At 36.3% G+C, this 227053-nt stretch overlaps 12 protein-coding genes across 37 annotated transcripts in view; 8 read left to right on the top strand and 4 right to left on the bottom strand.

Annotated features, from left to right (window-relative positions):
- Positions 1–11695: 11695 nt before the first annotated feature.
- Positions 11696–21394, top strand: rnf150b (ring finger protein 150b). The gene is made up of 7 exons (XM_051879563.1): positions 11696–12541; positions 15243–15493; positions 16354–16425; positions 16530–16612; positions 17797–17893; positions 19144–19348; positions 20116–21394. The coding sequence occupies exons 1-7, from the start codon at positions 12091–12093 to the stop codon at positions 20214–20216; spliced, it is 1260 nt and encodes a 419-aa protein (XP_051735523.1). The 5' UTR covers positions 11696–12090; the 3' UTR covers positions 20217–21394.
- LOC127504666 (protein phosphatase methylesterase 1-like) lies at positions 21346–46553 on the bottom strand. The gene is made up of 16 exons (XM_051879564.1): positions 46415–46553; positions 29196–29322; positions 27497–27596; positions 27283–27375; positions 27120–27177; positions 26993–27044; positions 26707–26861; positions 25543–25633; positions 24810–24875; positions 24599–24728; positions 23148–23271; positions 22835–22879; positions 22518–22582; positions 21971–22038; positions 21793–21826; positions 21346–21663 (listed from the first exon to the last, which is right to left on the bottom strand). Exons 2-15 carry the CDS (start codon positions 29312–29314, stop codon positions 21802–21804), a joined length of 1191 nt encoding a protein of 396 aa, XP_051735524.1. The 5' UTR covers positions 29315–29322; positions 46415–46553; the 3' UTR covers positions 21346–21663; positions 21793–21801.
- On the top strand, positions 32252–40104 carry gprin3a (GPRIN family member 3a). The gene is made up of 2 exons (XM_051879562.1): positions 32252–32445; positions 33499–40104. Exon 2 carries the CDS (start codon positions 33570–33572, stop codon positions 35622–35624), a length of 2055 nt encoding a protein of 684 aa, XP_051735522.1. The 5' UTR covers positions 32252–32445; positions 33499–33569; the 3' UTR covers positions 35625–40104.
- LOC127504669 (PE-PGRS family protein PE_PGRS16-like) lies at positions 40774–46407 on the bottom strand. The gene is made up of 2 exons (XM_051879566.1): positions 44917–46407; positions 40774–44808 (listed from the first exon to the last, which is right to left on the bottom strand). The coding sequence occupies exons 1-2, from the start codon at positions 45161–45163 to the stop codon at positions 44105–44107; spliced, it is 951 nt and encodes a 316-aa protein (XP_051735526.1). The 5' UTR covers positions 45164–46407; the 3' UTR covers positions 40774–44104.
- Positions 46472–54380, top strand: ppm1ka (protein phosphatase, Mg2+/Mn2+ dependent 1Ka). Of its 3 annotated transcripts, none has more exons than XR_007927419.1 (7): positions 46472–46911; positions 49025–49125; positions 49297–49462; positions 50829–50973; positions 51171–51305; positions 51433–52336; positions 52417–54380. XR_007927419.1 is itself a non-coding variant. In XM_051879565.1 (6 exons), the coding sequence occupies exons 1-6, from the start codon at positions 46472–46474 to the stop codon at positions 51562–51564; spliced, it is 1119 nt and encodes a 372-aa protein (XP_051735525.1). In that variant the 3' UTR covers positions 51565–54380. The 3 variants fall into 3 exon arrangements, 1 of the variants encoding a protein (XP_051735525.1); XR_007927420.1 differs by having other exon boundaries at positions 51433–52678; positions 52757–54380; XM_051879565.1 differs by having other exon boundaries at positions 51433–54380.
- An 11215-nt stretch (positions 54381–65595) lies between these two features.
- LOC127505385 (uncharacterized) lies at positions 65596–72326 on the top strand. Of its 3 annotated transcripts, none has more exons than XM_051880873.1 (7): positions 65596–66558; positions 66640–66812; positions 67066–67165; positions 67273–67602; positions 67700–67856; positions 68790–68917; positions 69011–72326. In XM_051880873.1, exon 7 carries the CDS (start codon positions 69361–69363, stop codon positions 71848–71850), a length of 2490 nt encoding a protein of 829 aa, XP_051736833.1. In that variant the 5' UTR covers positions 65596–66558; positions 66640–66812; positions 67066–67165; positions 67273–67602; positions 67700–67856; positions 68790–68917; positions 69011–69360; the 3' UTR covers positions 71851–72326. The 3 variants fall into 3 exon arrangements, with proteins under 3 accessions (XP_051736833.1, XP_051736832.1, XP_051736834.1); XM_051880874.1 differs by having other exon boundaries at positions 66319–66558; XM_051880872.1 differs by having other exon boundaries at positions 65596–66812.
- Positions 72327–73209: 883 nt separating this feature from the next.
- On the top strand, positions 73210–79475 carry wu:fb74b10 (uncharacterized). Its single transcript, XM_051880875.1, has 3 exons — positions 73210–73587; positions 77179–77348; positions 78858–79475. The coding sequence occupies exons 1-3, from the start codon at positions 73431–73433 to the stop codon at positions 79347–79349; spliced, it is 819 nt and encodes a 272-aa protein (XP_051736835.1). The 5' UTR covers positions 73210–73430; the 3' UTR covers positions 79350–79475.
- A 4667-nt stretch (positions 79476–84142) lies between these two features.
- Positions 84143–103928, top strand: zmp:0000001174 (retinoic acid-induced protein 2). Its single transcript, XM_051879814.1, has 2 exons — positions 84143–84440; positions 99207–103928. Exon 2 carries the CDS (start codon positions 99286–99288, stop codon positions 100996–100998), a length of 1713 nt encoding a protein of 570 aa, XP_051735774.1. The 5' UTR covers positions 84143–84440; positions 99207–99285; the 3' UTR covers positions 100999–103928.
- LOC127504791 (polycomb protein SCMH1-like) lies at positions 103813–131473 on the bottom strand. 5 transcript variants are annotated; one of them, XM_051879812.1, is made up of 16 exons: positions 131354–131430; positions 124684–124753; positions 124569–124615; positions 124339–124407; positions 124164–124240; positions 122382–122616; positions 120842–120930; positions 120491–120734; positions 114004–114296; positions 113764–113890; positions 112033–112236; positions 111785–111946; positions 110313–110441; positions 109955–110164; positions 108376–108542; positions 103813–107747 (listed from the first exon to the last, which is right to left on the bottom strand). In XM_051879812.1, the coding sequence occupies exons 4-16, from the start codon at positions 124367–124369 to the stop codon at positions 107622–107624; spliced, it is 2094 nt and encodes a 697-aa protein (XP_051735772.1). In that variant the 5' UTR covers positions 124370–124407; positions 124569–124615; positions 124684–124753; positions 131354–131430; the 3' UTR covers positions 103813–107621. The 5 variants fall into 5 exon arrangements, with proteins under 5 accessions (XP_051735772.1, XP_051735769.1, XP_051735770.1 ...); XM_051879809.1 differs by lacking the exon at positions 124569–124615 and having other exon boundaries at positions 131354–131473; XM_051879810.1 differs by lacking the exon at positions 124569–124615 and having other exon boundaries at positions 108376–108539; positions 131354–131473.
- A 3069-nt stretch (positions 131474–134542) lies between these two features.
- On the top strand, positions 134543–190657 carry LOC127505092 (cyclin-dependent kinase-like 5). Of its 3 annotated transcripts, XM_051880388.1 has the most exons (19): positions 134543–134677; positions 143653–143869; positions 153246–153280; positions 169553–169598; positions 169755–169891; positions 169967–170087; positions 171116–171175; positions 171803–171893; positions 173162–173351; positions 173455–173535; positions 175244–175407; positions 176943–177978; positions 179219–179320; positions 179574–179679; positions 180178–180271; positions 180386–180491; positions 183596–183718; positions 184531–184713; positions 186863–190657. In XM_051880388.1, the coding sequence occupies exons 2-19, from the start codon at positions 143806–143808 to the stop codon at positions 187196–187198; spliced, it is 3075 nt and encodes a 1024-aa protein (XP_051736348.1). In that variant the 5' UTR covers positions 134543–134677; positions 143653–143805; the 3' UTR covers positions 187199–190657. The 3 variants fall into 3 exon arrangements, with proteins under 3 accessions (XP_051736348.1, XP_051736349.1, XP_051736350.1); XM_051880389.1 differs by lacking the exon at positions 179219–179320; XM_051880390.1 differs by lacking the exon at positions 183596–183718.
- Positions 190658–207806: 17149 nt separating this feature from the next.
- rs1b (retinoschisin 1b) lies at positions 207807–213901 on the bottom strand. Of its 2 annotated transcripts, none has more exons than XM_051880032.1 (7): positions 213883–213901; positions 212806–213042; positions 211241–211266; positions 210940–211126; positions 209942–210083; positions 208501–208696; positions 207807–208232 (listed from the first exon to the last, which is right to left on the bottom strand). In XM_051880032.1, exons 2-7 carry the CDS (start codon positions 212849–212851, stop codon positions 208080–208082), a joined length of 750 nt encoding a protein of 249 aa, XP_051735992.1. In that variant the 5' UTR covers positions 212852–213042; positions 213883–213901; the 3' UTR covers positions 207807–208079. The 2 variants fall into 2 exon arrangements, with proteins under 2 accessions (XP_051735992.1, XP_051735991.1); XM_051880031.1 differs by lacking the exon at positions 213883–213901 and adding an exon at positions 213429–213647.
- Positions 213902–215604: 1703 nt separating this feature from the next.
- LOC127504873 (AP-1 complex subunit sigma-2) overlaps positions 215605–227053 on the top strand; it is a 111275-nt gene continuing 99826 nt past the window's right edge. For 10 of the 15 annotated variants that reach the window (XR_007927494.1, XM_051880016.1, XM_051880006.1 and 7 more), the window contains exons 1-4: positions 215605–215772; positions 216827–217005; positions 222999–223107; positions 223196–223333. Coding sequence is in view for 11 of the 15 variants with exons in the window: in XM_051880016.1 (XP_051735976.1) it covers positions 216827–217005; positions 222999–223107; positions 223196–223333 (426 nt within the window). In the remaining 4 variants the exon portion in view is untranslated. Of the gene's footprint in view, positions 215773–216826; positions 217006–222998; positions 223108–223195; positions 223334–226045; positions 226157–227053 lie in introns of those variants that run through there. The other 5 variants (XM_051880005.1, XM_051880004.1, XM_051880003.1 and 2 more) reach the window with 3 other exon arrangements.

Genomic DNA, 227053 nt, shown 5'->3' with positions numbered 1-227053 from the left:
TCAGGAAGAAGTTACAACTTTTAGAATGAAACTGGACGTTTCTGAATGGTTAGTGGATACATTTATGTAGCTGCTGTGGAGTTGATTCAACTCATCGACTAGCACAGGGATTTTCAAACCTGTCCTGGAGGACACCCAGCCCTGCACATTTTGTATGTCTCCCTTATTTGACACACCCACTTCAGGTCTTGCAGTCTCTACTAATGAGCTGATGAGTTGAATCAGGTGTGTTAGATGAGGGAGACATACAAAATGTGCAGGGCTGGGAGTACTCCAGGACAGGTTTGAAAACCCCTGGACTAGAATGTGCCGTCATGTTAATATTTTGTGCAAAACCCGTATGGACGGCCACTATACATAGCATAGCTGTTTGCCAAACAGAGCCATACAGACCAGGCTAATGTTTATGATTGCTATCAAATACTGTGAATGGTCTAATATTTTTTCCAATAAATTGCTTGGACAGAAATGCTCCTTTTTTACCAATCGAGCTTGTCAGGTTCTCCAAGCTAACTAGACTCTAAATAGTGTTCAGTGCTCGTCTGTGCAGCCAACAACAAAACAGTTAGCATGCTTTGCTCCAACTTTTGCCATGGCCTTAGAATGGGTACACCGTTTTCACTTGCAAAATCAAAATGGTGGCACCATGGGTGTAAACGTGCAGATTACGGGGCGGTAATATTATAATAAGATCCCCTTTTTTATGTCACTAGGGGAGTGAAATCTGAGCGGCTCGTTTTTCACATGCTTGCAGGAAAGGCTTACCAAAACAAAGTTACTGGGTTGTCCTTTTTCACGTTTTCTGGGTTGGTAGATGCACCAGGGACACGATTATACCACTTAAACACGGAAAAAGTCAGATTTTCATGATATGTCCCCTTTAAGAGTTTAGTCACAATATCAAAAATGGCAAAGAAAAAAATTGTTTAAATTTCTTGTCAAAGAAAAAAAGGTAAATAAATTGTAAAATCATAGTAATTTTAACAAATAAAGTTCAAACTAAATAAATAAGTTCACTATACTAGCACAAATATATCTCAGATAGTCTAAATGAACTGAAAGATTCATACAAATTTCAACAGAAAACTGCATATATAGTTTTATTTTGTATTAAATATTGTATTAATATATTTATACAGTATAATAATTGATGTAATCATTTAACAAAATAATTTAGTGCTAGTTAACACCTCAACCAATTGCTTGTAATGTACATGATTGAATTGAAGGATCACTGCAAGTCCTGTTCATGATCTGCATTCTTTCTGTGTATGTGCAAACTGAAAGAAACAAAGAATAAACAATTTCATTTCTTGATTAGATAAAAAAAAATATCATTAGAGCTTGGTTCAACGGCCTGTGAACATTTACATAAACTGACCTGTTTTTATGTATTAATGTAGTTCTTTACACAAAAATAAATACACATTTATATTTTATTTAACTTATTTAACTTACGTGTATTCCTTCACTTTTCTATTCATATTAACATAAGACTCAATGGGCGAGTCCTCTGTGAAGACTGAAGACAGAATAGCTATACCTTCATTTGTGATATCACAATCATACAGCCTGCAGAGAGAACAATGACACTCTTCAGTCGACACATTCAGCTCTTTCTTATCAAAGTCAACAATAGATAGATGGATCTATTTTTGTCTGCTTATAAATAATACACTGAAATAACTTTTATTTGAGGCTGCATTTACCTGTTAATTCCATAATCAAGGCAATATTTGGATATTTTTACAAACAGGTAACAAAGGAGGGGTAAGCAATATTTCAAAAACGCTGTTGGACATTGTTGATATTTGAAATCAACCCAAACAATCACACCCCTCTCTTCATTGCTCTGCCTCCAAAATTCACCCTCTAATCCTAACCACCCTGTTCCGAGTCGGTCTCGACCCCTGCTCGTCAAATGCACTAACAATGATGCTAAACACCGTATTCTCTAGCGTTTATCAGTGCGCAGTGGTTTACCTAGCCGACACCGACGAACTAGTGGCGACGAAAGCAGACTGCGGGGTTGGCTCAAGTAGGCAGGGTCTGGGTTCAAAGTTGCTCTGACACACCAAACTGACGCTCGATAGCTGACGGCCAAGTAGCACATCTGTTCTGCGCCTGCGTAAGATGAAATGACTTTCCGTACCAGCAGGTGGCAGTAGCTGAACAGCCAATCAGAATGATCAGATAGCCCAACAGACCGACGAGCTCCGACGCTGATTCAACATGTCGAAGCAGCTGGAAAAAAGCAGATGAGGACCAACTTCAGCCGACGTTGCGGAACACACTGAGAAAATGGCTGATGAACAAAGACTGCCTGACGGCCGACAGTCAGCTTGGTGTGTTCCTGCCTTTACACATACAATGTGAGAGTGGATGTATGTTTATCACAGCTGGCGCGCAACAAAATAATGCTTTACGAAAAATAAAGCACAGATGATGAACGAATGACAAGGAAGCACAATAAAAATTGTTGATAGTTACGTTGATAGTGAAACGGTTTAAATAAAGGATTCTGTCTCTCTAAACCCCTCCTTTCTGAAAGCCGAATCTGCTCTGATTGGTCAGATGGCCCAATCTGTTGTGATTGGTCTATTGCACAGCATGTGTTGAAACCGAAACACCCATATCGGATTTTCAGCTCTGGAGGCTTTCTCAGCTCTTGATAAACAGTTATATGAACAGTAACAATGCCGTAATCAATTCCAGCCTTCTTCCACATCCCTTTGAAGTGCATGCAAAGTGAATTTGCTTTCTCAGAGCTGAAAACAGAGTCTTCTCAACATGCCAACAACACAAACCAAACTCTTCTAGGCCTCAGCTACAACTACAGTGTTTGAGAGCTGGTCAAAGTAGACGTTTTCTGTGGGCAGCCAACGAAGAAAGGCATTATGCAAATTTGTTACATTGTTACATATGTAGGTATGTAACAGGAAGTGAGACTGGAATTGCTGACGACTCATTTCAGCACTTCAGAATCTATTCTTTCTTTTAGGAGACAACTTTATTTGTCATGCACTTTGATCTTTAAAACTTTGCAGACCTTAACATTCACAAACAGCTATATTGCATACTGCATAAAAAGTAATATACAAAAAATCAATCATAATCTTTTCTTCTTTACAAGGGAAACATTGTAAAAATATAATATGTGTTCAAAAATTAAATTAAAAAAATTCTCAGCTTGATGGTGAAATGTGATAAAAAAAAAAAATATATGAATACCCCAGTGTATCCAGTTCACAGACAGGATTTTTCAGCGCAACGGAGAGATGCTTCACTCCTGTGTTTCCTACTCTTTTGTCACTCAGGTACAAGACTTTCAAATGTGAGAGGCTTGATGTCAGAGCTGAAGCAAGAGCAGAACAACCTTCATCTGTGATATCACAATTAATCAGACTGCAGAGAGAAAATTACACTCTTAAATCTCACAGAAAATTAGATTTTTTTTTTTTAAATGAACTAATACACAATATACAGTATGTCATCATATTCATTTTGTCATAACCAAAAGAGTTCACACAGTTGGGCTATGAGTGACACACGGGAAAATGATCTTACCAAAGTGCTTCCAGTTTAGTATCCTTAATGTTAGAACATAGGTGTTTAATTCCTGAATCTCCAAATGTATTTTTTGACAAATCCAGCTCTCTCAAACATGAGTTGTCTGAACTCAGAGCTAAAGCAAAATCAGCACAATCTTGATCTGTGAGACCACAATCAATCAGCCTGCAATTGATTGTACAGAAAATAATGACACTCTTCATGCTTTCTATTCAAGAATGATTCATATAATAATTGACATAAAAGACAATTAACGTTAACTTATTTCAGTATGCATATTACTGATGCTAAAAAATCTGCTTTAATCTCACTTTGATTAAATATGATAAAATGTCTTCTTGGGGATAGTGTAATGTTTGACAGTGAGTTTAGATCATACAATACCTCAGCGTTTCCACTTTACAGTAAGGATTGTCTAGAGCACCAGAGAACAGCTTCTTTCCTGATTGTCCTATTTTATTATGAGACAGATCCAGATGTTTCAGGTGTGAGGGGTTTGATGTCAGAGCTGAAACCAGAGCAGCAAAACCTTTATCTGTGAGACCAGTGTCATGCAGCCTGCAAAAGAGAGAACAATGATGAACTCCTTAATGTGTTAATTTACACATTTTTAACCCATATTTATTTTTGTGCACCTGTGTAATATTGACAATGTGAATCTTACAGTAATATAAATTAAAACCCCTGAGGAAATCTCTTGCACATTTGTTTTCAGACACTTGTTGTATGATATTTTTATGTATCTAATTTAATGAAATTCCAACATTTTAAGTGTGACTTACGTGTTTAAATACTATTTGGGCAATCTGAATCTGAAGTTGTGGAATTTTGTATGAACCGAAATAGATTTCACAGATGTTGACGGGAATAATCTACCAGATCTTACCACAGAGTTTCCAGTTTAGAGTGAGGATTATTAAGTAGACCAGAGAGCAACTTCATTCCGGAGTCTCCTATTTTATTTCCCGTCAGATCCAGTGTTTTCAGTTGTGGGTTTGAATTTACAGCTGAAGATAGAACATCACAACTTTCATCTGTGAAAATGCCACAGAATCTCAGCCTGCAGAGAGATTTTACATTATATTTGAAATGACACAGCCTGTACAAGTTGTTTTATACACCTGAAATCAGTTTACAATGCTTCAAAGGTCAGGTCATGATTTAACTTTACCTCAGATTCTCCAGTTTGCAGTCATCATTCTTCAGACCATCAGAGAGAGATTCCACTTCTGGGTGTCCTAATTGATTCTCAGACAGATCCAGATATTTCAGTTGTGAGAGGTTTGATTTCATAACTGTAGCCAGAGCATCACAACCTTTAACCGTGACCCCACAATCATTTATTCTGTAATACATTTTAATGTTATGTTAGAGTATTTGGCAGGTATCAACAAAATCTTGTACTGATGCCTTTTAAAACTCTAAAATAGGTTTTATAACACACACACACACACACACACACACACATATATATATATATATATATATATATATGCCACTGCCTTTACCTGGTTTATTACATGTATTACATAATCATTATTGATATTAAAAGAACAACCAAATAGATCATACATAAGATTTTCTAGTTTACAATGTTGCCTCTGTAGTGAATCACAAAGCAGCTTCAGTCCTGAGTCTCCTAGTTTATTCCCAGACAGATCCAGTTCTCTCAGTTGTGAGGAGTCTGATGTGAGAACTGAAGTCAGATGATCACAGCCTTGATCTGTGACTTCACAATTCCTCAACCTGCAGTGAAAACAAGATTATAACTACAAAATTACTTTGCTGCTTTTGTTTTATGTTAATGAAACTAATATGCGTTATAATTTTTGTATATTATAATTAATATGAGTGCAAATAATAATAATGAAATTATAATAATAATTATCAATACTATTATTAATGATTGTACTATAATTTCTATGAATATTATTATTATTAGGGCCCAAGCATCGATGGTGTGAGGACCCTATTGTAACTGCTCGATCAATTCCTCTTCTTCTCTGAAATGAATCACATTTTTGAGGGCCTAAACATGCTTGAGACGTTGTACTTTAACAAACTCCTCCTAGGGCTTTAATCAGATCAACATCATATTTGGTCAGTCTAATCTAAAGGCCTTTGCGACATTAAAATGTGAAGATCTTGAGTTTTCGCTGAAGGGCATGTCTGTGGCGGCCTGACAAAATTCAATGTTTCGCCATGAAACAGGAAGTTGTCCTAACTCAAGAATACAATGTCCGATCTGCCCCAAACTTCATATGTTTTATTAGAGTCTTGGCCTGAAGATATCTACATGGCAATATTCAGTTACAGTCATAGTGTCACCTGCAGGAAAATAAGTGCATATTGCCCACCATGCTCTGTTTTCCTAAAGCCATTGGGTGGTGGTGGCATGGATGCAAGGGCCCTTTCATTGCTGCTTGCAGCATTAATTATTATTATTATTATCAAAACATATAGGTACCAAATAAAAACAGATTGCTTAAAGAACTGAAATGGGTCTAAGTGAAAACATCATTAATAGACAGTTACCTCAATATCTCTAGTTTACAGTGAGGATTCAGAAGTTCTCTAGAAATAAACCAGACTCCTGCATCTTTCAATGAATTTCTGCTCAGGTTCAGCTCTTTCACACATGAGGCTTCTGAGCTCAGAGTTGTGGATAGAAGATCACAGCTTTCTTCTGTCAGTCCACACCCACTGAGTCTAAAAAGTCAAAATTAAATGTCAAAAAAACCTCAAGGAAAGAAAAAACATCAACTCAAAATTGTCACATATGTTTTGATAATGTAACCACTGTCATTATTACTTACTGAACAGATGGGGATGCTTCAATCAGTTTGAAAATTTGCGTTATGTGAGCAGAATCGTTTACTGAAGGATAGCTGGTAAAATTACAGACACCCAAATGCTCTGAAGTCAGCAGAATAAAGATCATAGCTGACCACTGTGAGGAAGACAGTGCTATTGTAGGAGATTTATTTTCTAGGTACCTCAGCATTTCATCAATTAGTGAGTGATCACCCAAATCATTGAGGCAGTGGAACAGATTGATGAATTTCTCTGGAGTTGGATATTCCTCTATCTTCTTCTTGATGTACTTGACTGTTTCTTCTAAATTGTGTTTCCTGCTTTCTGTCTGTGTCAGAAGAACTTTTAAGAGAGTCTGATTGAACTCAAGTGAGAAGCCCAGAAGGAAGCGAAGGAAAAGGTCTAAATGTCCAGTTTTACTGTTTACGGCCTCATCCACAGCTTTCTGATGCAGGTCAAATATTGGAACATGTTCGATTTTTGCTCCATGAGTTGATTCAGTAATATCAAACACATTGATGTTGTTTTTTGTGAAGGAGTGATGCACATACAGAGCAGCCAGATGTTCCTGAATGCTCGGATGAACAAAACAGTAGACTTTCCTCTGATGCAAGTCCTCTCTACAAGTGAAAAATCTTGAGTACACTGATGCTTCTGTCACATCAATGCCACACTTTCTCAGGTCTTCTTCATAGAAGAACAGATTGCAATTCATAAGCTCTTGAAAAGCCATTTTACCCAGTTTGAAGACCATGTCTTCATCTGTCAATTTCTTTTCATAGTCCTTCTCACGTATAAAGTTAATCTGAAGGATCAGGAAGTGTGTGTAAATTTGCGTGAGAGTCTTGGGAATCTCTTTACTCTCTGCTTCACTCAACATCTTCTCTAGGACAGTGGCTGAGATCCAGCAGAACACTGGGATGTGGCACATGTTGTAGAGGCTCCCCGATGACTTCAGGTTTTCGATGATTCTGTCAGCTAGACTCTCATCACTGATTCTCTTCCTGAAGTATTCCTGCTTCTGTGGATCATTGAAGCCTCGTACCTCTATCACTCGATGGACACACTCAGAGTGGATGAGATTAGCCGCTGCTGGTCTGGAGGTGATCCAGATGAGAGCAGAGGGAAGCAGATTCCCCACAATGAGGTTCATCAGGAGCACGTCCACTGAAGCTGATTCAGTCACATCACACAACTTCACGTTGTTCTGAAAATCCAGAGAAAGATGACACTCATCCAAACCATCAAAGATGAATATAATTTTACCTTCATTTGGAGAGATTTCCAGTTGTTTTGAGCCCATGAGAAACTGCAGAAGATCTTTAAGACTGAATTTTTTGTCCTTCAGCAAATTAAGCTCTCTGAAAGGAAGTGGAAATATGAGGTGGACGTCCTGATTCGCTTTCCCTTCAGCCCAGTCCAGAATGAACTTCTGCACAGACATTGTTTTTCCAATGCCAGTGACTCCTTTAGTCAGCACAGTTCTGATGGGTCTGTCTTGTCCAAGTAAATGTTTGAAGATGTCACTAAGGTTGATTAGTGTAGCTTCTGTTTCTTCTCTCTTGGAAGATTTTTCAGACTCTTCATTTTCATCTTCTGTGATGTAGACCTCAGTGTAGATCTCATTGAAGAGTGTTGGATTTCCCTGCTTTGCTATTCCCTCATACAGATGTTGAAACTTCTTCCTCATTGTCCATAAAAAATGTATTAATTATATAAACATTTACAATTTGCCACAATTTGACATTTATATGAAAAAGTTACCTTGTGAACACAATTCAAACTTTCAGAATTCAAAATTTTGAAAATTAGCCTTTGTTAATTAGTTGACTGAATAAATATGCGAATTGATTTCACATGTTTCAGTAACATTTAGCAAAATAGACATTAGAATTTTAGTTTATAGGATAGAATTCATAAAATGTTGAAACCAAAACAGGTAACTATAACTACAGGAAAAAACACATTCAAAAACCATTAATTTTTATAACTCAAAAACATTGCCCTTTGTAATACATTAATCTTTGTATACTCTTCAGTATATAAATTCAGTGGTGAGTCCTGCAGACTTGAAGCCAGTCTCAAACGCCTAGGGAAAGCCTTAATTCCTTCATATGCAGCGCTCATAACGACCGGGAATACAGATGTGGCGTCAGTGATGGCTGAAGACTCTGACGAGGCAACCGTGAAGGTTGGAGACTCTGGTGTAGCGTCCGTGGCGGCTGGAGATTCTGGTGTGGCAGCATTGATGGCTGGAGGCTCAGGTGTAATGACCATCTTGTCCGAAGACACAGGCATAGCAGCCATCTTGTCCGAAGAAACTGGCTTGGTGCCATGACGGGACTAGACTCTGGATTGGCGGCCATGACGGGACGACACTCTGGAATGGCGGCCATGATGGGATGAGACTCTGGAATGGCGGCCATCTTGACTGATGATTCTGGTATGGCAGCCATCTTGGTCAGGGACTCTGGTATATTAGCCATGTTGTTAACTGACTCTGAAGTGGCAGCCATGTTGTGAACATGGGGCTAGCAACCATCAGAACAGGGCATGCTGGTGATTGTGATGGGCCAAGCTCCTTGTCCACTAGAGCTTGGTGTATGGTGCCCCCCTCCAAAAAGTGTTTAGGGGAAGCATCCTCCTCAATCTCCCCAACAGTGAAGGAGGACACAGCCAACAACAGAGCATAGTCTAAAAATTCAATGAGTGACCCTCGAGGACCGTCACGGATGAGCTTTGATTGGTAGTAATCACTGAGTCCATAACAAAAGAAATCAGTGAGAGCATAGTCTGGGAGATTAGAGAATTAGCAATGTTCAAAAAGTCCTGGATATGGTCCTCGAGAAGTCGATTACCTTGGTGGTGACAGATGATCTGAACTGCTGGATCCACGGCGGGTCTGGGTCTCACTTGGCTGTTGGATCTGTGCATGGCGAGGTTTTCTGTTACGTACTGCTCTGAGACTCAAAAGGATCCAAACGCAGCTTTTATTAAGTGCAATCTGCTGTGACAGCAGTGCACTTATGACTGCACATGCGCATTGGCTACTCCAGCCTGAAAAATACTGTGTTTTGTCATGATTTAAACATTTAGAAACAAAATTTATGGACAGTTATCAGGTTTCATTGTTGATTTCGAATATGAAGCTTGATGAACAGCTTTGGAGAATTTAATGTTTCCCTATTCAGAGAGATACTACTTGCATGACTGAAATAGAGAGGTGTTTCAAAGAGTGAAATGTCTTGCCTTAAGGGACTTTGTTAAATACCTCCTCGTTCTTCTCCATTTAAAGGGAAAAAGGCCTGTCACCAGAAGATATATCTTCACTGGCAGAGTAGCGTTCAGTTGTTGCTGTATATATCCTCCATGATGTGCTTCTGTTTGTCTCCCGTAGATCCACCTTCCACTATCAACAAAGGCCCAGACCTAATAGAGTGGTGGAACTATGCCATCACTTTGTAGGCCAATCAGCAGTTGGCAGTCCGCCATTTTGTTACAGTAAGTCAATTACCTCTCAAAAACTTTATTACATTCAAAAAGAAAGCTTCGAAATGTCTTGTCACATCTATAATTGGAATTTGGGGCTTCCCAAGGTATGGTGCTGTTGAATTACATCCCTAACTCACATCAAGCTGACTGTAATGTTTTCCTCAACCTATAGGTGCTTGTCTAATAAAGTTGGCATTGTATATTATGAATATTGTCCGCTCTGCTTTTGTAAGTCGTTTTGGATAAAAGCGTCTGCTAAATGCATAAATGTAAATGTTAGTAAAGTTTGCCTCATATTAACCTTCTTGATTCGTGGAAAATCAACCAACCACTACCGAATGTGCTAAAATGGTACATTTTAATGCAGTTTGTGGTCTTGTGTCCCAGTTAGTAATCCTGCCTTGACCACTGGATTTAATTTTAATAGTTTTCTTACACTCACCAGCATGTCATTTATTCATGTGCATCAGAAAGAACTGTTCTTTCTGTATGAAAATGTCACTACAGTCTGTTGTGGATTCCCTGGAGGAGGTGATCTTTAAAAACACACTCCTGAAATGAGTGACATAAAGGAAATCTAAAGATAGCTGAGGGATTCCCCGTCTGAAGGGACCTGCCGAACAATACACTACAACACCACATTTCACTCTCAAACTACCTAAAGTTCATTGATCTTGAATGTTTCTTAAACAAACAGGCAACATTGTGTCTCTTTCAATAACTTCACAGTGTGGACTGCATGTAAAAAGGTGTGAGACGGCGCTCTCTGCTGGTGACAGTGAACTGTGACATATAGAATATTTAAAGTATTTCATGTATTATTTAAATTAATCATACATTAAGAATCTAATGAACATGACAAAACATATTTTTAGAACCATTTTACAATTGTGCTGTAACAAAGTTATTCAAAGTACAATTATTACATGCAGTCTCTCCATTTATGAGCTCATAAAAACTGCATGTATTATTATATTATAGCATGTTAACAATGCAGTAACAATGCTCTTACTATGTTAATATATACATTTATAAAAAAACAAATATCTAGTTCAGTCATGAAACTCTAGTCCTCTGGTATTGTTCATGTAGGAGTTGTACACTTGTGTTGTTCGCAGTCAAAAGTGACCAAACACCAGAAATTAATGTAATATATTTTTGTTCAATAATATTTTTTTCTTTTTTTTGTATTTTGAGAGAATTTTGTTACTAATTAATGTTTATGCAATAATTATGATCAATCTTTTTCTCATTAAAAATTATTTTAAAAAATCTAAGATTTAAAAAAATAATAATAATGAAATTATTTAAAGCAGTATTTCACGTTAAAACAGAGACAAGGCCTTTAAAATCCTATTTTTGAAGGCAGATTAGTGCCATCTGGTGGGAGTAAAAACAGAAAACCATCTGTAATGCCATGTACTATTCTCATATAGCTCTCTATAAAGAGGCATGTAAACTCTATATTTGTTTTTAGACACAAAAACTTACTTTTATTAAGTCGATTTCATACCATTCCGATAAAGTAGCAATTTTTAAAAAATCAAAACAAATTTCTGGTCTGAAATGACTGAGCAACACCAGATGGGTGACATCATTTGGCTCTGCCTTTGCATATTCCACCACCAAAATTTTAACAGAAAAATGAGAAATTTTATTTTGCACAAAGAAATCGTGACATTATTTTCATGACAATAAAGCACAGCTCCGTCCCATTAGGCTACTGTACTCATTATAATAATGCGATATCGTAATATAATATGGAACTGGAAACTATCATTTCTATGTTTTCTAGCTAACTGATTTATCTCACTCCCTAACTGTTGCTTCGCTTCAGCACAGAGCTTGTATTTCCCGACGCTCCCTTAGCGTGTCGAGCATGCGCAGATCCTCGCTCTGCCGTTAGTGGTCGCTGTTTCTCGTGAGTTCGCGCTTAGCTTTTGTCACAGCAGCTGAAGGCCGAAAACATACGACACCATGGCTCCGTCGCGCCGCTTCTGCTCGCGTTTTTACACAACCAACGCGCCTCTCGTACATGCAACAGGCTCTACTGTTTATTAATCCAAATATTCGTTCTTTTAAATCGAGTGTTTTATACAGGTCACTCATGAGTGTCGGTTATTGCGCCGCGTAAGACGCACAAAGAGGGAGATTATGGAGTAAACGGGACTCGCGGCCGCTAGACTCGTCATAACAATAACAATAATAACTGCTATGGCAGTCTCTGTGATCCAGGCGTGTCGTAGTCTGGCGCTGTCCACCTGGCTTCTGTCCTTCTGCTTCGTCCATCTGCTGTGTTTGGACTTCACGGTGGCGGAGAAGGAGGAATGGTACACGGCGTTCGTCAACATCACGTACACGGATCCGGACACGGCCGAGGTCCGTACTGAGAAGACGGAGTGCGGGCGTTACGGGGAGCACTCGCTCAAGCGCGAGGCCAGGGGCGTGTTGGCGATGCCCGCCGCGCCACAGGACAGACTGGCGTGCGACCCCAACACTAGATTCACTCCGCGCACGCACAGCGCGTGGATCGCGCTTATCAGCAGGGGAAACTGCACGTTCAAAGATAAAATTAAACACGCCGTGGGGCACAACGCGTCAGCTGTGGTCATATTCAACGTGGGAGCCTCAAACCCCAATGAGACTATCACCATGCCACATCCAGGTAAAATGCACGTGCGTTCGATGCATGCATGTCTGGTTATGAGTGATGGATAATGCTTATGTGTGATGATAGATGCATAAATGCATATCTAGTTATGAGTGCTGGTGAATGCATATGTAGCTATGTGTGATATTAAGTGCATAGGCCTATGCGTTTTTTTTTAATGAATGCATATGTATTTTATGTGCATATGTGTTTTGATGAATGCATATGTGAAGTGCATGTGTGTTTGTATGATGGTGAATGCATGTCTGGTTATGTGTGTTTGTGAATGCATATTAGGTTATGCATCATGGTGAATGCATGTCATGCATATTTGATTGTGTTTTGGTAAATATGTGATAATGAATGCATGTCTTCCTAAATGTGATGGCTAATGCATATGTGCTTATATGTGTGATGATGAATGCGTAATTGCATAAATAGTTATGTGAATGCATATGTAGTTATGTGTGATATTAAGTGCGTATATGATGGTGAATGCATGTCTGGTTATGTTTATAAATGCACATTAGGTCATGCATCATGATTAATGCACGTCATGCATATTTGATTGTGTTTTGATGATATGCATAAATGCAAGCCTTCCTAAATGTGGTGGTGAATTCATGTGTTTTGAAAATTATAAATGCCTATCTAGTTATGAGTGATAAACGGTTATGTGGTTATGTGTGTGGTGATGAATGCATATGTGGTTATGATGCTGGTCAGTCATGCGCACTAGGTGGGATTTTTATGTTCAGTCAGTGTATGAGATCCAGCTGTTCAGAAATGTCTGATGTAAACAAAGGCAGCTTAAGTTGGGATTATTCACCTGTTGCTTTACTTCAAGCTGTGTTTTTGTCTCTTAAATCATTTTACTGCTCAAGTCCTGAGTAATATATAAGTATGCTATTATTAAAATAGTCATTTATTTTAGTAACATGGGTTTTGTAAAGTGGTGTTTTTGTGAGTAATCTGTCTGAGAAAGTTCACAAAGGAAAGCGTCTGAACGTGTGATTTCACTGTGTTTCTGACCAGAGTTTGCAGGCGTCCAGCTGTGTTTGCATGTTCTCCCACATCTGGAAGTTATGAGCGACACTTTAGACATGATGTTGCGTTCAGGCTCGACTAGAACAGTCACATCAGCGTTCTGTTCATTCCTGGTCTCAGAGGAAATGTATGAATGTTGTCTTATCTGTCCCTGTGAAGTGATGCAGAAATGTTTGAGTTCCTCTCTTTGTTCTGTATCAGTATATCAGTGTTTCTCTTTCTTGTTCTTTTACATGTTCCCTTCTTTGAAGTTTGCGTTTCATTTGAGTTGAGGAGGTTTGTTTGGTTTTCACTGTGCTTGCAAATCAGGGTTATTATCGTTAACAAAGACTAAAACTGTTAATAACATATTGTTAATTGAAGTAAAGCTGAATGCTGAATGCATATAATGTACCTTATGTGTGGTGAATGCATGTTTGGTAATAAAACCGAACTAGGCTTGCTGCGGTAGTCGGTGTTGATGGTGTTACCAGTGTTTAGCTGCAACACCGGTTATGGCAATTGCCAACCGCGGCACCGCCCTGTCGTTTTGATTTTTTTTTTATAGTAATAAATATCATATAGTTCTGTTTGAAAACAGACACTACAATTAAAAACTGAACGCATCTGCTCAATACAGCCTGAGCCAAATGAGAGTCGCAGGAGTCAGATTTCATTTATCACGAGAGTGAGGAGCTGACTGACAAGACGATGGAAGATTTTTGGATTTTTGCAGTATTTTTGAAGCTCAGCTTCCATAGGAATTAATTGAAAACGCTCACTCCGCACCTTTATAAATGATCGTGCGGCCGTGCACATTTTACTTCCGCTTTATCTCAAATTAGCGATTTAAAAGGTGCAAAAGAGGGGACGCCCCCCTCCCCGTGATACCGGTATTACCGCTGTTGTCACACGTCGATTAAACAGTGGGAAAATTTCCTCACCGTCACAAGCAAAAACTGAAATAAAAATAAACTAAACCTAAATAGTAAAATTTAAAAAGAACAAAAACTAATAAAAATGATGAAAGCACATAACAAAATTACTAAAAATGACACTAAAATTAAAATGAGAGCTAATGAATAATTTTAATATAAACTATAATAGTATATAAATAATACTAAATTAAAGTACCCCTATTATGCTATTTTAAAGGTTCTTAAATGTGTTTTGGAGTCTCCTACAACAGATTAACATGCATCCAAGGTCAAAAACACTTGAATTTTCTCATAATATCCATTGCAGCATCATGTCACTTCTTAAAGAGTCTGAAAACTGTTCATTCGAAGATTCAATCTCTCTCTTCTGAGAGCTTCCTCTGCTCTGATTGGTCGATCCAAACTCTTCCAGTCTCAGTTACAACTACAGTGTTTGAGGGCGGGGCAAAGTAGACGTTGTTCGCTGGCAGCCAGTGAAGACCATAGACTGGCATTATGCAAATTTGTAACATTGTTGCATAGGTTTGTAACAGGAAGTGAGTCTGGAATTACTGACTAATCGTTTCAGCAGTTCAGGATCAATTCTTGCTTGCTTTTATCAATCCAATAACTTTATTTCTCATGCATTTTGATCTTTAAAACTTTGCAGAGCGTTTACATTCACAAACAGCTTTATTACACACGGCATGAAAGGAAAAGCTGCCCTTAATTGATCTAGTTACGGTTCTGTTAACTGTTGATCTCTGTTTCAGGCATGAATGATGTGGTCGCCATCATGATCCCCGAGCCGAAGGGTCGTGAGCTGGTTCTTCTGATGGAGAGGAACATCACGGTGCACATGCACATCACCATAGGAACACGCAACCTCCAGAAATACGTCAGCCGCACCTCCGTGGTCTTCGTCTCCATCTCCTTCATCATCCTCATGATCATCTCGCTGGCCTGGCTCGTCTTTTACTACATCCAGCGGTTCAGATACGCCAACGCCAGGGACCGCAACCAGGTGCAAACCCAATAAACCTCCATTTATGAACCGTTTTGGTTAAAGTGCAGCTGAAGTTTCCAAATACTTTTTGTAGCCATCGTATGTCTTGGTTAGACACATTTTTTTGCTCAAAATGACCATGTGAAGATCAAATAGGGCTGAATTATTAATTTATTTAAATAAAACCAAAATTGCAGTATGGCTTTAGTGCAATTAATACAGCCAAAAATATTAGTATTGTAATTTTATAGTTGTAATGTAAAATAAAATTATTATTATATTGTTATTATACTCAAATTTATTTTACAGTGAAATATTACTTTAGTAATATTTCTAATTTTGTTTTTATTAGTAATTATAATTTTACTTAGTACTACTACTAATAATAATAATTATTATTACTATTACGAGTAGTAGTAGTAGTAGTTTAATTTTACAGTTTTAACAATTATATTTTTCTTAAATTCAAATTTTTTACAGTGAAACATTACATTTAGTAAACAAACATTACAGTAATAATTCTAGTAGTAGAAGTAATAATAATTATTACTATTTTGTAACTGTATATGATTATAGAATCACTCATTTCATCAGAAAAATAAATTTTTCCCACCCAGTTTGTGCAACAGTAAGATCAAACCACATTCTTTTGCTCCTCCACTGTTATTGCATAGTTTGCATGTTTGTGTGTGTTTGAGCAAGACCTTAAAACATGATTACAGGCCACAGGAAGTGACTTTCATCACAGGAAAATAACTGCAGCCCGAAGGCAACAGAGCCCTTCATTGCTGTAATAACAAGAAACAAAGAGAGACGGATGTAGAAAATAACAGACTGAAATGCATTCATTAATCACCTTCTGTTCTCTGATTGGTCAGCGGAGGCTGGGCGACGCTGCCAAAAAAGCCATCAGCCAATTACAAGTGCGGACCATCAGGAAAGGCGATCAGGTGATAAACATTGAATATCTTGGTCTTCAAACCAGTGATTTCTGCTGATACTGAATTCTTTGTCTTTTTAATGTGTGTGTGTGTGTGTGTGTGTTTTCCTTTAGGAAACGGAGAGTGATTTTGATAACTGTGCCGTGTGTATCGAAGGTTATAAGCCAAATGATGTAGTGAGAATCTTGCCCTGCAGGTAAACACACACCAGACTTGTTAACTACACTACTATTACGATTATTGACTATTATTTTATATTACACTTACTACAACAAAAATACTAAATACAACAAAAAATAAAATTAAATACAAGTTATTCATGCAGTACAGTAACAATATGTTGTAAGTACTACTACATTGAAGCTGATGTTTTTTAATTGTCTAATTATTAATTAGGGATGTTCTTTTGAGGTGTTTTCCCTAACCAACAACAGAAACTCATTAACCGTTCGCCAACAAGATTGTCACTTAAATAATTAACAGGTTAACAAAAAGAAAGAAAAAACTGTGCAACAAGTTTACTTTATTTTACAAAAGCACAATGTTTTGTTGTTATTGTGAGTTACACACTTTACAGTTTCGAATGATGTATTTTAAGTTGTTTCCGCTGTATTTATTTACCGGTGTTTTACATTAACGTAATAATAAAATGTGACTTGTATGCAACTTATGTTTTTATCTCTCAAAAGCTCAATTTTATGTATGTAGTGTATTTTTCAACCATGCAGCAAATGTTTTTAAAATATCTTAAAAAATTACTTTGAAACCATTTAACCGATAGTATTAATTAGTCAAAATTGTTGATTACTGTTAAAATGACTGTTGATTAACTATTAACCGGTTAATTATGAGCATCCCTTGTAACTGTACTTAATTATTATAAGTTCTTATATATTATATTTAATTACTAATTTAAATAATCAGTATTATAACAGTATTTAACTGTGCATCTCAAATATGGTGATAACATAATCGTAAACCGTTTAAAAAATAAATAAATATTTAATAGTATTTAAAAGTGTGTGTGTGTGTGTGTGTATATATATATATATATATATATATATATATATATATATACACACACATACACATACATATTACATATACTTTTAAATACTATTAAATACTTTTATTTATTACTATTATAACTGTCTATGTAAATTATATACTGAATACAACCAATTATCTCCAACAGAATTAATAATTATTCTAAAAGGATGTAAAATGGGGCACAAGACCTTTTAGATGGCTCAATAGAAGCTGTGAATGTTTTACAAATTCATTGAAATGAAACTGTTTGATTGAAATAAAACGATTGGCTAGCAAGAGTAAAACATTCTGTGTTGGACTGATGATCACATGTTTCTCTCTGTCTGTCAGGCATCTGTTTCATAAAGGTTGTGTCGACCCGTGGCTGGTGGACCATCGCACGTGTCCCATGTGTAAAATGAACATCCTCAAAGCTCTCGGCCTCACGGTTGGTGTTTTTCTCTCTTCGTCGCTGTACAGAGGGCAGCCTAGCATGTCATATAGGGATGGGTATCAATTCCAAATTTCCAAGAATCAGTGGTTCGATAAAAAACGCATATTTCGATTCTGCTTATCGGTTCCTGTGTGTGGATTTTAATGTGATTTTAAACCATTCAAGCCCAGGAGGACACGTGCGCTGTTTTCTGTGCTGCGCACACAACCAAAACATGAGCACAGAAAGCCGCCGCTCATACTGTATAGTGCGTGATACTGAACTGAGTTCTCTTCCACACGTTTTTGCACTTGAACAGACAAATACACACAAAAATGTCAAAATATTCTCGTAGTCACAGTCAGTTCAGTGAACGTAAACAGTTGACAAAGAAAACGCATGTGTAACATTATATCGTGCAGCTCTTAAAGTGACAGCAGCCTAATATTCCTGCTGCCGTCTCTATAACAACGTTAATAAACAACAAAAGACACTTGCTGTTCTTGACTGAATAACTATTGTAACTATATTTGTAATGTATATTTTAATTATAAACTTGATTACAGTTTCTGTACCTGAATACCTGGAAATCTTAACACACTTCAGTCGTATCTTTGTTCAGCTATATTTATTTGTGCGATTTGCTAAATTGTTTATTTGTTCTTTTTTAAACACTGAGTGTTTACTTGTCTTTAATAATGCTTGGAATGTATATTAGTTAGGCTAGTTGTTTTTGCTATGGTATTTTTAAACTATAGACATCATCATCATCATCAAGATCATTGTGTAAGTGTTCTTTAGCCTGTTGATTCTTGTTCATGGTATTCAGCTACAGTGAAATGTTTTGCAATAAGTCTTAGAATACTTTTTTTTTTTTTTTTTACCTTATTGGAATCGAAATTAGGAATTGATAAGAATGAGATTTAACAAGCAGAATCGGAATTGTTAAAATTCAAACAAGAGTCAACCCTAATGTCATGTGCTGTTTGGACGTGTTTTTTGTCCTTGAGTTGGCAGACAAATGAGTTGAGAGAAATGAACTTAGCATGAAGTTCAGACAGACTCAATTTAATGCGGACTGTTAAATAAATGCACTTTATTATTATTATTTTATTTCAAGTAGCGAAAGTTTATTTTATGGTATTAGTTTTAGTTAACTATAATAACCCTGGTAAAATCACTGAATTGCTTTAGTATGTACAGTATGTAGGGTAATTCTGTGGCATTTTATGAATGTAGTGTAATTCTGCTCTGTTGGTGTGCAGTCGAGTGCCGAGTGTCTGAACGAACTTCCTCTGGACTACGAGCTCGCTGTGGGGGGTGTGGCTCTCAACGCCATGGTGATGAGTGATGATGTCATGGCGGGGGATGTCGCTGGGGGGCGTGACCCTGGTGTGAGGATGGTGGGTCTCCCTCAGGTCCTCCTGGACTCTGAGCCCCTGTCCCAGGACACCATGCCAACCGAACAAAGTAGGTGTGCGAAAGAGTACATAAACACGAACGTCAGATTTCCGCAATGTCCTCCTCTACTGTAGTGCAAGGCATTGTGGGTAATATTGGTACAAAAAAGCATGCATACTTGGATGATAATCCCATGTAAATAGCAAACACCCTCGAGTATTTACAGAAATAATGCACTTATAAAGAATATACTTAAGTGGGAAGTGTTTTCAGACATTCAATTGCTGCAAATATTCTCTGGCTCTGTACTGGCATCAGAACTGAACACCGCTACTGACAGTTTCTGACATTTTTAGTGCGTGAGATTGTCCTGTTTTGTTGTTGCATGAGCTCTTGAAGCTCCGCCCTCTTTTTAAAAGGCAGCAGCTCATTTGCATTTAAAGGGACACACAAAAGCAACGTGTTTTTGCTCACACCCCAAAAGTAGCCATTTTAACATTTCTTTGGGATATTTTTGAGCTGAAACTTCACATACACACTCTGGGGACACCAGAGACTTATTTTACATCTTGTAAAAAGGGGCATAATAGGTCCCCTTTAATATTATATTATCTGCAAGTACTTTTTTTTTTTTTTTTTTTTTAATTTACATTTAAGGTTTTAACTACACTACAAGTGCACATTCAATACAGTTAAGCATACTTCTTTGGGCATTTGACTGTTTGCAATGTAGAACAGCTTGGGACACACTTACTCTTAATCTCACATGTTTATTAGTAAGGATAGCATGCAAATGTGGACATTAATATTAATATGACAGTGTTTTTCCTCCACAGGTGAGTTACAGCTAATAGCCAGCGGCAGTTCAGAGGGGTCTCTCGCTACAGGGGCGGGGCACTTGGACATTGACACGCCCTCCGACGACCCAAAGTGCTGATTTAGCCACAGCCACCGCGACCACCAGAATTGACAACCACGGCGACGGGCTTAGACCGGTTGAACGGGCTTTAATCTCAGTGGAATTCTGGCCAGTGACTTGCCGTAAAACACACTGCCTGCCGACGTTACGTTCATTTCATCTTACTTCCTTTTTCTCTGAAAAGCAGGGTTCTTTCTCGTAGACCATTGCCCCAAAGTGTACACTACAGTATGCACTTGAGCTAAAGCACTTGGCAGATAATCGGTTCTGCTCTGCTCGACAATCAGATCCTTCCTCTCCTACTGTTGCAGCGTTCGCTGCCCGATTTACCGTTGTCCGTGATCCCAGCGCAGTTGAAAGAACGCATTTAAAGACTATTTTGAATCCGATAAGAAGTGGTTTATTTTTCTATAGAGAAGCATTTGATGTGCTCGAGAGTTCTGCAGTATTAAAGAGAAAAAAAAAAAAAAGAGTATCGCAGTATTTAGACGCCTTCCTCTTGGAGGGTTTTTCGGGATTTGGCCCTCACCAAAGATGCCAGACCTGGATGGACATTGTGAGGGGAAAAAACTGTGGGATTTCTAGGAAGTGCTCTTTGGATTGTGTGGAGCGGGACATGTGATGTTTGCTGTGCATGCCACATGCCCTGTCCACTTGTGATTTTAGTGGATTCCGTTTAAAGGGACAGTTCGCCCCAGAAATGATCCTTCTGCCATTGTTTACTCACCCTTATGTCCTTCCAAATCTTTTATTTTTCATTTTTCTTTCTTCAAAACTCACCATAAAGTAGTTCAGATGATGTTCGCACTATATTCAAACAGCTTTCAGACATGAGGGTGAATAAATGATCATTTTCCGGCGCACTGTTTCCGTAACTCGTTCTTCCTCGTTCGGTTTGACTGTATATTGTAAATAGGAGGATAATTTTGTCTGTATGAGAGCTGTTTGTTTTCTCTTTAATTGCCAAGTATTTCCATCATGCACTTTATGTATTTAGAGGTTGGAGTTCATTTCGAGATTGGGATTTCAGTCACAAGTTTGTATGTTCACACACACTCGCTGTGTTACACACTACACACACACACACACACTCAGTAGAGGTTTGTTCCCTTTCACGCTCAGTACTTTGCACGTGTTTCAGTCAGACTGTGCTTTGAATATTAATAAATTTTAATGTCAGTTTTTTTTGGGCTAAACTTTGTCCTTCTCATTTTTACACAGTGTTTCACATCTGTTGCCTTTGATGATGTCACATGATTCCGTCACATGATTCCGCCACATTTAAATGTTACAATGTTTCTTGTCAGTTAAACTGGAAATTCCAAAACAGCTAATGAACATTCTAAGCTTTATTCTAAACTCAGGATAGTGACATAATCTTTGGATTTATGGTGAAAGTAAGATGTTTCTGCTGCATGAAGGATGTTTTGATCTGCTGGAGGTTTCTCTGTGTCTTCTGCTTCATCTGAGGGACAGAGACGTTTAGTTTAGTTTGTGTGTATGAACGCAGGCAGAACAGAAAGATGTTACACAACTAACAACACACAGTGACGAATCATTTACAGACAAGAAAACAGATAATAATGTCACTCACCCTCACTCCTCACCGCATGAACGGGTACGAGGAACTGCGGTAAAGACGTGAGAGAGAATGACATGCAGTTTCTGTAGACTTCAGCATAAAGTGTTTTTATTCTTTTAAATGTTATTTTATACCAAATATATATATATATATATATATATATATATATAATTATTGGTTATTAACTCACCTTTTAGTTTCGCTGCGAGCTTCAGCAAATTTGTGTCTGATTATAAAACTTGCCAGAGCATCTGCCACCTGAAAAAGGCACCAAATTAAATATTACAATAAAACGGTGATCCATCGTGTTAAACATGAATAACAAAATCAAATCATCTGTGCATAATTAATATTTATAAAGAAGAATACTTGGATCGCAAGGCAAAGCTTTAGAATTAGTGTTGTCAGTGTTCAAAGTCTGCATTTATTTGATTAAAATAAAATATTATTACAGTTTAAAATAGCTGTTGTCTATGTGAATATATGATAAAATGTAATTTATTTCTGTAATCAAAGCTGAATTTTCAACATTATTACAAACTTTTGTTTTCAGGGTCTTTTGATGAATAAAAAGTTCAAAAGAACATGATTTATTTGAAATAGAAATCATTTGTGACATTATAAATGTCTTCACTGTCACTTTTGATCACTTTAATGCATCATTGCTGAATGAAAGTAATAATTTCTTAAGGAAAAACTTATGAATAGAATAGTGTACATATGATATATAGACTTACTTTATCTGGGATGTCCTCATGCACTGCGTGTCCACATGGGGGCAGCACCTGCATCATGAATTTGCCTACAGAAGCCATAGAAATAGAATAAATGGATAGAACAGCAGACAGTATCTCTGAATTCAGACTAGCCAGTAATATTATTGCCATTATTTAGGTGTAAATCACTGTTGGACTTTTCTCAGTGCTGGTCAGGTCGACCATAGCCGTTTGTGATTAATGGATGAGGCATTTTTAAAATAATTTAAATAGATTTCAATGTCCGATTTAAACGATTGAATGATTGTTCTCACAGTATTGATCAGTCACAGACTCACCCTGCATCTGTCCAATGGTCAGATCTCTGTCCAGTCGATCAATGCCTGAACACAGGGCACGTTTCACATTAAACTCTGACACAACTGAGCATTTTAACTGATACGTGAACATAAATGATTCTCTGCACCAACTCACATCGGCATCATTTGGTTTTGACAACAATATTTTCAAAGTTTTGTATTATGTAGACTGTTCCTTAAAAAGAGAATAACTAGCTATTATACTCTTATGTCTATTTCATGTGTTTCAGATGAGTGATTTGATTGGCCGTGCTCATTCAGACGAGTGATATGATTGGTCAGTGTCTCTTGCCTGCCAACAGTAGGAGTTTTGGGACATTGCAGGACAGGAAGTGGTTCGATATCCCTCTAAACCAGCCGTCCCAGTACTTCTCGGCTTTAGACAGATCAATTTTCCAGCTGTACACACTGCAAGGCTGAAACAAACACACATACACACACACACACTCATGCACGTTGATTACACTCAGTTGTTTATCATGCACTGTTTGTTCAATTGCACATGGATGGGTCAAAGGTTAAATAAGTTTAAATATAGGTGCCTGTGACCAATAGCTGTATTTCAGACTAAAACCAGTTTCCGCCACATAAGAAAAAATGCATCCTTTGGTAAATCAAATTATGAGATTCAAAGGTTGTAATTATGACATAAAATGGAAAATTATCTCTTAACTATGACATGATAAAAGAATCAACTTTTTATGGCATAACTTACTTTATTATAATGTTGTTTGTCATAATTTTGACTTATGACTTAAATTGTAAAGTCATAATTATGTAATAGTCATTAGGACAAGGTGAATTTTTTGTCAATTTCAAAATTTATCTAATGACTTAAAACTGAAAATTATGACACTAAGTCATTTAAATTTTTAAGTCATTCGGATAAAAAATTGAGTCATAATTAAGTCATGAGATTTTGTCAATTTTGACTTTTAATATCATGACTTGAAATTGAAAATTATGACATTAGGTCACCAAAATTTTGAGATAAAAAGTTGAAATTGACATACTAAGTCAATTATGAGATAAAAAGACTCATAATGATCTCATAATGACTTAAAATGGGAAATTATGAGATACTAATTCATAATTATGAGATAAAAAGTCATTGAAAAAAGTTATGAGAATTTTGTCATAATTATGATGTAGTTTGTCATAATGACCTAAAAATAGAAAATATGACTTGCTAAGTTATGACTTTTTATCTCATAATTATATTTTTTAAGTTAAAATAATTTTTTTATCAATTTTGACTTATAATCATGACGTAGTATGTCATAATTTCGACATAGTAAGTCATTTAAATTTTCATGACAAAAATCATGAAATACTAAGTCATAATGATGAGATAAAACATCAATTATAATATAAAACATTGAAATTATGTCATGAAGTTAAAATTAGAAGATAAAGTAGAGATTATGACATAAAAATGAGAAATCATGAAATTTATGCTAGTTATTACATAGTGTGTCGACTTGATTTTTTTCATATGTGGTGGAAATGGGCTTCCATCTGCATTCATTTGCGTAATGCAATAATGTGTGGCAGTATATTTATAAGGGAACTAAAAAGTGTGTAGGCATGGTACAGTGATTGTCAGATATTAACAATACCATGTTAATTTGATTACCATATTCATATACAATGGTGCTTGCATGCTACTTCAAAGAATACCACAGAAATATCATGGCACATTTCCAAAATGCTCAAAGCATGTGTGTTGAGAGAGAGACTCACCTCTGCGGATGTGCTGCTCTCAGCTTTATCCGTGACGTAGTTCAGGTCGTAAAACTCCTCGTGACCCTCGGCCATGCTCTCAGTCGCCGGACTCACCGGCTCGGCCGCGTCTCCTTCCTCCACCTCACACCTGACACACAGAGACAGGCTCAGTGAGCTCAAACCACTTACTTTGAGTAGAGAATGCAAACCGCGTGTGGCCAGATGTTACCGTCTCACTTGTCCCACCATTGACACTTTAGCAGACTCCAGGTTTCTGATCTGTCCGCTTTTTACACTGCGAAAAGAATTGTTCGAGAAAACAATGTCTGAATACATATAGTCTATAATCTGATAATCATAAATGTTTCTTGAGCAGCAAATCATCATATTAGAATGATTTCTGAAGGATCATGTGACACTGAAGACTGGAGTAATGATGCTGAAAATTCAGCTTTGATCACAGAAATAAATTACATTTTACTATATATTCAAATAGAAAATAGTTATTTTAAATAATAAAAATATTTCACAATTTTTACTGTATTTTTGATCACATAAATGCTGCCTTGCTGAGCAGAAATATTAAAAAAAAAATCTTACAGACCATGCTGTGATTTTGCTAAGCAGGACATGTTCAGTTCTTGTTGGGGCTTGAACAACATTCTTGTCAACATTTTAGGGTTAGTTAATGCTTTGGTTTAGAGTTAGCAGGGTTGGGATTTGTCTGTTTCCAGACCAAGAGCATCTTATAATCGTCACTCCTAAAAGAAAGTGAATATTTTGTGACGGTTTGTTCAGCAGGAAGCTAAAAGATCTGGATTAAATGGACCTGGTCTAAATTTCTCAACAAACAGTTTGTATAAATTCTGCCATGTTTCTGCGCTGTAGTCATGTGTGTGTTTGCACTATTTTCAGTATTTTCAGAGCAGATAAGAGTCGCTCTAATAATAAGCGATATTGACCTCCATTCAATGGCGTGATCGATGGATTTGAAGGATTTGGGTCGTCCTCTCAGGAAGTTCTGCATGCTGTGTAAGACGTCCATCGCACTGCCTGCATAAGAGAACGCAAACCACACGATCAATAATGCCACACATATCTCTGACCCAAATCAGAGCTAAATCCTTTATATAAATAATAAAAATAAAAGCGAACCCAACACTGAGCCCTGTGGGACACCGTGAGTAACTGAGACGGGCTCTGATTGATCATTCTTAATCTGGACAAACTGTTTTAGCATGAAAACCAAGGAAGCGTATTGTCAGCTATCCCAATACAAGACGATCAATCAAAAAAAAAAAGCTAATGGTTAATGGTGTCAAATTTTTTAAATACAACTGCAGTAGTAGTTTGGTGTTATTCACCACTAAAACATAATTTATAAAATTGTACACTTTAATACTTATTAATATTTATTTTTATTTATATAGTATATTTCTTATTTAATATTTATTGTTTTTGTATAGTAAATTTCTTGTTTATTTATATATTAATTTAATATTTCTTTATTATTATTATTATTATAACAGTGTTCCTGCCAAAATTTAGACCAGCATTGAATCCTTCATAGATAAGGCAATCCTATAATTAATTGTGATAAGTTTGGTTTATAATGTAATAACTAGTTTTTTATTAGCTAATTAAAATGTTCTTTTTCACTTAATATTTCTGTGTATTGTATTTTTTTTTAATTATTACATTTTAATACTAAATCATATTTATTTTAATTTACATATACATTCTTTATATTTCTTTTCAATTTGTTAATTTCATTAGTTAATTTTATTTATTTGTATATTTGTCTATTGATTTATTGTTCATTATTATTATTTTGCAGTAATCAAGTCAAGTCAAGTCACCTTTATTTATATAGCGCTTTTTACAATGTAGATTGTGTCAAAGCAGCTTTACATTGATAACTGGTATATTATTTGGCTGCACAGCAGCTCTTAAAGAATAGTGTCAATGCAGTAATAACAGTAACTATATATCATATAATATCATATATAAACCTTTATAATAAGTATTTAATTAAAAAAAAAAGTCAAAAATGTTTGTGTTTGAACAGTGCAGGAATCTTGTCTATGATGGTTGTTCATATGAACAGATTCTCCACTGATATTCACCCTCCACCACGTCGATGGCCACCAGCCCGACCACAGAGGGCAGCAGAGTTCCACTGGCCGCGTGCACCGCGATGGCTCCGCCCACATTGTGACCCACCAGGATAATAGGGGGCGGGATCTCTCCGTATGTAGCTCGCACCACATTGGCTACATCTCTGTGAGTAAAGGAGGGGATTGGTTAGAATTTACACAAGATTTGAATACTACAGCCCGTTAATGATGTGTGTGTGTGTGTGTGTGTGTGTGTGTGTGTGTGTGTGTGTGTGTGTGTGTGTGTGTGTGTTACCTGGACATGGTTTGTGTGGAAAGGTCGTCCGCGTGCCTGACTTGCGTCGCACCTGTTGGTGATTATATTACTCAGATCAGTGCACACGAGTACTAACATTAAACTAAAGCTTGAAGTTTGACCTCACCGTGACCTCTGAGATCCATGGCCAGAACCCGACAAGTGACCCGACTGGTCATCGCTGCCTGTCGAGAGAAACTTCACTTCATGTGATCTTGATTTAGGCTGTGTTCTGTGTGTGTGTGTGTGTATGAGTGTGTGTGTGTTCAAGTGTGTGTGTGTTCATGTACCGTAAACACTGCCCAGGACAGGGCCGAATGTCCTCCTCCATGAAGCAGAACCAGCAGTGGACCGTCCTGACCGCTCTTATACACACGAAACACGTACACACACCTCAGTCAAGGAATAATAATCATACACACATCTGTCATGTATACACACACACACACACACACTGACGGCTCCTGTCATATCAAACACTCAATGCTGATGTGTGAAGGATATATCCTTAGTTTCTCCTGACCCGATAACCACATCATCCATCATTTCGAAGTATTCGCTCCAGGACACGGGTGAGTAATCTCTCTTAGTGCTCACGCCATGACTGAAACAAACACAAGGAGGATTGGGAGAAATATTCACCTCTCTGCTGACACGACAGATCCATTTCAGTCTGAGACGGTTTCTAGTCCAATCACATTAAAGTTTCAAGACAGCCTTCATTCAAAATGAATCTCAATACATGATAATACAGAACTTTTAGCGTGAATGCTCATGTTTCATTTGAATGAACAAAGTTTTATTTACTTATTTGCTGCACTACTGTTCAAAAGTGCCAGGGTAAGATTTTATTTTTCTTAAAGAGATTAGTACTTTTATTCAGTAAGGATGCATTAAATTGATCAAAAGTGACCGTAAAAACATTTATAATGTTCTATTTCAAATAAATGCTGCTCTTTTGAACTTTCTATTCATTAAAGAATCCTGAAAATTAAAATCTATCACAGTTTACACAAAAATATGAAACTGTTTTCAACATTGATAATAATCAGAAATGTTTCTTGAGCAGCAAATCATCATATTAGAATGATTTCTGAAGGATCATGTGACACTGAAGACTGGAGTAATGATGCTGAAAATTCAGCTTTGACCACAGGAATAAATTACAGTTTACTATATGTTCACATAGAAAACAGTTAACTTAAATTGTAAAAAATATTTCACAATTTTTACTGTACTTGTGATCAAATAAATGCAGTTTTGGGGAGCAGGAGAGACTTCTTTCAAAAACATTATAATTTTGAGCAGCAGTGTAAGTCAAGCATCACTATTATTGAAGTATAAAGTATTAAACTGAAGTGTGTTTCTCATCCTGCAACTTTCGTTTTCCAGGCTTGAATATTCTTTAAATCATATGAATGTTATTTTATTAATAAATTAGGCTTATAATGCTAATAAATGATTAAAGCAACTGTCTATCCAATCCGAAAGCTTTAATAAACAGGATCACGCGAAATTCCAGCGGTTCAGATGAAAAACTTTAAAATAGTTTTTGAGTTCATTGAGGGTTTTTAAGCATTTAGCACACACATTTAACCCTTGTTGATCAAAGCTGCTTATTTCTATCTTTAGTTATAGTCAAAAGAAATGTTGTCAGATGCCTGTCTGAAAAGTAAACAAACACACACGAGTTAGTATTTGTTGTAAAGTAAGAGTATAGAGCTAAAAAAAAAGGACAATCTGTTAATAACATATTGAATATTTGATATTAAATTAGATATCTTTATCATATGACATTCTATATTAAATAAGCATAATTTAAGACTTAGAGTGTTTGAATGTTACTGCTTTATCAAAGAACTGACTTCAACCAAAAATTGTCCAAATACACCTTGTATTTTTATGTTTAGCATGATGTTTGTTTTATAATTTCCTAAAAAATATCTTTTGGTCTAATGTTTTGCATTAAAGTAATTTTGCTCTTTTTTCCCAAAATTATTTGCATTTTATCATTCCTGGTCCTGAAGAGACACTTTCCTGCAGAGTAAATTAAACGCACTTGAATCAACTAATTAAGGTTTTTGGGTTTAAATGATAGATTTTAACCAGGTGTGTCGGATCACCGTTGGAACATTTTTAAGTGTGACTTAAATATAGTTTTGGGTCACTGTAGCAGTTTGAAGGTAAAGCAGGTGAATCTTACTTCTCCGTGTCGAAGCTTTCCTCCCACATGCTGTCGGCGGCTGTGGCGTCCGTGATGACGGAAGGGTCCGAGCTCAGGTGCGAGGAGCGACTCTCAGCGGACGGACGCTCGGAGGCCATGAGAGAGACTGACGGACAGAGAGAGAGAGACAGAGTGAACACATGAACAAACTCACAGAGCTAAAGAGGACTGCGGCTCAACACTCGAACAAAGAGCACACAGATGGAGCGGACAGCTGCCTCAGAGCCGCGCTGTGATTGGACCAGAGCACTCACAGTCAGGTGTTTTTGTGCCATAGATTGTGTTTGATGTATCTAATGATTCTCCTAAGCTGTAGTTTAAATTATTTAATACATAACAAATAGAAAGAGTTTCAGAAGAAATCTCAATGTCTCAAACTGCGCTCAAAGTCTGCATCAAAAGTCACAGATCTCAAACATTCTTCCAAGATCATTTGATCTGCTACTCTTACTGTAAGGACTATTATATTGAACTATTGACTCATTTGTGTCTATTTTTATTTCACTTAAGGAATTTTAGGAGAAACATCTAAGAAGTATGTACAGTATACAGTGATCAGGCATAACATTATGAGCACTGACAGGTGAAGTGAATAACACTGACTCTCTCTTCATCACGGCACCTGTTAGTGGGTGGATATATTAGGCAGCAAGTGAACATTTTGTCCTCAAAGTTGATGTGTTAGAAGCAGGAAAAATGGGCAAGCGTAAGGATTTGAGCGAGTTTGACAAGAGCCAAATTGTGATGGCTAGATGACTGGGTCAGAGCATCTCCAAAACTGCAGCTCTTGTGGGGTGTTCCCGGTCTGCAGTGGTCAGTATCTATCAAAAGTGCTCCAAGGAAGGAACAGTGGTGAACCGGCGACAGGGTCATGGGCGGCCAAGACTCAGCGAAGGCTGGCCCGTGTGGTCTGATCCAACAGACGAGCTACTGTAGCTCAAACTGCTCAAGTTAATGCTGGTTCTGATAGAAAGGTGTCAGAATACACAGTGCATCAGTTTGTTGCGTATGGAGCTGCAGACCAGTCAGGGTGCCCATGCTGACCCCTGTCCACCACCGAAAGAGCCAACAGTGGACACGTGAGCATCAGAACTGGACCACGGAGCAATGGAAGAAGGTGGTCATCATGTTTTCTTTTACATCACATGGATGGCCGTGTGCGTCACTTACCTGGGGAACACATGGCACCAGGATGCACTATGGGAAGAAAGCAAGCCGGCGGAGGCAGTGTGATGCTTTGGGCAATGTTCTGCTGGGAAACCTTGCGTCCTGCCATCCATATGGATGTCACTTTGACACGTACCACCTACCTAAGCATTGTTGCAGACCATGACCACCCTTTCATGGAAACGGTATTCCCTGGTGGCTGTGGCCTCTTTCAGCAGGATAATGCTCCTGCCACAAAGCAAAAATGGTTCAGGAATGGTTTGAGGAGCACAACAACGAGTTTGAGGTGTTGACTTGGCCTCCAAATTCCCCAGATCTCAATCCAATCGAGCATCTGTGGGATGTGCTGAACAAACAAGACCGATCCATGGAAGCTCCACCTCATAACTTACAGGACTTAAAGGATCTGCTGCTATAGCCAAACCTTTGGTCACTTGTGCCAATGACAAACGTTTCATTGATGTCCACCTTCATTGTCTCACAGTGTGGAGAAGCTCAAAAGAGTCTCAACACCCGACTGTTGCTGCCCAGAGTGAAGATCAGGGTGGATCATTGATGGTTTAGACTGCGATATCACAGCATTCCCTATTGTGCTTGATGGAGCGTCACTGCTGAGGACTCCCGAACCATTCTGGAGGACCACGTGACCTAATGCTTCAAACATTGTAACCTGAAGGTGCGCCTGTGAATCAGCATGATAATGCATCGATACACACAGCAAGACTGGTGACAGAGTGGTTTGATGAACATGAAAGTGAAGTTGAACATCTCCTGCACAGTCACCAGATCTAAATATTACTGAGCAACTTTGGAGGAGCAAGAAAACGTTCTCCTCCACCAGCATCACATAGTGACCTGGACACTGTTCTGGAAGAGGAATGCCTCAGAATCCCTCTGACCACTGAGATGGACCTGTATCTTATTCTCAAGATGAACTGATGCTGTATTGGTGACAAAAAGGAGGCCCTACACCATACTAATAAACTACTGTGTTTCAGTTTCATTGTCCAACCCCTGTATATATATATATATAGCCACACATTGAGAGCATTATGTGGAGTCAGTGCATGACATAATATATATTTATGACGTGCAGAAATATACATACTCTACTCTGATATGATGTCGGCCCCTGTGGGCCAGTGTAATCTCACTTAAAGCGTCCCATCAGCTCAGGTGCTGCTGACAGTCATTAGTGGTTACTAGGCAGCCAAAGCCCTGCCATTGTACCAGCAACAACTTTAGTATGACAGATAAAGTAGATTTAATGAGATCTGAACAAACTGTTAAGTATAGATTTTTGCTACTTATTCAAATGCCAGTGTGTGTATGGATTTGTTATATAGTTTGAAAAGGAGAGTTAAGCATTTGTTAAGGTTACTATGACAATCCATTATCCTGTTATAGTCATAGTTTGTGGCGTTTGATGATTATAATATTTATTTGCACCTGAATGCCACTATAAAGTCATAATTACTTGTGGGAAATTCAAGATTTCTTTTATAGAATTCAGCATGAGCTGTAATTGTGAATGTGAATAAATGGCACATTTAGGTAATTTATAAGGAGACTGAATCATATTACAGTCTATTGGAATAAGATATTGAATATTCGATATTAAATTAGATATTTTAAAGTTTTGTTCACACAATTAAAATCGGTCTAAGGGGTTAAGTAACTTATGTTTAAAATGCAGATGCATTTATATGTTTATCAAGAACATCATGCAATTGCTTTCTGGCGAATTCCCAGCTGAACGGAAAGAAAGCCTGGCGATCCAACGCTCACAACTGGAACATGGCAGTTGATGTTTTGGAAAAATGAGGCTCACATCAAACTAAATCAATAAGGGACCTGTATTCATCATCATTCTATGCTTCTCTTGCAGCTCGAGTGCGCGCCTGCGCGTGCGCGTTTCGGATGCAAAACGCAGCGTCGTCATTTATTCAAGCATGAGAGGGAAAAACGCTCCACAGTTTCAGCATCCGCACGGACGGAGGTTCATTCAGAAGAGAGCACACACCGTGGACATCGTCTTGATCGATTTGGGAGGCATTAAATAGTGAGTATAATTGTGCGTGTAATATTTACTCAAGAAGACGTGTTTGTGGTCCATACTTTTTTGATAAAGCGATAGTGTTTACTTATGTTTTGGTCTTGTGTCTAGCCATGGACGTCGATAATCTCTGTACATTTACCATATTACTCATCATATCTCAAATATGTACATTAGGATCACGCGTTAAGTAGTTTGAACATATTCGAATCGAATTAAATGTTACATTATATTCATGTAGACGAGAGAATAAATAGGAGAATAAATGTTTTTTATCAACAGCCTAGTCATGCTGGTCTGTGTTTTAGGGTTTTTGACACGTCCTTCCTAAAGTGGCTTAAGATTGCCTCTAAAAACATTTTCAAAACCAAAAACTGATTGCATTTGTAAAACAGCCGGCATTCAAAACCTGCTTTCATTAGTTTTGTATGTGTTTCCTTTTATAAAAACATTGTTTCGATGCATACGATTATTCTAACATGCAGTAAGAACATTTGATTTAATCACCAAAACGCAACTGGAATATCTTCAATATAGTAATTTTAACAATAAGTTCATTCAATAACAAAAATTTAAAATGTAGTGGGCCTTAAAGGTACAGTCATTACATCAGTACTTATATAAAAAATCAATAAACCCAGTAACTTCCATCTATCCAATGTGAATTCAAAAGTTTGATCAATGAAGATATGACACAGATGGGCCTCTTAATGATTGTTTCCTCTCTCGTTCTGTTTATCCTGCTCTATGTTGATGAATTGAAAATGCTTCTGCACATTTTAATGTGCCACGAAAACAAGTGGTTACCGTATGGCAGTGCTCTTAAAACAATTCATTATGCTTGTTTATCCTTTTTCGGACACTTTATTTAGATATTTCACACAGAATAATAAAACTATTTGGAAAATCTAAAGACATAGTAAATGATTTGTTGAGGAACCCTTAAGATCAAACCCACTACTAAGGGTTTGAAAATCCATCAAATAGCATCAATTTTCCTTGAAAGATTAGTATTTATAGTTTTATTTTGAATCTGCTGTTTTTCTCTTGTCATGCCAGATGTGTCATACCCACTACTAAGACATCACTAAATCAGAGCTCCCATAAGGATATTCATTTGGATTGGTTTCATGGAATCCCGACCTGCTTTCCTTCATCCGCCCAGAAACGATAAACCCAAGGCATGCTGGGATTCTGAGACCAAGCCCTCAGGACAGCACAGAAAGGGAAACATCTCTCCTGGAACCAGGACAAGACTTAGAGAGAATCATGGGATTGAAGTAGAAGCTAAAGAGCAAGAGGAGATATCCAACTCCAAGGAATCCACTGGCCATGTAAAAACACTAAAACACACAGCATTAGCTACCACTGCCATTCCAGCCGCAGAACCCCTCCCTGCATCCACAGCTGCGTCGCGAATACCCACCATGCACTTAGCTACGACCAAGCAGGTCACTGCAAGAACAGTCAACACAACCGCTATGACTAAAATAGCATCAAATCAACCAACCAAAGCAACTGCATCTGGAGTGGAGGTCTTAAGTTTATCCAGTCAACCTCAACCCAGTGGGCTAAAACTGAGATCCCCAAATGCAAGCCATGAGAAGAAGCTACAAGCGAAAACATTTCCCAAAAATATCCAAAAGACAGCCTCAGCGTCTCATATCATGGGCTCCGCAGACTCCCCACAACAGACGCTTCACAAAACAGCTTCTGCTTCCCAGATTTCCTCTACCGACTCTCCCAAGAGTCTCAACCGGACTTCTCTTTCGCACATTCCTCGAGCCACTTCCAGCCCCAAACTTAAACTATCCCACCCTGCATCTCTCAAAGTGGACAAAACTGAGCGTAATAGAAGAGTTACGGCCAAAGAGGGACCGCTATCGACTTCTCCTAAAGATAAAATGATTGACACTGTGGTGGAGAGCAAACTGCAACTGGGGGCGAAAGCAGCAGGAGAGAGTCCTCAGGGACGCCAGGAGCAAGTGATAAAGAGCAGGATTGAGAGAGAAGGAGAAACGCTAGGAGATGAAAGAGAGGACACTGTCCTTCAGGAAAGAGACCTCACCGTGATTTGCTCAATAGGGTGCAAGCAAACCTCCTCGCTGTCATCGAAACAAGCAACAGACCCCTCTACTGAACAGCTGAAAGAGCCTGAAGACAAGACTGATGCAAATGTCAGAACCCAAGAGAAGCATGCAGGGAATAGTCAGAGACAGAAAGGAAAGGAGGAAAGGAGACTGACAGGAGAGAGAAAGGGTGAAGCAGATATTAAGAAGGAAAAAATGCAGACTGAGGTCAAGACGGATACAGTGATGCATGAAAAGATAAAGATTCTGACATCCAAGCAACTGAATGATTGCTTGACAACTGAAGGTTTCCCAGTAACCGAAACAAAGGATGTAGCACTGCAGGCGGATCTGCATCCGGTGTACGTTGACATTGAGGTCCAGGCGGTCATGGAGGTCTGCAGCAGATCCACAGACATGAGTCCGGTCCGTGACTCTCAACCCCGTCAATTGAACCCTGAGGTTAACCTCAACCCTAAATTGGGCCTACACAATGATTTCAACCCCGATAGCAACTCAGACTCTGATTGGTTGCCAACTGTAGCCTTACCAGACCTCAGATCAATGGGAGCCAAGCCTAGATTTCTAGGTCCACCTCCTTACAAGTCTCCCAATAGCCAGAAACCTCTTCAACATGTGTGTCAAATAGAGATCGAACTTCGTAGCCAGTCGCCGCAAACTCTTGGTTCGGTTCCGCCGAAAGTCACTGTCAGCGAATTCGGCGCATCTTGTCAACTTTCACCCGGGGTGCCGGACAAGATCTCCAAGGGCTCTATAAGGCCGCTCGACTCTGGGAGAACAGGAGAAGTGGACGGAGAAAAGGAGGAGAATGGTGCACCTCAGCAGATCATCTGGGATGAGCAGGGAATGACGTGGGAAGTGTATGGAGCGTCGCTGGATATGGAGTCACTGGGATTTGCCATCCAGAACCACCTGCAGTGCAAGATCCGTGAACACGAGCGGCGCATCGGCACACTCCGGAAGTCCATATGCCTCTCAGAACAATCGCCCGGAAAGGGCAGGACAGGAAAGAGGAAGAGCAATGTCTTCAGATCACTGTTCGCTGGATCTAATTGCTGCTCAAAACCACAACCCAAAGAGGAACTGCCAAAGTGACTCATTTTTCGGTAACACTTTATTTCCACTTTAGACATTCTACTAACTATAAGTAACTTTGCAACTACTTGTCTACTAGCAGTCATTAGATAAGTAGACTGTCTCTTTAATATCTGCTAACACTATCTTAATGGTCCCCCAACAGACTTTCTACTGACTAAAAGTAACTTTGCAACTACATGTCAACTTATTCTACTAACTAGGCTTGTTGCGATAGTCGTGTTACCGGTGTTCAGCCACAACACCGGTTACATCACTTGCCCGCCACACCACTGCCCCTCACCGTCGTTTTGATTTTTTTATAGTAATAAAAATCATTTAGTTCAGTTAGAGAACAGACATTATAATTAAAACCTGAACGTGTCTGCTCATTATGGCCTGAGCCAAAAGAGAGTCGCAGCGCAGATCAGCAGCAGGAGTCAGATTTCATTTATCACGAGAGTGAGGAGCTGACTGACAAGTATTAAGCTTATATGCGGAGGACAAAATCCAGCTGGAACTGGAAAGTCGCACGCAGCCCTACGTCACCGGACTTAATCTTCACGGTACTTTAGACCACGATGGAAATGCAGACAGCAACAGGTCTGGGGGAAAAAATGTTCCTGGGACAAATTGTTCCAGGTAATTTTGGTGGAAAAGCGGCTATAGTTAGTAGAGTGTGTAAAGTGGAATACCAAAATAAAGTGTAACCCATTTATATGTAAATGTATTTTATAGATGGCGGATAAACTGGAGAATGTATAGCAGACTTACAAATGTCTAAAAACATGTAGTCGACCATTTCTTCACAAACTGGAAGGTCTTAAAATGACTTCTTGTCAATGGCCGAGTCCCAGATCTCGAACTTCGTGTCTCATGGCCTACGCATGATTATGAAGTGCATGAGACTGTAGAGTGTCCCATTTGTCATTTTATGATTCAGAAAGCGCCACTTTTTCCTGCACTGATGCAGAGTGGTTCTTGGTTCTGGAAGGTTATTAAATGTCTCTTAAAGTGATAGTTCGCCCAAAAAAAGAACATTTTATCATCATTTACTCACCCTCATGTTGTTCTAAACCTTGCATGACTTTCTTTATTCTATGGAACACAAAAAGAAGATATTTTGAGGAACCTTTGGAACAAAACAACACTGGACCACATTGACTTTTTTCACTTCTTTGACATTTGTGTTTCACAGAAGAATGAATCTTACATAGTTTTGGATGTATTTATGAGTGTGAGTATTTCACTTTGGGGTCAACTATCCCTTTAAGACTCATTCTCCAATCTACAAACACCAATTTCTAGATGTTGTCAGTGTGTTCACACAGTTTGTGTTTGTTGGGGGAAGAGTGGAAATTGCAATTGTGTTTCTCAACATTGTAAAGCCAACATCCAACATTAGAATATTTGAAATGCTGGTATTTGTTGAAGTGATGTGAACTAGCCTTTAGACTTGAGTTAATGTGTTCACTTAAACATTAATCTACAAGTGAACTGTTCACTTATGTAACTTTATTGAAAGTTCAATGACGTTTTTTCAGTTTTGTACAGGAAAAATTGTCTATTCACAGTATTAACTTGTGTAAAACTGAATGTCAATGTATATTTAGCTAAACATTTTTCAAAACCAACTCTTTTTTTTTAATCACTTTTCTTTGGTCTTTTTAACAGAAAAATCTACATTATGGGTTTAAACTGTCTCAGAACTGGTTTGAAAACTGGTTTCTGTATTTTAGGAACATTGAATGTCTTCTCAGAACAGTTAATGACTGTCTAAATCACACTACGTCACTTTGTACTCACCTGAACAACTTCAAGCACTGGTAGTTGTAGTCAATGCTGGTAATCTCATTGAAAAAGGATGACTTTCAATTGCTTTATCACTGCAAAAAGCCCTTTAGAGTGACATGATGCTGGGCTGATAATCACTATAGAGCACTTTAATGGAATAAAACTATGCTTGTGATGTTCTATATGGTGTGATCTGTGTCTGATGTTACACAAACAGAAATGGTTAAAACTCCTGGGTTTTGTTTTCTGAGCACTGTGATTGGTGTGTGATCTCATGTTATTTTTACCAAGGTACCAGGACTTGACTGAATGAGGTCTTTGTGTTTTTCCGTTAGAGCTCTAAGTGATGTCTACTGAATATTTTATCTTTTCCGTGTGAGGGAGCAAGACGTAGATATCGACTTGAATTGAGTTATCTTTGTTTTAAATGATGTCTGAATTGAGTCTAGCTCTAAATATTTCAGTCGGGCCGGTGGTGCAGCGTTGATATTGTTTCTGCAGCACTCAGAGTAAATCAAACATACGTACATTTACTGAGTCCTGTGTTCGGTCGACATTATGGACCCTACGGAGCATCTGCCCTACTTACTTCAGAGAAATGAACTGTGCAGTAAATGGTGTGATAGCTCTCTTTCATATCTCTATTTTGCTCTCTTTATAGATGTATATATAACACAAACTCCATTCAGACTTTGATTTGTAGAATTTCAGTTCAAGGTGTGTAGTTTTTCTCTTTTTTTTCTTCAGAAATTTAAGGTTTGAAAATCTCCCAGTCTCCCTTAGATTGATAGAATATTCAACACGCAAAATGCACTATGTTGCCAAATTTTTTTGGGACGCCTGCCTTTATGTGCATGTGAACTTTAATGACATCCCATTCTTAATCTGTAGGGTTTAATATGGAGTTGGCCCACCCTTTGCAGCTATAACAGCCTCAAATTGTTTATGGGAATTTTTGACCATTCTTCTAGAAGCGCATTTGTGAGGTCAGGCAGTGATGTTGGATGAGAAGGCCTGGCTCACAGTCTCCGCTCTAATTCATCCCAAAGGTGTTCTATCGGGTTGAGGTCAGGACTCTGTGCAGGCCAGTCCAGTTCCTCCACACCAAACTCGCTCATCCATGTCTTTATGAACCTTGCTTTGTGCACTGGTGCGCAGTCATGTTGGAACAGGAAGGGGCCATCCCCAAACTGTTCCCACAAAGTTGGGAGCATGAAATTGTCCAAAATGTCTTGGTATCCTGAAGCATTAAGAGTTCCTTTCACTGGAACTAAGGGTCAAGCCTAACCCCTGAAAAACAACCCCACACCATAATCCCCCCTCCACCAAACTTTACACTTGGCACAATGCAGTCAGGCAAGTACCGTTCTCCTGGCAACCACCAAACCCAGACAGAGAAGTATGATTGGTCACTCCAGAGAACACGTCTCCACTGTTCTAGAGTCCAGTGGCGGTGTGCTTTACACCACTGCATCCGACGCTTTGCATTGCACTTGGTGATGTAAGGCTTGGATGCAGCTGCTCGGCCATGGAAACCCATTCCATGAAGCTCTCTACGCACTGTTCTTGAGCTCATCTGAAGGCCACATGAAGTTTGGAGGTCTGTAGCTAATGACTCTGCAGAAAGTTGGCGACTTCTGCGCACTGTGTGCCTCATCATGCGCTGACCCCGCTCTGTGATTTTACGTGGCCTACCACTTCGTGGCTGAGTTGCTGTTGTTCCCAATTGCTTCCACTTTGTTATGATACCACTAACAGTTGATCGTGGAATATTTAGTAGTGAGGAAATTTCACGAATGGACTTATTGCACAGGTGGCAACCTATCACGGTACCACGCTTGAATTCACTGAGCTCCTGAGAGCGACACATTCTCTCACAAATGTTTGTAGAAGCAGTCTGCATGCCTAGCTGCTTGATTTTATACACCTGTGGCCATGGAAGTGATTGGAACACCTGAATTCAATATTTGCATACTTTATTGTAATTGCCCTTCCTTGCAAATGCAAATGTAACCATTCATTGTTGTTTTTTTATGGAATGGAATACTAGCCTACAATTTACTGTATACTGTGCAGTATTGTATTATTAGTGTATTATGCTCAGTAGTATGTACTGTAGTAGGCATAAACTAAACCTTTACACTATTTATTGGCTACCATGCAAGTGCTGCTGTTTCCTTAAGAAAATGTTACGGTCTCCTCCCGAATGAGTTATTTATAGTGTATTAAAATGTCTATGTTTTGAGTACTTGCTGATCTTTTATTCAGGACTTCTGCTGTGTTTACAGCGGAAACATGCTGTGATCCATCTGTGTGTGTGTATGCGAGAGAGAGAGAGGCCAAACACACACAGTGTTAATGCTAATTCCCCTAATGCATGTTTAAATCAACTATATTTAGGAGTGTAACACATTTTAGTTCATCCAAATAATTTTCTTTGTTCTACAGAGGCATTATCTTAAATAATCATGATAATTCTGATGGGGACGCATGTTCTCAAATCTTGTCATCTTGTTGGGATCCTATACGAACAAATAACATTAATAACATCCTTTGGTTTGAGGAATTAATTTATAAAAATAAAAGAATAAACGAATCAGTGTCAGCATGAGAATGTGGACGGTGGCGCGCATACACAACCTCACACACCCCCTCATCTGATTGGACGAGCGGAGGGTTAGAGGCGGCCTGTGATTGGAGAATCTGTGTATTGGAATGTGATAAAGAAGCGCATAGAATGGCGTTTCGAAGGGCGGGGCTTAGCAGCTCGGACGTTGCCTCTGATTGGTCAGGTAGAATAACTCTAAATAATAATTTATTAACTGTTCATTCTCCACTGTATAATTCCAATTCAGTGACTATTAAAGTGTCTCTGTGTCATTATTCCGGTATTAATTATTCATTATTCCGCTTCTGAAGCAGAACCTGTCACTTGATACATGTTACTTTTCTCAGCGCTGCTCAGGATTGATCAATCACAGTCGTTTGTGTTTATAATGAGAATTATTTCAAACTCAGTTTGTAAACATTGCCGCGGCGTACTTTCATTACTAGCTCACGTTCGAATACTTTGAATTAATCGATTTAATCGTTTATAGATTTTAGAGTACAAATGTGTCTCTCTACTGACCAAAAAATATTCTTAGATTTAAATGCGGCTCAAAGGATGATTCGTCTTTTGAGCCGCCAACGCCCCCTGGAGCACGGCTAGTGTATCTCTCATCTGAACAATTTAACTAGTAGCGTTGATGTTTGTTGACACACCTTCTGTCACTCACTCCAGCTGGACAAGAGACTGAGTCTAGCGCACTTTTTTGGGACGAACAATAACTTTGTCAACTAAATGATAAACCTGCTTATTTGACGCAGGTAAGTTGCTGTAAATCGTTTTCATGAGATTTGCGTTTGTAACAAGCGATGATATTTAGAGCTTTTTGATGCAGTTTATCAAGGTGAAAACTGGTCTGAAAATTTATTTTTACTAAAGAAACAGCGTTATATTTGCGTTATATATTCTTAATTAGACAGTCAATCTGTGTGTGTTTCAGTACAAACGATTAAAACATACATTTTCAGTTCATCTTTCAAACAAGACTATCAATAAAGTTTAATACATTATAATAATAAAGCTTTTAAATAAGCTTTGCTTTCATAAATACTACTATTTATAATACAATGTTTATTTATATGCACACACATATATACTGTATATAAACTTATTTTTATGAAAGGTGCTGTCATTTCTTAAATAGTTTTACAAGCATAAAGTTCATTTGAAAAAGTTAAGAAAAGATTTAATTATCCATTTAATTATGTATTAACTTGTTTGCAAAGTACATTGTTGTACATAAAGTTAAACTTTAAAAAAGTTTAGAAAAGTTTAAACGCACAAACAAATTTACCATGAATCAAAAGTAGGCCTACAATACATTTAAAAGCACCAAAAGCAAAAACACATTAATATTTTAAACAATAATATATACAGATAAGATGTGCTTTTTTCATAACTGCTGAGAGTAGTTTAAAGAAAGCATATGCATTATGAAATATTCACATTCATTGCTGAACGTTGTGATGATGCAACATCAATGTCACATGACCCAATGATGTCACTTGTGTTAGCATGTGTTTGTTTTGACATGAAACACACGTCTCAGAAAGGTCAGCAGTGACGCACAGCGGAATCACATGAACTTGACCTGAAGAGGTCACTAAGGGTCATCCGGGTCAACATGCACTTTGAGAAGCTGCTTTCTCCTTCAAATGCACAACTTAATGTTTGGTTACCTGATAGATGCATTGACTTTTTTGGAGGATGTGATAGACCTCACATCTCACAGGTCTCAGGTTCAATTCAATTCAAGTCTATTTGTATAGCGCTTTTCACAATACATATTGCTTCAAAGCAGCTTTACAGAAAATGCTTTTTTCAGTGTTACGATTTAGGAAGTATTCTGTTATCAGCCAGAGATGAGTGTGTCATATGGCAGTGATGTACAGCTGTGATGTTATGTGGTTAGTTAACTTCATGCAGCAGTTACAACTTGTGCTTGTTATTATTGCAGTATAAGGATAATATTACAATATTGCCATCATCTGAAATCTTTGCAATGTCTGCGTCATCTGAAAACGTTGCAAAAGGTTTAGGGTTTGTTTTGACTTAGCAAACACCACTAACTATAACTTTAATTGGTAACACTACAATAAGGTCTCATTACTTAAAGGGATAGTTCACCTAAAAATAAAAATTATCCCATAATTTACTCACCCTCAAGCCATCCTAGGTGTATATGACTATCTTCTTTCAGATAAACACAATCTGAGTTATATTAAGAATATTCTGGTTCTTCCAAGCTTTTTTAATGGGAGTGAATGGGGGGTGAGATTTTGAATCCCAAAAAAGCGCATCCATTCATCAGAAAAGTAATCCATACAACTCCAGGGGGTTAATAAAGACCTTCTGAAGTGAAGTGATGCATTTTTGTAAGAAAATTATCCACATTTAAAACTATAATCACTAACAATAACATAAACTAACAGCGAACAGTTATATTTTTTATTAACTAAAGTTAACAAAGATTGTAAGAAATGTATTCACTAGTGGGATCCTATTGTAAAGTTTTATTAATAATATTAAAGGGGACCTGTTATGCCCATTTTCACAAGATGTAATATAAGTCTCTGGTGTCCCCAGAATGTGTCTGTGAAGTTTCAGCTCAAAATACCCCACAGATCATTTGCCCCATTTGGGTGTGAGCAAAAACACACCGTTTTTGTGTGTGTCCCTTTAAATGCAAATGAGCTGCTGCTCCCGGCCCCCTTTCCAGAAGAGGGCGGAGCTTTAACAGCTCGCGCTTCGGTTGCTCAATAACAACAAAGCTGGAGAATCTCACTCAGCCAAAATGAGGATTGTCAGTAACTGTCACGATCACTGTCTGTTCCTGTCAGTTCCTGGACTCCACTTCCCATAATCCTCCCTTCCAATCACATGCACCAATCACCAATTGCCACACACACCTGCAGATCATTACCTGGACTATTTAAGACACACACACACACACACCCTTTGCGAAGTCTTGATTTGCCCCGGTGATCAACTCTAAGCGTTTTCTTGTGGACTGTTTACTCTGTTTCTGTTGGACTGTTTATTCGTTGTGATTCTCTGCTGCCTGCCCTGATCCTTGCCTGCTTACTGGACTGTGTTTGTTTGCCGCCTGCCCTGATCTCTGCCTGCTTCCTGATACCGTTTGTCTGCCGCCTGCCTCGACCCTTGCCTGTCCCTGTTTATGTTCTTGCCTTTGCCCCTGTCTACCTGTGTATCTACTATTCTTAATAAAGCTGCAACTGGATCCCCGCTCTGCCGACCCATCATTACAGAAGACTTCGCCAACACAAGATCCAGCAGCTACCGTGAGTGTTCCTGTCTCAGCTAACATGAGTCCATCCGTCCAGTTAATGTGTCTCCGTCAAGGAGACAGAACGGTAGAGGACTATGTCAAGGACTTTATTGAACTGGCACACTTAACCACCTTTGACACTGTATGCCTCATGATATTCTTTCGCGGGGGACTGTCTGATCCGCTCCGTTCCATCATGCCATTGCATGACCCTGATGGGACGCTAGAACAATATATAGATCTGGCATTACAGATGAGTGGCTCTAGCTTTACCGTGGGTGTCGCGGAGGAACGCGACACCTCATCCCCTCATGTAATGGCTGCCTCTACAGAGAGCATTCATAAAATGGCGGCCACAACATCATCACATCATGTCTCCGCTGATCTTCCAGAGCCAAGTCAAATCTCCGTTGACCGTCTAGAATCACGTCACGTCTCTGGATCTGTCCGGAAGCGGAGAGGGTTGCGTTCCAGTGTGGCTGATCCACCGCTGACTTCAGCACGAGCGGCTGGCATTCCTAAACCTCCGCTGGCCGCCTCGCACTCAAACCCGCCGGCCGCCTCGCACTCAAGCTCACCGGTTGCGACGCACTCAACCTCTCGGGATGCTATGGACAAGATGGCTGCTTTGCCAGTGCCCACGGGCAAGATGGCCGCCCCGCCAGTGTCTGGGAACATAGGGGTCGTCCCAGCCAGTGAGTCCGCTCCACCCCGTGAGCCCGCTGCAGCGCCCACCGAGGAGGTAGGCACAGAGCCACCGCCTCAACCATTCAAACGGAGGAGGAGGAGGAAGAAGGCTTCCTCCAGCCCTCAAGGCCCGGAGGCCTTCCCAGAGCCCGCTGTAGGCCCGGAGGCCGTCCCAGAGCAGCCCGCTGCCGTCTCAGAGCAGTCCGCTGCCGTCCCAGAGCAGTCCGCTGCCGTCCCAGAGCAGTCCGCTGCCGTCCCAGAGCAGTCCGCTGCCGTTCCAGAGCAGTCCGCTGCCGTCCCAGAGCAATCCGCTCTCCCTGATACAGCCACGGAGGCCGGCACCGAGCTCCTCGCCCTGCCGGCGCCAACCGAGCTCCTCGCCCTGCCGGCGCCACCCGAGCTCCTCGCCCTGCCGGCGCCACCCGAGCTCCTCGCCCTGCCGGCGCCACCCGAGCTCCTCGCCCTGCCGGCGCCACCCGAGCTCCTTACCCACGAAACCGCCACGGCCTCCGTTGAATTCCCCAAGAACTTTTTGGGGGGGGGCCATATACCTGAGGGTGGGGAGCTTGTGGGTGGGGACCCTGCACGGCCGCGATCATCAGCGGCCTCCGAATTGCTTGAGCTTGCGGGTGGGGACCTTACACGCCCACGGTCTTCAACCGCCTGTGAACTGCTGTGGCCGGCTACGGACCCTGACCTGCCGTGGGCGCCCAAGCTACCTGACCTACCGTGGCCGCCTAAGCCACCTGACCTGCCGTGGTTGCCCAAGCCACCTGACCTGCCGTGGGTGCCCAAGCCACCTGACCGGCCGTGGTTGCCCAAGCCACCTGACCGGCCGTGGTTGCCCAAGCCACCTGACCTGCCGTGGTTGCCCAAGCCACCTGACCTGCCGTGGGTGCCCAAGCCACCTGACCAGCTGTGGTTGCCTAAGCCACCTGACCCGCCGTGGCTGCCCGTGGCACCTGACCCGCCGTGGCTGCCCGTGGCACCTGACCCCCCGTGGCTGCCCGAGTTCCTGGACCTGCATTGGAGACCCCGTTCCCGTCTGCCAACAGGTCTCCAATGTACCCACCCCCCCTCCCTATCTGTGCCATTTACGCCGCGAGGACGCGCCTTCCGGAAGGGGGGCGTTATGTCACGATCACTGTCTGTTCCTGTCAGTTCCTGGACTCCACTTCCCATAATCCTCCCTTCCAATCACATGCACCAATCACCAATTGCCACACACACCTGCAGATCATTACCTGGACTATTTAAGACACACACACACACACACCCTTTGCGAAGTCTTGATTTGCCCCGGTGATCAACTCTAAGCGTTTTCTTGTGGACTGTTTACTCTGTTTCTGTTGGACTGTTTATTCGTTGTGATTCTCTGCTGCCTGCCCTGATCCTTGCCTGCTTACTGGACTGTGTTTGTTTGCCGCCTGCCCTGATCTCTGCCTGCTTCCTGATACCGTTTGTCTGCCGCCTGCCTCGACCCTTGCCTGTCCCTGTTTATGTTCTTGCCTTTGCCCCTGTCTACCTGTGTATCTACTATTCTTAATAAAGCTGCAACTGGATCCCCGCTCTGCCGACCCATCATTACAGTAACGGTGTTCAGCCTTACGTTGTTCAAACCGGAGTCGACACTGATGGAGAGACTCAGGAAGAAGTTACAACTTTTAGAATGAAACTGGACGTTTCTGAATGGTTAGTGGATAAATTTATGTAGTTGCTGTGGAGTTGATTCAACTCATCGACTAGCATGTGCCGTCATGTTAATCTTTTGTGCAAATCCAGCGTTGAATTGACCCTCGTTTGTGAAGCAGTCCGGTGTAAAATGACGGCATGACAACAACACTCTACTACAACAACTCTTCCTCTTCTCTAAAGCAGCCCAACATGGCCTCACCCCCTTTGTTGCGTGTTCTCAGGGGCGGGGTTTATGTAAATTTTGGGGTTTGTGATGTCACTAACCTGGGAAGAAGCTCCAGTCATTTGTTGTAGTCCTTAAAAAGTGATTTCTGTAAAAGAAAATATCTCCCTTTGCATTGAACTTGGAGCGTCGTAACTTTGCAGATGTTGTTTATGCTCAAACAGCAACATTACACACTAACTAAAGTTAAAAAAGTCAAATCATAATCAACCACCCCTTTAACAGATAAAACTTTTGATTTTAATAATGTATTAGTAAATGTTGAAATTAATAATAACAATAAGTTTAATAAATGCTTTAGAAGTATTTTTCATTGTTCGTTCATGCTAACTGAGTGAAACTAAGTGCTGTCAAATTGATTAATCGCGATTTATCGCATCTAACAAAAAAGTTTGTAAATATATGTGTGTGTGTATGTATGTATATAATATATTTACTAACTTTTATGTTAGATGCGATTAATTGCGATTAATCGATTTGACAGCACTAAATAAAACCTTGTTGTAAAGTGTTACCCTTTAATTTTGATCACAGGAGTCCCATCTGAAGTGTGCTGAGGAACAGAAGTCTCAATGTCCGTCTCGGCCGTCTCCTTGTCCCGTCTGCTCCGATGCAGCCTGCCCGCGGTGGGCCGGAGTGTGAACGCGAACGCTCATCCAGCCAGGTGCGTGTGCGCACGGGAGACGACCGTTCCTGGAGTCCGATGGAACAGCACACGTTTGGACATGGACGGAAGTGGACGTCCAGCCACGTGGGATTCCTTTGGGATTTGGGATAACCGGATAGAGGAGCCCATCCTGTTGCCGCCCAGCATCCGCTATGGAACCCCCATCCCGCACATCAGTCTGTCCAAGGTGGGCTGCGCCTCCCACATCGGCCGTCGGCGTGACAATGAGGACCGTTACCAAGTGAGCAAGCTCACACATAACGTACTGTACTTCGCTCTGTTTGACGGGCACGGAGGACCACAGGCTGCCGATTTCTGTCACAAGCACATGGAGCAGCACATCAGGTACACCATATGGTGACCTGCAGTTCGGTTACACTTATTTAACCCTTAAAATTCTAGTTACGATCATTATGTTCCAGCAGAAATTGACCCTCACTGAAAAGGTAGGCTTTTAAACAGTTTTCACTCAGAAATTGCTAGTAAATTTCACAAATAATTACAAAGAAATGGCAAGTAGCACATTGAATTATACAGGAAATTTTGAGGTAGAAAAAATGAAATTATATTTTATTATAAAACTTACTGCAATAATTTTTTTTATTTAACTTCAAAAAAAATTTTTTTTACAGTGATACTATGCAAGCTTGTTTCCGCCATGGAGTAAAAAAATAAAAAAGGTAATTGCGACTTTTTATCTCACAATTCTGACTTTTTTCCTCGCAATTGTGAGTTTAAATCTCCCTATTGCGAGGACAAAAAGTCAGAACTGTGAGATAAAAAGTCAGAATTGCAAGTTATAAAGTAAATTCCGCAATTCTGACTTTTCTTGCAGTTGCGAGTTTTTATTACGAAATTCTGACTTTATAACTTGCAATTCTGACTTTATATCTCGCAATTCTGACTTTATTTCACGCAATTCTGACTTCATATCTCGCAATTCTGACTTTGTAACTTGCAATTCTGACTTTATATCAAGCAATTCTGACTTTATTTCACGCAAGTCTGACTTTATATCTCGCAATTCTGACTTCATATCTCGCAATTCTGACTTTATAACTTGCAATTCTGACTTTATATCAAGCAATTCTGACTTTATTTCACGCAAGTCTGACTTTATTTCACGCAATTCTGACTTTATATCTCGCAATTCTGACTTTGTAACTTGCAATTCTGACTTTATTTCACGCAATTCTGACTTTATAACTCACAATTCTGACTTTATAACTTGCAATTCTGACTTTATAACTCACAATTCTGAATTTATATCAAGCAATTCTGACTTTATAACTCACAATTCTGACTTTATATCAAGCAATTCTGACTTTATATCTCGCAATTCTGACTTTATTTCACGCAATTCTGACTTCATATCTCGCAATTCTGACTTTGTAACTTGCAATTCTGACTTTATATCAAGCAATTCTGACTTTATTTCACGCAAGTCTGACTTTATATCTCGCAATTCTGACTTCATATCTCGCAATTCTGACTTTATAACTTGCAATTCTGACTTTATATCAAGCAATTCTGACTTTATTTCACGCAAGTCTGACTTTATTTCACGCAATTCTGACTTTATATCTCGCAATTCTGACTTTGTAACTTGCAATTCTGACTTTATTTCACGCAATTCTGACTTTATAACTCACAATTCTGACTTTGTAACTTGCAATTCTGACTTTATTTCACGCAATTCTGACTTTATAACTCACAATTCTGACTTTATAACTCACAATTCTGAATTTATATCAAGCAATTCTGACTTTATAACTCACAATTCTGACTTTATATCAAGCAATTCTGACTTTATATCAAGCAATTCTGACTTTATTTCACGCAAGTCTGACTTTATTTCACGCAAGTCTGACTTTATATCTCACAATTCTGACTTTATAACTCACAATTCTGACTATATTTCACACAATTCTGACTTTATATCTCACAATTCTGACTTTATAACTCACAATTCTGACTTTATTTCACACAATTCTGACTTTATATCTCGCAATTCTGACTTTATAACTCGCAATACTGACTTTATATCACGCAATTCTGACTTTATATCTCGCAATTCTGAGAAAAAAGTCAGAATTGTGTATTTTTTATTTCATGGCGGAAGCAAACTTCCATAGAATACAGTTCACCAAAAATCACACTATGAAAAAAAATTAAGGTAAAAACAGTAAACCTTTAACATTAAAACTTCTCCCAAATTACAAAAAATGAGAACAAATATCTTTAAAATTTAGTTTAATAGTTGTTAAATACAGTATTAAAAAAACAAAAAATCTTATTTACGCCTTCAGTGCAGTGTATATATTCATATTCATGACTATAAATGAGAAACAGTCAAAATATCAAGAAAAACATAACCAGTATTTTTCACATTGACCCAAAATATAAAATTACCCCATTGTGAATGAAATATTGAAGATGAAGTTTTTGTGTTTTGTAGGGATTGTTTGGAGGTGGAAACAGATTTACAGGCGGTTTTGTCTAAAGCGTTCCTGCAGGTGGACGCGGCTTTGGCTGCGGAGCTGCAGATATACGGCAATGGTAAGAAAAATTATCATTTACATTTATGCATTTGGCAGACGCTTGCCACTTGCATTGCATTTCAAGGTACACATATTTTATCAGTTGAAACAGATTAATCAGCCACTTTAATAGCATAATATCCTGTAAACGTTCATTAAAGTGTGCTTGTGCATGTGCTTCACTCTTCAGCCTCCCTCATGATGGTCGGCACGACGGCGACGGTGGCGCTGTTAAGAGACGGGATCGAGCTGGTCGTCGGCAGCGTTGGCGACAGTCGAGCTCTGCTGTGCAGGAAGGGCAAAGCACGCAAACTCACAGACGACCACACACCCGAGAGGAAAGATGAGAAACACAGGTACACACACACACTTATACAGTCAAACACACTAGCGCTCCAGGAATAACATGTTCTGGTATGTGTAGTGATACCAGATCTCTCTGCGTATTTAACAGGCCTGTGTGCTATTAATAAAAGACCCTGCAACTGAAAGTACGGCTCATGTCCGTAAGAATCATTCATGCAATGTTACACAAGCGTTCATTTGGTTATGTGGATTTTTTGCAAAACAGTTTCTGTATATCACTTGGATAAAAGTACTTTAGGTTACTATTTGGACTCGGTATGCTAATAACATGCTTTTCATTGAAATACCTTGGAATAGCATGTAAATGCCAGTAACTGTACAGTATAAATTATTTGGACACTTAATTGTCTGAATGTCAACATACTAAATATAAACTATTAAAGAAAGTGTCAATTGTTGTAAAGAAAAACACACTTTACAATCAAAACATTTAAAGTTTGGAGATTAAGTGTATATATATATATATATATATATATATATATATACAATATGTGAATAATATGTGTGTTTGTTTGTGTGTAAAATTCATCAGAGTGGCGGGTTCGTGGCCTGGAATAGCGGTCAGGTTAACGTTAACAGCCGGTTAAACTCGTAGAAAACGTCCAAATTGTGAGATATAAACTCATAATTGGGAGAAAAGTTTGAACTGTGAGATATTAACTCGTAATTGCCAGAAAATGTCCGAATTGTGAGATATAAACTCGTAATTGCATGAAAAAAGTCTGAATTGTGAGATATAAACTCGTAATTGCAAGAAAACATCCAAATTGTGAGATATAAACTCGTAATTATGAGAAAAAAGTCTGAATTGTGAGATATAAACTCGTAATTATGAGAAAAAAGTCTGAATTGTGAGCTATAAACTCGTAATTATGAGAAAAAAGTCTGAATTGTGAGATATAAACTCGTAATTATGAGAAAAAAGTCTGAATTGTGAGATATAAACTCGTAATTATGAGAAAAAAGTCTGAATTGTGAGCTATAAACTCGTAATTATGAGAAAAAAGTCTGAATTGTGAGATATAAACTCGTAATTGCGAGAAAAAAGTCTGAATTGTGAGATATAAACTCGTAATTATGAGAAAAAAGTCTGAATTGTGAGATATAAACTTGTAGTTGCAGGAAAAAAATCTGAATCAGCTCTTTGAAATTGCAATAATATTTCACAATATCACTGATTTGACTGTATTTTTGATCAAATAAATGCAGCCTTGGTGAGCAGAAGAGACTTTTTTCAGAATCATTAAAAAACGTACCAACTACAAACTTTTAAGGGTAGTGTACATTGATATTTTCATCACTGTATAATGGTACCATCGCAATATGTGAATAATATGTGTGTTTGTTTGTGTGTAGAATCCGTCAGAGTGGTGGGTTCGTGGCCTGGAATAGCGTTGGTCAGTCTAACGTTAACGGACGGTTGGCGATGACCCGCAGCATCGGAGACTTTGACTTGAAGAAGAGCGGAGTGATCGCAGAACCAGAGACCACTCGAACCCTAGTAGGCATTTTCACAATATTTTATATTCAATTTGATCCATTTAAAATAAAAGTCTGGCTTTTAAAATGTGCGTTACAATTGTGCATTTCAAACTGTATTTAACAACTTATTTTGTTTTAAGAAAAATGACAAAACATGAATCATCAAATGAAACAAAATTTTAGCGTCCAATTCTCATTATTCTTTAATATCTGTAGTTGCAGCACGCGCACGACTCTTTCCTGGTTCTCACCACCGACGGCATCAACTTCATCATGACCAACCAGGAGATCTGTGACATCATCAACCAGTGCCACGACCCCACCGAGGCGGCAAACATCATTGCTGAGCAGGTGCAGAATGAGGGATGAAATCTTATAGTCTGAGAAAGTAAAATCGGGACACACAAGTTATTCTTCAATCATTTGAACTTTGTTGCACAATGATTCCTCTATTAAAGTGTGTGTTTGTGTTGTCCAGGCACTGCAGTACGGCTCGGAGGACAACAGCACGCTCATTGTCGTCCCGTTCGGAGCCTGGGGAAAGCATCAGAACGCTGAATACACATACGACATGAGCCGAAACTTTGCCTCCATCGGCCGCTGGTCTTAACAGCGGTCAAAAGATCAATCCAGCATGAGGAGGAACGATCCCAATCAACAGCTACACCACCAGCAGCCTGTTTCCTGAGAGTAAACAAAAGTCCAGTCGGAAGTGAATGAAAGTGAATAAAACAGGGAGCTGCTCTGATGGCAGCAACTTTATATCCAAAAAGTATGGAAGCTTGTTTCTGCCACGAAATAAAAAATACAAAAGATAATTGCAATGTTTTATCTCATTTTTGAGTTTATGGCCCGGTTTCACAGACAGGGCTTAGCCTAAGCCAGGATAAAGGCTTAGATCAGTTAGGGCATTTAAGTAGCTTTTATAAAAATACACTATAAAAACACATTACTGGTGTGCATCTTGAGACAAAACAATGACACTGACATATTTTAAGATCTGTCAGTACAAGTTACTTTCAGTTAAAACGGCTCGAAATGCATTTTTAGTCTAAGACTAGCTTAAGCCTTGTCTGTGAAACCGGGGGAAAATCTCACATTTCAGATTTTATAGTGCAATCGTTAGTTTGTATCTCACAATTCAGACTTTTTTAATCACAATTACGAGTCTATATCTCACAATTCTAAAAGATAAAAGTCAGAAATGCGAGAAAAATGTCAGAAGGCTGAATTGTGAAATATAAACTCGGAATTGCAAGAAAAAGTTTGAATTGTGATTATAAACTTGTAATTGCAAAAAAACGTCCGAATTGTGAGATATAAACTCGTAATTGCAAGAAAAAGTCTGAATTGAGATATAAACTCGTAATTGCGAGTAAAAAGTCTGAATTGTGAGATACAAACTAACAATTGCGAGAAAAAAGTCTGAATTGTGAGATAAACTCGTAATTGCGAGAAAAAGGTCTGAATGGTGAGATATAAACTCGTAATTGTGAGAAAAAAGTGAATTGTGATATAAATTCGTAATTGCGAGAAAAGTCTGAATTGAGATATAAACTCGAATTGCGAAAAAAAAGTGAATTGTGATATAAATTCGTAATTGCGAGAAAAGTCTGAATTGAGATATAAACTCGAATTGCAAGAAAAAAGTGAATTGTGATATAAATTCGTAATTGCGAGAAAAAGTCTGAATTGAGATATAAACTCGTAATTGCGAGAAAAAAGTTTGAATTGTGATATAAATTCATAATTGCGAGAAAAAAGTCTGAATTGAGATATAAACTCGTAATTGTGAGAAAAAGGTCCAAATTGTGAGACATAAATTCGTAATTGCAAGAAAACTCGTAATTGTGAGCAAAAAGTCTGAATTGTGAGATATAAACTCATAATTGTGAGCAAAAAGTGTTAAGTGTTTTCCTCCCATAGAAAAGAAAAAGAAAAAGCTTAACGTCACTTAATGTAGCCTATACTAAGTGATATTAAAAGATCAAATTCTGCACAAACCAATTTTTCTGTATAGTATGCTTTATTAGTATAGTATTTTAATGTCACTGTCCATTAAGCCACGTTAAGCGTTTTCTTTATGCGAGGAAAATGCTTAATTACACGTGTTGCGTTCATATTCTGGGCTCATCTGCTTTTCTGTACATAGTATGCTTTATTAGTATGGTGTTCACTAAGTTTGGTTTGTTAATAACACTGTCTTAGTAAATTAAACCACGTTAAGCGTTTTCATGGTAAACGTTTTAGAATGTCCCGATTATTTGGTTTTCTATTTATTAGGGAACACTTATAGTGTTAAATCATATTCAGTCGCTCATTCATGAAACATCAGCGGAATTCATCAGTGTAAATCATTTCAGAATTATTTTAGGAATTATTCCTAAATTGTTATGCTTAATTCAATGTGATAATTACGTAAGAAATTCATTCTGCTTGTGTTTCGTGAACAAAAGTGGAGCCCTATCAAACAGATCACTGATTATATCAGATTCATTAATAAAATCTTTGTTTTGAATATTTCTGGAACACTCAAACAAATGGGTTTTTGTGCTTTTTATTTATTGGTAGAAACTGCGCAGGTGATGCTACCTGTTTACTGAGAATATATTTCAGTCATTTGTTTATATAATGCCTGAAATTATCATGTCATGACAACCCTTCAATAAAATAAATAAATAAATAATATAAAATAGTATTGTTAAGACAATAAGGTCTTATTTGTTAACATTAGTTAATGCATTAACTAACATTAACACTATGTTTTTACTGTGTTTAACAAATGAAACCTTATTGTAAAATTTTACAATAATATTAATATATAATGTATTAATATTGTTTTTATGCTGCATGGTGTACAATTGGCTGGTTTTATGTGACTAAGTGTGATTGTTTTAGGTGTGTTTTTGACATGTACAACTCCAGGTTCCTTTAATAACTGTATGTGAAAACAACTCAAAAGTATATAGTCAGACTTTTTACCCTGTTCAACTATACATGATCAGCAGCTCTCTGTATATATTTTAGAAATATGTTTAGGAACCGCCATACAGTCTTGTTAAACTTCATTCTGTGGTTCTCTACATTTATACACATGTTTTGCTAAGAAATGTTCATTTTTTTGTTAAATCTGTGCTAGTGTCATAAAGTTATTAATGTGTTTTTGCCTGAGTTGGTGGTTAAAAATGTCAGTTATTGCATTTATCTGTGTTTGGACACAAGATGTGAGTTATTGTGAATGAGGTCAAGTGGGAAATTCATAACCTGTATGTACATTTCGTTTCATTTGTTTATGAATCTGGTTTAGAGAAATTCTCTTTCAGTGAAGTATTAATATACTACTCTGTTGAGTGATATTACATAATGTCAGTTATGATATATGAGCGCAGAGAACCTCGTGTGAAATAAATACTGTTATGAATCATGGCCTCCTCTTGAAAAAGTTTGAAACTTAAGTTTGCATGCTTGATGGGATTTAGTGTAATACATGTACATGCATCTTTACTTCTTTAGAATCAGTGCTGGACTTACTGGTTTTAATTATAATGTTGCACAACAAACAATTTTTTCTCCTATAGCTTAGAACGAATGTCCCAGATGTTGCACAGTAATGCATAAATGTACTTTGATTTTTGAATTTTGATTACAAAGACAGTCATTTTCTTTAAAATATGATGCACTGAGGAATAAGATTGTGTATTTAAAAAGTTCTGAGTTCCTATAAAAAAATAAAAGTAAAAAACAAAACCATTTAAAATCTATAACCAGACTAGCAGATACAGAGGAACCCGGTAAAAATGACTAGAGAGTGTGTGTTGCATAAGGCGATTGTGGTTGCTCTTTAACTCTGGAGAGTAATGTGAACTGCTGAACTCGGTTAATTTATGGCTTGACCTATATGGTAAACACATCCCACATGGCTAATGTGTATGTGGGCTAAGAATACGTGAGAGCACGAGGCAACCTGCATAGTTTACTGAGGAATACATGCTTGTGTTTTCTGCAATCCTCACAGTGTGTTGTGAGTGTCTGCAATTGTGTTTTCAGTACTGCTTAGATCTGAATTTAATGGCTAAAAACTCAAGGAACGAGATGTATCTGGCCTGTATTAGTTATTTTGGCTACTTTGGTTAAAAAGTGGAGTGTGTTGTAGTGAAGTGAATGTGTTCACTTCTGCCCTCTGCTGGTGGACAAACATCTACTAGTTCAGATCTTAAGGATTCAGATTCATCAGACACTGGTTCATCTTTACATTTCAGCATATTTGATTGCAGTAAATTAAAGGCAGAACATTAATTATATTCTGAAAAATCAACTGAATGAAATATAACCACACTCTAGCAAAGATTAACAGCAGTATAAAATATTATATACAAAAACTTGAAATGAGGGGCAAACGTTTATTGTGATGTAACACTTTCCTTTCGCCATTTATGGTTTGTAATAACAGAAATTCAGTTAATATGAGCTCATAAACCGTCATAATACTACAAAATTAAGCAAAATGTTGTTTAAAATAGTTTTAGATGGACATTGAAATATGAATCCGTGCATGACGAGGCATGTGTTAACGGTTAATGGGCGGAGCTAGACGTCACGTGACACCTGAGCCCAACTAATTGAGACAGCGATTGGAAAACCTGCGAAATTAGTAGTGGAACTTATTTTTAACTTGTGTTAGACTAATAAAGTTTTGACATATTGGATATTCATGTTGACAACTACGGTCCAGAAAGAGGGAGAGTCGACTGAACCTGCTTCTCATCACAAATCTTCAAATAGTAAGCTAAATGTTTATGACCCTGGCCGCCGCGCCATTTTTATGGTTTAACGACCTGGTCGCCGTGCCAGTGTTTTTCATGTCAGGCTTTCTGTCACGTGCCAAAATTACAATTAAGCTAATTCTAATGACACCTGTATTGTATTTGTGTGCGTGTGTAAAGACGTTGAAGAATTTGATTTCTATTTTGTGATGATAGTAAAATCGGTTTTGTGGAATAGGCCCTACTTGACTCTATGTGTATGTAAACAACGTGCCTTTTATAATGCCTTCAAATTTTAAAGTCCATCCTCGACCCAACCACAGGCTCTACTATTCAACACAATGGTAACCTTAACAGCAAACTGCAACATCACAGAAAACCCTATAAATCCCTACATAACAGAGGACTAAACACTAACACAGTTTAAGTAAAGCTTAATATAATCAGTTATTGAGTACCTTCAACGGTTAATTCACCCAAAAATGAAAATTCTGTCATTAATTACTCACCCTCATGTTGTTACACACCTGTAAGACCTTTGTTCATCTTCAGAACACAAATGAAGATATTTTTGATGAAATCCAAGTGTTTTTTGTTTTTTTTTTAATCTCCCATAGAAAGCAACGAAATTACCACATTCAAGGTCCAAAGTAGTAGTAAAGACTTAAAATAGTCCACAGGACTACAGTGTTATGAAGCGATGAGAATACTTTTTGTGCTCAAAAACAACAAAAATAATGACTTTATTCAACAATTTTTCCTCTTCCCTGTCAGTCTCCTAAGCAGTTGAAATGAAACGATGAAACACTATAGACTGAACACGTAATAGGCATGTGCATGATGTCATCGTTTTCAAAGATTTGCGTTTTTGTTGTTCACACGGAGAGCATTTTCAAAACCTTGCACTTCGAACCCCGTTTTCAAAAGTTTGTGTTTCCAGGCACCGAAAATGCCGCTGTCGTGTAAACAAATCGCCAAAACGCATAAAAAGTTTTACGTTTTTAGTTGAAAACGGTGTCGTGTAAACAGCCCCTAAAACAATCGCTGGCAGAGTCTGCTGGCAGAAAGAGAACGAGACCGAGCTCGTAACAAAACAAGAATCAACATTAACTTGGTTTTTCAGAGATGGTGAAAACTGAGGGATTTGAAATGTTGTAAAAGTGATGTTGAGATGGTGTTTTTATTACTCAGCGGGTGAGTAAGGTATTTTATTGAACAGATAAATTGCTAAGTTGATTGTAAAGGGTCATTTCATTATGGTTGTTGTAGCTGTGCTGGGATTTATTCATGTCTATTAATGGGTAAAGCTACAGTAACGTCTTCAGCCAGTCAGCTTGAGATCCTTTCCATCTAAACTGGTTATATTTCTTAAGCCTAGTAGTGAATGTTGAAGTAGGATAAATGTATTCATCTGCACAGTCACGCAGAGCCGAAGCACAACCAAAACAATGTTCTTCAGCCAAATTGTTTTTTTTTTTGTTTTTTTTGTGTAACACAACATAATTTACTAAGAAAAAAGGCTTGTGTATTATTGAATCAGTCTGTGCCTTTCATATGAAACCATGATTGCACTCAAAAAATGATTTTTTTTTTTTGTTTTGTGAATCAATACGTTATCTAACCAGTCAGGTGAGAAAACACCAGTCAAAGCTGTGGGAAAACACAAGTGGGACAACTTTTTTTTTTTTTTTTTTTAATATAGAAATAGACATTGACAAGAAATCAATTACACATTTATCCAAATATTTTACACTTTTTTTGTGCCCACTTACACAAAAATACAAAGAAATCTGTACATTTGAAAAAATTAAGGAATGACTCTCCCTTCATACAGTATCTCATCTCGTCCACAGACAGCATGAACACTTTCTGACTGATTTATTAATATTGCACACACATGGTTTTTCCTGGCTCAAAATGAGGCAGAGGTGTTAAAATCCTTGGTCTCTAGAAAATTTTCTACATATTAAAGAGAAATTCATTAATCTGGTGCACTTGAAAGTTCAAAATAAAGAGCTCCAACCCATGATCAGTGTGCAAATTGAACAAAGAAAAAGTCTGTGCATTGACTTGTACCTGAATCCACTGTTAAAAATAAATGATCCAACCGCCAACCGCCCAATGAAATTCTCTGATTTAGATATCCGCACCTGATCATAACATATCACACTGAAGTAAGCTGCTTATAAATGAACATTTATTTAAATAAAAGTTCTTCTTTGGCTAATAGCCTAAACACAGGCTTTACTCCCTTCAAACTTAAATTGTCACTATTTCATCACATCATTGTTGGAAAACACTCTTATCAGAATAATGTCTGTTAGTTAAACTTGTGTATATTTTTAGTGAAAGCTGGTAAGTTATAAAGTACGGAGCCCCTCACATGACATGCAGGAAAAAAAAGTAAATCATGCGCACGATTTAGCACTATTTTTTTCTTGCATGTCATGTGTGGGGCTCCGTAATATAACAATCTCACGTAGGGGTTTTCCTTTGTGTTTTAGATAAGGAGGTTCTCTGGTTTTCCTTGAAGAGAAATACATTCAGTTGAAACGAAAGTAAAAGAGTGACACACGTTCATTGCGTCTTACTGTGAAATGACAGTTTGGTGTCTTTATTAAAATGAACACATTAATGATTTCTCTCTCATCCACCTGCAATTAATTAACTGGAAACACTAGTGAATTTCATAGCCTCTGTCTACAATCTGACAAGAGACAAAACTGTTTTAAACCACACCGTTCATATTATGAATACTTGTGCTGAAGAAAAATTAACTGCGTCTGACATCACTTTAATAAGTGCTTTATTTTGAATGTTTTTATTATATAAGATTCTTTTTTGTTTAACATTTTAATGATTAATTTATTTTAGTTATTTAATTAATGGAATCAAATGATTTTAGTTTGGGAAACCCACTGCTCTTCATCATCATCGCTCACACTCATCCTCCTGTGAATGAATATGGCCGCACTGAACTCTGGGCCGGTTCTGGTCGGGTCTCCTCTACAGAGAGAGGAACATCCAGAGACTGATGATCCATTTCTATGGCTGCAAATTTAAGATGAAGATGTATTATTTGAGTGCAGATATTTATTCAAAAACAAATTATACAAAACTCAAGTTTTGACCGTTAAATTAATATGTTCTTTAAAGAATAGTCATACCCTCAGAGGAACAAACAGAAGTCATCATCTTCCAGACAGCAGACAGACAGCTGAACACTGATGGACAAACACACGTGACTGCAGACCCTGGACATTAACAGTAACAGAGACACGGTGACAGTCCGGCGCCATCTGACTATCTGCAACTCTCTGTTTAGTTAAAGTCTCTTTTGCTTAACAGATTTACAGTTAAAACTAGGGGTGTGACGAGATCTCGTGCCATGCCAGATTAATGTGACGAGAAAAGGTGAAAAGCTGTCTCATGATATTGCCGTGACGGGGTGTGAGGGTGAAATTAGGATATGCCACCGCTATGTTTACATTATCCCTCAACTTTAGTTTTGCTTTTTATAGAAGGGTCATTGATGAATACGGTTTTAAAAAGTGTAAAAAAACATAATGGAAATATAATTCATTTTGAAGTTTTATCGTAAGTTTTACATGTTAACAATGAGATTATGTGGTTTTTATAATCAATTAACACTGTTTTTGTCATTTTTTTTTTTTTTTTTTTTTTTACAAGATGGACAAAATTTGTCACCAAAAAAGCCATTTAGTTTAACCAAAATTTCGGTTTTACCGAATGACACTTTTGGTTATACCGAATGACGGTATTTTCAAACAATGCTAACAGGCTGATATCTAGATAGCAAAGGACAATCAAACATTTTATATTTAGTACAAGTTTTTAAAATATTACAACACTTTCCATGCTTTATAGCGGTTGTACCGAATGACCTGATGTTTCGGGACATGCGTATGACCAAGTGAAAACATGAATTTTTCAAATAGTTAAAAGAGAGTTAGTTACTTTGCTTCATGTGGTCCTTTGCAGGTGTCTGAATGATGTCACATCCTGTCACATGATATTGACCACATGATTTGATCCAGAATGGTCCCTTTATATTGGTTACTCCGAATGACATCAATGAAAGTAATTTTTCCGGCCATTCTTTCTTATAACAAAGCAACGACTTCTACACATAATTTTAATACCATTTTGCACTATGTTGATATATGATGTTATAAAATCATGCTAGAATGAAAAATAAATACATTTATTACATTTTAAGATATTTTAATCACAAATTAAATGGCTGTATTGGCCTTTGGACGGTTAAACCGAATGACGTTTTGAAATCTTTACAATATTTTGATATGTAGCAAAATATAATTAAAACCCTTTTGATTCAGTAAAAGAGATCTAGTTGTACTACCTTACATACTTTGGATGTCATATCTTTGTTTTTTATTATTATTAAGGCCTTTGGACACAAAAAAAAAATGACCCATCACGTCATTGACCCAGAAATAAAAACCAGTTAATTCAGTTGGATAATGTCACCGCCGCTCCCTATTCACAGAGTACGAAAGTAAACACAAGCGCTCATTCAAGCGTGATTTCGATACCCCGCATTTTGAAAGTGGCTCTTTGATGCAAATTATCCCCCAATATGAAAGCTATCTTAAGCTGGGCTGTGTAGTTGTAACCATCTCGCAGCTCTGTGTCATGCTAGAAAAATATTTAACGTCTATTTGCTCTTTGTATATTGAGAGAGTAGGCCTACTTTGATTATGGTTGCACTTAATAAGACTAAAAGAAAACTGTTATTCCATTTTTATGGTAACACTTTAAAATAAGGTTTCATTAGTTAACTACTTTAGTTATGAACTAAGAAAAAAACAATAGGCTACTTCTACAGCATTTATTAATTTTAGTTAATTTCAACATTTACTAATACATTATTAAAATCAAAAGTGTTTGTTAACATTAGTTAATGCTCTGTGAACTAGTTGTAGAAGCTCATAAACCACGTACAGTTCTAAGGTCTGAAGAGACTCATATGAAATCATACAGGAGAGAAGTCAGTTGAGTTTGTGAGTAATGACGAAACCTTTTACAGTGCCATCATCAAGTATTGTCATCTTTTACTGCATATGATAGTCAGAAAGTAGAACTGAAATGACATTCATTACAAGATGTTTTGTTAAAACATTTCAAATGCACCTGCAGTCTATTTTCTAGTCATGTATTTCGTCATTGAGGATTTCTTAAAAATACTGTGTAAAAATCTTGTCTCATCTCGTGAGCTCCCTAGTTAAAACATTAGGCTATTTAATGACTTAGCAAACATGAACTAACAATTAACTATACATATTGTAATGTATAATGTAGCCTGTAATAATGAATATAGCCTAGTTTAATACATACATATAAATAAATAAATAAAATTTATTAATCCTTGTTAATATTAGGTAATAAAAACTCATTTTAATTTCTGAATCAGTAGGCTAGATGTTGACATTAACATGAACTAAGATTAATAAATGCTGCAGAATTCATCGTTATTGGTCCATTGCTTTAACTAATGTTATCAAGTGAAAGCTTAATTGTAGAATAAATTACAAAATCATAATTCAATCAAACAAGAGTTAATCCTATATCACTCAGCATTATATCATATACACATTTACTCTAATTAACTCCTTTGTGAAAAGTTTTTAATAGATTGTTATAGGCTATGAAATGTCTGAATGACTCACCTGTATTGGAGTTTTGCATTGCTCGATCTAATACAAATGTACTAAAGAGTATCTGTTCAGCTGTATGCATAAGTCAAATGTTATGGCTGAATGTGATGGACTGAGTTTGTGAACGGAAAATCAGTAGCTTTTTAGCTGCAGAGCAAATGTCTGAGTCACAACTGAAAGCACAACCACAAAAACTCTCAAATGCAGGGTCAGAAAAGGTGAGGTGCTGTGGTGTCATAAATTCTGATTGACATGTTACTGTGAGCAACACTAGACTTTATGACCAAAAAAGATTGTTTTTTGTATTGTAGATATAGTTATTTTACATGCATAATCTAAAGTAGCTGTTTCTCTAGTTTAATTTGATGCTTTGTATTCATGCTAACTTCAAACCAACATGCTATGTTATGGATGATAGGGGTGGTGATAGTTTTAACAGTTCCTTAAAAATGTTACATCCAACCCTTTATTATGATTCCAATAAATCAATAAATAAATCCAATAAAAACTGACCAATCACATCTCCTGTTAAGACAAAAGTATGAGTTTTGTTGCACATTGAAGGATTTATGTGGTAAATATGATTTCAACATGTATTCTTATCAGATAAAATCATTATCCATTTCAATTGAGCACAATCAGCACATACAATTTGTTTTGTGCACATTTGTAGAATTTATGTGCATCTCTGCGTTTCCATATAGTGACTGAACTGTTATGTGACACAGGAATACAGTACAAAAACATCTCTGCCTATATTAATTGCGTGAAAAACACTTAATTTGAACATGTATTCTCCTTATGCAGTCAGATGCAAAGCATGCTGGGAACTCTGCTGCATTAATTGGTTGTGTCTGGAATTATATATACCCTTAAATAGGGCACTATTTGAGGGGACGGCAATTTGTAGTGGTGTCCGAAACCATAGTGGAGGTTATTAAGTGCATTCATTCAATCCCACAATGCACCGCAATAATGTGTAAAACTGATGTACATAGACATAATAAATATTTTATGTCTATGCTGATGTACACCATAATGCACTATGGCCACGTTCACACAGCAGCAGAATACGGTTGTCAGTCCTGTATTTGAGTCTTTAATACGGTTACGTTCACACACAGTATGGTTATTTACAGGATTGACAACCGCATTCTATAACCAAACTCAAACCCGTAAATTTTTAGGACTCACAACCGCATTCTCTGAATATTTGCGCTGTGTGAATGGAACCACACTGAACCACACTAGTTGTCTGGACAACTAGTTGTCTGTCACGTCATGCAGTGTGAGAGAGACGCTCTAATAAGATGTTTTGTGTGTGGTTTTGCTTTCGGTAACTTACTGCGACAGAGATGTGAGCTGTGCGTCATCTTAAGATGTTAGATCAGTCACTGTTCTCCACCAGATGCTACTGTAAGTTGCTGTGTGAACGGGACATTTAAAGACTCACACCTGTAAGTAAATGTGGTTGTCAATCCCAAAAACTGACAGTGTGAACGTGAACGTTTCCAAACTGCTGGTCCAGTGTGGCTACAGCATAATATCATACAGGTATAAATTCCTTTTTAATTGATTATTAAATTGTTTCAAATGATTACTAAACAGCAAGCACAAATGCAGCAGCCCTTTTCTGAGTAAAAAAAAAAAAAAAAATGCTTTCAGCTCATTTTAATTAAACTGAGCCTAAAATGATTTTAGCTGTTTGACAGTGCAGCAGTCCAACAGCACTCGTCAATGTCACAATGTTTGAAATAGCCAATCAAATCACAGGAGGCGGGGTTTACTGTTCACAGAAGCTTCAGTAAAAACTTAAGCACACCTGAGGTGTAAACAGCGTTACCATTGAGTGTGACACTATGTAACTTTCAAAATTAACAAAATTTAAAATAAAATTTTTAAAATAAAGTCAATACATTATCAATCCTTCTTCCAAAATGTGTTTTTGTCTTACCCTGATTCACTATGGTAAGCCTATTATAAATGTTTATATTTTAGACCGGTCGGGATAGTTTTTGTGTGAAATTGCATGTGTGTCTCGTCATATCGGTAATAGAGAGTTGCTCCGGCTACTTTGACATGTGTGGTACAGGTTTATGGAAGCTTGTTTCCACCACTGAATAAAAAATAAAAAATGTAATTGTGACACTTTTCTCGCGATTTGTGAGTTTACATCTCGCAGTTCAAACTTTTTTTTTCTTGCAATTGTGAGTTTATAACTCACAATTCTGAGGAAAAAAGGAATTGTGAGATGTAAACTAAATATCTGAATGACTCCCCTGTATTAGAGTTTCGCATTGCTCGATATCATACAAATGTGCTAAAGAGTATCTGTTCAGCTGTATGTATAACAGCTCCGGTCGAAAGTTACGGCTGAATATGATGGACAGAGTTTGTGATCAAAGTCAGTAGCAAAAGTCTGAAGCACAACTGTAACCACATCAATCAAAAGGAAACGTAGCGTAGTACCAAGGGTTCAGTGTCAGTTTGAGTTAGACAAGAGCTGAGGTGATGTCATCATCAATATCACAAATCACACTTCTGAGCTTCCAGGGAAGTGGCATGATGATTTTATGACTGATTTTCAGGAAGGAAAGTAATTTTTGTATTGTTCTTTTACTTGCATAATCTGTAGCTGTTTCTCTAGTTTAATTTGATGCTTTGCATTCATGCTAAATTCAAATCTGCACTCTAAAGAAAAATGATTCTAAACCGTACCAAATGAGGGTTCTTCAGCTTGTAACAATAGCAGAACCCTTTTTGGTGGTTTTTGCAAGGTTTTTATAAAGAACCATGCTCTGAAAGTGCTATACACCTCAATAGTGTGATAAATAACATTTTTAATTATAGTTTATTTTCATTAATATTATTATCTTTATATTATTTATATTTTAGGACGGTAGGGATAGCTTTGTGTGAAATTGCGTGTCACTTGCCTGTGTGTCTCGTTTCCTCCACTGAATAAAAAATAAAAAATTGCGACTTTTTATCTCGCAACTGACTTTTTAATGGCTAAAGCTACGTTACGTCTTACGTCTTCTCAGCTTGAGATCCTTAGTAGTGAATGTTTTATGAACAGTAGGATAATCATATTCATATTCATATGCATGCAGTTTTTTTACATAGCGCACCTTTAAGCAAATCCAACATTGCGTTTTTTTTTAATGCAACAAAACACGATATACTTAGAAAAAAGGCTCATGTATTATTGAATCAATCTGTGCCTTTCATATGAGACTATGATTGCACTTAAAAAAAGTATTTGCACTTGAAAGTGTAAAATTGTTCTTACTTTAATTAAAAAAAATCAAATTTGTGAATCAACTTAGTTGAAACAGCTGAATTATAAGTTCTAGTAATATGAATGGGTAACACTTTATTTTAGGGTCTTTTAACTAGTTGCTTATTACTAGAATATTGGCTGTTTATTAGTACTTATTAAGCACATATTAATGCCTTATTCTGCATGACCTTATTCTACATTCTTAATCCTACCCAATACCTAAACTGAACAACTACCTTACTAACTATTAATAAGCAGTAAATTAGGCATTTATTAAGGGAAAAGTCATAGTTAATAGTTTATATGTGTTCCCTATACTAAAGTATTACCTATGAATAAATTGTGCTTTAATCAAGTCTCTCTCTATAGTTTCCAGAATCCAGCATGCTTTGCAAGGGACTGCATTAGGGGAGAACATTTAGGGATTAATTGTTATTTTATGTGTTTTTCATTAAAGGGAAAGACATGTTAGTGTTTAATGTTTATTTGTGGTTACCATTGTGCTGAAGAGTGGCGACTAACAAACTCTTCACAGGAGGTCTAACCAGACTCTTCAGGTTGATCACTGCCATGCATGTGCAGCAGGTCTCTTCAAACGTCTGGTATGTGTCTGGCCTAGAGCTTCCTATGACTGTAATTTACATGTTGTTCATTGGTATTCATAAAATGAATAATTTTTGTTGCATTGACTGAAACTGGGCAGATTTCTACACTCTTAAAAATGATGTGTTAAAAATTTACACAAAATATGTGTTAAACAATTCGTAACACATTTTGTGTTACTACAGACACATTGTGTGTAAATATTGTGCTTAACTGATTGTGTTAAACACGTTTAAGCAGTACATATAAATAAAATGTTTTTTTTTTTGTTTTTTTTTGCTTATATCGATATTTACTGTATGTATGTAGTTTATCATGTTGCCAATATAAAATAAGAATTTGGGCACGCGGGGTGAAAATACTGGATTTCGGCATGCTGTGAGCTTCTGCGTGCATGGCGCGCCTGCGCACTGTGCGCAGTGACGTTCTTTTTCAACTGTCGCTCCGTCAGCCATGTTAGATAATGCGGCTTTCTGCCTCAGGTGAGTGAAAATAATTAAAATACTTCTATAATAGTAACTTTTTTCCCCACCTTGCTTAAGATTGTTTTGTGTTAGCTGTCCAAGAAGTTGTTGTTGTATTTTTTATTATGTTGTCTCCATGTTTTGTACCCCAATTCAAATACACGGCCCGCTAGCTAACGTTAGTGCATTTGGCGCGTTTTTTGTAAAGCTGTGTTGGCAGAATTGTTAATAATACATTTTAAGTGAAAGACATATTTGTATTGAACGTTGAGTATGAACTCATTAACCTTACCGTCCCTTCACAATTGGAATGTTTCATATTCAACAACACAAACACCGTAATCTACCTTGCGCGCCATTTTGTGCTACGTTGCCTGACGAGTCACTGACTATTTAAAATGTACATTTTTATTGTTATACACTGTTAGTTTTCTCATTGTGAGGTGTATATATGGATACTTTTTTTTTCTTTTTTTTAGATGATGGATGTCGAGGAACAAATTACAGTTACTCTAACAATTTTACACAGAGTGCTTGCAACTGTCTTCATAGACGGAAAGGAAATATGGAGAAAACTATTCACAGTTGGAATATCGGAGAACTGATAGCCTCAGCCAAAACTTAGCTGTCTCAACAAGCTGTCTTGATCGAATACTGAGATTTGACACAGATTTTCAAGAATTCATTGACACTGATGTGAATGCCGGAGTGCGGGAGCTTGACAAATTTCAAATACATTATATTGCAAGCAACACCCAGGATTTATTAGAAGGAAGTGTTCAACCATTACAGGTAAACCATTAATGTATTTCACTCTCTATATTACTAGTGGTCAAAGTAAACATTTAGATAAATGTTTTTGTCATTTCTTAGTGTCATTCAACAGATGTAACTCAGACTGGCACCACAACTAGATTGCTAACACTGCTTGAAGAAAAAGCCCCTACAATCCTGAGAGAACACGAAGAGACAAAGACACTTTCTATTTCCTCTAGAAAGTTTCTTGTTAAAGTTGCTGTCAGTGACCTCGTTGAGAAACATGGATTGTGAGTATATGTGGTTGTTTATAAGATGTTAGGTGTATTTGTTTAAATTAAATTAAATTTAAATTACATTGTATTTAAATAAAACATTTAATAAAACAGTTATAAATAGAACAGTAATAAGGTTAATTCAATAAATAACTTTAACAGTCTAAAGTACCAGTGTTTTTTATATATATAGTGTCATACATTTTTATGTTTGTCAATGTTTGTGTTAGAGCCAACTCTGCAACTTTTATTTAATTTTTTTTTTCAGCTATCCATCTGGTACAGAAAAGCTGGCACTAGCTAAGGAGATTGTGTCATTGTTCCCCTCGTTAAGGATTCAAGTGCCCTTTGGTGAAAATGAGGGACATGTAAGGATGTTTTCACATTATAAAATAAATTACTTAGCAATGTGAATATAAACTGCTCAAGTATATTTGACTCCAACTTAATTCTATTTTTGCATTACTCATGTCAGGAGCATTTTTTTGATGGGCCATCACACAGTGGCTTTATAGAAATGAGACTGCGGAACATCAGACGGAAGCTTCAACAGAACCAGCGGATGTACAGTTTGAAACGTCGTCATTGTACACTGCAACCTTCTTTGCTGAGTCAAGATGAAACTGTGCCTAGTGAGTGGTTGACCCTGATAAAAAGGATGCGACCGTCACCAGAGAATTCATCATCAATAAAGAGTGCAGTTGAACAAACCTTCAGTTACCGAAGGAGATGGATAACAACACAATCCCCAACTGTTGCTGAAATCTTCAAGGAATATCCCAGATTTCTTGACATGCCCACCTTGGTAATAGACATGCTCAACTAAGAAAGAACTTTACACAAACTTATATTTCATAATTGTAATATTAATATTTCTTTGTTTCTGTTTTTTTGTATTGAAGATGGACATTGAATTTTCCAAACTCACAGATGGCAAAGAAGACTTTTTTATCCGGAAATGGGAAGGGAGCATAATTCCAAAGCTCAAGGAAATAGCATCCTTGGAGAAGAAAAATGACATACAACACTTGCTGGAGAAAGCCGACAATCAGCAAGATGGTATGATTTTCTGCCTCAATGTCTGTTGCATGCGCACACATTTCTAAACCTAGTTTAAATGATAAAACTAAATGTGAATTTTAATGTTCAATTCATGATATGGATGTGACGGTGAGAAAATTTTCCCACCGGTTTATCGACATGTGACAACACCGGTAATACCGGTGTCACCGGGGGGTGGGGCCTCTACCCCTTTTTTTTTTTTTTTTTTTTTAACCGCGTCTTTTTATCTAAAAATGTGTGGAAAGCGCGGCCACGTCGTTTTCTCCTAGTTTCCAAAGCGCTTGCGCTACCGTGGCGTCTGTCATTGCTATGCAACCATGGACTGCGCTCTCTGCGACGAGGAATGTTTTTGACATGAAAAATAAAAACCCGCCCTGTACAGCTATGATCAGCTGTTTGGCTGAGCTTTCGATGTTTTGTTACGGAAAGGCCGACTTTCACTTTCAAATTAACGGCAATTGCTTGAATGGTGGGTTACTCTTACTGAAAAACACTCGCCACAATGGACATTTTGGCATAATTTGTGTGTGTTATGGTTCGTTAAGAGCAGAAGAGAACTCAATACTGGCGCGCGTTGTGTGCGTGCGTGCGTGTGTGCGTGTCACATAGGCAGAACATTCACAAGGCAGCACGTTCTCTTTTGCCTTGTCGCGCTTGAATGGTTTAAAAGCATTAGCATGAATAAGAGCTTGATCATATAATACAGAAAACGGATACTACGTTAATTGCATTAAATGCAAATATTTTTAACGCGTTAAAGTGGAAAAAAAAAAATTAACCTTGGTGCCGCGGTGGGCAAGTGATTGAAACCGGTGTTGCGACTAAACACAGGTAACACCGGTAACACCGACTACCGTAGCAATTCATGATAAAATAAATTTTGTTTTAAATTCTTCTTTTGCATGTGACCTACATCTTCACTTCATCAAGATGAGCTGTGCTACACTATGTTGAAGATCCTCATTCATCTTCTTCCACCCACGGCATCTGGGAGAAGTGTTGCTGGCAGTAAATGCTGTGTGAACTCTGCAGTCTCATACCTGTTAGAGCAAGTGCCGGTATGCTTTTTTTACTGTGTTAGCTTGTGATAAACAACATTGTTTCTCATGCAGCAACATTTTCTGATGCTTTTCATTGTTTCATTTCTGTAGGCTGGTACCAACGTGACCTCCTTGCTCAGTGAATCCATGAAAGGGTCCCTGAAGTCAGCTCAGCCACAGTTGGTTTCCATCGGTTCTCTAGAACATGGAGCGCAGTATGTAATTGTGGCAAAGAATGATTCTTTTGCCCTTCCACTTGATGTTGAAAGCCTGACCTGTGCTGTAGACAGACTTTTCAAATTCTTCTGGCTGTGCAATCTTCAGTATCCATGCCAACTGTCCTCTGTTTTTTCATTTTTTGAGTATATATATGACCTACCTTTGACCCAGTCCTCTTGCAAACGTTCAAAGGTCATGGAATTGATTGCAAAATTGCAGTCCCGTCCCTAATTGAAATAAGCATGTATACCTGTCCAAAGTGTCTTCAAAAAGTTTCTGTTGAAACAAAGCAGTTAATTTGGCATTTAAGGGAGGTACATGCACTCTCCGACAGTCACAACCTAACTTTAATTTGTAGTCAAAATGGTTGCCCCAGAACGTATCATAATTTCAATTCATTTTTAAAACATCTTAGCAGAGATCATTGTAACATGAATTCATGCCCTTCAGTAGAGTCAGGATGCACTGAAAACATAGATATAGCAAATCAAATTGATGAAAGCAGAATAAGTAATTTTGAAGATGATGTCCAAATGTCTGAAACAGAACCAGTTCCTCAGAGCAGTTTAAGCCTAACAGATTGTGCTGCTGTTTTTGCTGCCCGCATGTATGCCTCTGCTAATGTAACTTATACTGATGTTCAAAAAAGTATAACCTGCACAAAAGAAGTCATTGATCATGCCTTAGGTCATTTGCAAGAAAAGACTAATACTTTACTAAAGAACTTGGCAGTTCCGCTAGATAGTACTGAAGTTCAAACACTTATGAAAGATTTTGAGAGTACTAGAAACATGTTTAGTGACATAGATACACCATTTAAACTAATTAAGTACTTTTCTGATAATTTTTCCTTTGAGAAACCAACAGAAGTGTTTCTTGGACACAGATTAGATTGTGTTAAAAAGAATGGGAAAAAAAGCCAGGTGTTAGTGCCTGTCACATGTCAGTACATCTCAATAATTAACACAATTAAATTTCTATTTAGCTGTGACAAAATGCAAAATATGTATATGCAGTCTTGTGGTGGACAGGGAAAAATGCATGATTATTGTGATGGTGTTCATTATTCTAAACATCCTCTTTACCGAAACCATCCCAATGCATTACAAATTCAGTTATACCTCGATGACTTGGAAACAACAAATCCTCTTGGATCAAAAACAAAGATTCATAAAATGGGGGCTGTTTACTTTGCATTAAGAAATGTGCCTTCAGAGTACAATTCTGTACTTTCCAATATTCATTTATGTCTTTTATTTAATTCTGTTGATAAAGACATTTATGGTTTTGACAGAATTCTGGAACCGCTTTTAACAGACTTAAAAGAGATTGAGCAGAATGGTATAGAGGTCAAAATACATGATAAATATCAATTACTTTATGGAACGCTTTGTTTGTTTACAGCAGACAATCTTGCCTGTCACTCACTCTGTGGCTATGTGGAAAGTTTCTCTGCAAACAGATTTTGTCAATTTTGTTTAATTGACAAATCAAGTTCTCAATATATTTTTGATGAAAATAACACAGAGAGACGTACAAGGGAAAACTATGCATACCATGTACAACTCAATGATGCAAGTGCAACCGGTGTCAAGCATAACTCATGCCTAAATAGCCTACAGTATTTTCATGTCACTGAGAATATTGGCGTGGACATCATGCATGATGTGCTTGAAGGAGTCGCACCTCTTGAGGTGAAATTGATGCTGCGGCATTTCATTTATGAGGAGAAATGTTTTTCTCTGGAACTATTAAATGAAAGAATAGCAGCGTTTGACTATGGCTATGAAAATCAAAAAAATAAACCTAGTGCAATTATAAATCTTAGGACATCTGAAAATGCTATTAAGCAGACTGCATCACAGATGTGGTGTTTACTACTAGTCTTGCCTTTTCTGTTGGGTGATTTAATTGATCCAAAGAGCCCACATTGGCATCTTTTCCTGTTGTTGCGTGAAATATGTGACATCATTTTTGCACCTGTTGTGTCAAAAGGGCTTGCAGCTTATCTTAAACAACTAATAATAGATCACCATACACAATTCAAGCTTCTTTATCCTGGTAGGAATCTAATTCCTAAACATCATTATATGACACATTATTCAAGTATTATGACTTTATTTGGACCTCTTTCCAAGTTGTGGTGTATGAGGTTTGAAGCCAAACATCACCCTCTTAAGCGACATGCCCAAGTAGTATGCAACTTTCGAAATATTTCAAAAACGCTGGCTCATAAACATCAGATTCAGCAAATGTACCACTGGAAATTGAGCTCACCACTCAATTTTGAAATGACTGTGCCAAATGCTTTCCCAGTTGTGATTGCATCTTTGTATAAAGGTGACAAATTGCTTGACAAACTTAAGACAGACTCTCATTTTGAGACTCTCACTTATACCAGTTCAGTCCATGTGGCTAATACTATCAGTTTTTTGGGGACAACATACAGGACAGGATGCGTTCTGACTTTAAAAGCAGATGAAAGGGGAGAACCATTATTTGGTGAAGTTATACACATTATTCCCCAAAGTGAAAGAGAATGTGCACTTATGTTCCTGAGAGTTTTAAGAGTTAAATATTTTGATGAACACCTTTTTTCCTTCAATGTCATCAGAACCAAAGATTTTGACATGGCAAAGCTGCCTGGTGACTTAATAGATTACAGACCTTTAAATATTGTATCATTTTGTGATCAGCAATATGTAACTCCTAAATACAAAATTTTGTTTTAAACATGTTGGTGGTTGAAACTGTTAAACACATTGTGTTTTGACCAGATTTGACAATGAATTGTTTTGTTAACATGATCACCTATAGGTGAATACATAAACAGTATTTGTGTAATGGTTATTTCTTTGAATACAGTTTTTAGGTTAATTAAATGTATTTTTTCTGTATGAAAATGAAATGTTGGTACACTTGAGAATAAGTTCAGAAAATGTGGTACTTTATATGTTGGAAACTGTTTCATACATATTTGACGTTTTATTGGAAACTGTTTCATACATATTTGACGTTTTATTTGACTGCTTAACAGATATGAGTTTTATAATATTTGATGAATGGTTTTTATAATGTATGATGTGTTGAAATGCTTATTTCACAAGTTTATAGTCAGTAACATTTGAATGCATTAATTCCATGTTAAAAAGGAAAACAAATAAACAGTATGTGAGCAGTAATTGTTTCCTGTGAGATTTCATAATTAATGTACACAAATTGTTTATTGTTCTAACATTTGTAATAAATTTTATATTAACACATATTAAACAATTTCTTAGTAACACACAGTTGTGTTAAATACATAAAAAAAAAAAAAAACACATCAATGTGTTTACTTAAGCTGCACATTTATGTGTTACATTTTATAACACGTTTTGTGTGTTGAATTTAACTCAACATGTGTTGTCCCTGAGCACACTCAGAACATGTGTTAAAAATAACACATGTTGTGTTGTTTTCAACACATTTGTTTTAAGAGTGTAGGTCAGCATTTCAATATTAAAATGAAGTGCTATTTAATGTGTTTTTAGTAAAGGGAAAGACCCTGCTTAATGTTTAATTATGTATGACATAACTGGTGGTTTCTGTGGTTAACAGCAATTTTTCTTTGTGTGACTGTGAAATAACTGTTGTAACTGTTGCTCCTAATGCTCTGTAATTGTGCTAAAGCCAGTTATGAGTAATTTCTTAGGTGCTCAGTAAATTTGCATGATACAGTATTCACACATATGCGAGCAAGTGTTTTAGTATTAGTTTTAACTGAAGCAGATAAATCAGTTCCCGACAGAACATCATTTTCACAGTCTGCATTCGGTCATCAGTCTTGCCCCAATAAATCAGACAATCTCATCAACTCATAACCTACGCACAAGCACCTCTTCACCACAATAGTAACTATTAAAATTATGACTTAATTGTGACTTTTTAATATTATATTTATAATTTACCAAAGCATGATTTCATTTTAATGTTGTAGAAATGGGCTTCCATAGAAAACATGCATTTGATGAAGTGCTTTATTTAGTGTGTGTGTGTGTGTGTTAAACATGAGACTGGATTAATAGAAGGGTTCGAGACTCCACACACTCCAGTGTTGTAGGTGGCGGTATGTACTATTTACGACTGTTTGTAAGCCGCCATTACGCTATAAGGATATTCCCAGTCTTCCGAGCTATTAAACCGAGTCGTCGCGATTGTTTACGCGTCCATAGATTTGTGCGATTATGTTAATGAGGTCCGCGACTGGAAACTGACCGGTGACAAAGACTGGGACTTTACTGGTGAGACGCCAGAATAATCTACACTCGCGATGGCTGTGAAATCATGGACACGCCAAGCGGAGGAGACGCTGATCGAGCTGTGGCAGGAGTCTGCATGTCTGTACGATATATCTTCCGCCGATTACCACAATCGGGAAGAGAAGGACCGACGATGGAAAGAGGTTGCCGATGCGCTTCAAATGCCTGGTAAGTTTTTAGTCGAGTGTGTGAGCGCGAGAGAGAAAGAGCGCGAGCGACTGTAAACATTGATTTAACGTGACGCGAGACGTGAGAGCTATATGCTACTGCTGTGCTGAACGAGTCCTTGTGCAGTGTGTTTTAACCGTGCACGAACTAAATCTGGAGCTAGTTCGTTTAAACCTGCCTTTAACCTAATGGCAGAAGTGAGCTAATAAAATATACTGGAAAGATTCAGGTTAGAAGTGATTGTTTTTGTGCGTGTTGAGGGAGGGGCAATGAAATGGGCTACTGTTGCTACAAACTATGTGGGTTTCTGTGGGTTTCACCCTTACACAAAATAAGGTCTTAAATTAGAGCAGACAGTCTTAAATTCGTAAAGTTATGGCGTTAAATGTTGCATGCATTGCAAAAAAAAAATTGTGTCTTCCTCAGTGTTTTGTCCTGTTTTCCAATACAAATATCAAAACATCTTTGATGCATTTAGTTGAGATGCAGTTTTGAAAAATTGAATGAGAAAATTAATTGCTTAAAACAAGAACAGATATGTCAATTAGCTTCCCTTTGAATTAATTTTTTTTTTTTTTTTTTTTTTTTTTTTTTTTTCTGAGCCCGTCAACAGATATTTGTTTTGTAAGCAAAAACTCACTTCATTTTGATCAGTTTCACGGAAAATAAGACTTCATATTCTGTAATTTTGTATCTCCAATAAATATATAAATATAATACTATTTTATTTAACTATTATACAACATAAAAAAAAGAATACAAGCAATCTGGTGTAAAGAACGCTTTATTTATGTTATTACCCTAGATCTGGGATGCAACACTATTTTATTTTATTTTATTTATTTTTTTTAAATGAATTAAAAAATAATGGATGTCTGTTGGAAGTTGTATTTTCAAACTCTGAAGTGTTGCTAATGCGACTCATTCTGTTTCTTTTGTCAATTTATTCTTGGTCTTGAAAAGGTCTTGAAAAAGTCTTAAGTTTACATTCATAAAACCTGCAGAAACCCGATATTACCTCAAGATCAAGTTAATTCACAAATTTTGTACAGAATTATAGAACAGCAACAGCCTATATACGATTCCGCATATTCACAAATTAAATGACTTTGGTTGGAGTGAGATTTTAATGACATGGCTCATTGGGCTGAATATTGATATACCGACAATTTGAGGATCCAACAATTCATTTTTAATTTCATCACAATGCATTATACTAGATGCATTTTTGAGAAGCTGTCCTTAAGTTTACCTACTCCCCAAAAAAATGCATTGAATTAAAAAAAAAAACGTATTCATATTTATTTATTGTTTGGCAAAGGTGTACATGTTATAATACATAAAAAGTGGTTTATACAACATAAGCTTGTTTGTCCACTTGTAAAGCAGAAATAGTTTAAAATCAATAAATTAAGGAAAAAACAAAGGCAACAGATCAAAGGTTTAAGAAACATAATCAGTCCTGCAAATACAATAACATGATGTTACTGTCATTTATTTTTGCCTGTAGGGCCTAAATATAAAGGACTATATATAATAGGATCCCATCACAGTTACTGTTATGAAAATATAGTTGTGCTGTTTCACTGGCTGTTTGACAGACATGCATGATGTGCATTTTAAACTTGTAGTTCAGTTCGTTTATATACAGTAATGCCAGACTGTTGTGAAATGGAAGTATGCTCGTAATTGTAATGTAAGTTATGCAGTGGGAAAACAGTAAAGCACTCTGTTGGCACCTAATGCGATGAGGCTCAAATTAAACTCTAGTCCTTTTGAAGTTCAAGGCAAATTGGGTTGTGAACTTTTCTGTGGTTTGCTCTGTGGCGTCTGTCATTTTGAAATGTATCTTTTATCTTGCATACATGCACATATTCAACTAATCCACAATAGGGCTGCAACAAACGATTATTTTGATAATCGATTAATCTACCAATCGATTAATCGACTAATAATCGATTATTATACTGGTTAATCAGTATGCTTTGTTTGATTATTCCTACTTTACTAATAATTTAACTAATACTACTTTAACTAATAATTAAAACAAGGAAATCACTTAAGCTTTTGGAAGTGTATTTTTAATGAATTTGTTAAAAATGCTGTTAAAATGACATACTGTTTTTATTAAGGCTGGGAATTGTAATAACTTTTTAATAAGAGTAAAAATATGAATATGTAATATTGTGCAAAAATTTCTGAAAAATGCTCCTCTCTAGTTTTCTTCTTTTTTTTTTTTTTCTTTTTATGGTCACTGAATGGCTTTCCTGAGGTAAATGTAACATTTTGTGACATATTTGTTTGCAAGCTGTTTTATTGCGGTCTTTCTGCGATTGAAACTCTGATTAAGTGATTACATTAGAGATGGATTAATTTCAGTAAGTTGTACTGTATCTTTCAACATACTTTTTAATGTTCATTCATGTTTATGTCGTGCTGTAATAGCAGAAAAGAGGAAGAGATAATAGGTTCACGTGCCGCTTGACCTGAGGCGCTACAGCGATCTGTCACTCCACATTAAAGAGCACCAAAACCACATGTATTGTTTGAATCCCGTAGTAAAGTTGACAGAATTTAAAAGTTAAGACTTTGTTTTGTAACCTGATCTGTCTTATCTGTCGGCGCGCTGTCTGTGTCCTCTATGCTCTGCTATGTTTCACTGCGCGAGAAAATGGACGTGTGGCGAACAGTTTGAATGAGTTTGAATGAGAGTTGGTGACCCTGCATGACAGCATTTTTTGTAGTTATGCTAAGCATTATGTTTTATACTATGTTAAACTCCCACATTTTATGGGTTCGACTTTGTTTGCAGTATGCACTCCTCTTCTTGTCTCTTCTTCTATTGGATTCGATCCGGGAGGGCTGCATTACAGTATTGCGCTACAGCACCCCACTGGTCAAACGGCGTTATTGCAGGCCCTTCAAATAGATCATATGAGATCAAGACTATTCGACAACAAAAATATTTGTCGACAATTTTTTATTGTCGACGTTGTCGATAATGTCAACTAATCATTTCAGCCCTAATCCACAACAAAATTATCACCTGCCTGGCCTGTGACTCTGTGAAATTTATAGGCATTTTCCCCAGAAGATTTGTTTTTTGCAGTATTTTGGATTTAAACCCAGTGTTAATAGGGAACCTGATAAGGATTATTTGTGTTTTTCTAGTTGTGTTTTTCAATAAGAATAATAACTCGCCATTCAAGCAATTGCCGCACCCGAAATGCACTAATTCGAAAGCGAAAGTAAAATGCGCACGGGCTTTCATAACAGTGCATGTCTACTGGCGTGGAGTGTTTTCAGTTCATTCCTATAAAAGCTCAACTTCCAGAGGAATTAATTGAAAACACTCGCTCTGCTCCGCACCGCTATGAATGCCCATGCACATTTTACTTTTGCGTCGAATTAGCGATTTAAAAGTGAGGTGCAAAAGAGAGACCCACAATCCCGGTTTTGTCACACGTTGATTTACCAGTGGGAAAATTCTCACAGTCCCAATCCTACCGTCATGTTTCGTCATGTTCTCATACCAAATGTGGCAGCCCTGTAATTGCTATATTTAACTCTCTTTTTATTTCCTGCCCTCAGCTGAGGCGGTGGCGACCAGAGTGGCCTCTCTAAGGACTCAATATGCTCGACTAAGGAAGCCAAAACCAAGTGGGAGTGAGAAGAAGCCCCTCACGTTGAGGCAGCGATGGCTCCTGAGGGCCCTGGACTTCCTAAAGCCGCACATTGTTCATCGGCGAAACGAGAACCATGTATGTGTACAAACACATACATCACATCATGGAAATATTCAGCCGAAAATTCATTTTCTATTTCACCTGAAACAGTTTTTGAGGGCCGAAATTACTCGCGACGTTTAATTATCGCTTTTCCGATGGCGTGTTATGACTGTCAGTAGCTACTTTTACTTGAAAAACGTTTGTTTTAATCAGAATGAAATCAATTTTCCATACAACAACGTAACTCGCTGGTTAACTACCAGAGTACGATGTCTCGTTGAAGAAATCAACTATCTAGTCATGACTGTTGAAGTCCCAAAACAGTATTGTTGCAAATTTGTCGTCTATGTGGACGCTAGCGCTGGGTTGATGATAACAATTTCTCATTTTTAATTCAACTTTATTTTGAGGAACTGAGATCTTTTAGTCTATCACGCTAAGCTTGGTTACTTGAGAAATGAAACAGTCTCAATTTTCAAATTCTGTCTATTATCATGAAATTCTGACAATAAATGCGGTTTTGTCGCTTTTTAATGTACTGTGACAGATCACTGTAGCCGTCATTTGTAATTTCTTCCTATTTACTACTAATTATAGCATGAGATAAACATGAATGAACTACAGATGCACGAATAATCATTAAAAGATCGCAATCTTGTTTCAAACACCCACGCGATCTTATTCCTAAATGAGAACGATTTGCTCGTCTATTAAACCTTTGACGAAATAACACCAGAAAATTAAAATCTGCTGCTGAGCCAGAGAGAGCCGTTGTCATGTAGAGGTATGAAACATCACAGAAGTACTGGGATAAAAGTTTATAGTTCAGATATAAACACTGATGTCTACAGTAGTGATCATAATAGAGTAAATCACCTTTTGAAAGTATCTTGACTTTCCAAATCAAGACTTTATCAATTACATCGTTTCACCAGTAGATGGCGACAAGTGACTGTTAAAATACGTATTTCTGATTGAATCATTAATTTAAGAGATTAATTCAAAAACGCGGATTCATTTGTAATGAAACAAGTGAAGTCTTTATGTGCAAGCCATTGAATCATTCATTCAAACAGATTTTTTAGAAATAATTCAAACAAATTAATGTAAATATACTGCAGCAATTAATATTTTGTCAGAACCTCTAGTAAATTACATGTTTTGTCACGTAATGTTACAGTTACCTCAGAAAAGCCATTTAATGACCATAAACTCAATGGTTAGCTAGAAAAATGAACTCTAGAGAGCAGCATTTTGATAAATAAATGCACTATATTACTTATATTTTTCTCTAAATAATGAAGAATATAATGAAAAAATTAATAATGAAAAAAAGTTCTTACAGTCACCATTTAAATGAACGAAACTGAAGTAGAAACAGAATTATATCATTATCAGGTTTATATTAAATGTGCATTTTGAATTTTGGTTTCTTGCTAAATGAAAAACGTAATTTTCAGTAAAAAAAATATATAATTTTGGTGATTCATTAGACATCAACACCAAGTGAAATTTTGCTTTGTTTTCTTTTGCTTCTTGTAGCTCGGTTTGCCATCCTCTGAAAAATTGGAGGAGTCCGTAGACGAGTCGGATGAGATGATGCAAGAGACGGACAAAGACATTGACAGTTTCGACTCCATCAGCGTGTGTCTCTCCCCGATGCCCGGCACACCAGACACCGGTATTCCCGAGGAAACAGCCTCGTATTCGCTCTCGCCCCGGAGCACATCCGGCAAACGCAGACGCATCTCAGAATCAGACATCGAGCTTCAGAAGCTCGAGGTTTTGAAGCAGATGTCCGCCAAAGTCCTGGAGAACCCACCTGCAGACGCCGCGGCCGTGTTCGCCAGCCAGGTGGCGATGGAGTACCGACTGCTGAGCGACCCGGCCGTCCAGATGCGCGTGCGGAGGAAGATCATGGCTCTGCTCTACGAGGCACAAGATTCAGAAAGACATTGCCGGCAGTCAAAGAGACACAGTGAGAGGGAACTTAAAACCGAGGAGGACGTAACTTGGATTAACACTAATATATAAATGTTATCATGTTGTTGCAGTGTTCTTGTTACTACCCTGATTGTTTTCTACGTTGTATTGAACTATTTTTCTTAGTGGAAGCTTTGAGATAATCTACATGTAAGATAATAAAATAGTTTCAGTTCATTTCATGTCTGTGTGTTTTATTTTATGTAGCTGTATAATAACTGGGATAATGTACAGTGAACAACCCCTGACTATACTTTACCACTTTGACAACACATGACATGTAATGCCTTTGATTTGACTTGAAATACAGCTTCTCTCCAGCAGGGAGCAGCATCATATAACTGTACAGTTCAACTGCACATTCACTAAACATGAAATATATATATATATATATGTAAGTACATTAAATGTATTTATTATTATATATATAAAAAATGTTTTTACATTTATTAATGTAAAATTAACACTTTGAAATACCATTTCAAAAAACTTAAATTCAAAAACAAAAGTATTTACTAAAGATGATAAAATGCATAAAACCACACACACACACACACATTTTTTATATATATATATTAGAAACAATTACATTTTATATTCATATATATATATCATATATATATATATATATATATATATATATATATATATAACGTTTTAAAAATGTATTAATGTTAAATTAACACTGAAATACCATTAAAAACATATATATATATATATTCACTAAAGATGATAAAATGCATAAAACACACACACACACACACACACACATATATATATATATATATATATATATATATAATTAAACAATTATATTTAACATATATTTACTTAAATTAACATTATTTTTATATATATAAACCTTTTTTTAAATTTATTAATGTTAAATTAACACTTTGAAATACCATTAAATTCCCCCCCAAAATATTAGTATTAAACTACTGTATTCAATTTTTTATTTATTTATTTATTTTTATTTGTTTACCTGCATGTCATGTGACTGTTAATCATCATCAGTGGACTGTGAACATGCAAATTTGTTCTGAATTATTACAAATTATTGAAGTATGTAACTTATAATCTCAGGGGAACTTCAAGCAAATGTTTGGTCTGGCTGGCAAAAATATTTAATATTTATTTGAGTATTTATGGCTGGTATTTTAGGGTCTGCTGACAAAAATATTTGGGAATCCCTGGTCTAAACTATTATTACTACAAATAGTAAAATTAAACTGGAATAGAGACTAGTGCTTTTCATATGTAGATGCATTTCTTTTTTCTCCATAATTGTAACTAATGAGTCAGAAACCAATTTTGGATGATGAATGGCAGAAATAGTTCTACAAGGTTCTGTGGGCATAAATTACTGCATTTTATTTCCTACACTTTGGGTGGCGGGGAGAGAGATTTAATATTAGCAGAGTATTTAAATTATGCTATCATGCACATGATAATACAACTTTAAGTAGATGTAGAAAAACAAACTCAAAGATCAAACGCGAGTGACTGGATTCAGCTGGCTTTGCAGGAACTCTGATAACACTAAACCTTGGCGTGTACTTTCTGTTATTATAACTCGGCCCTGTTTGAGCTCATGGAACAAGAGCAGAGGAAACAGACCTCCCTCACGTTCTCCATTTGACTTCTGACAGCAGAAAACAGTCTCTCTTTCCTCTCTGTTGGTGAAGCTGCGCTGATCACTGCTGCGTCCAGCAGGGCTTTGATTTCTTCAGAACAGGCTTCGGATCTGCAGCCATCTTCCTGCCTCATGTTATCAGTGGACAGAACGGCTTCATGCTAAACATAGAGTGTTTACATAGAATATATATATATATATATATATATATATATATGCTACAATACTATATAAATTGTGACAACTAGCCCCGGTGAAACACAATATTAATGAATTCTGTAAAAATTTAACATCACAGAGATTTGTGCATCTGACAGGAAGTTGATGTTCTGAGAGGAAGTTTGCTGCTCCTTCATGCCTGCAGCACAACAGACGTCTCTCTCACTCACTCTCTCTCACTCTCTCTCTCTCTCTCTCTCTCTCTCTCTCTCTCTCTCTCTCTCGTGATGTCTGCTTCCATTAGGATGGGGGATGATGGGAAGGCGGGGTGACCTAAATTCACACTCTTTCAGTGCTGTGCATCATTACCGTCACAGGGAAAGATGTGACTTCCTGTTTTCTCCTGATTGTTCATTCTGTTTTCTCTTACATCTGCTCATTACGGAGCATTATGGAGCTCTCACCGCGCTCTTTTATAATGCTAGTCATTTACTGTTTCTCTGATTGAAATATTTTTCCTCTTTCATCTCCGAGCTCTTCTGCCTCTCATCCACTGTCTTTATCTTCATTTCTCTCTCAGTCCCTCACCCATGTGATCTTCACCTTTTTTGGTTATTATTGGTTCACTCTTCTTTCTGATGTTTCCTTACTGCAGCAAATAAAAAAATTAGCTAATAATATGTTATTATAATTATTATTATATTAAATTTTTACTTATAAATAAATAGGTAAATATTATTATTCATTTCTGCTTAACCTTATTTCTGTACTTTCAGTGTTTATTGTTACAAGAGGATAAAGGTTTTTCTGAAATCAAATAAATATAAAATATAAATACACACACACACACATATATATATATATACACACACACACATTTTATTATATATATGCACATATGTGTGTATATATAATATATTTAATAATATATATATATATATATATATAGTCACATTACAATGAAGATGATGATGATGCTGATCTAGTTGCAGCTAAAACATTTATTAAATCAATCAAAAGAACAGAATCTAAAACAAAAGTAAAACAAAACAGTGTGCATATACACATCCAACACAAGACACTGAACTGAAATACACAAGATAACGAACTCAACACAAAACAGATGTGCACTAATCAATCAAACAATGAATTACCATGACAACCAAACAAAACAGGAAGAAAACACAGTCCTTGAAAATAAAACCATAACACTGACATAACGTGACAAAATACATATATATATATATATATATATATATTTAATTTGTGTAAAATTTAAGATGAATTTAAAAAAGTGGAGAAGGAACAAAAAGAAGATGCCTTGCAATATATTTTTAGTAAAAAACAACGCAAAATACTGTTGCATGATAAGAAATGTTTGTTTTGGACCCTGGATATATCCACATATAACGGGTGTTTGTTTGTGCATCTACATCATCATAATGACGGTAAGTGAACTGTAGATTCTTGTCTAATCCTCACACAGTCCTCTGAGTGAAACGGACATGTGTGTGAGTGAGTCAGCGGCCTGCTGGTCATTAAGATCCATTAAACCTCCTCCTCCAGCAGATCCAGGCCTGCAGGCATGACCCGCGGCTGCTCGCGGCAGATAGAGCCCCCCCGGGACCCGCGGCTACTGACGGAGTCCTCAATGAAAGCTAATCCAGGATAAGCCTCGGGAACCCAAACCTCACCGATGTCAACATCTTCATCAGCCTGACCTGCTGTTATCAGCCTACTTCACTTACATTCATTATACAGCTGCTTTGTTAAATCCAACACTGAGAGGCATCATAGTTAAACTGTGGTGTTATTATGGTAACCGTCATGAAAGAAAGCACAAAAATGTAAAAATACAGATTTCTGGTGGAAACAATGTGCAATGAAAGGGATTTTCATATTATCTTCTGTTTTCAGACTCAAAAAGCAAGCAAAATTACCATTAACATGTCAATGTAAGAATATTACCATGTAATACCAAGTATTTTGTACATGCATCATAGTAATACCATGTTTTTGCACTATAATAGTTTTGAACAGTATCTTAATACCATGTTTTTGGACATTTTATGGTAATGCCATGGTTTTTGGAGAGATATACAGTATCTGCATCATAGTAGATGCATTTGTACATGCATCATAGTAATACCGTGTAATACCATGCATTATAGTAATACCATGTTTTTTGGGCATGCATCATCGTAATACCATGTTTTGTAGTCATGCATCATTGTAATACCACGTTTTTGAACGTGCACTATGATAATACCATGTTTTTTGGACATGAATCATAGTAATACCACGTTTTTGGACATGGATCATGGTAATACCATGTTTTTTGTACATGCATCATAGTAATACCATGTTTTTGGACATGCATCATCATAATACCATGTTTTTCCGACATTCATCATAGTAATACCATGTTTTTTGGACATGAATCATAGTAATACCATGTTTTTTGGACATGGATCATGGTAATACCATGTTTTTTGGACATGAATCATAGTAATACCATGTTTTTTGGACATGCATCATCATAATACCATGTTTTTTCAAAATTCATCATAGTAATACCATGTTTTTGGACATGCATCATAATAATACCATGTTTTTTAGTCATGCATCATAGTAGTACCATGTTTTTGTTCATGCATGACATGCACTATGATAATACCATGTTTTTGGACAGATATACAGTATCTTAATACCATGTTTTTATATGCATACATTATGTTAATACCATGTTTTTGTACATGCATCATAGTAATACCATGGGTTTTGGACAGATACCATCTTTTTTATTAATTTATCATGGATCATGGTAATACTATGGTATATCCCACAATGCCATGCTATTATCATTACTGTACCATGGTACACCTACAGTAGTTTTTGTAAGGGTAAATGTACTGAAAATGTACGTCCTAATTTAATTTACGATTCTACATTAGGATGGTGCCGTTTGGATGGTATAGGTGGAGAGAGAGACTGAGACTGCGTGGCTGAGAGAGAGAGAGAGAGACTGTGTGTGTGTGTGTGTGTGTGTGAGAGAGAGAGAGAGAGAGAGAGAGAGAGAGAGAGGATCCCAGCAGCTCTCCGGCTACAGACACGCGTCACAGACACATCGGTCGCTCTTTACGGTGAAACGCGCGACACAGGCCTGAATCCTCCACCGTAAACCGACACACACAGACGATCGTTATAAGAGGCACATGAGCAGCCAAACCTTTTCAGAGGAAACGAACGAGTGGCTAATGACAGCGACCGAGCGAGTGACCGGGAAGAAAACGAGGAAAATCCAGAAATAACGCGCGACTCCGGAGCGACATTATATTCATCCCGAGGTAACGTGTGATCCTTTAATATGTGTGGATGTATGATTGTAAATGCTCATTTACAGGCGGGTTTCAGTGCATTGGCTTGCATTGCTTTCTTCTCTTTATAAGATTATACAGTGTTATAATAATATGGTATATAATGTGTAAGCAATAATAGGGTGTCGTTGGATAGAGAAACAGACATGACACCCGATGTAAACCCGTCGGGCGGCCGCACAGGTGCTGCTCGGGCATCTCTCGTGGATTTAAAGGGATTTTAAACAGCTTACGGGCGTTAGTATATTCTTATACTCAATTACACCGCGTAGTGGGTTAAAAATAATGTGGATAAATATTACTTTGAAAGGTTTATGTGTCCCTGATCGACAGCGTTGTTAAAATAACAGGGATGATGCTGGTCTTAAAGGGACAGTTCACTTAAAATAAAAATAATGGCATTATTTACCCACCCTCATGACGTTACAAACCCCTTTGAGTTTTCTTTCTTCTGTGTAACACAAAAGCAGAAAATTAGCCGAATGTCATGGACGGTTTGTTCTGTATAATACAAGTGGATGGGGACTGGATCTGTCAAGGGCAAAAAGGACGAAAAAACAACAGTAAAGTACCCTATATATGTGTGTTTAAATCTCCCCATGCCATACTATAGCTTTGTGTGAGCAACAGACTGAAATTTACATGGAATCCTGCCATAATTCTCAAATGTTTCAGCATAAATGAGATTTTTAATTTTGGGTGTACTGTTCCTTTAATTTGTGTGCCTTGGGGATTTTGGGGTCAGATATGTTTCCAAATAGCTGATGGGTAACACAAGAACTCCCTAGTGAGGGATATTGGCATAATTAGATAGTTGTGGTGGTGACGGTACAAGCTCTTGATCTGGACATTTAAAAGTGTTTTGACATTTTGTGCATCAGTGTTAAGGGCAGAAATGCTTAAGAGAGAATTTAGACAGTGCTGTATTGAGTATTGTGTTTTTCTCACTACATGAGTGACAGAGGCATCTTACAAACACATTTAGTTCTAATAAAAGTGCACTGAACATCAAATCAATAACAGCTCTGCCAAGCTTCCTGAACAGCATAAAAATGCTGATTTTCAAAGACACGATTATGATATTACAGGCTCTGGTAATGTTGTTTCAGAATGACAAATGGACCTGCATTCTTGATGAGGCTGTGACATCATAATGGGGCTGTATGGTGTCCGTGGTAACCGTGGAACTCTAGAATTGTTTATGTCCTTGGTAACGTTCCGTCGATTCAGTTAATCAATGCTTCCTCACGGACTCACACGTGCACTTTTAAAAGCATTAGGTCACGTTTGCAGGCTTGAAAGCTTTAGGGGTCAAAGCGAGGTTGGGTTTTCTTGACCTTTGTGTGCACGCATTGGCAAATACAAAGAAAGACCAGCCATCGTAAGTTCATTAAACTGGCCTGAAGGGCAGTCGTTACCCCATCAGTGTTCACACATGAGCACCTGTCAACACACACTTCACGCTCTTCAACCGATTAGCATGCAATAATATATAGTGTACATCATAAGGACAACATTTGGTCAAATTTTCATAATTTTGAAATTAGAATTTTTCATGTCCAGCCTAGGAAAATTGACATCTTCACCCTTAAATGTTATTAAATATGTTGTAAGAATATTGCAGTCAATTGTTTTATTTGTGATGATAATGCAATGAATCATGCCAACATCATTTTCGCCCCAGCTGTCATACAAAGAAATTATGAACATGCAAAAACCAATCAAATATTAATAACTGATTATGATGTAGTCAATACATGCTTTTTCTATGTATTTCTTTTTATTTTGCATAGTAAAATAAAACTGTAGCTGTAGTTTGTCTTTTTTGCCAAATAATTTTGTCACATAAATACATTAACAAAGTTTAGTTTTTTCTTCCCTCATATATAAAATATTTAAAATATATAATATTTTCCTCATATTTTGACAGTTTAATTGAACTTGTAGGGCCATTAATATCACTTTTGCCCACTACATATATATTATATTATATTATATTCTACATATTTATTCATATTTATATATATATGGAAAATTCACAATATATTCACAATGATTTTGCTTGCAATGGAAAATTAAGCAAAATTCTGAATATTGAAATGATTGTAATGCATTTATTTTACCATTAAGTTTCCAAGCGTGACATATATTATATTATATTATGTGTGTGTGTGTGTGTGTGTATATATATAGAAAGATGTTTTAGAAAAATATAGGCTAGATAAAAAATATTACTTTTTTATTTCTGTTATATTTGTGCAGTTAAACTAAATTAAAATTATTTAATATCATGTTAATTTAGTGGGGGGAAAAAAACAATTATTTGATAAATTGAACTAGATTTTACTGTATTTGACTTGCATTGAGCATATTGACTAGTAGCTACTAATCAACCATTGAGCTTTTTTGTATTGTCAAAAGAGCAAATCTAACTTTTTTCAGCTGTATTTCCCAGCCATACTGTACATATTTGCTAAACCACAGTGAACACTCCTAGAGAGAGAGCAGAGGTTTGTAGGTTCAGAGACGATCCGTGTAATTCCCGACTAGTTGGCTAATCTTATTTCAGGCCTGAAGCCACGAGCGAGTGTCTCAGGAATGTCGTGTGTCGCCGGCGTCAGACTCGCGGTCCCCCCGTCTTTTGGCTTGGATCTTTAAAGTGCAGGAGGAGGAGCATCACGTGTGTCAGTGAAAGAATGCTGTCGGGTGAACCACCACAAATCATCACCAAAACATTCAGATGCAGATCTGTCTGTTAAACCGCTGAAACAGGCTGTTATACTGATCAAACTGAGATTTCATCAGTTTTAGACCTGTATATTAATGATCCATAGTGAGAAAAACATGTAATGTAAATCTCATATAATTCATTTCTCATTACTGAAGTGTTTCTTTGTCCTTAATGTCAGTCGCAGAATAAATTAATCTCTATATAAATCAATCTCTCTCTATAAATATAAATAGCTGTACTCTCTAGCCTGTTTCTGCCAGGTGTCTCTGTCACACTCTCCTCCGGCTGCTGGACTCAGATCTGTGTTCAGCATCACACTGAGCAACAGTAACAGTGGTTGCTAGGGCATTGCTCTGTGGTTGTTAAGGTGTTCAGAGCATGTTGCAGTTTTAAGCATGTTGCTGTAAAGTTAATAAGATCATCTGGGTGGTTGCTAGGGTGTTTTAGGTGGTTGCTAGGGCATTGCTAATGCAGTTGCTAAGGTCTTCCTCCGGGTGGTTGCTAGGGTATTGCTATGCAGTTGCTAAGGTGTTCAGAGTGTTTTAAGAATGTTGCATTGGAGTTAATAAGATCGTCTGGGTGGTTGCTAGGGTGTTTTAGGTGGTTGCTAGGGCATTGCTAATGCAGTTGCTAAGGTCTTTCTTCCAGGTGGTTGCCAGGGTGTTCAGAGTGGTTGCTAGGGCATTGCTAATGCAGTTGCTAAGGTCTTTCTTCCAGGTGGTTGCCAGGGTGTTCAGAGTGGTTGCTAGGGTATTGCTATGCAGTTGCTAAGGTGTTCAGAGTGTTTTAAGAATGTTGCTTTGGAGTTAATAAGATCGTCTGGGTGGTTGCTAGGGCATTTTGGGTGGTTACTAGTGAATTGCTAATGCAGTTGCTAAGGTCTTTCTTCCAGGTCGTTGCCAGGGTGTTCAGAGTGGTTGCTAGGGCATTGTTAATGCAGTTGCTAAGATGTTCAGAGTGTTTTAAGCATGTTGCTATGAAGTTAATTAGATTGTCTGGGTGGTTGCTAGGCTGTTTTTGGTGGTTGCTAGGGCATTGCTAATGCAGTTGCTAAGGTCTTCCTCTGGATGGTTGCTAGGGTATTGCTATGCAGTTGCTAAGGTGTTCAGAGTGTTTTAAGCATGTTGCTATAAAGTTAATAAGATCATCTGAGTGGTTGCTATGGTGTTTTGGGTGGTTTCTAGGGAATTGCTAATGCAGTTGCTAAGGTCTTCCTCTGGATGGTTGCTAGGAAATTGCTAATGCAGTTGCTAAGGTCTTCCTCTGGATGGTTGCTAGAGTATTGCTATGCAGTTGCAAAGGTGTTTAGAGTGTTTTTAGCATGTTGCTATGAAGTTAAGATTGTCTGGGTGGTTGCTGGGGTGTTTTAAGTGGTTGCTAGGGCATTGCTAATGCAGTTGCTAAGGTCTTTCTTCCAGGTGGTTGCCAGGGTGTTCAGAGTGGTTGCTAGGGCATTGCTAATGCAGTTGCTAAGGTCTTTTTTCCAGGTGGTTGCCAGGGTGTTCAGAGTGGTTGCTAGGGCATTGCTAATGCAGTTGCTAAGGTCTTTCTTCCAGGTGGTTGCCAGGGTGTTCAGAGTGGTTGCTAGGGCATTGCTAATGCAGTTGCTAAGATGTTCAGAGTGTTTTAAGCATGTTGCTATGAAGAAGCTCTGGGTGGTTGCTAGGGCATTGCTATGCAGTTGCTAAGATGTTCAGAGTGTTTTAAGCATGTTGCTATGAAGAAGATCTGGGTGGTTGCTAGGGCATTGCTATGCAGTTGCTAAGATGTTCAGAGCATTTTAAACATGTTGCTGTGAAGTTACTAAGGTTCTCTAAGTTGTTACTATGGTGTTCTGGGTGGTTGCTAGGACACTGATATGCTGTTACTAAGGTGTTCAGAATCTGTTGCTATTAAGATCATCTGAGAGGTTGCTAGGGCGTTGCTATGTGGTTGCTAAGGTCTTCTGAATGGTCTCTAATGCCTTGTAGGTGTTCAGTGTTTGTCAAACACTCCGCTTTCCCTAGTATGTGGTCAATCTAAATCTGAGATACTGTACAGGCCCAGAGCTACTAACACCATCCACTTACATCCCTTCCTGGGACGTTTCATCTCGCATCACCTGACACCTGATACAGTACAGATGCATTTGATTCGATTAAAAGTGTTCTGTCATGTCCATTTCATGTCTTCTTGCTAGCGAGGTGCTCTCATTGTTTCCTGTATAGATTCTGCTATGGGCCTCTGACCCTGTTGTCATAACAGCAGGCTTGAGTTACCGTGCATGAGGCCCGTTTACTGTTAATGATAATGGATGTATAGGGACGAGCTATCTGCTGTCTGCCCCACACAGATCACATTACCTCATATTTAATTAAAACGCCCCTCCAGTTGAACCTATTTATAGCATCTGCCACCACAGTCCACTGGTGGCGCATCCCACTGAACCACTGATCTGAGACCAGAGGTTTTTTTATGTGTTTTATGCGTGCTGAAGTAAGATCAGTCATTTTTTACATACAATTTTACCTTTAAATTAGAGAAGCACCGATGTATCCAAAAGCACCGAAAGCAGTTATTTTCACTATTGGCCATTAGGCTTGCTGTGATAGTCGGTGTTACCAGTGTTCAGCCGCAACACCGCCCCCACTGTCGTTTAGATTTTTTACAGTAATAAAAATTATTTAGTTCAGTTAGAGAACAGACACGATTAAAAACTGAACGTGTCTGCTCAATGCAGCGTGAGCCGAATGAGAGTCGCAGCACAGATCAGCAGCAGGAGTCAGATCTCATTTATCAAGAGAGTGAGGAGCTGACTGACAAGACGATGGCGGGAGATTTGGTTTCAAAGCGAAATGTAAAAGCACCTATTTGGCAATATTTTGGATTTAAACCCAATGCTAATGACAACCTGCAAATGATTAGTTGTGTTTTTCTAGTTGATGTGTTTTTCATTAAGAATAATAATGAACCCAACATTCAAGCAATTGCTGTCCTCGAATTGGTGCTAAAGTAAAATGTGCATGGCCGCATGGGCATTCATAATGGGGTGTGTCCACTGGCGTGAAACTCCTGGATCAAGTGTGCCGCTCATGTCCTAAAAAGTGAAGACAAACATTTTGATCGCCCCCTGGTGGCTGGCTGCAGTATAGGTCATAAAGCATGCCCTCTCCATGTAATTGAATGGGACGTTAGCCAAGCTTAAAAATCCAGTTACGCCTCACATTATTGTTTACGAAGATGGTTTGTCATTTTAGGTAGTTTTTGTCCATGCTGATGTGTGTTCAAGTGTTCGTTTTTCTAATAAGTTTGACTTTAGATAGTTATTTGACGTCCTTTTTTCCATGACTAATAAAGGTGATGATACACTGGGCAACTTTTTGAGCAATGTTGCCAAGCAATGTTACCGAGCGATATTGCTTGGGAACTTTCCCATTAAGAATGGGCAACAAATTTCGATCTAAAGTATCCAGATAGAAATTTGATGCCCATTCTCAATGGGAAAGTGCCCAAGCAACATTGCAAAAAGTTGCCCCATGTATCATCACCTTAAGACGAGATGTTAACAAGACGACACCAACGTTATTAAACGAGAACTGTAACTATATCAGTGCGCAATATCGTTGACGAAAAAAGACAACACTAAAATGTTAACAACTTTACCAAAATCTCTTTGTTTTTGTTGAATAAAAAGAGGAGACAAAATATTACAGACTGTTTTTATTAAGCTTCTGTAAGCTTTCATACTTGTGGTTACCAGATGACAAGGTTTTAAATCCCTCAATCAGAGCTTTTAGAAGGATACATTTTCTGCCTGGTGGTTATAGCTAAACTTATAGCTATATAGTTTTAATTTTGAGTAAAATATTTGTGATTATCAATTTAATCATTATGCAGCATGACAAAAATGTAACTAGTTTTCATTGACTAAAACTAGAGTAAAATGCCCAGACATTTAGTCGATTAAAACTTGTCTAAACAAAAGCATGACAAGGTTGACTAAATATGATAAACTAACAAAAAGTACATTTTAAAGTACAATGATAAAGATATAGTTCTAAAAATCATTCTAAATATAGAAGTGTCCACATCACAGCTATAACGATAACAATATAGAGAAACGATATTGTTGGGATCACTTTCAGAATGAATTTTTTCCAGCTATTGAATGATAAAACACTGACAGCCAATCAGGATCCATTAATTTAAGGGTCCGCGCATTTAAAATGGCAGATGACATTGCGGAGAAGTTATTTGCCGAGGTCCAGAAAAATCCACCACTGTTTGACGAGTCCCCCTTTTCGAGGATACTTTAAAGAAAATGGATATATGGAAAACAATCGGGTCATACCCTTCGGAATAAATGGTGAGAAGTATTAACGGTGAGATTATTATGCCAAGCTAGCAAACAGTGTAAAATAAAATTACCTCAGGTATCAGAGCTAGTTTCGACAACATTGTCTTACTTCCTTGGAATTTGCAGTTGCACAGACTACTGCACAGACTCGTGCTCCAAATGACGTAATCAGTGCAATATGTCAATGGTTATTACTGGGATATTTTGCCATTTTTCTCTAGTGGAAAGAAAGTGACTGTGCCTTTGTCCACCCACTCTTCTCTGTAATCTTCCTCTCGCGTCTGTCTGTCTCGGGCCGTGCTGGGCCGTGCCGCATGGACACAGAGCTCCACACAAACACACCATTCATGGACTGATAAGATCCACACGTGCAGCGGTGACCCTGAAGCGGGCAGAACCAGCAGGTGGTGCGGGTCCAGATTCCACCAGAGCGATTACAGCGCTGATGTCATGAAGGGAGCTGTAGAACCATTAAAGCAGAACGTCCAGCAGCATCTGGTTCTAGATTAAAATAATACACACTGGAGACTATTTGGGTCCTGTTTGATTTAATGCCTAGTGATCTGCCCTGCTGCCTGCTGAATATGTTCTACTAAAACAAGAAAAACACCAAAACATGATGCAGCAAAGCTTTGTTGCTGTAATACATGCTCAGAATAGCTGACCTGGGGTCAGGTCCTTGTGTAAACACCATTTAATTAAATTGTGTGTATGTGAAAAGTACTACAGTTTCCATGTCGCTTAACTATATTCTGTCCTCCATTGTAACATGAAAAAACATGGAAACTTAAATGGTTTTAGATCAATCATGACTGTGGAATCCTAGACAAACCTGTTGGTAGATTTTTTTTTATTGCCTTTAAATGAGAGGAGACTTTGTACGGAGATAATTGTCAGTAGGCATTAAAGGGATAGTTCACCCAAAAATTAAAATTATCCCATTATTTACTCACCCTCAAGCCATCCTAGGTGTATATGTCTCTCTTCTTTCAGACGAACACAATCAGAGATATATCTAAAAATATCCTCGCTCTTCCAAGCTTTATAATAGTAGTGAATGGGGGGTGAGATTTTGAAGCCCAAAAAAACGCATCCATCCATCATAAAAATAATCCATACGACTCCAGGGGGTTAATAAAGGCCTTCTGAAGTGAACCGATGCGCTTTTGTAAGAAAAATATTAATATTTAAAACTTTATTAACTATAATAACTAGCTTCCGGCAGATGGCTGTACGCATCGATTTGCGGTGGAAGAGTGACCTCTGACCCGACAAATGACGCAATGATGAACGCGGAAGCGCAGAGGATAGAGCAAAACAAAACACCGGTCACGAATTAGAAGTCTAAAACGAGAAATTTTAAAGAGAAATATCGAAGAATTTCGATATAAGAGAAGAGGAGCTTGAGTTTGTTGTACAGCCCTATTTGTTTAAACCACGAGAGGCGTCTAAACTTACGATACTCCAACATCCTACGTCATACATCGCGTCACGGTTATTAACTCCCTGGAGCCATGTGAATTACTTTTATGATGGATGGATGCATTTTTTAGGCTTCAAAATCTCGCCCCCCATTCACTACCATTATAAAGTTTGGAAGAGCCAGGATATTGTTAAATATATCTCCGATTGTGTTCGTCTCAAAGAAGATACTAATATACACCAGGGTGAGTAAATCATGGGAAAATTTTCATTTTTGGGTGAACTATCCCTTTAAGTGCGCACTACACACACACACACACTGCTCTTATTAGAGCATCTTCTGCGAGTGTGTTTGAGGGGTGTTGGATGCACCACATGTGCTGTAGATCTGCGATGTAAGAGGCACCCAGAGGCAATTCTGCCTGCGTTCTTCTTCTTCCCAGGCTTATTTCAGCCTTCCTGAAACACTTCCCAACCCATAAATCCCTTAGAAGTCTCAGTCCCCGGGCATGAGACGGCTGACCACGTCACACATGGATGCTATTTTATTACGGGAAGACCCCACTGGAGCGCTGACAAAGGTAGACCCTTTATGGATCTTTGTATGGATGTGATCACAATGTATATCAACCAAAGAAAGGGTTTGGATTTCAAATGGTTAATCTTGGCAAGCATCACTATTATTACGGCTGCCTTGGTACTGGAGGGGCGCCAACACTGATCACTGATCCATACTTATTCAACTTTGGCTAAACTTCTTTTCTAAGCAATTGGCTTAGAAAATTGGCTTGTGGATGAAAAAATAGCCATAAAATCCCATAGACTTGCATTGATGGAGGTATCCAAGCCACATCTACAGGCCATATTTGTGCTAATAGTTTGCTATCTAAATGAAGGTTCATTCTGTGATGTAGACCTCAGAGACTTGTTAAGCTAGTGGAAACCTAACTCGGCTAATATCCTTACCAGATAAGATAACTAGGCTGCATGTGAGATCAGGTTGGTGGCGGATTCGAGAATCATTTCTGGGGGGCAAAATGGCAGCTTCGGCACGCAACACAGGAGATGGATTTATTAGCCCTGCGGTTGGCATGACAACAGCGGCCTGTGGATGGAATAGAAGATTGTTGCTAAATTGTTCCATCTGTTCCATTTTCCAGTTGTAGTTGCCCGGGGATTTGTCTTCTATTATCTGATAGATGAACTCCAGGATAGATTCCTCTTCATGAAACCATGTTATCATATCACGTCCGCAGCGAACCAAAGCGCCAGTTATTTGAGTAGCCGATGTCTTACACTGTGTCCCATTTTAGTCAATGGAGGTCAATCTACACTGGAAGTGCCTGTTGGATTGTGACACCTTTATTATTATTTGTAATATTAAAAATTATATATAAAATGTTTTTATTTATTTATTTGCAAATATATGCAAATAAATAAATAAAATATGCAAATATATATATGTATTTGCAAATATATATATGTATTTATGCATAAATATTTATTATTCATTTAATACATTTATATATATAAATTATATTTATATAATTTATTACAAATGATACTGATACTTTTATTTATTTATTTATTTATGTACAAATATGTATAAATAATCTTTATGTATTTATTTATACATAAATATCTATTATTAAATTAATAAATATTAAATAAAATATCTATCGATTTAATTTTTATATATAAAATATTTAATAAATTGTGTGTTCATATATATATATATATATATATATATATATATATATATATATATGTTAGTATTATTTGTAATACTTTATATATAAACTTTATTTTTTATATAATTTACTATATATATATATATATATATATATATATATATATGAAATAAAGTTTATATATGAAGTATTACAAATAATACTAATTTTTATTAATATAACTGCACTGTAAAAAGTAATATGCTATATCTACTCCATAAAATTTTGGCAACAGATTACAAGCAATATTATTAATTCAGTTAAGCAAATAGAATTGAGTTAGAATTAATCAAATTAATTCCTTAAATGTCAACCAAAACGAGTAACATTTAAGTAAAATTTAAACAAAAATAACAGACAGACGTCAAAGATGAATTAAGAACTCTTTATTTTTTTATTGCCAACATTGAAGACACCTGATGATAACAAGTAGAATCACTGAAGGAAAGAGAAACACATGAATTAACAGAGGTTTAGATGTTGATGTTGATTTTATTGAAAATGTTTGATCACCATTATGGTGATCAGTGTTTCATTTAGTTGGGAAGTTTGACTCAAATTTGCTTTTTATGTCAGTTTGTGGTTTTTGTAAAGTTGTTTGCTAATTTTACCCATTTTAAATGGTTGATTTTTAAGGAATTAATTTGATTAATTCTAACTAAATTCTTATATGTCGAATTTAATTAATAATATTGCTTGTATTCTGTTGGCACAATTTTATTGAGTAGAGAGAGCATATTACTTTTTACAGTGTGGTATATTTTTTTATTATGACTTCTAATACATATAATAACCAGTTAACAAAAAGTAAACTAAAATAACTCATTTAAAGTGAGTTTTATACCAGTGAATTTCCAAGTAGGATTTTATTTTAATTTTAGTATTGCTGAATTCTAACCTCGAGCTCATAGCAGATTTGTCCATGTTAGTGAACATTCGATGCTTCCCGTCTAGACAGTGTTAATCATCACATTCCAGATCAGACCAGCATCAAAGCTCAAAATTCACTTCACTTGATCTGTAGGAAACACTTCCAGTAAACATCATCATTGCAATTCAAAGTTTCACATCTGTTTCTGTCGTTTTTGCTTTTTCGTTTGCCAGCCACGTGCTTTTGTACTGACAGCTAAAGTTAGTCATATCCTAAAATATTCATTAAGACATCTTGCTTGTGATGTTATATCCAGGACAGGTCGTGTTTAAAAGGGAAAAAAGAGAAATATTTTTTATGCATATCAATTTTTGTTTTGGGGTTTTGGGATTTCGTTGATAGTTTTCACTTTTTCATTGTATATAGCATCACAACAACATACTTAATTTAGCTTTAACAGCTCAGCAAACTGAATCTACAATCACATGAGAGCAATTTTCCAAGGTTTTGTTGTTGCATGACCTTTGAGATGCTGCAACAGCAGATGGTGCGTTTGGTGGCTCTTTTATCTGTATTCTTAGGTTACTGTAATGTTTTTAGCTGATTAAGTGTAGAGATCTAACCGATCTCACCTGCTGCTGTGAACACACACACACACACACACAAACACACACACACACACACACACACACTTGTGCTTTTGTAATGCTGTTTGCATTAACCATCTCACACTGCAGGAATCTGTCGGCCCATCTGGAACGCAGTATCTCGGAAACAAATCATACAGAGGGTCTGGCGACCCACCTTGTTGGCTTTCCAATGGTAGATTGTAATTTATCGACTTTTATCCCAGCTCAGGATTTATTTCCAAATTTTTGGCTGTTCCTCTCAAAGTTTGTAATTGGGTAGCATTTGAAGCATGTGCTTGTTTTCCAAAGACTTCAACAAATGCACTGTTTTGAGCCAAGTTACGTCACTCGGCGCCTTTGGCATGGAGAATACGACTAAGACTAATGTTAACTTACAAATTTTTTCATAAACTTTATTTAGTTTTCTAATAAGGCATACACTTCAAGCATGAGAACAGCAAGGAGAACAACAGTACGGTACAATCAATCAAATGTACACAAAAAAAATAATGTAAAACTCGTCAAAGATACATATCCCTATAGCACACAAGACCAGTATGAAGTGATCATTCCCAGCTGGTCTTATGTAGGCTTCCAAATTTTCTGAAATCTGACTCATTGTTTGCAATAAATCATATTCTCTTTATATGTAATACCATTCAAAAGTTTGAACTGTAGTGTATAATGTTCATCAGCGCACCTAACCACACTTATATGTTTAAATCTACAAGTGGTGTGTAGTCAAGACTAGTGTTGTCACAATACTGGAATTTTCAACTTTGACACGATACCTTACAAATTTTTACCATTTTTGATAGGCTTTATTTGAATCGTTTAATTACATTTACATAAAAAAGACAAGTAAACGGTCAGTAATAAAATAACCAGTAAACAAATTGCAAATGATAAGAATCAAATACAGATTACAATTAAAGTTACAAAAGTTGTTCAGTCAAGCAGCGAGTGATTTTTCTCTTTGTCTCTTGTTCTTTTATTAACATGACAGACAGCAGCAGGTTTAATAGGCTGCTGTCACTTTAAGAGTTAATGCACGGATCCAATATACTGTTGCACAACATGCATTTTCTCTCAACTATTTATGTTCCAAATCTGACTGTTTACTTGAATACTCAGCAAGACAGGCATTTTGACATCATTTTGTATATATATATATATATATATATATATATATAAAACCATTTAAGCACAATAAGCCATGAAAAAGAACTTAATTTGGTACTCGTGAGCTCTTTGAGAGGCGGCTTTATGTGCGGTGCGTGCACTTTTGGTGTGAAAGCGAAACCTGCGAAAATGACTAACATTACGTGCAATACAAGCACTGCTATTCAACCAGAGCAAATGAGACGAGTGAGTCAGAGGAGGCGGGTGTGTGTCAATTCGCCATTGGAGAGAAGAGAGAGTGAGAATCCGCAGCTGGTATCGGTGTATCAATACTGCAGAAAAGGAGAATTGGGACCATTTCAGATATTTCAGTATCAAAACATTGAAATATCGATATTTTTGACAACAGTAGTCAAGACTGTTATTTTGCATTTTCATTCTGATGGAAGGTCAAGTACATTGACTTGTAAGATGCAGTATTGTGTGAAGTGTGCTTGGTTGTGTACTGCACATTTTGGCTAGTGTAATTGGTATTCCATACATATGGAACATTCATAAAATATGCTTCAGAATATAGTTTGAGACAAAAAATACTGCAAGGCAGTTCAGAAGTCACACGCGACTATTTAGAGAGGTCTGATCTTGGATCACTTTTTCTAAACAGCAGCACTTAACGATTGAGGGTTGATTTAGGGTCGGGGTGAAGCACTGTCACTGAGTAATCGGAGAGGAGCAGATGTGTCGAGGTCGTCTGCTTCCTTATCTGACTTTTTCCACTGTTCTTCTCTCAGTTTGGCAATGAAAATTCAATGCTTTAGAAGTGGTTCTGAAATTCAACCTGGGACACAATTGGTCCTAAATCAGTTGGCAGCTTTCTTTTGTTTCGCAGCTTGCCTGAAAAAAAGCAGATAAGGCAGTTCTCGCTGCGCTAGCATGAGCATGCCTCCAGCCTTCATCAGCATTGCATTTATATTTTTGAATGATATACTGGTGGAAAAAACTCAAATTGCTGCTCTTATATAATCTTGGAAACATTGCCGATAAAATCATACGTTGATGAAATGTTTTTGGTAGTGAAAACAGAACTGAAAAGTTGGTTTTATTGTTGTTTGTGGTTGATGCATGTGTTCAGGTCATCCTGTTAGAATTCAAAAAATGTTGCAATGTTTAATGGGTACTTGACGGAGACCAAAAATATGCTGCTTTGAAAGCCGTTATTTTGAAACATTGTGCCCGTTTCTGCGTCCCTTGATCTCTTTTTCCTCACATTTTTGCACTTTACTTTTCTGTTTTTATATCTTTTTCTCTCTCTCTCTCCTTTTTATTTCTTCCCATTTCTCTCTTCTTTCTTCAAGGTACTCTCCTTCTTTCTGTCTCTCTGGCGTTCTTTCACTCTCTCTGTGTTTGCCAGAGGGAGGTTCACTTCGTAGTCTTGGCAGCATTTTGTGTAATAAACTCCACACTAACGCTGGCTCATAAACAAATAAACTCAGGCACTCTGCGACGTAATTTCATCAAATCCTCCCCCGTGCTCTCTTTGCTCTCCTCCCAAGCCAGCGAAGCCATCTGTCTGTGCGAAAGGTTCCCAGTCTTTGTAAACTCTCTTCTGGTGTCTCCCATAATTCTGTATTTGTGTCTGTGATTCCACTCTCGTGTCATGACATCATTCTAAAAGCTTACAGCTCTTGGTAGACAAAAACAGATGGCTGAACTGTTAGCAGGAAAGGAAACAATGTCTCTTTGGTGCCTTGTTAGCTTTGTGTATTAAGTTATAGAGGACAGGTAAGGATAAAACAGATTAAGAAGGTTTACCAACAATTACTATGTTGACTATTGTGGTTTACAACAATACATTTGTCTCCAACTGCTAATCCACTTCTCCCATTTGTTTCTAGGGTTTGTCCTTCCAACTGAAGAAAACCATGAAATCTTCTACTTACAGCACCTGAAAGAGATTTACATAATCAAGACACAATGGAAGAGCCGTACAAAGATTCTGTAGCCGTAGACATGGCGAGCCCCCAGGAGGAGGTCTGCAACGGTGGAGCCGCCACCACCACTGATGCAGTTGGGAAACTCGAAGGGGAGGCCACTCCAATTATTCCAACCGAGACATGGAATGTCAGCTCTCCAACTATCACAAAGCGGTCCCTGTCACCCCTGCTAACAATACAAGCCACCCCAGTAGTGACCCCGGCTGCTGAATCTCCCAACGGTGTTGCCCTGAAGGTTGCTACAACTGTGCTTCAGCCAATCTGCTTGGGGGAGAGTCCAATGGTGTTGCCCATCCTTGCTGGTCCAGCTGCCCCTCAAGTTGGACAATCAGGGACAACTTCATATCTGATGACTAGTCAGGGTCCTGTGTCCCTACCCCTGGTCTTGGAACAACAAGTCCTCCAACATTTGAATCCTCAATTGCTTCAACAAACAGCAACTTGTCCTCTCCCGCTACAGAACAACATCCTGTGCCAGAACCCTTCCCTTGCTCTTGGACCACCTCCAGTCCTGGACCAGAAAGGCTCAAGTCCAATGTTGGATACTAGTCTACTGACTCTCCTTCAGAACCCTAACTTTGCAGCAATCTTACAGGACCTCTTCCCTGGCCAAGGGAACTCCTCGCCCACTTGCCACCAAGCGTCTTCCCCGCAAGTAGACCTTGCCTCTGCGTTCCTTTCCCCTCCACCTCTCTCGCACCCCTACATTTCTCCACTAGCCCCTCTGGTGCCTCCAGCCACCCTGCTCGTGCCCTATCCCGTTGTGATCCCACTTCCAGTGCCTCTTCCAATCCCAGTGCCAATCCCAGTCCCAGTCTCCATGTGCAAAGACTCAAAGGTTGAGGTAGACTCCCTGAAACCGGCTTGTACTTCGAGTAAAAGCACACAGACGTCACCTAGTGACATCTCCCCTCATTTGACATTAACCAGCAGGGAAATGGCAGTAGTCCAACAACCTATTCCCTCTTGCTCGTACCCTGTAGTGACAGACGGAGAAGTGCTAGACTTATCCATAAGGGCGCCTCAACCGTCAACACTTGTGGACGTTCCACAAGGGATCCAGCCGTTTCAGCAAGACAGTGTCCTTGATTTGTCTGTACCTAGTATAAGAAAGACATGCATCCAGTCTTGTAGCACGTATGGGCCATTGGCCCCAGAGCGGGATAGAGTGTGCCACATTGGGGACAGTGTTAGCGGTGGGGCTTTGGCTCTTGGGGTTCTTCGGCCAGTAGACTGCTCGCCAAAGCTAGATACCAAACTGCTGAGTGGTTTAGCATCTCTAGAGTTCAGCAGACAGCACAAGTGGGTGGTAGACAGCGGTCATGGTAGCACAGTAGCTGGGGCGGTACATGACTCTGCGCTCACCGGAAGCGGCAACATCGAGATCGTCAGCACGTCGCAGACTGCCAAAGTCATTGTGTCTGTCAAAGACGCCATGCCTGCCATTTTCTGCAGCAAGTTAAAAGGATTGTCAGGCGTTTCTACAAAGAACTTTTCCATTAAACGTGACGCCAGTCAGGGGGGCTTCGCAACACTGCCCAGGGTCCCGGGGGATCAGCGAGGAGAATCAAGTGACCCGCTCAAAAAGATCTCTAAAAACAGAGGTATCAAACTGAAGAAAGTGAGCTCCCAGGAGATTCATATACTGCCCATAAAAAAGCAGCGACTGACAGCGTTTCTACCCAGAAAATAACACATGCTCTTGCTTTTAGAGTGAGAGGGAAAAACCAAGGACATAAGCAAAGAAAAAGCTACTGTTGTGTAGCTGCAGTGAAAAAAAAATTGGTCCAAGAAATTTAACCAGGGTATGATGATGCTAAATGCATTCCTGGCAGAAATAAGGCCTAAAGCTTGTTCTCCAAGCTGTCCAAATGATTTACACGGATGCAGGCCGCCTCTGGTCTGACAGTTTGCCATTTAATCCATTCATTATAAAGCAATCAGCTGAAGTCAACAGAATAATGCTCCAAGTAAAAGAACCAATCTGAACAGGCCAAACTGCACTACTACTGATATTCTTTAGCATTTGCAGCATTATTGCCAGAATCGTTTCCCTTCCTATGCATTTTGATTTTGGTCACACATCCTCATGAATGATTCATCACACTTAATCTGCATTGTCATTAATATGCATGAGATCGGTTTTGAAACCTGGCCAGCTGTCAGTGAGAAACACAACGTGTAGCGCTGACAAATTCTCCTCTTGCTAATATGCTTTTGCGGAACTCTTGCTCTCCCCTCGCTGTTTACACTTGCAGTGCAAGACGTTTCCCATTTTTGGTCCTAATGAACTGTAGAAGGGAACCGTGACCTTTTGCTTCCCTAATCACTGTATTAATCAGTGGGGCATTGGAGCGGAGCATCCTCTTTGAAGAACAGGAGGGGTAAGCAGTTAGCATGGCAGCCTGATAATGACTTGGCAAAGCGCAGACCTCAGTTTCATTAAGTCTGATGATTGGAGGAAATGGTTGTCAGTAGCAACAAAGCGTAGTCTTCATCATCCTCCCTTTGGGGGGCAGAAAGCCTCCCCCCACCCGCCCCCAACCAAATTAAAACTAAATAATCATCAGGGGTTCGTCCCTAACGACAACAAATCTGAGTGAAATGGCTTATTAATGCTGTTTTTATGGCCATGGGTTCAACTGCAAGACATATTTTAGGTTATTGTCAGCCAGCTGTGTGAACAGTTTCAGTTTTAACAGTGTACAGATTTTAATGATCTTTATAATGATACCTACAGTGTTTTGGATGGTGAATTGCCGACAATGGACCTCAAGAGTTCTAAATGAAATCCCTTAGCGAGCATTATGGTCATTTTTTTCCCATTCTTTATACATGTTACTGGTCTTATTGTGCAAGAATCATCAGTGTATGTTATCCCACATGTTTTGTAGTCTTTCATGACAATGAGATGACTTTTATTGCCTTTCTGGGTGATGTCAGCAAGGTTGCACAAGCAATAGGCTAATATTAAGGCTATTTAGTCATTGTTTTAAGCTACTGTTCCAGGTAATGCAGTCTTTCTAAAATCTTGATAATAGATAATGCAGCAATTTAATGCCAAGTAACATTACTGGAATACAGTTTACGGCAATAATAGCAAATAATGATAGAGTTGAAAAAGAAGCATTAACATTTGAATATGTGGAGATGCTCTTCAGGGTGAACTTGACCTTCAGTCCCAGTCAAAAGGCCTCTTCAAAAGTGTAAGTTGGTGATATTTACAATTAGGTCTGGCTTCATTCTCCCTCTTTCCATGATCAACTAATGGATAAAATCAAGTGCCACCCGAATGTGAATGCTGCTTCAAGGCACTAAAATCTGTATTATTGTAGCTTTCATGTGGTTGTGATTTTTTTCAGTTGTCTCGTGGTTTGATTGATATTGTGAGGGCGTGTTTCGAACCGCAGGTTTCCACCCTCTCATTAACCTTCTGATCATCCCAGCCAGTTTAGTAATCAACTTATTAAAACAGTTGACAGACGGATCAGCCAAATTAGCCCCATGAGCATGTCGTAGCTTAAATATTTTTTTTTTTAGCAAAATCTTATGTCTTATTTCTTTTCATTTTTGGGTGCAATAAGACCTGCACATGCTCTTGACAATTCATCCCAAAATATAATTTCCAAACAACGTGAGTGAACTTAGTAAATCAAATATTATTCTATAGGAAACGGTGTGTACGTAAAATAATTTACTGCCAACTTTTAAATGGCGACAGAACATCTGCCAGATGCAAGGACATCTCCACAGCAAAATAACCAGCTTTTCACTTTAAATGTGTTATCTTGGGCTACGGCCAAACCAAGATGAGTCTAATTTGGTCACTGATGAAGATTTCATGTAACATTGAGTACCAGTATGATGAATTGGCTCAGATGCGACTTTCCTTCAGGCCACTTTCAGCAGAATCGAAAGAAACACACCCTCAGAATAGTCCATAGAAAGTAAAATGAAAATAATGAGCCAGGATTTATTTGACATGTCAGTATGAAATGTGCAGACTCGTGTTTACGTGTTTGTTTATTGAAATTCCTGCCGAAGGAAAATCAGGAAGGCGTCTCAGTTCACATTGAGCCAGGAAAGGTTTTCATGTCGAACTGACTGAACTTTCTCAAAATAGCAAGTATTGGTTCAATCAATTAACACCAAATACATTTGATGAACTGCTGTGCAATTTTCCTTGTTTTTTCCTGTCAGTACTGAAATGTGTGTGTGTGTGTGTGTTTTTTAACTGTAAAGCCTTAAATCATTTCCTGGCATGTGATAGATTTTCACTCTTCCCAGATTTACACAAAAGAAAAAAACAATCACCATCAGCATGAACACCAGATGAATAAACCATGACTGTTTCTATGATGTGAATTAATTTATGTGTCAGATGACCCTCCAACTCTTTTATAGGTACTGAAATTTTAAGTATTGAATGTTTTTTTTTTTTTTTTTTTACCATGAACAACTTTTGTAAATAACTGAATGGGTAAAAGAATGAAAAAAGAGAGTCTGGTGATGTTTTAAATTATTTATTTATTATTTGTATCATTTAAAATGTTGAAAATGTGTACGTGACGAATGCATTAGCTTTAAAAATTTCATGATTAAAAACGTCTCTGGTATCAAGAACGAAGCTTTTTTTTTTTTGTCTGAACTTTTGAACATTTCATGACAAGTACTGATATTCAATTGTTTGCTTAATCTATATGGCACGACATTACGAATACATTTGATTTTTTACAAAAAAATAAAAAGGTCAACAAAGAAACAGAATAGTCTAAACAATCACATTCACGACTAACTCGAAATGCTACGTTACAAAAGATGGAAAAAAACCTGAGAAGTCTCAAAGTAAAGCAAGGCAGTTTGAACCTAGTTATTTAAAATGGACATTTCCCTCCTGGTAAAAAGCGCTGGAAGGCAGTACGAGATATATTCAACAACCAATCCCAAAATAAACAGCCCCCCGTAACGTATCGTCACATTTCCCACCTCCATATACAACATGTTTAGCTTAAAATATTTCTTCTCTACAAAAATTTACATTCCTGTTGCCGAGTTTTATGGTTAAACCCATAATACACCATTGACGTCTGATCTATCGATGCAAATGGTAAAATATCAACATAAACTTCGAGATAAAGATCGGAGGCCAGTGCAAAACACACCGGCATTCACATTACATCAAATTCCCACTATTTTAGTGATATTTCTAATAGTTCAATGACACCTACAGATGATGTTCTCGAGTGTCTCGCAAACTGTTTCACATACTGTGTTTCCGTCTCTTGAATACTGTTCTCCGGCAGTCAGGTTAACATCTAACCATGACTTTACAACACTTCGTAACACATATCAACTCAAACATTCCTAAGATAAGAGCACGACATGAAGGCCTCAGAGTTTCTGTAACAAAACCGAAGCCAAGTCAAACAGCATTATCTCCTCAGAACCTTCTGGAACATCGATACTCGTGACACTTGAAGACTAAACAGAGATTTTCCTGTCCTTCAGTTCTTTAAAGAGAGCCGAAGGACAGGAAAATAAGTAGCGATAGAAAAATAATAAAGCACACGGAAAACTATATACGATAATTTATAATCAATCTGACATTTTTCAAAGCAAAAGGGCGATGAATTTCAACTATTATGGCCTAAATTAAAGATTTATGCATTTGAATTGCATATAAAATTCCCATTCATTTGGATTACACAGTTTTAACATAAACTAATACTTTTAATGTGATGCATATTCATCAGTTCAGATTTCTGTATAGTACCACATTAATATATTTACCATCAACAAATTCATTTTGTTTCAATCACATACACTTGAACTAATTGAATATTGCTTGTTCCGCTACACATATTTTAACCATGTTCATACTTCTTAACTGGATAGATTTTTCATAATTATGCTGATTCAAAGCAATTTGAAAATATGAAAAAAATGAAAATTCTGTCTCACTCTCATGTCGTTTCACACCCGTAAGACCTTCGTTCATCTTCAGAACACAAATTAAGATATTTTTGATAAAATCCGATGGCTCAGTGAGGCCTCCATTGACAGCAACATAATTAACACTTTCAGATGCCCAGAAAGCTACTAAAGACATATTTAAAACAGTTCATGTGACTACAGTGGTTCAACCTTAATGTTATGAAGCAATGAGAATACTTTTTGTGCTCCAAAAAAAAAAAAACAACGACTTTATTCACCAATATCTAGTGATGGACGATTTCAAAACACTGATTCATGAAGCTTCGAAGCTTTACGAATCTTTTGTTTCGAATCTTTTGGTTCAGAGCGCTTATCAAACTGCCAAAGTCACGTGAACCATTGAAATTTCGAAACAATTATGAAGCAACTGAAATCACGTGACTTTGGCAGTTTCATACACGCTCCAAACCACTGATTCGAAAAGAAAGATTCGTAAAGCTTCAAAGCTTCATGAAGCAGTGTTCTGAAATTGCCCATCACTAGATATTGTTGAATAAAGTCGCTATTTTGTTTTTTTGAAGCACAAAAAGTATTCTCGTCGCTTTATAATATTAAGGTTGAACCACTGTAGTCACATGAACTGTTTTAAATATGTTTTAAGTAGCTTTCTGGGCGTCTGAAAGTGTTAATTATCTTCACTGAGCCATCGGATTTTATCAAAAATATCTTAATTTGTGCTCTGAAGATGAACGAAGTTCTTAAGGGTGTGGAACGACATGAGGGTAATTTTTGGGTGAACTAACCCTTTAAAGAGAATCCAATAGATGCAATTAGTTAATAGTTTTTTGAGTGCAGAAATCTGTTTCTTACCTGTTTTTGGTTTATGTATGACTGACAAATAAATGGATGGAAATTATATATGCAATTCAATCACATAAATCTTAGATTTAGGCCTAAATATTTTGAGTGTATTGGTGTGATTTACTTCAGTTTGTTGGAGAACGTTCATAATATTCTACAACATTGTTTTGACAGTTTGAAATAGATGTGTGGAGCGAAAACTTTTACACTTTTAAAGGATTAGTTCACTTCAGAGTCAAAATTTCCTGATAATTTACTCACCTCCATGTCATCCAAGAAGGTTTTTGAGGAAAACATTCCAGGATTTTTCTCCATATAGTGGACTTCACTGGGGTTCAACGGGTTGAAGGTCCAAATGTCAGTTTCAGTGCAGCTTCAAAGAGCTCTACATGATCCCAGACGAGGAATAAGAGTCTTATCTAGAGAAACCATCAGTCATCTTCTAAAAAAAAAAATAATTATATACTTTTTAACCACAAATGCTCGTCTGCTCTGCAATGCGCCACGCATTACGTAATCATGTTGGAAAGGTCACGCGTGACGTAGGTGGAAGTACCGTGGCAGGGCGAAAAACTCATCTCATTTTCTTCTCCAACTTCAAAATTGTCCAACATCATAGATAAGACCCTTATTCCTCGTCTGGGATCTTGTAGAGCTCTTTGAAGCTGCACTGAAACTGACATTTAAACCTTCAACCCGTTGAACCCCAGTGAAGTCCACTATATGGAGAAAAATCCTGGAATGTTTTCCTCAAAAACCTTCTTGGATGACACGGGGGTGAGTAAATTATCAGGAAATTTGAATTCTGAAGTGAACTAATCCTTTAAATTTCATTTTTGACCAAATATCTTACAAACCCTTTTCATTTGTTCACAGAAACAAGCAAGGGTTTGTTTGGTCAAAACACTAATTCTGCCATGAAAACGAGCAGCGTGAACATTCTTCGGAACATCTCTTTTTGCGTTCGATGGAAGAAACGTCACACGGGTTTGATGACGGAACTTTTTGCATGAACTTTTCCCGTAAGATCGCTTAAACATGACGTGCGAAACTCAAAGGCAAAGTGTTTGTTTGACGCCAACTGAATACACAAACGAGACTTGATGGAATTGCGAAAAACAAGATTTTCAGTGGCTGTAAGCGTTTCCAGAAACACCGGTGAACTACTACGACGTCACAGGGAGGTAGAGCGATGAATCCCACTCAAAAACGGCCACTATCGATGAGATAATCGGCCCGTAAAGCCTCGACATCTTTGGGGAGACGAGATCGCAGGAGGTAAGAACTGACTTCCTGTTCGTTCCTGGCGAGGAGGTACGATGGTCGTTCCCAGAGAGCGGCACTAGTGTTCCTCAGTGTGCTCTGGTTGCAAATGAACGTCCTGGAGAGATGGCGTGTGTGTGTGTTTCTGGAGAGACGAGCGACGTAGTGTGTTCTGAGCGCGTCCGCCGAGCAGCACACAGTGATTTCCCATCAGCCCCCTCTGTAGCAGCGTGTGGGTGTGGAGGTGAGATCGCGTGTTCACTGCTTCCCCTGCTTGAGTCTCTCGATGTGATGGCAGAGCTTCAGCGCCGGTCCGAGCTTCAGCCCCATGTACTTCATCACCATGTCGCTCCTCAGTAACATCAGAGCTTTACCGTCGATCTCCTGCAGAGAGAAAGAGAATGAGTTTTACCACAGTTAAATACAATATGTGAGGTGATGTCAACACCAGTGGCGGCCAGTCAGAGCTTCCGATTTATGTGACCAACCTGATCCTTCATAAACTTAAAAAAAATGAACCTTCTGTCATCATTTTTTCACCCTCATGTCAATACAAATCTGTATGATTTTATTTCTTCTGTTGTAAATGGTCGACTCTGCTCTGATTGGTCATATGACCCAGTCTGTTGTGATTGGTCTACTCTGCTCTGATTGGTCACATGGCCCAGTCTGTTGTGATTGGTCTACTCTGCTCTGATTGGTCAAAAACAGCTCTATTAAACACTGCTTGAAAGGTAATATCTGAAAAAGCATTAAATTCATACACTCTCTGCATGATGAAAGTAGCGTATTTTTATAATCGAGTTGATTTAGTAGCACTGTACTTTGTTTCTCACAGCTGTGAGTCTGTCCAGACGAGTGTGTGTGTGTTTGAACGTGTATCTTGCCGGTTAAGTCTAAACACAGATGATACATGTTCCCGCTCTCCCTCCCGTCCTCCCTCACGCCGTGGCTGATTTAGTGACCGATATAAAAGCGAGAGCGCGTGAAGGTCGCTCTGTAAATCACTGACGTGTTTTCTGAAGAGCTCTGCGTGCGGGGCCAGGGCTGTGGGGTCCGCGTCCCGCACGAACTGCATCACTTCCTCTATGGACCAGGAAGACGGACTCCTGCCGGGGGTTCTTGGAACGCCGCGTTCTGCCGCCGCTGCCGCCTCGGGACCCGTGGTAGAGCTGGCTGCTAGAAAGAGAGGGAAGATGCGTTTGATCTGCAGCTAATGCAGTTTCTTCAGCCTGTCTGTCTGTCTGTCTGTCTTTGATGTTTTTATCTCCTGTCGGGTTTCTGAAGATCTGAGACTTCGAATGAGACGTGAAGGTCTTTAAAGGTGTCACCATGAAAAACAGGATTTGTTCTTGTGAAATGAAGAGTTTGATGTACTGTGATGTAGAACGGGCCGATATAACTGAAATATCATATTGTAACAGTATATATTCTAATTTAGTTATCTTTTTGGACATTTCTAAACTAAAATGGTTTATTAAATAACCATGTGGTAATGACTGATTTTGAAAAATCCAATGATTTAAATACTTTACAAGCGAAAAGTGCTTCATTTGATTATTTTCTCTTTTACTTTGATGGGTACAAAGAAAAAGATCAGATCAAGATTTTTACTTGAATAATATATTAATATTTATTTGAAGATTTTTATAAGTTAATATTTCCATACCCGTTCACATTGTTGGTTAATGGTCACATGACATGCAGGTAAACATATTCACAAAAAGTGTTTCATTTTGATTGTTTTTTATAGTAATATTATAATAATACTAATTATAATAATTTATTATTATTTACAATAATTATTTATATTATTTATATAATTAGAATAACTTATTATTTATATAATTAGAATTATTTACATTTCTATGATTTACCCTATTAGTATTTACAAAAAATATTTATTTATATAATTATTAGATTTGATTATTTATAAAATTAGAATTATTTATATTTAATGATTATACTAATAATTTTTTTACAATAATTGGGTAAAATAATTATTTATATTTATGTACTTAGATTTTTATTGTTATTATTATTATTAGATCATTTTTATGATTTTATTAATAATTATTTTACAATAATTATTTATTTTTAGAGTTTTATTTATATAATTATTTACATTTTTATGATTTAACTACATTATGTACAATATTTGTTATTTATATAATTAGAATTATTAGTAAATTCATAAAAACTTAAATAATTATTTTTTTACATTTATATAATTAAACTATTATTTATATAATTAGAATTATTACTAATAATACTAATAATTATTTTATAATATTTATATTTATATATTTTATTATTTATATAATTAGAATTATTTACATTTATATGATATAACTGAAAATATTTTACAATAACTATTTATATTTAAAAAAATATATATATTATTTATATAATTAGAATTATTTACATTTTGATGATTAATAATTGATCAAATGATTTCATTGTTTGTTTTTCATCAACTCAAACCACACTTTGGGAAACCCTGGATCAGATGATTCAAAACAGATGAATTAATCAGTCTGTACAGATTAACATTAAGAAACACGTGTTTGAAATCATGTGCTGCTGCTCACCCTCCACGCGCCTGTGTGTCTGTGTGGGGGGGTTGGAGGCCTGTCGCCGTAGAGGTGGGCCGTTGCCATGGTAATATGGGCTGCTGGGTGGTGACTGATACTCCGTGGTGCTTCTCAAGGTCTGTGGGCGGGGCGTCATGGAGTTGGAGGCGGAGTCCATGAAGCGCTGCTCCTTCAGTAACCCGTTCTCCTCTGGAGGAAGAGTCTCGGCTACACACACAAACACACACACACACATTCAACATTCCTCTTCATAATTTGAATTTGTAAAATTTGACCGCCCTTAGAAAGCTGTGTTGTCCTATTAAATAAACAAGTGTGATTCATCTCTAACGTGAGGCCATTGACCCTGACGTACCTTCTGACGGGTGTGTGTCTGTGTGAAGGAGTTTAGGGGAGAGAGGAGCGCAGTACGGCGGAGAGTCTCTGGAGATCCGCTTCACAGCCCTATTCAGAGACGGCCCGTCTGACATCATTTCCTCTTTAACTGCACACAAACACAATATGACAATTCAGCACTTCATCACAGTCATAGCTTTACAAATCTGTTTCCTCTGCGGAAAACAAAACAGTTTAGAAGATAGTGTCATTTTAGTATTATATGCTATCATAATATCAATTAATATTTTAAATGAGCTTTTATTTTATATTTTCATCAGTTTTCAATGTAATTTCAGGTTTAGGCATTTTGTTATGTGCTCTAACTTTTATTTTATATTATTAGTTGTCATTTTTATTTACATTAGTAATTTTATGTGCTTTGGTCATTTTTATTATTATTTATATACCATTATATTATTTATTAATATTTTAAATTGGGTTTTATTTTATATGTTCGGTTTTCATTTTAATTTAAGTAATTTTGTTATGTGCTTTGGTCATTTTTATTATTATTTATATACTTTTATATTATTTATTAATATTTTATATTAGGTTTTATTTTATATTTTCAGTTTTCATTTGAATTTTTCTAAATTTGTTATCTGCTTTTGTCATTTTTTTTTGTTTTTAGTATTATTTATATACTATTTTAGTATTTGTATTTTGAATTAGCTTTTATTTTTATATTTTCATTTTAGTATTTTTGTTATGTGCTTTTGTCATTTATATTAGCTTTCGTTTGATATATATACCTTTATATTATTTAGTAATATTTTAAATTAGATTTTATTTTATATTTTCTATTTTAATTTTATATCCTTTTGTCATTTTTTATTAGTTTATAGTATTATTTGTATACCATTATATTATTTATTAGTATTTTAAATTAGGATTTATTTTATATTTTCAGTTTTCATTTTAATTTTTGTAATTTTGTCTTTTTTATTCACTTTTTAATATTGCTAATACATTTCTAATATTTTTTTCCATCCAATATTTACAATTTATTTTATTTCATCTTTATTTCAATTAATGAAAATGGTCTTTTAGTAGTTTTAGTTTCAGTTAACAGTATCAACACTGATTGTTTGTCACAGATGCTCTTTTCTATATAATGAAAGTGTAAGGCTCCAAAAAGCACAATAAAGCCCCATAAAAGTAGTCCATGAGTCTTCTGAAGTCATACAATAGCTTTGTGTGATGAAGAGTGGCACAGAAAATCTTGCCTTCAGCTCAACAAACGTGCTCACAATCCACACTGATTGTCTTGCACATTCATCCTAACATCTGCTTTTGTATTTCATTGAAGACTTTAAAACAGGTTTGGAGCAACTTGAGGGTGATTATTCCTTTAACAAACATTTCAAAATTAATTTCAATCAAGTGGCAGATCATAGCATCAGAATATCAGACACCGATACTGTGGGCAGTCTGAGCCCATAAATGTACCTGATTTACCGCGGTCATAGGTGCTGTGTGGACTGAACGGTTGACTGCTGAACAGATTATCACACAGCAGGTGTCGACACACCAGTTCCAGAAAGCGCAACACGCACCCAGCGCTGGACGCTGATGGCAGCTTCACCAACCGCGTCCCACCATCTGTTCGGACTAGAGACACACAGCAATACTTCATTACTGGGAGTGTGTTTGTTGTTAAAGAGGACCTATTATGCCAGTTAAATACTTGTGCATACCTCTGACCACCTCTCCTCCACCGCCTTGGCTCTGCAGGCATCCCAGCAGCACTTTGGGCTGGTACGCGCAATCCAGACAGGCCTGAACCGTCTGCTGCAGAACCAGATTCGCCGCCTCTGGCCCGAAGTGATCCGGTAGTCTCTGAACCCGCTTCCGGTCCAGTTGTGGGCCGCAGTTCCCGTGTTTGTTCACGTACACACACACTGATGGAAACGGACAGGACATGTGTGTGTAAACACTACTGTAATCAACTCCATTAAAGCAGATCTGAAGAGAACTTTATTATTCTCACCATCCACACTGACACCATATGGTTAGTCTGTTTAAAACAAGTGTTTATTATAATTATGCAAGATGATTTTCATGGTGATTATTTTGGTTAGAAAGTCTCATTGTTTTGATCAAATAATCGTATATTATGACATAACTATACAGTCAAAATAAAGTCACTGCCGTTACGCACTACTGCCATACTGTTACTTTTTTTGAATTTTTTTTTTTATGTAGTCTGATTACTGCATGATTATTCTTAAATTACCGTGGCTATATAAGTTGATTATTATAGTTATGTAGTCTGATTAAAGTACTTCTATGGTCTGATAAGTGTAGTAGTCTGATTATTGAGGTTATCTAGTCTGATAATTGTGGTTATGTAGTCTGATTACTGCAGTTACTGTATGTAGTCTACTTACGGTTATATAGTCTGATTAGTGTAGTTATATATTCTGATTACCGTAGTTATATAGTCTGATCATAGTGGTTATATAGTCTGATTATTATGGTTGTATGGTCTGATAATTGTGGTTACATACTCTGATTCCTGCAGTTACAACATCTATTTACAATATGGTTATATAGTCTGATTACTGAGGTCGTCCAGTCTGGTCATAGAGGTTATATAGTCTGATTATTATGGTCATATGCTCTCATAATTGAGATTACAATATATACTCTAATTACTGCAGGTACAGTATATAATCTACTTACAGTATGGTTATAAAGTCTGATTTCTGTAGTTATTTAGTCGGATAATAGTCATTATATAGTCTGATTATTATGGTCGTATGGTCTGATAATAGTGGTTACAATCTGATTACTGCAGTTACTGTATATAGCCTACTTATTATGGTTATATAATCCGATTATTATGGTTATATAGTCAGTTAGCCAAGGTAATATATTCTGATCATTGTGGCTATGTAGTCTGATTACTATAGTTATTTCGTCTGATCATAGTGGTTATATAGTCTGATTATTATGGTTGTATGATCTGATAATTGTGGTTACAATTTGATTACTGCAGTTGCTGTATATGGTCAACTTATGGTTATATAGTCTAATTACTGAGGATATTTAGTCTGATCATAGTGGTTATATAGTCTGATTACTATGGTCATATGATCTGATAATTGTGGTTACACTCTGATTACTGCAGTTACTGTATATAGCCTACTTATGGTTATATAGTCTGATTATTATGGTTGTATGGTCTGATAATTGTGGTTTTGTAGTCTGATTACTTTAGTTATATAGTCTATTTAGTATGGTTATATAGTCTTATTATTGTAGTAGATAACTGGTAATATAATCTGATCATTGTGGCTAATGTAGTCTGATTATTGTAGTTATATAGTTTGATTACTGTGGTTATGTAATCTAAATATACAGATCAGACGTCAGATGTTCCTCTATGTGGCAGCATACAGGATATTAGAAGTTGTATTTGATACCAGTAGACACCACAGATGACGGGGATCCCAGAGAAGAGAGTCCATCGCTGGGCATCTGAGTCATGGGCACCCTGGAGTCTGAGCTGGCTGCTATAGACATGGAGCTCTGAAGGAGTCTGGACTTCCTCTGAGAAACATAAACACACAATATCCGTCAGTATTTCACCAACTAACACCCTCCACAACATTATCACACGTGACAGTCCTTCATAAATACACACAGAACTCAGTTAATGCTACCTTGCTGCCTGGTTTAGGTCCCCTCTTCTTGTACGGGCGCAGGGGAAGCTGGGAGATGGGCGTGGTTTGGGGTGTGGCAACTCCTGGATCTTCTGTGTCCTGGGCCGCAGTGGAAGCGGCCAGGGCTTTCAGCAGCGCGATGGTCTCGCTTTTCGGCCGCCGTCCTCTGATGCCCTTCCGCACAGGGAGTTGGGGAAGAGGAGTTGGCAGGCGGTAAGGAGACGGCATGGAGCGCCGGGGTGGTTTGGGATTTGAGGATGAGGAAGGTGTAGGACCCGGTTTTGGAGCGGTGACTGCAAAAACGAAAAAGAATAAAGAATAAAAGTCACATTAGAGCAAAGTTATTATTGTTAACAAAAACTAGGGAAACTAGGCACCACGACTAATTTCCATAAAGTTTAAACAGAAATTTTTGTAACCGACTTAACAGCTCGCGCTTCAGTTGCTCAACAACAACAAAGCTGGAGAATCTCACGCAGCCAAAATGAGGATTGTCAGTAACGGTGTTCAGCCTTACATTGTTCAAACCGTCGACACTGATGGAGAGACTCAGGAAGAAGTTACAACTTTTAGAATGAAACTGGACGTTTCTGAATGGTTAGTGGATAAATTTATGTAGTTGCTGTGGAGTTGATTCAACTCATCAACTAGCATGTGCCGTCATGTTAATCTTTTGTGCAAATCCAGTGTTGAATTGACCCTCGTTTGTGAAGCAGTCTGGCGTAAAATGAACAACACTCTACTACAACAACTCTTCCTCTTCTCTAAAACAGCCCAACATGGCCTCACCCCCTTTGTTGTGTGTTCTCAGGGGCGGGGTTTATGTAAATTTCGGGGTTTGTGATGTCACTAACCCAGGAAGAAGCTCAGTGTAGTCCCTACCAGCCGTTTGTTGTAGTCCTTAAAAAGCGATTTCTGTAACTTTGCAGATGTTGTTTATGCTCAAACAGCAACATTACACACAAACTAAAGTTAAAAAAGTGAAATCATAATCAAGGACCCCTTTAAGTATGACCTCCGTTCATTGAAATAGCACAAAAAACAGGAGCCCTATTTTGTAGCTTATCCATGGAAAGTGCTGCTAACATTCAGAAGTGATGACCTCACCAAACACACACACACACACACATCTGAACACATACAGTCCTTTAACACACACACAGTACAGCCCTTGAGTGCGGCTGTGGATACGAGTGTGTGTTTACCCTAAATAACTCCAGTAGAACTAAATTAGAGGGTGTGCAGGAGGAAAGAGCCCTTAAAGAGTTCACTAGAGATCTGACACGCTCGTACTGAAGCATATGGCAGCGATCACGCAGACGGGCTTGAGTTTCAACATGACCCACTGCCCTACAGTACAGCTAAAATACAGAGACGTCCATGGTACATTGAGTCAGAGTCATGTATAATCACAGTCCTGAATGATTACCATATTCTTATGTTATTTTTTATAGGATACTAAAAAAATAGCATTCAATGAAACATCTTAAAATATGAAGTAGAAATAACAACTAGCAAATTAAAAAGTTTATTTTTGGACATGTTAATATCATGAATTTCTCTAAAATAAACGTAAACACCAAGTCAAATTTATTTGTATGGCACTTTTCACAAAAACATTGTTTTTTAAAGCAGCTTTGCAGAAAATTATGATGTTAATGTTTATAATACCTTTATAACATTCACATTTTTAGAGCTGGGTGATAATATAGTTTACATTTTGTGACGATACTAGCAATCAAGCAGTTGAGGTTTTCTATATCACTTTATGTGACTAGTGAATGTATGCGGATAAAGTTTGACATTTCTATATATAAACGATACATTTTGCGGCAAAATAAAAAGAATCAGGCAGTTGAGATTTGCTATATAGTATACTGTATATCAAGTGTACTGTATGTATGCAAAAAAAATGTTGGATATAATATATATCCAACATACTATATTTACATTTTTGGGATATGCTCGTATATACACGAGCTCTACCAGGATGTGAACGCTTTTCAAAATCTCGTGATTACAATAAACACAGCGATATAAACAATCAAGCAGCTAAGACATAATACATAATACTAGGGACGCATGATATATCGGCCACCATATCAGTATCGGCCCATATATGTTCATTTTTAATGTTATCGTTATCGGCCCGATAAGAAAATTTGTCTGATATATTAAAGCCAATAAATAATGGATTATTTCCTTCAGCTGAGACACTTCAGATGCACACTATCCACCATTATGGTTTTGAATTGCTTGAAATATGATTGAAATCACTTCAAAAAGGAAAATACAGTCAAGTATGAGTAATACGCCTCATATAGGCATATTATAATGAGAATATTATAACTGTGTGATGTGACATGGCTTTTAATGCTGAGACTTTTGTTTTTGTAATCAGCCTCTCAAAAATTATATAAAAATTTGGATTGAGATTTATCGGCCAATATATCGGTTATCGGCTTTCAAATATAAAGAATTATCGGTTATCGGTATTGGCCCAAATTTTCATATCGGTGCATCCCTACATAATAACATAGTACACAAAATATGGTAATTATTCAGTACCATGCTGAATATCAAAGTACTGGTTACACTTAATTTTAAGGTGTCTTTGTTTCACTGTAATTATAGATTTAAGTACTGCACTTATTATAGGGTTAGGTTTAGGGTTTGGTTTAGGGTTAGTTGCATGTAATTATGCATAATTTATGGTTATTACTATAGTAACTACATGTAACATGTAACAATGACACTGTAAAATAATGTGTTACCACAGTACTTTAGTATCTGATATATTCAGTAACTCATGGTGAAGGAAGGGACATAAAAAACAGCAAAAAATCTATAATTACATGTGGTTGAATGTGATTTTAATCCAGATAAATAAAGGCTGTTTGCTCCGGCAGCGATACCTGACAAAGACAGTCCCACACACTTTCACAACTTCTACAGTAGTTCATAATTACTAATATTATATATATATATATAAAATATTATACTTAGTGCACAAATGTTTCCAATAAAGAAAAAATGCAATATCTAGCCATTTAAATATTTTAGAGTAGAAAAAAATAGAATAATTTATATTCACTATAGAAATTCCCACGCCTTTTCCAAATCACAAACTAAAAATTCTCTGATTTTCCACGACTATGGGAACAATATGATTTTTTGACAAGTATCATCTGCTCACCAAGGCTGAATATATTTGATCAAAAATACAGTAAAAACTGCAAAATTGTAAAATATTATTACAATTTAAAATATCTGTTTTCTATGTGAATATATAGTTAAATGTAATTTATTTCTGTGATCGAAGCTGAATTTTCAGCATCATTACTCCAGTCTTCAGTGTCACATGATCCTTCAGAAATCATTCTGATATGATGATTTGCTGATTTATGATTATTATCAATGTTGAAAACAGTTGTGCTGCTTCATATTTTCGTGGAAATCATAAAAAAGAAAATGTATCATGGTTATTTAATGAATAAAAAGTTCAAATGAACAGCATTTATTTGAAATAGAAATCTTTTATAACATTATAAATGTCACTTTTCATCAATTGAATGCATCCTTGCTGAATAAAAAGTATTAATTTCTTTAAAAAAATAATTTTAATTTAATGAGCTCTCTGATATGTCCCACCTGAACGTCCCTCAACACACACTCGAAAATAAACTCACGCTCGAGTCTTTTAAAAGACGTTGCGATCTAATGTGCGTTTCTGTAATGGCCGCTCTTTGGTCTTTACTGTAAACTCTCGTACCGCTTTCCTCTCCGTCTGTCCTTTTCTCTGGTAATTCTCCGTCTCTTTTCCTCACAGAAGTGTGTGATTTGTTTATTTTCACACAAACTCTTGAATCCCTCCTGACCCGCACAGATCGCTCGCTAATTATCTCATTTACACATAATTACTTGGATGAGCTACAAAAAAATAAACAGAGCAGGTCATTCCATATTATCCAGATCCAAAACAAATCCTTTAAACAAATGTCTGTAATTCGCATCACAACATGCAGCGCAGAATTATAAACACTGCAACACGAGATCCGGCAGAGTTTTGTATAATTTGGGAAAACTTTCTGCAAAGCACAAACTCAGAATTAATTCCAGCTGCGGCCGAACGAACATTAACGGAAACACGTATATCATCATCTATAACTCATACTGACTCCGTTCAAAACACAAGATCTGGCTTAAATCCCGGCTAATTCATGACTTCAGTATGTGTTTTATTTTGAAAAACATTATAAAACGTCCTGGATTTTCTTTGGTCAAATAAGGCACTTTCTAAAGTTTCTACAGACTGTGAACTCCACCAGAGCTTCACTAAATAAAGCAGCCGCAATTATGATAACTAATCACTCCTAATTAGATCATTAGAATTCACTGTGAGAATGTTCACAAGCAGCAAAGGCGGGGTCATTGTGTGGGTCGTCATGACAATAGGAATGATTGGCAGTTAGGCTGGCCAGTGTTGTTATTGTTAACTCTTAAAAACTGAAATAAAGCTCTTATGAGGCTCTTTGTCCAAGCTAAATGATTCTTCCTTTTTCACCCAATTTAATGTAATTTCATGAAATAATCACTCTATTTTTGTTTCAATCTCAAAAGCCAGAGGAGGTTTGAGTTTAGGACAGATGGGAACAGTTATTAGAGTAGAACTGAATTATGAATCCAGGCTGAAATTGCAGAAAGACACTTTAAAATATAACCAGACATATGAGGAATTCATAAATAAAATGATATACAAAGTAAAATCGTCCAGAAATATGTGCTTTAGTGAAATACAACAGCTGTGATTCGGATCGAAGGAAAAGTGCTCTGATGTCAGAAGATCTTCAGCGGTCATGTGATTTCATGAGGCTCTTGCAGTATGTGGAGTTTCAGAGAGCTTTTGCGCCCCCTGGTGCTGGTGAGGATTTTTTTTTAGCCATTATTTTATAGGAGAGTGGAGAACAGTGTTATTTTAGTATTATTTATATACTATTATAGTGAATATAGATTTTAATTTTATATTTCCGGTTTTCATTTTCATTTTAGCTCAAGTTTTAGTAATTTTGTTATGTGCTTTTGTCAGCTTTATTACTTTTAGTTTAAAGAGGACGTATTATTACATGTTCATCTTTCTTTAGTGTGTAATGTTGCTGTTTGAGCATGAAAAACTCCTAGAAACGACTCCATTGAGTTTTCTTCACAATATTCCTCATTTAAATAATACGCAGAATCAAGGGGCGGGGCCTGGTTGAGTTAGTTAGTAGTGTGTTGAAACTGGCGGTTATAGTAAGGGGCGAGACATTTCCCAAACACACTCGCTCCAGCCGACCAATCAGAGCACATTGTGGTTTTCAGAAGGAGGGGCTTCATAGAGACAGGAACTAAACAGAGCGTTACTGACAGACTGGGAAGAGACGAGCTGCAACAATGGAGAATATGAAGAAAATAATCAACATTCAAGGATGAAAACCTGTTCTAGTAGAGCCCAAAAACAACATCAAGACTTTGAGAAAGGGCTTAAAGGGGACCTATTATGCCCCTTGTTACAAGATGTAATATAAGTCTCCAGAATGTGTCTGTGAAGTTTCAGCTCAAAATACCCCACAGATCATTTATTATAGCTTGTCAAATTTGCCCCTATTTGGGTGTGAGCAAAAACACGCCGTTTTTGTGTGTGTCCCTTTAAATGCAAATGAGCTGCTGCTCCCGGCCCCCTTTCCAGGACAGGGCGGAGCTTTAGCAGCTCACGCTTCGGTCGCTCAACAACAACAAAGCTGAAGAATCTCATGCAGCCAAAATGAGGATTGTCAGTAACGGTGTTCAGCCTTACATTGTTCAAACCGGAGTCGACACTGATGGAGAGACTCAGGAAGAAGTTACAACTTTAAGACGTTTCTGAATGGTTAGTGGATAAATTTATGTAGTTGCTGTGGGGTTGATTCAACTCATCGACTAGCATGTGGCGTCATGTTAATCTTTTGTGCAAATCTGCTAGTAAAACAACTCTTCTTCTTCTCTAAAGCAGCACAACATGGCGTAATGTCGTGTCACAGAAAGCCTACACCTTCAATTCGTCTGAAATCGAACACTTCCCTACTATACAGTAGGCGAAAAACAGTCCGTCAGAAGAGAAGTATGTCCGAATGCATAGTGTTCAAAAAACAGTAGGTGAAAAGATGACCTACTGCTTCTGCTGAGAGAGTGAAGTGCGCATTCGATGGACACTTGAGGCCACTGGAGAGGATTTATGAATGGCAGTGAAGCGACGCAACTGACGCTGGCAGGTCATGTGACAGTAACAACATGGCAGATGTAGTACATTCAACTTTAATTCATACTATCCATATTTATACCATACAGAACAAACATTTTTAACAGTTGCGAAGTAAATTCAAATTCAAATGTAGTACCTACTCAGTACATGATTTCAGACACACACTGGATTGCCAAAGTCATTAGGCTAATTAATGAAATCATCACTCACTGCTGTTGCCGGGTGGCTGTAGCCCGTGTTTGGTGGCGGCGCACCAGCCCACGGGGAAGATGTCCCTGGAGTCATAGCGGCACCAGTAATCGAACGCCCCCCTCCATCCGTCAAACATCACGAAGATCTCCTCCCCCTTCACCTCGCCGATGGTGGCCGGGCAGATCAGGTACGGGTTCTTCTTGTCCACGGCCTCCAGTTTCATCCCGGGCTTGAAGCCGTTGTGGGGCGGCCGCAGGGGCTCCTGATGAAATTACAGTACACAGGTGTCATCAAAACCTTTTAATGTGATTGCATGATGTAACACTGTCATCCACGCAAATGACTTCTGTCTCCGAGGAGGTTCAGCACCTTTTTAAAAGCCGTGGCAGGTGCCATTTCGGCTCCATTAAGGGTCCTCAGGAGAAACATGGGCCACGACGAGGCGTTCATCCTGAATCCTGAGAACATGAGAGAGAGAGAGAGAGAGAGAGAGAGAGAGAGAATCCATAATTCTGCTCGCATGTAATCACTTTCATGTCGATCAACAAAAACATACTGCAGCCAAAAACAAGATGCAAAACAGGAAGCATTAAGAGGAATAGCGTTTAATGACATTAATGTTAATTGAAATAAAGCGTTAAAAATAAATAAAACAGAATATAAAAAAAGAAAACTTTTTTATTTCAGTTAGTTGCGAAGGCACAATTTCTAATTTGTGGTTAAAGTTGAAGAAATAAAGTTACTACAACTAAAAATACTAAAAAAAAAAGAATGTTAATTGAAATAAAGTTATCGTTAACAGAAATAAAATAGAATATAAAAAACTTTTTTTTATTTAATTTAGTTGCGAAGGCAAAATTTCTAATTTTCGTTCAGTTTAAGTTAGTTTAATTAAAAATAAAAATAGTAAAAAACATCAACATTAATTGAAATAAAGTAAACGTTAACAGTAACGTAAAAAAGAAAACTTATTTCAGTTAGTTGAAGGCAAAATTTCTAATTTGTGGTTAAAATTGAAGTTAAGTTACTACAACTAAAAATACCAAAAAAAAAAAAATAATGAAATAAAGTATATAAAACATGCAAACTTTTATTTCACTTAGTTGCGAAGGCAAAATTTCTAATTTGTGCTTAAAGTTGAAGTATGAAGTTACTACAACTACAACTAAAAATACTAAAAAATTAACATTAATTGAAATACAGTAGAATATACAAAACACAGTTTTTATTTAATTTAGTTGTGAAGGCAAAATTTCTCATTTGTGATAAATGTAGAAGTAATAAACGTTAATTGAAATTCAATAAGTGTTAACAGAAATAAAAAAGTCAACTTTATTTAGTTGCGAAATTTCTCAGTTTCGCTTAGTTTAAGTACTAAAATAACAACACCTACAACTAAAAATAACAAAAAACATTAACGTTAATTTAAATACAGTAACAGAAATAAAACAGAATATAAAAAAGTCATCTTTTTTTAGTAAATTATTTGCGAAGACAAAATTTCTTATTTTCATTTAGTTTAAGTTAAAGTAATAAAATTACTACAACTAAAAAAAAATATATAAAAACTAAATAGACATTTAAAAAAAAAAAACTAACAGAAACAACTAAAACACAACAAAATTTTAAAGAAAATGTAAAGTATTAAAATTCAAACTAGTTTAAAAGATGAATAAATACTAAGATAGTACAGTAATGATACTCAAATAACACTGGAGAGTCATTAAGCTCGGGCAGTGACATAAGACGGACTGTCCCTCCAAACACAGCCTCATGAAAATGACACGCAGTCAAATCAGCTGTTATATTTGCCCACTTCTTTGTACAACTCATATTAATAATTAACTCTGCACTAGATAGTTCATTCTATTAGACGTCTGCTTTTTAGCAATACTGTGATCATCCGTACCCAGCGGCGGCTGCAGCATGTCTCCGTTCTTCTCGCAGGTTCCGATTGGCTGGATGTCAGCGGAGTCGACCAATCGCCAGAAGTCGTTGGTGTTGTCGCTGCCGTCCAGTCGTAGGCGGAGCCTCACGCCCATTAAGCCCATCACTGTGGCGATGCAGGTGGAGGTGGAGTTACGAGGGTCCCGGGCCTCCAGCTTCATACCGGCCTTGAAGTCATTGGAGGGAGGAAACTGAGACTGGAATCAGAGAACACGATATTAACATCCAAAGACTAAACTTCATATCAGTTTGATGAGCTTGAAAAATCTAATTTTTGAAACAGTTTATTGACAAAATATTTAAAAATATATAAAAGTTTGCATATGTGATTTTTGCTGAGCATCATATTTGAAACATCAGGCTTTAATGGCTCAAAGAGTATGATATAATGAGAATATGGAGGGAAAAACTGAGCAAAAATGCTGGGTCAAAACAACCCAAATCGCTGGGTCAAAACAACCCAATTGCTAGGTCGCTGGGTCGAAACAACCCAAATCGCTGGGTCAAAACAATCCATTTGCTGGGTCGCTGGGTCAAAACAATCCATTTGCTGGGTCACTGGATCAAAACAACCCATTCGCTGGGTCAAAACAACCCAATTGCTGGGTCACTGGGTCAAAACAACCCATTTGCTGGGTCAAAACAACCCATTCACTGGGTCAAAACAACCCAAATCACTCAGTCAAAACAATCCATTTGCTAGGTCAAAACAACCCAATCGCTGGGTCACTGGGTCAAAACAATCCAATCACTGGGTCGCTGGGTCAAAACAACCCAAATCGCTGGATCAAAACAACCCAATCGCTGGGTCGCTGGGTCACTGGGTCAAAACAACCCATTCGCTGGGTCAAAACAACCCAAATCGCTCGGTCAAAACAATCCATTTGCTAGGTCAAAACAACCCAATCGCTGGGTCGCTGGGTCAAAACAACCCAAATCGCTGAGTCAAAACAACCCAATCGCTGGGTCACTGGGTCAAAACAATCCAATCACTGGGTCGCTGGGTCAAAACAATCCAATCACTGGGTCGCTGGGTCAAAACAACCCAAATCGCTGGGTCAAAACAACCCAAATCGCTGGGTCGCTGGGTCACTGGGTCAAAACAACCCATTCGCTGGGTCAAAACAACCCAAATCGCTGGGTCAAAACAACCCAAATCGCTGGGTCGCTGGGTCAAAACAACCCAAATCGCTCAGTCAAAACAACCCAATCGCTGGGTTTGTCCATTTTTAACCCAAATTGGGTTTTTTTAACCCAGTATTTTTTAGAGTGAAGCTCTGCAGTTTGAAAACATATAATACAATGCAATGATGATAAATAAAGCTTCCTCAAAAAGCCTGATGATCATATTTGATACTCATGATTTTTCTAAAACATGATGTCTGGATAATCAAGTAAACCGAAGCTGCTTCAGTCCAGTCTTGAAATATTACTAACAATATTATTCTTACGTTTACTTGATAAAAATCAGCGCAGACTTCACAGCAGAAAGACGTGAAGCACGAGCTGAAGGAGGACGTTTGTACAATTATACTAAAAGACCTTTAACTTGCTAAAAACGTCTAAACGGTCAATCAGACGACAGAAGGTGTGAAGTAGATTGTGTGCGACAGGTTTTTCAGCCCTATTCGCACATCAGATATGATACAGTAGGCTTTATAGGGTTAATGTGATTTCTATTTACAGAGTAAGCAACATTTTTGTCTAAAAGTGTCCATTATCTGTCGTCACATGACACTCTCACCTGTCTGAAGCAGCTGGGAGGGGCGGGAACGGATGACGTCTCTTTTAAATACTCCTCCCATGAGAAGGACTCAGTCACTGCAGCAGAGAAACACTCTCATTACATCATCACACACATGCTGATCTCAGGTCAGTGTTTCAGGAGACTCTATGATGGGGAGAGAGTGTGTCATTACCTTTGACTGGTCCAGGACCTGTGAGAGACATGCTCCTGCCCGCTTTATCCTTCTTACTGTCTTTGTGATCTGCAGAAGAACGACACCAATCTCATGTTCTGATTACAATCTGTTTGAAAATTAAGTATTGAGTTTTTTTTTCATCATTATCAACTAGAGCACTGTTGGAAACACTTTACAGTGAGGTCTCATTTGTTAACATTATTTAATTATACAACTATTATATTCACCCAAACTGATCTTCTTATGTGTTCAGCGGAAGAATTAAAGTCTTGTTCTGGAACAACATCAAGTCTAGTAAATGATGACAGAATTGTCATGTAAGTCTGCCTGTGTGTGTTTTACCTTTCAGTACCGTTCGGCCCATGCTGACCATCAACTCTGGTGAGATTCTGAAGAGATCCGAGCGCTCGACCTGTGAGACACAGACAGATTTGTCAAATCAACATCTTTAATCATAGCTTTTCGTGTTTTTAAAATGCTAATGTGTCTCTAGTGAGATGAATTTCATATAGTAGTTGAATTCACAAACAATGCATAGCATTTAAAGCTTGAATTGCCCCAATATTAGGAAAATTCTTTATTATATTGCAATTTACAAATGGGTCATGAGGCATGAATGGTAATTTACATTAATTTGTTTTTATTGCATTTTTTGAAATCATTAATACTGTCAAATTACCACATATTTTATAAATATATGCTCTCCAAGGCTGCATTTATTCAATTAGAAGTACAGTAAAAACAGTAAAAATCTGAAATATTATTACAATTTAAAGTAAGTGTTTTTTTATGTGAATATATGTTAAAATGTAATTTATTCCTGTGATCAAAGCTGAATTTTCAGCATCATTACTCCAGTCTTCAGTGTCACATGATCCTTCAGAAATCATTCTAATATGATGATTTGCTGCTCAAGAAACATTTATGATTATTATCAATGTTGAAAACAGTTGTGCTGCTTCATATTTTTGTGGAAAAACAAACAAACAAACAAACAAGAGAGATCAATTTTAAAAATAAGATTTTATATATTTTATATATTTCTGCCCTAAAAACACTGATATTTTAGTATTCTAAAAGACAAAATAATAATTAAATTTTACACAATTATCACAAAAGATACAGTCATTGATGTTTGAGGAGCCAAAACACATACTATTAAAGAACAAAGTGTGTAAATTAAGCAAATTAAGTTAATATTTTCTTTTTTGTCAAATACAGTAGTTATTCAAATTATTAAAAACGCAATAAAACATGCTAAATATGCCAAAATTGCTAAACCAGAGTAAAATAACCTAGTAAAGTAGCAAAACAACCTGTAGCTGTAGTTTCTTCAGATAAATACCTCATATTTTCCTCATATTTTGATGGTTTAATCAAACTTTTAGGGTCATTTAAAACAAAACTCCCCTCCGGACATCACTTTCACCCCAACTGTAGCTTAATCTTTCGTAGCTTTAGTAATAATACACAATAAACCAAAAGCCATTTTTATGATCCATCTTATAAAAGAGAAAAGATTAAGATCTTGCAGATTATTTATGAGAACATCCCTCCGTTTGCCCTGAGCAGGACATGTGCGTGTGTGAGCAAACACACAGATCTCTCTAAAGAGACACGAAACAGACACACACTCTCTGCTGAACGGCGTCTTGTTCAGGAGTGTGTGCTGAGGTCGTGTTCTCATCTTTGACAGATGGAAACTTCCCAAAACACACAAACACACACTTCCTTTCTAAAGTTAAAAAATACTAAAAACATCTAATCTCCCACACTGAAGACCAGCGGATCATTCCTGACATGGATATGACGACAATGAACGTGTCTTATAAGATCAGAAACTGAATCCACATGCCGGCAGACAATTATAGACAGAAAAAATGAGTTCCTTATTTATGTCAAGCAATTAAGAGTTCGTTCCTCTTTGGTCTCATGTGACCTTCTCATTCTGTCGTTCAGCCATAATCGCTCTTTCACTCCGGCTCTCGCTGGTGTCGTCTCAGGTTTCACTCGCTCCTTCTCACAGAATAATCAGTGTTTCTGTCCAACAGCAGTCGGCTCTCTGACTTAAACTACAGCTAAAAAAACTTTTTTTAATTCTTGAAACAAAATAAACATTAACTGAAATTATTTATTTGAGCTATATAGCTGCCAAGGCAACATTTGTCATTTTCGTTTAGTTTAAGTACTAAAAATAACTAAAACTAAATAAGCTACAAATAAAACTTAATAAAAAACTATATAGACATTAAAAAAAAGAATAAAAGTGAAAAAAAAACACAACAAAATGAGTAAAAATTTAACTTAACAGTATATTCAAAAATAAAATCAAATTAAAAATATTAATAAAAAACATTAACTGAAATAAAATCAAATATAAAAAACTTACATTTTATTTCAGCAAGTTGCCAAAGCAACATTTCTCATTTTCATTTAGTTTAAGTTGAAATACTAAAATAACTACAACTACAACTTAAAAATATATGTACGATGTCGATATATTTTAAAAAGAAAAGCTAATAAAAATGACACAATAAAATGACCAAAACTTTAACTTAAATTCACATGAAAACAGTACATATAAACATAAAATCAATTTAAAAATCTTAATAAAAAAATATAATAACGTTATATCAATGATACTAAAATAACCTCTTCATTACTTCAAATACATAAAATATAAAAAAAACTTTATTTTATCTAATTTTCATTTAGTTTAAGTTGAAGTACTAAAATGCGTAAATAAATAACTAAAACTAAATAAACTAAAACTTAATAAAAATATATAGACATTTAAAAAACACAAATGAATAATAATGACTAAAACACAACAAAATTACTAAAACTATAACTAAAATTAAAATGAAAACAAAATATATATAAAAAAAAAAAAAAAAATCTCATTCAATGTAATATTAACAAAAACTATAATAAAATAGTTTGTGTGTTTTGTTTAAGTCCATCGTACTTGATCACAAACTCCAGTGTTTTTAATTAGGGAAAATGTCACGTTTTTTATGAAAGTATTTAATTCACTGCACAAATGTATGTAAAATGATAATGAAAAATATTGTCCAAAGGTTAGGAAAAAATGATTTCAATGTCAAAATTACTATAAAAAAATTATTTTGCACAGAAACTTGTTCTCTTACAAGAGAAGGTTGTAATTATAAAACTTACAATAAAAAAAAGCACAAACTCAACTCATCTATAACGACATTTGTTTACTCAATATTAAATGTAAACAGTAATAAACTATAATAAAGAATAAACTGCAGTGTGAGGTTCATAAACGTCCGGCTCTGCCAGATCTAAAGATCCTTAATTAAGGAAACAGATGATAATGATGTGTGTGGGGTCAGAGGTCATACTAACGAGGCGTTTCTGATCATATTTCAGCTGTAACTACATACATGTGTGAATAAACCATTACATTAGTGAAGTTGTGAATAAATACAATCAGAACTTTCTTCCTCAAAATTCCCCCCCAAAAAATCAAGTTGAAACAAATTTAAAAAAACATACATCATGATAGTACTTGATTCAATTTAAACTGATTGGAAAAAATTGGAAAAAAGTTATTTTAATTATGTACTGTAGCAGTTTTGTATTACAATAATGGGAATTTGGGTGGAAAATGTGCTTAACTGTCATGAAAATAAATAATAATGTCTCAATGCACAAGATCTTAAAACAGGCTTCATGTTTCATTTATTTTATATGACAGATGGATTCTCAGATCCTTCTAATAATATTATTTCAGATTTACATGTTTCTCTACATCACAGAGAAAGATATCTGATACTTAACACTAAAACACAACATATTATAATGCAAATCAACTGGCAAAATGACTCAGATATTAGTCTGACACACTCATTTCACCTGTTTTGCATCAGGATGATGAACTCACAGTCAAATGACTTTTGGAAAAAACATACAGAGCTGCAAACTCTTGCTTTTGAAAAACTTTTGTTGATTTATCTGATTTTTATCTTGATTAACTGGATAGAAATCAGATAAAAAGCTCCTAAAACTAACATAAGGAATCTCTCCAGATCCACAAAACTGACTCATTATATTCCTGAAATGTTTCTGTTATTCAATTATTCTGTTGATCACTTGTTCAAATATTTCTAAAAAAAAAAAAAAAAAAAAAAAAAAAAAGCTCATACATAAACATACATTATACACCAGGCCTCATTTATGAAAGGAAAATTTAGTTGCAAATCATCCGTAAATCATTCGAACAATAACCGCATGCAACAACTTACATTAAATAATTCAGTTTAATGGTTATCTAAAAATTCAATTCACCACATCAGTTTATGTAAAATGGCTATGAAAAAATTCCAATATTTAGAATTGAATTCAATGTCAAAATCACTGTAAAATAGTTTTATTAACAAATTACACAGAAACTTGTGAGATCTAATGTGTGCAAAATCTTCAAATCTTACAGTAAAGCTCACAAACTCAACTCATGAATGACATCTGACTTCAAATATTTTAAATCAATTGTTTTAATCAATTGATTTTTTATCAGTTTTATAAATTGTTTAGTAAATATTGAATATAAAGCAAATAACATAATATTATATTGAATTACATTAAATATAAAGCAATTAACATTAAAATTTCTATTAACAATAATTAAACAAACGTTATAATCATCAGCACATCTTACAGAGATGAACAAACCTCTCTCCGACTCGCCTAAAGCGGTTTTATCATAACATATCCCATAATTCCCCACAGTATTCCCTAAGGCATCACATTCCTGAAGCTCTTTTGGCACACTTCATCCATAAACGTAATATTCCAGCAGCCCGATCTGCCCTCTTATTCACCCCACAACTTCCAGAAGTCATTCACAAATAAAGTTTCATTTCAGCAAACTGCTTGACTTGAGATGGTTTGTTTCAATGACCTGGGTGAAACGTGATTGACAGGTGGGCGGGGTTTATTGGCTGCTGCAGGTGTGATTAGGCGTGGTGGGCGGGGTTTATTGGCTGCTGCAGGTGTGATTAGGTGTGGTGGGCGGGGTTTATTGGCTGCTGCAGGTGTGATTGGGTGAGGTGGGCGGGGTTTAATGATTGATGCAGGTGTGATTGGGTGTGGTGGGCGGGGTTTATCAGTGTTTCTCTTGCTTTTCATCATTCGCAACAACAGACACGTGCTCAGCACTCCTTTCATTTCAAGCAGTTTGCATCATACAGCACGTGTCCCGGCATAAGAAACAATACAGCGCTCTCTCTCTCTCTCTCTCTCTCTTCCACATCAGAAGCACTCTCCATCTTTGAACATGAGACTAAATGAGTGTTATATTCAACACAAACAACCTCTACCTGAACAGAATATTCATCACAGCTCTGACGCACAGACAAAAAACTAAAAAGAAATTTACATCACAAACAAACATCTGCACAAGCCCATTATCTCACGTAAATAAAATGAACGTTTTACAATAAATACTAAATTTAATGTTTAAACTACAAACCAGCTATTCCCTTGCAAACATGTACCATATTAACCATAGTTTACACCTAAAATTCACAGCTACTCGTTATTTTTACTATGATAAAAACATGGTAACTTTGCCATTACTGTCATGAAAAAATAACAAGGAAATCTGTTTGAAGGAAATCCCATACTCATTTATTATGAATTTATAGGGTTTTTTTCACCAAAATACTGTAGTTATGACAGTTATACAACAGTGAAATCATAATAAATGATTATGTGATCTCTTAAGGTTAATATGTGGTACACAAAAACATAATTACGCTACATTTGAAGAACAAAAACACTAATAATAGAGAAGAACTTTAACAATATATAAAAAATATTTATAAAAATATATATAAATAAGCAATAACATTCAATTTATTATAATTACAAACAAATTAATAATTAAAAGTATAACATATAATATTTGTAATAATATTTGAATTATTAGTGCTATTCTACATATATTTTTTTACTGTATATAGTAATTAGTAACAAATAGTGATGTACAGTGTTTCGGCCACCATATCGGTATCGGCCGATAATATATGTTCATTGTTATCATTATTGAGCCGATAAGAACATTAGGCTGATTTATTAAAGACGATAAATAACAGATTATTTTGTTCAGCGGAGACACTTCAGATGTGCATTATGGGTCAATATATCGGTTATCGGCTTCCAAATATAAAGAATTATTGGTATCAGCCAAAATTTTCATATCGTGCATCCCTATATATAGTAATTAATAACAAATACACTCATTGTTAAATACTTTTTCACATAAAAATCTGTCATATAGATAACAGTTATTAAGTATGAAAACCACAGAACCACATAAAATAAATTTAAAAAAAAGAACAGAATTAATGTAAAAAGTATTTTTTTCACTAATTTACCCTTACTGAGCCAGTAGAGATGGTAATATTAAGATAATCTGATTTATAACCTAGTATTGAATGATTACCATATTCCGTATTTATATGGAACTTCTAGAAACTTCAAAAAATACCATGGTACTTGTCGGGAAAACATGGTACTTTTTAGTTCATCATGATCGCGTAAACTAAAGTTGTGTAAACTGTAAAAGTAGAGCAATATATACATTACTGATATGAAAATACGATAATTAATGTATCTGAGATTGAATGATCGCTGTCTGAGTGTGTTTATATACGCCTGAGATTGACATCTGATATAAAGGAAACGTCATCAGCGATGACGACACACCTCTGTTCATACACATCATCAACATAATGATCAATACCAACAGAACACAAAACATATACATGTTATTTTATCAGTTCCGCCCGGATCCACAAATACTTCTGAAATAACAACATGAATAATCGCCACCAGCACAGAAAGTGTTGAACATCAGGCAAAATAAACGCATAAATCATCACATATAGACTTTAAAAAGGCTCATCTTTGTCGTCTGATATAACGATCAAGCACATAACGCATGGAAGAAAATAAAATAAGTGTAGAAATGTCGACCAACCTTCGCAAATTTGTCGAAATGTAGTCAGAATTCAGCACTTTTCACAGCTCTCTGTCGCCATGTTTGAGGTCAGAACTGCGCATGCGCAGAAGCAGAGCAGCGTTGCGTGTTGGCTTTCTCATACGCACACGTTTATTCTACTGTAGGCTACATTGTGAAAGCCTTTCATTGACTTTTACTATTTTTTAATTAAGCATGGTTTAAATTACCCTTATTATAATTATTTAATAATAATAAATTAATTATAGCCAATTAATACAGTTAGCCTAACATCATAATCCTTACAGGTCTCATTCTGGCATGTTTAGATATTGATTAAGACTATTTAATTGTTTTATTGTTTTAATGTATACCAGTGTAGTTTTATTTGAGTAGTACTAAATATAGTGATGCTGAAATTTTGTTTTTGGAGACAGAATTCATAAAAAACATTCTAATTTACTTCTAATATACCAAAGTTTGACACTTGGTGTTTTAAACACAGCTGGTAGAGAAAACATACATTTTGGGTTTTTGTGTGTGCGTGTGTGTGCGTGTGTGTGTGTGTGTGACTTTTGTCTGTGTAACATTTCACATAGCCTAATTATGTGTTTTTCCGTCAACTATTTTATTATAAGTTGATTTATATTTTCTTGTATTGTTCTGTGTCTTCTTTCTCTCAGTAATGGCTCATGTCGACTGCTTTTGGGCACTTAGTTCTGCGGTTCATAAGATGTAGGTGGGTGACATCAGGCTGTCTGGACTGGCGGTGAGTTTTTATAGTTGTGGTGTGGGTGTATCTCTTTGACATTATAAGATAAGGTAGACTAATACATGAACTACATCTCAGGACTTCATCGGGTGGATGTGATGTAGTGTGTAGACTTAGAAACAACTAATCTACTTGTTGACTTTACGTGACATTTGGGCTGTGAAGGTCAAGATGCTCATGTCCATTACTCAAAAGAAAATAATCATCTTGACCTTTATATCGATCTAAAGGCATTACATAGCAGCTCAAAATTCTGTGTAAAGACGTAATGCCGCATAAAAGCGTGACTAAATTATGCCTGCTCTGACCCACTTTAGCCCCTAGTATCAAAGTATTACTGTGTAAATGCATTTATGCCACCTCTGAGCAGCATGTAACAGTCTATGTAAAGACACCTAAATGCCATTTCAAAAGCACTTCTGTGCCACCTTTGCAGTGTAAAATATATCTAATAGCAAAGTTACACTGCAAAGGTGGCACAGAAGCGCTTCTGAAGTGGCATTTAAATATCTTTACACAGACTGTTTAATGCTGCTCAGAGGTGGCATAAATACATTTATGTCAAATTTACACTGCAAAGGCGGCACAGAAGCGCTTCTGAAGTGGCATTTAAGTGACTTTACACAGAACGTTTAATGCTGCTCAGAGGTGGCATAAAAGCATTTATGTCAAATTTACACTGCAAAGGTGGCACAGAAGCGCTTCTGAAGTTTCATTTACTGTAAGTGTTTTTGCACAGATCGTTTAATGCTGCTCAGAGGTGGCATAAATGCATTTACACAGCAATTTCAACTGGATATTGTTATACAAGGGGCTTAGGTGAATCAGAGCATTGCGTGTTTACACAGAATTTTGAGCAGGCACAGAGCAGCCTTAACTCAGCTGTGTAAAGATGGTTTTATAAGTAAGCGATTTCTGAGAAATGCTGTTGAAAGCAGCACAACACACTTGTAGGCAATCAGCAGTAGGGGGCGTGTCCACTCATGATGGGGGAGGAGAGTGAGCCAATCAGCAGTAGGGGGCGTGTCCAAACATGATGGGGGAGGAGAGAGAGTGAGTGAGCCAATCAGCAGTAGGGGGCGTGTCCAAACGTGATGGGGGAGGAGAGAGAGTGAGCAAGAGGGAGATTTGAACTGAAGATACACTGTAGAAAGAGAAATGGCTGAGAGACATTACAAAAGAGAAAATCTCAGAGGAATATCACTGGAAAAAGAAGAGTTATGGTCAGGCAAGAGCTTTAGGAGCCGCATTAATATTAGAAAAGCTTTCCAGCGCTGGAGAGACATAAGCAGGAAGGTCTGAAAACTGACACAGAGGTTGTGTTTTTCTGCTCCATACATGAGTAACATTGGTTTTCAGTGCATGCTGCTGGCAGCTAACTCTTGCTTGTATATACTTGTGTACTGTATGTTCATTTTTAATTTTTTCTTGTTGTTCATTCGTCATCTTTGCTTTATGTTTCGCAAAGCCTTATTTTGCTTCACTTCTATATTATGATAAAGAGATATCCACTTTTGCATTGCGTGTTTGTGCATTTTGGGGGCGGAGCAATGAAGGGAGGGGCATGCTTGTATCAACAGTGTTCAACAATGATTCTCAGAAATCGCTTACTGCACCTTTAATTTCATCTAGTAGTCCATTCTGAACGTTTTCAGTCTTTTATTGTTTTTTTTCCCCAAAACCAGATGCTGAGACTGGATTTAAAATAGCATCATAGTCAAAGGCCAGAAATGAAAGTAGATTAAAACGCTTAAAATCTAACATTACTATTCCAGTATCAATCTCTGTGTACACATCTGTCACTGACAGAAAAAATATTGTTTTTGTACAAAAGTATGTTTTTTTTTTAAATGAAGTATTTCAAAGTATTTCATCCATATTTCGATCATCCATCGTCTGACATCTTTGAAAATAATCGCTGTTCTTCATATATCCACCAGGTGGTGTGAGTGATTTGATCTGTGTTGTTGGTGCAAACACATGAACAGGTGAAATTTATGGCATCCCTTAACCAATATAAATCAGTGCTTTCAATGCATGCGTCATGCATTGTTTTTAAATATATGTAATATATTAACTGAACACTAATGATAATAATAGTAAATGTTTCTTGAGCAGCAAATCATCATATTAGAATGATTTCTGAAGGATCATGTGACACTGAAGACTGGAGTAATGATGCTGAAAATTCAGCTTTGATCACAGGATATAAATTACATTATACAATATATTCACATAGAAAACAGCTGTTTTAATATTTCACTTTTTATTTACTGTTTTTACAGTATTTAACAAACATAGTTTTTTTTTTCTTTTTACAAATCAAAATTATATTATATTATATTATTTGAGAAGCATTTACAGTGGTAGTGTTCTATGATGCTACTGTGTGCCCCGCCCATTTTGAGCTACTGGTCTCCTGATTGGAGAATATCCCATAAAGGGCGTGTCTGTTACTAACGTCAATCATTGGAATCAGTCTGAAAACTGTTGCTGTTGTCGCGGGTGGGTTGACATACATCGGTGCGTTTGAGGATGTGAGTGATTTTACCGCGTCCTGATCGCCGGAGCGCGTGAGTACACGACTCGTTTTCTGATTCTCTCCGCTTTATTCCTGCAAACGCCGCTGAGTTTCAGTAGTATCATGCGTGATTTGACTGCAGCACTTTGACATGCTGTTGTACTGCGGCGCTTGAGAGTGTTGTGGTATTCTGTGTGTCATAATTACAGTCTGTCAGGGCTGATGTGGGTAAAGTGCGCTGGCTGTGCGGTTCAGCTCCGTGTTTCTATGTGCGTGTGACTCCCACGCAGCGCGGATCAGCTCACTGCGACGCCGAACCACAATACAGAAACACACGCAGACACCGAGCTGGAAAACGAGATGCGTTCATGTGCGTGACTGAGTCTGCCAGTGCATACATGATCGGTGCATTAGTCATATATGAGCATATGAGCAACACATCAGCCTACTGTTATACTGCGACTCTTAAATCACTGCTATACTGATGTCACATTGGCATTTCACTTCAAAACAGTATTGTTTCAGGGTGTTTTCGCAATTATTAGTACTTAAATACTCCTAAACACTCTCACAACTTATTAAAGGTTCTTTATTGGCATCAGTGGATCGATTTAGAACCTTTAACATCCATAGAATCTTTCCATTCCACAAAAGGTTCTTTATGGTGGAAAAGGTTCTTTAGATCATTAAAATGTTCTTCACACGAGAAGTTATTTAAAGAATTGTTCACTGAAATGGTTCTTCTATGGCATTACTGCGGAAGAAACCCTTTTGTCATTTTTATTTTTAAGAGTGTAACAATGTCCAGCATGAATCACATGACATTGTCATTTTTTTACTCCAACATTTTCACTAAATTTTAAGTTATGCATTGTGTTTACTAACACATATTTTGATGGAAATGACATTTTAAACACTTTTTGGATTAGAAAGCCCTGTCTTGATTTCATGTATAATATTGTATGTAGCCTAAATGCACATAATTATAAAATATTTTTATATTTTTTTTGCATAATTTGACAAAATTATGTCTTTGATGAGGGTAAAACAATAAAAATCTCTAGATAAAAGACATGATGGATAGAAGTTTGCATGTTTTAATGAGATCTTCATATCACAAAAATAAAGAAAAAGTTAGCCACTGGGACATAAAAGTGATTTAAGTAAAAAAAAACACCCTTTAATATCTATAATTCAATTTTGACATGTTCACACATTTGTCTGCTGCAAATTACAGTTTTGTAATCTACTACAACTCTAAATGATGTAAATTAATGAGTACCAAGAGTGCTGTTCCATTTTGTGCAATGATATTTCTATTTTTTTTTTCTTTTTTGAGCGTTTCTCAAACGGTAAAGCGTGACGCTTGCAACGAAAAGGTCTTGGGTTCGATTCCCAGGTCTTGCATGAACCAGACAAAAAGTTTACCATGAATGCAATTAAAATTTGACATCTATACTACAGTTTCATCTCATGCATGACAGTGATTTCATAAATGTAGCTCATTTTTAATAGGTGTACTCTGAACAGGTATTTTATGTCTGATGAAGTTGTCTGAGGTTGGGATCAGCAATCTCGAGAAGCTTTGGCCTTCTTCATCATGTGTGTTCAGGTTTTTAGGTCACGCTGACCTTGTATGCGCTCAGTCTGGGTTGTGTTTACATGGAAGTGAACGGAAATCATTGATTCTCTTCAGCTCTTAGAGAAGAGTTACAGGTGAAAACTGCATCATTTTTTTTTTTTTTTAATGTCAGAACAACCTCTTATTTGCTTTAAGTTAAAGGTGAAGTTTGTCATTTTATTTGGATGTTAAAATACTTTCTTGTATCCCAGCTTAATATGCAGAGGCGACTATAAATAAACCATTCGTAGGTTGATTCCACTGGAAAGTGCTTCAGGATCTGTTTGTTTGAGCATCACGCCAGCCCAAAACAGCAGTATTGATTCAACCAATGGCATGAGTTTGGGGGTGGGACTATCTGTTTGGCTGACCAATGGCAGATGAGGGGAGTATCCAGGAAACCTGTTTGAAACGGTCATCGTTTTTCTAACGCTTCAGCTTTAAAAAGGGGCAAAGTTATGATGCTCAAAGTTCAATGCATAGGGAGATATTTTCTTTTAAAGAATTTGCTTTTTAAGGACTACATCAAACGACCGGTAGGGACTACAACGAGCTTCTTCCTGGGTTAGTGACATCACTAACCCTAAAATTTACATAAACCCCGCCCCTGAGAACACACAACAAAGGGGGTGAGGCCATGTTGGGCTGCTTTAGAGAAGAGGAAGAGTTGTTGTAGTAGAGTGTTGTTGACATGCCGTCATTTTACGCCGGACTGCTTCACAAACGAGGGTCAATTCAATGCTGGATTTGCACAAAAGATTAACATGACGGCACATGCTAGTCGATGAGTTGAATCAACTCCACAGCAACTACATGAATTTATCCACTAACCATTCAGAAATGTCTAAAAGTTGTAACTTCTTCCTGAGTCTCTCCATCAGTGTCGACTCCGGTTTGAACAATGTAAGGCTGAACACCGTTACTGACAATCCTCATTTTGGCTGCGTGAGATTCTCCAGTTTTGTTGTTGTTGAGCGACCGAAGCGCGAGCTGTTAAAGCTCCGCCCTCTTCTGGAAAGGGGGCCGAGAGCAGCAGCTCATTTGCATTTAAAGGGACACACACACAAACGGCGTGTTTTTGCTCACACCCAAATAGGGGCAAATTTGACAAGCTATAATAAATGATCTGTGGGGGATTTTGAGCTGAAACTTCACAGACACATTCTGGAGACACCAGAGACTTATATTACATCTTGTAGAAGGGGCACAACAGGTCCCCTTTAAAATGCAATGTTTTAGCCAGTAAAACAAACCCTTCTCAAATATAAAAACATGCATAATGGATGATGCATACAGTCTTTTCAGGAATTGTTTTTGTTCAGAAATGCAAATGATTTCAGAAGGTCGTCATTATGTTCAGAAGGTGTTTTTAGACTCAGCTGTCTCTTTCTCTGTCATTTTCCCCTCGTCCTCCTTACATGTTCCCATTCTGAGCGTCTGGGGACTGAACCCAGAAACACGGTGAGTTTAGACGGCGGATCAGGAAGTGTTGTCCAGTTAGATGCTGTTTTAAAACCAGATGAGAAGGTTTTCTTTGATTCGTATTTAACTCTCTTTGTAAGCAGTAACAGGCTTCCTGACCAGCTGAACGGCCAAACGTCACACTCAAGTCTCCCTGTTTTTGATGTCCGCTCATAAATCTCTCGCCATTCTTACCCAAATCTGTGGCGGATTCAAGGCCGAATGTGTTTGTGCTGTAAAACGGCCTTATTTTCTTCAGCCGGTGCATTCACCGGTCTGCTATTTCTGACATTTATAGGCTGACGGCTGTATTTTTAGCTCTTTTCAGAGTGGCTTGATTGAATTAGTCCGAGTTCAGAGCTCATATGCAGCAAATATCAGACTTCTTTGGCATTTTTATTTGTTCATTTGTGTGTTCATGAGGCTGCAGAGTTAAAATGCACTCTTGGAAATGGGAAGTGACAGAATGACCTCTGTCGAGCTTTAGCTGCGTCATTGACTTTCTCAGAAAGATTCATTAAGGCGAAAATCCATTTCTTGTACTTATTTTGGCTGTGAATTCATTTTTAGACCTTGAGAACTTCTTGAATAAACCCTTTTAAATGAATGTTATTCATGATATTTAATCAAAATGATCAAAAACTCTTTAATGTCACACATCCATTTTATTTTCTAGCCCCTACCCTCTATTCTCGATCACATGACTTAATTCTGGTCTGTAACGTCCACTTTTCCTGATCCAGTTCATTGTTGATGAATCAGCCTGACATCCATGCCTTTTCAGATGAATTATAATGCAGTTGCTTATTAGTCACGTGACAGATGCAAAATATATCGATATATGTTAATATATTATTGTTATTGGCAGATGTTAAAAACGAACAAATTGTTTCTGAATGACTGTATCAGGAATAAACCGTATATGGGTCAATGATGTGACGGGTCATTTTATTGTCCAAAGGCCTTAATAATAATAATAATAATAATAATAATAATAATAATAATAATAATAATAATAATAAAAAACAAAGATATGACATCTAAAGTATGTAAGGTAGTACAACTAGATCTCTTATTGAATCCAAAAGGTTTTAATTATATTTTCCTACATATAAAGGTATTTTAAAGATTTTGAAGTGTCAAAAGGTCATTCGGTTTAACCGTCCAAAGGCCAATACAGCCATTTCATTTGTGAATAAAATATATTAAAATGTAATAAATGTACATATTTTTTTATTCTGGCATGATTTTATAACATCATATATCAACATAGTGCAAAATGGTATTAAAATTATGTGTAAAAGTCGTTGCTTTATTACGAGAAACAATGTCCGCAAAAAATTACTTTCATTGATGTCATTCGGAGTAACCAATATAAAGGGACCATTTTGGATCAAGTCATGTGGTCAATATTCTGTGACAGGATGTGACATCATTCAGACACCTGCAAAGGACCACACGGTCGTGAAGCAAAGTAACTCTCTCTTAACTATTTGAAAAATTCATGTTTTCACTTGATCATACGCATGTCCCGAAACATCAGGTCATTTGGTACAACCGCTATAAAACATGGAAAATGTTGGAATATTTTAAAAACGTGTACTAAATATTAAAATGTCCTTTTGCTAGCTAGCTAGATATCAGCCTGTTAACATTGTTTGAAAATATCGTCATTCAGTGTAACCAAAAGCGTTATTCGGTAAAACCGAAATTTTGGTTAAACCGAATGACTTTTTTGGTGACAAATTTTGTCCATCTTGTAAAAAATGACAAAAGCAGTGTTAACTGATTATAAAAACAACAATCTCATTGTTAACACTTAATAAAACTTCAAAATTAATTATATCTCCATTATGTATTCAGTATCAGTATTTGCTAGATATTTCCAGCATTATTTATTTATTCGTTTATGAATTTGTATTGGCAGATATGTAACATTTTTGGCCAATATTTATTTATTTATTTATTTATTTATTTACAGTATTGGGAGATATTTGATTTCACTCATATTCCAAAAATGATTTGGCTAAATATAAATTATGAGAAAATAAAAATTATTATTTCACCTCAAAAGATTATTGAGCCTCTTATTTGTCACTTTTGACTGACGCAAAATGAACGAATCGTTCATGAACGACCAATCACAACTGTGAGCTTCATGTCATGTGACGTGTGTGATATTGGTGAAAGCGTGTTTGTTTTCCTGATCAGTTCTCAGTTGAATCGCACTGATGTGACGTGTCTGTCTCGCCCCCTGTTGGACTGTCGGAGTCCCAGACCTCACGTTCATCACTGATTTGTTGGCATTTTGGTCTAAAGTGATGACATGCACAACTCTGTGCCAGTGGAAACACACGCTCACACGCAGACGAAACATAAAGACATCCATCTGTTTGTGAGTAGAGCACGTACTGAGACCCAGAAAGACCAAATGGAGACTTTAATTTTACAGGAGATGCTCCAGGAAAATCACATCGCCTTGAGTGGAATTGTCTATGTTTTGTCACCAAATAGTGAATACCTATAGATAGATAGGTAGATATAGAGATACTTGGTACTTGACCAAATGTTTTACTATACATAGATCATTTAGGACTGGACTACCCGTTTGTGCAAACCATGGAAGACTTAAAAAACAATCTGGCAACTTGTTTGAACACAATCATTATTTTTTCAATTCTATTTGGTGACAAAAAATAGACAATTCCACTCAAGGCGATGTGATTTTCCTGGAGCATCTCCTGTAAAATGAAAGTCTCCATTTGGTCTTTCTGGGTCTCAGTACGTTCTCTACTCACAAACAGATGGATGTCTTTATGTTTCGTCTGCGTGTGAGTGTGTGTTTCCACTGGCACAGAGTTGTGATGACATGCACAACTCTATATATATATATAATATATATATATAATATATTATTGGTATTGGCAGATGCTAATTTTTAGACAGATTTATTTATTTATTTGTTTTTTGCAGATATTTGATATTTTGGGGAAAATTTATTTCAGTCAAGTCAGCTTTATTTCTATAGCGCTTTATAAAATACAGATTGTTTCAAAGCATCTTTACAGTGATAAAATGATTCAGTGATGCAAACAGAGTTCATTTCGGCTGTACAGCAGCTCTAGAAGAAAACCGTGTCATTGTTCAGCTGGAGTCAGTTCATTGATTCAGTTCTGTTGTAAAGATCATCAATTACTAAATTAGTTCATTTCATCTATAAAGCAACAGTGATGTCATCGTCCAGCTCAGTTCAGTTCTTGTCCAATAGTGTCAGTGCAGTCAAATCAATAATAATGCTGAGTATTAAATAATTAGAGATGCACCGATTGCTTTTAATCCACCGATTCATTAAAAGCATATACAAACAAAAATCTACTTTTCTTCAACGCAAAGTTTTATTTTAATAAAACAAACAAGAGTAAAAAGTCAGTAATAAAACGATAACAAATGATCGCAAACAACATCACAAATAAATGCAATAGAATAAAGAGAGATATGAAGCTAAATTTTTCAGGTTAAAGGGTTAGTTCACCCAAAAATGAAAATTCTGTCATTAATTACTCACCCTCATGTTGTTCCACACCCGTAAGACCTTTGTTGATCTTCAGAACACAAATTAAGATATTTTTGATAAAATCTGAGAGATTTCTGTCCATGCGTTGGGGATTAATAATTTGTAAATGATGTTTTTTTTTGCTCAAACAAAGCACTCGCGTCACTTCGTAAAATTGAGATTAAACCACTGGAGTCTCATGGATTACTTTAATGAAGTTTTTACTACCTTTCTGGCACTTGAAAAGTGGTAGTTGCGTAGACTGTCAATGGAGGGACAGAATCTCAGATTTCATTAAAAAAAGCCATTGGATTTTATCAAAAATATCTTAATTTGTGTTCTGAAGATGAACAAAAGTCTTATGGGTTTGGAACGACATGAGTGTGAGTAATTAATGACACAAATTTCATTTTTGGGTGAATTAACCCTTTCATTTTTCCATAATCTAATATCAGGTTTGTAATATCGGGTTCACCGATAAATGGCGCCATTTTGAGATCGCCATTAAAGCACTGCGTCTGAGTGGAGACGAGTCAACAATGGTGTTCACAGGTAAAGTAACTTGCTTTGCTTCAAATAATAGTCTTTATTTACCATAACAGCCATTAACGCACAAATATCGGTTCTGCACATCGGTTATTTGGCATATAAATCGGTTATAAAAACAAAATATCGGTCAATCTCTAATTTTAGGCAGTTTTTTAAATCAATCATATTGGCAGATATTTTATATTTCAGACATATTATTTATTTTATAATCTCCTTTGGCAAAAACGTGATATTTATCAGGCGATATGGTCTCTCTCTATAGAGAACACTAACATGCTGTCTAGTTGAACTTCCTAAATGAAGCCTCCATAATGGCAGATGTTTGTGATCTATTTGTGCTTCCTCTGGCTCACTAAACTCAATTCTTCAGCTGTTACGTGAGCCGTGTCTTTCTCAGCGAGCTTTTATCCGTCTCTCCGTGTGTTCTTCACCCATCAGCCTGCTGGACACGTCGAGTCTCGCTTCTCTCTTTCAGTTCAGCGTGTCGTTCTTTAATGGCACTGAATATGCTTCTGCCATGGACTATTTATAGCTGCATCCTAATTATCTGTGACCCACACGAGCAGAAATACTTAACTCTGCGCCGCACATGAAACACAACAAATTGGCATTGAGGAAACATTTGCTCCTTTGTGAGATGAAATAAGATTGTGCTGAGATGTTGGTTTAGGAGTCATTGTTTTGTTTTGGAGAGCATTTGGTGGAACTGGTAAACAACCACCTAGCAACCACCTAGAACACCCCAGCAACCACAAGACAATGCAGTGGTAGAACCCATTTGGTCAAGGATGATTTTGCTGGTTTACTGGAACCATGATCTATCTATGCAGATATTTTATATTTCTGGCAATATTTTATATATTTCTTTAATTTGTATTGTCAGATATTTGATATTTCTTGCAATATCTATAAATTTGTTTGCTTATTTGTTATTTATTTATTTACTTATTACTGGTATTGCTAGATATTTTATGTTTCAGGCAATATTTATTTGGGTTTGTTTGCTTTTGTTTATTTACTTATCGGTATTGACAGATATTAACATTTGTGGCAATATTTGTATCTATTTATTTAATTGGTATGGTCAGATATTTGATATTTCTGGCAATATTTATTTATTTATTTATTTACTTATGTAATTATCGGTATTGACAGATATTTAATATTTCTGCCAATATTTATTTATTTATTTACTTAATAGTATTGACAGATATTAATATTTGTGGCAATATTTTTATTTATTTATTTAATTGGTATTGTCAGATCTTTGATATTTCCGACAATATTTATTTATTTATTTACTTACTTATGTAATTATCGGTATTGACAGTTATTTTAGATTTCTGGCTATTTTTTATATATTTAGTTAATCATGTCAGATACTTGATATTTCCGACAATGTTTGTTTTTTGTTTGTTCGCTTATTTCATTGTTTAATTATTTATTTACTTATCAGTATTGACAGATATTTAATATTTGTGGCAATATTTTATATATTAATTTAATTGGTATTGTTAGATATTTAATATTTGTGGCAATATTTTATAGATTTATTTAATTGGTATTTTCAGATACTTGATATTTCTGGCAATATTTATTTATTTATAGTGTTTGTTTAATTTTTTATTTACTTATCGGTATTGACACACATTTTAATATTTCTGGCAATATTTTTTTATTTATGTATTTAATTTGTATTGTCAGATATTTGATATTTCTGGCAATATTTTTTTATTTATTTATTTATCTGTATTGACAGCTATTTCATGTTTTTAATTTCCCCCCTGAACGACCACATATTAACACCCTGGGATTTAAACATCTGTCTTGTGTGTTTCCGCAGGTGTGTGCTGACAGACATCATCATGCTCAAAGTCTCTCGGTGATCCGGTCCTTCCCATGATTCCACACCAGGCCGCCCCATGCCAGCCCGTAACCACGGCGACCACTCGCCCCCGTGAGCCCCTCCTCTGTCGCCCGGCGGCCGTTTGAGTGGATGAGGAACCCGGCCTCCAGTGATGTGATGCACAGGTTTGAGGTTCTTGGGATTGTGGGGGAAGGTCAGTACCATCAGATGATACAAAACTGCTGTAAAAATAGACTGATAAGAGAAATGATGCAGAAAATACAGGATAAAGACATTTCCTGAGGAAACGGGAAGACTTTATACAGTAAATCCTTTATAATTCCCTGTATTTTCACATTATTTGTCACAAATGCTTTATATGGCCTTGTTTCTTGAAGCACTGAAAAGGGTCACATCATGAAAAATGTCATTTTTCTTGATCTTTTGAGATAAGAGTTTGATGTACATTGAGATCTCGCTGTAAGTCAGGCCAGAGAGAGTGTTTATTGAGACTAAACTGCAAAAAGTACTATTTATTTTATGATTATTTCAGATTTCTGAAAGTGATTTTTGAAGTCAGACATACCAAATGCTTTAACACGTGACCATTTGGGGAGTTTTAATGCAGTTTTTAGTGGCTTATTATCTGAAATAGATCACTGAAAGAATTGAATTCTGATTTATTTGATGACAGATTTTAACCCTGTTTTCTCTAAATATGAGTGTAGTTGAATGAAACCGATTACAGTCTAAAGAACCTGTTGGCAGAATAATATCCTGGCATGGAAGAGAACTCAGAATGGCACAGTGGTGTCTGTCGGCAATGGAATAATTTTCACTTATGAAATTAGAGAAAATTTGTATACAAAGCAGAATATACAGTTGTGGTTGTAAACTAAATATTGACATGTACCTCAGTGAGTAGTTCTTACTGAACAGCACTTGTTAAAAAATATAGAGATGATATTAAATGCATTTTTAATGCATTTAATAAGCATTTTATTTTATTGTACTCATACACTACCGTTCAAGTTTGTGGTCAGTAGGATATTTTTTTTTTTTAAAGAAATTATTGCTTTTATTTAGCAAAGTCACATTATAATGTTACTAAAGCTTTCTATTTCCAATAAATGCTGTTCTTTCTATTAATAAAGAATCCTGAAAAAAGAAGCCATGAGATAGCTTTCATATTTGGAGATATTTGCATGCATATGAATGTGCGCTCGCATTTTACTTTTGCTTTCGATTTCGAGATTGCACGTACTCCGTGAATAGGGAGCAGCGGTGCTGAGCGCACATTCTGCAGGATCAGACAGCTTTTTACAACTTTGATCACAGGAATAAATTACATTTTACTATATATCCACATAGAAAGCAGCTATTTTAAATTGTAAATATATATCACAATTATTACTGTAGTTTTAATCAAATAAGTGCAGCCTTGGTGAGCAGAAGAGGCTTTCAAAAACATTTAAAAAAATCTTACCGACCCCAAACGGCTGACCGGTAATGTAAATGATATTCAGTCAAGGTCTTTATATTTAACATGAATGCTGCATTTTTAAAGATCTTGGTCATGACTTATGAATGTGTTGGAACGTACGTCTTCCGGCGATTCTGTGTATTGTAGGGACGTGTGTGAAGTCTCTCTCTCTCTCTCTCTCTCTCTCTCTCTCTCTCTACATTTTGAATGAGGGTGTGGTAAAAGTCTCGGGGGATCAGGTTATTTTTACTCCTTCATCTATCTCTCACACCCTGATGCCCCACTAACACCATGGCGAGTGTGTGTATTGAGGTAAGATGTGTGCTGCCTCTCTTAGATGTTTTTCACAATGAGTCTTAAGGGTGAATATCGTGAAAGCTGTAAGTTTGGGTCATATTGAACCCCAAAATGAGAAATAGTATGCATAAAGAAAAGTGTTAATTTTTATTTTTGCATCATGACATTGTTTTCATGATAGTGATGCACATTAAAAGGCCACTTTTGCATTTAAAAATATGAGTCTCTAACGTTAATACCACTGAAATAAAGACTTGAGCTCAGTGATCAAAGATGTCCGTCTAGCGCATTTACATAGAAAAACAATGGAAAAATAGTGCAGTGGAATGCAAAAACATGGTATATATATATATATATATATATTCGTATATATAGTCATTGAATAAATTGTGACGTAAAATTGGGTAGTTGATATTCAATACTTTTTGGTGGTTGATTTGTTCTGCCGTGTGGATTACTGAAAATCCATCTAAAACAACATTCTATTATATGATGCAGCTTATATTAATGGGAAGGGAATATTTGCAAAAATTAATTTTACAGTAATCAGAAATAATTTTACAGAAATCAGAATGATATCTGTTACATTGCAATAATGAGATTTTGGGGTATAAAATAATGTCACACAGGCAAAAACATTGCTTTATGCATTGGTCAAATTTGAGATTTTGAACTGTTTGGCTTTTAACACCTAAATAAAATATATATATATATATATATGAAAGTTTTTTTTTTTGCATCTGTAGATTTCAATTACAATGCATATCTTTATAAAGGCCGCATTTCTAAATGAGTTTTTTTCTCAACTTCAGGAACACTTACTTGTGCCAATATTTACAGTTTTATTCCTGTATATATTCTGAAGATTTTTACTGTGGGGTTTGTTCATATATCATTCACACAATTTTACACAGCATTTTATTCATAAATATATGGTGAAAACTTGTTTTTTTTCTGGCTGTTGACAGTATTTTCTGATATATGGAGTGATAAAAAGAGTTATCCAAAATCCCCTCAGTAAAAACCTTTAACTCTAATATGTCAACAAAATCAAACAAGAATTCTGAACCTGGATTTTTCTGAACCAGTTTCAGAATTCTTGTTTGATTTTGTTGACATTTTGGATCTTATTATCACCCCATAAATCATTTATCCATTGTTCAGATTTACAGTCATGCTCAAAAGTTTAAAAACTAATGGAAATAAATAAAGACAGAATGGTAATTTTTAGGTGAGCAATCCCTTTAAAAAACAAAAATACAGTGGGTGGCAGATGTGTAGAAATTTGTGAATGACAGGCGTTTCAGTTCCATGTGGGTCTAATTTTAATCAAAACCAATTAACTTCCACATGGTCCTCTGAAAATCCAAAGTTTCCCTCTCACAACATTTCCATTCACATGTGCACATCTTGTAAACACAATCATTTGAAGATCACCTGAAGGCAGAAATATATTGCCACATCTCATCCAAATCAATTGGCTTTCAATTAGCATTGAGCGGCGAGAGGATAAACAAAGACGTCAGGATGGGAACGAATGAATATGAGAGAGAGGGAACAGCTGAGAGGAGATTAAACTACTGATGGCCAACAGAGAGAGAGAGCAGAAACTGATCTACTGACAGCTGAACACACAGCAGGCTACACACGCACACGCGCACGCACACACACACGCGCACACACGCGCACACACACGCGCACACACACACGCACACACACACACACACACACACACACACACACACACACACACACACACTTATGAGAGCATCAGTTCATACACTATGATTGTTTATACATTATTTGTGTTCATCTGGATTATGTTTCATAATGATCTTTATAACTATCATCTCTCTTCTGGGCCATTGGCCACTTTCCGTCTAACATTAATTAGCTAGAGTCACAGACCGACTAAAATCCCCTACTAATGATCTCTATTAAATGAAGATATCAATACCTTATGGGTGAATCTCATTACAAAATGTCCAGGTCATATTTGACCTCAAAGTCAAATGGAACGAAATAAGAAATTATATTTGGACAAGTGAATAGGGTAAAAAAAGAAATAAAAACATTTTTGTATTGCAATTTTTCATAAAATTTTTGTTTCAATAAGCAGTGAGGCATTATCTACTTAAACATTTAAGCAATTTGTATAAATTTCCAGAACTTACAGTCGTTCTCAAAAGTTTACATTTCCCTTGCAGAATCTGCAAAATGTTCAGTATTTTAACAAAATAAGAGGGATGATACAAAATGCATTTTATTTTTTATTTAATACTGTCCTGAATAAGGTATTTTACATAAAAGATGTTTACATACAGGGCCTAAAATTAACACTCGCCAAGCGCCATATGTGAGTAAAAATCGGTGTTGGCAAGTATATGAAACTGTGTCAGTCGCCAGATGGACGCTAACATTTTTATGTATTCTAACAATGCAATGTTATGAGAACATGAACATGAACAAACGTGAACAATGCTCGCGACATCCTGAAAGTTTAAACCTTTCTAAAGCAAATATTCAAGCGCTAGAACACGCAAAATGGCGCGCTGTGGGAAGTTCAACATCTGAAACATCCGAAGCGTGCGCCATGAAAGCCACGTCTCAGACAGCGCGCAAATACTAATTTGAGTTCTTTCATGCCTTCCTGTGCCTGAATGGACAAATTCATACACAATTATGTCAAAAAAATTTAGTATCCTAGTAAACACAGTCAGTTATGTCTTCATTTGAGAAAGAAAATGCATGATTCATGCATGCATTCGCTCTTAAAGTGACAGCATCCTAATAATCCTGCTGCTGTCTGCGTTCAAAGGGGGAAAAATCACTCACTTCTCTTGAAAGATGAAGACTATGCAGTGTTATTATTTGATTAAACTACTTTATTACATTTCTGTACCTGAAAACTTCTGTGAGACCTGCCTGAAAAGCATCATAACCGCCGTTTTTGTTTCTTGGCTGGTAAAAAAAAAATGGTTTTGGCTGGTAAATTTTCTTGAGTCACCAGCCATTGGCAGGTGTGGCAAAAAGTTAGTTTTGGGGCCCTGTTTACATATAGTTCACAAGACAAAAAAATAGCTGAATTTATTAAAATAACCCCGTTCAAAAGCCTCATACCCTTGATTCTTAACACTGTGTGTGGTTACCTGGATGATCCATGTCTTTGTTGTGTGATGGTTGTTCATGAGTCTCTTGTTTGTCCTGAGCAGTTAAACTGAGCTCTGTTCTTCAGAAAAATCCTCCAGGTCTCGCAAATTCTTTGAAGATGATAATTATTTACGCTCATTATGTGCAACTGCTCTTCATTATGTTGTGTCAGTGCTAAAAAAGCTTCCTGTTTTTGTCAATAAGCTAAAAAGAGAGTGTAAATATGAAATTGCCCCTTTAATTGTCCAAAATATGATCATAATTATGACTTCTAAACTTGTTCGAACTTCCCAGGAAGATTTGAATGAAGCATTCAGCCTGTTTTAGCATGTTGAACTAGTGTCAAACTAGTTTTTTTTCGCCCTTTTCTCTGCATCACTTCCAGTGATCTCAACTTTATCCTATATTAATTAAAGTGACTATTGTCCAAAACAATATATCCTGAGATCTGTGTGTAATTCGAGACTGATTGTGCTGAGTGTTTGCTAAATGTTCTCCTTATTCAGGAAAAAATCGAAAAACAAATGCTGATGGAAACTGTTGCGCCTGTAAAAACGGGTCACATAGTTCCACTTTTATGGCCTCGTTTTCTTCTCTCTTTTTTTTTTTTCCTATTCCAGCTCTGGAAAAAGCAGGTTAAGCTAGATATGTCTTGAAGATTAGCCTGTTTCACTTGATCATCGAGATTCACTGCCTTGTCACATGCTCCTCAGCTGATTGGTGGATGCGTGTGTGACTCTCCTCCTGATTGGCTGAGGCTGAGGACTGGGCGGGGATTCAGCAGTCAAGCGGCAGACGCCTGTGGCTGTTTCAGCATAGTTTACCAGCATCACGTCTTTATTGCACATTGAGTTGAGGAGATGCTGGACGATTATACGCATCACAGGCCGCTTCACTGCAGGACGTTCACAGCGCTGGTGTGTGTGTGTGTGTGTGTGTGTGTGTGCGTGCGCGCTGTTATTTTGGTTCATCTTCCTTTTGGATCAGTGCTGCACTGATGTCATCGCATTTGTGAAGCGGAGCGGAGGATAAATAACGGGACTCAGAGAAACAAACTGTCACGCTGTTTAAGATGATACCACAGGAAGATTTTGTTGCTCTCTCACAGTGGCTACTGTATGTTTCACTGAAACTTCATCTCAGATGTTTGCTAAATAAAAATAACTGACATCCAGTAAGAGTGTAGAGCTATAAAATGATGATTTGATGTTTGAGTTCATATTGAAAACTCTGACTTTTGATTGCAGACATATCCTGAGCAGATCTTTGAGACATTGTTGAGATCTCTTCTGAAGCTCCAGAGGAGACGCCAATGTTGTTTTGATAAACTAAAACTATTAAAAATCATTTTAGGCCTAAAGTTTAACGCTTAAAACTTAAGCTTAAAAACTAGAAATGTTGCGTGAACTGAAACTGAAAACATAAAAATAAAAGCTAATGTAAAATATTAATAAATACTGTTGTGAAATTATTTTTTGAAGTTGTAAATAAAACAAAGATTATTGTTGTACATTTTACAAGGAAAATAGTATTTCAGTATTTCTACTTCAAAATTTCATGTTTAATTCAATGTGTTTCCGTTTCTTCTATTATTTGTGAAAATTACTTACAATCTGAGTAAAAATGGTTTCTACAAATATAAATAATACTGAGATACATATGAGATCACTGGTGTCTTTTTCTCAAGAGAAACACCTGAAAAGCAGGATACTTCAGCAGAAGTCTCCATTTGATCTCATTGCTGTCTAATTGAGAAATTGAAGAGATTTAATGTCTGATTTTTCTTCGACGCTGAAGTAAAAATCATCCCGATCTATAAACGTCTTTCTCTTTTCATTATTCATGACAGTGAAGTGATCAAATCTTAACGTCTTATTATCTCAGAATATGTAGCGGTAGCTCCATCATCGTTAATCACATGAATCATCTTTTTGTGGAAAAAATCAAGCTACGCCTTTGAGTTTTATACAGTTAGTCCAGTTTTATCTTCTCTCTCTCTCTCTATCTTCTCTCTCTCTCTCTCACTTTCTATATATATATATATATATATATATATATATATATATATATATATATATATATATATATATATATATATATATATATATATATATATATATATAATATATATATAAAAAATATGACCCTACAAGTTTGATGAAATTATCAAAATATGAGGAAAATATTTTGTATTCTTAAAATATTTTAAATACGAAGGGAAAAACAAAACATTAAACTTGTTAAAAGTATTTTTCTGACAAAATTATTTGTCAAAAAAAAAAAAGGCAAACTACAGATATGAAAAAAATGCAAAGAAAAACAAAAAGCTCACAGGAAAAAGCATACATTGACTACAACTTCATAAGTTATTAATATTTTCTTTAGTTTTCTTATGTTTTTGTTCATTTTTTTTTTTTTTTGTATGACAGTTTGGGCAAAAATTAGAATTTGTCATGATTCACTGTGTTATCACAAATAAAACAATTGACTACAATTGACTAATACACAATATGCTTACAAAATCTTTAACAAATAAATGTATGATGTTTCAATGACTAAGCATGTAATTGTGTTTAAATAACTGTGAACTAGGAGTGGGTGATATGACCAAAATCTTATATCACGATATGAGTCATTTTATTTCACGATAATGATATATATCATCATGTATATTTACTGAGTAATCCATTATTTTGTAGAGGAGGTCAAAATGACAACTTTAATCTGAGATTTGGAGCCAAATTAGAGGGGTGTAAAAATGACTTTATAAAGATGGCAGCATCATTATTTTATTTTCACACAGAGATTAGTAGCTCTATTAGTAAAATCTGTTGACTTTCACAATCTTTGTTTCATGATATTCCAACAGTGACCGTTCAAAAATGGCAAAAAGCACTTCTTGTGTTTTGTGCCTCAAGTTTGCATGCCTGTAACTCAAGAAGTATTAAAGATATCTTTAATATCCTTTTAGATTATGGTTCTGAACAAACTTTCCTTTTGGTTTCTTCATTTTAAAGGCCCTTGATGATTCAATCCCATCTTAATGTGGCTCCATGAGTAAACTGGTAAATTGTACACGTTTTCAGCCACAAAAATTTAAAGTTTTGTTTTTCTAGAATTTTTTTTATTTCATCAGAATGGTATGAAATTTGGTAAAGGTTTTGGCACTTGCCATGTGAACACACACACACACACACACACACACACACACACAAAATTCATGGACATGATTTGAAAAGGTTAAATGGTCCTGAAAAACTAGTCACACTTGTGCTCCTTGTGGTCAAAAATGACCACAGTGGAAATTAATGTGAGACAAATTTCATCTAATGGAGGTGTTTGGTACTGCGCCCAAACAAAATATTACTGAAAGCTCATTTTTTGAGATATCGACCTCAAATTTGGAACACAACTTGTTTCGATTTATTTCTCACAGTTTTAGAGTAAAACGTGTTATGGAAAATATATATTTCATATAAAAATTGAAAATGGTATTTTTGTGCATTTTTTTTTTTTTTCTTTTTTTTATAACAATAAATGTAAAATTTTATAACTTCTTTTTGCAAGTACACTAAAACTTTTTACACTTTAACAATAATCTGCCAAGCGTCATCTTTAAAAAGAGACCAAACTTAGTCTGTGCTCCAAAACATTCAAGATTTATTATCGTTTAAGTTGGACATTTCATTTTCAGGTCTATGCTCAAAAAGTGAATAAATGGACTATAAACTACTGCATAAATATAATATAGTACCATACAATCTCCTAAAAATACAAAATATTAAATAAAAAATATTATCAAACTAAAATATACTACAATCATTTCATTTAAATAAAACATTTGTGAATTTTTGACCGACACGCGAACAGCACCAGAGAGTTAAAAACGCATACAAAATGATAAGCTTTCATGACGGCGCAACACAGCAACATAACCGCGATAGAGACGATAGTCCAAAATCTCTACCAGTTAATCGTGTCCACGGGTATTTTGCCCACCCCTATCGTGAACTCAATATTAACCTTATCATGATTATGATATTTTCCATAACTGAGTCGCCCTGATATACACCATGTGATGCTTTGTAGCTCTTCACATTGAGCAGGTCATGGTAAACGCGATTTGGAGGTCGTTCTCGGATGTCAGCCGGATCTGTTGGCCGGGATCTTCGGATGAGCTCAGATCTGCGTCTCCTGCGGGACTGTAGATTTGTGCCACAGATAGAGCCAGACCCGAGCGAACACACGGCGCACAGACACTTCCATCAAAAAACAATCACCTGAGTGCCAATTTGAGTATTGTTTGGGCTAAACGCGCTCATATGAGATTTATAATGAATTCGGCTGATTAAACAAACGCGTTGGCAGCGATTTGGCCCTTCGTTTCGCTCGCGTCCCAGAGGTCTTAAGTGAAAACAGGATGTTCTTACAGTTCTCTTAATGTCTCTGTCTTTTTGTCAGGTGTGTAAATCAATGCCTCGTCTTCCTCCATCCTCCTCCCTTCAATCACTTTATTCATCAGACACTAAACGCTCAGGGTTTTTGGACGGAGGTTTTGGCACGGCTGCGAGAATCTGCTGAGAATCGTGTTTACAAAGACAGGTGGAACTGGGTGAAAGTTTGAGTAAAACCTGTTTGTTTCTCTCTCTTTCTCTCGCAGGAGCTTACGGCGTCGTCCTGAAGTGCAGACACAAGGTATGATCTCACTGTTGCTCTCTGGAGAGACTGCAAATCACACAACAAGTCATTCAAATTATTTCAGCTCATTTGCAGCCTGTTTGCCTTAAAATGTGCGTTCAAAAGGCCATACTACTGATTCATTTTGAATCAAAGAAGTATGCCGTACACAACCAGTCAAAAGTTTGGATTTTTAAATGTTTTTATTTTAAAAAGAGTCTCTTCTGCTCACCAAGGCTGCGTTTATTTGATCAAAAATACAGTAAAAATTGTGAAATATTTTTACAATGTAAAACAGCTGTTTTCTATGTGAATAAATAGTAAAGTGTAATTTATTCCTGTGATCAAAGCTGAATTTTCAGCATCATTACTCCAGTCTTCAGTGTCACATGATCCTTCAGAAATCATTCTAATATGATGATTTGATGCTCAAGAAACATTTATGATTATTATCAATGTTGAAAACAGTTGTGCGGTCATTACAACACAGCAATGATTCAGATGATTTGATCAGGAAAATTCAGCTTTGATCACAGGAATAAATTACATTTTACTATATTTTCACATAGAAAACAGATATTTTAAATTGTAATAATATTTTACTGTATTTTTGATCAATTAAATGCAGCTTTGGTGAGCAGAAGAAAACAAAAACTGATTTAGAAAGATACCTATTTTTGTCTGTACAGTATTACACTAGTTTCTATATCCAGTGCTCTAGTGTTGAAACGGTCCCGGTAGTAACAGTATCTGTTCGGCGCTAACAGAGAGTGTCCGTGACGTGACATATGTGAGTTTATCTATTAATATCTCCTCCGGTCATGAGCAGTGCTGGTCCGTAGCCCCGCGGCCGTCAGACAGATGGTCCGCAGCCTCGATCTGTTAACACGACACAGTCTCTCTCTCTCTGACCCGAACACGCTCGGTTCACGCCATCTGCTGCTCTCACCTGCCGTCTTTTCCTGTTGGACAGCCGCGCGCAGCGATCTTCGCTCAATTCATCTCATGCTTTTCACTCACGTTTCAGCTTTTCTGTTGTAGTGTGCAGAGAAATGTGTGATTGACTGACAAGAGGTTCGTTTACATTCACTCATTTTCTCAATCGGAGTGAATCCAGTTTGATTTCAGATTCTCAAAGTTCACCCTAAATGTTGCAAACCAATTCACATATTTCTTTACATGTGCATTACATGAATTACAAACAATTCTTCAGTGCATGAGCAGTTCCCATCGCCACGTTTAGATCAAACTTAATGTATTTATTTCAATCAAATTTGACTTATTTTAATCATTATTTATTTTAATCAAATTTATTTATTTCAGTCATATTTGACATTTTAATATTTTTTTTTTATTTTAATCAAATGTATTATATATGTGTGTGTGTGTGTGTGTGTGTGTGTGTTTATTTATTTATTTATTTATTTATTTCAATCAAATTTGACTTATTTAATCATTTTTTTTATTTTAATCAAATTATTTGTATATTTATTTATTAAAATCAAATTTGAGGTAGTTTAATTTTCTTTATTTTAATCAAATTATTTATTTAAAATCAAAATTGACTTAGTTTAATAATTTTTGTTTTAATCAAATGTATTATTTATTTATTTCAATTAAATTTGACTTATTTTAATCATTTTCTTTAAATCAAATTTATTTTTATTTATGTATTTATGTCAATCAAACTTATTTAATTATTTTTTTAATCAAATAATTTGTTTATTTATTATCTATTTGTCAAATTCGACTTAGTTTAATCTTCTTTATTTTAATCAAATTTTTTTATATATTTGTCAATCAAATTTGACTTATTTAAGCATTTTTTTATTTTAATCAAATGTATTATTTATTTATGTATTTCTTTCAAGTTGGACTTATTTTAATTATTTTCTTTATTAAATCAAATTTATTATGTTTTTCAGTCAAATTTGACTTATTTAATCCATTTTTTATTTTAATCAAGTAATTTATTTATATATCTTTTTATTAAAATCAAATTAGACTTTCATTTTTAATATTTATTTATATATTTAAGTTAAATTTGACTTATTTAATCACTTTTTTATTTTAATCTAATTTATTATTTATTTATATATTTATTTAAATCAAATTGACTTATTTTAATCTTTTTTTTTTTTTTTTTTTTAATCTAATTTATTAATTTATCTGGTAGGTGTTAGAATGCAGCGACACTCAAAATGGAGTTTGTATTTTTTCAAACAGTAGTTTTCTATGTTCTATTGTTGTCACATGACATCTTCATGTTGCATGTTTAATGTTGTCCAGTCAGAATCTAAATCAATTATATATGTTGCTCTTTTAAACCAATTTTGTGTGAAAATATCTCAGCCTTTGACAGTCCAATCAAGATATTTATCAAAAAAATCATTCTTCTGGTTCATTCATCACACTGGAAATGGAGGATCAAGTCAAGCGCAGTGCATTGTGGGTGTTTTGCGCGCAGTGTGTATCTGCATTCGATGGTTCAGGTATTCCACGTATATGAATATGTGAAGCTTCAGAATCCTGCAGAAACATTTAGTCACGCTGTTGCATTCTGGGAAGCGTTAGGAGGTTCTCGCTTGTTTTGATGATGACTCAGACTCTTCATGAAGAGATTGTCCTGTGGTTAACTGATGACAGGCCCATCAGAGCGTCCCGTCTGCAGTGATGATGATGACGGCAGGTTTACAGCATTGAGATTTGATTGACCGGTCTGGTTTGAGTTGTTTGTGCAGTTCAGTGTTGTAGATGTGGACAGGCTGACTGATGTTGACGTGTTGAACAGAGTTCACAGCTGCTTACTGATGTTTCAGCGTCTGACACTGATGTCGAGAGCAGTGGTTTTCATGTTCTCATGTCACGGACCCTCAATTATAATGATCATCTTCATGAATAAAGAATAAAGACATGAATTAAGAGCCCTGTGAGGTGTAGAAACTGGAATAAAATTATAAAACAAAAAGATTTGTATTTATTTATTTAATACATTTATTTTAATTTGTTATTAAAAGCATTAAAAAACATTTATAATCATTTTAATTGTATTTTTAATTTGTTATTTTAATGGTTATTTATTTATTTATTTACATTTTACACAATTTCTCATAACTTTTTAGCAGATCCGTTAGTACCTTTAAATTTAAATGTAAATTTACAGTTTTATTTAATTTGTAACTTTATTTAATTTGATAATTATTTTAATTTTTGTGTTTATTTTATTTTGTTTATTTAGAATTTATTTACATATTTTCTCTAAACTTTTTATCACTTTGTAACTTTTAATTTATATTAATTCATTTATTTTTATTCATTTATTTATTTACATTTTACATTATTTTTCTCTAAACTTTTTAGCAGATCCCTTTAGTACCTTTTTAATTTATTTATTTTAATTCATATTTATTTATTTTAAATTAACGTATTTTAAATTTATTTTTTTAATTCATATTTATTTATTTTAAATTAACGTATTTTAAATTTATTTTATTTATTTATTTACATTTTTACAGTATTTTCTCTATACTTTTCAGCTGATCACTTACTACCTTTATGTATTTTAATTTATATTTATTTATTTACATTTTACATTATTTTTCTCTTAACTTTTCAGCAGATCCCCTTAGTACCTTTTAATTTCTTTATTTTAATTTATATTGATTTATTGATTTATTGTTCATTTATTAATTTATTAACATTTTGCATGATTTTTCAGCAGACCCCTCTGCTCCCTCTTGCAGTCTCGTGTATTTTACACAATATTCACTACAAAATATTCTCTAAAACATTAGAGTGCTGGTATATTTTGGAGATTTTTGATAGTCTGCCAGGTTGGCTCATTTAACGGTCATTGGTGGCTGATATGTTGGTCTATCTCTGATCATGAAGTAAGTTCAGCCTTTGCTTCCTTAAAGCAGTTTCTCATTTCCCACAATGCACCTGTGCTCTCCTCTTAGAAAACTCTCAGAGCGGCGCAGTGAGAAAAGAGGTCAGCATGTATTCTTAGTTCTACAGAGACGCTTTCTGCTTCTGATTCACTGAAGACTGTGTCTGCTCACACACTTCAACTTATCATCAGTTTCCCTCATGATGAACTCATTTAGTTCAGCTGTATAAAGAAAATATAAAAGTCTTTACATTTATATTAAACACTAACAATATGCACTTTTTATTTTTCAAGATTCCTATATAAAGACCGACAATTGTTAATTTTTCCTCCCAAAACATATTTTTTTCTTGTGTTCATTTAGATTCATTTAATTTTTTCTCTTAATGTTACCTCTTACATTAAACACATTTACATGCCAACAAACACTGAAAAAATGTTGGTGTAGAAACAGTTTTCACTCAGAAATTGCTATTAAATTTCACAAATAACTACAAAGAAGTGGCAAGTAACACATTAGAATTAAACGTGAAATTTTGAAGTTGAAAAAGTGAAATAGTATTGTCTTGTAAAATGTACTCTAATAATCTTTGTTTTAGAGTTTTTGTTTTGAAAAATTGCATGCAAAAATGATTTTCTTCCTTAGTATTTTTGTCTTTTTTTTCCCCCAGTGCAAATATCTAAATATTCTTAAATCAAGAAACATTTACTGGAGAAGCAAAATTACTTAAGATGAAGTCTTTTTTTTTCTGAAAAAAAATGTATCAAAATTAATTTACTTCATGCTTAAAACATGACAAAATATCTGCCAATGGGGAAAGAAAAATCAAAAAAGGTAAACAATTTGCAGATATGTTTTCTTCAAATCAATTTTTGATAAAATTTTTCAGATTACTAGACTTGTCATCTCAAGTAATTTTGCTTCTCAAGTAAATGTATCTTAATTAAAGGGGTCATGACATGGATTTTTATTTTATTTTATTTTAATATGTTTCTTGAGGTTCGCATAATGTTAATAAAGATTTTTGAATAAAAAAAATCTAACATATAAATGCGAAAAAAAAAATTATTTTCAACCTTCATTCTGAGCCTCTGTCTGAAATTACCCATTTTTAAGGCGCGGCTCCTTTAAGACTTTTCAGTAAACAGTTAATGTTTTGATCGGTTAATGTCATTGCAAAGGAAACCGTATCAACGTGTTTTGAAAACATTATCCATACAAAACCGTAATTTACAGACAAAACATTATGAAATCATGAAATCGTGAACTCTCCATTACAATGTGCCTCATTTACTGACAATCTGCTGTCAAATGCTCCGAACAAACATATAATCCTCAGACGCGATCCCAATGTCAGCCGTTAAGTGACTGAGTGCCAGTGGGCGGGGCCTATGATGCAATGATGTAACCCTAACTATTGGTCAATGTCGTGCTCTGGAGGCGGCCATATGCAAATGTATTTGACCATGTGATGTCACAGATCTCGCAATATTAAAACAAGCTGTTTTTGGAGCTCGATGAAATAAATGCTTTGGTTAACACTTTATTTAAGGTGACGTAGTTACACATTACTACATGTACTTACTATAGTAATAACAGTAAATAATGCTTAATTACAAGTAACTAACCCTAAACCAAACCCTAACCGTAACTCTATAGTAAGTGTGTAGTTAATTCATTTTACTCAGTACTTATTTGAAAATAAAGTGCAACCATGTTTTGTTTTTAATGAGGAGGCTATGAAACTTGCAGGATGTTTTAAAGACCTCTAATATGTCAATGTTATATGTCATGACCCCTTTAAAAACATTTAGATGTTTCTACTGGAAAGCAAGACAAAAATACTGAGGAAGAAAGTCATTTTTTTGCAGTGTTTTCAGGCCTTGATTCACTCAACAGTTTGTTTGATTTGATCTCATTGTATGAATGTGTGTGTTTGTCTGGTGGGTGTGTCGGTCTGTCCATCACAGTTTGGCCTGTTATTCTTCTGATCAAGTCTTGACATGCTTCTGAGTAGATTTAACCAACCTGAACATCTTGTTTGAGCCATAATTAATTCCCTTACCCGTTATGACTCAAGTGTCTCCTGTCAGATCCTGTCTCCTGCAAACCGCAGCCCTGAACACTCATAAAATATTAAACATATATTTATAAGAAACTAATTGTGCATTCTTAACCTGCCATGTCGACAACCACTCATTTAAAGACGACCCATTATGCTCTTTCTCAAAGTCTTGTTGTTTTTGTGTTCTACTAGAACAGGTTTTCATTATTTTTCTCATATTCTCCATTGTTCAGCTCCTCTCTTCCCAGTCTGTCAGTAACGCTCTGTTTAGTTCCTGTCTCTATGAAGCCCCTCCTTCTGAAAAGCACAATGTGCTCTGATTGGTCGGCTGGAGCAGTGTGTTGTGATTGGTGTTTGGGAAATGTCCCGCCCCTTACTGCCCCTACGTACCTGCCAGTTTCAACACACTACTAACTAACTCAACCAGGCCACGCCCCTTTATTCTGCGTATGAATTATTTAAATGAGGAATATTGTGAAGAAAACTCAAGACTTTAATTAAAGGCCTTTAAGCACATATGTGTAAAAGGATGTTAAGTTTTATTTAGCAAGCATGTAACCACTTAAATCATAGAAGGAACAGACCATTTTCAGCCAAAACAGGCAATTTACCATTGGAAAATATATGGTTTTAAAGCTTTTTAACAGTTATAGCGCCACCTATGGTCCGATCTCCATAAAAGTTGGCATGCTTCTTTAGAGTCATATGCTGCATGTGCTCACTTAATTGCATGAAGTTCTGAGTTTTCGTTTCAGATTTATAGGCTTTTGAGTATATTTTGCCACGCCCATTTTCTAAATGACCTTGTTATAGCGACCGAAATGGTAAAGTTTAAGTTTGTTTTGATAATTATTGATCTAGAGAGTCCAGAGAATTATCCTGCACTGGTTCCGTTCCGATCGTGCAAAAAAACTTAGGATTAGTTCGCAAAAGTAGATTTTTCACATATTCACAAATAATTAATGAACGATTTGATTGACAGCATTGGTTCTTGAGGCAAAGTTGTTCAGCATGAGGAGATCTATCAAATGATAGGCATATTGTGTGGATCTGTGAAACACCACGTGATTACAGAGGTGTAAAACTCGTTAGCACCAACTAGTGGCCGATTTCTTTCAAAATTCTTACAGTCCTCTAGAACCATGAGTCGAACATGCCCACCAAGTTTCGTTCCTATCGGCCTCCGTTTAACCTTGTCTAATAGGTGCTCTAACTTCATTGGCCGATGGCGGCCATGTTTTTTGAGATACGCCAATGTCCTCATACACTATCATGACCCCTTGGACCAAGACACTGCATGCCAAATTTCAAGTCGATCTGACTAACATGCCATAGTTACAGCACCACCTAGTGTCCAATCAATGCAATTTTTTTTATTGTGACCAAAGATTGAGGCCCTACACATGTGTACGGAGTTTGGTGCAAATATCTCATTTTGTTCTTGAGTTATAGCCATTTTAGTAAAAGTGGCTCCGCCCTCATCGTTGGTTTTGGCGCCCCTTAGTGACCGTAAATCAAAATTGCAATTTTTTTTTTTTTTTTTTGATAGTTATTGATGTTCAGCCTCCAGAGAACATTTCCAATCGGGTCAAAAACCTAGTAGGTTTTTCAAAAAACCCAAAATACCCGAAAATTTCGCCACACGCTTGAACCCCTAATTATCTTTAATTTCACACTGGATGTGGAAAGGTTTGCGGTCTGTAATATTCACTGTTTTACATTCGAACACAGTTGTTCTTTAAAAGCTCCCACAAGTCTGAGCAAACAATATCGGGTTTGAAGTGTTTTTTTAGGCTGTTGTTCACTTGTGTATCTTACCTGAGGCGTTGGACGCCGTCCAGTCTTATCCACATCACACAAGCCGATGTTTGTGGTAAATATTTGAAAGCGGCGACACCGGGAGAAACCCAAAATCACAGTTCGATCAGTTTTCCATCAGTCTCTCATTCCTCTGTGATTTTCTCTGACAGGAATGAAAAGCTTAATGGATTTCTGCTGAACGTTTGAGATGTTTTTCGTGTCGTAATCTGTCAAACTCTGAACAATCTTGTTGGGGTTTGATAATGTGTCTCAGAGACTCGATTTGTGTATAAAACATGAATCTCCACATGAAATATGACAGTTAAGGCCATTATTAGAGATTTTTGCCACAGTCTTCAACCCCGTAACGAGGGATGATGCTGTTTTGATCAAATCTTTGTACTTTATTTACCCCTAAAAGGTTCATAGTAGTATCTAAAGGTACATACTGGTCCTCTAAGGCGCTATTATGGACTTTTTAGGGGTAAAAAAGGCGCCTTTTAAAGGTACAAGCAGTTTTTCTGAGTGTTGTGTGTTTGTTTTAGAGCTGTGTGAACTCAGTTTAAACATTCATCTGATTCAGTGTTTGCACTGCAGAGGAATGCAGCGTACTGACTAACCTGTGTGACCTCTGACCTGCTTTTATTGGTCAGTTTTGCCCTGCTGTTGAGTTTCAGGGACAGACTGTTGAACGTGTCCTCCATCGATCAGTGTTGTTCATGAGAGACGCTGACCGTTGGTGTTTCCGTGTTTGAGCCGTCAGTGTTTGTGTTCAAACATGTTTCAGATCACGCATCATTCATACTGACAGTGTTTGAGCGGCAGCGCTGGACTAACGTTCATCTAATGTTTGTGTTTGTTCTGAAGTCAAGTCACCTTTATTTCTATAGCACTGTTTACAGTGCAGACTGTGTGAAAGCAGCTTCACAGTGATGGAGGGAACATCACTCTGACTGCACAGCAGCTCTAGAAGAAAATGGTGTCATTGTCCAGCTTAAGTCAGTTCATTACTGATTAATTCTGTTGTAAAATCATTAGTTATTTTAGTTAATTCATCTATACAGCATCTCTGGAGAAAACAGTGATGTCATCGTCCAGTTCAGTTCTCATACAGTGGTGTCAGCGCAGGCAGATCAAAAACATTGTTGAAGTATTAACGATGTTTTTTGTTTTTAATTAAAGGAGTGTTAAACTTCTGCCATTATTTCATCTCAAACCAGTATTATACCAGTATTAAACCAATATTATTATTTTTTTTCAATTATTACAATAGTAACATTTCTTATTTTGTTTATTATTATTATTATTATTATTATTATTATTATAATTATTAAATACTCTTAATTTTACAGTGAATATTACAATAGTAATATTTCTTGTTTTAATATTTTTTTTTTTATTTAGTATTATTATTATTATAGTAAACAGTATTACTTCTATTATTATTCTGATTAAGTACTTTATATTTTCTCAGTAGATATTACAATACTAATATTTTTTATTAATATTATTATTATTATTATTATTATTATTATTAAACAGTTATTATTATTAAATCTTTTTATTTTACAGTGAATATTACAGTAGTAATATTTATTTTGTTATTTTTATTTGTTGTTGTTGTTGTTGTTGTTATTATTAAATACTCATTTTATTTTACAGTGAATATTACAATAGAAATATTTCTTGTTTTTTATTTAGAATTATTATATTAAACTTATTTTTTAGTAGATATTACAATACTAATATTTTTTATTTATTAATATCATTATTATTAAACTGTTATTGTTATTATTATTATTATTATTAAATATTATTATTATTATTTTAATTTTACAGTGAATATTACAATAGTAATATTTCTTGTTTTGTTTAATATTTTTTTATTTGGTAATATATGTTATAGTAAACAGTATTACTTCTGTTATTATTCTGATTAAGTACTTTTTTTAAAAAAAAATTTCAGTAGATATTACAATACTAATATTTTTTATTTATTAATATCATTATTATTATTATTATTAAACAGTTGTTGTTATTACTATTATTATTAATAGATCTTTTTATTTTACAGTGAATATTACATTAGTAATATTTATTTTGTTTAATATTTTTATTTATTATTATTTTTATTATTAAATACTCATTTTTTTTATTTTACAATGAATATTATAATAGCAATATTTCTTATATTGCTTAATATTTTTATTTATTATTATTATTATTATTAATAATAATATTTTAGATTATTAATATTTTAGTCATATTGATGTATAATCACTACAAACAAGCAAATCTGGAGCTTTTTTTTTTTTTTAAATTGCATTTTAAATCATGATTTTTATCAGAAAAATAAGTTCTGTTTTCCCCCTAAAACTTGCAGCCCTAATTCAGTCATTTATATATATTTACATATATATATATACTTATGAAATGTACATTTGAATTTTTAAATGTTCCAACAGAATAGAATGTTCAAAAGTGTTCAAAGGTCTGACTGACAGTGACATCATAATGTTTGCAAACTGTGATTGGCCTTCTTTCATGCATATATTTGCATAATAAACTGTTTGGGTTTGTGTTCCTTTGCGTCTATTTAACAATCTATAGCTGGCATTTTTATGTGATGAGAAATTAAAACAGAAAACTTTGTACATTAAACTCTTAATGTGGCAAAATGCAAATATAGTTAAGTTAGAAGTGTGTGAAAGGCTTTAATGTTGTCAGGCTCAGTGTGACACAGATTTCTCCTCAGTAAGTGTTCATTAGATCGAAGGTCAGGTGACCAGACATCCTCAGACTGGAGAGAACATAAAGTGGGTCAAAACTCTGAGAAGAAAGACATCTGATCTTTCCAAACGTCACCTGTTCTGATAAACACACTAACATGTCCCTGTTTGAGCGAGGAGGTGCTAAAGCGAGCGGTCCGGGGCGAGTGCATTGGCGTCACGCTGTCAGAGAGATTAAAATAGCGCGGGCGTCTCGCTGATGTCTCACCACCTTCTCTCATTGTTCGGCTTGTTTTCGTTTCATCTGAGCGAGGTTCCGTTCTGCTCAGCCAATCAGGAAACGGTGTGTGTGCAGGGCTATGAATATGCATGAAATGCTAATTCCTGTTATATTTAAATTTCCTGGATGGCCTGTAGCATTGGCTCGGTGAATGTTTCAGTGCTGTGTTTTAACAGGGACACTGTGACTCTTCCACATGCAGCATTAATGTGAGCCTGCGGTGGTTTGTGGAGCGCGAGAGCCTTCGGGTGATCAGAAATCTGCCTGCGCTCTCAGATAAACCAGTTCAGCTCTGACGCCCCAGAACATGTTCTTATCATGTTCAAACACAATCAGAACACGTGCGTCATGAACTGCAGGATTTATTTATGCATTCATTTGGTATTTTGTAGTTTTCATTTGATAGTTTTTATTTTATTTATTTTATAGTTGGTGCCTTTTGATTATGGTTGTGATTTAGATAAGCGCTTGCAGAAAAGACCAATCGCAACAAACTGGGTCATCTGACCAATCAGAGCAGAGTTGACCAATCACAACAACCTGAGCCATCTGACCAATCAGAGCAGAGGAAGCTCTCAGAAAGGTGGGGTTTAGAGAGACTGGATCTTCAAACAAACCGTTTTGAAACTCTTTGAGAAATGACATGATGCTGCAGTGTATATTATGAGAAAATGAATGTTTTTGACCTTGGATGCATGTAAATCTCTGAAACAACATTGGGAGCCTATAAAATAGCATAATAGGGCACTTTAATATTTCCAGAGTCTATCTCCTGCTGTCCATTTCTCTCAAACAGCTCTGCGAATAAGAAAATTGTCATTTGTGATCCGCATTGTGGGGCAGTTATGTTCTGAGCATCGTGCATGTAAATGTATGTAAATGTAATATCTGTGTATGTGTGCAACAGACCCACAAATGGCTTTCAATACAGAAAAATATTCTTCCTCCTCTCACGCTCTGTGTCCTGACGAGTGTTTTGTTTTTGCATGTTTTGCTTGTTTCCTGTGTTTCTTCCATTCGTCTGTCCTCATTTCAACTTCCTGTTGTGTCTGTCTCTAACAGATTCACGCTGGGCTGAATTAGTCATTAATTAATGAAATCCTCTTATATCGTGTTATGAAGGAGTCTGAAGTTTTCTGATGCTTTTTTGCTCCGGTTGTTTTTGAAGCTTATCAGCTCGAGTGCTTGTTTACTTTCATTATATAGAAAGAGCAGCGAGGTCACCAGCGTCAGACCTTCATACATGCATCTGGGAACTTGTGTGGAGCTTTTTTGTAACATCCGCTGTCACGACCACAACTGATGGTTGATCAAAACTAATGGTCTGAGGTGAGGCATTGGTCAGAGGTCACTGAGGAGCTGTCACTCACTCATATCTGGACAGGTGTAAACACCTGTGACCTCTGACCCCTGTCACATCTGCTGACAAGAAAAAGCTGTAATGATTTGCTGAAGATTGTGATCTACAGCACATTTTGTACTGAATGAGGTTTGTTTTGAAAGAAATGTATACTTTTATTCATTAAAATTAATCAAAAGTGACACAGACAATTTTGCTTATTACTTTTGACCAATAGGTAGACCAATTGTTCTGGTGTGGTCAGTGTTGGGTGACAATTACACACATAAAGTTTGGTGTCAGTATGTCAAATCTTTCCAGAGATACAGCCTCAGATGCAAGTTGGCATTATGCGATCAAATGCGTAAATGCGGTGTACGAAAATGGTTTCGTCTATCGACACGAAATCCATAGCTTTTTGCCAGCATGGTCTGAAGATGATCTGAATCGAACAAACGTCCTAGGAGGAGTTCGAAACAGTAGATTAATAGATTCTTTGGATCATGCCGAGAACAATGATACCAATATTGCCATAATTGGCCAAACTTTCTGTCCACCATTTTGACTGTTTCAAAATGGCGGATAGGAAATTCGGCCGACTATGGCAAAATTGGTATCATTGTTCTTGGCATGATCCAAGGAATCTATTAAAACCAGTTACATTACAATAGACAAAAGTAATCAAAAGCAATTAGCATTTAAAAAAAAAAAAAAATCTCATAACTTTTGACCACAAGATGGCGCTGTCTCAACTTTTTGAGTAAATTCGACACATTTTCTTCACACACAGTATGAGCTGCAGTCTGATACTTTTTTCCACCCCCTTTTGATTGACAGGATACAATATAGGATGAAAATAATTGCTTTTATCGGCTGATACCGATTATTGACCGATATATCGGTGCATAAGAAATGTTTCTTGGGCAGCAAATCATCATATTAGAATGATTTCTGAAGGATCATGTGACATTGAAGACTGGAGTAATGATGTTGAAAATTCAGCTTTGACCAAGGAATAAATTACATTTTTTATTATTTTACTATATATTCAATCACTTGTAATTTGACAAAATTGCTTATTACTTTTGACCAATAGGTGGAGCTGACACCAATTTGATCTGGTGTGGTCAGTGTTGGGCGACAATTACACACATAAAGTTTGGTGTCAATATGTCAAATCTTTCCAGAGATTCATCCTCAGATGCAGTTTGGCATTATGCCATCAAATTCGTGGATGCAGTATATGAAAACGGTTTCATCTATCGACACAAAATCCATAACGTTTTGCCGGCATGGTCTAAAGGTGATCTGACTCGAATTTGTTGAAAATCGGACAAACATTCTAGGAGTTCGAAATCGTAGATAAATAGATTCCTTGGATCATGCTGAGAACAATAATACCAGTTTTGCCATAGTCGGCCGAACTTCCTGTCCGCCATTTTGAAAACCTACTGTTTCAAAATGGCGGATAGGAAATTCGGTCGACTATGGCAAAATTGGTATCATTGTTCTCGGCATGATCCAAGGAATCTATTAAGACCAGTTACATTACAGTATGCAAAAGTAATCAAAAGCTATTAGCGTTTTTTGAAATCTCATAACTTTTGACCACAAGATGGCTCTGTCTCAAAACATTTTGAGTAAATTCGACACTAGTCAAATTTCTGACACTGCAGACTGGAGTAATGATGCTGAAAATTTCAGCTTTGTTTACAGGAATAAATTACATTTTAACATACAGTATATTCACATAGAAAACAGCAGTTTTAAATTATAATAATATTTCACAAAATACAATTTTACTGTATTTTTGATTCAGTAAATGCAGACTTGGAGAGCTTTCAAAAATATAAAAAATCTTACCCACCTCAAACTTTTGAACACTAGTGTGTGCGTGTGCGTGTGTGTGTGTATATATATATATATATATATATATATATATATATATATATATATATATATATATACAAACCCGATTCCAAAAACGTTGGGACACTGTACAAATTGTGAATAAAAAAAGGAATGCAATGATGTGGAAGTTTCAAATTTCAATATTTTATTCAGAATACAACACAGATGACATATCAAATGTTTAAACTGAGAAAATGTATAATTTTAAGGGAAAAATAAGTTGATTTTAAAATTTATGGCATCAACACATCTCAAAAAAGTTGGGACAAGGCCATGTTTACCACTGTGTGGCATCCCCTCTTCTTTTTATAACAGTCTGCAAACGTCTGGGGACTGAGGAGACAAGTTGCTCAAGTTTAGGAATAGGAATGTTGTCCCATTCTTGTCTAATACAGGCTTCTAGTTGCTCAACTGTCTTAGGTCTTCTTTGTCGCATCTTCCTCTTTATGATGCGCCAAATGTTTTCTATGGGTGAAAGATCTGGACTGCAGGCTGGCCATTTCAGTACCCGGATCCTTCTTCTACGCAGCCATGATGTTGTAATTGATGCAGTATGTGGTCTGGCATTGTCATGTTGGAAAATGCAAGGTCTTCCCTGAAAGAGACGACATCTGGATGGGAGCATATGTTGTTCTAGAACTTGGATATACCTTTCAGCATTGATGGTGCCTTTCCAGATGTGTAAGCTGCCCATGCCACACGCACTCATGCAACCCCATACCATCAGAGATGCAGGCTTCTGAACTGAGCGCTGATAACAACTTGGGTTGTCCTTGTCATCCGGACTAAAGAGGACATGGCGTCCCAGTTTTCCAAAAAGAACTTCAAATTTTGATTCGTCTGACCACAGAACAGTTTTCCACTTTGCCACAGTCCATTTTAAATAAGCCTTGGCCTAGAGAAAACGCCTGCGCTTCTGGATCATGTTTAGATATGGCTTCTTTTTTGACCTGTATAGTTTTAGCCGGCAACGGCGAATGGCACGGTGGATTGTGTTCACCGACAATGTTTTCTGGAAGTATTCCTGAGCCCATGTTGTGATTTCCATTACAGTAGCATTCCTGTATGTGATGCAGTGCCGTCTAAGGGCCCGAAGATCACGGGCATCCAGTATGGTTTTCCGGCCTTGACCCTTACGCACAGAGATTGTTCCAGATTCTCTGAATCTTTGGATGATATTATGCACTGTAGATGATGATAACTTCAAACTCTTTCTTTTTATACCCAATCATGTTGCCGAATGACCTAATAAGTTGCAAATTGGTCCTCCAGCTGTTCCTTATATGTACATTTAACTTTTCTGGCCTCTTATTGCTACCTGTCCCAACTTTTTTGGAATGTGTAGCTCTCATGAAATCCAAAATGAGCCAATATTTGGCATGACATTTCAAAATGTCTCACTTTCAACATTCGTTATGTTATCTATATTCTATTGTGAATAAAATATAAGTTTATGAGATTTGTAAATTATTGCATTCCTTTTTTATTCACAATTTGTACAGTGTCCCAACTTTTTTGGAATCGGGTTTGTATGTATAGAAAAAGTTGTAGCATTTATTAAGCATAAATGTGCCGTCATCAGCGTGTTTAACATACTGTACACATTTATGAACATGTTTTTCATGTTGTATGTTCTCCAGTGTTAGTGAGATTTATTTCACTGTCTGTAAGAGTTTGTTTCACGTTAAAGTCTGAATCTAGAGCACTGAAGGATGCTGGGAGGATATAGAGACACTGCGAGTGTAAAATAGGCCAGAGAGAGAGTGTGTGTGTTTGTGTGTTGAGTCCTTTAGTTCTCCTCAACACACACTCACAGGGTCCAAAACGCCCGCCAAGAATAATGTGAGTATAAATGGGCTTTGCTGAGTATGTAACTGCGACAGAGTTCGTCTCCATATGGTTGGTAACCATCTGCTTATCATTTATTAGAAATATGGATTTAATTCAACCGTGAGAACAACAATGACTGGCACTGATGTTAAAGACGTAATACAATCTAGTACTGACCCCAAACTTTTGAATGGTAGCGTATGTGAAATATTCCTCACGATAAGCAACAAAAAATGAAAATTAGTTTGACACATGCAGTTTGAATGACACTGACATACTTGGTACACACATGTGGTGGGGAAAAAAGCGCTAAATAATCCAAAAATGTTTAATTTTTTAAAATAATGCATAATATAGTATTTCTGTCTGTAAGCGTTCTCATTCAACTCTTCAGTGAAACATCTTGATGTTCTGTTTCATTCATCGCTGCTCTTTCTCTGTTGCAGGAGACGAATGAAATCGTGGCCATTAAGAAGTTCAAGGACAGTGAAGGTGAGTCTCCCGCAGACGCAGGTGTTTTAAATAGCTTGTTATGCAGGATCTGCATTCAGAATATCATCGATCTTGAGCTGCTTCAAATCCTTCATCTGACCTGATTTAATCATAGAAATAGAAAGGTAATGCATGTTATTTTTACTGTGGCTTCAGAAAATGAGGAGGTGAAGGAAACCACCATGCGGGAGCTGAAGATGCTCCGGACGCTGAAGCAGGAGAACATCGTGGAACTGAAGGAGGCGTTTCGGCGGCGGGGGAAGCTCTACCTGGTGTTTGAGTATGTGGAGAAGGTGAGACGGAGACGCTGAGATCTTCAGTCTGTGCTCTTCTGATGTGGCTGCTGAAGATGATTGTGTGTGTTGCAGAACATGCTGGAGCTGCTGGAGGACATGCCTAACGGTGCTCCGCCTGACAAGGTCCGCACGTACATCTACCAGCTGATCAAAGCCATTCACTGGTGCCATAAGAACGACATCGTCCACAGAGGTGCGAGAGCTCCTGTAATAACATCCACTATATTTTAATCGAATAAAAAATGACATCTATTATATTTTAATTTATGTTATTTAATTGTAATCATCGTCCACAGAAGTGCCAGACCACCTGTAATAAAATCAACTATATTTTAATCAAATAAAAAATGACATCTATTATATTTTAATTATGTTATTTAATTGTAATCATCGTCCACAGAGGTGCCAGACCACCTGTAATAAAATCAACTATATTTTAATCAAATAAAAAATAAAAAATCTATTGTATTTTAATTATATTATTTAATTGTAATCATCAATTTAAATAAAACAAAAAAATTAAATATTTTATATTTAATTAATTTTTAAATTGTAATATCAACATTTTAATAAAAACATTTTAATTTTAATCAAATAAAAAATTAAATAAATTATATTTTATTTTATACCTAATAAAATTACAAATAAATAATATTTTAAAAATCTATTTTATTTTAATTATATTATTTAACTTTATTCATCATCCTCAAAGGTGCCAGACCACCTGTAATAAAATTATTTTTTAATAAAATAAAAAATATGTATTTTAACAAATCAAAAAATAAATAAATTATACTTTAATTTATTTAATTTTAATTATCATCCACAGAGTAGCGAGAACATCTGTAATAAAATAAATTATATTTTAATAAATTAAAAAATTAATCTATATTTTAATTATATTCTTTAATTGTAATTATCATCCACAGAGGTGCCAGATGACCTGTAATAAAATTGTTTTTTAATAAAATAAAAAAATTACATTTTAATAAAATAAAAATAAAAATCTATTATATTTTAATTATAATATTTAATTTTAATCATCCTCCACAGAGGTGTGAGACCACCTGTAATAAAATCAATTATATTTAATAAAAAAATAAATAAAGTATATTTTAATTATATTATTTAATTGTAATTATGGCCCACAAAGGTGCGAGACCACCTGTATTAAAATATTTCACATGCACGATGGATAGATTTGTCTGTCTCTCTTTCTAGATATCAAGCCAGAGAATCTCCTCATCAGCTCTGACGACGTGCTCAAGCTGTGTGACTTTGGTGAGTTTTTGTAGTCATGTGATCATGAAGCACCAATCATTGGGCCGCTATCTGGATTGTCTGATGCGCATCACAGGACTTTGTTCTGTGGCCACGCCCACATTCTATGCAAATGTTGTGGGTGGATTTGCATTCTGTCCCATATCAGACTTGTGTATTGTGTGTCAGCGAGACAACAGCAGGTCATCTGTCTCTCGCTCCAGACTCGCTGTGAGACGCTCAGTCTGTCTGTTCACATGTTCTCATTGTTTTTATTGGGAAATGTCACCAAACACACACATGCACATCTTCTGTCCTCCTAAAAATCATCACGTATGACAGAAAAATCACCAGTAAGATCTTTTATGTCTCAGTTATTTCTCACCTGTGCTCAGATTTGCTCCAAAGTCCACTAAAGTCAGAGATCTCAATATGAACTAAAATGAGATGGGAGGAAAAATTATGTTTCAATGTTTTTGTTGAACACAGTTGAGAAATCTAAAACAGACACACATGCGATTACTGGGGTCTTTTTCAGGAGAATCAACTGAGATGCTACATAAATCTCCATTTCAACCCTGTAAATGTGATGTGGATGGTTTCATCCAATCAGACGGCTCTCTGAGGTTCCTCTGGTTTCTCTGGCAGGTTTTGCGCGGGATCTCTCTGAAGGCACCGATGCGAACTACACTGAGTATGTGGCGACCCGATGGTACCGCTCACCAGAACTGCTGCTGGGGTGAGTGTGTGTCCGTATCTAAGTCTGTAAAAAGAGATGGACTGTGCATCTCCGCTTCCTTCCGCTGTAGAAAAATGAAGCCAAAATATCCCGGTAACAGTTGCCAATTACGTCATCCGGAGCCCGAGTCTGTGCAGTAGTGCAGCCACGCTATCAAGGTCCCGCCCACACTCAAACTCAAGCCCAGCTGTCAATCATGATGTTACACCCTGTTTTTATAGCATCAAATATCTAACTAAAACCAAACTTACTGGAAAAATGAACACTTGAACATGCGTCTGCGTGATAAGAACTAGCTAAAATGACAGAAACAATCTTTGGAAATGCATTATTTGAAGTGTAATTTAATTTTTTTCGTTTGGCTCGCGTCCCATTCGATTACAAAGAGAGGGTGGGGCTTATGACCAATACTGCAGCCAGCCACCAGGGGGCGATTGAAATGTTTTGTTTTCACTTTTCAGGACTTGTGTTGCACGCTTGGTCCATATGGATATGATAAAGAGAAAAGGTCTCTGGTGTCCCCAGAATGTGTCTGTGAAGTTTCAGCTCAAAATACCCCACAGATCATTTATTATAGCTTGTCAAATTTGCCCCTATTTGGGTGTGAGCAAAAACACGCCCTTTTTGTGTGTGTCCCTTTAAATGCAAATGAGCTGCTGCTCCCCGCCCCCTTTCCAGAAGAGGGCGGAGCTTTAACAGCTCGCGCTTCGGTCGCTCAACAACAACAAAGCTGGAGAATCTCACGCAGCCAGAATGAGGATTGTCAGTAACGGTGTTCAGCCTTACATTGAACATATTTGGACACTGATGGCGTCAACAACAAAATGGCGGCGCCGTGGGTGGAAACGTGCAGATTAAGGGGTGGTAATATTATAATAAGATCCCCTTCCTACATCACAGGGGGAGCAAAATCGGAGCGGCTCATTTTTTCACAGGCTTGCAGAGAAAGGCTTACCAAAACAAAGTTACTGAGTTGTCCTTTTTCACATTTTCTGGGTGGGTAGATGCACCGGGGACCCGATTATAGCACTTAAACATGTAAAAAAGTCAGATTTTCATGATATGTCCCCAACAAGTTTTTTTTTTATACATATATTGCCCATTGTGTTTATATGTGTGTTTGTTTACATAAAAAATTTGAGAATCGGAACAAACTGTTAAACATAATAATAGTCCAACAAACTTATTTATGTAGCATAATAATAATAATAATATGCCAATTCCCAGCGACAGCTCTAATTGTGTGAGTCTCTCTGTGTCTCTGTCAGGGCGCCGTACGGTAAGGCGGTGGACATGTGGTCAGTGGGGTGTATTCTGGGCGAGCTGAGCGACGGTCAGCCTTTGTTTCCGGGTGAGAGTGAGATTGACCAGCTCTTCACCATTCAGAAGGTCCTGGGACCCCTGCCGCCCGAACAGATGAAGCTCTTCTACAGCAACCCACGTTTTCACGGGCTACGGGTCAGTCTGTCTGTCTCTCGCAACATGAAATCACAGTGTCAACTTATAATGCGTTCCTGCTCTTATTATGCATGTTAATCTTATAAGACGAACCCGTGTGTAGTTTCCCTCAGTGAGCCATCCACAGACGCTGGAGAGACGATATCTTGGAATCATCAGTCCGGTCCTGCTTGACCTAATGAAGGTGAGAGACGATCATGTGTAGTGAGTTTGAGGACAAAAGTGTCCGCAGGAGTGAGCGAAATCACAATTTCCCTTTAGGGGACATCCTCAATTGGAAAAATATCTTTAAAGTAAATTAAAACAAAAAAAATAAAAATAAAATATAGTTTAAAAATAAGACAAATATTTAAACAAATTATAACATAAATGGTATTTATTACATTTTATAATTGATATAATTTAAGAAGTATAATATAACATAATAATATAATAAAAATAATATAAATATAAAATATAGTTAAAAATAAGTAAAAAATAAATAATAAAATATATTTAAACAAATTATAAAATAAATGGTATTTATTACATTTATATAATTCATATAATTAATAAATATAATATAACATAATATAATATTTTTTAAATATTGTGTGTGTGTGTGTATATATATATATATATATATATATATATATATATATATATATAAAATGGAATGGAATTTAAAACAACAAAATATAATGTAAATATATATGAAATAAAAGTTTAAATGCAATTATAATTAATATTAATACATATAAGAAAGTAATTAATATAATATAATATATTATAATATAATATAAAAAGTAGAAAGTTTTCTTTAGGGTTAGAGTTCAGGTTAGTTTGTAGTGATTATAATTACTGTTATATAAAACAATAGCATTGTATGATATGTCCTCATGTATATAGCTGTGTGTGTGTGTGTGTGTGTGTGTGTGTGTGTGTGTGTGAGTGAGAGTGTGTTTATCACATGTGATGGTAATTTGCTAGTCAACCTAGTAATATGAACAGACAGAGAGAAATTAGTCACAGTTCTTCTGCATCTAACCTTCACGTTCCAACCCTGTATGAAATATTAAATAATCAAACTAATCACTGTTTTTGTGTTTGTCATCTGTCCCCCCACACAAATCTAAATGAGTCTGACCTTCCCTTCTCGTCTCTTTTGTTCACCTGTGATGCCGGTTTGTCATTATCGTGTCTGTGTGACTAATGCAGCGCAGCGGATGACGGTTCGTGTTTCTCATGCACTCGTTTACTGGGGTTTCCATTCGCTCACACTTCAGGATTGAATCAGTTGATACAGCCTACAAACACTTTACTTATCTGTTTAGTACCTGTTAGTGTATCAGGAGACACACAGATAGTCAACATGTTGTTGCGTTTGTTAGCGGTTAGCACAGCTGGTCCGTGCTTATGCTAATGAGCGTGACTCACGGTCGCACCGTCGATTCATTAGGTGAAAGTGACATATCATCACCGCGATAATTGTGCGCTAATTATATTTTCAGCACAGTGATTTTCTTGTTTCTGCAGTTGAATCCTGCTGCTAATAATCCTGGTCCATTACTCTATCCTCTGGAAAACCAGAGAACACGGGCGCTTGTTCTGTCGTGTCATTTTATTAAAGGGTGAATCATGCCTAAAATAAGCATCTTCAATAAATTAGGGTTAGGACATTGTGGTAATTATGCTAACGGTGTTGTAGTGTGGTGGGCTTGTTGAAGCTTGTTTCCCCTTTTTGGATATTAATAGATGTTTGTTGGGTGAATCTAATAAAAACTGTCAAAAGCATTTTATTCCATTGTATTCCACCACAAAAATTAAAACAAAGAATTTTTTTTATTTTCACTGTGAAGTGTTATTGAGAGATCGACCAGGATTATCCATGGCATTGTGGTTCGTATTTTCAGAACCTGTTGTTGTTGAACCCGAATGAGCGCTATCTGACTGAACAGAGTCTGAACCACCACGCCTTCCAGACTCAGCGCCTGACGGAGCGGCCCGGCCCGCTCACGCCCACACCCATCCGCTCCTCCAAGAGGAAACCGCTGCTGGACAACAGCGCCCCCAGCAGGTCAGGAGGAGTGATTAAATCATACTGGGAAGAGTGGGCTGTACTTGGAATGGAACACTAATGTACTTACTGTGTATACAAGCTAATTATGCGGTTAAGCATGTAATATTTCAAACATTAGTGGTTATGTGATCCTATTTCAGCAAGTTGCCTTCACTTTTCATCTTGAAAATGGTTATTTTGCATTTTTAAACCAATTTTGTGTACCTTTTTTTAGCTTTTGGCAGCAAGTCCTACTTCATTTAGATTCGTCATACTGCAAATCAAGGTCACATCGAATTAAATGGAAAGTCAATTTGAATGCATTGCATTATGGAATACAGAATATTACACTGTGTGTGCTCTGGTTGTAATATGCACATTTTTGATACATTTAGTAGGTCATCAGATATTCCATGCATAGAAAATGCTTTGCACCAAATGCTAAATAGTGGGAGTTAGAGCTGCACGATTAATTGTTAAAAGATCACGATCTCGATTCAAACACCAACACGATCTCATTCCTAAACGATTCACCTGTCTATTAAACCTTTGACAGAATCAAAACAGAACATTCAAACCTGCTGCTGCTGCTGAGCCAGAGAGTTGTCATGTTTATGTATGAAACAGCTTTTCAACCACACAGTATCGTTATTTATGTGTTACAAATATTCACAGAAGAACTGGGATTAAAGTTTATAGTTCGGATATAAACACTGATGTCTACAAAAGCGATCATAATAGAGCAAATCACCTATTGAAAGTAACATGGATGGCGCTTCAAATAAGGATTGATTACATCATTACACCACCAGGTGGCGACAAGTGACTGTTAAAAAAAAGTCATTGAATCATTCATTCAAGAGATTCGTTCAAAAAAAAGTCCAGTAATTAAAAAATGAAGTATTCATGAGTGAGTCATTGAATCATTCACTTATGGAGCCTCGATGTACTAAATAGTGCACATGATTTACTTATTGATTTGCTAAATCGTGAGCACAATTAACTAATTTATTCCCCCAATCTATAAATTGTGCGCGTGATTTAGCAAATCAAGAGAATGAATTAGTAAATCGTACACATGATTTATAAATCGAGGGAACAAATTAGTAAATCGTAAGCACGATTTAGCCTACCATTTTTTTTTTTTTTTTTTTTTCCTGCATGTCATGTGCGGGGCTCCGTATTCACTCAAACCATTTATTTTAAAAAATAATTTATTCCGATTAATTAAACATTTTAAATAGACTGCAGCAATAAACATTTGTCAGAACCTCTAGTAAATTACATGTTGATTTGTTCAGTTGTCTGTTCAGAATCATGGGAGAACTGCGATCCGTATTTGAAACTTAAAATATTGTGCAGCTCTAGTGGGAGTAAATAAAATTGAAAAAAAAAAAAAGACTTGGGAAAAATTTTCATAGGCTAAGCAGCTAAAAGGCACTTTTCCTCAAACATTAGGAATGAAGGCTTTTTAATCCACTTGAGCCATTAATCTGATTATTAACCAATTTTCTGGATGCATGTAAACTTTTTTTTTTTTAATGGGGTTTTAGGGGTCATATTGTCAAGAGTTCAAGTCACCATCGCTCAAACAGTCGCGACTGCTCCAGTCTGCCCCGTCATGGGCACGAAGACCTTCACCCGCCCAGCTCTGAAACGTTCCTGAACGGGTCAGTACCGTCCACCAACAGCCTGAGCCCAGTTATGCACCCCAAATCCTTTCAGCCGCTCAACCGCTCGGCGTCGTGTGGTAAAGACCTGGCCAGCCTGCAGCACGCTAAAGAGGCTAAATCGAAAATGGGTGATTTTGACTTCGGGAAACCGGCAGACGGCCCGGGGGCCAAGTACTTGAAATCGAACACGCCTCGTTCCCAGAACCGCCATTCCTTTGTGGAGGGCAAAAACAGCACGCTAACGGGGGACCGGGAGAAACAGAGCCGTCACGGTTACGGCGAGTCGACCGCGTCATCATCTTCGGGCGGAAAGGGGTCGTCCTCATACCTGAGTTTGTCCAAGAGTCACGGAGTGCTTAGTGACGCTAAATCCGTGAGCAACCTCAGCGACATGCGACTGCACCCGGACGACCCCGCCGGCTCTCCCCGCTACTTCCCCAGCAGCTGCTTGGACCTTAACATGAACCTGAACTTGCCGGCACCGGGCAGCCCATCCATGCAACACGGGGGACACAGTCCCGCTGTGGGGCGTCGCAGCAAACTGGAACGGGACGGAAGCACGGTGGAACCGTCCACCCGCCGCTCCTCGTCACGAAAGAGCCAGCAGCAGAGCGACGGAAACCCTGCTGATCCGCTCGACCCCGGAGTGGGACTGTCTCTTTCGGCTCCCCAAGATTTCCCCTATGGCGTGGGCTACACCAGCCCGTTTTCCTCCCAGCAGCGGCCGCACAGACATTCCATGTACGTGCGGAGGGAACGTGGGCGTCCCCATGGGGGCGAGACTGGCGGATTGGCAGTGGAGCAGGGGATGCCCACCAGGGCCAGCAGTCTACAGCTACTGACCCCTCAACTACAGCATCGGACCCTGCCGAGACACATGGGCAGTGCTGTGTCGCGGGATGCAGGATTAGACCAGGTCAGTCCAAACCTCTTTCTTTTAGTGTTTTGCCTGCTTTCTGATGCCTGTAAGCATTGGTGAGATGTGTAGAGTGGGTTCAGTGCTGGGTCTGGATCAGGACTAAACTAAACTCTGCAGGACAGTGCCCTCCAGAACCCGGAGATGCCCATCCCTAGTCCGGATGAAGTCTGGATGTGTGGCTTGTAAATATTATCCATCTGTTCCAAAGCTTAATGAGCTGCCCCAGTGTTCACTGTCTACATGGCTGAACAAAATTCAGAATGAAAGTATCTTCACCCTTTCAGTTCATGGGTGTTTCAATTGACCACAACACATAGGAAGTTAAATTTATCTATCTATCTATCTATCTATCTATCTATCTATCTATCTATCTATATGTCTATCTGTCTGTCTGTCTGTCTATTTGTCTATGTCAATCTGACTATCCTTCTGTATCTATCCATCTGTCTGTCTATCTATCCATCAATCTATCTGTCTATTCGTCTGTATGTCTATCTATCTATCTATCTATCTATCTATCTGTCTGTCTATCCGTCTGTCAATCTATCCTTCTGTATCTATCCGTCTGTATGTCTATCTGTCTGTCTATCTATCTATCTGTCTGTCTGTCTGTCTGTCCGTCTATCTATCCATCTGTCAATCTGACTATCCTTTTGTATCTATCTATCTATCTATCTATCTATCTGTCTGTCTGTCTGTCTGTCAGTCTAACTATCCTTCTGTATCTATCTATCTATCTATCTATCTATCTGTATGTCTATCTATCTGTCCGTCCGTCCGTCCGTCCGTCAATCTGACTATCCTTTTGTATCTATCTATCCATCTATCTATCGGTCTGTCAATCTGACTATCCTTTTGTATCTATCTATCCATCTATCTATCGGTCTGTCAATCTGACTATCCTTTTGTATCTATCTATCCATCTATCTATCTGTCTGTCAATCTGACTATCCTTTTGTATCTATCTATCCATCTATCTATCTGTCTGTCAATCTGACTATCCTTTTGTATCTATCTATCCATCTATCTATCTGTCTGTCAATCTGACTATCCTTTTGTATCTATCTATCCATCTATCTATCTATCTCTGTCTGTCTGTCTGTAGTATGATGTCTAAGGATGTTGTCTAGATAGGCAGCTCACTAGGGTTTGGAACAGATCCTGTGTGTGATGGAGTGATCATATGAATGTGTGCTGGCGCTTTGTGCTTCACCTGCTCTCATCTCTCCATAAACAGACCGACCCCGCAGCCGCAGAGGTCAGTCACACGCGGCCTTTAATCCGGGAGTCCACACGGGACAACACCACCACCTTTCACGCACCACGGCAAAAAAGCGAGGTCCGCACCATCCTGCTTTCTCCCTCTTTCACTGTCTCTTTACCTCTTTCTCTCTACGTTCCTCCTTCTGCTGCCCATTTTCCTACTTGCTTTGCTCTCTCATTCTTGAAGGTGGCATTTCAGTTGTGTTTCCTTTTGTTTGGAGTTTATGCAGAGGGGAAATCGTCAATGTTCATGCCACATAATGTCCTTAGTGTTACATTCAGCACTTGTTCTGCTTGAAACACGTCTGTGACGAATGTTGATGCTGCAGGGAGGCGTGTATCACGAGCAGCTCACAGATGACAGCGGATCTGCCAAAGAGAACCGCATGATGTACGCCGACTCTGTGCCGCGACGGGTCGGGAGCTTCTACAGGGGTCAGTCACATCACATTTATACAAATCCTGCTTTTTATTTAAATGTGTTATAGAGGCCGTTTGGAACAAGTAACATGCTTTATTTTGTTATGTTGTCTAATTTATTTATTAACAAATGCAATTGAAAACCTCTCTGTTCCCCGTACTGTAGTCATGCAGCGCTCCACACAGTGTCTACACTGCAGGCGCCAAACAACTAAATTAGATTGCTCCCATTATAATCAACAAAACTGTCAACACTGCATGCGTCACAGTATTCACTGCAATAAAGTCTTTGAATGCAAACTATGTAGCAAAAGAAATACCACTTTGAATAAAAAGAAACAGAACTGTTGTTGTTGTTGTTGGAAGAGAGAGCAAGTGAGAAGTAATGCAATAGTTACTTTTACATTTTAACAATGCAGTATCATTATTTTGTAACACTTTGTTTTTAAAGGTCACATTCCCCAGCACTGTTTCTCCACACTCAATATGTTCATGTTTTTCTGTTTTCACCAGTGCCGTCACCCAGACCCGATAACTCGTTCCACGAGAGTTCAGGGGTCACGATAGACAGCAGCCACAACATACACCAACCGACCTATGACCCCTGGTGAGGATGCAGCATTTACACTCTGTTTTTGATGTTCTGTAAATATGTAGGTTTCCAGCACTTGGAATAAACAAATCAAGTGTTATTGACATTGTAAGTGTGTTGTTTGATGAGGACGGGGTCTGAGACGCTGGACGTGAGCCCTCCAGAACCCACCAAAGAGAAAGAGAAACAAGGTTTCTTCAGATCCATGAAGAAGAAGAAAAAGAAGTCACAAGCTGTGAGTCTCTCTCTCTCTCTGTGTGTGTGTGTGTGTGTGTGTGTGTGGGTGTGTATGTTGTTTTAATGTGTTTGTATCATAGGTGAGTGTGTAGTATAGTCTAAACCCAGTCCATAAATGAGAGTCTGTCACCTGACTCAACTGACTCTGACATTTTTAAACCAACAGCTCATCCAAATATTAATTCTGTTATTATTTATTCCTCTGTTCTATTCTATTCTACTCTGTACTCTGTTCTGTTCTATTCTACTCTATTAGATTCTACTCTATTCTGTTCTATTCGATTCGATTCTACTCTATTCTGTTCTATTCTACTCTACTCTATTCGATTCTACTCTATTCTGTTCTATTCGATTCAATTCTACTCTATTCTGTTCTATTCGATTCTACTCTATTCTGTTCTGTACTCTGTTCTGTTCTATTCTACTCTAGTCTGTTCTATTCGATTCTACTCTATTCTGTTCTATTCAATTCTACTCTGTACTCTGTTCTATTCTACTCTGTTCTGTTCTATTCTACTCTACTCTGTTCTATTCGATTCTACTCTACTCTGTACTATTCTACTCTGTTCTGTTCTATTCTACTCTACTCTGTTCTATTCGATTCTACTCTACTCTGTTCTGTTCTAGTCTACTCTCTACTCTGTTCTGTTCTATTCTACTCTACTCTGTTCTATTTGATTCTACTCTATTCTGTTCTATTCTACTCTGTACTCTGTTCTGTTCTATTCTACTCTACTGTGTTCTATTCGATTCTACTCTACTCTGTTCTGTTCTATTCTACTCTGTACTCTGTTCTGTTCTGCTGTTCTGTTCTATTCTACTCTGTTCTATTCTATTCTACTCTATTCTGTTCTATTCTATTCTGTACTCTGTTCTGTTCTATTCTACTCTGTTCTGTTCTATTCTACTCTACTCTGTTCTATTCGATTCTGCTCTACTCTGTACTCTGTTCTATTCTACTCTGTTCTATTCTATTCTACTCTACTCTGTTCTATTTGATTCTACTCTGTTCTGTTCTATTCTACTCTGTACTCTGTTCTGTTCTGTTCTATTCTACTCTGTACTCTGTTCTATTCGATTCTACTCTACTCTGTTCTGTTCTATTCTACTCTGTACTCTGTTCTGTTCTATTCTACTCTGTACTCTGTTCTGTTCTGCTGTTCTGTTCTATTCTACTCTGTTCTATTCTATCCTACTCTACTTTGTTCTATTCAATTCTACTCTATTCTGTTCTATTCTGTTCTGTTCTATTCTACTCTGTTCTGTTCTATTCTACTGTGTTCTATTCGATTCTACTCTACTCTGTTCTGTTCTATTCTACTCTGTACTCTGTTCTGTTCTGTTCTATTCTACTCTGTACTCTGTTCTGTTCTATTCTACTGTTCTGTTCTATTCTACTCTGTTCTATTCGATTCTACTCTATTCTGTTCTATTCTATTCTACGCTGTACTCTGTTCTGTTCGATTCTACTCTACTCTGTTCTATCCGATTCTACTCTATTCTGTTCTATTCTGTACTCTGTTCTGTTCTATTCTACTCTGTTCTATTCGATTCTACTCTATTCTGTTCTATTCGATTCTACTCTGTACTCTGTTCTATTCTACTCTGTTCTGTTCTATTCTACTGTTCTGTTCTATTCTACTCTACTCTGTTCTATTCCATTCTGCTCTACTCTGTTCTATTCTATTCTACTCTACTCTGTTCTATTTGATTCTACTCTATTCTGTTCTATTCTACTCTGTACTCTGTTCTGTTCTATTCTACTCTACTGTGTTCTATTCGATTCTACTCTACTCTGTTCTGTTCTATTCTACTCTGTACTCTGTTCTGTTCTATTCTACTCTGTACTGTTCTGTTCTATTCTGCTGTTCTGTTCTATTCTACTCTGTTCTGTTCTACTCTATTCTATTCTATTCTGGTTCTACTCTGTTCTGTTCTACTCTGTTCTGTTCTGTTCTACTCTGTTCTGTTCTACTCTATTCTGCTCTATTCTACTCTACTCTGTTCTATTCTACTCTATTCTGTTTTATTATACTCTGTTCTGTTCTATTCTACTCTACTCTACTCTGTTCTATTATATTCTATTCTATTCCATTCCAAATCTTTTGAAGTCATATGATAGCTTTGTGTGAGGAATGGTCCAAAATTTAAGTCAATATTCAGTGAAAATCATTGGAAAACTGGGTCATAATATTAAACCTTTTAAAAAACAAAATATTTAGAATTTTTATAATTAATTATAAACCCTAATCAATATTATATTGTTTCTAGAGAGTTAAAATCTCTCAGGCTCACCAGTTTGTTGGGTTATTATTGTTAAAAAAAAAAAAAACACATTAAAAAACATTTTCTTTATTTTAAATAAAATAAACGTTAACTTAAAATAAAATAAAATATAAAAAAACATTAACTGAAATAAAATGAAATATAATATAAAAATAATCTTATTTCAGCTAGTTACCAAGGCAACATTTCTATTTTTAATTTAGTTTAACTTCAAGTACTAAAATAACTAAAAGTAAAACTGAAATAAAAAAGAATTAAAACAATATAGACAAACTTAAAAAAAATAAAAATAAAAAAAATAAATATATATATATATATATATATATACACACACACACACACATAGCAAAATTACTAAAACTTTAGCTAAAATCAAAATGGAAATATAAAAATAAAAACTAATTCAAAATATTAATAAAACGGAAATGCATTAAAAATAAACATTAACTGAAATAAAATATTAAATGAAATAAAATATAAAAAACATTTTATTTCAGCTAGTTTCTAATTTTCAACATTTCTAATTTATACTGAAGTACAAAAATAAAAAATAAAAAACTTTATAGACTTAAAAAAAATAATAAATCTTAAAAACTAATAACAAAAACGAATTGAAAATATAAATCAATACTAACAAAAATTGTATTCGTCATATGAACCCATTTAAAATGAAAACAAATTATGTAAAATATTTTTTCAATAATTGATTGTAAACCCTAATCAGACACAGTTATTGATGAAATGCCCGTCAGTGGAGTCGTGTGTCAGATCTCCAGTTCTGAGTCTCTGTGTGAGTTTGTGCCTCTTGTATTGCAGACAGACACAGCTGAAGAGCGACTTCCAGTCATGAGGAAAGCTCTGTTTCCTCTGTTTCACTCTCAGAGGAGCTTCACACGGAGCTCCTCTGAGAGAGAGCGTCCTCTAGTGGCCACACCGATGGTATACACGAGTCTCCATACATACGCCTCTAACAAACTAAACCGCTCTCGCTGCATGAATTAACAAGACTAACCGTTGTGTTGAAGTGGGCTGGGTACGTGTGTCCTCATTGGCTGTCAGATCTGTGATGTCATCAGACCTCTGAGACTGACTCCGCCCTCATGCACAAATGAGTTCATATTTGCATCCTGTAATTTGCATGTGCAAGAATTTTCCTTTTGATTTTGATTTAGACTGAAGTAAAAACATGAGGGTGAAACTGATTAAATCATCTTCCTCCAAAATCAGAAGAAAACAGACATTATTTTTATTATAATTAAGACACTTTTGTCCCAAATTTCTCATGTACAGAAATGCAATTATGCTGCTTTTAATTAAAAAAAAAAAAAAATCATGCCCAAACTTGATGATTTCAGTTACTAAAATAAGATTTTTTTTATTGTGAGATTTACCTGTAAAAATATATATTAAAAAAAAGGCTGCTTTGAAACGTATTGCGAAAAGCATTATACAAATAAACTTAAATTGAATTCAAAAAATTTTGATTAAAGTGGTGGAATGATTTTATCCGTCATTTCTTGGATCTGCTGATGGTGAATATGATGATGTTGTGATTAATCTGATTAATAATAATCACCATCATCATAAAAAGTAATATTAAGAAGAAGAATCAAAATATTTGTTAAATCCACCTGTCAGAAAACATGATTCCGCTTCTCTCCCGGGCTGTTCTTCTCTGTTATTTTGTCTGTTAGTTGTAATATGTAAATGTCAAGGTGATTGACAGCTCTGTGACGTGTGTGATTGGTCAGGTGGCGAGCGAGGGGCCGGATCAGGTGCTGATACAGAAGTCGTCGCGCTCGTACGGACACCAGGGCAGCAGGCATCGCACTCGGAGCCGGGACCGGGAGCGCAGCCGGGACAGAGAGCCGGATCCGGAGCGAGAGGGAAATGCGGACTGGCCCGCGGAGAGAACGCCTGACACTCACTCTCAGGTACAGCAGACCGTCACGCTTCACTGTTGGACACAATGGAGTCGTGTTAGTGACATTCCCCTGTATTTGATCATGATGCGATTGAATTACTGCAGCCATGATCAATCACAAATAGAAACAAACATCTGTTAAATAATTTTGTTTACCGCCTGCTTTCAGCGGATGAAGAGTGCAGTGTTAAACGCATCAGACGATTAACACTGAATTTATTGTTAGTAATGCTTTATGTAGCACCTTTTAAAATGAAAAGAAATACATGTATATATGCATTTACAGAAATTAAACCAAGGAAGGAAATAAAAAAGAACAACAGTCTCTTCTGCTCACCGAAGCTGCATTTATTCGATCATAAATACTGTAAAAATTGTGAAATATTTTTACAATTTAAATCAGCTGTTTTCTATGTGAATATATAGTAAAGTGTAATTTATTCCTGTGATCAAAGCTGAATTTTCAGCATCATTACTCCAGTCTTCAGTGTCACATGATCCTTCAGAAATCATTCTAATATGATGATTTGATGCTCAAGAAACATTTATAATTACTATCAGTGTTAAAAACAGTCGTGCTGCTTCATATTCTTATGGAAACATTTGTTTTCAGGATTCTTTTGATGAATAGAAAGTTCAAAAGAACAGCATTTATTTGAAATAGAATCTTTTTACAACACTGTAAATGTCTTCACTGTCACTTTTGATCAATTTAATTTGTCTTTGATGAATACAAATATAAATTTCTTTAAATAAAAATAGTATCTTACGGACACCAAACTTTTGAACAGTAGTTTAATGGGTATAAAAGAAATGGGTTTAAAAATAATTTATAATAAGCCTAATTTATATAGAAAATAATAGTGGTTTATTATAGAAACATGTTACTTGTACATAATTGTAATTAATGTTTTTCTGTGAATATTACCTGTAAATGTCATCATACAACACATGGGCTATTTAAATAAAAATATATAATAATTTACATTTATATTACATAATGATGTCATTTAACAATAAATTAGTAATTATATACATTTATTATAGTAATTTTTAATCAATATTAAATTACATTTAACACGTGGAATTGTTAAATTACTCTCAGTAGCGAGTTACACCGTAATAAAGGAGTTTATTAATAGTACACTTGTGTGTTACAGCTCAGTGTGTTATATAATCACAAGATTCAGTTTGTGATTTCATAAATTATATATTAAATTACATACATGTAAGTTATATATACATTATATAATTAAAATATATGTAAATTATATAAAAAGATTCATTTTTTGATTTTTATAAATTAATTAAATTACATATATATATATATATATATATATATATATATATATATATAACTTATTTATCATATATTACATATATAAATAAATTATAAAATATGTAAAAGGACAGTTTTGCATTATGCATTAAATTACATAAATTGTATATAAATTATGTAATTTATATAAATAATTATAAATTATATAACAAGATTCAGTTTTTTTTATTTTTAGAAATTATGCAGTAAATTACATAATTACATCTGAACAAATTATATGTAATTACATATAATTATATAAAACATTCAGTTTTTGATTTTTAGATGCATTAAATTACATATAAATAATTTATATATAAAATATGTAAAAAGACTTTGATTTTTAGAAATTATGCATTAAATTACATATAAATAAATTATATATAAATTATGTAATTTAAATAAATAATTTTAAATTATATAACAAGATTCATTTTTTGAATTTTATAAATTCTGCATTAAATTGAATCTAAACAAATTATATATACATAATCAAAAACTCAATGTTTTTATATATTTATGAATTGATTAAATTACATATAAATTATATAAATGATAAAAATAAATTAAAGACATTACGCATTAAATTACATATAAATACATGATATTTAAATTATATTATGAAGATTCAAATTTTGATTTTTATAAATTATGCATTGATTAAATTACATATAAATTGTGTATATAGCTAAATATAATAGTTAATATGCAGAATCAGATTATGTGTAATTTATAAAAATATGTATCAGATTATATGCATTAAATGACACAAATAAATGAAGATATAAGATATAAATATATCTAACCAGTAATGTGTGTTTGGTCTTGTTCTGTCTCTCAGCCTCTGAGGTCTCTGCGGAAGCTCCTTCATCTCACCACCTCCTCCTCCTCGTCCTCTAACCAAACCTCAGCAGATCTCCACTACCCTCTGCCCCCGCAGTCCTCCTCCAAAGGCGGGAGTTTCGTGGAGCCTCGCGGCCTCAGCTCCATGCAGTCCAAAAGCCGTCAGGCTGCGTACGCGGCCCCGGGGCCCCTGGAGTCCGGCTGGCACTCCACCGCTCTGGGCCGTCCCGAGGGAAACCCATATCCCGAGCAGCTGACCTCCAAACCGGGCTTCGCTCGCCACTTTCGTTCGCGTTTGCCAAACCTGAATGACCTTAAAGAGACTGCGCTGTGAACGGCGCCCCCTAATGGACCTTTTCTTCTTATGTATTAAGGATAGGCCTATATGTCCCCATCTTTATTTTTGTTGGCTTTTTTTAGTTTTTAATATTTGATAGCACTTCTTGTATTATTTATGTAATTACTGTATTTTTTTGTTATTGGATAACTACAGTCTAAAAGAAGACTATATAGCTCTATGTAAATGGGAATATATATATAAATGTATAGCACTGTACGTGCAGGCTTCAGTTTCTACTCTGGTTGTAGTATATTATCTGATTCTGCATAGTAACTCTTATATTTGGCTAAAATGTATAGACGACAGTATTGACATTTATTTTATAGTTCTAGAATAAGACTACACGGTATATATAGATATTATGACTTTGTCTTTGAGTATTTTCTGTTTACAATTCAGTGAATATCAATAGATATTAAGAGTAACAGTAATTAATGGTAAGAATGCGTATGTTTGCGTGATTCTACGTACGTGTGCTTCCCAGATAGCGCACGTATGTTGCTTCAAACTAGGGCTGTCACTAACGATTATTTTGGTAATCGAGCAATCGTTCGATTATTCTGAGTAATCAAACCTCCTCCTTTATGTATTATAACAAATGCCTGCAGAGGGCGCCAGTCAGTGTTGCCAAGTCCGTGGTTTTCCCGTGGAATTGGGCTACTTTAACACTGCTTGCCATAAGTTTGTTTTTTATGTCCAGTTGAAGCGACCCTAAATAACATGATATTTAGCCCCTGGTATGCGAGTTTTACCAGAGGTACCCCGACAAAAACGCGGATTTTACCCACCAGAACGCGATTTTTACCTAGGGATCCCCCTGAAATGTGAGTGGGCTAGTTTTGAGTAGCAGTTGGGTGGGTTTTGCTGTGAAAACCTACATGTATTTCAAATGCCCACTTAATCTTTAATATTTGGCCATTTCTTTACGACAGAAATGCTACAACCACTGTAATTTCTTGAACAAGAACATGTGGAGTTAAACGAGGGCTTAAACTTTTATTTTGAAATCGCAATGAGCCGTTAGCACATTTAGAAACATGCTGATGTTTCTCCTGCGTTTATACATGACTTACCTTACAAATCTGATGAAATGGCCGCACAGTGCGTTTCCAGATGAACGTTTAAAGCAATCCAAACTCACAGCATAATCAGAGATGGAGTTTGAGATGCTCAACTCATGTAAATGATAAGAGTTTGTGTGGAGCTGCATTTACTGTGAACGGAGACGCACAGAGGTAACCTACACGCATGTAAATTACAGCGCATATATTTTAAACCTGCAGCACATACATTTATTTAATTGAATCGCAGCCTTTGTAAATTCACAATAGCATTATGCTTTATTATGGTTTTAAACGGGTTTAATATCGTGCAGACTTTGAAAATGGTATAATTCTCGTCTGTGGAAAGCGCCACTTGCGGTATTTTGGCGGTTAGTCGACACGGGCAAATTGAAATCGAGGTATAGCGACAGCCCTACTTTAAACGTCACATTTGTGTATAAATTCATTGTGAATGTCATTTTAACACACAACAGGTGATGTGCTGCAGATGAAGGGTAAAAAAACAAACATTGTCCGGATGAAAACGTCCTGGCAACGTACGTGCGCTATCTGGGTTTCGTGTGGGTCTTTTGTTAGTCTATACAAATCATATACAAAGCCTTTTAAATGACAATTGAAGCAAAAACATCAACAAAATCTGACCAAATCATACAAAATGGTGTGGCTCCACCTGCTGGCCATTGAGATCCACTGCAAAAAAAATCTGAGCTTAAGATGCCTTTTTATTTTTAAAGCAAGTTAATTTTTACTAAATCTACCAGTCTTTGATTCCCTCAGGTATAGAGTTCTCTGAACACTGCAAATACACTTTTACATGCAATATCTGGATATCAGATGTCGAAGCTCTTTAGATTGTTTGATGTTTCTGTTTAGGGAAATACAGCCAGTGTGTGTTCACAAGGAGGAGAAATAATAATAATAATAATAATAATACTAATAATTAATTAATTTTATGCAATATGTAATTTCACATTCGCCAGATAATCCTTCTAAATAAAGATCAAGGTACCTGGAGGCGTATTTTGTCCTCTCAGCTGGTTTTTACACGCATGTGCTTTAATGATTCATATGTCAGTCGGGTACATGAGATGTCAAACGCCAGGGTTTCCTGGAAAACTGCGTCGATTACACATCAACCATATGCATCTCGTTTTATTTTCAGAGATCCCAGCTAACGGGGAACGTTCTCAGAACTTTTATCTAACGTTCTGGCAAGGTTCTCTGAACATTCTGAAATGTTCCTGTGTTTGCAGAATGATAAAGTGGAATGTTCCCTTAACATTTGCATAACCAAGAAAAAAGTTGGGCATTTTAAACGTTCAGAGAACATTTGTAAAAATAATGTTTTTAAAGCTTAATGTGTATGTTAGCAAAACTCGTTTAGAGCATATATTTGTTAGCTGGGATGTAGAGCTGCACGATTCTGGATAAACTGAATCATGATTTTTTGTTTCAAATGGAGATCGCGATTCTCCCATGATTCTGAACAGACAACTAAACAAAATAACGTCATTTACTACAGATTCTGACAAAATGTTAATTGCTGCAGTCTATTTAATAATGTTAATAATTGATTTGAATGAATTATTTTTAAGAAATGGTTTGAGTGAATGATTTAATGACTGATTCAAAGACTTCACTCATTTCATTACTGGATGAATCAGCATTTTTGAACAAATCTCTTGAATGAATGATTCAATGACGAATACATTTTTTAACAGTCTCTTGTCGCCACCTACTGGTGTAACGATGTAATTGACACAATCATTATTTGAAGCGTCAAGTCACTTTCAAAAGGTGATTTACTCTATTTTAATCGCTACTGTAGACATCAGTGTTTATATCTGAACTATAAACATTTATCCCAGTACTTCTGTGATCATTTGAGTTATTGTAACAATGATGATACTGTGAAGCTGGTTCATGACAATGGCTCTCTCTGGCTCAGAACGCAGATCTGAATGTTTGCTATGATCGGACTTGTCAAAGGTTTAATTGACAGATCCGAATCACTGTCATTTAGGAATAAGATCCGTAGGTGTTTAAAACCAGATTGTGATCTTTTAACGATTAATCGTGCAGCTCTTCTGGAATGTAGGGAATTATCCACCAATTGTCTAGATTATCAAGAATATTAATCATAAAGCTGACTAATATTGGTCAATGAGCCGCTAATCCATCTCTGCGGTCCTGAAGTTGATTCATCAGCCTCTTCTACTGCCACATGTTTCATATCATAGGAATACCATGATGGAAGGTGTTTTACTCTATAATCATGTGTTTCATTGACTATAGAGGAGTTAAGATGCTAATGATCTCATTTAAATAACAAGAAGATTGTCTGTTTTTTTTTAAATCCATGAATAAATAAAAGTCAAACTAAATCAAACATGAACTGTCCTTTAGCTCTTCTTGGTCTTTGTAAAAACGTGTTTGATTACAGGAGTGTAGAACATTGTTCACCAGGAGAGTAAATGCTAGCATTGCTAATTTTAGCATTGCCATATTGTTTTTAATACATCATCTCCTACATGATAAACCTTGTTAGCATATCTTATTTGAAATGCCTTAACAACAGTAACAGTAACAACAGAAGCTACTAGATCCAGCAAACAAAGAACGTTCCCTTGTGGTTCCTGTTTGGGGTTTTTTGGGGAACCAAATAAGAACAATCTTGTAACCAAAAACCACTTCCCTTTATTTCAGAAATACTTGAAAGAACAGTAGCCACTCAACGTGAAGAACATTTGCAAAGTAATGACCTCTGTGACCACTTTCAGTCGGGCTTTAGAACCCAAACATAGCACTGAAACAGCTCTTGTTAAAGTCACAAATGATCTTCTCCTTGCAGCAGATTCTGGTTTTCTGTCTATTTTCATTCTTTTAGATATTAGTGCTGCCTTCGACAGCATTAGTCATTCAGTCTTACTAGAACAATTGGCTTGAATTGGAGTAGCTGATAATGCACTTCACTGGATTTCATCTTATTTAAGTGACAGGAAAAAGTTTGTCCAGATTAAGAATGCTTAAGAATCAGAGCCAGTCACAGTTATTCAAGGTGTTCCACAGGGCTCAGTGTTGGGTCCGCTTTTATTTACTATTTATATTTTACCCCTAAATAAAAGGGTATTATTCTCTTCTTTTAAAGGAAATGAATATAAATATATAATTATATATAACATACAGTATAAAATAAACATGACACTAAAACATGGTGAAACATTTACTATAGTTTTAGGTAAATAACAATAAAAATGTAAAAGCATCTTACATTTTCCAATAGCAGGAAAAGAGTTCCTTATGCAATGATGTCCATATCATGAATGAATGGTTTACAAAAACTGCAGTTAGTTTAAGTAGAAATATAAAATCTCTAAGTGAAGTCTTTACAGTGTGAATCACTGCAGAAATGGTGAGACAGTCACAGCAAATCAATTCAATTCTTATTTATTTGTATGGCGCTTTTCACAATACATATTGTTTCAAAGCAGCTTTACAGAAAATGCTTGTTTCTACATTACAGTTTAGATTGATCTGTGTCCAAGTTATGTATTTCAGAAATGTGCATATAGAAATCACAGTTTGCTAACATCATGTATTAATTTTAGACAGAAACAATGATCTTATTGAAGTAATTATTACAATTATTGCAGGGTGGAGTTCAGTGCACAGACTGAAACATTGATTATATCTTATTTCAAAGCATATTCCTGCTTTAGTGAATAAAAAGTGTCCTTATCATGCTACTGGAGCACCTGGACTACCTTTTAATTCATTGAGCTCCATCAAAATCTGAAGCCAGATTGCTCTTATTTCTTTAAGCTTCGTAAAATAGCTCCTGTCATGAACCTGAGCGTGGAATCTTTTAACGATTTGATGCAACTCTTCCCTAATGTCATTCTGTACCGCGTTCCCATGATCCTCTGATTCTCCTTCTGCTTCTGCTGCAGGCTGCAAATCTAGAAATAGATGACAATAGTTAGATTTAGGATAATGAGTAGCAATACGAGTGGCCTGTTACAGAAGATAGACGTATTTACCAACATCGCCTCCGTCTGCGTTAATCAAGGGCGCAGTCACTGCAAATAAAAAGATGACATATTCAGTAGTAAATAATTAAAAATATAAGCACATAGATGCCAGAAAATGTACAGATTGATACCGTCAAAGGCGTTCTGCTCCTCCAATTGACCGTTTAGAAGGCCTGTTAAAAATTGAAAGATTTGGTAAATGCTTTATATTCAGTGTTGGGTTAGTTATTCTAAAAAGTAATTAATTCTTCAACTGTGTAATTACTCTCTCTAAAAAGTATCACGTTACTTATTACTAAGAAAACTAAACATAAATAATTCTACTGGTGCGCCTGGACTACCTTTAAATTTCTTGATATCCGTCAAAAACTGAAGCAAGATTACTCTATTTACTTCAAGATTTGACAAAGTGTAACTCATAGAGATTTTGTCAGCTTCCACTCTCTTAATGATTTCGCGAAGCAGTTCCCTCTTGCTCTGATCCTCGGACTGTGATCCTTCTGCTTCTGCTTGCTGGTGAAAAGCATCTGGATTGTCTCGATCGCTGGTCCCAGACGAAGATCCCACGTCATCCACACTCTCACCACGCTCATCTGTGTAGAAGAAGAACTCAAGATTACAGGTAACCGGGTACATCAATGTTTTTAATATGCTTTAAGACAAACCATGTGCAGATTCATAAGTCAACACCATTGCTGAGTATTTTCTCCTAAAAACTGCAGTGCTCTAAAAACGGTTTGAAATCGCTGGTGTTTCTGACATCATAAACTACCTTGTAACCAATCACGTCATGAGGGGGCGGGGCTTTAGCATAGCATTAACCATGACCGATCTGAATCAAGAGAGTCTCGAGAAGCCCGATTATCCAGTATATTTTTCTGTTGATATGAAAAATCAGGTAGATTTAGCAATATAACGCGTGAATTATGAATATGATTTATATTATGATGTTACGATGAATATGTTTTTCCCCACTGATGAACTGAAGTTGTTCAAAGCATTTCTAAGAATACCGATTGATAGAAGACGTCTGTCTGACTCTGAGATGGAGAACGGGAACATGGTTTGTGTAATATTAGCAACACATTATTAGCTGTTTGATAATGTAGTCAACCAAAAGGCTAATCATATTAATTACCGTTATGTGTCCGACGTAGAGAGTGATGCATGGGTTAGGGTTAGCATTGTGATATATCGAGCTTCTATAATTCACTCTTCCTCTTCTTCTGAATCAGTTTCTGCTTCAAACATATATGGCTGAATTAAACCAGTATTTTCACTTGCCATTGTGCAGCGTTTACCTCAGTAAGTTGACCGAGTGGATCTCTGAGCTCGTGTGAGTAAGGAGGCAGGGCTAATTTGCATATTCATGGTTCCGCCTATACTAAATGAAGCATGGGTGTTGAGTTACGTTAAAGCTATTTTAAGGCATGAATAACTTTTTTTCACAGGAAAAAAACATTTAAATATGTCATTTTGGTGATTTAAAGATGAGTTTTAAGGAATAAAATTTATGCACACGATGACAAGACGCAATGTGATACTGGCGTGCATCTGTGAATCTCTCTCTCACACACACACACACACACTTCAGGCGGCTTGAACAGACAAAAACACAAAATTAAGCCAAAATGCCCATTTTGTCGAGTATCCTTGCAAGCATAGTCTTAAATGATTTAAACGAAGTCTTAAATGAATGTAAAGTGTTGAGAAAATGAGTGTCAGATGAACATGATCATCGCAATTAACTACAGAAAAATGTGCGATTAATTAGTTACTATTTTAATCGATGGACAGCAGTAAAATAAATGAGAAAACTAAACTAAGAAAACTAAAAATTCCTGCTTATAAAGGTAAATAAAAAGTGTCCTTATTGTCCTACCTTTTGATTTCTTTTTCTGAAGCTTCAAACAAATGCGATTTATAGAGATTTCGTCAGCATCCAATATGTTAACGATTTCGCGAAGCCAATCCCTGATCCCGTGACCCTCGGACTGTGATTCTTCTGCTTCTGCTTGTTGGTGAAAAGCATCTTGTGTTTGTCTGCCTCTCACTGACACCACTTCTTCTCGATCGCTGGTCCCAGACAAAGATCCCACGTCACCCACACTCTCACCACGACTTTCTGTGTAGAAGAAGAACTCAAGATTAAAGGTAACCAGGTACATCAATGTTTTAAAATGAATATAATGAATACGACAAAGCGCATTTTCGCAAGCGCTACCTAAAATTCGTTTGACAAATCAACTTGAATTCCGCAACTTTTTGTCTGTATGGTCTGAAGATGATCTGGTTCAATTTTCATGAAAATCGGAACAACGGCCTAGCAGAAGTTCGAAAAAGTGGGTTTTTCGGAAGAAATAAAAAAATGGCAGGAAAATTTTTAATGACGGAAAATGACGTCATAGGGTGCAATCATTCACCAAGGAATGAGCCAAGGAATCAGAGGAAAAAAGAATTTTGTTTCTAGCCATTACGGTTCAAAAGTTATTAGCATAAATATAAGTGCAAGTTTGGACAGCTGGTGGCGCTAGAGGGATTAAGTTAGAGACTCCAAATTTGTTATGCTGGCAGTTCAGACTGTCCTCTATCAGTGTGCCAAATTTCATAACTTGAATGCTGTGAAAAAACTAAGTTGGCAAAACTCTAAAAATTTGAGGCAATCAGTTGCCTCAATTTTTAAGTTAAGAAATTCAAAGTTTAAGTAAACAGAACTGGCAGATTTTTATAATGTACTCATTCATTTTAATTGTTCTTAACTTGAAATGTTTGAGTTCACTAATTCATACATTTAACTTAAAATTTCCATGTAACCTCAATGTAAACATTTTCATTAGTGTAAACTTAGCTAGCTATAACAAGCTAATTGAGAAAATGCTAACTAGCTAATTTGCTAGCATGTTAGCAATAGCATGTTACAGCACTTGCTGAATGAGTACAGCAATATAAATCATTTAACATACCTGCTCTCAAACCAAACCGCATTTGCCAACGTCGCCATGATGTTAACTCTCCAAAAACCCACATTAACAGAAACTCTTCTAAATTAGCATAACAAAACATAATTTCCCCACTTAACAGTAATTTTGTGCAAAAAACATTATTTAACACTTAATTTTAGCATTTACGCTCCCTTTCGAGTGCCATGTGCAAAGCATGCTGGGAAATAGAAATCCCAGCCCAGTTTCAGTTAAACTTAAGTTCATCTAAATTAAAAGAAATTAGTTCATAAAACTCAAAACAATGAAACAGTTCGGTTTACTTAAAATATATCAGTTCCGTGAACTTGAAAGAAAACGAAAGTGCTAAATACTCATAAAAGTTCATTTGACTGAACTAATTTTTTTAATTTAAGTTTGTCCTACTCAGACTAATTAATTGTTTTGAGCGTTAGGGTTTACAGTAAATCAGTGGCCTTTATTCATAAAAAGATGCCATTAAACAAATATTTAAAATATAGGCTACTGTCTTTATGTTGTTTTTACATTAGTTAGGAGATTAAATGTGAAATGATTACAATATAAAAATATATTAACTTTAATGTTAGGTGCGATTAATCGTGATAAATTACAGAAAAAATGTGCGATTAGTTTTTTTTTTTTTTAATCGATTGACAGCACTAAAATAAATAAATAAAAAAAGTAAATAAATAAATAAAATTGGGGAAAAATCAATTATTTTGAGTGCTAGAGTTTACAACGCAACAGATATGGGATAAAACGCTTGAGGAGGTTGGATAGTCTTACCATCAGTTACATCTCTGTGACCGTCGCTTGTCCTCGGAGTCTTCATAGTCTTCCGGTCTTCCGGGTCTTCTAGAGTCAGATTTATAACACCAGGCTGCAAATCTAGAAAAAGATGACAAACAGAAGATGTTCAATTTACCACCATCGCCTCCGTCTCCGTTAATCAAGGGTACAGTCACTGCAAATAAAAAGATGACATATTCAGTTGTAAATAATTAAAAATATAAGAACATAAATGGCAGAAAATGTACAGCCACGGTCTTACATGTCTGTTAAAAATTGAAACATCTGGGCCCGTATGTATAAAACTTCTCAGAAATGCTCTTAAGAATAGCCTTAAGTTTTGACTTAAGTGTCAAAAAATTCTTAGTAAAAAGTAGGACTTTTCTAAGAGTAGGAGACTTCTATAAAGAAGCTAAAAGCAACTTTTAGTAAAGTCTAAGACTGATTCTTAAGTGCTGACTTAAAGGGATAGTTCACCCAAAAATGAACATTTTGTCATCATTTACTCACCCTCAGGTTGTTCCAAACCTGTATAAAATTTCTTTGTTCTGTTAAAAACAAAGGAAGATAAGTTGAAGTAAGTTTGTAACCAGGCCACTTTGGGCCACCATTGACTTCCATAGTAGGAAAAAAAATACTATGGAAGTCAATGGTGGCCCAAAGCGGCCTGGTTACAAACTTTCTCCAAAATATCTTAATTTGCGTTCAGCAGTACAAAGAAATTTATACAGGTTTGGAACAACCTGAGGTTGAGTAAATGATGACAAAATGTTCATTTTTGGGTGAACTATCCCTTAAAGTGTTGTGAATTAAGGACTACAATGATGTCAACTCAAAATGGCCGCCCTCAGCCTCTGAATCAGCCAATAGTGAGCCTGCATGGGTGAAGTCACAGCAGCACAACACCAATCATTTAATGTTATTATAAAATAAATCATTTAAAAAGACACTGAAACGTTTTAATATTTAAAATTATTTTTAAAAATTGCTTTGCACTGTGCAAATTTATCACAAATTAGTATTGATGGTGTGGAATATTTTTCTATTGATATACAGTTGCAAGAAAAAGTATGTGAACCACTTGCAGAATCTGTGAAAATGTGAATAATTTTAACAAAATAAGAGAGATCATACAAAATGCATGTTATTTTTTATTTAGTACTGTCCTGAATAAAATATTTTACATAAAAGATGTTTATATATAGTCCACAAGACAAAAAAAAAAAAAAAAAAAAAAGGCTGAATTTATTAAAATAACCCTGTTCAAAAGTTTGTGAACCCTTGATTCCTAATACTGTGTGGTTACCTGGATGATCTACGACTGTTTTTTTTTGTTTTGTGATGGTTGTTCATGAGTCCCTTGTTTGTTCTGAGCACTGAGAACAGCTGAGGGACTCAAACACAACTATTAAAAAAGGTTCAAACATTCACTGATGCTCCAGAAGGAAACACGATGCATTAAGAGCCGGGGGGTGAAAACTTTTGAACAGGATGAAGATGTCCCAATTTTTCTTATTTTGTTTAATTTATTTATTTTTTTTCATTTAGTACTGCCCTTCGGAAGCAACAGAAGATACCTACATGTTTCCCGGAAGAAAAATTACGTACAGTATTCCTTGATCTTCAAATTCAAAAGTTTTCACCCCCCGGCTCTTAATGCATCGTGTTTCCTTCTGGAGCATCAGTGAATGTTTGAACCTTTTTTAATAGTTGTGTTTGAGTCCCTCAGTTGTCCTCAGTGTGAAAAGATGGATCTCAAAATCATTCAGTCACTGCTGGAAAGGGTTTAAATATGCAAAAAAAAAATAATAAAAAAAATGAAAAAAAAAAAATGCTGGAAATCTGAAGAATCTGCAGGACCTGGAGGATTTTTCTGAAGAACAGAGCTCAGTTTAACTGCTCAGGACAAACAAGAGACTCATGAACAACCATCACACAACAAAAACACAGTCGTAGATCATCCAGGCAATCACACACAGTATTAACAATCAATGGTTCACAAACTTTTGAACGGGGTCATTTTAATAAATTCAGCTATTTTTTTTTTTTTTTTTTTTGTATTGTCGACTATATATAAACATCTTTTATGTAAAATATCTTACTCAGGACAGTACTAAACAAAAAACTAACATGCATTTTGTGTTATCTCTCTTATTTTGTTAAAATTATTTACATTTTCACAGATTACTTTTTCTTGCAACTGTATGTCTCCTCATTTACACTTGGAGTAATGATGTGAACATAAGTTCCATCCAACAGCTCCTGGGAAGCCCACTATCAACATAAAAGTGACTTGCTTTGTTTAAAGGGAGAAGGTTAAATCAACACATACATTTTAGCTTTAGACGTTAAATTCACTGTTGTTTTACATAGAATTATTCCATAGTCTATAATGCAATTACATCAGGATTAGCTGTAATTAAAACAACTAAACATAACCCCTTACTTTTCTTCTTCAAGGGAAAAAGACATAGGTCTAAATAACTGTAGCCTCTGTGGAAGGAAAATTTTTTTTTTTTAATTATTATTTTTTGACAAAAGAGACATTTTTATTGTTGGCAATCTGATCATTTAACGCCGCTAAACTCTGAAAGTCCAGTAGCGATGCAGTCCGAAACCGCGCAAATGCAGAAAAAACTGTCGCTTACACTAGAGATGGCAGAGAGAACATCATTCTTTCCAGTGTATTTAACTTTAAAAAAAAAAAAAAAAAACTCTCAGAGACTGTTTCTAAACATTATGATAGCAAGCTATTCTTGGCTAGATAATCAAGACGTCATATTTATGTCATTTTGTATCTCCAGTAATCTTGATTTAAGAATCTTTAGACATTTGCACTGAGGAAGAACATCGGAAGTCGTCAAAATTCTATGGCGGTAAATGAGAGAATACATTAAATATATTTTTTGTGTCCCCATTTTCTCAAATAGCAAAAGAAAAACTCAACAACGGTGTTTTCACAACTTTCAAAAAGAGGGAAAAAATAGAGAGCGATTGATAACGGCAGTCAGAAGAGAGAAAGATTCAACTTCAACTATCAACTTCACACTGTAACTCCAACAGCCGCTGTATTAGAAACACCCTCACAGCAGCGTTAACTATTTTTTTGTAATTTGATGAAAAGGTAATACAATACTAAGTATAGTGTCATAAATGTACGTACATTTAAAAAATAATAATAATAAAATATGAAAAACTTATGACCGTTAAAACGCGTCATCACAGTCCGTGAAAAGGGTCCATTCTAGTGTTTGGGAGCAGAGTTCAAGGTTTTGTTTTTTTTCATGAAATGAATTAAAAAGTTGTGGAAGCTTGTTTCCGCCACAGAACAAAAAAAAAGTTAAAAAAGTAATTGTCACTTTTTATCTCACAATTCTGACTTTTTTTCTGAATTGCGCAATATATAAACTCATTTAAAAAAAATAGTCGTAAGACAAACTCGCAATTCTGATTAAAAAAAAAAAAAAACATTAGTCTTTCCCCCTCAGAATTGGAATTTAAGTCACATTTGTGAGTTATAAAGTCAGAATTGCGAGTTTAGCCTATATCTTGTAATTCTGACTTCATAACTCACAACATGAAAAAAATGCTATAGTAATTTATCTGAACCATATTATAGTAAAGTACTTGAATTAATTTGTTGTGGTAATTCTATAGTTGCTGTGGTAACATAACAACTGTAATATAAACATTACTTTACCCAATACTAAGTTTTCTACAACTATAGGGTATATTATACTACAATACATTACAGTTTACTGTATAAAAACTAAAGTATACTACAGTATTTATTACAGTTTATCAGTTCAAAGTATGCTGTAGCATACATTACCAAAGTGTTAAATACTATATTTACAGTATACTACAATTTACTATAGTATAGTTCAAAAACACTATAGTATTTACTATAAATTACTATAGCCTAGTATTTTCTTTTATGTAGATTTTGAGGGGAAAAAGTCAGAAATGTGAGATAAAAAGTCTTTTAAACTGTTTTATTCCATGACAGAAACAAGTTTACATAAAAAGTAATGGATATCTGTTGGAAGTCATATTTTACAACACTCTCAAGTGTTGCTAATGTTTCTTCATAGACATGAACATTTAGAACATGATGTACTGACTTCCCTTCAATTTATTAGGTTTTCTTTACTTGTTCTTAAAAAGGTCTTAAAAGTATGTTACCTTAGTAAAACCTGCAGAAACCCTGTTATCTAAAGAGATAGGATACACTTAAATCGTACTTACCATCAATAGAGTCTGCCATCTTGAGCGTAGATGAGAAAGCACTGAAGTTCAGATGTCAGTCCGAAGTCTGTTCTGGCATTCTGTCCTGCAGCTTTTAAAGAGACCTGTCTGTGTGAGATGGTCGGTGCTGGGAGTCAGTCTCTCCCCAGGGGTCTAAAATGATAAATGGCCAAACCCATCAGAGGTGAAATACCTTTTCCACATGTGTTGATTCGCTCGGGCTCTGTAAATAACCGATTCAAATTGATGACTGCTTAGCGGCAACGTTTACGACCTCAAAACAAGGGAGAGCAACATCCAGATGATTCGGTCACATCTGCAAAAACATTTGGTCACACTTTAGTTTAGGGTCCAATTCTCACTATGAACTAGTTACTTATTATAATGCATATTACTAGGATATTGGCTTATAAAACGCATATTAATGCTTATTCTGCATGATGTTACATCTCTTGATCCTAAACTTAAGAACTAACATACTATTAATAAGCAGTAGGGGTTTATTGAGGCAAAAGTCATAGTTAGTCGTGAGAATTGGACCCTAAAGCTAAATGGGTATGTTAGCAAAACATTTGTTAGCCGGGATGTAGAGCTGCACGATACTGGATAAACTGAATCATGATTTTTTTGTTTCAAAAAAAGAGATCGCGATTCTAGCACAATTCTGAACCAAATGTTTGATTGAAGATACTGGATTGTAGAAAAGTGTTCACCAGGAGAGTAAATGCTAGCATTGCTAATTTTAACATTGCCATATTGTTTTTAATACATCATCTCCTACATGATATATCTTGTTAGCATGTCTTATTTGAAATTATTTACTTCAGTAACAATAGAAGGGATTTGCAAAGTAATGACCTCTGTGACCACTTTCAGTCGGGCTTTAGATCCAAACATAGCACTGAAACAGCTCTTGTTAAAGTCACAAATGATCTTCTCCTTGCAGCAGATTCTGGTTTTCTGTCTATTTTCATTCTTTTAGATATTAGTGCTGCCTTCGACAGCATTAGTCATTCAGTCTTACTGGAACGTTTGGCTTGAATTGGAGTAGCTGATAATGCGCTTCACTGGATTTCATCTTATTTAAGTGACAGGAAAAAGTTTGTCCAGATTAAGAATGCTTAAGAATCAGAGCCAGTCACAGTTATTCAAGGTGTTCCACAGGGCTCAGTGTTGGGTCCGCTTTTATTTACTATTTATATTTTACTCCTTGGTCACATTTTTCGCAAATATATGGCATTAACTTCCATTTTTATGCTGATGACACGCAATTGTATTTATCTACAAAATCTAACGCTTCCCATCCCCCTTCTGAACTCACTAAATGTTTGCAGGATGTTAACATATGGATGACCAACAATTTTGTAAAGCTAAATTCCAACAAAAATGACGCCTTTCTTGTTGGGTCTGGATCTGTTTTATCTAAAACTCAATCCTTATTGATAACTGTCCAGTTAATATATGGAGTTGTGGAGCACAATATTCTCTCTCACACACAATTGGTTGTATAAAAGGGTATTATTCTCTTCTTTTAAAGGAAATTAATATATATATATATAACACAGTATAAAATAAACATGACACTACAACATGGTGAAACATTTACTATAGTTTTAGGTAAATAACAATAAAAATGTAAAAGCATCTTACATTTTCCAATAGCAGGAAAAGAGTTCCTTATGCAATGATGTCCATATCATGAATGAATGATTTACAAAAAATGCAATTAGTGTAAGTAGAAATATAAAATCTCTAAGTGAAGTCTTTACAGTGTGAATCACTGCAGAAATGGTGAGACAGTCACAGCAAATCAATTCAATTCACAATTATTTGTATGGCGCTTTTCACAATACGTATCGTTTCAAAGCAGCTTTACAGAAAATGCTTGTTTCTACATTACAGTTTAGATTGATCCAAGTTATGTATTTCAGAAATGTACATATACAAATCACACAGTTCACTAACATCATGTATTAATTTTAGACAGAAACAATGATCTTATTGAAGTAATTATTACAATTATTGCAGGGTGGAGTTCAGTGCACAGACTGAAACATTGTTAATATTTGACTATTATCTTATTTCAAAACATATTCCGGCTTTAAAGCTTTTAAAGCTGGACTACCTTTTAAGTCAAGTCACTTTTATTTCAAATCGCATACAAGGGTGTCAACGCATTGTTGAATTTTAAGTGAACTTAATCCAATGATCTCCAACAAAATGAAAGGCAAGGTTCCTCCTAATTCTCTAAGCTTCAGCAAACGGTGTATTTCGTGAACCTCAGCGCGAAGTTTTTTTATTGAATTTATGAAACTGTTTCCTAATGTAGTTCAGTGCAGCGTTCCCGTGATCCTCGGACTCAATTCTTCTTCTTCTTCTTCTTCTTCTTCTTCTTCTTCTACTTCTTCTGCAGGCTGCAAATCTAGAAAAAGATGACAAAAGTTAGATTTAGCATAATCAATATGAGTAGTCTATTATAGAAAATTGTCGTATTTACCACCATCACCTATGTTAATCAAGGGCACAGTCCCTGCAAATAAAAAGATGATATATTTAGTTGTAAATAATGAAAAATATGAGCATATAAATGCCAAGAAATTTACACAAATGGTCTTACATAATCGAAAGTCAAAGTCCCTCAGCGCCTCCAACTGACTGTCTGAAAATCCTGTAAAAATGTAAATATTTGGTAAGCGCTGCTAGTGGTTTCCAATTAAAATTACATCAGTTATTAACATCGTACATCTAGCGATTTTATTAATCTATTTATTTTCATTTGATGTGCATTTAAACTATATTATACTGACATTAAATTACAAATAAATAAACAAATGAATAAATAAAGTAATTAATAAATAATAGATTAAAATACACATTTGTGAGGGTGTTTCCAATAAAGAGTGATCAAGTGCCATGATCACTCTGAATTTTTTGGGAAGATCATGTGAACAAAATTGGTCAATGTGGACAATATGGGGAAATTCATGATTTTTTCTGTAAGTGTTTAAAATTCTTCTAACATTTAATGAAATTTAGTTTTGATCGCAAGGCTTTCTTCCACCCTCATTTGCACTGTCGACTGTAAGATTAGAAGTGTATTTTCTTGCCCCTGAAATACATTTTTAAATATATTTTAAGTATATGAAGGTTGAAACAAAATATATTTTCAGTTTCAAAAATGTATTTCATTGAACTTCACTGTTTACAACATATATTTACCATATATTTAAAATATATTTTGGCCAGATAAAACACATTTATGGGTACCGTATGGGGAAACAGGAAGTTGTTGTAACTCAAGCATACAGTGTCCAGTTTGCCTCAAACTTCACATGTTTGATAAGTGCCCTGGCCTGAAGACATCTACATGCCAAAATTTAGTTATAATCATAGCGCCACCAGCTGGTAGCAGGAAGTGTGGCAAATACAAATGACTGACGTTGTCCTCCTATATTCATATATTTAAATGCATATTGCCCACCATGCTCTGTTTTCCTAAAGCCACCGGGTGGCGGTGGCATGGGTGCGAGGGCCCTTTCATCTTTAATTATAATTAGGTGTGATCCCCTATTCAGGGGGTCACAAATGGGCAATCAGAATTTATGATTGAATGGGTTCTTGATACCTGTAGAAGAGGGCACTTATTTACATACAGGAGGTAGTTTGAATGAAGGACCCGGGGGAGGGCACACCTTAAGTGGCATACAATATTTCTTATTTTCTAGAACTTCTTGGAAGTTTGTCTGGGAGAATGAGACCATTTTACAATGCGCATTTCAAATGATACCGAACATGTGTATTCACTTGTTGTACACGCTTAACATTGCATAGATTTAGAGTGAGTTTTAGGTGAGGGAGAAAGGATGGGGAACAGAGAGTGTGATGGTGAGGTGTGAACTGTGCGTCTGTTACTGATGAGTGTTCAAGAGAGTGTTCAAATGTTAATTTCTCAGGAAAGTCCTTTGTTCTCTTAGGGAAAAGTTGTCCCTTAGTCCAGACGGTCCGACTCCAGCCTTACAGTTCTTATAAAACAAACAAACAAACAAATATCCCAGATGAGAAAAAGTAATGTAATGCATCACTTTCCATAACTAAGTAACCCAATTAGTAACGCAATATTGTAATACATTACTTTTAAAAGTAAATTTGACATGTATATAAATCCAAAAACAATGGATTTTTTTTCATTCACCAATCAGTTTTTAGGTTTCAGGATTTTTTTAACCAAACTTTGTATAAAGATGATTTTTAACTATGTTATGAAAGATATGAATGATATACCATTTTACTTTATGCAATATGCATGCAAATATGGCCATACATGGGTTTTTCCATTCAATACAATGCATCTATACACTATCTAATTTGAATATTAATGTGTTCTTGGAGCAACATGTAATGAAAAAAAGACGTGTAATAATGGGAGTAATAATTGGCAACAGTTTCATAATAATATCTCATATTTCATAGGAATATTGATATATAATTTCACTTCTTGTGTCTCCCAAAATGCCTGGTTTAGAAGCTGTAAGTCCTGGTGTCCTCTACAGTGGACATGTATGAAATCAGTGCCCTGTTTCCATAACAGAAAGTCATATTCTGATTTGAAACCCCTTAACATTTTCCTGAGATTTATGACAAACAATTGTCAGATTTAAATGATAATTACAAAATATTATCCATAAGAGTGCTATATTTGATCACTAAATTCATGTCAGTCATTTCTAAAGACCAAGGGGAAGTTGTTGTCATGTTACACCTCCAAACGCTTGGTAAAGCCATGAATGTGCTCTTCACAGGACATCCAGACTTATTCATGGGTCCCAGGAGGATAAAACTATGCAAGCAATAATGAGCTTCAGCGGAAACAGAGACAGTGTTTCACACCGACTGATAGGTCTGATAAACATCAGTTAGTACAACAATAAAACCATATGTGACCCTGGACCACAAAACCAAGGGTCAATTTTTTGAAATTGAGATTTATACATCGGCTGAATAAATAAGCTTTCCATTGAGGTATGGTTTGTTAGGATAGGAAAATATTTGGCCGAGATACAACTATTTGAAAATCTGGAATCTGAGGGTGCAAAAAAATTAAAATATTGAGAAAATTGTCTTTAAAGTTGTCCAAATGAAGTCCTTAGCAATGCATATCCACTCACAAAAATACATTTTTGATATATTTACAGTAGGAAATTTACATTATCTTCATGGAACATGATCTTTACTTAATATCCTAATGATTTTTGTCATAAAAGAAAAATTTTGACCCATACAATGTATTGTTGACTATTGCTACAAATATACCCATGCGACTTATGACTGGTTTTGTGGTCCAGGGTCACATATATATTTATGACACATGTGCATGATTAAAAATGAACACAATTATTAGCACAGGTCTCTGGTCCTGTCTGAGGAATCCTCACATATGTAGATCTGCTCTGTGTTTTTGTAAAAATCACAACAGATTTATGACTGAGTGCTTAGCAGTGAAGTTTACAACCTCAAAAGTCAACGGTTAGCATTTGCAAAACTTTCTCCATGCTCAGGTGACATATGCCGAGACATAAACAAACTTTTTAAATAAATTGCCTAAAACATTATGGGAGCAAAGGCCATGCGTGCATCCCATTCAAAGGCTGTTCAACCACCACATGGAAACATTTCTACATATATTTTTGTGTTGATAACCAATCGTATATTTTCAGTAAAGACTTCACTTAGAAAAGCGCTCTGAGATTTTATATTTTAATCTAATTGCATTTTCTGTAAATCATTTATTGATGTTATGGACATTGTTGCATAAGGAGCTCTGCTGTGGCTCTGTGGTGCATTGGACTTCTAGGTTGTGAATGGAGGTATTCAAATGTAACCCAGACTTGTAACCCGAAGGTCGCGGGTTCGAGTCTCAGTGCCGGCAGGAAATGTAGGTGTTGGAGCGAATGAACAGTGCTGTCTTCCACTCTCATTACCCACAACTGAGGAGACCTTGAGCAAAACACTGAACCCCCAATCACTCTAAGTGTGTGTATGTGTGTGTGTGTGTGTGTGAGAGAGAGAGCATATTGTGCTCCATTTACTGATTTACTTTTTCGTTCCCTCGATTCACTAAATCGTGCGCATGATTTACTATTTCGTTCCCTCAATTCGCTAAATCGTGCACATGATTTACAGATACACTTTTTCGTTCCGTGATTCGCTTAATCGTGCGCATGATTTACTCTTTCGCTCCCACAATTCGCTAAATCGTGCACGATTTACTGATTTACTATTTCGTTCTCTCAATTCGCTAAATCGTGCGCATGATTTACTATTTCACTCCCTCGATTCGCTAAATCGTGAGCATGATTTACTGTTTCGTTCCCATGTTTCGCTAAATCGTGCGCATGATTTATTCTTTGGTTCCCTCGATTTGCTAAATTGTCCACAGGATTTACTATTTTGTTCCTTCGATTCACTAAATCGTGCGCATGATTTACTATTTCGTTCCCTCGATTCGCTAAATCGTGTGCATGATTTACTATTTCGTTCCCTCGATTCGCTAAATCGTGTGCATGATTTACTATTTCATTCCCTCGATTCGCTAAATCGTGCACATGATTTACTGATTTACTCTTTCGTTCCCTCGATTCGCTAAATCGTGCGCATGATTTACTGATTTACTATTTCGTTCCCTCAATTCGCTAAATCGTGCGCATGATTTACTATTTCACTCCCTCGATTCGCTAAATCGTGCGCATGATTTATTCTTTGGTTCCCTCGATTTGCTAAATTGTCCACAGGATTTACTGTTTTGTTCCTTCGATTCACTAAATCGTGCGCATGATTTACTATTTCGTTCCCTCGATTCGCTAAATCGTGTGCATGATTTACTATTTCGTTCCCTCGATTCGCTAAATCGTGTGCATGATTTACTATTTCATTCCCTCGATTCGCTAAATCGTGCACATGATTTACTGATTTACTCTTTCGTTCCCTCGATTCGCTAAATCGTGCGCGTGATTTACTACAACACAGGAAATATCCCCGGAGAATATGAAAAGGTCAAAGGTGGGGGTTGCGACGTTGGTGGTCAAGGTCACCATCAATCAAATTGGTGGACCATATTTACTACTAATAAAAGTCAAACAAAATCAAATATGAACTGTCCTTTAGCACTTCTTGGTCTTTGTAAAAACATGTTTGATTGCAGACACAGGAGTGTAGAACAATATACACCAGGAGAGTAAATGCTAGCATTGCTAATTTTAGCATTGCCATATTGTTTTTAATACTTCTTGTTAGCATGGCTTTTTTGAAATGACAATAGAGTCTCTCAGTGTGTGGTGAATGGGTTGGCGTCTCTCTAACCTGGAATGAAGATACATGAATTTTCTTTAGATGATTTGTTTAGTTTTGTTGTTGTGATGAGTGAGAAGCAACTGGTGATGAATCTGTGTTCGTTCACAGTTTTGAAGAAGCCCAGGATGTTTAATGTTTACGTCTGTGATAAACAGTGACTCAATTAAGGAATTCATTTGGAATTTATTCAGTTGTCATTACATAAATAGAAATAAAAACACTATTCTTCTTTTTTCGCAAACTTTGCTGAGTTTCAGATCAGTAAGTCATTGATAAGAGTCTCTCAGTCCTCTTGTTTTAAATCAAAAGTGGTTACTTGTTTAATTTTGTTAATACAGAAGCTACGGTTATAAGGTAATATTTCAAACAGTTTCCAGTGTGTTTGACTTTAGTATTGTGGTACATAAAGCTGTTCTTAACCCATGATGCTCATGAATCAAACACACTTGTTCATGCACATGAGCAGCTCCAGGCGTATGGCGATGCGTGTGTGCCATCCCAGAGGAAGGATCCGGAGGTACCGCGTCACGATGGGTGGACGCAGCAGGTTCTGGACCGTGGAGGATCGGTCTGTGTTTCCATAGAACACCTGACGGATGAACACAAGCAAGCTCATTAAATGTTCATAGTATACCAGCATAAGAGCTACTGACCAATCCTCTTTTCTGCACCCTATCAGATGGTTTATCATCAAACTTCATATAAATTATGCAATAATGTGGTAAAATGTTGTTTGGGCAAGGGTACCAAGGTACTCTCTGCATGTTCGGATATGATATATCCGAACATGGTCTTTTCCTATAGTATAGGGTCAGTATAATTTTCCTCAGAACACCCTGGTTTATTCAGGCTTTTACCCTGTTATTGCCGGTCTGGTCTTTGTAATAGATCCAGTTGAGGCTGTCGTGGGTTCGGTACTGCAGGCTGTACTTGGTGGTCCATTCGTCAGCATCACAGCGACCTTGAGTCATGATACCAGAGACCACCTTCGTCTCCAGGAGGTCGATCTGAAGCCACTGACTCGCATCCTGGAGTTTGGACAGCCAGGCACAGCTGAGATGGAGTGAGGAGACAGTCAGTCCACTAATGAGTCCAGAGTTCACCATCAATGACCCTCTCAAAGGTCAATCAGGTGTATGTCGTATTTAAATATATTTAGGGGTTCAAGAGCCTAGCGCTGAAACTCTATTGTAATTATTAAATTTTCCAAGGATCAGCATTCTTGCCTAAAAGTGATCAGGCAGATCAAACCGTAAGTCGTAGAGACTTGAAACTTTGAGGGCTGGTAGTACTCACACCATCTACAACGTCACCAAGGCTTGCCCTGGTCGGCCTGACGGGGGCGCTACAGCCGTACGAAATGGCTCATAACTCCTAAACTATTAGTCGTAGGCTTCCAATGTCTTATATCGTTGGAATCATTGGAACCAAACCAGTGCAGCGAGATTCTCTGGAGTCTGATTGTCAATAATTATCAAAAAAAGTTGAAATTTCGATTCACGGTCTCTAAGGGCCACCAAAACGTTCGAAGTGGGTGGAGCCACTTTTACTAAAACTGCTATAACTCGTGAACAAAATGAGATATTTTCACTAAACTTGGCACACCTGTGTAAGAGCTCATTCTGTGGTCGCGTGAAAAAGGACGCGGCGACTGGCCACTTGGTGGCGCAATAACAGGAAAAAACATGAAAATGGCTTTAACTACTTCACCGTTAGTCTGATTGACTTGAAAATTGGCATGAGGTGTCTTCGTCCAAAACCTGTCTATGAGGACATTGATGTATCTCAAAAAACATGTACAAAAAAACATGAAGTTTGAGCAGCTATCAGACAAGGCTAACGGAGGCCCGATCGGAAAGAAACTCACTGGGCCTGTTTGACTCACGGCCCTAGAGGCCTGTGGGATTTTTTTTTTTTCATTTTCTTTTGTGATGCCGCTGTCCATCGAATCGTTCGTTAAATATTGGAGATTATTTAAAAAAACAACTTTACAGTTAAATTATAATCAAGTACTTTACATGTGCTTTAGTCGACACATCAAATGACAAATTATTATTAAAACATGATTTAAATTGTACTTTAAAACAAAACTTTTCATTTGACATTATTACAAAGTGCACTTGTGTTAAGAAACTTTCTTAACATTTACTATAAGTGACCTTTTATTTCATTATTATATTATCTGCAAGTAGTTTTTAAAAAATATACTTTTAAGATTTGAAGTACACTACAAGTGCACAATTAATAGAATTAAGTGCACTTCTTTTTCACATAGACGGGTTTTTCTGAGACACTTACCCAAACCCCTGACTGTTGAGTCTGGCTTTATTCGGGGTCCAGGAGGAAAACCAGCCTATGTACTGGTCCTGGTTTGAACAGGTGAGCTGCTCCGCCAACACCGATCCGGCCTCGAATCCCAGCGGTTTGTGGTAGGGACACTCTGATTGGACAAGAGGAGCATGGAAACCATCAGGTTATCTTTAAAATGTGTCCAAAATCTCAAGAACGTCATGCTAAATGTGATTTATATTATACAAGCAACATCCACGTTTTCCTGGAACCCACACTCAAACTATCATAGAAAAAGAACAGGAAGTAAAAGCAACTGGAAATAAATGGTCTGGAAAAACCAGGATGATGCAACCAGAAGTGCCAAAATGCAACTCGTTTCCGTGTTTTGACCTCCAGCACTTTATTATGAGGTATTTTTAACCAGAATACGAACAAAATGAACACAAATGCATGATTTGTATGTCATATTATCCTAATTTTATAAGTCTTCTCCAGCCTGAATGAAGATCAGGAGTCCTGTTCGTTGGCACGTGTGGATCTCCTGCAGTTTGTAAAGGTGCGGGACAGATGAGCCCTATTTCAGGCCCGGTAATCTGGGCATCACATTCATTAGTCATGAGATTATCCGCTGGCACTCTCTACCCTCTCTCAAAGTCACTGCTTTCCCATTCTGATGGCGTCTCGCTCGGCTCGTCTCTCATCGCCTCCTGCAGAGCGTCCATGTAGTTCTCTTGTTCCGTGTCGTTTAATATTTTGATGGTAATGTCAAACTGAGGTCAGAGGGCGGTTCATGTGTCATCTGTTTTAGCTGATGCATCGTTACTCATGTAATCGCTCTAAAGCTCTTGGCTTCACGCCCTGAATCAGTTAGTGTGCACTTCTGAAGGGACCGAGAGATGCTGTTTTCTCAAATCTTCCCTGTGAGAATTAATGCTGCCTGACCTTGCACATTTTCGCCATTCAACACCCAAACTGAGGCCAGAAAACATGACACAGACACTGACCCGGCATGCAGTCCTGGTACGGGCTGATGGGTGTGGACGGCGTGGTGCTGATGGAGGTCCAGGCTGGAGTTCCGGTCGGTCGAATCTCCTGACAGTCACAGTTGCAGCCCGCTGGCGTTTGATTCTCCGTCACTTCCTTCACACTCTCCTCCTCCTCCTCTTCATAAGGCCATGGCATCTCTAACTCCTGACACACACACACATACAATATTCACACACACTATCACATGTGAACAGATACACACACACACACACACACACACACACACACACACACACACACACACACATTTTTACTCACCCCTTGTGTGTAAACACCAATGAAACCTGTGAGAGATCAGAGAGAGATACATTACTGAAGAAATCTATCCATCTGTCATTCTACGTATCTCTCTATTTATCTGTTTGTCAGCCTATCTATCTATCTATCTATCTATCTATCTATCTATCTATCTGTCTGTCTGTATCTATCTATCTATCTATCTATCTGTCTGTATCTATCTATCTATCTATCTATCTGTCTGTATCTATCTATCTATCTATCTATCTATCTGTCTGTCGTTCTATCTATCTATCTATCTGTCAGTCTATCTATGTCTCTATCTATCTATCTATCTATCTATCTATCTATCTATCTCTATCTATCTGTATCTATCTATCTATCTATCTATCTATCTATCTATCTGTCAGTCTGTCTATCTGTCTCTATCTATCTATCTATCTATCTGTCTGTATCTCTATCTATCTATCTATCTGTCTGTATCTATCTATCTATCTGTCTGTATCTATTTATCTATGTCAGTCTGTCTATGTCTCTATCTATCTATCTATCTATCTATCTATCTGTCTGTATCTATCTATCTGTCTGTATCTATCTATGTCAGTCTGTCTGTCTCTATCTATCTATCTATCTATCTATCTCTATCTATCTGTCTCTATCTATCTATCTATCTATCTATCTCTATCTATCTGTATCTATCTGTCTGTATCTATCTATCTATCTATCTATCTATCTATCTATCTGTCAGTCTGTCTATCTGTCTCTATCTATCTATGTCTCTATCTATCTATCTATCTATCTCTATCTATCTATCTCTATCTATCTGTCTGTATCTATCTATCTATCTATCTGTCAGTCTGTCTGTGTCTGTATCTATCTATCTATCTATCTCTATCTATCTGTCTGTATCTATCTATCTATCTGTCTGTATCTATCTATCTATCTATCTATCTGACTGTCTATCTGTCTGTCATTCTATCTGTCTATCTACCATCTATCTGTCGTTCTATCTATCTGTCTGTATCTATCTATCTGTCAGTCTGTCTATCTGTCTCTATCTATCTATCTATCTGTCTGTATCTATCTATCTGTCTGTCTGTCGTTCTATCTATCTGTCGTTCTATCTGTCTGTATCTATCTATCATCTATCTATCTGTCTGTCTGTTTTTTTTTTTGTTTTTTTTTTGAAGGATCATTAAGGTAAAGCGCTTAAATTTCACTTCCCATAAATGAGTCATTCTGCACACTTTTATTTCATTCATTTAAACTTTTTATCTTCATCCACAGGTAAAATCATTGGTGATTGTGGCCTAATTGCTAAAATCAATTGACTATATACATGTAGTTACTGAAAACTTTGGATGAAGAACTGCTATAGTCCAAATACATAACAGTCAAGATCCTGGAAACAGACTCAGAGGGACACAAACACGCAGATTGTGAATCTACCCAGATTAAAAACATTCAGAAATAACTTTTTCATAACTTAATATGATATAATGTGAACATTAGCACAATGTTAGAACACATATTTGTTGGGTCTGTTAACACACACACACACACACAGTCACACAAACACTTTGTACCTTGAGTGAACAGCAGCAGAAACACAGTGAAGATCCTCGTGTCCATCTTGACGAGCAGATCTGTATAGTGCACTATATGAGCAGCAGTGTTCAGCTCTGGATTACTGTAATCCACTGGACTCCATACATCCAATAATAGTCCTGATCTGCCTGTGCGTGACGACTTCTCTCGGTCCCCGAGGAAAATTCATTGCTCAGAGGAAACTTCATTGAGTTCTCAGTTGTTTCATTGTGAAACTGTCTCTTAAACTGTGTTTACATGATTAGAACAATGAAGAGTCCAAACAGAAATATCAAAAGTTTATTTATCAAATGCACAGATCATGAATCTAACACGAATATAGGGGTAAAAAAGAGAAATTATGAATAATAATTAAGCCTTTTATATATTTTATATATTTTTAATTCCCAAACCTTAACACATTCTAAGTTGTAACTTTAAAAAAATCTAAATGAATTCAGATCTTTTTTTTTTTTTTTTTAATATTAAGTAATTTATTTAATCACGGAATCAACCTTTATTTATTTATTTATATTTACTATCGCAATGGCATTGTTATCAGACCTTTGACTGAGTGTCTTAATTAGGGAAGGAAGCTTTAATTAAGACTGAAATGTTTCACCTGTGCTGAGACGAGCAGAGACGCAATAAATAGTTCCGGTGATCTGACTGTTCATTTAACAGCTTCACTTCCGGTTCTGTGAATGCGGCTTGAACAGCGTCAATCATGAAAACATCACCTGACAGGAGGCTGAAATCCTTGAAGAAGTCCGTTAAAACAAGCTGGACACGCAAGCAGAGCATCAAGAAATACTCTGCCTACATCTACAAGATTGAGAAGGTGTGTAAAAGCAAAAAAATTTTCCGAAGATCCTAAAGTTGGACTCGCATAAGCTGCAAACCGTTTCATTCGCAAATATTTATGCAACTAGATTTCCACATGTCAAGCACTTGATTTAAAAATAACGAGCATAAATAGACATGACATGAACAAACCTTTTAATTCTCATATTAACGATTAATGAACTGATATTAAAGGGATGGTTCACCCAAAAAAAAGTTCTGTCGTTACTCACCCTCACGTGTTCACGAGAGCACAACGACACATGCTTGTTGACGCCAGAGCAGCGTGAGCGCGCTTTGGAGGTTAATAAGTAAAAAGGTGTTTTTTTTTTTTTGTTTTTTTTTTTTTTGTGCAAACAAAGCATTCGCGTCGCTTCATAAATTGTGGTTAAACTGCTGGAGTCACATGGATTACTTTAATGATGTTTTTACTACCTTTCTGGGGCTTGAATAGTGGTAGTTGCGTAGACTGTCAATGAAGAGACCGAAAATCTCTCAGATTTCATTTAAAAAGATGATTTGTGTTCCGAAGATGAACAAAAGTCTTTTGGGTTTGGAATGACATGAGGGTGAGTAATTAAATTGTCACTAATTACTCACCCTCGTTGTTCCAAAACCCGCAATACTTCAGTTCGTCTTTTGAACAAGCCTTTAATAGTTTCACATTTAATAGTAAGTGCTTAGTTTTATGATAGAAGGAACCAACTATTGACATTGCTTTTTAACTTTTTTTTTTTTTTTTTTTAAATAAAGGAGCTGTCTATTGACGTGAGTGACGCCGCCTTTTTGATGCGGCACCTGGCCGATGTGCACGCGCAGGTGGGCACCGAGGCCGCGCGCCTCTCCAAGTTCAACCGGCGGCGCGTCATCACGCAGCGAGAGCTCCACAACGCCGCCGTGCGCGCGCTCCGGGACAAGTGCGCCTGACGGCTGGAGTTAAATGATCAACTTTTAGACTTGTAAATAATGAATAAAGAGGTTTCGTTTTTAAAACCCTTGTCTTTGTCCTTACACTGTGACATTTGAGTTATTACAGTATTTCAAATGATATATATTTGGAGCTAATGTGCTGTCCCAAAAGATAATTTTATTTATTTTTTTTTTAACCGTAATATAACACTATAATAGTGTTATACATGATAAAAAACGATATTTATTAGATTTGTGATGGTTACAGTGTAAATGGGTGATCACAATCTGTGAGAAGGGTCAATAGCGACAATTGTCACTTGGTGGCGTTGTAACAACAGTAATGACGTAACATAAACAGTCTGGGTTTTTTTTTTTTTTTTTTTTTAAATAAATGATTGACTAACTTGCAATATAAAAGAGCGTCGTTCATGTCCAAATCACTTTGTCAACATATAATTGTAACACTTGAAACGCATGTGACAACTTGCCCCAACCTGACACATCAGAAAGGGCTTAATTGTCAAGTGTGCTTTTATTTCATATTTTATTTAAATATATATTTTTGAAAAATACTCTTGCCCTGACAACGTAGTTAAATCTTTCATATAAAATATAAAAAAAGTTACATGTTGCACAGCAATGTAATATATACCTATAATATACTGTATGTAATATATAAAGGACACAATATTCGCAGTAGGCCTATACAAGAATGCACAAAATTAATAGAGCAGCCTACATTTTGTGTTTGTGCATTATCAGTCACAACTGAGAGCCTATAATGTGTCATCTTCATAAGTGCCAATAAAAATAATTATGTGAATGACAAAAGGTACAGGCTGAACAAACGCTTTTAAATCTGACACTAAATGTGATCCTCTGACGTTTATTCCCTTTTTAAAACCTGCCCACCTTTAAATCGTTTGACAATCACCCTTCCAACAACACTGAGTGTAAGTGTGACTCAAGCGTTGACTGGCGCACGTATCAGCCAATCAAATGCCGGCGCTCCTGATTAGGGCGGAATAACGGTATTTTTCGCACCAATGAGAACTCCCGAGCGAAGCCTCCGTCCAACGAGTAACGAGAAGTCAGCTGACGCCTTTAGCATCTATTGTACACAAGACTCGAGCTGAGACAGACGCGAATCACTGTGAATCCAGAACTCATGTGAATTCATCCCTCATTTACAAACGGACCTCTTCATAAAGGTATGTCGCGTGATATTTGATTATTTCCTGTCTGAAGAAGGTTGTAAACGCCTCGCGTGACTCAAGTGTCAATACCTGATCACATGCTTATTAGTTTAGGCATATGCGTTAATTAGCTTTGCAATCAAATCTCTAGAACGCAAAATCTGCTCGCAAGTTTTGTGTATTTGGTCTTTGAATTAATTTATATCTCTATGCAAATGAACTAGACCAGTAAAGTTAAACACAGAAATTGAGTTTGGTTATAATGATAAGCTATCATATATAATAATAATAATAATAATGTAAGCTATTATATGAATTGGAAAATATGAAAAATTTATATATTTTTAAATATGTGCCTTTGATACGTTTTTTAAAAAAAAATGCAGAATGGATATATCAGATGCGGTTATTGTTGTCATGATTTGATGCTATATTAAAGGGATAGTTCACCGAAAAATTAAAATTCTGTCATTAATTAATCACCTTCGTGTAATTTCAAACACATGAGACGTTTGTTCATCTTCGAAACACTATGAAGATGTTTTTAATGAAATCTGAGCGCTTTCTGTCCCTCCATTGACAGCCTACGCAACTACAACTTTCCAACGCGCGTTCACGCAACAACGTTTGCTCTCGCGTCAACACAACACGCATGCGTCGTGGTGCTCTCGTGAACGCGCGTTGGAGATTAATATTTTGTAAATATAGTTGTAAATTGTGTTTTTGCGCAAACAACGCACTCACGTCGCTTCATAAAATTGAGGTTTAACCACTGGACTACTAAGCTACCTTTCTTCTGGGGCTTGAAAATGTGGTAGTTGCGTAGCTGTCAATGGAGGGACAGAAATCACTCAGATTTCATTAAAAGAAGATGAATGAATGTCCTATGGGTGTGGAACGACATGAGGGTGAGTAATTAATGACAGAATTTTCATTTTTGGGTGAACTAACCCTTTAATTAATATGATTCTAATTTATTATTTACATGACAGTTACTAGGCTCTTATTTACCGTCGGACAGAATACGTTTGGTCTTGGCACATCTCACTTCCGTCTCTTTTCCCATCAGATGCAGTTCATGCTGTTGTTCAGCAGACAGGGGAAGCTCCGTCTGCAAAAATGGTACGTTCCTCTATCCGACAAGGAGAAGAAGAAAATCACGCGGGAGCTGGTGCAAACGGTTCTGGCCCGCAAGCCCAAGATGTGCAGCTTCCTGGAGTGGAGGGACCTTAAAATTGTGTATAAAAGGTCAGTGGAGCAGCTGGAGCTCACTTGCTTTGAAGTTGTGTATTGTTTTATACTATAACTAATGTAAAAAATGCAACGTTAACATGTTTAATCAGAGTCAACTGTAAGTAATCCATTTTAATTTTGAATACTGTAAGCTTTTTCAAAACATTCTATCCCATGATTCAGTGCACTCATTGACTTTCCACTACCATTGTGAAAAATGAAGTTAAACTGGTTTCTGTACATCCACCATCACTTCGATAGGACTGCAATGACATAGCAAAATTAAAATTGCAAAATAATTAACTCGACACAATCAAATGTGACAATTCAGCATGTTACCGTTTGAAACGTTTATCTTAGAAATCGAAGAAAGGAATAGCAGTTTTATGTACATATAATATTTATTAATATTTCGAATGTTTCAAATTAAATTTTTCGCTAAAGTTTTAGTAATTTTATGTTTTTGTATTTTTATTTGTTTTTGTTAAATATGTCTGTATAGTTTGCATTCATTTTTATATCAGTTTTACTTTATTGTTTTATTTTAGTGTTGTCAAACCGATTAATCGTGGTTAATTACATCCAACATAAAAGTTTGTAAAAATATATAGTGTGTGTCCCCGTTACAGTGTAATTATATATTTAAGTTCTGAGTAATAGTAATTAACTACATATACTTACTATAGGGGGTTACACTTTATTATAAAGTGCTCTTGTAACAGTGTAATAATACATTTAAGTATTGAGTAGTAGAAATTAACAACATGTTCTTAGTATATAATTAGGGTTAGGGTTTGGTTTAGGGTTAGTTGCATGTAATTATGCATAATTTGCCATAGTAAGTACATGTAACTTAAGTAACAAGGACACTATAAAATAAAGTGTTACCCTATAGGGTTAGGGTAGGATTAGGGTTAGTTGCTTGTAATTATGCATAATTTATAGTTATTACTATAGTAAATACATGTAACACGTGTAACGTGTTACCCAAGCTTTTATGTTAGAAGCGATTAATTGACAGCATTTGTTTATTTTAGTTCTTCATCTTAAACTAAATGAAAATGAGATGTTTCTTTGGCAGCTAGCTATTATAAAATGTTTACCTTTTTTTAAATTTTTTATTTTATTTTTTATTTCAGTTAATGTTTATGGTAACGCTACAATAAGGCTCCATTTGTTTACATTAGTTAACTGCATTAGTTGTAAATCATTTGTTAATCTTGTTAAATTCAACATTTTCTAATACATTATTAATCATTTGTTACAATTATAAAATCATTTGTATAATTGTAAATTAATTGCCTAAATTATTACATTATTAGCTAACTGCATTCTCTAAATTGTAATGTTGACATGCACTCCCTGCTTTGAAACGATATGTATATGTAGCGCTATACAAATAAATGTGAATTAAAATGTAAATTATATTAAAATCAAAAGTTTTATGTGTTAATATTACTTAAAGGACCTGAGCAAACATGAACTAACAATGAATTGTATTTTTATTAACTAACATTAACAAAGATTAATCGATACTGTAACAAAAGTATTGCTCATTGTTAGTAAATTTGTTAATTAATGGGACCTTATTGTAAAGCGTTATCATGTTTTTATGGTTTTAGTTTCAGTTTTAGTTAAAGACAATCACCCTGGCTAGTGAAGAACATACATTTAGTGCATATTGTGATTAAAAGACTCATTTCTGGGTTTGGAATGATGTTTTTTTTTTTTTGTGCGTAACTACTTAGAAAGAGGTTAATGAAAAAACGTCTTGGCTACTAATTTAACCATGCTGTGAGAAAACTCCTTCTTGAACGTCTTTAAATATTAGCTCAAGTTTGGCTTCAGTTCAAGTAGAGCTTCTTCACTTGATTGATTTGGTCATGATGACATTAAAATGTTTTCAGTATGAAAGTCAACATGAAATTCCATTGGCAGCCCATTTTACTTCTGTAATTTGATGGATTTCAGAGTAAATTTCAGTATTTTAGTTTTTTTTTTATGAACATGGACCGATGAAACGTTCACTGTAAGACAAGGAACACATTTTAAGAAAGAAGATATTATCTTAAGTTATTAAGATATTCACATACACAGAGCTTGTTTACAGACACAAAATAATGAACAAGGATGATAATTAGTTTAGGAATCTGATGTTTTCTGTCTCCGGACAGGAGATGTAGTTTGTGTGTCCTGTACACAATCACATGTTTTCCTCATGTAAGTGTGTGATCAGGATGAAAGCGATCGTTCGTTGAGATGAGGGTGTTTCCATGGCAGCGGAAATGGGGGGTACATTGACCGGAGAACTGACACACACACACACACACACACACACACACACACACACACACACACACACACACACACACACACACACACACACACACACACACTCTCTCAGTGAAATGGACTCCCAAACACCCCACCTGTACCAGCACTGCAGTGTTTGATATTTATATAATATTTAATTTCATTTTAATACTTGGTGTTTCATCACATTATTGTGTGTGTGTTTGCGCTGGATTGTGTGTTTCAGCTTCTGAAAACGAGCTGAATACAAATATGAACTTTGGCACAGTTGATTTATGTGCGTATGGTGATGTTATTGTGTTTTGTGCTGCGTCTGAGATGAGATGAGTGTTATTTGTATTCGGCAGCATGAGTGAATGTAAAATATGCAGCCACACGTTTGCTTTATTCCTCTCTGTGTTCATTTGTTCAGTTCTTGATTTCATGAGGAGTCGTGACTCTCCAGAACTACTGAGACAAATACACAATCACACATGATCTGTATGAGCACTTAAACTGTACACTTTGTGTGTTATTTTTGTATAAATCTAATTAGAATGAACACAGATCAACGCAAACCCGAAGGCTGTCTCTTAGAAGAAAACACTTGGGATTTTTATAGTTGAAAAAGAAAAGCATTTGCTTTCTGAATGATTTTGACAGTAAAGGCCATCCCTATATATATATATATATATATATATATATATATATATATATATATATATATATATATATATATATATGAGTCAGAATGATTAACAAATGCTGAATCATTCCAAAAAAAGAGTAAACAAACTATGATTGACTGTTGTGCACTTTTATTTTATATTTCGGTATGGATGGCAAGGTCATGGGTTTAATTCCCTTCTGAAACACACAATTTAAGTTGCTTTAGATGGAAACATCTGCAAAATGCATAAATGTAATTTTTTTTTATTTCTTTTTTTATTTGATGTAAAGTCTTAACTTTTGGTACTACACTCGATTTGCATATATTTTAGTTGTATTTTATTGCATTCACCCTATTTGCATATTTAGTTTATTATTTATTCTCTCCATTTGCATATTTTATTTTATTTCAATCCTTTTGTCTTTTTTTTTTTTTTTTTTTTTTTAATCATTAAATTCACTCCATTTTTAACTTTTTAATTTTTTTGTTACTTGTTGACTTGATTTAATTACATTCACTACTTCTGCATTATTTATATTTATTGCTGGTTCACTTTTTACTTGTTCTCATTTGCATATTTTAATATTTTATTACTCATTTTGATTTGAGTAATAAAATATTTTAATTTGATCTTATTCTATTTACGGCATTTGCATGTTTTTTATATAATTTAATTTCATTGCTTGTTCACCCAATTTGCATATTTGTTATTTTATTACTTGTTCTTTCCATTTGCGTATTCTATTTTTATTACTTTCACTCCTTTTGTATTTAATCCCATTCAGTCTGTTTGCATATTTATATTTTATTTTTTCACTTAAAATTTTAAAAAGTTTTTTTTTTTGTTACTTGTTCAATTAATTTAGCATGTTTTTATTGTATTTTATTTTATTACTTTTACTACTTCTGCATAGTTTTTATTTCATTGTTCATTCTATTTGCAAATTATTATTTATTTTTTTTACTTTTCCCCATTTGCATATATTTTATTTTATGACTTAAGCACTCCATTTGTATGTTTTTATTTTATTTGATCTTACTTTATTCCCTCAATTTGCATATTTTTATTTTGCTTTCTTATTCACTCCATTTGCATATTTTTATTTTGCTTTCTTATTCACTCCATTTGCATATTTTTATTTTATTTTTACCTTATGTAAAAGTTGTTTTTGTTACTTGTTCACTTGATTTGCATGTTTTTATTGTATTTTATTTGATTATAAACTACTTTTGCATATTTTTTTTTTATTTATTTTTTTTTTTTTATCATTTATGCACTTTGTTCATATATATTCCCCATCATCATTATTATTTCCTCAGTGTCTGTTATTGGTCCAGATGCAGGTGTTGTCGTGGCAGTGAATCACACTGAAGTGATCTGCTGATGGAGAGCTCCAGACAGATGAGCAGACCGTGGGCCGTGATAATGAACGTGACCTTGTGTCTACAGCAGTTCCTCTGCTTCTGCTCTCAGTGTGATCAGGCTTTGGTTCGATTCCAGACTCATTCCCTGAGCTGAAACCTCACAGCTCGCCTCGTCTGACCTCTGACCCCAGCCGCTCGCTCTCAACAGCCTTACTATCTGTCTCTGTAAGCTCCCGTCCAAACAGAGCATTAGCATTGCTAAACAGGCAGTGAATGAAACGCCAGTACAGGCTTATTCTGCTTGTTCTCTATACAAAAATGACAAATGCACTCTCAAAATGACATGTTCCTTCCTGATTGGCTGGTTTATGATTTTCAGCCAGTGTGCACAAGTTAATGTATTCGTTAGTGTACACTAAGTAGTGTTCACAGGTTACCAGTGATAACTGATGGACGCTGGTTTTGTCATGAGATTTGAGGCTTCGAATCTTTTGAAATTGTTTGAGGCACTTAGTAGCAAGTAACTTGTTTAACCATAAACTTCATTTGCATATTTTAATTCACTCCATTTAAATATTTTATTTTATTACATTTACTTCATTTGCATTTTCATATTTTTTATAGTATTTTATTACTTGTTCACTCCATTTGAATATTGTTATTTATTATTACCTCCACTCCATTTGCATATTTTTATTGTTTATTTTATTACTTATTCACTCCTTTATTTTTTTATTTTATTTTATTCACTCCATTTGCTTTCATTTTATTTTATTCAATCTATTTGCTTTATTTTTATTTATTTTTTTTGATTACTTATTCACTCCATTTGCTTTTTATTTTATTATTATTATTATTATTATTATTATTATTATTAATAATAATAATTATTATTATTATTATTATTATTATTATTATTTATTCACTCCATTTTATTATTTGGATTTTTTTTTCCACTCTATTTGGTTTTTTTTTTTATATATATAATTTTATTATATTATGTTACTTATTCAATCTATTTGCTTTATTTTTTTTTTTAAATTTATTTTTATATTCACTTCATTTGCTATTTTTATTATTATTTTTTATTATATTATTCACTTCATTTGCTTATATTATTATTATTTTTATTTTATTTTATTTTATTGCACTATTGTATTCAGCTAGGCTGCAAACCCGATAGCTACTAGCAAGTATACCCATTGTTAGATATGCATATTCACAGCTATACGCATATTCATAACAGCATTTTGGACAAAAGTTGTATGTTGAAGATGTGATTTCATTCTCATTCTCATTCTCTCTGCGTCTCTTACACGAACACAGTGAAGAGTGTCTGTCCCAGAAGACGAAATGAATGACCATCCCGTCTGCTGATCACAGCAGTACATTATCACAGTGAAAACGCTCTCTCAGCAGCTCTCACCAGCCATAGATCCTCTCCAGTGTGAGAAGGACGATAAATGAACTGTCAGCTGAAAAAAGGATACATTATTATTATTGAAACACACACACACACACACACACACACACACACACACACACACACACACACACACACGCGCGCCGTTTACTAACATGCAGTTTGCTGGAGCAAATAAAAGAAATATGCCAAATCCCTTTCGATATTTGATGGAAATTCAACTGGTGACTAAAACTAAAACAAATGTTTATCTTGCAGATACGCCAGTCTGTATTTCTGCTGTGCCATCGAGGACCAGGACAACGAGCTGATCACACTGGAGATCATCCACCGCTACGTCGAGCTGCTCGACAAATACTTCGGCAGTGTAAGTCATGCAGCAGAAAAAACTGGCGTGACTTTGTTGCTTCCAAAAAAAAAAACCCAATTACAGCGATTATTCCTCCCAAACTCAGGTCTGCGAGCTGGATATCATCTTTAACTTCGAGAAGGCATATTTCATCCTGGACGAGTTCCTGCTGGGAGGCGAGGCTCAGGAGACGTCGAAGAAGAACGTCCTGAAAGCCATCGAGCAGGCGGATCTCCTGCAGGAGGTGAGGCGCAAGTACTTCCTGTCACTTATAAAGCGTTTCGGACGCTTTGCTGAGGAGGTTAGTTAAAAATAATTGGTCTGTTGAGATGTTGAGGTCTAGCTACCATAGAATAACAGCACATCTGGTTTAATGGGTCTCTTGCCTCCTGGAGTACTGAGGTTTATTACCGCCACTGCAAAGCGACGGGATCGCTTGCGTATTTCACAGTGTTTTTGGCCTTCGCCTCTCTCTCGCTCTCTTTGAATTGAAAGGTAGAAATCCCTCAGGAGCTGCAGGTTCACAATGACTGCTCTCATGTGTGTGTGTTACCCAGCCTCCCCGGCGCTTGCAGAACAAAACGCTCCTTTGTTCGTTACAGTGTAGAGGAACTGAGCTTTCACACACAATCTCTTCTTCTTCTTCTTGTTCTTCATGGAGTCTCACAGATGCACAGATCTGCAGGATGTCCTGATGCTAGGCTTTCAGATTAAAGCTGAAGTGTATCTTTTTTTGATTTTTAAAATGCTTTTTCATAACCATTTTTTTTTATGTGCACTAATCTGAAGAACCCTAGCAACTGCATAGCAACACCATAGGAACCACCCAGAGCAAGCTTTGGAACTGCATAGCAACACCCTGGCAAACATCCAGAACGTCTTGGCAGCGTCACAGTAACCACTCAGCACTCTAACAGTCACCTCAGAACTGCATGGCAACACCTTGGCAACCATCCAGAATACTGTAGCAACCGCATTGAAACACGCCAAAAGCCCTCAGAACACTTTGGCTACCACATAGCAACACCCTGGCAACCAATCAGAGCATTATAGCAACCACATACTGTAGCTATTCACTAAAAACCACTCAGAACACCATGGCAACATGGCAATGCCTCAGTAACCACCCAGAGCATTCTAACAGTTGCCTCAGAAGCGCATAGCAACACCCTAGCAACCATTTAGAGCATTATAGCAACCACATAATGTATCAATACATAAAAAAACACTCAAAGCACCTTGGCAACCCCTTAGCAACACCTTGACAACCATCCAGAACATTATAGCAACACATTAAAAACACTCAGAACACCTTGGCAACTGCATAGAAAGACCACAGTAACCACTCATAGCATTCTAACAGTCGCCTCAGAACCGCTTAGCAACACCCTAGCAACCATTCAGAACATTATAGCAACCACATACTGTAGCTACTCACTAAAAAAACACTTAGAACACCTTGGCAACTGCATAGCAACGTCACAGTTAACCACTCAGAGCATTATAGCAACAACATACTGTAGCAACACAAAACACATTAAAAAAAACACTCAAAACACCTTGGAAACCACTTAGCAACACCTTGGCAACCATCCAGAACATTATAGCAACACACTAAAAACACTCAGAGCACCTTGGCAACTGCATAGCAACACTTTGGCAACCATCCAGAGCATTATAGCAACCACCAACTGTAGCTACTCACTAAAAAACACTCAGAACACCTTGGCAACCGCATAGAATGCTCAGTGGTTACTGAGGTATTGCTAACAGTCGCCTCATAACCGCATAGAAACACCCCAGCAACCATTCAGTGCATTATAGCAATCACATACTGTAGCAAAACCTTAAAAAAAACACTCAAAACATCTTGGCAACCACTTGGCAACACCTTGGAAAACCATCCAGAACATTATAGCAACACACTAAAAACACTATGAATACCTTGACAACTGCATAGCAACGCCTCTGTAACCACTCAGAGCACTCTAACAACTGCCTCAGAACCTCATAGCAACACCCTGGCAACCATTCAGAACATTATAGCAACCACATACTGTAGCAACACACTAAAAACACTCAGAACACCTTGGCAACCACACAGCAACCACTCAGATCATTCTAACAGTCGCCTCATAACCGCACAGCAACACCCTAGCAACCATTCAGAGAATTATAGCAGCCGCATACTGTGGCAACACAAAAAACACAGTAAAAAACACTCATAACACCTTGGCAACTGCATAGCAATGCCACAGTAACCACTCAGAGCACTCTAACAACTGCCTCAGAACCACATAGCAACACCCTGGCAACCATCCAGGGCTGCGTTTCCCAAAAGCATTGTAAGCCTAAGTATATTTTTGAACCATTGCCACCAATGGTCTCTACCATCAACTTAGCTCACGATGCTTTTTGGAAACATAGCCCAGAACATTATAGTAACCACATACTGTAGCAAAACACTCAAAACACCTTGGCAACCACTTAGCAACACACTAGCAACCATTCAAAGCATTATAGTAACCACATACTGTAGCAACACACAGGAAAAAAAAAATAAAACATTCAGGACACAACCAGCCAGAACACTCTAGCAACACCCTAGCAACCACCCAGGACATCTTGGTAATTGCATAGCAACCTGCAATGAACACAATAGCCAGCAGAATACCATAGCATCTGCTTAGCAACTATCCAGAATGTCTTGGCAACTATCCAGCCACTGCATAAGAACCTGCTAATAAAGAACTACTCAAGACCATAGCAACGCCTTGACAACCAGTTCCGCTAGGTGCCTCTAGGGGTGCAGTAATGACACACTTCAGCTTTAATTCAGGTGTGCTGATGCCAGACGTGCTGTATTGAAATTTTTACTCTGGTTCACCTGTTTGATGTCTCTCTTGCTTTCTGTATCTTTCCTTCTTTTGCCCGACCCAACTCTTTTGATTTACAGAATCTAGATTTTCAGATACGCCTGCTTCCAGGTATGATTTATGGATCATTGATTAGCGTCTGTAGCCATCAGTCTCCCTGTAGCTCTAGTCATTAATCTGATCCGAGTGGAGCCAGACTTTATTCTACATGCCGTGAACTTCCAAACCAAATCAATCTGATCTGGAAGTTCATGACATGCTGAATTTTTCCTAAATAAAAAGGTTAGAGAAACTAGTTACTATAGATTAATTGAGTGAATCTCACTAAAAATGGTCATTTAACCCCCAAATCAAAAGAAAAAAATAAGGAAATAAGACATAAGGAAATTGAGTCACATTAAAAAATCTTAATTTAATAATATACTGGGTTTTTTTTTTTCACATTCCCCTCCAAAATGAAAACAAAATTAACTACTTTTTTTTGTACTTTTCTAGAACAATGTTTTGTATTTTGACCAGTACATTTCCACTCCCTTCATTTTTGTTCCACTAAATTTACAGATATCAGCATTTTTCCACGTTACGTCCCAAAATCAAAAGGAAAAATGAAAAGGTATTTTTTGCTTGAGTAAAAATTAAGCCTTTTTTGCGTTGTGATGTTATTAGTTTTCTCACTTTCTTTATGTAAAATGCTATCTTTTTCTTATAGAAGCTTGTTTCTGCCATGAAAAAAAATAAAAAAAGTAATTGTGAGTTATAAAGTCAGAATTACGAGTTATAAGGTCAGAATTGCGAGTTATAAAAAACAGAATTGCGAGTTATAAAAAAACAGAATTGCGAGTTATAAAAAAACAGAATTGCGAGTTATAAAAAGTCAGAATTGCGAGATTTTAAAGTTGCAATTGTGTTAATCACGCAATTCTGACTTTTCTCCGAATTAAGAGATTGCAAGTTGTAAAGTCCAATTCTAAGGAAAAAAAGAGACTTTTTTTTTTCCCTCAGAATTGTGAGTTTATATCTCTCAATTCTGACTTTATAACACACAAGTGCGACTTTATATCTTGCAGTTGTGAGATAAAAAGTCAGAA

The sequence above is a fragment of the Ctenopharyngodon idella genome, chromosome 22 (assembly GCF_019924925.1).
Source record: "Ctenopharyngodon idella isolate HZGC_01 chromosome 22, HZGC01, whole genome shotgun sequence".
Taxonomy (NCBI): Eukaryota; Metazoa; Chordata; class Actinopteri; order Cypriniformes; family Xenocyprididae; genus Ctenopharyngodon; species Ctenopharyngodon idella.
The sequence above is the reverse complement of the archived record's forward strand: the minus strand, read 5'-3'. Positions and strand labels throughout refer to the sequence as shown.

What these genes read in the sequence shown, in the direction of transcription:
- rnf150b (XM_051879563.1), top strand. Translation starts at nt 12,091, where the DNA reads ATGGCAGTCTCTGTGATCCAGGCGTGTCGTAGTCTGGCGCTGTCCACC. An exon ending in TCAAAGCTCTCGGCCTCACG is followed by an intron (nt 17,894 to 19,143) that starts GTTGGTGTTTTT and finishes GTTGGTGTGCAG; the next exon opens with TCGAGTGCCGAGTGTCTGAA. An exon ending in CACCATGCCAACCGAACAAA is followed by an intron (nt 19,349 to 20,115) that starts GTAGGTGTGCGA and finishes TTTCCTCCACAG; the next exon opens with GTGAGTTACAGCTAATAGCC.
- LOC127504666 (XM_051879564.1), bottom strand. Translation starts at nt 29,314, where the DNA reads ATGGCCTCCGAGCGTCCGTCCGCTGAGAGTCGCTCCTCGCACCTGAGC. An exon ending in ATGAGGACATCCCAGATAAA is followed by an intron (nt 22,039 to 22,517) that starts GTAAGTCTATAT and finishes TGCCTTTTTCAG; the next exon opens with GTGGCAGATGCTCTGGCAAG. An exon ending in GCTCGCAGCGAAACTAAAAG is followed by an intron (nt 21,827 to 21,970) that starts GTGAGTTAATAA and finishes TCTTTACCGCAG; the next exon opens with TTCCTCGTACCCGTTCATGC.
- gprin3a (XM_051879562.1), top strand. Translation starts at nt 33,570, where the DNA reads ATGGAATCCCGACCTGCTTTCCTTCATCCGCCCAGAAACGATAAACCC.
- LOC127504669 (XM_051879566.1), bottom strand. Translation starts at nt 45,163, where the DNA reads ATGGGAAGTGGAGTCCAGGAACTGACAGGAACAGACAGTGATCGTGAC. An exon ending in GGGCAGCCACGGCGGGTCAG is followed by an intron (nt 44,809 to 44,916) that starts GTGGCTTAGGCA and finishes ACGGCCGGTCAG; the next exon opens with GTGGCTTGGGCAACCACGGC.
- ppm1ka (XM_051879565.1), top strand. Translation starts at nt 46,472, where the DNA reads ATGTCCGTCTCGGCCGTCTCCTTGTCCCGTCTGCTCCGATGCAGCCTG. An exon ending in GCTGCAGATATACGGCAATG is followed by an intron (nt 49,126 to 49,296) that starts GTAAGAAAAATT and finishes TTCACTCTTCAG; the next exon opens with CCTCCCTCATGATGGTCGGC. An exon ending in CAAACATCATTGCTGAGCAG is followed by an intron (nt 51,306 to 51,432) that starts GTGCAGAATGAG and finishes TGTGTTGTCCAG; the next exon opens with GCACTGCAGTACGGCTCGGA.
- LOC127505385 (XM_051880873.1), top strand. Translation starts at nt 69,361, where the DNA reads ATGTATACCTGTCCAAAGTGTCTTCAAAAAGTTTCTGTTGAAACAAAG.
- wu:fb74b10 (XM_051880875.1), top strand. Translation starts at nt 73,431, where the DNA reads ATGGCTGTGAAATCATGGACACGCCAAGCGGAGGAGACGCTGATCGAG. An exon ending in CGATGCGCTTCAAATGCCTG is followed by an intron (nt 73,588 to 77,178) that starts GTAAGTTTTTAG and finishes TCCTGCCCTCAG; the next exon opens with CTGAGGCGGTGGCGACCAGA. An exon ending in ATCGGCGAAACGAGAACCAT is followed by an intron (nt 77,349 to 78,857) that starts GTATGTGTACAA and finishes TGCTTCTTGTAG; the next exon opens with CTCGGTTTGCCATCCTCTGA.
- zmp:0000001174 (XM_051879814.1), top strand. Translation starts at nt 99,286, where the DNA reads ATGGAAGAGCCGTACAAAGATTCTGTAGCCGTAGACATGGCGAGCCCC.
- LOC127504791 (XM_051879809.1), bottom strand. Translation starts at nt 124,714, where the DNA reads ATGGTCAGCATGGGCCGAACGGTACTGAAAG. An exon ending in CATGCTGCAGCCGCCGCTGG is followed by an intron (nt 120,931 to 122,381) that starts GTACGGATGATC and finishes TCATGTTCTCAG; the next exon opens with GATTCAGGATGAACGCCTCG. An exon ending in GACCTAAACCAGGCAGCAAG is followed by an intron (nt 113,891 to 114,003) that starts GTAGCATTAACT and finishes TATGTTTCTCAG; the next exon opens with AGGAAGTCCAGACTCCTTCA.
- LOC127505092 (XM_051880388.1), top strand. Translation starts at nt 143,806, where the DNA reads ATGAGGAACCCGGCCTCCAGTGATGTGATGCACAGGTTTGAGGTTCTT. An exon ending in TCACCAGAACTGCTGCTGGG is followed by an intron (nt 171,894 to 173,161) that starts GTGAGTGTGTGT and finishes TGTCTCTGTCAG; the next exon opens with GGCGCCGTACGGTAAGGCGG. An exon ending in GACAACAGCGCCCCCAGCAG is followed by an intron (nt 175,408 to 176,942) that starts GTCAGGAGGAGT and finishes ATGGGGTTTTAG; the next exon opens with GGGTCATATTGTCAAGAGTT.
- rs1b (XM_051880032.1), bottom strand. Translation starts at nt 212,851, where the DNA reads ATGGACACGAGGATCTTCACTGTGTTTCTGCTGCTGTTCACTCAAG. An exon ending in TTGGTGTTTACACACAAGGG is followed by an intron (nt 211,127 to 211,240) that starts GTGAGTAAAAAT and finishes TGTGTGTGTCAG; the next exon opens with GAGTTAGAGATGCCATGGCC. An exon ending in GTACCAGGACTGCATGCCGG is followed by an intron (nt 210,084 to 210,939) that starts GTCAGTGTCTGT and finishes TTGTCCAATCAG; the next exon opens with AGTGTCCCTACCACAAACCG.